This window comes from Leopardus geoffroyi, chromosome B3 (assembly GCF_018350155.1).
Source record: "Leopardus geoffroyi isolate Oge1 chromosome B3, O.geoffroyi_Oge1_pat1.0, whole genome shotgun sequence".
In the NCBI taxonomy this organism is placed as follows: domain Eukaryota; kingdom Metazoa; phylum Chordata; class Mammalia; order Carnivora; family Felidae; genus Leopardus; species Leopardus geoffroyi.
The window spans coordinates 132,281,564-132,526,047 of NC_059337.1; the positions used below are offsets into that span (position 1 = coordinate 132,281,564).

A 244,484-nucleotide genomic window follows, 5' to 3' on the forward strand; every position below is an offset into this window, starting at 1 on the left:
GACAAAACAAAAAAGCTCACTAAGAACTCAAGGAAAAGAAGAGGAAAGCATTCCAAGCTGAAAGAAACCATCCCCGACCCCCCACCCCCTCCGTGCTCTCCCCACATACACTTGCAAAGGATGTGCCCGTGCAACATCCAGGTTGAATGCTATCCTGAGAGGAGGCTGGGGATGCTACAAAGCCAGTGTCAGAGGACTCCGGATCCATGGATTTGGGCTTAGTGCTCAGGGCCCTCTGATTTCAAAGCCAATGCATTTTTTAGTCATCTTTCTTTGAAAGACAGCCCAGAACCTTCTTAGGCTGCATTGCGGTTTGTTGAAATCTAGTCCTCATTCTATCCCCTAGAGCAAAATATGTCATTCCTCCTAAAATGGAGAGCTCTTGCATGCCAGAAAGAATTTTCTTGGTCCAGCTTAGTCTTTTTCAAGTGAAATAAATACGCTTTGTAAATTTCATGGTTTCTTTCTGACCATCATCATGATCATCTTCCTCTGGATGTCATGTGGTTTATGAAGCTGCATCTCAGAGGGAAGCACCTCGAACAGTGATGGACCACTGAATACCACTGGTTTAGTGGGTTTGTTCCCTGTGATCCAGACACTGTAACTCCTGAGGTCTAAATGTGTGAATTTTTTTTTTCTTTTTTTAAGTAAGCTCTAGGTCCAACCTTGGGCTTGAATTCATGATCCTGAGATCAAGAGTCACACACTCCACTGACTAAGCCAGCCAGACACCCTCTACCCTTTTTTTAAGTAAAAGCATTTCTTTTCATCTTCTTTGTTATTATAAATGTGTGAATTCTTAAGCTGCTGGCAAATCTCTTTCTCCATGGTTTTAAATAGATTGTCCTGAAAGTTAACCCATTCTGGAATTTTATTTTATTTTACTTTATTTTATTTTATTTAAATGTTTATTTATTTTGAGAGAGAGAGAACGAGCAGGGGAGGGGCAGAGAGAGAAATGGAGAAAGAGAATCCCAAGTAGGCTCCTCCACACCATCAGTGCTGAGCCCGACTTGGGGCTCTAACTCATGACTGAGATCATGATCTGAACTGAAATCAAGAGTCGGACACTTAACCAACTGAGTCACCCAGGCGCCTCTTGAATACATTTTAATAAAAATTTCCCTATTCTAAATACATTTTAATGAAAACATTCTCTGTTCTTTCTAAAATGTTCTTTCAGTATTATCTAAGTATTGACTATGGATTTTGTAATCAGTAATGGATACAAAATCCTGTGTTTTCATTCTTAGTTCTGAAATGATGGGTAAAGAAATAGAAATAATGTACTATCCTTTGGATTGAGAGTGCCATGAAAGCAGGGACTCAGTTTTTGTTTTTTTGCCAATGTTTATTTTTGAGAGACAGAGCATGCCAGCAAGCATGATTGGGGGAGGGGCAGAGAAAGAGGGAGACACAGAATCCAAAGCAGGCTCCAGGCTCTGAGCTGTCAGCCCAGAGCCCAACAGGGGGCTTGAACCCACGAACCGTGAGATCATGACCTGAGCTGAAGTCGGACACTTAACTGACTGAGCCACCCAGGCACCCCAGGGACTCAGTTTTGATCATGTCTGTGCTCTGGCTTCCAGCACAGTGTCTGGTTCTGGGAAGGCATTTAATTTTTAATCAACACAGTGCTGCTGTAAGCCAAGCATGGTTCAAAATGCTTCCCAAAATATTAACTTATTTCACCCTCATGACCCTATGAAGGAGAAACTGCTATCATACTTATGTCACAGATGAGGAAACTGAGTCACTGAGAGGACAAACAACTTGCCTAAGGTCTTGGAGGGAGTAGCAGAGCTAGGATTCAAACCCAGACAGTCTGGCTCTGGTGTCCCTGTTCTCAGTCACTCTGTTCCGCTGCTTCTCATCAATGTTGGATGAGTGCATGATCATTGGATTAATCCATGAGGAATGCTTTTGTTAATTTAGGTAGTTAATTTATTTTATCATACAAATATTTGATAGCCTACAAAATATCCTACAAATATCCTATAAATATTTGCTTCCTATGTGTCTAGTATCCTGAAAGAAATTTTGGAGAAATGCAGAACTAAAAGAGTTTGTAAGTTTGCTAGAGAGGACACACACAATTAATATTACAGAAAGCATATTAAGTGTCATACCAGTAGCTTCCACATAGATGCTATAGGAATTCAGAAGAAAAAAATATATATCAGATAAAGGGCCGTGTGGCAGACAGATCCTAGATGGCCCCATGATTCCTGCCCCTGCTGTTTACACCCTGTATAATTTCCTCCCCTTGAATGTGGGTAGCACCTATGACTTGCTTTTAGTTCATGAATATGGAAAAAAATAATAAAATAAAATAAATTAAGGATTTTTCAGATGTAATTAGGCCCTAAATCACTTGATTTTGGGGTCAGGACTTGGGTGGCCCTAAGTCACTAAATTAAATGAAAGCCCTTAGAAGAGGAGCTGGGCCCTCCTCCCTGAGCTGAGAGACTGTCTTGGAGGGCTTAAGTAAGTAGCCAGAGTGAAGAAACACATGACAAGGAACTGTGGGCAACCTCTAAGGCCCGAGTGTGGCCTCAAGACAACAGCTAGGAAAAAGCTGGGGCCCTCACTCATAAAGTTGCAAGAGAATTAATTCTACTAACAACACCAATGAGCTCAAAAGTGGAGTTTTCCTCTGGGGCACCTGGGTGGCTCAGTTGGTTAAGTGTCCCACTCTTGGTTTCAGCTCAGGTTGTGATTTCATGGTTTTGTGGGTTTGAGCCCCACATCGGGCTCTGGGCTGGCAGCACAGAGCTTGCTTGGGATTCTCTCTCTCTCTCCCTCTCTCTCTGTCCCTCCCCTACCGGTGCTGCCTCTGTCTCTCTCAGATACATAAAAAAAAAAAACTTAGAGAAGTCAAGCCTCCAGATGAGAACACAGCATGACTGACATCTCACCTCCAGCCCTGTGAGAGTCTAACCAGAGGACTCAAGTTAAGCTGTGATCAGATTCCTGAATCATGAAAACCATGAGATGATAAATGCATGTATTTTAAGCTGCTCAGTGTGGTCATTTGTTACCCAGCAATGGGTAACTAATAGGGACCACTTCCAGATTTAGTGGATATGGGGGAGAAAGGGGACATCGCTTTGTGCTTACTCTAATTCCAAGATTTTGTGATTACGGACAGGGAGAATGAAGCCGCTATTCATAGAAACCGGGCTGTCAGGAGTAGAAACCAGTCTGAGTGGGGATCAGGAAAAGATAAAGAAGACTTCAGTTTTGATGTTCATTTTAGGGGAAATACAAATGCCTAAAGCCATCTGGAATTTGGGAGTGGGGTTTAGGGGAGAACTCAGGGCTGACAGAAAAAACTCTAAGGGGAGGGACTTCAGAAAGGAGCAGAAGAGTGAGGATAGGTCTTGGGGAAGAGCCACTGATGGGCCTGGGAGAAGGAAAGCAGAACCAGACCCGAGAGCCAGTTGTGGTCATTAGAAAGAACTGTGATTGATTGGTTCTGTTGCGGAGGATATTCCTTTGCCTCCAAGTGTAATTATAATGCAACGGCTAGGAGACAGTCTATTTTACAGGTAGGAAAACGAAGGACCTGAAGGTTTAAATTATCTAGACCAATATCACACTAAAAGCAAGTGAAGTCTGGATTCTAACTCAGCTATCACTCCAAAACCAGGCATCTTTCTGCTGCGCATTTAATTCATCCTTATTTTCCAAAAGAGGGTAAAGTGAGCAAATAGGGGCAAGGAAAAGGAAGAGTTCTCCAGGTGCGGAGAGGGGCGGAGAGAAGCCTAGGGCATCTTCACGCCGCTGCTCAACTTGTCGCCAGCAGAGGTCGCTCGAACACAGACTCCCGGGGCCCACGTGCGCGCAGGCGCAAGCGCAGGCGCGCTCGACTCCGCTCACCCCGGCGCGCCGGGCCGGTGGGGGCGGGTCACGCAGAGCGCGCGGCCGGGAGCGACGCTGGCGGCTGCGGCGGCGGAGCTGCGGGCCGGGAGCCGGCGCGGGTCTCTTGGGTAAGCGAAGAGCCGCGCAGTACTGAGCCTGCCGCCCGCCGTGGAGCCATGGAGATCGGCACCGAGATTAGCCGCAAGATCCGGGTGAGGCCCGCGTCGAGCGTGGACGGGAACCCGGGCCTCAGCGGGCAGGCGAGCGCGCGGTTGTCAGGAGTAACGGGGACTGTGGGCCCGGCCTGGACGCCGCGGCCTAGTCGCCGCCGGTGGCTCTGGTCGGGCCGTAGGGTCGGCGAACGGCTTCACCTCGGCCTGGGCCGCCTTGGGCCTGGGCGCAGAGGCGGCCCCGGAGAGAGCGGCGGGCGAGAGGGGCCGCGGCAGGAGAAAGCCGCCCGGAGCGGAAGGAGGCGTGTAGGGCCGGGCGGGAGGCCCGGGGACGGGGGAGGGGGAGGGGGAGGGGAGGAGTCGCAGGGACGGGGGAGGGGGCCCGGGCGCCTCCCCACCCCCACCTGGGCGCGGAGGGGCGGGAGGTGCACGCAGCAGCTGAGTTGCCTCTGCGTTAAGGAGCCCGGTGATTTTCCTCCTTTCTCACACGCACGCTTGTTTTTTTCCCCCTCCCTCAGAGTGCCATTAAGGGGAAATTGCAAGAATTAGGAGCTTATGTTGGTAAGTTTTTTGTTGCTAGCCTAGTAGAATTTAGAGTTTGCTGCTAATTGAATTTTAGTGAATGCATTTTTTTTCCCCCCACCGTACTTTTGACTTTGGAGAGATCCCGTTTTACTTCCAAATCCGGTACTCCCTGGTTACTTATTTTACTGTCTTTTCTTGAAGGCTCTATATGCAACCTTGGTTTTTGTTTTTGTCCCCCCCCCCCCAAAAAAAGTCCCATGGTGTTTTTAAAATTGTTAGCTTCCTCTCCCTTGAGGCCCTGTCGTATTCTCCATAATGTTTTTCTGATTCTTACTTTGTTTTTCCTATTTCCCTTACTTTCTTTTTGACCTTCTGGTTTCAGAACCATTATTTTGCATATGAATGTTTTCTCACCTTTGCCTCTGTCATGGTTCAGTGAGTTTTATTTTCAGATGTTTCTTTTTTCCTGTCTCGTTTTGTCTTACCGCATACAGTAATGCGTTCTCTTTATTCGTTTATGATTTATAATTTGAGTGTTTACTTTGGGTCAGGCAGTGTGTTTAACCGTTGTCTATGCATTAGGTCACGGTAATACCCAGGAGAACACTGAGAGGTAAGTGGTAATGACCCTCCCTGTACAAGCAAGGAAACTGAGGTTTTGAGTGCTTACTTGAGCAGTGCTTTATGGATTGAGACCTAGATCTCTTTGGCTCTAACGCTGGTGCCTCCTGTAAAAGTAATAGCTACCATTTACAACAGTGGTTCTTACGGTGTGAGAGATGGCAAGGGTTTTTGTGAAGTCAAAACTGTTTTCATAGTAATACTGATAGGGTACTCGCTCTTTTCACTGTGCTGACATTTGGATTGGGCAAATGCAGTGGTCAGTTAAAGTGCTGGTACCTTACCCTAAATTGAGATCTCATACCAAACTCTTATGACCAATCATATTCACACCCTTCCGCTTGGAATTTTTTTTTTTTTAAAGCCAGTTTCATTTAAGGATATAATTAAGGAGGGGGGGGGGTGCCCGGATTGCTCAGTCGTTTTAAGTGTGGTACTCTTGATCTCGGCTCAGAGTCGTGAGTTTGAGTCCCGCATTGGGCTCTGTGCTGGGTGTGAAGCCTGCTTAAAATATGTATGTATACATATGTAATTAGTGAAGCAGTGAAAATCATTTATAAACCCTGGCCCTTGACTACATCTTTTTAATGTGTGGTCTGAGAAAGTAGGAATTACTCATAAAATACTTGCGCTGTATATTAAAGCAGGATGGATTGTCTAAATGGAAAGGATTTGTGTGATTGAGTTGAGAACTAAACCCAGCCACCTTTTTTATGGAACATCTTTTTTTTTTTTTTTTTTTAAATGTTTGTTTATTTTTGAGAGAGTGCATTGCATACATGAGTCGGGGAAAAGCAGAGAGGGAGAGAGAATCCTAATAAGCAGGGGCTCTGAATGGTGAGATGATGATCTGAGCCAAAATGGAATCAGACACTTAACCTAGCCACCCAGGCACCCCATGGGAACATCATTTTTATATTCTGACAAGCTAGATATATACACTTGGGTATTTGGCAGACATTTTCTTGAAAGTGAGCAAAGGAAAAAACTGATACACTTTGTTGCCAGTGACAAAAGTTGAGCTTTCAAATGAAAATTAGAATTCTGAAAAAATTTGTGTTTGCCTTCATGAACTTGAAAGCTTCCCATTACGTAAAAGAATTTCTGGAGCACCTGGGTGGCTCTCTTCCTGCTTGGGATTCTCTCTCTCTTCCTGCCTCCCTGCGTCTTCCCCGCTCGTCTGTGCACTCACTTTCTCTCAAACATTTAAGACAAAAGATTTTTAATGATATTAACAAATGATTCTTTTCTGTCTCATAATGAAATGTATCAGCATGTCAAGTGATTTGTATAGCTCAGTGAGCCAGTATTTTTTTTCTTTCTTTTTTTAATGTGTAATTTTTTAAAATGTGTATTTACTTTTGAGAGAGAGAGAGAGAGAGCAGGGTAGGGTAGGGTCAGAGAAAAGGAGACACAGATTCCCAAGCAGCCTCCAGGCTCTGAGCTGTCAGCACAGATCCCCATGAAGGGCTTGAACTCGCAGACTGGTAGATCAAGACCTGAGCGAAATCAAACGTTTAACCAACTGAGCCATCCAGGCGCCCTTAGCCACTATTCTTTCACATGACCAATGCGTGATGATACAGAATTACACAGGGGAAAAAAGATGCATTAAATATGGAGGATGGGGGCACCTGGGTGGCTCAGTCAGTGGGCATCTGACTTTAACTCAGGTCATGATCTCACAGTTAATGAGTTTGAACCCTGTGTTGGGGGCTCTGTACTGACAGCTGGCAGCTTGCTTCAGATTCTCTGTCTCTGCCCCTTCCCCACTGTCTCTCAAAAATAAACATTAAAAAAAAAAATAAAAGTGGAAGATGGATCAAGGGATTTTCATGTAATAAGTGTAAAAAGGTCGTTGATAGAGTTTTAGTTTCCATATTGCTGCTAACCTTTAAGAAAGTACCACTTGTTGAGTTTTGGTATAGTATCACAAAAGAATATCCACGTTATCTGAAAAGGCTGTTAAAATACAGTTGAGCCTTGAACAGTTGGGGGGTTAGTGTTGCTGGATACTCCCTCTCCCCCTCCCTACACACAGTCGAAAATACAACTTTTGACTCTCCACAGATATAACTACTAGCCTACTGTTGATCAGAAGCCTTACTGGTAACATAAACAGTCCATTAACACATATTTTGTATGTTATATATATTGCTGTATTTTACAATAAACTATAGGAAAAAAACATTACGAAAGTCATAAAGAGGAGAAAATACATTTTTGATGACTGTAGCGGAAACAATCCAGGTATAATTGGACCCAGGCAGTTCAAACTCATGTTGTTCAAGGGTCATTTATGCTTTATTTTCTCACTATGTATTTGTGAGGCCAGATTTTCTTCATGTTTTTCAATTAGAACAGCATAACATTTAAATACAGAAGGAGAAACTAGGATCCAGCTGTCTTCTTAAAATCCATGTATTAAGGAGATTTATAAAAATACAACTTTTTGCATTTTTGTTTTGGAAAATGTAGGTTTTTAATAAAAATGTTATTTACGTCATATAAGTGGGTTTATTGACACGTGGTATGTTATTTTAAATGAATTAATACTTTTTTAAATTCTTAGTTTTTCTAGTCTGGTAATTACCAATAGATAACTCACATAAATAAAAGTTCTTTGGGGTCATCAATAATTTTAGGGGGCTTCTGTGTGGCTCAGTCGGTTGAGCATCCAACTTCGGCTCAGGTCACGATTTCACAGTTCATGAGTTCGAGCCCTGTGTCAGGCTCTGTGCTGACAGCCTGGAGCCTGCTTCATATTCTCTGTCTCTTTCTTGGTCTTTCCCCCTCCCCCACTTGTGCCCGTGCTCGCTCACTCTCTCTCTCTCTCTCTCTCAAAAATAAATAAACATTAAATTTTAAGGGGCACCTGGGTGGCTCAATTGGTTAAGCGTCTGACTTCAGCTCAGGTCAAGATCTCCCAGTCTCTGAGTTCGAGCCCCACATCAGGTTCTGTGCTGACAGCTCAGAGCCTGGATTCTCCTTTGGATTCTGTGTCTCCCTCTCTCTCTGTGCCTTCCCTGCTTGCTCTCTCTCTCTCAAAAATAGAGATTAAAAAAAAAATTTTTTTTAAGAACGTAAAAGGGACCTGAGATCCAACAGTTTGAGAATTGCTAATTTAACACATGCTGCACACATTTTGTAAATTGTTGTCAAGGTCGTTAGAAGTCATTAACAGATAAGAGGAATTGAGGCTCAGAAGTGAAGATAAAGCTGAACCAGGATTCATTTTTTCTTTTATTTGCTCAGCACTTAATGGATACACCAGCTATGTGTCAGGAACTTGTTTTGGTTCAAAAAGAAATCTACAGAAAACCTATGATGTGAACTTTATTAATTCTAGCACACGAAAGCACAAACGTGTTCATTGAGTCTGAATTCAATCTTATTGATGATTCCTATCACTTAGCAAAAATCTCAAACCAAGGATTTTGAGCCTATTAAAACCTGGTTTATAAGCCTAATGTTGTCCAATATAAAATGTAATTGTAGTTAAAGTATATATTTTATGATTTTCAGAATATTTTCATATAGTTCCATTTGTTCCTGAAAATAGCGGGAATGGCAGGTAGTATTACTCCTTTTACAAATCAAGAAATGGAATCTTGGGCTAAATAGAGCTAGCTGGTCAGTATCAGATTTAAGACCAAAGAACTCAGGTCTTCTGTGTCCTTAATGCTAAAAATAGGAGTCAGTCACTCCTGTGTGGTCCTCTGGAACTCCACTGAAATTGCGGGGGGAGCTGGGGGGGGGCGGGGCTGGGTGGCTCAGTTGGTTAAGCGTAGGACTCAGCTCAGGTCATGATCTCATGGTCCATGAGTTTGAGCCCTGTGTGGGGCTCCGAGCTGACAGTTCAGAGCCTGGAGCCTGCCATTATTAATTTAGATTTACAGTTAACTACGTAATTGTATGTTTATGTGTCGTCCTTCTGGAAAGGGTGACTTTCTAATCTCTTTTTTTGGTATTAGAAAGAGTCCTGGAAACTTCTAAGGTTATAGAAACAGTCCTTTAATAAATATTGAGTATCCTTTTTTGACGTATTGGGTGGGATACAAAGGAGAACAAGTCTTTGTTAAGAATGATAACTGTTCATTTGTGTTTGTTTAAAATGGAGCATGTTAGTGGGATGGCAACTACAATTTGTAAGTCATTCACGTGTTATTTTCTTTATTTTTTACTTAAAAAAATTTAAGTATAGTTGACGATTTTACTCACATTGTAGAAGCCTGAGCTTAAACCTTCAAAACTCACTTTTCCCCCTATTGTATAGACTTCAAATAAATTTGAGAAATCAGAATTCTGTAAAAATATATCATGAACACATTAATTTTTCATTAGATTCTTCCTGTTTTGTAAACTGAGAAAACAGTGTATGAATTCTAGTGACTCTGTTGACATGTAATTGGTGTACATTAAACTGTGCATAGTTTAAGTGTACAACTTGGTATGTTTTGACAAATATACACGATAATCAGACTAATGAACATATTCATCACTCCCAAAAGTTGCCTTGGGCTTCTTTGTATCTCTCCTTCCCACCTTTCTCTGCTTGGACCTGTACTGAAGCAACAACTGATCTCACATAGAATTTTATTTTATTTTATTTTATTTTATTTTATTTTATTTTATTTTATTTTAATTTTTTTTTTTTAAGTTTATTTTTGAGACAGAGCATGAGTGGGGGAGGGGCAGAAAGAGAGGGAGACACAGAATCCAAGGCAGGCTCCAGGCTCTGAGCTGTCAGCATAGAGCCTGACATGGGGCTCTAACCCATGAACCATGAGATCATGACCTCAGCTGGACACTCAACCAACTGATCCACACAGGTGGATGGCTGGGTTAGAAGATGCAAACTGGGGGCGCCTGGGTGGCGCAGTCGGTTAAGCGTCCGACTTCAGCCAGGTCACGATCTCGCGGTCCGTGAGTTTGAGCCCCGCGTCGGGCTCTGGGCTGATGGCTCAGAGCCTGGAGCCTGTTTCCGATTCTGTGTCTCCCTCTCTCTCTGCCCCTCCCCCGTTCATACTCTGTCTCTCTCTGTCCCAAAAATAAATAAACGTTGAAAAAAAAAAAAAAAAAAAAAAAAAAAAGAAGATGCAAACTGATAGTGACAGGAAAGCACATCTTCACCATTGACATTATGATGGAGAAGATCTGTGAAGGCTGACAAAGCATTCTAACTTCTTTGTTAACCTTACACTTCACATAAATAAGCTACCAGGCTTATTTACTGCAATTTCCAGAAAACAGTGGGAACTTTTTGATACTCTGCAAAGAAAATAAATGACTGGTTTTTTGTTCTCTCTTGTATCTCCTCACATCATATTGCATAATTTCATTAAATACTCAGATTTCTCCAACAAAACAAAAAGGCAGCCTGCTGAATGGAAGAGGGTATCTGCAAATGATACATCTGACAAGGGATTCACATGCAAAATATGTAAAAAACTTACAATTCAACACCAAAAAAAAAATCCCTCAAAAACCAAATCCATTTTAAAAATGGACAGAGGGAGGCGCCTGGGTGGCTTAGTTGGTTGAGCATCTGACTCTTGGTTTTGGCTCAGGTCATGATCTCTACGGCTTGTGAGTTCAAGCCTGGCTTCAGGCTCTACCAACAGCGCGGAGCCTGCTTGGGATTCTCACTCTCTTCCTTTCTGCTCCTTCCCTGTTTGCTCTCTCTCTGTCAGAAGAAATACACTTGGAAAAATAAAAATAGACATTTTTCCAAAGAAGACCTGTAGATGGCCAGCAGATACATGAGAAGATAGTCAACATTACTAATCAGGGAAATGCGAATCAAAACCATAGCTATCACCTTATACCTGTCAAAATGGCTAGAATCAAAGAGACGAGCTTGGCAAGGATATAGAGAAAAAGGAACCCTTGTGTACTGTTGGTGGAAATACAATTTGGTGCAGCTACTGTGGAAAACAGTGTGGCAGTTCCTCAAAAAATTAAAAATAGAAATACCACATCCAGTAATTCTATTGGGTATTTACCCAAAGAATGGTATGAAAAGATACATGCACCTATATGTTATATTGCAGCATTATTTACAATAGCCAAGGTATGGAAGCCGCCTAAGTGCCCATTGATAGATGATGGGTAAAGAAGATGTAATATGTATAAACATATACACGTGTATATATGTTTATAATGGAACATTACTCAGCCATAAAAAAGAATGAGGCCTTGCCATTTACAATGTGGATGAACCCAGAAGGTATTATGCTAAGTGAAATGAAATCACACAGAGAAAGACAGATACTATATGATTTAGCTTACATGCAGAATCTAAAAAATAAAGCAGGGCGCCTGGCTGGCTCAGTTGGTAGAGCATGCAATTCTTGATCTCAGGGTTGTGAATATGAGCCCCATGTTGAGTGTGGAGATTACTTGAAATAAAATCTAAAAAACAAACTAAAAACAGACAATCCAGACTCTTAAATACGGAGAACAAATTGGTGGTTGCCGGAGGGGAGGTAGGTGAGGAATGGGTGAACTAGATTAAGGGGATTAACAGGGACAAATTTCTAGCTCTAAAATAAGTCACATAAACAAAAGGTACAGCATAGGGAGCATAGTATTGTAATAACATTGTATGGTGACGGATGGCGACTACACTTACCGTGGTGAGCATGGAGTAATGTATAGAATTGTCAAATTAGTATGTTGTGCACCTGAAACTGATATAACGTATATTAATTATACTTAAATAAAATAAAACGCTGATGTTTTGATCCTCCTGTCCAATATTGTAATTGAATTGAGAGGGAGCTTGGACATAAGCAGATTTTTTTAAAGCTTCCCAGCAGATTCTAACGTGAAATTAAATTTGAGAATCTCTCCTCTGTAGCAGCTGCTTAGCTAGTGTTATCTGCACGTTATTATACTGGAAATTAGGAACAGTTTTCATTCTGTTCAGATTTGATTTTTCATAGCACTTGAGGTAACTGGTAAGGCAGAAGTGGCTAGTTTACTTTGACTATGAATAACTTTTTACCCCAGTGCACCTTATAAATACTACTTCTTCTAGGTCTGTCATAATGTGAAACAGAATAGCTTGCATAGCACATAGCCTCTGGATTTTCAGTTAACTCTCCCAATAATCGTAATGTTCAGGCAGGGTTGCCACCTAGTTTCCTAAAATTTCTTGGCAACGTTTTTTTGTTGTTAGTGTAAAATTTCAAGAGATTTAAATGTCCATTAATATAAAGTGAATAAATCAATTGTGTCTTCATACTACTAGAGCAGTAAAAAAATATATAATAATTAGATTTCTCTGTTTCCGTTTGTAGATTGGGCTTTCTGAGTATGTTTGTGCTTTTCTTGAACTGGATTTTTGGTATTTCTCCTTGAAACAAATGAAAGGTTTTTTTTTTTGTTTTGGCCTAAGCGTATTTCTGAAATGAGCCTTTCTACCTACTTAAAAATAGGAATATTTTAGGTATTAAATCTGAAGGATTTTTTTTTTTTGGTGGGGATTAGAGTTCTTGATAAATGGCTTTTGCTTCCTTATCTTCTTACTGTGGTGGTTTTGTTTTTCTTTTTGGTCCTAGACCTCACCTTCATAATCATTATGTAGGAGAGTATGAGGATAAAACAGTGAAATTAAAATTATTTAAATTTAAGATTAAATTTTTTAAACCATGTAGAGTTTTTGGGTGGTTTTAGTTCATTTGATGTTGAAGTTTATTACCCTGAGATAATAGAAATCTGCCTTTACTGAGGATAAAGATGTTCTCTTGAGAAAGGAGTATAATTTTGAAGCTTAAATAAAACACAAAACATACAAAACTCTATTATTCTTGAGGAATATCCATTTGCTTTTTGGAAGCTTTGCTGAAATTGATGAGCATTAATTAAAAAGATAAAAAGGAAATGAATACACTCAAGTTTGATACTGTAATTCAGAATACCTAGTTTTATAAGGGTTTGTTAGTTATTTCTAATTTCCATCCTTACCAATAATTGAAATACCTATGTAATGAAGGGGAAAAAAAAGCTATACTTTCTTGTCCAACATAATTCTAGTAGAGCTGAGATGTTAATTCTTAGAGCTATATTTATATTTTCAAGTACGTTAACTTTTTAGAAGTCAATATTGAGGAAAACGTAAAAAAGTTTTTATATACTTTTCCTTTTAACTAGATGAAGAACTTCCTGATTACATTATGGTGATGGTGGCCAACAAGAAAAGTCAGGACCAAATGACAGAGGACCTGTCCCTGTTTCTAGGGAACAACACAATTCGATTCACCGTATGGTATGTTTCTGAATTTTTACCCCTTAGACCAAAGTTTTGCACAAATCAGAGTAGGTATTCTGTCTGAAAAGAGGTTCTTGACAGGAGAGGCAGATTCACTGTGGAGAGGCAGGTAGTGAGCCATGCATGAGAGCACAGCCTCTGGAGCCAGATTGCTGAGGTTGAATCCTGGATCTGCTTCTTACTTTGGTTTTTCCATTTGTAAAATGGGATTAATAAATTCCCTTTATAGGACATTGTAAGGATTAAATGAAATAATACATGTAAGGTACTTATATCTGTGCCTGGCCCATAGCAAGTCCTTAGTCTGTGTTAACTGTAGGTTATTGTGTTTCTTTGTAAACCTTTGGATCTCTTATTCCTTTCCCTGAACCCAAACCAGTTACATACGTTTTGGGGGCCGGGTTGACTTCCTAAATTGCTTTCTCTAGTGACTTAACCTTTAGGGTGCAAAGGTTTTGGACAAAATTTCAAATGAGTTTTAAAAGTTTGGAACCTTCTGAAGTTTGGGATTGTAAAAAGAAAATTTTATGTTTAAATATAAATTCATGTTATTATTTTCAGTGTCCTTTTTCAAACCAACAGAGGCCTTTCAGTTGAGAATATGGAGAAAAAGCATAAGATTCATTTAAGAAGGCAGGCCAGGCTCTGGTACCATGTTTGAGGTAGAGTGAGGGTAGGGGGAGGTAATGATGTGGCTGAGAATAGATCAGGAAGTACTCTGAAAAGGCCCTCACTCTGGGAACCACCAATTACAGAACAAGTTGATAATGGAGCAAAAGTTGAGCTAGTAGAGTGGCCTGCTTACTTTTTATGGCAGGAGACTGGGAAAGGTTAATAGGCGCTAAAGAGGGATATGAAACTGGTTAACTTCTACTTCTTGCTTTTAAACCAGAGTTTATCTTGAAGGTATTTTTGCCCCAGTGGGCTACTATATGCTTTATCAGTCTTGTGAAGTTTTCTTGAAATTGCAAATAGAATTCTCTGATTATATTACATAGTTTTGAAGAACATTCAGTACACTGGTTGATCCTCAGATGTTTTGGAACATCCACTACCGTAACGTGGGTGATCTAACCCACTTGTTACACTTAGTCCCTAGAATTTAAAAAAAAAAAAAAAAGACCGTGGAACTTTTGACTGGGGAAACTATGATTTTTTTTTTTTTTTTAAATCTACAGTCCAGGTATTTGTTTTCTTTCATATACATGTTTTATGACTTGATTTTTTGGTTCATCCTTGGTATCACTTTGGGTTGGATTCCCACTAGTATAATATGGGAGATTGACTCAGTAGATCCTTCTTAATTAACTTGATGGAATGCTTGAGACAAATTTCTTACATAAAGGACTACATGAATTTGAATTTAAAATCATATTAATTCACCTTTCTCATCTTGCCATAAATTTAGTTCCTTAACACATACTGATACAAGTTACGATGTCACTGTCTTGGCAGTTAATGTTAAATGTTAAGTTAAATGTTCATTCACCAGCTTGAAACGGACTATTCTGCAATAATTGTGTCCAAGGGGACAGCGGCATGTGACTGGGTTCTGGTTGAAACATTATTAATGAGATATTTCTGGTGTTTTCATGAAGCCTCCTGAAAGGATTGTAAGGCACATTTGCCTTGTACATAACTACTAAAACAGGTTATATTATAAGCAAGGTTGTAGTCTATTCTTGTTTATGTGACTAGTTTTGTAAGTAATAGTTACAATGAAGTGATATATCTTAAGATTATTTTGAAGTTTTTTCAACTCTTGGAATTAAGTTGTCCCAAAAACCATATTAATAGATAAAACAAACTGCTTAAATGATTGTAATAATAAGCTGTATTACATACTTGTGTGTTTTATCTTCTTTTACCCTAAGGTACATTGAGTCTTTAATTTTAGTACTGTTTATCTATTAAATACCATTTAGTACCATTATATCTGAAGGTAAATTCTATAATGTCATCAAATTTCAAGTGACAATTGAGAAAATCTTTCTTGATTAAAGGAAGCTTTAAAATATATTTTTTTTCTTTCAGGCTTCACGGTGTATTAGATAAACTTCGCTCTGTTACAACTGGTAAGATTCGTTAAAATTCAGGGTTTTTGGAGTTTACTATAGCATTTTCTTTCTAAAGCCATGTATATTGCTTTGGGAAAAATTCCATAAATTTGAAAACAGTGGTTCACTTGAACTTTCTTAGGAAGCCTATGAATTATGAATTCAAGAGCAATAAATTTAACGTAATTTAAAGATAATTTAAACGATGGAAGAGAGGGGCGCCTGGATGGCTTAGTTGGTTAAATTCCCCACTCTTGATTTTGGCTTGGGTCATGATCTCATGGGTTCATGATCTCATGGTTCATGATCTCATGGTCTCTTGGGTCATCTCATGGTTCATGGCTTGGGTCATGATCTCAGGGTTCAGAGTTTGAGCCCTGTGTCAGGCTCTGTGCTGCCAGCACAGAGCCTATTTGGGAGTTTCTGTCTGTCTCTCAAAAATAAATAAGTAAACTTAAATAAAGGAAGGGAAACTATGCAATTTATGTTAAGGAAGTAATTGTACATGTGTGCAGTGATTTAGCTTCAAGGATAGTTTAGTATTTTATAATGGAAAATTCCTTAAAAGTTTAGTAATAGCAAATCGAAATAATTATATTACTATGTATGGAATAACATTCAGCCATTAAAAATGTTGTGGAAGAACACGTATTACTTTTTTTTTTTTTTTTTTTTAAATTTTTTTTTTTCAACGTTTATTTATTTTTGGGACAGAGAGAGACAGAGCATGAACGGGGGAGGGGCAGAGAGAGAGGGAGACACAGAATCGGAAACAGGCTCCAGGCTCTGAGCCATCCGCCCAGAGCCCGATGCGGGGCTCGAACTCACGGACCGCGAGATCGTGACCTGGCTGAAGTCGGACGCTTAACCCACTGCGCCACCCAGGCGCCCCGAACACGTATTGCTTTTAAATTGGTGACGAAGATGGGGAAGGTTCAAAGTAATAAATAACAGCTTAAAAGGACCATGTGATTTTCTTTTCAGATCCCTCCAGTCTCAAGTCTTCTGATACCAACATCTTTGATAATAACGTGTCTTCAAACAAGAGCAGTTTCGGTCGGGGAGACGAGAGAAGGCATGAAGCTGCAGTGCCACCCCTCGCAGTTGCTAGCACAAGACCCGAGAAAAGAGATTCCAGGGTTTCTACTAGTTCACAGGAGCAGAAAACCACTAATGTTAGGTGAGAATCCTCTGTAAACCTTCTGTGGGTAGGTAGGTGTGTGTATGTGACATTTACATTGGTTTTTATATCTTTAAATTTCTGTTTTCAGAAAGTTTTGGAAATACGGAGGTGGTCATGAGCAATTTTTTTGAATAAAATAATAAAATCCAAAGTATGATTATCTTTTACCTCAAATGTAATAAATCAAAGTTTTAAAATAGAATGCAATTTTAGAGTAGTTTTTAATGGAAGTTGTAAAGTGAGCGTCTACCTAGTTTCATTAAAATTTAAATATTCTTTGGGGCGCCTGGGTGGCTCAGTTGGTTAAGCGTCCGACTTCGGCTCAGGTCATGATCTCACGGTCCGTGGGTTCGAGCCCCGCGTCGGGCTCTGTGCTGACAGCTCAGAGCCCGGAGCCTGTTTCAGATTCTGTGTCTCCCTCTCTCTGTGACCCTCCCCCGTTCATGCTCTGTCTCTCTCTGTCTCAAAAATAATAAACGTTAAAAAAAAAAATTAAAAAAAAAAAATTTAAATATTCTTTGAAGATTTAAAGATACTGCTCTAAATTGGATATAATTCTTTGTGTGTTTCTTAAAAAAATAGACAGACTTATGATGATGGAGCTGCAACCCGATTAATGTCAACTGTGAAGCCTCTGAGGGAGCCAGCACCCTCTGAAGATGTGATTGATATTAAGCCAGAACCAGATGATCTCATTGATGAAGACCTCAATTTTGTGCAGGAGAATCCCTTATCTCAGAAAAAACCGACAGTGACACTTACGTATGGTTCTTCTCGCCCTTCTATTGAAATTTATCGACCACCTGCAAGTCGAAATGCAGATAGTGGTGCTCATTTAAACAGGTTGCAATTTCAGCAGCAACAAAACAATATTCATGCTGCCAAGCAACCTGATTTACAGAACAGCCGGGTATATGAAACAGGACGTTTGTGTGAACAGGAAGTGCTTAACAGCTTAGAAGAGACTTATAGTCCCTTCTTCAGAAACAACTCAGAAAAAATGAGTATTGAGGTTTGTATATATTTTATTTTATTTTATTTTATTTTATTATTATTATTATTTTTTTAGTAGGCCACACACCTAACATGGGGCTTGAACTCAGTGACCCTGAGATCGAATCACATGTTCTACCAACTGAGTCAGCCAGGCATCCCTGTATATACTTCTAAATTCTGGCTTGTTAGGCTGAAAATTAGGAGTTCTTAATACTAAATATGTGTGGAATAGCTACACACATATTGCAAGTTTACTTTAAACTGATATATCTGCTACTGAACATACTACATCAGATTTTCCTCTTCACAACTGGCTTCTACAGATATTTTACATCTTATTTATTTTTCTGGGATGCTAGCATTTGAGATAACCTTTTTTTCCCCCCATTTGAGATACCTTTAACCTTACCTTATAGTTTTGGTAGAATTTTAGGTCAATTTTATTAGATTTTCCACAGCAATTACTAGTAAACAAGTAATTTCATTTTATTAGTTTCTTCAACAGTGTTACATGCTGCTGTTTATAAGTGATTGTAAAGCACTAGTTTTTGTTTTAGTTGAAGATTGGCTACTAGGGATATTTATATTTTTATAAGAAACCAGGAAATAGCCTGTGAATTCTAAATATGATTGGCTTTTTCTTGAAAAGGAAGAAATACTGTGGTAGATCTTTGTTATTTTCTGAGACTAGGTAAGCGTAAATTTATCTGATTGCAGGAAGAAAACTTTCGGAAGAGAAAGTTGCCTGTGGTAAGTTCAGTTGTTAAAGTAAAAAAATTCAATCATGATGGAGAAGAGGAGGAGGAAGATGATGATTGTGGGTCTCGTACAGGAAGCATCTCCAGCAGTGTGTCAGTGCCAGCAAAGCCTGAAAGGAGGTACCCTGAACATTGTCTGTAAATCTTTAGTTGGCTGATGGAGCTCCTGGGTTTGTTAGAGATCATGAAAATAAAAATTTAATGACGTAAGATTTTTCCATTGGTTTTTGAGAAACATTAATCAAAGAGAAATTGCTTAAAATTGGAGAAGATTGCAGAGAATACTAAAAACTGTAATATAGTGGGGAGGAGGGGTGATCCAGATTCATTATTTAAAAAGTTAAAACTTTCCCATCTAGTTGGCATTTCCTAAGAACTATTGCTAGTCTGTTTCAAACCTAAGAAAAGGCTATAGTAAAGGCCTAATGGATGGCTAGCATGCGAAGAGCTGAAATCTAAAAATTAATATACCTTTAACTTTTTTAGACCTTCACTTCCACCTTCTAAACAAGCTAACAAGAATCTAATTTTGAAGGCTATATCTGAAGCTCAAGAATCTGTAACAAAAACAACTAACTATTCTACAGGTAATTTAAGTGTATTACATTTACATTAAGTTAGTTTTCTGTACCTCTTGAGGAAGCTAGAATTGATTGCTCCCCAAGTTGTGGTATAATAAAGACACTTGCCACATGCCACCCCCATGTTTATAGCAGCATTATCAACAACAGCCAAAGTATGGAAAGAGCCCAAATGCCCATTGATGGATGAATGGTTAAAGAAGATGTGGTGTGTGTGTGTGTGTATGTGTATGTATGTATGTATGTATGTATGTATGTGGCAATCAAAAAGAATGAAATCTTGCCATCTGCAGCTATGTGGATGGAATCGGAGGGTATTATGCTAAGTGAAGTTAGAGAAAGACCAATATATGACTTCACTCATATGAGGACTTTAAGAGACAAAACAGATGAACATAAGGGAAGGGAAACAAAAATAATATCAAAACAGGGAGGGGGACAAAACATAAGAGACTTCTAAATATGGAGAACAGGCTGAGGGTTACTGGAAGGGTTGTGGGAGGGGGATGGGCTAAATGCGTAAGCGGTACTAAGGAATCTACTGAAATCATTGTTGCACTATATGCTAACTAATTTGGATGTAAATTAAAAAAAAAAAGATACTTGCCAGATGTCAAGACCAAGAGGAGGTTCAGGGAATAATGGTTGTAAAAAGAGATTTGACCAGTCTGAGGAACTTGCAGCTATTGGTGGAATTTAGTTCTTAGAGCCATGTATAATGCCTTTTCCTTCCTCTTTCTAGTGTGTATGAAATACAGAATTTTTAAAGGGAGTTTTGGTAAAGATGGGACTTCAATATTCTTGGCATTGGAGTCAGCATTTGATAGGAATTTATGATGTATAAAAGGGAGCACAATTGGGTAGTAAGAGGCCAGAGTTAGAAAGACATGGTTGGTGTATGAGCATATTGGTCTCTTTCCTTTCAGTAGAACCCATTAATGGAATATAAAGCAGAGAATTGATTCATTTGTGATGTTCCTGCCTCAGTCCTAGTAGAAATTCTCAATTATTTTATGAGAGGAGGTAAAGGTTTTGCAGGCTTTTAAAATGAGATGAGTCAGTTCTGTAATCTGACCTTATAGAAAGCTTATTCTGAAATGCAAACCAAGTGATAGGTGCCATATTGCCATTAAATTCTGTACTTTGTCCCATGTGCTATAGCCATTGTGTAAAGTGTTTTCTTTTTTTAATGTTTATTTTTGAGAGAGAGTTGGGAAAGGACAAGGAGAGGGAGAGAGAATCCCAAGCAGGCTCTGCATTGTCTGTGATTACCCACTCTAAAAAAATTTTTTTTAAGATTATTTCTTGAGTGAACGAACACACACAGAGTGAGGTGGGGAGGGAGAGAGAGGGAGAGAATCTCAAGCAAGCTCTGCACTGAAGGCACAGAGCCCCTGACAAAGGACCCCAACTCATGAGCTGTGAGATCATGACCTGAGCTGAAATCAAGAGTCAGATGCTTAACCAACTGAGTCACTCAGGTGCCTGTAAAAAATTTTTACTTTTGCTATGGATTTGGTGACTATTCTTTTAGCATTTTTCATTCTCCTTTGCATCTCTTTGTGACCTCTTCCTAAAGTGAAGTAAATTGTAAGTTAGCAACTTTTAAACCTCATAGGCATCTGTCCTCTTATTTTCTTTTTAAAATTTTTTAAATGTTTATTTATTTTAGAGAGAGGGGGAGACAGAATCTGAAGCAGGCTCCAGACTCTGAGCTGTCAGCACAGAGCCCAGCACAGGGCTTGAACCCATGAACCAAGAGATCATGATCTGAGCTGAAGTCGGACGCTTAACTGACTGAGCTACCCAGGCGCCCCTGCTTCTCATCTTCTACTTTAACCTTGAACATAAAATGGGTTTTGCCATATCAGATCTGGGTTATTGCACAAAGGCCAACACTAGACCTAATCTGTTTACATTCCCTCTTTTTGCCTGTGCACACTATTGAGTGTTGAGAATTGTACAGAATTTTACTCTTTGTGACTTTGAAATTTCCTGTTTTTATTTTTTATTTATTTATTTATTTTTACATTAAGGTTTTTTTTTAACTTGTGGCAATTTTTTTCTTTTTTTCTTTTATTTATTTATTTTTTCAGTATATGAAATTTATTGTCAAATTCGTTTCCATAGAACACCCAGTGCTCATCCCAAAAGGTGCCTTCCTCAATACCTATCACCCACCCTCCCCTCCCTCCCACCCCCCATCAACCCTCAGTTCTCAGTTTTTAAGAGTCTCTTATGCTTTGTCTCTCTCCCACTCTAACCTCTTTTTTTTTTTTTTTTCCCCTTCCCCTCCCCCATGGGTTTCTGTTAAGTTTCTCAGGATCCACATAAGAGTGAAACCATATGGTATCTGTCTTTCTCTGTATGGCTTATTTGACTTAGCATCACACTCCAGTTCCATCCACGTTGCTACAAAGGGCCATATTTCATTCATTCTCGTTGCCACTTAGTACTCCATTGTGAAATTTCCTGTTTTTATAATGATGAGAGATTTCCCTAGTTTTTTGAGAAATAGCATTGGAGTTTGTTCTTGGCCTCTGTTATGTAGGTTACAATTTGAAATTGTTATGTGATCATGAAGCAGAATCTAAACTGCTTGGTTAGGGGGTGCCTGGGTGGCTCAGTCGGTTAAACGTCCACAACTTTGGCTCAGGTCATGATCTCACAGTTCGTGAGTTTGAGTCCTGCTTCGGGCTCTGTGCTGATAGCTGAGAGCCTGGAGCCTGCTTTGAATTGCGTCTCCCTCTCTGCCCCTCGCCTGCTCACACTCTATTTCTCTCTCTCTCTCTCTCTCTCTCTCTCTCTCTCTCTCTCTCTCAAAAATAAATAAATATTAAAAAAATTATAAACTACTTTTGGTTAAAGATGAATACGTTTGAGTGGCAGTGTATTTATGGCACATGGTTTAAAATGTAGAGATGAGATCCGTTATTGGTCTCTCTGGAATATTGTAAGAAAAAAGCTGGTATCTGTGAACAGTTTCAAACTTTTCATATGTCCTAAACCCGAGGAAGCATTTATATTTAATAGGACATGTTCACTGTTCAGTTTTGATGTATCACTGCATCTGCATTTCTCATCTTTTTTCCTTTTTGTATAAAAGTCTCACAGAAACAGACACTTCCAGTTGCTCCCAGAACTCGAACTTCTCAAGAAGAATTGCTGGCAGAAATGGTCCAGGGGCAAAGCAGGGCTCCCAGGATAAGTCCTCCCATTAAAGAAGAGGAAACAAAAGGAGATAACATAGAAAAAAGCCAAGGTAATAATTTAAATGATACGTCATCCTTTATTATACTTTTTTCATGAGACGTTAAATATTTGCCACTCAATATTTATGAAATGTTCTATGACAAAAGTGCTCTTTAGGCCCAAAAATAGAATGAGAAGGGACCATGAGAAAAGTCTGTACCTATATTTTTCAGAATTTTAAGTCTTTTTATTATGAAATTTTTAATGTTATTAAAAGTGGAAAGAATAGTGCAGTGAATTCCCATGAATCCAGTTACCTCACCTTAATAATTACCAGTGTTTTGCTGGTTTTAAGAAAACTTGTATTTAGAGATACATAGATGCCTACATTTTCTCTTTTTTTCTTTTTGTTAATCCTACCCCTGTTCTCTTAAACTTGAAATCCTATCTTTAAATTTCCTCTTTCTTAGCATTCTCTTAACTGCCAGATCTGCCCTATTGTCCCAGTGGCCCTACTTTATTATCCTCTTGTGCCTGGCATACTGTGGTTAGCCTTGAGCTGACCTTTCTGCTTCCTTTTTCTCAATCCCACCACCCCAATCTCAAGTACAAACACTTTCCTGTTTAAAGGGTGCCTCTGGGGGTGCCTGCATGGCTCAGTCATTTGGGGGTCCAGCTGTTGATTTTCGCTCAGGTCATGATCTCAGGGTTGTGAGCTAGAGTCCCACATCAAGCTCTGTGCTGAATGTGGAGCCTGCTTGGGATATTCATTCTCTCCATCTCTTTCTCTGTCCCTCCCCTACTTGTATGTGCGCACATCGTGCGCTTTCTCTTTCTCTCAAAATAAATAAAAATAAATTAAAAAAATAAAACTCTATTATAAAAATATACAATATGACATCATGTGACTCCTTTCTGAGAGTATTCTAATGTTTCCATCTCCTGCATTGTCCAGGATTGACACCATCAACTTGGCGTTTACACAGCTTCAATATCTGGCCTCTAGGCCTATCCAGTCATTCTCCACTGCTTTCCAACCTTTTTTCCTTCTGTTCCTATCAGGAAAGGTTCTAGTTTCCTTTTCCTCTTCTACTGAGATCTGAATTTAACAACCCACCCAAACTGAATGCTCATCACATTATTTCTGACTTACACCTTTCTAATGTTGGCATATGTTTTTTTCATTTTTCCTTAACTGTGTTCTTGAAATTGTTCTAGGTTCAAACATTTCATGAAGCTTTAGTGATTTCATCCTATGTTTGTTTCTTCATTCTCTCTTAAAAAAAAAAAAAAAAAAAAAACTCTTGTGGGGCACCTGGGTGGCTCAGTCGGTTGAGCATCCAACTTCGGCTCAGGTCATGATCTCACGGTTCATGAGTTCGAGCGCTGCGTCGGGCTCTGCTGACAGCTCAGAGCCTGGAGCCTGCTTTGAATTCTGTGTGTCTCTCTCTGCCTCTCTCCTCCTGCTCTGTCTCTCTCTTTCAAAAATAAACATTAAAAAAAATCTTTGGATTGTGCAGTTTGCCATGTCGGCATTATTTGCAGTTCCAGTAAACGATGGACCTGAGAACAGAAAAATTCCAAAACAGCCAGTAGGTACTAACTGGAAAGTGTAAGTGGGCCAATTTGTGAAGAGCAACTGAAACTGACACTTGATCTTCAGTAAGGGTAAGCATTGCAGTTATCAAAGCACATCAAACAGTTTTAAATCCATGATTTCATATGTTTTGAAGTAAATCCTTAATTACCTTCTGGAGGATAATAGATGCTAATCCACTGTCTTGAAAACTGGATACATAATTGAGCATTTATGTTGTCTTTAAAGAGTGGTAGCCCTGGGTAACTGAATAGTGTAGGAGTTAGCATCTGTTTTTGTATGTAAAGTTTTATTGGAACCAAGCCATGCCTATTCATGTACGTATTGGCTGCTTTTGTACTACATCCACAGAGTTGAATAGTTGCAGGAGACCATAAAGCTCCCCAACCTAAAATAGAAAATGTTTGCAATTCTTTACATAGTAGATGGGAAGAGCATTTTTTTTAATAGTAAACTCTGTGCTCAATGTGGAGCTTGAACTCATGACCCTGAGATCAAGAGTCACATGTTCTATTGACTGAACCAACCACACACTTCTAGGAAAGCATTTTTAAAAATTACTTTAGCTAGTAAGTAAAAACAGAATGATAGAATTATAGTTTGTGGGTTTTTTTCCCCCAACTCAGTAGATTAATGAATGTAGGCACTGGTGATTAATGTCTACGAAAAAAGCGAAAGCCATTTCATGCCTCCAGATGAAAGAATAAAACTACCTTAGTCTTGCCAGAGGATTTGATCCAGCAGTCAACTTGCAGAGGTACAGAGGCCAGAGGAATATGTTGGTTGTTACATCATGAGTGTGCAACAGGCAAAGAGCAGCCTCTGGGACACCATATAGGTCAAACAGCCTGAGAATTCTAAATTAAAAGACCTAAAAGACAAAATAACGAGGGGCAAGGTTAAGCTGTAGCATCTAGAGATGCACACTTGTGTGATAAAGCCACAAAGAAAATTTAGGTATTAGTATAAATGGCATAAATGGTTACTTTTGGAGAGGGCTGATTGGGATGGAGCACATGGAAAGGTTTCTGGGGTAGCTGGCATAGTTCTATTTTCTTGACCGGATGGTGGTTGTAAGGGTGTTTTGCCTTCTAAAATTCCTTAAACTACTGTTTGTGTTGTGTTGTTTTCTGTATCATTGTTTTGTTTTAAAGTAAAAGGTTAAAAATTTTAAAAGGTATCAAACACATTTTAAGATTACCGTTGCTCTTACTGAATTGATTTATTCACAATCACAAAAGTGACATTCTGCAAACAGCCATTAATTACTGTGCTTACTGTTTTACAGCTTTCTGACATGTTTTTTTTAAATCTAAATATGCACACATGTATTGGCGTGAGTTGTTGATAGTGTTCTTTCATCTCTCTGGCCTCTATTTTTACTAGCCTACCACCTCACAATATTTGTGCTATTTCTCTTTTTGTCTTGGATTAGTCTGTCACCAGAAGTTTATTTTGTTAATTTGTTCAAAGACTTAAAAACAATAATTCTGGCTTTATTGATTCTCCTTTGATGACTTGATTTTCTATTTCATTGGTTTCTACTCTTTTAATATATATCCATCTATATTTTTAATTATTCTAGCTTGTCTTTCAGATGTAAACATTTAGGGTGTAAATTTCTCGAGTGTCACTTTTGTTGCATATTCACAAATTTATAATGTTTTCATTATCCATCTTAGTATTATGATCTTCATCTTTGACCTATGAGTTATATGGAAATGTTTTTGATTTATAGTATATGGAGGATTTGTTTTTGTCTTTTATTTTTTTATATGTACCGTTGACTTAATTGCATTGTGTCACTATGATCTGTGTCATATATATTTTTTGAAAATTGTTAAGACTGAAGGCATCAATTTTACACGTCTTCCATGTGCACTTTGGAAGAGAGTGGACTATAATTGTTGGATTGAGAATTTTGCATTTAGTAGATAAAGCTCTATGGTTACATTGTTCAAATCTTGATCTTACTGAGTTTTTGGTTTGCTTGATTTATCAGTCATTGATAGAAAGTCTTGAGATTGCCCACTAGGATTGATATATTTATCTTAATTTCCCTGTACTTCTATCAGCATTTGTTTTCCCTGATTTTGTTTTCAGTCTTCTCTTTTAAAGTTTTAGGCAAATACATATCTTAAATATTATAAAGCTAGATTGTTTTTTAACCCAGTCTGAGTTTGCCTGTTACTGGAAAGTTTAAACCATTCACATTTCTTAGATTTCTAATATGTAGTTGGACTGGTTTCTGTCATCTTTTTTGATTCATAATGGCCTTTCATTTTTTTCTCTTTTGCCTTAAAGATTCATTAGTTACTATTGTTGATTGCCCCAGCTCTGCTTTTTTTTTTTTTTTTTTTTTTTAACTAGCTTAAATGAGAACACTCCATTTCTGTTCATTTAGTGGTTTGCACTGGAATTTTACCATGCAAATTTAATCGCATATTTCAAAAGTTAATGTTCTGACCCCATTTCCAAAGTAAATGGACTTTAGAATACTTATGCTTCAGTCTTTACTTACATAATGTTTCCATTGTTTTGTTTTGGTCTTTTTTAAAATGTGTAAGTTGGGCACCATTATCATTATTTTACCCAGGCATTGTTTGTTCAGATTTGACCTACATGTTTATCATTTTTTGTTCTGAAATCTTGAATGTTATTTGGGGGTCATCCTCTTCTAATATGTTCCAAGTATTTTTGAAGTGTATTCTTTGGAAGTTTCTTTAAGAATTGGTCTGTTTGTCTAAATTTGCCAAGAATGTTTATCTGTTTTTTTTTCCCCCCTTGTTGTGCAGTAATTTTGCTGGATACCCAAATCTAGGGTAACAACAGTTATTTGTTCTCAACATCTTGTATATATTATTCCATTGTTTTCTGGCTTCCATTATTGTTGAGTGGACCTGTGTCATTCTAATTGTCTGTCGTTCCTTTGTAGGTGATCTGTCCTTTCTCTGGCTGCTTTCAAGATCTTCTTTGTCTTTGATGTTCTGCAGTTTCACTACGATGTGTCTAGGCATGGATTTCCTTTATTTCCCTATTTTGTATGTGTTGTATAAAAAACATTTAAATAAAAGATTTTACGCTATGAAATATACATTCACCATAGAAAATTTGGAAAAACAAATCTTTGTAATGCTTGCTGATAGATTAGAAATTAATCAACTAGCATTGAAAAATTTAACATAAAAAGCACCATTCTTTGCTTCTTTCTTCTCCACACTGGTTCTTCCCAGAGGGCTACCACTTTTTTTTTTTAAGTTTATTTATTTTTGGGAGAGAAAGAGTGTGTGCGTGAGTGGGGGAGGGGCAAAGAGTGAGGAAGAGAGAGGGTCCCAAGCAGGCTCCACACTGTCAGTGCACAGCCTGATGCAGCACTCAAATCCATGAACTGTGACATCATGACCTGAATGGAAATCAGGAGTCACATGCCTAACCGACTGAGCCACCCAGGCACCCCAGAGGGCTACCGCTTTTAAAAGCTTATGTTTATGTCTTTAATTTTTTTCATGTCTATAATATGTTTTATAACCACTGTTTCTTAATTCACTAACTTGTAGGTGGTATCTTTTAGTTCTTTGCTACGGTATATCAGGATCTAACACTTTTCCCTGCTTTTTAGGCCCATACAGTAAAATCACTGTCTTTTGGTTCATTTATTGGCTACTTTTATTATTTTAAGTAATACATCTAAATATTTATTTTTTGTGAGATTACTATATTTCAGTATATTTTGACTCCCAAAAGATAAGGATATTTATGTGCCTTTTTAAACTATATCTTTTTTAAGCTACATCTTTTCTCACCACACCTTCTAAGCTCTGCCATCTGTACTTTTATATTGCTAAAGATGATCAGATACACATTTTGTTGTATTTTCCTAGTTAAGACGACTACTCTTTGTAAATTGACTAAAAGTGGAGAACCAATAAGCAGCATATTTACATTATTTAGACTATATGAATATTACTTCATAGAGGACCAGATTTACTTTTTGTCTGCAGCTCTTTGCTAGGGGTTCCCTAGAGTCTTTTTTTTTCCACTCTTGGACAATTTTTTGTTTTTTAGGTTCTTCCCCCCCTTCCCCCTTTATTATATTGCCTACCTTTATTATGGCCAAAAAATCTGTCATTTTATGCTGTTAAGTCTTTGGGTTCCCCTTTTCTTAGGGACCTTCATCTTAGAGCTTCTGTCCTTTTTTGCTTATTTGACTGGTTGCTTACTAGGTTTGCTTCAAGGCTGTCATTCCAGGACTTAACTCCTCCCCTGAGTTTTCCCTGCATTTTCTGGATCTCATTGTCTTCTCTGTATATTCTTCCATTTTGTCACCACATCATGAAGAAACTTAAAAAGAATGAGAGGTAAATTTTTCTGAGTACTTAGAACTCTTAAAGATATCCTTGTACTTAACTGATACTTTGGATAGGTACAGAATTCCAAATTGAATTTTCCTCACAACTTTGAAGGCATGGCTTCATTATCTTGAGGCTTCTCATGTTTATGCTGAGGAGTTGGTTGCTCATGTGATTCTTACTCCATTATAGAATACCTGGGATTCATTTCTCTGGGAAGTTTTAGGATTTTCTTTGTGTTCTTGAGGTCTGAAATTTGCTGTGATAAACATAGGTGCTAGTCAGTCACTTTTGGATTGGGTACCTTTTGTACCTTTTTAATTTGAAAATCCATGCTTTTAGTCTGGGGAATTCTCTTTATAAATTATTTCTTTAAAACCATGTTCTTTTTTCATTGTTCTCTTTTGGGAATTCTGTTACTAGTTGGATGATAAACTTCCTGCTTTGATTTTTCTCTTTTCTCTCCTCATTTTTTACTTGATCTTATGCTACTTTGGGATGTTTTATTGACTTTATTACCTTCCTCCGTTTTTGTTTTTTTTTAAGGCAAACATATTTTAAAATTTCTATAAGCTCTTTGTTCCGTTTATGTATCTTGTTTTGTGGATTCAGTATTACTTCAAATTTATCTGAACATAATTAGAGGGTTTTTTTTTTAAATTATATTTTGTGCCCTAATTGATGGTTTCCTTCAGAGTCCATTTTTGTTTTGTTTTTTTCTCTTTTATATGTAGGCTCTTTTTAAAAATGTCTGCAGACACACAGTTCCTAGTTTAAGAAAAGGCAGTAAAGAGGCTTACCTAGAATTCTGTGGGCTAAAGCTTTGCTGTGGGTTTTGTTTAAATAAAGCAAACAGTGGGGTGTCTAGGTGTCTCGGTCTGTTGAGTGTCTGACTTTTGATTTCAGCTCAGGTCATGATCCTGACCCAAGATCATGGGATCAAGCCCTGCATCGGGCTCCATGCTGAGTGGAACCTGCTTGAGATTCATTCTCTCTCTCTCCACCCCCTGCTTCTTGCCCCTCGGCACACGTGTTCCCTCTATCTCTCTCCCCCCCCCCCCCCCCAAAAAAAGAAAGAAAAGTGTTTTACAAGGAGCTGCAATTGGCCTTGAAATTGTAGAGGCGTTTCCTTGGAAGTGCTTACACTCCTGCTAGCTGTCTAGATTCTCCCCAGATAATTTGTTGAATTCCTTTTTAAACCATTTAATTTTTTTTTTTTTTTTTTTTTTTTTTTTTTTTTTTAATAAGTAGACTCCATGCCCAACTTGAGGCTTGGACTCCTGACCTTAAGATCAAGAGTCTCATATTCTCCTCAGCCAGCTAAGCACCCAAAACATTTAATTTTTTAAAAAAATGTCTGAGGCTGTATCATTCGTAAACCTTGTTTTCTGTTTCACGTCCTTTGTAGTCTTCTTTGTTCCTCACTTCTCACAGTTGGATGCTCTTTTGTTACATGTCATCCAAGTTAAATATCTCAACGTTCGTTATCAACTCCCAAATTTATATCTCCAGCTAAGACTTTGCATCTGAATTCCTAATTCCCGTGCAACTGCTTATTCTACATTTCTTCTTGGATATACTGTAAATTATTTTAAGCTTATCTGAAACCTAATTACTATTTCCTGCAGTCTTCTTCATTCTAGTTAATGGCAGCACCACTCTTCTGGTTGCTCAAGCCAGAAACCTAATGCTGTTCTTTCTTTCAAGCTTAGAACCATTCCTTTCCTCTCTCTCTCTCTTCTTTTCCTCTTCCCTTTTATGTTCCTTCTTCCTTCCACCTTTACCAAATCCTGTCCACGTCTACCTTCAGAGTATATTTAAATTTACCTATTCCTTATCAGTTCTGCCTCTACCATCCTAGGTTAAGCCATCATCCGTGACTTGCCTTAGAATAGTGTCCTTACTGGTCTGTCTGCTTTCAAACTTGGCCTCCTACAGTCTATTGCACACAGTAGCAAGTGTTTCTTTTAAACTGTCAGTGAGATCATGCTTCTCCCCTTCTCAGAACCTTCTGGTGGCTCCCCATTACACACCCACGTATAAAAGTAAGATTCCTTCCTGATGTTGTCACCTACCACCTTCTCCCTCCGGCTGCTTTTCTTTGCTATCCACCAGATATACTTGGTGTGTTCCTCTTCCAGAGCACTCAAAGAACAGCATGTCTGAGATGCTTTCACCTTTTACCCTGGCATATTTTTTTCCTTATGTCCATATAACTCAGAAGTCATCCCTTTGAAGTGCTCTCTAGCCCCCCACTCCGTAACCCACTTTGTCTAAAGCTTTATTTTTCACCATAGTACTTCTTATCTAAAAGGCATTTCATGCTTTCATAGTTCAGATATTTTTTATCCAGGCTCAGGTTATCAACATAAAACATGTTATACTTTAACATACATTTTGGGTTTTTTGAGGTTCATCATCTTCCCCTCGCCACCAGAATGTAAGTTCTCTGACCAGGGATTTGTGTGTGTGTGTGTGTGTGTGTGTGTGTGTGTGTGTGTTGTTCATTGCTGTGATTGAGTGCCCAGAATGGTACCAGACAGTAGGAGCTCAGTAAATCCTTGTGTCTTAATGAACGTGTTATCTCACAGCTTTCCCAGGGTTTCTGGCTTTTCTGCTCTGCCTCACAGACGGTATTTGTCCATATATATTGTTTTCCAGAGGTTGTTGAAATTTCATCTGCTGTGATCCCCTTCCTAACCCATGTCTTTAAATGTGTGATATAATTTGTGATTATATAAATTTTTTATGTACTGAAATCATTTTTTACTGTGTACATTCTGTAAGTATTTGATTTACATCTATCCCCACTGTTATTGATTGGTAAGTATGTTAGAACATGTTAAAATAGGACCCTAAGGAGGATAGGGATATAAGTATTTCTAATGCAGTAAAATTTCTGGTTATTTCTCCCTCTACCTCAGTGGGTAATCTTAGAAACTCAGTTTGGAGGCCACTGTTGTATGTTGTTAGGATTTTGTCCTTCTTAAGTTCTTTACTTCATTTTTATGGACTCTCCAGAAGGAGAGGCTATGAATGCATATGCCCAGTGTATCATGTTGGACTAAAAGCATTTTGAAGGAGTCTTAGCAAAGAGAGGAGTGTTTATATTCAGACAAAAAGAAAATCTCCCCTTAGTTCTGCCGTTGCCTTCCTCAGAGGTAAGCACTGCACGTAAAACAGTTTGTAGTCGTCTTGGCATTTTTTTCATATGTATGTACACGTATGTCTTTTCTGTGAAAATAGAATTACATGTATATTTATATGCACACCATATATGTACATATAAAATACATCACATGAGTTTCTCAGTGACATGTTTTGTTCTACTTCGTATGCCTGGAGAAAAGTATAATGACATGGTGATTAGGAGTATGGACTGAGGGAGTCAGACTGCTTAGGTGTTAATCCAGATACTGCTGCTTACTCCGTGACCTTAACCTTTCTGTACTCCACTTTCCTTAGAATATGTAAATGCCCTCTGCTGGTAGATATTTACATTGGAATCTGTGGAAGGATCTTTTCTTACTTTGCATTCTAAAGTTGGGCCGGGAACAATAGTTGATAATAGGAAGCCTCAAATGAGCTCTTTTTAGACATTTTGTTACTCCTCTGTTAGAGCCCTTTCCTGCTTCTCTCTTTGAAGTGAAATTTGCTGCCCTCTAGTGAGCCAACTGGTTTTCTTAGCGTTTGGCTAAGGATGTGCTGTTCTTCCTAATGTTTATACTACAGAGACCTGTCAGCTAGGGCTCTTAATTCTGTTATGAGTCCAAAGCATTGTAAATTGTGAAAATTACTTTCTACCTAAAGATTTTAAGGAATTAGATTAAATTTACAGATACAGGTGATTAATGAATAAAGATTCTTTTATAAATTTCAGTACTTTTTCTTTTTTCAGTTATTGTGAGCACCATCTCTTTAACTGGGAAACCAAAGGTTACAACTCATCATAAGAATTCTTATGTAGAGGCTATGGGGAGCCATGTCCACCATCTTGCATCTTTGTGCAACTTACTTGTTGCTTGGCTAGTAACCAGACGTTTCATGTTCTTGAATTAGAAGATTTTAATATCGTTAAGATGGTGATCCTCCCCCAAATTGATATATGAATTCAACTCCATTTATGTTAAAATTCCTGCTGGCTTTTTTGAAGAAATTGGCAACTGGTCCTAAAATTCATATGGAAACCAAAAGGACCTAGAATAGCCAAAACTACTAAAAAATAAGAAAGTTGGAGGACTTACATTTTCCATTTGGAGAACCTATGACAGAGCAATTGACTAGCACTAGCCTAAGGGTATACATACAAATTAGTAGAATCAAATTGAGAGTCTGGAAATAAACTGGTACATTTCTGGTAAGTTGATTTTCAACAAGAATGCCAAGAGAGTTCAGTGGGGAATAAATACACTCATTTCAACAAATGGTGCTGGACAACTGGATATCCACAGGCAAAGAATGAAGTTGGACCCTTACCTTATGTAAATTAACTAAAAAATGGATCCAAGACCTACATGTAAGAGCTAGAATCATAAAACTCTTAGGAAAAAAGTACATGTAAACCTAAATGAGCTTGGATTAGGCAGTCGTTTCTCAGATGTGACACTCAAAAGCACAAGCAACCAAAGAAAAAAATTGATAAATTGGACTTAATCTAAATTAAAAACTTTGGTGTTTCAAAGGATGCTATCAAAATGAAAAGATAACCCACACAGTGGGAGAAGAATCACTCATCTAATAATAGTCTATCATCAAACCAAGGCCAAGTCTTCATTTCTCTTATCTATAAATTCCTACCATACCATATTCATGCAGCTGAATTGCAGTATTACCATATATATTTTAAGAGGTCTGTGATTGTGGGTCTAACACCCTACCAACCCTCTCCCTATAAAGGATATGCTAAAAACTGTGCTGTACTATTTCAAGGGTAAATGAAACTCAAGATACTAAATAAAACAACTTAAAAATAATTTCAATCCTGAAAATTATAGTTTAATAAAGGGACAGAAATATGTTAAATTCACATCATATCCAGGTATAAAGTACTTAATATTATAATTTTGACTTCAGATCTTCAGTGCTCCTTGTCAGATGAGGTAAATAATAGAAAATTCTTTGTGTGTCACATGTCTGCTTTCAGCCAATCAGAAGCCAGAATTATTTTGTAGGCAATAATAGGGTTTATTGTTTGGAGAGGAGCTTTAAATAGGGCTTACAAGATATACGTGGCTTCATATTAATTAAGGCTTCTTAGTTGTAGCAAAGAGAACATTGGTCTGGTTTGTTTAGCATTTTCAAGTTTACTTTTGAGTTCTGACTCCAGAAATGTACAATCCTATCTTTTTAGTTGTAGGTTTTAAGATGTTATTCACTCTTAATACTTTTTAATAACAGCCTTAATCACTTAATTAATGAAACAATATAATGGGCTGTGAAGGAAAAATTGCCAAATATTAAGAGGGAGAGAGAATTTTATGAAAATGTCTTCAAGGTTTCCATCACCATCTTTACCGATTTTCTTCTCACCTGGGCCAATTGACTTAGGTTCTGTAACAAGTTCCTCTTGTTCACTGAATGAGCTAGACAATATTTCCCATCTTTTAAGGAAAATATCAACTGATATCAGTGAAATTAAAGGAATGAAAGCAGCAGTTTTGACAGTGGAAGCAAATCTTTCTGATTTAAATGTTAGAGTGTCACAGAATGAAGCAAAAATCTCATCTTTGGAGGTTAAAATGAATGAATGCTCAACATCAACATCTGAATGCAATAAACAGTTTGAAGATCTTCAAGAGGAAGTAGATTTTGAATCACAGTCAAGGACTACTGATGTAAAAATAATTGGTTTCCTTAGAAACATTGAAAAAGGTAAATTTTTAGTATATGATATCTTAAAGATAACCTTTGAGACAACTCACTAGTTGTCTATATATAGAGGCAGCAAGTCACAAAACTTGAACTTCATGGACCTTTAAACAGCAGAGTTGGAGTCTGTATGATTAATTTAGAAGCCTGGAAGTTACCAGTATTCTCTTTAGTGGATCTCTGTAAAATGTTTTGAAGAGAGATGAACATAGAGAAACAAAACTTGAAATGTGAGAGAATAGTCCTCTTTCATGTATCTGTCTTGTGAAATCTCTTAAAACGTGTAATTCTTTCATTGTTCATTGTGTTAAAGGGACCTGTAGTAATACTACAATTGGAAGAGCTTCCTATAACCCTAATATTTATCAGTTTCCCAAGCTGTCCTACAGAGTACAACTTGACCAAATGACATCTGTATTTGAGGTCAACTTACCAGGATTTGCTGTGTTTTTGCTATGATAATTTTGGAAGGAATCCGTTTTGGCATACCACTGAAGAGTATTATGTTAACTTCTATTTTAAAAGAAAATAGCTGATAGAATTTTGAATGGAGTATAGTTTTGAAAATGAAAAACCCCTTTTAGCGAAACATGGTAGTTGGCAGGCAGTTGCCAACTTATGTACATGTACTGAGTGAGCAAAGTTTGTCCTTATGAAACTACTAGTAATACATACACTAAAAAGTAGTAACAGTCATCTTACTATATTTTAGTATTTGCAACTCTGTCAGTCACATCCCTTTCTACACTGTACTGTACCACTTTTGTTTTACTTTTTTGATTTTTAAGTTTAAGTGAAGTGTAGTTGACAGTGCAGTATTAGTTTCAGGTGTGCATAGTGATTTGACATTTACATACATTATGAAATTGTCACCATGATTTGTAGTACCATCTCTGACTATAAGTGGAAGTTTGAACCTCTTAATCCTCTTTACCTGTTTGTTCTTCCCCTACTGCAACCACTAGTTCTCTGTATCTGTGAGTGTTTCTGTCTTGTGTTCATTAATACTGTTTTTTAGATTCTACGTATAAGTGGAAATCATATGGTACTTGTTTTTCTCTTACTTTACTTAGTACCGTCCATCTGTTGCAAATGGCAAGATACCATTCTTTTTTATGGCGGAGTAATGTTCCTGAGTGTGTGTGTGTGTATCACATCATTATCCATTCATCTGTCTGTGGACACTGAGATTGCTTGCATATTTTGGTTCTTGTAAGTAATGCAGTAAACATAAGGGTGCATATATTTTTGCAAATTAGTGTTTTCATTTTCTTGGGGCAGATACCCAGAAGTGGAATTAACTGGATCCTATGGTATCTAGTGTACCATATGTATTTCTATATTTAAGAAAATTTTTTTTTTTAACTTTATGGATTTATTTTGAGAGAGAGCATTTGTGTGCAGGGGAGGGGCAGAGAGAGGGAGACTGAGAATCCCAAGCAGACTCCCTGCTGTCAGTGTAGAGCCCTATGTGGGGCTCAGTCTCATGAACTGTGAGATCATGACCTGAGCTGAGATCAAGAGTTGGATGTTTAACCAACTGAGCCACCTGGGTACCATTGGTATTTGTAGTTTTAATCTTAATTTTTAATTACTGTTTTTCACAGTCCATTCCCACCAGCAGTATGTGAACATTCCCTTTTCTCTACATCCTTGCCAAGACTTGTTATTTCTTGCCTTGTGGATACTAGTCATTCTGACAGGTGTGAGGTGGTATCTCATTTTGGTTTAGATGTTGGAACATCTTCCATTTGTTGGCTATCTCTATGTCTTTAAAAAATATCTGATTCAGCTCCTGTGCTCACTTTTTTTTCTTAAAGATTTGGGTGTGCTTTTTTTTTTTTAATGTTCGTGTATTTATTTTGAGAGAGTGCAAGGCATGCACGAGAGTGGAAGAGAGAGAATCCCAAGCAGGCTGCACGCTTATAGCATGGAGCCATACCATGCTCGGTCTCATGAACCATGAGATGACGACCTGAGCTGAGATCAAGAGTTGGACACTTAACTGACTGAGCCACCCAGGCAACCCCTCCTCTGCCCTTGTTTTAAAAAATCAGATCGGGTTTTTTTGGTGTTTTATGAATTCTTTATATATTTTGGATATTAATTCCTTAATAGGTCATTTGCAAATATCTCCATTCAGTAAGAAGCATTGTTTTATTTATTTTTTTTAAGTTTATTTTGAGAGCAAGTGAGAATGCACTCAAGCAAACAGGGGAAGGGCAAAGAAAGAGAATCCCAAGCAGCCTCCACGCTGATGTGGAGTCCAGTGCAGGGCTTGAACCCACGAACCATGAGATCATGACCTGAGTTGAAGTCAAGAGTTGGGACCCTTAATGGACTGAGCCACCGAGGTGCCCTGCCTTTTTGTTACTATGCAGAAACTTTTTAGTTTGATGAAGTCCCAGTTGTTTTCCTTTTGTTGCCCTTGCCTAAGGAGACAGATCCAAAGAAATACTGCTGAGAGTGATACCCAAGATTTTACTGCCCCACCCCCCTTTTTTTTTTAATGATTTCAGGTCTTTTTTTTTATTTATTTATTTATTTTTTTTAATTTTTTTTTTTTTCAACGTTTATTTATTTTTGGGACAGAGAGAGACAGAGCATGAACGGGGGAGGGGCAGAGAGAGGGGGAGACACAGAATCGGAAACAGGCTCCAGGCTCTGAGCCATCAGCCCAGAGCCCGACGCGGGGCTCGAACTCACGGACTGCGAGATCGTGACCTGGCTGAAGTCGGACGCTTAACCGACTGCGCCACCCAGGCGCCCCATAATGATTTCAGGTCTTATATTTAGATGTTTATTTCAAATTTATTTTTGCATTACTGGAAGAAAGTGGTCCAGTTCCTTTTATTCTCATGTAGTTGCCCATTTTCTAAATACCATTTATTGAAGAGACTCTTTTTCCTGCTGTAGATTCTTGCCTTTTTTTTATCATAGATTAATGGGGTACTTTGCACATTTTAGCACTGTTATTTCTTCCAATCCATGAGCATGTTGTATCTTTCCATTTATTTGTATCATCTTCATTTTCTTTTCATCCGACAGTTTTCTGAATATAGGTTTTTTACCTCCTTGGTTAAATTTATTCCTCAATATTTTATTCTTTTTAGTGCAGTTGTAAGTGGGATTGTTTTCTCAATTTCTCATTCTGCTACTTTGTTACTAGTGAATAGAAACAGATTTCTGTATATTTTATATCTTGCAACTTTACAGAATTCATTTATTCTAATAGTTTTTTGGTTGAGTCTTTAGTGTTTTGTATATTAATCACCTGTTCCTTCCCAGTGTGGGTGCCTTTTTTTCCTTTTTTTTTTTTTTTTTTTGTCTCGTGGCTATGGCTAGGACTTCCTGTACTATGTTAAATAGAGGTGGCAAGAGTGAACATCCTTGCTTATTCCTCATCTCAGAGGAAAAGCTTTTAGCTTTTCACTTTAGGATATTAGCTGTGAGTTTGTCCTTTATTATGTTGAGGAACCCTCTATATCCGTTTGGCTGAGAAGGTTTGTTTATTTTATTTTTTTATTGTAGAGCGCACACAAGCCAGGGAGAGGGGCAGAGGGGAGAGAGAGAGAATTTTAAACAGGCTTCATGCTCAGTGTGGAGTACAACGTGGGGCTAGATCCCACAACCCAAAATCAAGAGTCAGACGCTCAACAGACTGAGCCAGCCACGTGCCCCTGGTTGAGTTTTTATCATAAATGGATGTCAGATTTTGTCAGATGCTGTTTCTGCACCTCTTGAGATAATCATAAGATTCTTAATCTTTGTATTGTTACTGTGGTGTGGCATGTTGATTGATTGTGGACATTGAACCATCGTTGCATTCCTGGAATAAATGCCACTTGCTCATGGTGAATAATTATGTTAATGCGTTATCGATACACTTTGGTTTTAGATCAGGTGTGCGCCTGATAACCTCCTAAGCACTATGGTGGCGGGGGGTGGTTTGGAGAAGTGTGACTTCTTTCCATCCTATCTTTGAAGTGTGACTGTGAGGAGATTATGAACCCATTTACGAAATAATACTCCAGCTAAGTATGTTTTCTCACAGGAGATTCATGCTGCTGTAGGATCTGGGCTCCAGACCTGTGAACGTCATACTTGCTCATTGTTCTCTTCGTCTCAGTCCATGCTTATAGTTTGTCTTTTGGAAACGATCAGATAACTGTGCTGTGTTTTGGTTTGCAGTTCCAGGGGTGGGGGAGTGGGTTGTAATGGTGAGAGCCCAGGTGATGGAGGGAGATGTTTCTTATTTTGATCTTGCAGTTGGCTGTCGCCTGTCAACTATGGCTCAAGCTGTGGGTCTACACAGTACCACCTCCTGGCTTTTCCAGCCTTTTACCTTTATTCTGAGGCTTTACCTCCGGTCCAAGAAAACTGGCTTCCAAACAAAAGAACAACAAGGAATTTGGTCTATAAATATTATTAAATTGCAATGTTGAAGCTATAAGTTTGTTGTTGTTGTTTTTTTTAAAGACTTTAAGAACCTAGTAAGATTATTTTAGGCTTCATTTCTGGAAATATACATGTATTGTTTGTTTTTAAAACTTAGTAAAGTTTGAAAATTTGTATCCTAGGAGCTCCACAGAGGCAGTTGTTATCCCGACTACAAATCGACCCAGTAATGGCAGAAACTCTGCAGATCAGTCAAGGTTGGTAATCATCTTAAATTTTCATCGTAATCTAGCATTTTTCAGTTGCTATTTCCATTTCTTACACCTCATTTAATGTATTCTGTATATCTTAGATCCTGCCCTAAGATGCTATATTTAGATCTGTGAAAATATTTTAGGGCCAGGAGACAAGATCTGCATTTTCTTCATGTTATATGGTGTTCGTATGTTTCGTCTCATTCAGAATCTTTCTTGCTTTGATGTCGTTTCACCTGAGTCCCTGGAATCTGCTGGCAGTCACTTCCTGCTCCAGGGACAGTTTGAATCCCTAACCTTCTTTCCTTTCTGCCCTGCTTTGCCATTGTCTTGAGCTGCTTTTATGTTCCTTAGCCTGTTCTGTCTTATCCTCACTTCCACTTCACTTTAGAATTGCCTCACCAGGGCCACACTTGGAATTTGTTGTTCTTAGAGCCACTGTAACTTCATTGTTTGCCTGTCTCCTCCACCCCCCACAGACACACATGCCACGGTCTGCTTTAGGACAGGGACTAGTGCCTTACTTATCTATGTTCTCAGTGCCCGCCCCGCCAGATGCATGTGCAGACCCTAGTAAATGTCCACTGAGTAACAGAGGGCCCATTGGTCACCTGCAGCCTTAAATTCAGAAACCTTCTTTTCTCCTGCTTCCTTTTATTTCCCCCAAACCTGCCCGTTGTTGGAAGCTCTGGTGGTGCCTTGACCCCTCCCTGTGGCTCTTGCTTCTTCCCCCTTGCTCAGGCTTCCACAGTCAGTAGGTATATTTCCTTACCCCACCTACCTCTGTCTCAGCAAGAAGAACTTGTCTTCTTTCAGGGTTCCCTTCCACCCAGATGCTAGATCCTACCCAGTCGATGAACACTAGTGTCCCCATACTCCTATAATCTTAATCCTGCCCCTCTCCTGGCTTCTCCTTTTTGCCTGTGAAAGTGTTTAAATACTCCCCATCCTTGATGTTGCTGTCATCTCTCAGCATTCCATCCTGTTTTCCACGTAAGGGTATTTTCTTTCAAAATATTTGGCAGCTAAGCTCTGTGTGTGTTGTATCCACTTCACTGACATTTCCGCATTCTTTTTGTTTTCTTTAATTTTTCCTTTTCTCCATGGTGCACATACAGTTTGAAGCATCTAGTCCTACCAGGACTATAGCCTTTGCTTATCTCCTGTCGTGGTTTTTATTTCTGGGAGCCCTCTTGTTTCTGCATATTCCTCTTATTTATTTTTCATATACTGACTTTGTTTCATGTATGCAACAGTTTCTTTTATTTCTCTGAGGATATTAAAGATAATTTTGGGTATTTTCTCCCCTCCCTTCTTGGTCTTATTTTCTCCAGGTTGTTTGTTTTGACTGCTGTCTTTCATGACAGGTTTTCCACAGATGTCTGGGGATCCTTGGTTGTCTTATATTTATGAGTGGGACACTCAAAAAGCTGATAGGCATTCTGGGTTCATTAGTTAGGGTGGAGAGCTTGTGACTTCACATTTGAATATAGATCCTGCAGTGGATCATTTGTTTTGTCTCTTTAGTTTGGGATGCCCTGATGTCGCTGTTTTTAGGCCTTTCCTCTTAGACTGGTGAGCTTCTCCACAGAAAGATCTCTCAGAATAGTGGATTGGGTGCCAGTGTTCTGGAAGCGAAGTGAGGAAAAGAGGCTAGGGGAGGTACCTCAACGTTAATTACTATGTAATGTTTGCTCACACCTCCTCCCTGTTTTCAGAATGGTGTTTCTTTCAACATGCCGGCATCTCTTGGTCTAGAGACCCTCTGGTTTGGCCTTTCCAAGAGTCTTAAGTTCTGCCTGTCGCCAAGGGAGAAAATAGTCAAAGGTTATCAAGAAATCTAACTGCTTTTTAAAATTTCAGTACTATACATTTAGTTGTTGTTGTAGCACCATTCTGTCAAAGACCATGATGCTGCATTTATAGGCCTCTCCGATACTGGCCAGTGAGAAAGCACGTCTCCAGTGAGTCCAGAAAACTTCCGTTTAGGGCAACAGGTGTGGTAAGGGTCAGAAATGACAGAACAGATTTATAGTTTAGGAAGAAATAACTGCTTCTGAAATAGACACTTAAACATACCTGTATTTGCCTTGTCTTTCTCCCCACCCCTTCCCAGAGTCCCTGTGCTACCGGCTTCTCAGCCTTTGGAGAATCTTGGGATCCACATTGGAATGTTTCATTACTGGCTTAAGACTCAGCTTTTGCAGGTCTTAGCTTTTGACTTGCAAAATGTGGTTGTCTCTCCTTTTATAGTTATTTTCTTTGTGACTTTATGTTTTAATAATCTAACCCTTTATTGACATTTCATTGGGATTTTAGGAGGAAACAAAATGCATGGGTTCAGCCTGTGGTCTTCACAGAAGATGTCCCTAACTCGTGTCTGTCTGCTTGACCCAGGTGGTAATGTTAACCTTGCAGAGGAGGTTGGTGACGCTTGTAGGACGGAAAGCTTTTCAGTGCCCACTTTTCTAAACGCTGTCATATGTGACATGTCATCTCCAGTGTTTCCTTTGGTCTTTGATCATTTGGCTTCCAGGACTTCACCATCTCTGTTCTTCTACTGATTCCATTTCATTCTCCGTTCTCATCTCCTCTCCTCCTGTCCCGCCCCTTAAAATGTTAACTTTTTCCTGTGTCCTGCCCTGAGCATTATCTTCATCTCTTCTCTCTTCTTCCAAGATGCAAACTGTTAGAGCTACTTTGCCAAGTGCAGGGTGGTGAGAAGCAGGCGGCAGCCTCGGAGTGAGTTCTGTACTCTGCCTTTGCCAGCTGGGCGCCTCTCGTGCCATTGAAGAGCAGCAGAGGGCATGCTGGTCTCTGTGACATGGGAGGGAGGGAAATCCGCTCCTTCCACTCCCTGTGAGGGTGCAGTGGGGATGGCGGCACTGACTGTGACACTTTGTTAATGAAACGCTTAGTTCACCTTTAGTTTGGATGCTGTTTCTCTTCTCTCTCCTCTTATTTCAACTTCGAAACTGAGAGCCCCACAAAGACTTCAAATCTGAAATTGACATTTATCTTCGCTCCCCTTTCAGTATGCTCTTTGTCCCGTCCTTGTTCTCTTGGGTCCGGTTTCTCCTTCACTCACCTCCAATCTGCATCTCTCTCCACCCTCCACCACCCTTGCAGGGAGGACGGCTCTGCTTGGTTCCCAGCATGGGAGTTGCAGGTGCAGCTTCTGTGAAGGGCCGGTGCTGATGGTGTGGAAAGGGTCTCCTCTCCCTCTTTTATGGGTTCAAATGGGACAAAGGGTGAGAATCTTTTCATTCATTCAGAGCCTCACCATCTCTTCTGGGCACAACAACCTGGTAGCTGAGATCTAGGACTCCAGTCCATTCTTAGTACTACCTGTTTTTCTGAAAACTAGTTTGATCATGTCACTTCTCTACCTAGAAACCTCTCGTGATTCTTCATGACTTCTAGATCAGAATCCAAACTCATTGACACATACAAGATCCTTCAGGCCTCTGCCTTCCCTGCCGCTCAGCCCGGCACACACACCCCTTCCAGCCACACCACATTTCTCAGCGGGTCTTAGATTCCTTGTGTCTTATGAAAGCCTCTGCCTTTTTTCATGTGGTTTCCTCTGCCGGACATGTTCTGTTTATTGTCCAAGTCTCTCCCCCCGGGTTATTCCCGCTTGTTCCTTTATTATCTGCTTCAAATGTCCGTCATCTGTAGGTTTTGTCTTGATTCCCCAGCTGGAATAGGTTGGTTGTATTCTCCCAACGCTTTATTCCCACTCCTTTTGGATCAGCTTTTAGGATATGCTATTCTGAAATTTTATGTACATCTGTTTTTCTATCTTCTTTGTGTACTTAGCACAGTGTTTGGCTGAATGGTGTGGATTTTGTTCTCTGTTATTTGCCTGTTAACCTTAAGTGCAGCTCATTAACTTTCGTCACTTGATGGCATATTGATAGATCAACCATCTCTGTGCTTGTAGCGTATTTTATAAAGTAGTCAGGCTTAATAAGCATATTGTAGATGATGTGAACTCTGGTTATTAGCGTTGACGGTCAGTGTTCTCTGTGCTGTATTTTTTTTTAAGTGCCCCTTCATCTTAAAATTCCTTTTCAATATAGTCTTCTCTGTACAACCAGGCAGAAATTATGCCAGGTGAATTCTTTTCATCAGGATGTGTTCTCTGTAAGTGGTACTATGCAAAATGAACAAAACAGATTCTAGACTTTTAAGTAGTCTTTGTGTCATAATCTAGGGAACGTGAGGATTCTTCTATGTATTTTTAGAAAATACTGTGCTTAGAGTAAGTTTATATTCATATCCCATTAGATGCCTCGTATAAGAACCTTTCTGTCCTGTAGGCAGGATGTATTCATTCAAAGTCCCAGGTAATGTGTTGTTATGAGGAGAGGAATACTTCCTTAAAAAAATGTTTGGCACAGAATTGCAGCACTATTCTGGGGTAGAACCGTTGTGATTTTCCTTTGAAAATAATTACAAATATATAAAAGATTGACATTCTTCTCACTTGTGTGATGTTGGGAATGCAAGGTATATTCAAAAGTAAACATTTATGGCCAATTTTTTTGGCTCAGATTACTATGACATGGAATCCATGGTCCATGCAGACACAAGATCATTTATTCTGAAGAAGCCAAAGCTGTCTGAGGAAATAGTAGTGGCACCAAACCAGGAGTCGGGGATGAAGACTGCAGATACCCTTCGGGTACTTTCAGGACACCTTATGCAGACACGGTAGATGGTTTCTTTTTCTTGTGTAGCTTTTTTGTGTTGATTAGATAGTGCAGGTTGACCATTAGTTTCCAGCTCCCTTCTCCCCATCCTAGCCCCCAGTGTAGAGTGCTTTCATTGAGTCAGAAGTTAGGCCGGGCATGGTAACCCAAATTCAGTTTTCAGGGATTCTGGTTCATCTTTCTTGTTCAGAAGCCCATTAACTTGCAGATAAGTCAGTCGACGATTTAGCCCCGTAAATAAGATTCTTTTCTTTATGCACATCCAGGAAATGAAATTTAAAAGCCAGGTGATCAAAACCAGGAAATCTTTGCACAGAAAGTTAGCAGATCGGGTTGGGATGATTCTTCCCTTAGAAAATGGACTGTTCGATAAAGGAACAAACCTACAGATAGTAAAATTAGCGTAAATACAGAACTGCTGGCCATTGTGTTCTGAACACAGATGCTGATTTTTCAGTTTATTTCCATGAGACCTTGTGAAGATCAAAAGGACGATGTTTAGGGCGGAGGGGAGATTGTCCTTAGTGCAGCCTGGATGATGCCGCCGCGATTGGCCGTAGCCATTGTGTGTTAGCGGAATTCATCAGGGCTGTACCTGGAAGTCCTACCAAGTCGTTTTTGTTTTTTGTTTGTTTTTGTTTTTGTTTCGTTTTTAACTGAAGAAACCAACAAGTAAGGGAGCGATAGTTCTGCTGAAGAGCACTGTAGGAGGCTCAGCGTTTTGTGTTTGTTTCCCTAATTCTCTGGTATTTTCTATCTGTCTGGCAGAGATCTTGTACAACCAGATAAACCTGCAAGTCCCAAGTTTATAGTGACGCTGGATGGTGTCCCCAGCCCCCCAGGATACATGTCAGATCAAGAGGAGGACATGTGCTTTGAAGGAATGAAACCTGTAAACCAAACTGCAGCCGCGAGCAAGGGACTCAGAGGTCTCCTCCACCCACAGCAGTTGCAGTTGATGAGCAGGCAGCTTGATGACCCAAATGGTAGCTTTGCAAATGGTGTGTTGAGAGCTCAGATTTTCCCTTTCCAGGGTGCTGGCATTGTGAAGGAAATCTGGGGCTTATCTCTCTACCTTGAATGCATATTGGTTGGAGGCCTTGCTTTTATTTGTAATCCAGTAGTGGCCTAGTCTCTTCTCTCAGACAAAATACTAGTTCAATTTGAGACTGTCCTGTGTGTGTGTCTGGTAGTGGGCTATTACACCAGGGCCACAGTGGAGCTCGGCCGTGAGAGGCAAAGTCTCTCTCAGCTGTGCTCGCGAAAGGGTGAACCATCCCTCTTTCTACCCGGTGCGCTTTTTTTTTCCCTGTAGAAACTGTACCTGTTACTTTCCCTTTGTAACAGCAGTAGTCTCTCCTGTAGTTAACTTGACAGAAAAATGAATTAGGATGTTGATGCTATTTTTTACCTCAATGAAATTCCCTTGAAAGGAGTTTCTCACCTACTCTGTCAAGATACTTCCTGGAGGTTTAGCAAAAACCTTGTGTTTAAGTTAATATCAAAGCATAGTATTTAGAAGTGAAATGAACAGTGCTGGTAATAGTACGCTTTCAGGCAGATGAACGTCTATCACTCACTGTTCTTCTCTCGCTGGATCCAGTGGCGAGTATGCACTGCCAAACGCTGTCACTGGTGACAGAGAATGGTAGTCGTGTTCCTCCTGTCTTCTGAAATTTGTAGAAACACCTTCATTGGTAGGGGAGACAGTTACTGAAACGTAAAATGAATAGCATCAAAGTAAAAACAGTAATGGGTTTTGATATTCTTCCAAGTTAATCCTTTTCTTGGCAGAGACATGAAGATGTATTAAATCTCTTTTTCAGTTGATAAAAATATAATAGCCTTTAGGGGGAGATGATGAGTGAGGGAGGACGTAACTACTGTTGAAGAGAATGCTTTTTCTGCCGAGTCAATAATGTAATGTCATGGCTTTGATTAGTGCAGGGAGTTGAAAGTCTGACCCTATCAAAAGAAAGAAAAAAATTTTAATGGTACCAAGGTGGTTAAGAACTACCGTAGTCCCGCAGTACAGATTTCTTGACCTTGTGTATTTTGTCTAAAAATGAGAGAAAAATTGGTAGCTTATGTACGTTAGGGTCTAATTTTGTTTAAATGTAGATGTCCACATGAGGCTTTACTGATGTATATGTCATAGCAGTGACGCTCTAAATAACATGTTAGTCAAACTTCTTGCCTAGGTTTCACAAGTGCCATGGCCATTATGGAGACAGCTGTGATGAGCGGTGAGCCTCCTTTACCGCTGCTTTGATCTGGGACTCAAGTGTTTCACTGCTGCTCAAGGATGAATTTTTGTAGTCGTTAGAACTGAAGTGAGGCCTTGCAGAGAGGCGCTCTGGTCTTTCTTGCTCTCCCCACTCTAAGCAGGGAGTTTGAAACTTTTGTGATTTCTTTTGCTGGCTTTTGTCCAGTGTTTCAAGGATTCTGTCAACCGCAGTCCCCCTCTGCCCCTAGCCATTAAATGGCAGCACAGATTTTATGGCTTGCAATAAAAAGTGAATTTGCCTAATCTTAAACAGGAAAAGTTTTAACGGATCATGAAGTAAGTGTTGGGGAAAACCAGAGTCGTGACCTCTGTATATGTGACTTAACGTTTCCATTAGATCACGTTTCCTTGTAAAGTATTTAACTTCTTTAATACAGCCCATGAGTATCTACTGCATTTTCCAGCCACTCTGCTCTTGGGTATTCTTCAATTGACCTGGGCCAAATTGACTTCATTTGGCCTGTATATACCATAGTGTAAAGTATGTTTTTTCAGGAGGAGGGTAAGACGCATTCTCTGCAGACAGGAGGCTAGAAACACTCGAAATTGGAGAAAACTGCTCTTTCCAGCCATACGAGATTTTATTTGAGACTAAGGATACCTTTCTTGTTTTTAATGTTTTCTTTATTTTTGAGAGTATGAACGGGGAGGGACAGAGAGAAGGGGGAACTGAAGATCTGAAGCAGGCTCTGCGCTGACGACAGCAAACCCGTTGTGGGCCTCGAACTCACAAACCGTGAGATCATGACCTGAGCCCATGTCCGACACTCAGCCAACTGAGCCACCCAGGTGCCCCCAGACTAAGGATACCTTTATATACTGGTGGCTTTTACCACTTCTAAAGTAGCATGGGAAACTATATATTAGGCATAGTTTTACAGTAGCTCTTTGACGGTCCTTCTCTGGGCTCCAGGACTGGTTTTGTGTGCCTTGTTCTCCTGTAATGAAGACTGAGATTGGGTCATTGGGTCATTAAATTCTAGTATCATAGGATACTAGCTGCTGCGCTGTTCGGGTTTCACTGGTTGCCTCTTTGGCATTTTAGTTTCATTCAATCTAAAACTCTAAGGATGACATTATATTCTTTTTGCATAAATGAGGGAACTGAAGTTGTACTAGGTAAGACTTGCCGCAAGTGTCTGACTCAGCTGAGTTACAGAGCCACATTTGACCTGCCTGACCTCGGGCAAGAGGACTAGAGCAATGTGGTTGAAGTGGTATTTGCTTTCATAAATGAGAATGTGAACCACAACATGTAACATCCATCCATGAGGCTTTGAGGCTTTTTTTTTTTTTTTTTTTTTTTTTTTTTTTAAAGCTAGGGTGTGTTGGGCTGGGAGTTGGCAGGTTATTACGGCCTTTAGGCATAATTTTATTTGGCTATTCTGTGTTTTAAATGTGCGTTAGTTGCCAGCGTTTAAAATTTATGTCACATAAAAAGGTTTTTGGTTTTCTGAATCAGGAGATAATCTGGCAACACGGGGCTCACTTTCCCACACCCTAGTGATTGACATGGTCATTGGACATGACCTCGCAAGGGATGGCAGGGAGCCCCGTGGATGGCACAAGCACTTGCTCTCCAGGCTGCTCTTCCCCACCTTTGTTTCCTTCACACCAAGGCTTTCTGCCACCGTACATCTCACACCCAGCCAGGCTCACTGTCAGTGGTCTGCGAGGCCCCCGTGGGTAATGGCATTTGTGACCCATTTTAGGCCAAAAACTTTTCCTCACGTTGATGTGAGTTTCCTATTAACTGGACTTAGAACTAACTGCGTATATACCTCGGTGAGTGGGAAGATTTCCGTGTTTGAACTACACCTGGTCTTGTCTGAATGTGAGAATTTGTTCACATTCTCTATCACTTTGTGTTTCCAGTTTTCCTTTCATTTGATTGGCTCCCTACTTGACGTTCTTCCCTCTCTTTCCCATTTAATTTGGCTCTGAAATAATACTGGGAATTGGGGTTTGGGGGTACTTAGCACCCTGAGTACTTTGCTCTTCGTGGTGAGAACTTCAGCCTACTTCCCGGTGACCTTATAGAGCAGGCTGTCATCTGTGTTAACCAGATTATCGGACTCACTTCTTTTCTGACTCTGCATCTAGAGGAATGTAAGAGTTTGAGCCTGGGTTTTGAGGGAAATGTACTAAAGGTGCTGTCTACTGAATTGATCATAACTAATGAGATACTTTTAATTCTTTTCCCGGTTCTAGCTGAGATGAGTGAACTGAGTGTGGCCCAGAAACCAGAAAAACTTCTGGAGCGTTGCAAGTACTGGCCTGCCTGTAAAAATGGGGATGAGTGTGCTTACCATCATCCTGTTTCACCTTGCAAGTGAGTAGCAGCAAGCTGATGGCTGATTTTCAGGGTTAATTCTAGATCTTAGAGCTTATTCTGGTTTTTTTCTTTCCTATGGGCAAGTTTGACCTTTGTAACTAACTGCAGTAACACTTAACCATTGCCCTCCCAGAATAGCATACGTGTGTGTGTGTTTGGCAGAGTAGAGAGATGGGGGAGAAGTCTTCTGCACGTTAAAGAGATAGGTATGTAAGTGCCCTGGTTTGTACGCATTGTGTACATACACCGCTATTAAGACATTGGAGAAAAAAATAGTCACAGGCAATGATAAAACATTTTGGACTTGGGTATAATTTTTCCTTAGAAGTTGGCTGATTCAGTGTCATGAGCTTTGAGAGGTGGCTTTTAGATTAAAACAAAACATTTTTTTTTTGGTCCTAGAGGTGGAATCTCTCCATGTAATTTTTTTTTTAACTTTAATTTTAATTTATTTTAGAGAGACACTGCAAGTGGGGGAGAGGGGCAGAGGAAGAGAGAGAATCCTAAGCAGGCTCCACATTTATCACCGAGCCCAACACAGGGCTCAATCCCACAACCCTGGGATCATGACCTGCACCGAAATCAAGCACTGGATGCTCAACTGACTGAGCCACCCAGACGCTCCTCCGTGTTTTAACTTCTTTAAGGAAATTTTGATGTGAGAATGATACGGATGTCCATAGAGGGAGACCAGAGAAGGAGTCTGTTTTGTGTAGCAATGCCTTGCACATATATTGTGCCCAGTATATTGAGTTTATTCATAAAAGATTTTAGACATGGATCTGACAGAGTACGTGGTGTGAATTCTTACCATAAGAAACTGTTTTGTCTTTCATGGTGGTGGCTTGCTTGAGTCGAAAATCTGTTATTACCCTCGGTTTTCGGATAAACTTCTATGGTCTGTTTTGAAATCTGCACTCACTTAAAAGTTGAGTTTCCCAGGGAGCCTGGCAGGCTCAGTTGGAAGAGCAGTGTGACTGTTGATCTCGGGGTTGTGAGTTCAAGCCACATGTTGGGTGTAGAGTTTACTTCAAAAAATTGAGTTTCCCTTCTTTTCTATTCTGTGTTTCTCAAAACAAGTAGTGATGGGGTATAAGGAGCCTCTCTACAAAAAAACTGATCATGCGTTGAGAAAAGTAAATGTGACTGTTTTTGTTTTATAGAGCCTTCCCCAATTGTAAATTTGCTGAGAAGTGTTTGTTTGTTCATCCAAATTGTAAATATGATGCAAAATGTACTAAACCAGATTGTCCCTTCACTCATATGAATAGAAGAATTCCAGTGCTGCCTCTAAAACCAGGTATGTGACCCTGTGCGCTACTACATTTAGGTGGAAGATGACATTTGTGATTTTATATGAGTTTATTTTTAGGAATTATCGTGCCAGAATCACTTAACCAGTCTTTAAAGAGCAAGTGTGTCTGTCCAGTAGCATTCTGAAGTATTTTCTCTATGAATATATAAATCACTTTTGAGAAAGAGGGAGAGAGAGAATCCCAAGCAGGCTCTGCTGTCGGTGTAGATCCTGCCAGGGGGCTCGATCCCATGAACCATGAGATCATGATCTGAGCTCAAGTCAAGAGTTGGATGATGCTAAACCATCTGAGCCCCACCTCAATTTTTTTTTTTTTTTACATTTATTTTTGAGAGACAGAGCGTAAGTGGGGGAGGGGCAGAGAGAGAATGAGACACAGAATCCGAAGCAGGCTCCAGGCTCTGAGCTGTCAGCCCAGAGCCCGACACAGGGCTCAAACTCAGGAACGGTGAGGTCATGATCCGAGCCGAAGTCGGACACTTAACCCACTGAGCCACCCAGGCGCCCCAGGCCCACCTCATTTTAATTTTATAACGGTTGCCATAAAAACATCAGTAGACTGCATGACAGATTATTTTGCCAAATTTGATCAATCTTTGTTCTTATCTTTGTCAGCAGTTACAACACCAGCACCACCTTCTAGTAGTCAGCTGTGCCGTTATTTCCCTGCTTGTAAGAAAATGGAATGTCCCTTCTATCATCCAAAAGTAAGAATTTTCATTTCCCAAAAATGATTCAGTGATAACTCTTAATTCTGAGACCTGCAAGATCACTAGCAAATTGAATGTCTTGGGTATCCATGGTCCCCCCACCCACACTCCCTGGTTCCTCATTTTTGTTAAGGTCATGATTTAAATTCTTTCTTGGCTGTCAGGTGAGCCACTGTTTGGCTCCTTAGGACAAGTGGTCTGAAACTAATGTCAGTATTGTGAGCTCTCAGAGTGAAGCTCCCCTTTGCTTAGTTTCCATTCTTCTCTGCCCCGAAGCCTATGGGTAGGTTTTTCTCCCACCTTGTGTCAGAAACTGCAATGATGAAATTGGTGGTGCCACTTAATACCATCCAAACTTGTTCTGATGGTTTTCACTCTGTGTGCTAAAGATCAATGTATCTCCACCTGTTTAGTTGCTCAGGGCGAAATGATCTCTCTGAAATTGAACCCTGAAGGCCATTATGAAAGACTTTCACTTCCCCCAACTGCATTTGGGCCATAAATGAGGGTGTCCAGTGAAGGATGGATACTGTAAGGGATGTTGGGTCAGATGTGCAGGGTGATTAGAAGTTTTTATCATATGCCGAATAGGTTACTGTTACTCTTTGACTAGGATTTTGTGTCTTGGGGGAGGGAGGTTCGTTTTTCAAGGTTTCCGTATTAAAATATTAGACTATATGTCTCTCTCAAATTGCCTTTTTTAAAAAATGTTGAAACTCTGTTGTCTGTATTTAGCACTGCAGATTTAACACTCAGTGTACCAGACCTGACTGCACATTTTATCATCCCACCATCACTGTACCGCCACGACATGCCTTGAAATGGATTCGACCTCAAACCAGGTAAAGATTAGAAATCTACAGATTTGGGAGAAATGATCACTTTGATTTTTTTCTCTGCTGTTTCATTACACGGGGTCTTTTGGAAATTGTTTTACCAGTGGTTGCTTATTCACTTAGGTAATCTCCAGCTGAGATTTGCCTTCTGAATATATACTGCTTACAAATCTAACATCTGTTTTGTTAGCATTATTTCACAAAGTTTTAGTGTGGCCTGTGAAATTAAATACGTCATTACCTTATACAGTTGAATTTTTTGTAAAAAAAATCTGGTACTTATATTGTAAATCTGTTGAACAGATGTTCATTGTGTGAAAATCATCTTAATAACTAGGTGTGTGTGTATATGGATGTAAGGCATTAATTAAAAATTTTTTGTTTATTCAGTGAATGACAGTGCTACTTGGGAGAAGATTGAAAGTTTCCATCTACTGATGAAAGATACTCTGCAGAACTTGTCAAACCTTTGAAACTTGGAATATATATTGCTTTCATAATATGAAGTTTATTGCCTATCTGAAGTGTCTAATTTTTCTAGTTTGTAAGTTTATTAAGTGGTTTTAACATTGGGTGTTGTTTGTTTTGACTGTGAAAAGACAGTTTAAAGGAAAAGCTAAATTCCATTAAAACATTCGAGGCTTGTTTGTACACTGCAATTTCAGTCTCAGCATTTACAGTGTGGTGATATTGTCAGTGCTGATAATCCACTCCGGGGCTATGATGTTGATACATGTTTAGTAAGAGGAGCATTCTAACTCTAAAGTTGGATTGCACTCACTTTTCCCAAGGGTTATCCACTGTGAAAACAGGAGTGGCCAGAAGTGTGGAGGCAGCTGAAAAAAGTCGTTCAATCCTTTTTAATTTCAAGCGAATTTAATTTGAAAAGCATGACTTTTGGGCTTGAGTGATGCTTTGGTGAATGGTTCCCACATAGCTGGTCCCTTACCAGTGTCTGGGAAAGCCAGCTGCGATGGCAAGTGCAAAACAACAGGAACAGTTCCTTCAAATGCTTTACTGTTAACATACACTTTTTAAATAAATATTTTGGGAATGCATTTTATCACAAAATTATACAAATTTTTTTTTTTTACAGTTCTATATACAGAAGGTATCAGAAAACAGACTTTAAACTCACAAGATTATACATGTATTTTCACATTCTGAAAAATAACATTTTCAGAAATCCACAGAAAAAATTTTTAATGTAAAAATTAGATTTAAATAGTATATTTTCAATGACTAATTACAGAAATCAGATGGGTAAACTGCAAAGTAGGACTAAGCTTGTGGACTATTGAATCAACACCCAGTTTTCTGTGTGTGGTTTTTAAAATAGTTAAGGCAAGAAGTGTCAGATGCTTTAGAATTAAATAACGGATCACTGATTTTAAAGACTTGATGTACAGCAGTCTTTTAAAAAAAAAATAAAGCTAAAAGTTGGTTGGAACAGAGTGAACTAATGCAAAAGAGATAAAGACCCAAACATTCTCAGGACCAAATTAAACTAACTTAAAAGTTCATTAGTTATGTACCCAAGGGATAATAAAACAGCATGTGTAAAAAGTCCATATTTAAGAGCATGAAACCAGCAGTCTGTTTTGAGGCCATTGCTTTTCCATGGGTAGAAGAAAGAACCAATTATTAAACCATTTGTAAGTTGCACTTCGCTGTGCTGATTGGTAGGGAAAGACAGAGCCCTCACGTAGTCAGGCTGGGGTGAAATGACCATTCTGCTTCAGTCTAAAAAGTTGACTCCTCTGAATTTAAGGCATTTGTTCATTCCAGTGCTACTTAAGATTGAGCTTTATGTCTTTGCAGAAGAAATTTAAGTTGTATTTCTAGAAATTTTAAGACTTTTAGTAACATCATTTATAAATGGCATATAGTTGCATTTTCCTAATTTCACTACAAAGAACATAAACGGGAAACGGCCTAAGTGATTTGGTTCAACCATTTCACAAGTCAGTGACGTGCTAAAAGCAGGTGTGTTTTTTTTTTTTTTTGCCATTTAATAAACACTGCCTGGGAACACATTTAAGAGTTTGTTACCTTCAGCTGCTCTGGTTTACGGGCAAGCTGAGGTTGACTCTACATCTGTTGGATAACTTGGTCTAATGTGAACCACCATGAAAAAGAATCACCAGAAGGAAAGGAACACCTGTGGCCGGTGGTGTGCAGCGAGTGGCACAAGCGTGCACGGTGTGCTTTGGCGTGCGTTTATACACAGAAACAGGACCAAACGTGCCAGGACTCTCAGGTTACAAATTCAGGAGCTTAGTCAAATACTGCACATAAAAGTAAATCTCTGGGTTAAAAAAATAACACAGGGCAGAATCTTCATAACCTACCACGGTTACTCACCTTCCCTTAGCTGATGGCTGGTACAAACAAGGTGGTTGTGGGGTAACTACTTAAAATCCACAGTTTGAGTCCTGAAGCTGATAGCAGGGATTAAGGCTGGCCGCTGGAACAAAAACGCAGTGGAAGCATTTTTGTGCTCTATGCTTTATACTTTGTTACGGTTATTACTAGAGTTTCTACCTGTACCGTGAAATGGGATTTCTCTTTAGCCAAAAGCTAGCAAACCTGGCTTAGAAGGAAAGTTTGAAAGTGCAACAGGTTCAAAAACGGGAAGGGAGAGGGTGGTTCAGGGAAATTTCTTTAATTTATTGAATGCCCCTTTATAATATACATGGATAGAAATTTAATATTAGCATATTCTAAAATTTGGCTCAATTTAGGAGAATCCATTGATGTGACTATGAGCTTATGTTTCGAGCTTAATCATGCCTTAATCAGTCCTTCAGACACCAGCTACAATTCAGAGCTTTAAAACTGACCGTGTTCAATCACCGGTTAGGCTTTCTGTGATATGATTCAGCTATTTCTGTTTTTAGTATTTCCAAGGTGTTGGGCATACAAAATCGAGCTCAGGCCAAACTGAGATTTCCAGAACCTGAAGGGGTCTATTACACTACAAAGGTAAGTAACACATTAAAATAAAAATTCATAGGACCAGTAGAGCATTTTAAACTTTTTCACACTTAGAAAAATATATTTTTAAATAGCAATCTACATAATCTCCAATCTTCAGGAAACTACAGACAGGCTAAACAGCAAATTCCTGAACGGCAAGTACTGATCTTTGGCAGCATTGAAGTGAATAGGGATAAAGATCTAACAGTTCAGCCCTAATCCACCAAAAAGGAATTTTAATAGACAAGTGTTACAAGTGGACCTGTATTCATTCCTTCTGGAAGTCAGCCTATGGGGTGGCGTACAGCTAATTAGTAAATTTTTTAAATAGAAACAAAAGCTATAAAAACTTTCAAGAGCTACTAAATTGTTTAACTTTGTAAATGTGACCTTGAACATTTCAGTGTACATGTTAAACAGGTGTTTCTACTAGACTACATCTTTAAATATTCAGTATGCTCTCCTGGTTAACTACTACTGCTCTCTAAACCTTTAACCCGTACACCACTGGAAAGGACTGTTCAGCATACTACTTTCTCATTGATGAAGCTATAATCATGTTCTAGTTTTTCAGCTAGAGAGAGGACTTGTGAACATTAAAGGATCGACAGCTCAACCATGAAAATGTAGTGCTCATATACTACTAACTTTGGATTTGTTCCTGAATTTAAAACTGTCAGGAGAAAAGTGTCCTTTATAAAAAGAGGTTTATTGATGCTTAAGTAGCATTATCTTCTCCGGTAAAGCTTGTGTGTGTTTCCTTAGGGAAAATAATTGTTCACCTTTTAAAAGCTGTGATCCTTTAGGGTGATGGTGTGTTTTCTTTCCTTATGTAAACACGAGGAAAAAAATAAGTCATTAAATAATGAACCTTAAAAATAAACTAGAAATTCTAAAGAAGAAAAACTGTTTGCTTAAAAAGATGAAAACTATGCAAGTTGGGTTTTTAAGGTCTTGCTTTGTTGTTGTTGTTTTTTGAGAAGCGCGGTCCTGTCAACCTCCCCAGCAGGTCTGCCAAGTCTGCACCCTCCCCCCAAATGGGGCTGGCTTTCACCAAGTGTTTTTTCCATCCTTCCTTGAAATGTAACCGTCTGGCAGTGTGTGGATTATGGACAGTTCTCCCAGTGCATACAGCAAGTATCTTGAACTTATCTGTCTTCTACTTTGATGACTCTGGGCATTTATCCCTGTTACAATCCTAAGTTAGCACCACTTGCCCATGCAGGGTTTGGTTCTGTTTGCCTTTTTTTTTTTTTTCCTCGTCTGTAATTCTGGTCTCTCAAGGCTGTTAGTTTATACAGTCTTCTCAGCATCCGTATCTTTTAGTGAGGCATATGTACACATTTCCAGACAAATAAACTGCAATAAAAAAAATGCAGTGAGTTCATTATATTTCTAGATTTTCAGTTTTTTAATGAGCTTTCAAATCATGACAGGTATAAAAATTCTCATTAATTCATTTTATTTTGTATTTTCCTAGTACGTGACTCCACAGAACCAGCTACCCAGTTATATAGTGATATTAGATCTCTTCATAAAACTAGTTTGTTCTTCTCTGGCTAGGAAAGTTACCAACCTGCAGTCATCACCTCCTGCACTAACGACATGCCGATCACCACTGGTAAATCGAATATTGGTCACGTGAGGTGAATGACCCAAGAACCTTTTGTGCTTTGCCTGGAAAAACAACGAAAAAGAAAGCTTAGGATGTGTGAGGCACGTGAAAATCAAAGGTTCCTGTCCGGAACCCCGTCTCCATCACAGGGGCTGCGGAGAGAGTAGGCTCTTCAGACCACATGCAGTGTTATTAGATGCTTTTTTACAAGCACTTGGGTGGCTCAGTCAGTTAAGCGTCCAGCTCGTGATTACGACTCAGGTCATGATCTCACAGTTCATGAGACTGAGCACCCTATTGGGCTCTGTCCTAACAGTGTGGAGCCTGCTTGGGGTTCTTAATCTCTCCCTCTCTCTCTCTCTGCCCCTCCCCTGCTTGAGTCTTTCTCAAGATAAACAAACATTGCTTTTTCAGAGTTAGTAATGGATCTGCACCTTAACAGACCAGGCGTTTTGAGCAGTCAGATGTCTCCAGGCACTCTGAAAATTTTCCTTTGAGGAAGAGAATTTGAAACTTGGAAATAGATTAAAGGTTTAATAAAAGTCTAATAATCACAGCTCTATTAGGATAGTTTGCAAAGATGGTGTTACTTGGGCACGGGGAGATAATTTCTAAAAGATTTTATTTTTCGTTTTGAAAAAACCTTAGGAACGAAAATTGTGTTTCTAAACCAGGAGACTAACATGTTTAGCTATTAAATTATGGAAGAAGTACTAATGATCAGATGTCTCAACTAGAAAACTACATCAAAAACAAAACCAAACACAAACTTACAAATTTTTCAGGACATGGGAAGTCAAATAACTTAACCATCCCAAAGTCATCTCCTGTTACAAGGCTGATTCCTGAATGAGATACGCAGGCACAGTTGACATTGGCTTTCTCAGCATGTCTGGACCAGATTCCCAGAACTTCATCTCCTAGAATACTAGAGGGAAGGAATAAAGAAAATGTACGATAGCAAACACAGATGTACTACACTGAAAAAGGTTTTTGGTAATTTCTACTTAATTATGTTCTTTAAAATTAACAAAGATGCTTATGCTACAGGAATTTGATGGATTAAAAAGATGGATACTCATGGTTATCTGTTACACAGCAAATTTGTACAGCTGCAAGATTGCATTCCTTTAGGTAGAGAAATGATAGGATTGCTTAACAGTACCCGGTATGTGTTTTTATTGCTGGTTACTAAACCTAATATGTTAAGGAAAATATCAGGGTATCTTCAAAGGCTTTTAACCTTGATAAAGCATGAGAATATGTCCAGTCACAAGGAGTCCCAGCATGAGCATATCATTCTTCTCTTAGGAAGAACTCAGGAAACAGTCACAAACTTAGAACTTGACCACTGTTTCCTAGTGGAATGGCTCTAACTGTTCAGAAGCAGGATTTTCCAGTTTACCTAGTCCATGTGGCCCAAGTAATTCTGTCCATGGTGGCCTGATCCAGAACAGGTTTTCCTGAAGGCACTTCATAGACATGTCGTTTATAGCAACCAGTGGAGACCTTTCAGCATATTAAAATGGGACAAGAATTCCATTAATGCGAGAGACACATCAGAAGGCTAGAGTATACTAGCAAAGCGTGCTATTTCATTTACATTTCTAACATTAAGAACATTAACGATGACTACAAAAATCTGTCAGAAGAAGACGGAGAAAAGATCTGAGAAGAACAGGATATTAAAGAATGCAGAAACAGTGAAGAGTAAACAAAGGCAAGAGTTCAGAAGCTCTGGAACTCGGGAGTTTTTTCAGGAAGCTCTCGCCCAACGTGGGGCTCGAATTCACGGCCCTGAGATCAAGAATCTCATGCTCTGCTGACTGAGCCAGCCAGGTGCCCCTCTGAAACTCAGGAGTTTTAAATGCATCCACTTAACAGTGTAAAAACAGCTACTGTGAACTGGATGTAGGACACAGGTACTGTACCTGGAGATATCTGCTATCTGCAGAGAAGTCCATTTGAATGACAAAGCTGGGGATGTCTCTGCAGTAACTGATTCTGTTAAGGGTGGGGCCCAATGTTAGGTCATAAAAATCCACCGAGTTCTCACTAGAACCCACTGCCAGAAAGCGGGAATCCGGACTAAATCTGGAGAGGTAATAAAATGTGTGAAAGATACATCAGCACACATGAAATCATAAATATTTAAGACCAGAAACTTCCATTCTACCTCAAAAACAAGTATGTGTGTGATCTGGCCTCAAGCAGATTTACCTGGTGGACACAACTGATTGTGTGTATGGAGATTCTATTTGTCTGTGTTACGTGGAACAAAATTTACATGTTATTTCAAGTGCCAATTCCCTTAAAAGTGTAGGTTTTGAAAAAGCCACTAACAATTACATAATTCCTAAGTTACATAGTTTGCCAAATTCACCAAGATAGGTTTCTTTCATCTGGAATCATGGTATCTTAACAGCAAAGGACACAGACCTGCTTAAGTCCCCTCAGGTTATCTGGTGAAGGGACACTATTTGAAGCTTGGAAGAAGCTACTTGAAGACACAAGTATATGCCTAGTGATCATGGGAAATGATCTGGGACAACGCAGGTTCTCGAGGGGAATGGGGGACCTATGAGAAGTTTATATAGTGAAGTCCTGAGGACGGTTTCATTTGTAAAAGGGTTTTACGGTGAAGGGTGCAAGCAGATTCAGTAATCCATCTTGATCACACAGAGGTACTTGGTAAATGGTAGCCACTGTCCAGATAAGCTTAAGCACTGGAATATAAAGGTTCAAGAAAAGTTTAAAGTTTAATTCAGATTCTGGGGCATAGATGTTTGATAGGTGTTAATTAAACGAGTGACTATATATGCAGTTGAGAGTTGGGGTTGCAGCTTTAGTTTCCAGGCTGACGTCTACAGGACAGATGGCTCTCTTCGGTACAGCAGAAGATCATTCTTGGCAGGATGAACTTGCTGGACCTGTCCAGTGTGACGCTTCATCGTCAAGCATTCCCTGAGTACGTGCTCTTATAAGGCACTGTGGTTGATGCCACTAGATTAATAATTCGGCAAGAAGTACACAAACAGCCATATTTCAGCATACAAGTGATGATGTGATAAAATGCTATAGGCACTAATGAGGACCTGTTTTCAAATGCAACCCGGGTCATTTAAGAATACATATACTAGAAATTCTATTCCATTTGTTGACTAACCTGATATCATGGATTGAACATCGTCTATCTCTCTTCTTTCCCCATATTTTTAGGGAGCTCACCAGTAAAATAATAAATTCTCCATTTTTCATTCCGATAGCCACCATATCCCCTTCAGGGCTATAACACACGGTCCGAGCAGCATGTCCCAAGTTCACTTTGTTTAACATCTTCTGCGTAAGAACCAAAAGAGCCAGAGAAAACTACATTAAGTACTTACAAAGTAAACCAGTTCCTTTTCAACATAATTCTCAAATAGTTCTTCTCAAATAGTGCTAGCAATTTGGGACTTACACTCTCCTTAGAAATTGTAACTTAAGGGGCGCCTGGGTGGCGCAGTCGGTTAAGCGTCCGACTTCAGCCAGGTCACGATCTCGCAGTCCGTGAGTTCGAGCCCCGCGTCAGGCTCTGGGCTGATGGCTCAGAGCAATTTGGGACTTACACTCTCCTTAGAAATTGTAACTTAAAAGAAAAAAAAGCCAAAAACTGTTTGTACCTACTTTATCAGCAATATCCCAGAGTCTCACTGTCCCATCTTCTGCGGCAGAAAGGAAAAAATCCCTGGAGGGATGTGTCACTAGTCCCCATATGGGCCCATCCACATGACCATTAACTAAAATATTGCAGGCTGCATTTTTCTCTCCAACTTCGATGATCTCCGCACTCCTTGTCCCAACTAGGATCTTGCCCTGAAACACAAGGGGATTGATATATTTATCGTAATTACAGCAATGTCTTTTAATAACTTAAGGACCCTACTGACCTTTCAGAGAACTTTTTGCTTTTTTTTTTTTTTTAATTTTTTTTTTTCAACGTTTTTATTTATTTTTGGGACAGAGAGAGACAGAGCATGAACGGGGGAGGGGCAGAGAGAGAGGGAGACACAGAATCGGAAACAGGCTCCAGGCTCTGAGCCATCAGCCCAGAGCCTGACGCGGGGCTCGAACTCCCGGACCGCGAGATCGTGACCTGGCTGAAGTCGGACGCTTAACCGACTGCGCCACCCAGGCGCCCCGAGAACTTTTTGCTTTGAACTAACATAGTAGCAAGTCCATCATTAGCTCATGAGGTTTTTCTTTGCCTAGAGGCGCATCTGCAAGAGCCCCAAGTCTGCCAAAAAACTATTCTCTAAGACAGAGCCCTGACTTTGACTATATTTTAATCTGACGATCTCCAAAGAGGTGCAAGTGCGCTGGGATACAGGAAGAAAGTATTACATTTTAGTTAAAAAGTATAAATAGCAGTGTCTGGGTGGCTCGGTCAATTGAGCGTCTGACTTCGACTCAGGTCATGATCTCCTTGCTCAGGTCACGATCTCTTTGCTCGTGAGTCTGAGACCCGTGTCGGGCTCTCTGCTGACAGCTGGAGCCTGCTTCGATTCTGTGTCTCCCTCTCTCTCTGCCCCTCCCCTGTTCATGTCTCGCTTGCTCTCCAAACTAAACTTCAAAAAACAAAAAAGAAGTATAAATAAAAGCTTAATTAATACATGGACTGAAGATAATACATGCATATAATTTATAAATACACTTATTGCCAGTGCATGCATGGTCCAAATTTTTTATAGGAATGAATGTTTTTAAAAAAAAAAAGGGTGGCTGGGTAGAGCATACGACTCTTGATGTTGGGGGTTTTGAGTTTGAGCCCCATGCTTGGCGGGGGGTTGAGTACTTATAAAATTAAGGTGCCTGGGGGGCTCAGTCAGTTGAGTGTCTGCCTTTGGCTCAGGTCATGATATATTTCATGAGTTCAAGCTTCACCTCGGACTCTGTGCTGTCAGTGTGGAGCCCACTTTGGATCCTCTGTCTCCCTCTCTCTCTGCCCTCCCTATGCTTGCGCTCTCTCTCTCTCTCAAAAATAATGAGCATTGGGGCACCGAGGTGGCTCAGTCGGTTAAGTATCAGACTTCGGCTCGGGTCATGATCTCACAGTTCGTGGGTTCGGGCCCCACGTTGGGCTCTGTGCTGACAGCTCAAGGCCTGGAGCCTGCTTGGGATTCTGTCTCCCTCTCTGCCCCTCCCATGCTCGTGCTCTGTCTCTCTCCCACTCAAAAATAAACATGAAAAAAATGTTTTAATTAAAAAAAAGAAATGTACATTTAAAAATAAAATTTAACAAAATTTTGCTCTAATCAAAATTGATTCAACTGGCAAGAAATTTCACTTCTGCCCACCACAGTTGAATTAGTAGATTCAAGAAAACATGGAGGCTTAAATACTGTGTTGAGACCGGGGAGTAGCTGCTCATCTTAAGCGTGGCCCGGAGGCAGAAGGCACACAGGCGCTGCCCGCGGGGCCGCGGGGGCGGCCGGGAAAAGGCAGAGCGTAGCCAGCAAGCAGACTCCTCTGCAAGTGTCACTCGTCAAGTTGCAGAGGGCGAGGGAACTGCAAGAATAACCGTTCCCTACTTTTGGCTGCACCGGAACGGCTCTCGGAACATCTTACTTTGCCCCTGCACACGGAGCGGACACAGTCCGTGGCTTGTCCCGTGTCCAGCCGGAAGGCTCGGCACCGCCTCAGTTCCTGATCCCACAGCTTGACCGCTCCTCCTTCTCTTGACCTAAGAGCAACCCAAGCCAAATAAGCATTTTTATGAGCTATTACAAATCACTTTTATTACAAACAAATACTAAATTATACAAGAACAGTAAAAAAAAAAAAAAGGGGGGGGGAGCCCGATATTCACTTTTTGTAGTCTCTAAACTTTCTGTGGCAACTTTAAGATACACTGTATTTCAGCCATTCAGTTGAAGCAAATTTTACCTGATGAAAATTCATTTTTCTGACATGAGTGTAATCTTCCTTAGTTCTCCACATCCCCCCGTCCCCATATAATGTATCCTCTTGATTAAGGAAATGTGCAGAATGATGTTTAATGTTAAAATGACAATGGAAACGTAAGGCTAGATAACAGGATTACAGGTGCTATGCTATAGAAGAGATCTTTAATGGCCAAAAGGGGTGCGCTTTCCTTCGTATCATTGTTAAAATACCCACTGAAACCATCCAGCAGGCTACTAATGGGCAGAGGTGTGCTGAACAGAAGACGTGTGGGAAACACCAGCGTCAGGGTAAGACAGAAAAGAGAAAACATAGCCCATTTATGGTTTTTCTCTTGGGAGAATTGGAAAATGTATTCCTTTATTTTCTGTTAGATGAATTGCTTGTCTTAGGAGAAAAGCACGCCCAGGACCACAATACAGGGTTCGTTTTTGTGAAACACAAAAGCCGCTGCACTGGTGTTTGATTAGGTGGGTTCCCTCATCCTGGATGGACATGTGCGTGCTTCCTGGCCCCGCAAACACTACATTTTAACAAGCATAGGAGTATGTTGGCAGAAAATCCATTAGTATCTGGCTTCTTCTGGGAGGTTTTCAAATCACTCAGAAAAACGTCTTTCTTTAGACTTAAATTTTGAAGGCTGTTTTACACAATTTTATGTAACAAGTATTTTATGTAACGAGATTGCCTCAAGCAAAAGCAAACATGGCAGTTTGTTTCTAGTGTCCTCACACCTTTCTGAGGCCGCCAGCTGTATGCACCTTACTCCTCAGTGTCTGTTTGGGCCAAAAAGGAGAGAGCAGGCAGTCAAGATACATCCTGGGTTTGAGGGCAAAGATTCTCCCATGGGTCACTTCTTCCCCAGCAAATACTTATCCAGGCATACAGACATGAGGGAAATCAGTTCTCTGCCTACACGATAACCACCTAAACCATACCTCAGAGAAATAAGCTATCGCCCCAACTGTTGGGGTTAAGGTGTCTTTACACTGTGAAATAAATCAGAAGTGACTTAAGACAAGAAATTAAGAGTCAACAGGAAGGCACATAAAAGGCAATAAAGGCGAAGCACATGAGGAAGAAGGTCAGAGAGGATGATCCGTGTAGTCTAGAAATAACTAGAATAATTCACTGCAAACTGCAGGCAGCCCCCAGTGCATGAACGTGTGGTTAGGCTGTGGGAACAGGACTCACGGCCTTTCCTTGCCTCCGGTCACAATAAGCCCGTCTCGCAGTGTGGTGAACATGGCAAACACAGGCCCGTTGTGAGCTCTGGCCACGGTCCTACACAATATGTGATCTTTCCACACACAGACATCTCCACTGATGGTACCTGTAAACGTCAAGTTATTCTGAAAAGGAGCGGGGAAGGGGGAGACAAACTCATCAAAAGTTCAAATAGAGTTGAAACAGACGCAATTCTCTACCATAAGTGTGGCCTACCTCACATTCTCAGATACAAAGAACATGATACAGTGGGAGAAACCATGGACCCGGCAGCCGGGTTCATGTCTGAACTTGAGGTTTAGTTTTGTCAGGGCCTTTTAGTCTATTCTGTTGCTTATTTGCTGGAATAACCTTCGGTGAGGTTTTTTAATCTCTAGGATTATCAGCTTTTTCATGTGTAAAACGAGGGAGTTCAGGCACCAAGTTTCCCTCCAATGCAAAATTTTAGAATTCTGGTTTACATCGTCCCTTTAGGCTGCTTCCCTCCAGCTGCCTGAGAAATAACTTGAGGTCATCAGTAACTGAGAGTGAAAAAAAAGAGTAGGAACAGGAAGTGAAAATAACATTTCACTAGTTTTGATAAAGTATTTTGCCACAGAAAGTAAAACTACGTACACAACTTATAGCAATGTTGTATGAGTTTTTTAAATTTCACTAATTCATGAGGTTATATATGAAATTAACATTTGCCATGATTTCTCAAAATCAAAACGGCAAAAATCAGTGCATTTCTGCAATACGACATAAGATAAATTTGATAAGGTGCCCAAAGTAATAGTGCTTTAGATCACTTTGAGAATGCAATCCTGACAGTTCATTTATGCGGAAACTGGAGAAATTAAATTCTGCATCATGTGCTATTTTCATCCATTTTAGTTTCACTTTCAGAGCAACTGGTCCAAGATCTTTCAACAAAAACGATATGGAAAGAACTAATAGGAAAGTAAGATTTTGAATTACAACAAAACATTTTCTTTAATCTTTCTGACAACAACATAGTTTCTATGTTTAATTTCCCTACAATTTTTTTAAAGTAATCTCACAACCTAGAGATCGAGAGTCGCATGCTCTAGGCGCCCCTGCCTACAACAATTTAATGTTACTTTGAATATGCAGTCATGCATATTCTCTGTACCTATTTGGATAACAATAATTATACTTGTCATCTAGGAGCATCATTAATTCATGCCTTATCTTCAATCAGAATGTAAATGCTCTAGGCGTAGAAACCAAGATTTTACTTCCCTTGCTTTTTTTTTTTTTTTGTAACCCTAGGCATGGAGGGTGTTCAAACAGGCCTAAACTGAACATCAGTCCATCTTGCTATGTAACAAAACATTCTGATTTCACTGCTGCTTTAACCGGAAGTCAATCAGGACTAATATTTTAGTCTTCAAGTTTATTTTCTATTGGGAATAGGCAACTGGGTACATAAGGAATTTTATACATGAAACAAGTTAAGTCAACACAGGCAAATTAAATGCCAGAAGCATTTGAATGTGTGGGTTTTTCTTCTGGAAAGGAACTACCCTACCCATCTTATATTATGAATCCCCAAAATGTTTAACGGAAGTTTGACATGGTATGACCAACATTTTCAATGATCTTTTTGTTAAAATCATGTGCTTGAAGGTTCTAAAAGTATAATTTTCTTCGTGCGTTACATTCCCAGCCCCATAAACACTTTAGTACAGAAATCCACCAAGGTTTTTGATGTACCAAAGGATTTAAAAAGTGTGGCCAGGGCTCAGGGTATTAGAGATGTGGATTGTAAACCACAAGCCCAATGGGATGTGGGGGCGGGGACGGCTCTGGAACACTCTCTGCGAAGACTGGGAATCTTGCTCTCCTTCCTACTCTGAAAGAGCTGCACTGGCCCAGAGCACTTCCAACTATGTGATAAGCAGTGAGTTAAGTTGGTAGAGAGCAAAAGAAATCCTCAACTCAGGTACCACCTTAAACACTAGAAAAATTACATTTCTTGATTCATCTCTCTTCATTCTGACAAATTTTTAGGATTATGAGGAACTACTAGAAGGATACAAATTTTAGGGGACTTAGGGTGACAATTACAAAATTAACGAAGGCTTTTGAGAATGGCTGGCAGTGTCCCAAGGACTGAAATGTTTCATTATAATACTTCTCCCTCATTAGTTTTCTTTCCTACTCCCTGATTTCTGAAAGTACCAGATTTTGAAAGGTGGAATATATGCAGGACTGGGACATATGGAATGGTTAGTGGGTCACGGTGCCATATGACAACACGAATGTGGCTTATCTATCTGAAGCAAGAAAACTCAAAGCAGTCCAACTGCCGTGTTTGAGTTCCACAAGCACACACGGTTTAAGAGACATACTGCACCAAACGCCACAGCAAGCATGGTCTGCATCCGGGCATCCTCCAGGGTGCTCACGAGCCCTTTTTTGCTAAGAAGAGCCCTTCCTGCCAGTGTCCAGAACTTCACATGTTTGACTCCCACAGAGACAAACTGGGAATCTGAATCTGGTCGGAATTCTGCCACAAAAATGCGTCGGTTGTGACCGGCTCTGCTGGCAATTTTGGCACCTGATAAAAAGAGACAACAAATTACCTAAGTTAGCAGAGGAACTAAGATAGCTTTTGCCAGATCGAACAGCTACTCAAAATATATCGTTCAAAAAACAAATACTTGCGCGTGTCCTCTGCATCGCTACCTAGCTGCCAGATGACAGACGATTACTGGCGGAGAAGGTCCTTTTTACATACTTTCTCAAGTGACGTGTGTATTAATGGGAGCTTTATTACCATTGAAGGGCCACTCTAGATTTTAGAAATCACATCTTACTTTCTCCTATGTAGCTCTGTGAACTTTACCTTTTGTAGCAGCCATGTAACTGGAAAGTTTTATCTAAAGTATGGTAAGCAATATTATCCTGTTCATCTTTCATTATCACTTGGTATTTCATTTCCGTTCTTAACACCCTCCATGACCAAGCAAATGGGAGTTAACAAGGAGACTTACATATGGTTTCTTACTGAAAGAGCAGTGAATTATGTATAGTATTAGTAACTTGCATATGTTTCTATTTCGTGAGCTTCTTTCACTGAGTTTTTAAAGTGCAACATACAGTGAGTGATACCAGCTGTGTACTGTGTGTGTTGCAGGGCTGAAATGAAGAACGATTTCAATCACTAAGTTAAAGCAAATATGAAACAGAGTTCATATCACCCTGGTATTCTTAGTTTTAAAAATCACCAAGAAAAAAGAACCCTACCTTCCTGCCATCTCCAAATGGTAATCGTATGTTCTGGGTCCAGCCCCACAGACAGCAAGAGTTTGCCGGTAGCACTGAAGCTGACTGAACACACTCCCTTCGAATGGTAGCATCTCAGGATAGATAAAGTCTGCTTGTTCATTGCATCCCAGATGTGGATAGAAGGAGCCGTAGCTAAATAATGATAAAATCCACAAGTTGTAATATACCTGTTACAGATGTTTCCATTTCTACAGCTGACGCATACTTTCTGAAACATGGAAAAGTATGTACCAAAGAATGACTGTGTACTTAATAAAAAATAGCTCAAAACCAAGACTAAATGAAAAAAGAAACAGATTCACAAATACAGAGAACTGATGGTTGCCAGAGGGGAGGGCGGAGGGGGATGGACAAAATGGGTGAAAGGGAGCGGGAGATACAGATTTCCAGTTATGAATAAGTCATGGGATAAAAGGCACAGCATAGGGAATACAGTCAACAGGACTGGAATAACATCGCATGGGGATGATTGGTAGCGACACCCACGGTCAGCACAGCAGAACATGTAAACTTGTCCAATCACGATGTTGTACACCTGGAACTCATGTAATATCGTGTGTCAACTGTGCCTCGATTTAAAAAAATAATAATAAAGAAAGAAAAGGAAAGAGGAAGGAAAGGCAAAAATACAGAATACTTCTTCAGGCTACAGTTCACACTGCATTTTTGAGAAAATAACATTTATACAAGAAAATTAGGCAATCACAAACTTTAAATTATTCAGAAATACGCGTTTTAGATACATGTTAAATCTTTATATAATTATGTGGAGAAATGTACAAATATTACACAATAATTAAATATCAGAGCATATTCAGTTATCTGCTATCTGAACATTAGTTCTGAACATTAGTTACTGTTACTCAGTATCTCATCTGAATGGGAGATGAAAAGCAAACACAAACTGAGAAAGGCAACAGGTAGGAAGGACACCATGTGAATAGATCTCAAAAGAAATCTTCAACCATATAGACAGATATCTGGTAAAAAGCCAAGTTCACATCACTTCATAAAACAGTGTTTTTTTATTTTTTAATTTTTTAAATTTATTTTTGAGAGACAGAAAGAGAGCACAAGTGGAGGAGGGGCAGAGAGAGAGAGGTAGAGAGGACCCAAAGCAGGCTCCAGGCTCTGCCCTGACAGCACAGAGCCCAACCCGGGGCTCGGACTCACAAACTGTGAAATCATGACCTGAGCTAAAGTTGGACGCGTAACCGACTGAGCCACCCAGGTGCCAATTTTTGTTTTTTAAACAAGATTTCAGGGAAGAAATAAAACTGTTTTTTTTTTTTTTAAAGGTTTATTTATTTTTGAGAGAGAGAGTGCACACATGGAGGAGGGGCACAGAGAGAGGGAGACGGGGGATCTAAAGCAGGCTCGGCACTGACAGCAGAGAGCCCAATGTGGGGCTTGAACCCAAGAACTGTAAGATCATGATCCAATTGAAGCTAGATGCTTGTTTACAAAACTGAGCCACCAGGTGCCCCCAAACTGCTAATCTGTTTTATTTATTTAGATTTTTTTTTAAAAGTAAAAAAAAAATTTAGTAGGGTCTACACCCAACGTGGGGCTTAAACTCATGACTCTAAGATCAAGAGTCGCATACTCTTCTGAGCCAACTAGGTGTCCCCAAATTGCTCATCTTTATAAAAAAATTGTATTTGTTGTTATTCATCTTGGGTAGCCCATTTCTGCTGCTTAAAAAATTTTCCCAGTTCTCTGTATTTTCTAACTTAAAAATCAGGGATTTGTATTGTCCTTTCTTCATGAACTGCAGCCCATAAAAATGTATTCATTTTCAGCAGCTAATTCAGTCTTAGAACATAAGTACTTTTAGTAAAATAATTGAAATACGAGAGTGGGTTTGTTTCAAACTATAAATCCGCTACAAATAATGCAAAAATAGGGACATTTTTATTTATTTATTTTTGAGAAAGAGAGAGCACACAGCGGAGGGACAGAAAGGGGGGAAGAAGAGAATCTCAAGCAGGCTCCACACTCGGCAAGAGCCTGGCGCAGGGCTCAATCTCATAACCATGAGATCATGACCTGAGCCAAAATCAAGAGTCAGACCCTTAACTGACTGAGCCACCAAGGTGCCCAGAGACAGTTTAATAAGATAAGCTGTCTTGGTATCTTGTGATGAAGAAAGACATTTTGGTCTCTAAAGAAAACATTCTGATAAATTTAAACTTTGTTGTATACAATCTACAATTTATAGCATACAATGATTAATCTGTCAGTCCTTCAAAGTAATTACAATATAGTAAACCAGGGACTGGAGGTCATTAAGTAAAACCTGTTCAAAGATGTAACTGTAAAAAATAAAAACTGTATGGGAACAGTTTACCATGTATTAACATATGGGATTTATGTGTGAAAAACTGAGCACAATAATTGAAGTACTGGACCAAAAGTTAGTATGTTCTTTATTCAATAAAAGTCAAAGGATATGAGGGACTGGTAAACTTAATGTCAACGAATAACGTTAGGTGGCTTAGATTTAAAGTGTAAATATATACACTGGATCAGTCTATAATTTTTTGCCAGTAATAAATATTATATAGGTCATCTATAATATAGAAACATTTATTTAAGTGTATTTACTTTTGAAGGAGGGAGGGTGAGAGAGAGAGCACAAGTGTGGGGGAAGGGAAGAGACAGGGGGAGAGAAAGGATCCCAAACAGGCTCCATGCTGTCAGCGTGGAGCCCGATGCGGGGCTCGAACCCAGGGACCATGAGACCATGACCTGAGTCAAAACCAAGAATTGGATGCTTAACTGACTGAGCTACACAGGTGCCCTCAAACATTTGTATATGTTTACAAAAAGCACCTGGGGGCAATCCACAGACTTTATTTGCCTAAATGTGATGAGGCAGATAATGGATTTTTAAGAAACATCATTCAGTTTTGCCTCCAAATTTAATATGTCTAAACTACAAATACTTTTATTTATCTAAAAATTAAATAGCAAGTAATCTTAAGAAAGTTGAATTACTGAGCTTTTCAGGCTTTCATAAAAAGTTAAATGAGATGGTAAGGACAGTATACCTGAAATTTATGTTTTACAACATTCAGGTATGACCATGACATGGGACTGCTACATATTTAGACTGTTCTAAACTTCCTTCAGTGACAGTATTTAAGATTTAAATCACTGCAAAATTTTTTTAAAGTTTATTTTGAGGGGCGCCTAGGTGGCTCAGTCGGTTGAGCGGCCGACTTCAGCTCAGGTCATGATCTCGCGGTCCGTGAGTTCGAGCCCTGCGTCGGGCTCTGTGCTGACAGCTCAGAGCCTGGAGCCTGTTTCCGATTCTGTGTCTCCCTCTCTCTGGCCCTCCCCCGTTCATGCTCTGTCTCTCTCTGTCTCAAAAATAAATAAACGTTAAAAAAAAATTAAAAAAAAAATAAAGTTTATTTTGAGAGAGAGAGAGCAGAGAGAGAGAGAGAGGGAGAGAGAAGCCCCAAGCAGGCTCCACACTGTCAGCAGAGAGGCCGATGTTGGGCTCGAACTCATGAAACGTGAGATCATGACCTGAGCCAAAATCAGGAGTCAGATGCTTAACTGACAGCTACCCAGGCGCCCCAATCACTACAAATTTTCAAGGCTTTTCTAACTTACTAAAGAAAGATTAAATTATGTTCATTACATTTTATTTTCTATGATTCAAAAAGGGTCATTCACAATGCTGGAGTAACACAGACACTCTACTCACTCTTTCCCTTCCTACATGCCACCAGCTAACGGGTGCCTGTCACAGGCTAGGTCTGTAACAGGAGACACATCAAAGCTCCACTACTAGGCAGGTGTGTTTTCCTATGAAGTCAGCCAGGCCCTAAGTCACACGCACTTCAGTGTGCTGTCCTCGGAATTCAGGTTCTGTGCGTGCTCCTTCCATCATATCAAGCTATCTCTGGAAAATCAATCCCACTGACTTTATTGTTTTTTAATGTTCATTCATTTTTAAGAGAGAAAGAGCGAGAGAGAGGGCACAAGCTGGGAAAAGGCAGAGGGGGATAGAGGATCTGAAGTGGGCTCCATGTTGACAGTAGACAGCCTAATGTGGGGCTCAAACTTGTGAACCACAAGATCATGACCTGAGCCGAAGTCAGACACTCAACCGACTGAGCCGCCCAGGCGCCCCAATCCCACTGACTTTATAAGCATTCCTCACTCTTACTCTCCAGTATAGAGATGCCACAAGGGTCTCTTTCAATTACTAGTTGGATCTTATAAGAACCAAAGTTTTAAAGGATATTCTTTCTCCATCCTCTACTTGGCCTTTGGTGTAGTATTATAAAAACTGTATTTTTAACAAAATTTTAATATGGGCCATTAAGTGTAACAACTGTATCTCACTCTTTAATTTCCGCAGGGGACAACTCCTTGCAGCATACCCACTATCCATTACCTCCTTCCTTCTTAATAAAGTTATGCTTTTATTCAGGAATCCCCTCCTCCCCCTTACGTAGAGCAAGTGATTCAGGGAGAGACCCTGCTTGCTCAGTTCATCAGTCTAAGCCTGCTGTGATGACTTCCCCGAGCCCCCAGCCACCCACACTCACACTCCCCACTCTCTGCCTCCAGCAGCAGCGATTTAGGTCAGTAACCCAGATTTGAGCCAATCAGCACATGGTACTTCCCAGGTCTTCTTAGTCTGGGGTTTGGTTTGTGTCTTAAAATGACTCAATCAGGCTAAACGGAAGGACTTTTAAGCTCACGGTTCTGAAAAAGGGTTTTTATCTGCTTCCCAACTAGATGAAAGCAAAGAAGCATGTAGTTCTAACTGGTACTGGCAGCCCTTTTGTGACCATGAATGCAACCAACCGTAGGATGAATATATTTCCTGATTTTCTGTCATACAGGACGACATGGAAGAGCCTTAAAGTCACTTAATGGACAAATGGGGGGTTTGGGGGTACAGAGAATTCTCCCTTTGAATTGCCTTAAGGATCAAAAATGTCAAATTCTTACCACTGTCTTAGGCAGGCTTTGTCAGACAGAGAAGACGTCCCCTTAGTGTCCACTCACAAAATGTCTAATGGATTCAAAGGGTAATTATGTATTTTCTGTTATGTATTCACTCTCCCACATCCCAAACTGACCATTTCAAAACTTTATCCTCCACCTTCTTTGCCACCTCCTCACCCTCAGCTGACGAAATGAACATAGAAGCTACCAGACACAAGCTTATTTTCTCACCCCCAAACCTACCAGTTTTCTTGCATTCCCTTTAATCCTCAGGTCTCTGAATTTCTTCCTGCTCAACTGTCTCTCTGGAAGTATTCTCCCGTCTCAGTGAGCCAGCCGCTCCAGCAAAAAATTAACAGCCTTGATTCCTCACTTTCTGTCATGCCCTCACATCCAATTCATCAGAATGGACCACTGGCTTTCCCTCCAAAATACATCCTGTATTTGTCTAGCGTTCTCTCCATTTTCATTCCTGCCACCTCAGTTAAAAATGTCTTTTGTATGGACTATTATAACAGCCTCCCAACTTTCTGATTACTTCTCTTTCTCTTCTGCATACTTAATAATGCAGAGTGATTTTCTCAAAGCATAAATGAGATCAACTCACTCCCTTAACACTCTCCATGATGGATTCTGCACTTAGCGCGAATCCAAACTCCTCTCCATGATCTGCAAAGCCCCATGCACAAAGCCCCATGCACCTGATTCCTAACCCCCTTCTCCTTCTCCAAGTTCATCTTAGAGGCCTTACTCCTCCACACTCACCTTCCTGTTTCTTGATTTAAGGTTTGCACAGTAAAGAGTTAACATAAACAAGCCTGAAGTTGCTATCATTAGAAGGGCCTGCTTGCAAGTGTGTGAGAACTTGACTTCTGAAATGGTCCCTATGTTAATAAGGCTGTTTTGTCTACCTGGGGTACTGAACACCTGCTTTCTTCTGGTATTTCAGTAGTTGTGGCTGATCTGTGCCTATGCGACCAGCCCTTCCTCCCCAAAAGGCCTGGACTCTAAGGCTTAAGTGGGTGTCCCTGGGCAAAACACTGCACCTATGATCCTGTAGCGTCTAAACTTCACCCAGTGTGTCTTTTTCCCTTGCAGATTACTCTAAGAAACTATAGCCCTAACAATCTCTGGGCCCCGGGATGCCTACTAGTGAATCACTGAATGTATGGGTGGGTCTTGGGACTCCCCAAAACAGCCTGAGCCTGGAGTCCCCCAGTTCATCCCTCAGCTGTCATTTTTTTTGTTCTCATTCTTGGCCCAGCTGAATGTTACCACCTGAAGAAAACAAACATCTAGTTTTATTGACATCATCCTATTGTTTTTATCATCTCACCATCTCAGGTCATGTTAGTTTCAGAAGTTTACTTATTGGAGTGCCTGACTGGCTGAGTCAGAGGCATGTACACTCTTGACCTTGGGGTCGTGAGTTTGAGAACCACAGTGGGTATAAAGATTAAATATAAATAAATAAAAATGTTTTAAATTTTTTTTGAAAAATTAAAAAAGTTTTTAAAAAGTTTACTTATTTATTGCCTCTCTGCCTCTAGAGCTGGAGGCTGCAAACTTTTCTGTAAAGGGTCAGATAAGCCACAAAATTGAAGATATTATGCAGGTACTTATCTAATGAGAGAAAAATTTCCATTACATTTTTATTGATGAAAATCATGGAGTGATTTTTTTTTTTAATTTTAGAGAGAGAGCATGAGCAGGGGAGAGGGAGGGAGGGAGAGAATGAATGAATGAATGAATGAATGAATGAATGAATGAATGAACGAATCCCAAGCAGGTTCTAAGCTCAGCACAAAGCCCGACACGGGGCTCCATCCCATGGCCCTGGGATCATGACCTGAGCCGAAATCAAGAGTCAGACATTGAACTGACTGAGCCACCCAGGCGCCTGGAGAGTGAACTTTTTATAATAAAGATCCACTATGAGAAGAGAAAAATTCTTTGGAGATAACAAGGTAAGCTTCCAATTGAGAGTTCTTTCTCATCAAGATCAATTGCAAATGTTTGCCTGTAAAAATTTTACATATTTCAACTTTGAAAATGTCTCATGTAGATAGTTACTGACAAATTCAAATATTGATCCAAAAGTACAAGATCTTAACTGAGCATATTAATCATGTGGAAGGCATTCAGAGGATTCAGTTAGAGTGTTGTCTTTATATCTGCCTTTTTTAGCATGTTTTCCATTGCAGAGTAATCACCATGAACTGAACCCTACATGGAGTTCTTCAACTTCAGTTCAAATGAGTTTTGAAATGTGGAAATTTCCTTCTCACTTGCATCAAGATCTGAAAAGTGCTACTGGAACTGCAGTCTGAGACCAGAAAATACATTTGTGGCAAGTGGGATTCTCACTTGGTTTAATGTTTGGCACCATGAGAAGTGTATCATGCAGTCTGATGTTACTTGTGATTCAACATTAGTCGCCATCAATGACCTGACTGTAGAATTTCACCTTAACGGTAATTTTAGGCTGTTACTGTAACTGTAGTTTCCTTGTAATTTCAGGTGGAATTCATTAAGAAACATGATCAAGTCTGCAGCAAAAACTAATTTCCAAGGCCATTAAGTTTTCCATAATAGAGATTGACAGCAGTACTTTTCTCATTCAGAGAAATTTCAGCCTTGGCTCTGAGCTCCAAAAACTGCAATAAAGCTACTACTGCTAAACCACTGGGTGAGTTAGGACACTCAGCTTCTATTTCTAACATGAATTCACGGAACTGATGATGGCTAATTCCATGAGAACAAATGAAGTTAACTGTTGACTCTCAAAGACAAAGTGAGGTTGTCAATAACACATGATACACTGCTATGTTTTCCACAAACTACCTGATGACGAACAGGCACAATGAATCATAGGCTTTAAACACCTTAAATTTTCACCAGTTTTGTAAACTTATTAACCCATTAACCCTTTTTCTGCTCCAGCTCCACATATATTTTTACCACCATCAGTTGGCACATATCTTAGCAGATTCCACTTCAGACTGTACTGAATTAATGTTTTCTTAACTTCTCTGAAAACACTATCTTTTGTAGTTGTTCCATGAAGACTAGTCCTAGAGGCCAACTCTTCAGTGACTTCAAAGTTGGCAGTGATTGCCTCAAATAAGCAACTGGCAACAACTGTCAATCCATGAAGAGCCAAGGGAAACCATTCAGAATTATTTGGTTTTTTTAGGGTCTTGTTAATTGACTACTGATGCTGTTCCCAACATCCTTAACTCTTTTAGCAATAGGTTTTGCCAAAAAGCTAATGGGTTTAAACAAGTTTATTTTCTCTGGACACATGTTTGCTGCAATCAAACATGATTTAATTAACTCACAGTAAATTCTTCTTGATTAACTAATGAAACATTCAGAAAACTTGGTTGCAGCCTCATTTTATTTTTTATTTCTGTGAAGAAATTCTGTTGTGATGAGATACGCACACAAATATTCTTTTACATTTTCTAATTTTTCTGACTCTTGGGTTTCCCATGAACTGGGAATACTTTTGTCAAGTTTAGTGTGAAAATGTAATATATTGTATTATTTTAGCACAGCTATAGTGTCGAATTTACCATATAATTTGATAACAATATAATTCACATTTCACTGTGCCTTAGAAGTGTGACAAAGTCCACTTTCCTTTTTTTTTGCCTTGCTTCGACATGATGGATATACATTGCTTAAATAACAAAATTAATTGTGGGTTAGCTCAAAACCTGTCAAGTTATGACAGCATCACTGCATCTCCAGTATGCCAAACAGCTGTGCAAAGCAACAAGAGGGTCACATGAGGTCTCTGTTGCACTACTCAAGGCTGCTGTAGCACAAAATCTGCCACAAACACTATGTAACCGAATGAGCCTGGCTGTGTCCAACACTCTATCTCTGGATACTGAAATCTGAACTTCATATAATATTCATATGCTGTGAAATTTTCTTTTGATTTTTTTCTAATTATTTAACTTAGTAAAAACTATATTTAGCTCATGGGTTATATAAAAACAGGTAGGTTTGGCCCAAGGGCTCTGGTTTGCCAACTCCTGCTCTTGAATGTAACCAAGAGAGCAAAAATATTGCCTGTTGTGTTGGATACATTTGTAGTTTAACAGTCAAATCACAGAATCCTGCTTTACCCTGGAGAAGAGGGAAACAGACACATCATGACATATTTTCCTATCAAACTGCTATTTTTCCTATGTAAACTGAAAAGGAAATTTTAAAAGCCTAGTAAATATGTAAAAACAATGGACACACATTATCCAGTAGCTTTTTAGATTCACAAAGCTATGGTCAAGATCAGTAATATAGAAAGCTATTTCTAAATCTTTAAGTGATCTGTTGATACAATATGTGCAATTATTGGGCATATAAAAATAGCAATTAAAAAATTTCACTTTTAGGCAACACAACCTACTGATTCACATTTAAGATTACTTTCACCCCCAGCTGCACTTTAAGAAAAAAAAAAATTTTTTTTTAATTTTTATTTTTGAGAGAGAGACAGAGTGCAAGCAGGGAAGGGGCAGAGAGAGAGGGAGACGCAGAATCCAAAGCAGGCTCCAGGCTCTGAGCTGATAGCTCAGATGCGGGGCTTGAACTCACAAACCAGGAGATCATGACCTGAGCCAAAGTCGGAAGCTTAACTGACTGAGCTGCCCAGGCGCCCTTCCCCCAGCTGCACGCTCAGCAGCTACATGATGTTGGCAAGTTAATAGCTACCGTGGAGGATCCTTGCAGTGATTACACAATACACAGAAAGTGCTTACAATTGTGCTGGACACTAAAAAGGTCAAAATATATTAGTTTTAAAAATAATTATCATTGTTACTGCCGAATGAGCTCAGTATCATGACATTAGAAGAATAGATTTTTCATTAAAAAATTTCAAAATATGTTCAAGTATCTTATTACTCAATAAAAATTTGGACTACCAATACTAAGCAATATAACTAAAACAGAAAATGCCGAATTTTCCTTACCTGACATGTCTGCTAAATCACCTACAATGGAAAAACAGCAGAAAAACAACTGTCCATAAATAACATAAATACTTAAAAATATTTTTATTGAGTACATTCTTAAGTATACTTATTAAAATACTTTAAAAATTAATTATAAAATAATTTTTATATAAATCACAAATGGTCATATACAAAATTAGTTTTATGATGTTAAATTGAGTAGACTGTAAGTGAAGCCATTCATTTCAATCATACACATATATTAACATTTCACGTGTATGACCTTCCGATTACTGGATAAAAACTTTTTTTTCTATTTAATGAGTCACATGAAATTTTAACAATTTAAATATAATGACATGTTTTAAATAATACAACTCTTATTTTGGTTTACAAAATGCCCTGTAACAGACTGGAGTTTTAATGCACCTCTGCTTGGCCCTGAGAGTCCAAGATTCTAGCCAAGGGACAAAGGGAAAGAAAAAAAAAAAAGTTTGAATTAACCGGCTAAAATACCACAAAAGCAAATATTTCCCCTCTGACCTAAACAATTTTTAACAAAGAGAGCCATAAACATTTTAGACTGTTTGTGCCTTGCAGGTATGATACAAGCTTGGCAGTCAAAGTTACTACTGATTCAACTCTGGGGGTTCAGAAAAGAAAAAGTCCCTCACTCTTTGGTGGTCTCTCAAGTCTATCCTACGTGCCATTAGTCATCAATAAAAAAATTTCTGTATCCATTCTGTGCAAGGGTACAGCGGGGCAAGGCACAGGACTGCATATATGATCTAAAATTCACCTCTGTAGTGCCCGGACTTTGACTTGGAAGATAATTAGCCATTTTACATTTCCCTACAGTGTCACTTTTCGAAATAAAAGGAACAGACACATATACTGAATTATTAAGTTGTACGCCTATATGATGTTCTCTGTCAATTATAACTCAATAAAAAAAGGAAAAGGAGAAGAGGGTCAAATTTAATGAAAGATTATATTTGTGACTACAACATTTCTTAATCAAAAGACAAAACTGTGGCACTAATATGTTAAAAGCAAAGTTGCTTAACAAAGAGAGAGACGGGGAAAGAAAAAAAAAGCAAAGTTGGGAAATGGAAGAACCGTATCTTCTATAATTCTATTCACCGTATATAAATTCCATTAACATAGGGATATTATCTTTTTTTGGTAGGCTTATATCCCTAGCACCTAGAATAATACTTTGTGCATGGCATGTGCTCAATAAGTTTGTTGAATAAATGAATCTACTCGAAAAAATTAACTGAACAATAACTATATGTCAAGAGGCACTGAACTAGGCCCTTTTATAACCAAAATGGTAACATGATCTCATTTTTTTTCAGAGTAAAAATAAGACTCATTTTTAAAAAAGGACCTAGACCTATTTATACTCAAATATTAGAATCTTTGTGTGTAATGCATGAAGATCAGTCTACTTCTTGTTAAAAATAGAAAAATTTACAGAAAGGAAGATCACAAGCACCTTTGTGGTACAACTGTAGAACTCTGTAACCCAGAGATCGAGTTTCTGACTGATCAATTTAGTACTTGTATGAAAAATGAAGATATTAAAAGCATAAATTATTCTATCCAAGGAGAAAAAGACACCTGGAGAGTTGGCTTAGCAACGGAGGCCCACCAAGATCCAACAAGCCCCATGACATGGATCATTTTTACAAAGTACACCAAGCTTATGACGCTTCAACTGACCAAATCTATGATGTGGTGTTCACAGTGATCACTGGTTGGTAGATGTATTTGTTCTAATTAGACCTGCTATCCTCTCATCCTTTAAGTTTTCTAAAGGGTTAAAAGAAGACAGCAAGACAAGTGGTTTTTAAAACAGCTGGCAACTTAAATAATGCCAAAGAAAAGAAAAAGGCAGAAGGATTTAGCAGCATGGAACAGACAACAGACAGAGCTTTTCTCTCCTTCCTAGCTCAGTCCTAGTTGCCACAGACATTCTGCCCGTCAGTCTGGTTACCTTTTGGCTCCCCCTTTATTTACAATTTCCTCTCCAAATTCTTTTTGCTTTATATGCTAAATTAAACCTTTCTGCCAATTAGGAATATCTGCTAAAGGACTAAATCCAACTACTGCAATCACCATAAAATAGTTTACTCTTAATTCTCAACTGTCTGAACCAATAAGATACCCAAAGCAAGAGAAAGATACCTGGAAGCAAATCATATGGTAAAACTGGGTGTGTGTTTTTTTGTTTTTAAACATTTATTTACATTTGAGACACAGAGAGAGACAAGAGCACAAGCGAGGGAGGGGCAGAGAGAGAAGGAGACACAGAATCTGAAGCAGGCTCCTGGCTCTGAGCTGTCGCGGGGCTCGAACCCACAAACCATGAGATCATGACCTGAGCCAAAGTCAGATGCTCAAACGACTGAGCCACCCAGGCGCCCCTAGGTATGTGTTTTATGTAAAAACACATTTTCAACAATACCCAAATATATATTTTTTTTCCCTAGGATACTGAATTAATTTGAACAATACAATTACTTAAACTGTTTCTTTTTAAAATACAGAAACATACCTACTTGGCCCGTTGCCACTACGTTGATAAATTTGGGATGCTGATTTACAGTGAGGCACAGTATATCATCATTATGTTCCTGATAAAAACTCTGAGTCCCTATAAAAAAAATTGAGAAAACCTTAAGACATAACAGCCAAAAGCACTTATCTAGAACAATAAAAAATTGCTCTGTTTAACTTAATACATATTTTTTGAGAACTGAATGTGCACATGTTATCATGAGGATGGAAAAAAAAAACCCCAAATCTTTAAAGGGATAGAGTCCTGAAAGTTAACATGAGGTTAAAGACATCAAGCACCACAAGAGAGTGAAGGGGCCTGCTCTGGGAATTCATAGCAGAAAAGATTCTTCTTATCATGGGCATATGGCACTCTTGGACTGACACAACAGATTTTGTTAAAGTGAAGGTGGGTGGGGAAGGGCAATCTAGGTAGAGAAATACTTTAAGCAAAGGTACAAAGACAGGAAAGTACTAAGTATGCATATATATGGTTCATTTGGCTGAAATGTAGGGTCCAGGATAAATGTGAGAGATATGGTTGGAAAGGCAAATTGGAACTAGAATGATAGAGGATTTTGAATGCCAACCTATTAAATTTCATATTTATTATGTAGTCAGTGGGGAGGTACTGAAGAATTCTGATCAGAGAAGGTATGTGATTTACCTAATAGGACTTACAGCGAAGAGACCTTAGACCTGTGATCATGCAAGACGTACTAAAGGTGGGTTTGCCTAAGCACAGTGGTGAGGTGGGAAATGAGGTCAGGAGGATAGGGCGTAGGTTGGGTCCAGATTACAGAGGACCCAGGGTGAATACAGGGTGATCTAGTCCACCCACACTACATCATCCAAAAGTGAAGCAACACAAAACAATTTAACAATGACATTTACCAGATCTAATACTTTAAAACTTCTCTTCGAAGTGAAATGTGCTTCATACTTCCCAGGGCTGACGGTTTAGTGAGAACAACAAGCAAGCAAGTATATGTGCTATTGGCTAAGTTCGAAGATCAGCTAATAGGGCAAAACTTCCTAGACTGTGAACACAGCAATGTATCCCAAACTAGAGAGGACAAATAATGAGAAGTGGAGAGGGACCCAGTCTCCCTTCTGCCCTCTCTCTCTATACCCCATCAGTAGAAAAATGATTAAGGACAAATCATAAAATTAAAGAAAATTACAAGGATAAACATGAAAGTGTATTTACACATTCCTTTCTAGATCATCTTTTCTTACTCTTCTCTATTTTCTTTGGTGAAGCCTCAATTAAAGAGGATTATCTAAGTATTTTTTAAATGGCCAAAATTATTAAATTGAAAATCACCACTAATTTCTGTGTGATCTTGGTGAATCCTTTTCTTTGGGAAACCAAAACAGGACAATCATATTAATGATTAATACTGAGGAGACACGGGGGATTAGGACTCACATAAGCCATTCTTTGCCTGTTCGGAATGAACCATCAGAGGAAAAAGCCAGAAATGTTTGGGCCAAAAAGTCTCTAATTTTACTTCCAACTTTCAGACTTTATGAGGTTTATAATTACACATAAGAAAATTCAAAATTAGATAATGAATGTCACTAGGAGGATTATGATGTCATTCATCATCAGATGATGCTATGAGAATTTATTTGCTTTTCAGCAATCCAATCAGTTAAATTAACATCAAGAAGTATTTTCTCACCTTGAATCAAACAAAAGTATCAGCACAGCAGAGACAGAGGGAAGCAGCCTTCTCACTATCTTCCTTGGCTTTCTGAGGCCTCGGTAAGAACACTGCCCACTTCACCCTACTCTCCAGCAACCACTCACCCAACATGCTACTTTTAATCACTACCTATCAGAGACAACCACCAACCCATCGATTTCATGTTAAGGTTATGGGGAAATAAAGTTAGAAATGGTTTCATTATAAAACATGATTTCAACATACAGTAAGCCTTCACTTCTAATAGAGACCTAGGAGCACTTTGCATTATGAAATCTTTTTCTGCTATATCATTCTCTCTTAAGACTGTAAATTTGGTTACTTGAAATATTACTAGAAAACTCAATACTACGAAGAACATTCTGGACTTGTAATTTATTTGTAGTTTTAACAAAAATTTTAAGATTATAAGTAACAAAATTCTAAACAAAAAGTGGGAGATGGAGAATTGGGGTCTCCTACCGGTAGCAACGTTGTGCAGAATTCCAATGGATGCAGTGTGATAAATTATATCATCACCATCATTTAAATAATGAACGTTATTCCTACAGTCTCTTCCTCGATAGCCAAAAACAAGCTCCAACACAAGGTCCTATAACAATAAAACCATTATATAATTCCTTATATCTAAATGTTCACCATTATTTTTGTATACAGCACTGGTATCTTCAGTCAAAATGGAGGATGCATTTTGATGCTTTACAATTTTTGAATACAAAATTTAGACCTGCTTTGGGCAGCTGAAACACTCCATACTTTTCTACATATATAAAAAGGAAAAGGGAATCACAAGGTCATCTGATTTGAAAAATTTTAGTTGTTAGGAGTTCATGTGTTAAACACTGAGATACTTATGTGCAAAAGAATATTTCGATTTGTGTTGTTAGTAAAAATATGTAATCTGCGCATATAACTCAGGATACATTATGTCCAAGTGACATACTTTTGAGGAGCCAAATAGTACATCAGACACTGGTACAGAAAACTAAGTACATCATCTATGATAACTCATGCTAGAGTTCTAGCACATAATTCTGCCACTGAAAATGCCCGTTTTTTTGACTTTGTGAGGCTTCCCAGAGGGGAGGAGTACGACAATCATTGTCCTGCAGATTTACGCCTCATTTTTGACCTGGTTCAGCACAGTTTGCTTGTGGCTACTGATATTGGAATTAATTAAATGTCTGGGAGAGCTTTCCTTCTTGCTCAATTATTGTGGAAAGTTTCTTTGTTTGAAAGTAGAGCCTTCAAAGAACCCTTCAATGAACCCAGTGAATGTATCACATGAAGGACAAACTTTGACTTCTAAATTCAAAACACTAAGCTTAAGACACTGCTAAGGCATCTGTGATTCTATAAGCCATAGGTCATTCACATATATTTACATTTAGAAGTTTTTTGAGAGACAGTTCAATTCAGAATATTATTCACGGAAGACTAAAAAAAAAGACAAATAAAAAATAAAAAGAAATGAAGGATATCAATCCAAAACTCAGACTTGACAGTTAACAATTAGTTTTTACAACCAAACAAAAAAGATTACTCAGAGGCACCTGGCTGGCTTGGTCAGTAGAACATGCGACTCAATCTGAGGGACTGAACCCCACGTTGGGTGTAGAGATTACTTAAAAATGAAATCTTAAAAAAAGTTATTCAATATATTTATTTTCTTACAAACTAATGACAACACTTGGCTGTCTTACAAGAAGGAAATAGAATAAATTCTGAATACATTTTAAAGCACAAGGTAACACAGGGGAGTGGGTTCTCCTTACCTCTATGGGTCTCTTTTTCTTGCCAACATTGTTTGTCTGGAGTTTTTCTGGCCTTGGTGGGGCTCTGCTCACGGGGGGCCTGAAATAGGAAAGTGGGAATGAGGAAAGGCATCCATCACTGTGCACCTTCACTGAGCCTCCCTCACCCGCCCTCCAAAGAGAGATATCTGACATGCCTTCACAAAAACGAACCCCATCTGTGTTCCTCACTATACTGTGGCCTCTTTACATTTTTTAAGGCAGGAAGGTGCAAAGAAGATATGAGAGCTTTTATTCATTTTAACTTCTTTGATGTATGTTTCATAATGTAAATAATACATTAACACAAGAACAGACTATTTATAAGTATACAAATATTAGTTTAATGGCTCAAAAACTTTTTGTTGGAATGCATTATAACAAAGTCTGAGTCACTGCTCTAAAGTTTCTATCACAGTACTGTGCACATGGCAAGTATCTGATACATCCTTCTTGAATTTTGAAAACATTTCTGTGAACTTTCTATACTGTTGGCAACATAAATCATGTCCGAATTCAAATTTGTACTCGTTACCTACTCTCCTCCAGGCCCTTTACCTTTCCTTCCTCCTCAAGTCTACAGTAAGGTTAATGGCATCACCATCAGTTAGTCAAGCAAACATTTTATAGTTACATAGCACTACAAACTATACAACACTCTGTAAAAGATAATTACTATTACTATGGCCTTCAACTCTTTCTCTTCTCCATTCTATTTACTAAACATCAACTTCACTTTTGGAGGAGCTCTCATATCTAGCCCCTTCCTCTCTGTTTCTACTACTAGTTTAGGATCTTTTTATAATATCCCATTAGGTGTACAGAGTTCCCATTGTGAATTTAAATGTGGAGGCTCTTAAAATGCCTAGGTATAAACTTAACCCAACAGGTAAAGTACTTGCACTGTGAAAACCCATAAAACACTGATGAAAGAAACTGAAGATGACACAAACAAATGGAAAGATATTCCATACTCATGGATTAAAAGCATTAATATTGTTTAAGTGTCCATGCTACCCAAAGCAATCTACAGATTCAATGCAATTCCTATCAAAATACCAACAGCATTTTTCACAAAACTGGAACCAATAATACTAAAATTTGTATGGAACCACAAAAGACTGCAAATAGCCAAAGCAATCTTGAGAAAGAAAAAAAAAAATCCAGAGGTATCACAATTCCAGATTTCAAGCTATGTTACAAAGCTATAGTAATCAAAACAGTATGGTACTGGCACAAAAACAGACACACAGATCAATGGAACAGGACAAAGAACCCAGAAAGAAACCAATGGTTATATGGTTAATTAATCTATGACAAAGGATGCAAAAATATACAATGGGGAAAAGACAGTTTTTCAGTAAATGGTCCTGGGAAAACCAGACAGTTAGATGTAAAAGAACTGGATCAATTTTTAACTAATTTCCCTGACATCAGCTATAACAACATTTTTCTAGATGGTCTCCTAAGGCATGGGAAACAAAAGCAAAAATAAACTGGGGACTACACCAAAATAAAAAGCTTTTGCACAGCAAAAGGAACCATCAACAAAACAAAAAGGCAACTTACTGAATGGGAGAAGACATCTGCAAATGATATATCCGATAAAGGGTTAATATCTAAAATATATAAAGAGCTTCTATAACTCAATACAAAAAAAAAAAACAAAAAAAAAACCTGATTAAAAAATGGGCAGAGGCCCTGAGTAGATATTTCTCCAAAGAAGACAGATGACTGACAGATACATAAAAAGATGTTCAACATCACTAATCACCAGGGAAATGCAAATGAAAACCCCAATATCACGTTACACTTGTTAGAACAGCTAAAGCAAAAAAGACAAGAAATAACAAGCGTTGGCAAGGATATGTAGAAAAAAGAACCTTCGTGCATTGTTGGTGGGAAATGTAAATTGATACAGCCACTGTGGAAAACAGTATGGAGGTTCCTCAAAAAATTAAAAATAGAAATACCATACGATCCAACAGTTCCACTCTTGGATATTTATCCCCCCTCCAAAATGAATACATTAATTCAAAAAATATATGCACTCCTATGTTTACTGCAGCATTATTTATAATGGCCAAGATACGGAAGCGACCTAAATGTCCATTGGTAGACAAATGGATAAGACAGGTGTGCACGCATGTGCACACGCACACGCGCACACACACACCATGGACTATTACACAGCCATTAAAAAGGATGAGATATTGTTTGTGACAATGTGGATGGACAGAGGGTATTATGCTAAGTGAAATAAATCAGACAAAGACAAATACCATATGATTTCCCTCATATGTGGAATATTAAAAAAATAAACCCAAACGAATCAGCAAACAAAAGGCATAATGAGACTTATAAATACAGATAACACTGACGGTTTCCAGAGGGGAGATATGGGGATGGGCAAAATGGGTGAAGGGTAGGGGGAGATACAGCCTTCCCATTATGGAATGAATAAGTCACAAGAATAAAAGGCGCAACATAAGGAATGCAGTGAATGATATTGTAATAACAATGTATGGGGACAGATGGTAGCTGTACTTGTAGTGAGCAGAGCATAATGTATAAACTTGCCAAATCACTATGTTGCACACCTGAAACTAAAGTAACACTGTGTGCCAACTATACCCAAATAAAAAAACAAAAACAAAACTGGGGAGGCTCTTTTCCTAAATTTGTGTGTTTAATTTAAAAAACCCACCTCATTTGGTTTATTTTTATCCCAGATAACCATTAGTTAAATATTTAATAATCTGAACACTGGATACAAATCAATCATGCTATCAACTCCCCTTTCCAAATTTTAAGTTAGTATTCAATTTGTAACAACTAAATCAGATAATGATACAAACTGACTTTCCCGTAGGAAAAAAATCCAACATGTGTGATAAAGAGTATAAATTTAAAGGCTAACAACATATTTATATTTTCACAATTTCCAGGTTACACATCTATAAAAGTAAATGAAATGTTCTGTCGTGAACACGCAATACAAAAGAAGTACATATGTTCATATGTAATGTAAAGTAGAATGCAGAAGTACAGAAACTGTGGCTGGTGACATAAAAATTACATGCACAAAGAACTTTTCAAATTACCACAAAAATTTTGGTTTTGAACCTTTTTCGTATACTTTTTTGGATGTCCATAAGTAATAAATAGAGTTCAACTTGAAGTATTTAACATTTGAAAAGCTTCTCTTAGGGACCATTTTATTTGTTTTTAATTTTTAAAAATTTTATTTATTTACTTTTTCTTAGGACCATTTTAAAGAATAATAGCAGGCTTGGCTTTTCTTCCAAGTCAGTTTTGTTGGTGAACTTCATTTGGTGTTACCACCTGACAGCTTTAATTGTAATCCAAACAACAAACAGGTAATTTTGATCTATATAAGCCTCTGTAACAATTAAGCATATCTTAATTTTTTCAAGTAATTTATATAATTACTGTTTAAATAAAGCTATACAACTTATGAAATTATACAAGTTGAACAAATAAAGTTTTGGTAAAGCAGTTATTTATGTAGCAGAAATCCGGTAATTAAGATGCTGCTCATTTCAGTGATACTTATTTCAAAGGGGAAAAGCGTGGAAAACTGTTAACACCAAGCAACACAGCTCATTAATGGTAAATATGAAAGATGATAAAAATACATAATTAGGTCTGGTATAATATAGCAAAGAGAGGGGATTACCTGGAACCTCTTTTCAGCAGCAGATGAAAAAGGGAAAAGATTACAACACAAATTTGAATTTAAAACACTAGTAAAAATACTTCTGTACTAAATATTTTTACAAGTTTAATGCAGACCATACTGCATGTATTAAAGGCCTATTGTTATTTATTACTGCATATTAGAAAAGCTCCAGTTACTCCATGAATGGCAGGAAAATCAGAAGGAAGTAAAAACAGAAAAATGGGCATTGAACATGTTCTGTGTTGTAAATATTAAAGCTTACCATTCATATTTTTCTACAGTGTACTCTGAATTTCAAACAAAACACTGATGCTTATTTTTATTCTTAAGAATGGGCACTAAAATGTTAACCAACTTAAAAGGCTGGTAGCACTGGGGATGCTATTAAGGAAATTGTCTAAGGAGGTGAAGTAGGTCCTCCTGACCCAAGGGGGTGTCCCAGTCAGCCAGTCCAAACCAGCGGGCAATGTGAGTTACTCAAGATCATGCTAGATTTAGGATTTTTCTAGTAAAGGAGATAACTTTTAAAAAATCCCTTTAATAATATGATCACCAAAACAGAACTGAAAGAGATCACAAAAGTCATCTCATCCATCCTCCTACTGAAACAAGGGAGTCTTCACATGTCTAGAACATCTCTTTGTAGCACCGATGACAAACGGTCATCTAAAGTCTGCATGGAGGGGCGCCTGGGTGGCGCAGTCGGTTAAGCGTCCGACTTCAGCCAGGTCACGATCTCGCCGTCCGTGAGTTCGAGCCCTGCATCGGGCTCTGGGCTGATGGCTCGGAGCCTGGAGCCTGTTTCCGATTCTGTGTCTCCCTCTCTCTCTGCCCCTCCCCCGTTCATGCTCTGTCTCTCTCTGTTCCAAAAATAAATAAACGTTGAAAAAAAAAATTAAAAAAAAAAAAAAAAAGTCTGCATGGAAACTGCTCATGAAAAGAAGGTCACTTCTCCCTTCCATTAACACCCAAGACAACAACTGTATCTCCACTTAGCTTTGTTTTGAAACAAGTAACTTCCACTGTAAACTGTCAGCGTCCCTTTAAAATGCAGAGATCAGTCCTGAATAAGTTACTTCAGATCTGAGGCTAGATCTGAATGTTTTATTTCTGCTAAGATAGTGTGGGGCTTTGTAGAAGTTACATCACACTCTAGACTTCTATCTTTGCCCTCACTTTTTTTTTTTAATTAGAGCATGAGCAGGGGAGAGAGAGCCTGAGTTGGGGAGAAGGGCAGAGGAGGGGGGAGAGAGGGGGGGAGAGAAGGGGGGAGGGAGGAGAGAGAGGGAAGGAGGGAGAGAGAGGGAAGGAGAGAGAGAGAGGGAAGGAGGGGGGAAGGATGGAGGGCGGAGGGAGAGGGAGGGAGGCTGACTCTTAAGTAGGCTCCATGGTTAGTGTGGAGCCTGATGCAGGGCTCTATCTTATGACCCTAGGACTGTGACCTGAGCCAAAATCAAGAGTCAGACATTCAATGGACTGAGCCACACAGGTGCCCCCCACACATCACTCATTTAAAACAAATAATGAGGGACGCCTGGGTGGCGCAGTCGGTTAAGCATCCGACTTCAGCCAGGTCACGATCTCGCGGTCCGTGAGTTCGAGCCCCACGTCAGGCTCTGGGCTGATGGCTCAGAGCCTGGAGCCTGTTTCCGATTCTGTGTCTCCCTCTCTCTCTGCCCCTCCCCCGTTCATGTTCTGTCTCTCTCTGTCCCAAAAATAAATAAACGTTGAAAAAAAATTTTTTTTAATAAAAAAAATAAAAATAAAACAAATAATGAATTTTTGCTGTCTACCAAATAAGTTAAGGAGTGCCTAATACCTGAGTTTCTGTACAATCTGGTCTCAAATCTATTTTTTTCATCCTTATCTCCCAGCATTTTCCTAATGGTACCTTTTTTTCTAAAATAGACTGGCTTTTTCCACACGGTCCTGTTTCAGAAACTGCCTGAAGACATTTTCATCTCACTAAAAGGGAGTTGTAAAAGTGTTCCAGAGAGTCCTTTTGTGCACATACCATTTTATTAAACATACAAATATCATCACCGCCCTATGTTAACATTTTTAAATGAATGTATAAATACACATTAAACAAAACTAACAGGTCTATAAATTGAATAGTTTGTCATTGATAAATATGTGTGGTTAACTATTTTTATGAGCCTCCGACACTTACAGAGAAACAAACTATCTGCACTTTGTGAATAGTCATGTGTAAAACCAAATGACCATCAAGAAGAACCTCAGCAACATCCACATACTACACATACAAATGCAATTTTTCTGTAGGATTTATTTCACTTTATAATTTTCTTGACAAATGTAGTTCAATGTTTTATAGGGAAAAAAAATCAATACCTGAAAATACTATAGAGATCAAAACAGAACAAAGAATAAATAATGGAATATAATATTTTATTTAATAAAACACTTACCTTACTACCCCCTGCCTTTGAAAGGAGCAAGAGGAAAAAAAGAAACACTGATGATGAATAATTGATGGAAACTGATGATTAAAAGGTAGCAGTTAAGTAAACAGAAGAAAGGAAACATCAATACAATTCTAAAGAAACACAAAAATGCCTAAATTTTATGCTACACTGTTCGGAACATTTTTATTAAAAAATATTGAAAATCTGACTGATGACTACTTTAAATATACAAGATTTGCTACAAAAAGAAAAACATAAAATTATTAAAGTCATTTAGGAAAAAAGGCCCTGTAAAAGTATGGACCAAGTAGAGTAGTTATCAATTGTCATCAGAAACATTTTCTTAAGTGGATATTTGACAAGTATTTGTTTTAACTGTTTATAGTTAAATGTTTTGTTTCTTATTTGATAACAATAATATATTTTATTTAAAATACAAAAACAATTATATAGACATTATCTCACAAATATATACAAAATTGGCAAAAGAAATGTCTTCCTTTTTTCTCCTTTGATTCTCTCATTTTATGAAAACGAAGGCTAACTAGGAGTCATTTCTGTCTTTGGCCTTAGCATTTTCAAAAGAATTCAGCAGAGTTGAAATTATAAAACAAACTGAGAACAAATGCAAAACAATTCAAAAATAATTTTGAAAGATTTAGCTGTAAAAAAAAAATAAGCTAACAGCAAAGATTATGAAGTGTCAAATATTTTTTTTCATTTTTTAAAAAGTATATTTATTTTGAGAGACAGCGTGAACAGGGGAGGGACAGAGAGAGAGAGAGGACAGGGAGAGAAAGAATCCCAAGCAGGTTCCTCACTGTCAACGCAGAGCCTGATGCGGGGCTCGATCTAATTGTGAGATCATGACAGTCAAAATCAAGAGTCTGATGCTTGACCCACTGAGCCACCAGGCGCCCATCAAGCATTTTTCATGAGCAGTAAAATCCTTACATCTGTCAGAACTTGGGTCACTTTATTAATAAAGGAGGAGTTTTAAGTGTTTTACCCTGAACGATGGGCTACATCATTAAAACTAGGTCACATTTTCTAATATACCTAATTTATCTGATAAATGATAGTATTTTTATTAAAAATCAATATAATAAATAAAAAAGATTTATGGGAAGGTCTAGAGTTCCTTCTTCCTTATAGTACACTCTTTACTTTTCATTACCTGTAAAATATAATTTCAGAAATATTAAACACTGTACTGCACAAATCCTCACTAGGAACATCTACATTTGCACAATTCTATGTATTTCTCTAATTAATGGATTATATAGGTATTGTTCATTCCTTTGTGGATATTTAGTTTCAGGGAGTGTTTTAGTACTAACCAGGTATCTTCCTCAGGTGATTCTATATTTCATTCCCAGGGAGGGGTGGTGAAGACTTACTACCTAAATTCTTTATATATATCATTTTTCATTTTATAAAATACTCTAGGGGTGCCTGGGTGGCTCAGTCGGTTAAGGGAGGGAGACACAGAATATGAAGCAGGTTCCAGGTTCCAGGCTCCCAGCTGTCAGCACAGAGCTCCATCAGGGGCTCGAACACATCAACCATGAGATCATGACCTGAGCCGAAGTCGAACGCTCAACCAACTCAGTCACCCAGAAGCCCCAAACCTATCTCTAATTTAATACTGTGCCTCTTTATATGTGATGACAAAATGGATACTCACCATGTTGTCCCCCTATCCATAAGGGACGCCAATGCAATTATCTGAGAATTCATCAGCAAAAGGGCACCTGGAAAAGCTGCTGTGGAGGCATGACTGAACACCTCCCAAGAACTTCCGCGGGAACTTTGCGGCTCGTCAGTTCAGAGATCTCTAGCTCCCCCCCTCCATCATTAACATGGCCCTCATCCTCCCATCCTTCTCCCTGAACATCAGCTGCAGCGCAAACTCAAACCCTTCTGCCAATGCTTTCTGGTCATTTCTATCCAGCTGAGCCCCAGGGGCCTTCAGCACTACCCTCACTGACTAGACATTTACTCGAATTTTCTACAAATTCTGTCCAATGTGAGTGAACTCCCTTGTCATTTTAACTTCTCCCTCAAATATTCGTACCAACTTCTCATAACAGTTTTCCTCAACACAGTTTTCGACAGAAGACGTCACTGCTGTTCCCACCTCCTACTCCTCCTTGGTTCCTCACTGCAGTTTCTGGATAATTTTTCCTTTATCATTTCTTAAAAACTTCACTTTTGAAATCCATGTCATTCGTTGATCCATATACCTCTTCACAGTTCTCCATATTCCCTAATGATTATTATGTTCACAATCCCTCTCTTGACCTGTCCTCTAACTCAGAGACTTTATTAAAAAATTCTCTCCTCATAAAATTGCTGTGTGCACAGCCTTTATTTTTGGTTTGCTGCTTCCAGACAAAGACCAGTAATTCCCATTCTCTAATGGGACGCTACTTCCACTTGCCTTCTGGAAATTTTTTAATTTTTTTTTTTAACACTAAAAATTTTTTTTAATGTTTACTTTTGAGACAGAGACAGACAGAGAACAAGCCGGGGAGGGGCAGAGAGAGAGGGAGACACAGAATCTGAAGCAGGCTCCAGGCCCTGAGCTGTCAGCACAAACCGCGAGATCATGACTTGAGCTGAAGTCGGATGCTTATGCTTAATTGACTGAGCCACCCAGATGCCCCAGAAAAAAAATTTTTAAATAATGATTTTCTATCCTTGATTAAAGGTGCATGGATAAAAACGCCTTTTCAAAGTTTAATCCTACCTCTGCTCATGTGCTTCCTAAAACATACTTGGTATTGGATTCAATTTTTATTATCTCCTACAATCCCCTCACATATATTAATAGAAGTTAGCAAATAATATTCTTTTAATCATATAGACTTTATATATTCCCTACACTATTGGCAAGAGACAGTGACATCACTAAAACGTATTTAAGAACAAATATATTTTCTAAGAGGTGCTGGGAGCTGTAAAATGCAAGAGTACCACTGTTACTTAGTTTTTGCAAAAATTCAAACAGTAAATTCAATTTTTTACAAAATTTTTTAATGTTTATTTATTTTTGAGAGACAGAGAGAGACAGAGCGTGAGCAGAGGAGGGGCAGAGAGAGAGAGAGGGAGACCCAGAATCCGAAGCAGGCTCCAGGCTCTGAGCTGTCAGCAGAGCCTGACGCGGGACTTGAGCTCATGAGCCATGAGATCATGACCTGAGCCAAAGTCGGAAGTTGAACTGTTTGAGCCACCCAGGTGCCCCTAAATTCAATTTTCAAAACCAATATATTTTTCTTCATCTAGTTTTAAATTTGACTGTTACCTCTCATCAACTGAGGGTTCCTTCTGTTGCAAATGAGGCTTGACTCCAAACATTGGGCGAATATTTGTTGATAAGGCTCTAATGGTGTAACTGATTTCATTCTCTCTTGTAACATCACTGTCATAACCTGCCATCAAAACATAAGAATTATTCTCTAAGTTACAACTGAGGAGCTCTATTATGATCTTATAAATTGGATTCAAGGATGTTCAACAGTATAAAATAAGTTAAATAAACTGTGTTATAGTCAAATTATGAAATAATATACAGCCAATAAAAAAATGATGTAGAATTTTTAATGATACGTAACAAATGTTTTTGAAATATTACTAAGAGAGAATATTAGCCTACAAAACATAAATTCAATATAATATCATTTTTGTTAAAAACCAGAATGCCTCAACATGTTAACAAAAGTTACCTCTGAGTGGTCAAATTATGGATACTGTGTTTATTTTTTTTTTTGCAAAATGTATTTTCTAACTTTTCTATAATGAGCTGGTCTCATTTGTGTATCAGGAAAAGATGAAAATCATTTGAAAATACTAAGTTCAATACTACAAAATTTACTTTAGTACTTACTTGAAGTAGCATTATCATACATTTGTAGATAAAGAATATATTTAAGCCATCAATACATGCCAGCATGTTATTTTTGAGTCATAAAATCAATTTTGGTGTTAAACAGATGACAAAGACTAAAACCACAATTATTCTAACATTATTATTACTTGTTTAACCGCTGTAGTTTAAATCCGTGGTGCTAAATTGTTTCTATGCTTTTGTTAAAATATTTAAAAATGACATACCCCCATCTTCTTCAGAATCTGTATCAGATTCTTCACTATCACAAGGTCTTTTTTCTCGATAGCCCTCCATTTCATTTGTCCAAACCATTAAAGACATATCTGCACCTCCTAAGGTAACCAACATGCTGTCATCGTAGGTCCAGCGAACATTTGTGACATGTGTACTATGGGCCACATACCTCTTAAACTTTCCAAATTTTCCCTAAAGATGAAAACAAAAATGTTATTACTTGAAAATGGTCAGTTATAATTTTGAATTTATTTCTTAATATACGATTGGAAATTAATCATCACAAAGTCATCTTGTAAAAAAAACCAGAAAATACTGAAATTCACTAGAATAAAAAATGACAATTTCCAAACCTGTTGACAACAGGATAAAACTAGTAGTCCCACACATTGTTAGTACTACGGGCACAACCGTTTTGAAAATCAACTTGGTATTGTGCATTAAAAGCATAAGAATGCCCTGACCTTTGACTCACCAATCCCCCCACTTCTAGGGGTCTATGCTAAGAAAATTCTACGTGTGCAAAAAATTTTCACCAAAGTACCCACAGCAGTGAAAAAATTTAAATACCTTAAATGTTCAATAAAGTAATAGCTAACTACAGTAGATGTCTATGGAAAAGTACATATCTGTTCAAAAAAATGGCTCTGCAGACATATTATTGCTGGAAATAGACACAATAACTGAAAAGGATATAAATGCTTATGTACAGCATGGCCATATTAACAAAAAGTAATTATCAACCCTTTTGGAATATACTCATGTAAATATCTTTCATCTCAATTCATTAGTGTTTTTGTTTATAAGCAGTACCCACAAAAATATATTTTTTATTTTAAAAATCAAGAAAAACACAAGTAATAGACACTGACAACTTTTAAATCTAGAACACTAGCATAACACTAACAAATTAAGTAAGTAAATTTCAGATCAATGTATTATAAGCAAGTTTTAGATGGACATCTTTTCAAAGGTATTAAAATAATAAATGTCTTAAAATACAGTGATAGCTAAAACAGTGAATTCTTTGCAAAAGACTCCTAATAAATGCTACCTCAAATAGAAGGGGGGATCTGTCACCGAAACACTGCAAGAAGATACTTTCTCTAAGATTTTGTGGTTCTTGTTATACAGAAGTGAAGCAGGAATCCATAGATGATTATCCTAGAACCTATTCTTAAGGCATCTATACCATCTAGAATGCTAGAAGTGAAGTTTCTGACCCATCAATGCCTTATTATATTAACATGAGCAGTTACTTAAGACCACCAATATCATAAGATTTCAGTGCCCTATTTCAAATTTATGTTTATGTTTAGGTTATACTATATAAGTGATCCTTGAACAACATGGGTTTGAAGTGCATAGAGCCACTTATATGCAAATACTTTTCAATAAACACAGTACAGTCCTATAAATGTTCTCTTCCTTATTATTTTTGTAATAACATTTTCTTTTCTCTAGCTTACTTTATTGTAAGAATATAGTATATAATACACATAACATACAAAATATGTGTTAATTGACCTTATGCTATCAGTAAGGCCTCAAGTCAACAGTAGGCGATTAGTAAAGTTTTGGGGGAGTCAAAGGTTGTATGTGGATTTTTGACTGTATGGGGGTTGGCAACCCAACCCCCACGTTGTTCAAGGGCCAAATGTGCATCTGAATTAGTAACAATTAAGAATTAATGCATCTGGACTTGATATATGAATTTTATTTTTATGCCAAGTGAAAGCCTAATGTTTTCCAGTAGTTTGAAAAGAGGAGAAAGCAATAAGAGAATTCAATCTTCACACAGCACTGGCATATAGCACTCCAAAGGTTCTGTACAATCTAGTTTAAGCAATATAACATCATTCATTACATTGAATCAGGTCTATTTTAATTTTATAGGTATTTTATAGTATCTTGTATCTAATAGTTAAAACATTTTGAACTTTAAAGCTATAAATATAGTTTGTATTTACTGTTAATGGTATATATTTAACCAAAAGAATACTAAAATTATTTAATATTAGGGATAAAAGAAATGTTTCTTCTAAAAGGGATATTTTTATTACTTGATATTGAGAAACACCGTACAATATAACTTAAGGCATGAAATCATAAATTATAATACTAATTCTAAGTAAAAGCTATATAGGTGCCTGGGTGGACTCAGTAGGTTAAGCATCCAACTCTTGATTTTGGCTCAGGTCATGATCCCAGGGTTTATGGGATCGAGCCCCAGGTCAGGCTCTGCACTGACAGCATAGAGCCTGCTTGGGATTCTTTCTCTCAGCCCTTCCCCAACTCAAATGTGTGTGCACTCTCTTTCCCAAAATAAGTAAACATTTTTTTAAATAATTTTTTTAATGTTTATATTTATTTTTGAGACAGTGAGAGACAGAGCATGAGCGGGGAGGGGCAGAGAGAGACGGAGACACAGAACCTGAAGCAGACTCCAGGCTCTGAGCTGTCAGCATAGAACCCGACGTGGGGCTCGAACTCGTCAGCCATGGGATCATGACCTGAGCCGAAGTCTGATGCTCAACCGACTGAGCCACCCAGGCACCTCATAAGTAAACATTTTTTTAAAAGTTATAAATATGATGTCAAAAATAGGATTCTAAACTTTTCATATTACATATGTAATACTCATTACAACAATGAAATACTATGAAAGCATACGACCTTAACCATTTTTATAATTAAGATCATTATGGGAGTTAAAGAAAAACACATACTTTAGCAGGATATCTAAATAACTTCACAAATCCCAAATCATCCCCAGTAGCTAGGACCATTTTGTCACTGGTGAGGCAAGAGGCAGTTATATCTGTGACTTCTCCAATTACTGGCCAAATTCCCTCACAGCATAAACCAAGCACACTTGTCCATGATGCCCAACAAATTTTTTCTACCTAAAAAGGAAAAAAAGGCTGTAACTTTGTAATATCTAAACCTTAAAAATTAACAACAAAAATCTGAATGTTTCTTTATAATTATATATGTCACAAGTAAAATTAAAATTTTAATAAAAATAGTTAAATTATTAGTTTTCTTGTTTTTTGTAGCTTCCCAAGGCCACTAATCCCTGTAGAAAAATTTTAACATAACATTATTCAACATGTACTTATTATACACCTGTATGTTTTACATGCTGAGAATTCAGTGATAATAAGACAGTTTCTGCTCTTAGAATAATCAAGTAGTTTATACCTCATGTCTAAATTTCTAATACTTTAGAGGCATGTTTTCCAATTAATCATTACTGGAAATAAAGAACTTTACTGACAGACCTTCTCTTTATTAAGCCACTTTAATATTAAATGTGTTTAGCCTCTCTTCTTCAGCCCTGTCAAAAAATTATGCTAATACCATCAGTCACAAAACCAAACACAGGGTGCCTGGGAGGCTCAGTTGGTTAAGCATCTGGTCTTCGTGTCAGCTCAGGTCATGATATCACCATTCGTGGGATCAAGACTAGTTCCATGCTGATGGCACAAAGCCTGCTTGGAGTTCTCTCTCTCTCTCTCTCTCTCTCTCTCTCTCTCTCTCTCTCTCTCTCTCTTCCCTCCACTACTCTCGCTGTCTCTCAAAATAAATAAATAAACTTAAAAAAAAAAAAAGATCATTGAAGAAAAAAAGCCAAACACCTTCTTTTCCTTTTTTCTTTTTCTTTAAATTTGCCAACAAACATCTTAGGCATGTGGGTTCCAAAAGATTTGATAGACATGCAATACTCCCACCTAAGATAGAGTGTCTATGTTTGCTTCTCTTTGAGAAAAGCAACTGAAGCACAGCTAGACATAAAAGTATTTATTCCTTTTCTTAATACAGCACCTCTTCTTCTACTCATCTAATAGTCTAGGCCAGTAAAATAAACTCACGGAAAGAACATCCGTGATTTAAATAATTTGAGAACAGGCTTCATATGTAAACAATAAAAGTCAGGCATCAGTTTTCTAACCACCTAGTCATATTCACAACATTGCAAACACTATTATTTTCCTACCTCCACACTGGGAATGGTTTGTTTTTTCCCTCTGGGAGCTTCAAAGAATAATTGTTCTTTAGCACCAGTGTTGACCTGTAAAAGCTTTCCTTAAAAATAAATAAATAAATAAATAAATATACATACATAAAATATAAATATATATATGTAGTCAGGATGTTTAACTTTTTAAAATATTTTTTCATGGTTTATTATGACATTTAAATTGTTTTATAATCATATACGTGAAACTGCATAGAATTAATCCTATTTAAAAGCATTCGGTGAACATTACCACCTTTCTCTCATTAAGTTCCTTTTTTAAAAAAAATTCCAGTGTAATTAACATACCCTGTTACAGCAGTTTCAGGTGTACAATACGGGGACTCAATAGTTCCATATATTACTCATTGCTCATCATGAGAAGTATACTGTTAATCCCCTTCACCTATTTTACCCATTCCCCCACCCACCTCCCCCCTCAGTTTGTTCTCCATAGTTAAGAGTCTGTTTTTTGGTCTCTTTTTTTCCCCTTCGTTCATTTGTTTTGTTGTTTAAATTCCACATATAAGTGAAATCGTAGGATATTTATCTTTCTCTGACGATACCACTTAGCATTACACACTCTACATCCATTCATGTTGTGGCAAATGGCAAGCTTTCACTCTGTTTTATGGCTAATATTCCATTGTATATATACCACATCTTCTTTATCAATTCATCTATTGACGGACACTTGGGCTGCTCCCATAATTTGGGTATTAAAAATAATGCTGCAATAACCACAGGAGTACACATATATTTTTGAATTATTGTTTTCATATTCTTTGGGTAAATACCCAGTAGTGGAATTACTGGATCATATGGTAATTCTGTTTTTAATTTCTTGAGGAACTTCCATAGTGTTTTCCACAGTGGCTGCACCAGTTTGCATTCCCACCAACAGTGCATGAGGGTTACTTTTTCTCCACATCCTCGCCAACACTTGTTTCTTGTGTTTTTGATTTTAGTCATTCTGACAGGTGTGACATGATATCTCATTGTGGTTTTGATTTGCAGTTCCCTATGATGAGTGATACTGAGCATCTTTTCATGTTTCTGTTGACCCCTTGTATTTCTTCTTTGGAGAAATGTCTGTTCATGTCTTCTGCGCATTTTTAAAAAGTCTTGTTAATGTTATTTATTTTTGAGAGAGAGCATGTGAAAGTGGGGGAGGTGCAGAGAGAGAGGGAGACAGAGGATCCAAAGCAGACCCTGCACTGAAAAAAGCCTGATGTGGGGCTTGAACTTACAAACTATGAAATCATGACCTGAGCCAAAGTCAGATGCTTAACTGACTGAGCCACCCAGGCGCCCCTGTCTTTTGACCATTTTTAATAGATTATTTTTTTGGTGTTGAGATGTATATTCTTTTTTTTTTATTCTTTTTTTTAACATTTATTATTGAGAGACAGAGACAGAGCGTGAGCAGGGAGGGGCAGACAGAGAGGGAGACACAGAATCTGAAGCAGGCTCCAGGCTCCGAGCTGTCAGCACAGAGCACGATGCGGGGCTCGAACTCACAAACTGCAAGATCACGACCTCAGCCAAAGTCGGACACTTAACCAACTGAGCCACCCAAGCACCTTGAGATGTGTATTCTTTGTATTTTTTTAATACTAGCCCTTTATCAGATACATCATTTGCAAATATCTTCTACTATTCAATAGGGGGTCTTTTAGTTTTGTTGGTTGTTTCCTTTGCTGCACAGAACCTTTTTATTTTGAAGCTGTCCCAATAGTTTACTTTTGATTTTGTTTCCCTTGCCTCAGGAGGCCTATCTAGAAAAATGTTGCTATGGCCAATGTCAGAGAAATTACTGCCTGTGCTCTCTTCTAGGATTTTTAGTTTCAGGTTTCACATTTAGATCCTTAATCCACTTTGACTTTATTTTTGTGTATGGTTATAAGAAAATGGTCCAGTTTCATTCTTCTGCATGTAGCTGTCCAGTTTTCCCAACACCATTTATTGAAGAGACTGTCTTTTTCCCATTGCATATTCTTGCCTCTTTTGTTGAAGATTAATTGGCCATATAATCACGGGTTTATTCTGAGCTCTTTATCCTATTCCACTGATCCATGTGTCTGTTTTTGTTCTAGAACCATACTGGTTTGATTACTACAGCTTTGTAGTACATCTTGAAATCTGGGATTGTGATACCTCCAGCTTTGTTCTTTTTCAAGACTGCTTTGGCTACTTGGGGTCCTTTGTGGTTCCATACAAATTTTACTATTATTTGGTTCTAGGTTAGCGAAAATGCTGTTGCTATTGCGATAGGAATTGTGTTGAATCTGTAGACTACTTAGGGTAGTACGGACATTTTAACAGTATGTGTTCTTCCAATCTGTGAGTATGGAATATCTTTCCATGTGTTTGTGTCATCCTAAATTTTTTTAATACTTATTTATATTGAGAGAGAGAGAGAGAGAGCGTGAGCATGGGGGAGGGACAGAGAGAGAGAAAGAGAATCCCAAGCAGGCTCCATGCTATCAGCACAGAGCCCGACGCAGGGCTTGATTCCATGAACCATGGAGACCATGATCTGAGCCAAAGTCAAGAGTCAGATGTTTAACTGACTGAGCTACCCAGATGCCCCCTTAATTTCTTTCATCATTATAGTTTTCAGAGTACAGGTCTTTCACCTGCTTGGTTAAATTTATATCTAGGTTTTTTTTTTAAGATTTTAAGTAATTTCTACACCCAACATTGGGCTCAAACTTACAACCCTGACATCAAGAGTCACATGCTCTAACGACTGAGTCACCCAGGCACCCTGGTATTTTATTATTTTGGGGTGCAGTTGTAAATGGGATTATTTTCTTAATTTCTCCTTCTGCTCCTTCATTATTAGTGTATAGAAGTGCAACAGATTTCTGTATATTGATTTTGTATCCTATGACCTTACTGAATTAATTTATCAGTTCTAGCAGTTTTTTGGTGGAGTTTTAGGGTTTTCCATGTATAGTATCATGTCATCTGCAAAGAGTGAAAGTTTTACTTTTTCCTTACCAGTTTGGGTGTCTTTTATTTCTTTTTCTTGTCTCACTGCTGTGGCTAGCACTTACAAGTCCTATGTCGAATAAAAGTGGTAAGAATGGACACCCTGGTCTTGTTCCTGACCTTATGGGGAAAACTCTCAATTTTTCACCATTAATTATGATGTTAGCTGTGGGGTTTTCATATATAGCCTTTATTATGTTGAAGTATATCCCCTCCAAACCTTTGTTGAAAGTTTTTATTATGAACGGATGTTGGGGGCACAGAACCTGCTTGGGATTCTCTCTCTCCCTCTCTCTCTGCCCCTCCCCCATGCTCATGCTCTCTCTCTCAAATAAACTTAAAAAAATATATTGTTGGATTTGGTTTGCTAATATTTTGTTGAGTATTATCGCATCTATATTCATCAGAGATATTGGCCTGCAGTTCTCTTTTTTTGTGGTATCTTTATCTGGTTTTGGTATCAAGGTAATGCTGGCCTCATAAAACAAATTTGGAAGCTTCCTTTCCTCTTCTATTTTTTAGAAAAGTTTGAGAAAAATAGATATTAACCTTCTTTAAGTGTTTGGTAGATTTTGCCTGTGAAGCCATCTGATCCTAAACTGTGTTTGTTGAGAATTTTTGGATAAGTGGTTCAATTTCATTGCTGGTAATCAGTCTGTTCAAATATTTTTTTTCAATATCTGAAGTTTATTGTCAAATTGGTTTCCATACAACACCCAGTGCTCATCCCAAAACGTGCCCTCCTCAATACCCATCACCCACCCTCCCCTCCCTCCCACCCCCCATCAACCTTCAGTTTGTTCTCAGTTTTTAAGAGTCTCTTATGCTTTGGCTCTCTTCCACTCTAACCTCTTTTTTTTTCCCTTCCCCTCCCCCATGGGTTTCTGTTAAGTTTCTCAGGATCCACATAAGAGTGAAACCATATGGTATCTGTCTTTCTCTGTATGGCTTATTTCACTTAGCATCACACTCTCCAGTTCCATCCATGTTGCTAGAAAGGGCCATATTTCATGCTTTCTCATTGCCACGTACTACTCCATTGTGTATATACACCACAATTTCTTTATCCATTCATCGGTTGATGGACATTTAGGCTCTTTCCATAATTTGGCTATTGTTGAGAGTGCTGCTATAAACATTGGGGTACAAGTGCTCCTATGCATCAGTACTCCTGTATCCCTTGGGTAAATTCCTAGCAGTGCTATTGCTGGGTCATAGGATAGGTCTATTTTTAATTTTTTGAGGAACCTCCACACTGTTTTCCAGAGTGGCTGCACCAATTTGCATTCCCACCAACAGTGCAAGAGGGTTCCCGTTTCTCCACATCCTCGCCAGCACCTATAGTCTCCTGATTTGTTCATTTTGGCCACTCTGACTGGCGTGAGGTGATACCTGAGTGTGGTTTTGATTTGTATTTCCCTGATGAGGAGCGACGTTGAGCCTCTTTTCATGTGCCTGTTGGCCATCCGGATGTCTTCTTTAGAGAAGTGTCTATTCATGTTTTCTGCCCATTTCTTCACTGGGTTATTTGTTTTTCGGGTGTGGAGTTTGGTGAGCTCTTTATAGATTTTGGATACTAGCCCTTTGTCCGATATGTCATTTGCAAATATCTTTTCCCATTCCGTTGGATGCCTTTTAGTTTTGTTAGTTGTTTCCTTTGCTGTGCAGAAGCTTTTTATCTTCATGAGGTCCCAGTAGTTCATTTTTGCTTTTAATTCCCTTGCCTCTGAAGATGTGTCAAGTAAGAAATTGCTACGGCTGAGGTCAGAGAGGTCTTTTCCTGCTTTCTCCTCTAGGGTTTTGATGGTTTCCTGTCTCACATTCAGGTCCTTTATCCATTTTGAGTTTATTTTTGTGAATGGTGTGAGAAAGTGGTCTAGTTTCAATCTTCTGCATGTTGCTGTCCAGTTCTCCCAGCACCATTTGTTAAAGAGACTGTCTTTTTTCCATTGGATGTTCTTTCCTGCTTTGTCAAAGATTAGTTGGCCATATGTTTGTGGGTCTAGTTCTGGGGTTTCTATTCTATTCCATTGGTCTATGTGTCTGTTTTTGTGCCAATACCATGCTGCCTTGATGATTACAGCTTTGTAGTAGAGGCTAAAGTCTGGGATTGTGATGCCTCCTGCTTTGGTCTTCTTCAAAATTACTTTGGCTATTCGGGGCCTTTTGTGGTTCCATATGAATTTTAGGATTGCTTGTTCTAGTTTCGAGAAGAATGCTGCTGCAATTTTGATTGGGATTGCATTGAATGTGTAGATAGCTTTGGGTAGTATTGACATTTTGACAATATTTATTCTTCCAACCTATGAGCATGGAATGTTTTTTCCATTTCTTTGTATCTTCTTCAATTTCCTTCATAAGCTTTCTATAGTTTTCAGCATACAGATCTTGTACATCTTTGGTTAGATTTATTCCTAGGTATTTTATGCTTCTTGGTGCAATTGTGAATGGGATCAGTTTCTTTATTTGTCTTTCTGTTGCTTCATTGTTAGTGTACAAGAATGCAACTGATTTCTGTACATTGATTTTGTACCTTGCAACTTTGCTAAATTCACGTATCAGTTCTAGCAGACTTCTGGTGGGGTCTATCGGATTTTCCATGTATAATATCATGTCATCTGCAAAAAGTGAAAGCTTGACTTCATCTTTGCCAATTTTGATGCTTTTGATTTCCTTTTGTTGTCTGATTGCGGATGCTAGAACTTCCAACACTATGTTAAACAACAGCGGTGAGAGTGGACATCCCTGTCGTGTTCCTGATCTCAGGGAAAAAGCTCTCAGTTTTTCCCCATTGAGGATGATGTTAGCTGTGGGCTTTTCATAAATGGCTTTTATTATGGTTAAGTATGTTCCCTCTATCCTGACTTTCTCGAGGGTTTTTATTGAAACGTTGCTGAATTTTATCAAAGGCCTTTTCTGCATCGATTGACAGGATCATATGGTTCTTCTCTTTTATTAATGTGATGTATCACACTGATTGATTTGCGAATGTTGAACCAGCCCTGCATCCGAGGAATGAATCCCACTTGATCATGGTGAATATTTCTTCTTATATGCTGTTGAATTCGGTTTGCTAGTATCTTATTGAGAATTTTTGCATCCATATTCATCAGGGATATTGGCCTGTAGTTCTCTTTTTTTGCTGGGTCTCTGTCTGGCTTAGGAATCAAAGTAATACTGGCTTCATAGAATGAGTCTGGAAGTTTTCCTTCCCTTTCTATTTTTTGGAATAGCTTGAGAAGGATAGGTATTATCTCTGCTTTAAACGTCTGGTAGAACTCACCGGGGAAGCCATCTGGTCCTGGACTCTTATTTGTTGGGAGATTTTTGATGACTGATTCAATTTCTTTACTGGTTATGGGTCTGTTCAAGCTTTCTATTTCCTCCTGATTGAGTTTTGGAAGAGTGTGGGTGTTTAGGAATTTGTCCATTTCTTCCAGGTTGTCCAGTTTGTTGGCATATAATTTTTCATAGTATTCCCTGATAATTGCTTGTATCTCTGAGGGATTGGTTGTAATAATTCCATTTTCATTCATTTTATCTAGTTGGGTCATCTCCCTTTTTTTTTTGAGAAGCGTGGCTAGAGGTTTATCAATTTTGTTTATTTTTTCAAAAAACCAACTCTTGGTTTTGTTGATCTGCTCTACAGTTTTTTTAGATTCTATATTGTTTATTTCTGCTCGATCTTTACTATTTCTCTTCTTCTGCTGGATTTAGGCTGTCTTTGCTGTTCTGCTTCTATTTCCTTTAGGTGTGCTGTTAGATTTTGTATTTGGGATTTTTCTTGTTTCTTGAGATAGGCCTGGATTGCAATGTATTTTCCTCTCAGGACTGCCTTCGCTGCGTCCCAAAGCGTTTGGATTGTTGTATTTTCATTTTCGTTTGTTTCCATATATTTTTTAATTTCTTCTCTAATTGTCTGGTTGACCCATTCATTTTTTAGTAGGGTGTTCTTTAACCTCCATGCTTTTGGAGGTTTTCCAGACTTTTTCCTGTGGTTGATTTCAAGCTTCATCGTGTTGTGGTCTGAAAGTATGCATGGTATGATTTTAATTCTTGTATACTTATGAAGGGCTGTTTTGTGACCCAGTATGTGATCTATCTTGGAGAATGTTCCATGTGCACTCGAGAAGAAAGTATCCTCTGTTGCTTTGGGATGCAGAGTTCTAACTATATCTGTCAAGTCCATCTGATCCAATGTATCATTCAGGGCCCTTGTTTCTTTACTGACCGTGTGTCTAGATGATCTATCCATTTCTGTAAGTGGAGTGTTAAAGTCCCCTGCAATTACCACATTCTTATCAATAAGGTTGCTTATGTTTGTAATTGTTTTAAATATTTGGGGGCTCCTGTATTCGGTGCATAGACATTTATAATTGTTAGCTCTTCCTGATGGATAGACCCTGTGATTATTATATAATGCCCTTCTTCATCTCTCGTTACAGCCTTTGATTTAAAGTCTAGTTTGTCTGATATAAGTATGGCTACTCCAGCTTTCTTTTGACTTCCAGTGGCATGATAAATAGTTCTCCATCCCCTCACTCTCAATCTGAAGGTGTCCTCAGGTCTAAAATGCGTCTCTTGTAGACAGCAAATAGATGGGTCTTGTTTTTTTTATCCATTCTGATACCCTATGTCTTTTGGTTGGCTCATTTAGTCCATTTACATTCAGTGTTATTACAGAAAGATATGGGTTTAGAGTCATTGTGATGTCCGTAGGTTTCATGCTTGTAGCTATGACTCTGGTACTTTGTCTCACAGGATCCCCCTTAGGATCTCTTGTAGGGCTGGTTAAGTGGTGACGAATTCCTTCAGTTTTTGTTTGTTTGGGAAGAACTTTATCTCTCCTTCTATTCTAAATGACAGACTTGCTGGATAAAGGATTCTCGGCTGCATATTTTTTCTGTTCATCACATTGAAGATCTCCTGCCATTCCTTTCTGGCCTGCCAAGTTTCAGTAGAGAGATCAGTCACGAGTCTTATAGGTCTCCCTTTATATGTTAGAGCACGTTTAGCTGCTTTCAGAATTTTCTCTTTATCCTTGTATTTTGCCAGTTTCACTATGATATGTCGTGCAGAAGATTGATTCAAGTTACGTCTGAAGGGAGTTCTCTGTGCCTCTTGGATTTCAATGCCTTTTTCCTTCCCCAGATCTGGGAAGTTCTCAGCTATTATTTCTTCAAGTACACCTTCAGCACCTTTCCCTCTCTCTTCCTCCTCTGGAATACCAATTATGCATAGATTATTTCTCTTTAGTGCATCACTTAGTTCTCTAATTTTCCCCTCATACTCCTGGATTTTTTAATCTTTTTCTCAGCTTCTTCTTTGTCCATAATTTTATCTTCTAGTTCACCTATTCTCTCCTCTGCCTCTTCAATCCGAGCCGTCGTTGTCTCCATTTTATTTTGCAGTTCATTGATCGCATTTTTTAGCTCCTCCTGGCTGCTCCTTAGTCCCTTGATCTCTGTAGCAAGAGATTCTCTGCTGTCCTTTATACTGTTTTCAAGCCCAGCGATTAATTTTATGACTATTATTCTAAATTCACTTTCTGTTATATTGTTTAAATCCTTTTTGATCAGTTCGTTAGCTGTCCTTATTTCCTGGAGATTCTTTTGAGGGTAATTCTTTGGAGATTCTTTTGAGGGTAATTGTTCCCTTTTGTCATTCTGGATAGTCCCTGGAGTGGTGCGGGACTGCAGGGCACTTCCCCTGTGCTGTCTTGAATAACTTGCGTTGGTGGGCGGGGCCGCAGTCAGACCTGATGTCTGCCCCCAGCCCACCGCTGGGGCCACAGTCAGATTGGTGTGTGCCTTCTCTTTCCCTCTCTTAGGGGCAGGATTCACTGTGGGGTGGCGTGGCCCGTCTGGGCTACTTGCACACTGCCAGGCTTGTGGTGCTGGGGATCTGGCGTATTAGCTGGGGTGGATTGGCAAGGTGCACAGGGGCAGGAGGGGAAGGCTCAGCTCACTTTTCCTTTGGAGATCCGCTTCGGGAGGGGCCCTGTGGCACCAGGAGGGAGTCAGACCTGCCGGAGGGATGGATCTGCAGAAGCACAGCGTTGGGTGTTTGCGTGGTGCAAGCAAGTTCCGTGATGGGAACTGGTTCCCTTTGGGATTTTGGCTGGGGGATGGGCGAGGGAGATGGCGCTGGCGAGCGCCTTTGTTCCCCGCCAAGCTGAGCTCTGTCGTCTGAGGCTCACTGCTCTGCAGTGCATTGCTCTGCTCTGCAGTGCAATGTCCCATTTACTTCGGGAGCATCTCCTGTGTGTGTTGCCTATGCCCTGCTATGGTAGCTGAGCAGCTTTTGCCCTCAATCCAGTCATCTGCAATGGCTCTCTTTGCTGACTATGGGCAGGGTTTATTCCTGTGTTCTTAGTGGATCAGTCTAGGGCCACCTTGGGCTTGAGTCAGACCAGGTATTTGCCAGAGATGTAGTGGCACCAAACTACAGGGAACTTTCCCTGTGTTGTCCCCTGAGAAGCTTTCATTGGTGGACAGGGCTTGCAGTCAGATGAGATGCCTGTCCCCATCCCACTGGTGTGTGTTGTTATCTTCTCTCCCCAAGAACTGAGAGATCATGACCTGAGCCAAAGTTGGATGCTTAATCTACTGAGCCACACAGGTGCCCCTGCCCCTCCAGGGCTGATTTTTAAAGTTCCAGGTGTCAAACCCTGCTGACTAAGAATGTGCGGAATTCAACCCCTCTTGCTTTCAAAGCCAAATGTTTTGTCTTTCCCCTGTGGACTCCCCAGTGTGAGAGTCTGTTTCTCTCCCCTCTTCATGTTCACAGTGTCCCTCCCTCCTGCAGACAGTCCTGTGGGTCCCTTTAGCTCCCAACGGCATCTCCACCCTTCCTACCCTCTTCACATGAACTCTTCTCGACATTCAGCTTTGGAGAATCTGGTCTGCCAGTCTTTGGGTCATCTTCTGGGTTATTTACACTGATGTGGGTGTTACCTAGTTGTATCTGAGACAAGGTGAGTCTAGCATTCTCCTCCTCTGCCATCTTCCTTGGAATGAGGATGTTTAACTTTCATGGGAAAAATTAAGCTTAAACATGAAAAACATTTTCCTCCACAACCACATAATGAATTCATAAATTATTTAATTTTTGTGTATGTATATACATAAAAACTATTTCTGTTATCATGCATATAAAAAAACCCCTAGATAGAAATTTGAGGACTTTTTTTTTAAAAAGCATTTTGTTTAATTATACTTGGAAAAACTTTAATACTAGATTTATATAAATAAAGACATGAAACAAAAATCCTTAAAAACAGAGCATTTAAAACACTTAGCATTTATCCAAATTATTTAACACTGCCATATGCAATGCGTTCTGCTGAAAAAACAAAGACACTCATTAAATTATGTATGTTATACAACCGTGACTGATTTTAAGAAATGTGTTTGATCGAATGATGGGGAAATGACATTAATATCCTCACTAACATATCTATTTTCCAAATTTTCAGTTATTATTTACACTAAGCTTATCTGACAAAAACCAGGAGAAACAGGGGTGCCTGGGTGGCTCAGTCAGTTGGGCCTCCAAATCTTGGTTTCACTCAGGTCATGCTCTCATGGTGAGTTTTAGCCCTGCATTGTGGGCTCAGCACTGACAGCACAGAGCCTCCTTGGGATTCATTCTCCCTCTCCCTCTCTCTCTGCTCTTCCCCCACTCTCTCTCTCAAAACAGATGGATAAACTTTAAAAAACTATATTAAAAAATAGGACAAATAACTGAAAAACTTTTTATATAATATTGAAGTTACTTTACAAATTAAAGAATTTATCACTTACCATTCTATCATGTGAATTATGATACTGGAAGTATTGAAAAGTTTTAACTCACAGCATTCACCTTCAGATGTGAAATAAAGTAGTGGAAAATAATTTTGAGAACAATGTGTCTCACAATGATTTTGAACTCATCTGTTGAATCACTTTTTTAAAGTTTCTTTAAAGGAGCTATACTAAATCAAATGAAACTTTTACCAAATAGTAAGTTATTTAAATTCTTACCTCTAATATCCCAGTCAACATGGGTTATGTAACTGGTAGCGCCTTTGCATATTCCTACTCTTTTACTACTCATCACATTGTATATATCTATAAAACTGTCATGGGATGCTACCGCAAGATATTTCCCAGAACCTAGAATAGAAACATATTTGCTTGAGATTGTCTCTCTTTAGAAATGTTTTTTTACACTCTACAACTAGACTTAATTTTCTTAACATTTTTTGGGAAGAACACTTAGGTGTTTTGTAAATTATAACAAAATGTGTATAAAATGACAAACAGTAACTATATTTTTCAAGTACATTATGGTTAACAAAAGAAAATGTCCTCTTTAGCATAGTGAGATAGTTCAGTGGATAGAAAAGGCCAAAAATTATATACAATGTAATCCAATACACTGTATTTAACTAAAAACAAAACAAAAAAATAACCCTTTATATGTAGAAAAAATAAAAGTAAAATAATGAGTAAATTTTGCCCTAACATTAGCAATTCCTAGAGTATAGTGGGTTTTGTCAGAGATCATGAATACACAGAAACTGATGAAGCAAAATTAATGCAAAATTTCAAAAGTATTAAGAATATAATGAAGATTGTCATCCAATCCCTTTTATGTTAGAAATGAGGAAACTCAAACTCAGAGAAAAATCACATAGAAAATTTAGTGACAGAATTGGCACTAAGCCAGATATTTTGCCACTTATCTAATACAGGAATTTTACTTCTTACCATACTGTCTTTTCTAGTCAAAAAATTAAAATTCCAAGATAAAATAATGGTTAATAAAAATTACATATGGATATATTTACTCATTGTCTGACTCAAGTTAATAATCAAATATGATTTCAATGATATCTTACCTGGTGAAAATCGGATGTCTGAAATAATATCTTTCCTGTGATGAAAAGACACAAGATCTTCTAGAGTATCTGCATTTGCCATTAAGAAACTTCCATCATTCAGACCTACAGCTAAAGCTTTACCATCAGGAGAAAAACAGCAACATCTCCCACCTAAAAGAGAGCATATATTGGGCGATTTTCTTCTATTTAAAAAAATCATGTTAAGGAACTTTTATTGTCAAAGAGAATTCCTGTATTCATTATGATCTCAAATCAATATTCAAAAGGAGTCACAGGATGCAGACAACAAAGTTTTCTACTGAAATCAGTGGTAATTAGGCAATAATTAATACAAACCATCTTCTCTTCTGGACATAACTAAAGTAAGGACTAATACTTATCTTAAAAAACTAAGTTGATGAGAAAGAACGAGAGATTTTAGCTAACATAAAAAGCCAATGACATATGTGGAAATATTTTTTTGTAAGTGGTTGCTACCTCTGTAGTTTCTATTCTACAATCAGAAATTTAAGAAAAAAGGCCATCTTTATAAATATGCTTTCAAATTTGAAAAAAAATATGACAATAAACAATTATTAGGCAAAACTAGGAAGATCTATTAATGCATGGAAGATCTAACCATGCATGAAGAAATAATAATGCTAATATTAATTTTTAAAAATCAGGGTTAATATGTACTGGGAAATAAACAATAATGGGGTTACCCTGACAGCAAAGGATACAGCAGACATATTCAAAAGCCCTAAGGCTTTTAGTGTTTGCATAAAATTTAGAGAGGGAGGGATGAGGTACAGCTCTTACAAAATGAAAAGTTACAGAATAAATTGAGAATAAGTCATGTATTATCATTTAATTATCAAGAATACATTGGTAATGAATAAATCTAGGATGATTTCTGAGATTTAGGAGTAAGAGATGATGGTGGTCTGGAGCAGGGTAGCTGGAGTAGAGGTATACTTTGAAGATACAGCTGGCAGGACTTTGACTAACTGGGAGCAGAATAGGAGAAAAAGATAAAAGTCAAGGCTATTTTTTTTTTTTTTTAATTTTTTTTTCAATGTTCATTTATTTTTGGGACAGAGAGAGACAGAGCATGAACGGGGGAGGGGCAGAGAGAGAGGGAGACACAGAATCGGAAGCAGGCTCCAGGCTCTGAGCCATCAGCCCAGAGCCTGACGCGGGGCTCGAACTCCCGGACTGCGAGATCGTGACCTGGCTGAAGTCGGACGCTTAACCGACTGCGCCACCCAGGCGCCCCAAGGCTATTTTTTTTTTAATGATGATGTCATTTACCAAGATGGAAAAAACTAGCAGAGGTACATGTGTTTGATTTCGTACCCATGAAGCTAAGGATACCTATGACAAATTCAAGTGAAGATATCAATAAGCCAGTTTGATATAATTATACTTCTCTGGAGTTCAAGGGAGAGGCTAAACTGGAGATATAAGTATGGAAGACGTAGCATGGTAGATAGTAGTCACAGTCATGAAACTGGATAAGAGCTTGTTATTAATTTATTGACTCTCAGCTCCAAATCCAACCTTTCTTTCCTGCTATACAATACAGCTGAGCCCTGGTGACATTTTTTCCTTTTCCTAAACTTGATTTTAGCCAATGGAGGGTACGGTACTGGAGGGCCCCTATAAGGCCAAAGAAGAAGGAAGGGATTTTTCCTTCTCTGGTGTGCTAGAACCAGTGGATTAGATTAATGAAGGGGTAGGGGTAGATGTTGGGACGCAGTTGGGAATGGGAGATTTTCTCTGCCCCCCATAGCAAAAGATTTCCTAGATCAGCCCTTTGGCAAGCTTCTTTTTCACTTGCACCCACATCCTTTCTAAAGAGATCTGAATCTCAGCTTGGGAAAAGAGGGGAAGGGTTCATTCCTTAATCACCATCCACTAGCCCTACAGCTGGTAGCTGCTTTTTGCAGTTGCTACATCTATACCCCTTAGAATACCACCTTTCATTAGTTAACACTTATTCATATTAAATTTTCCCTATTCCAATTCCTGGGGTGGTTTCTGTCTCTTGATTGATACAGAATTGATACTGAAGTAGTCACAGGAGACAGATCACTAAAGATGGGATTTTTGGAATTGGCTTAGTCATGCCTTTGGACTTAAGCACAGTGCTGGGCCCTTGCCAATGGGAAATGGGATGTTAGTAATCAAGGTATGCATTGCCATAACAATCAAGTTGTCTCCTACATCCTGCAGTTAACTGTCACTTCTACTGAAGTAAAATGCCCTGGGAGTCCAAGAGGCTGCTGCCTTTGACCATCACAAAAATAATGATGACCACGAGGACTGTGCTGTGCAAAAGATTCCGAGTGCATGGAACATTTAACAGAAAGATGTAACGTGCTCTGGTCCTTAACCCTTCAGCATCTGTCATGGTCTGAATAGAGAGAGCTTACAATGCAGACCTAGAAGAATCTCTGACAGGGCTGATGTGGCTGAAAATTAAATACAAAACTTAATTGTGCAGGTTGCAAATTTACAATGTGAGTTGAATTCCCAGACTCAACAAATTTCTTCTGATTGGTAAAGGGAGCATCTGACTGGATTCAGACAAAACTGAAAATCTTTAATTTCTGTATTATTCAAGTCTCACAGCCAGTGCAAATAGTTTGCCCTCCTGTGTCTGGGAAGACTGGCCTTCTGGTGCATATGCCTTGAAGGGATATTTAACCTTAAGAAGAACCATTACAACCACTTCTCTGCTGTCACTAGATCCTCAGCTTGGATCAAATCTCCGTGTGCTCTAACGCAGAGGTTAGCAAACATTTTCTTAAAGGACCAGAAAGTAAATATTTTCAGCACTGCAGGCCATATGATCTCTGTCACAACTACTCAACTCTGTTATAGTGCAAAAACAGATCTTAGACAATACATAAATGAATGGACATGGTTGTGTTCCAATGACATGTACACAATCAGGAGGTGGGCTGGATTTGCAGACCTCTGATATAGAGGGAGGAATCAAAAAGTTTAGGGAGGTAAGAACATTGAAGTAGATTTTTCATAGGCAACGTGTACACTCACCCACCAACTACATCCCCCCAAAAAGTCTAAAAACTAGTTCCTTCACAAGAGCATTTAGAAATACATTAACTAAGGGCAGCATCTACATCCTTGAAGAGTTCTTTGATGTCCTCCTATGTAGATCAGGAATGAGAGCTGTCCCCAATAATATGGGCTCCCTGATTCAACAGGGATAACCCAGGAAATGCAGAAGCCAAGTAGCAGCACTTAAAAGACAGGGCAGATTCTTTACCGAAAATGGCAGCAGGAATACACTAATAATCAGAATGTTTTGGCCTGTGGAGGTTTCTTTTGGTGACTAATCAATCATGGTGTCTGCAGGAATTCAATAGATGAGTAGGCTACTAAATTAGTCTTTGATCTATATGACAGAAAAAACCCCAGACCTGGTGGCTAAAAAAACCAGACTTAAATTCTCATCCTATTTTCAGTCAATTCATATACTCAGAGCCCCTTGGTTAAAAAGCGAAGGCTAAGTCCCACTGAGGAGGAACCTATAGCAATGTCATCGTATAAAATATATCCTCTAACAATCAGTGGCCAAGAATGATTATTTCCATGAAAGGAATACCCATACTATCAGGAGTTAGTAAACAGGGGCTCTGAACTGACGCTAATTCTGTGGATTCCATCCAGTTCGTGAATTGTAACAGATATACCTGGCAACTTGTAGAATCCACTAGGCTGGCTCTGTGATCCATGGGTAAGAGTCACTATAACAGGAAGAAATAAGTGAAAACCCCTGGAAATTCCTCTATCAAGACAATAAATCAGAAGCAAAACTGCAAGCCTCAGAATTACAAAATTACAAATATCAGTGATACCACCAAAGACTTGAAATATGCAGTGGTAAGAATACCTATCACATTTAAACTTGCCTGTTTGGTCTGTGTGAAATAAGATGGGTTTCAGATACTACCTACGGATAATAAATTTAATCAGGTAGCAATGCTAACTGAAGCTACTCTTCCAGAACTTTACCAGAAAAAACAAACACAATCCCTGGCATTTTGCATGCAGCTATTGCCCTGGTTAATGCTTTTTTTTTTTTTTTTTTCCTCCCGATTTGTAAGGACCACCAGAGCAGTCTGCTTTTACCTGGCTTGTATCTGTGTATACCTTCAAAGCCTTGCCTCAGGGCTATTCAACTCTCCTGTTTTTTGCCATAATATAGTCCACAGAGATCCTGATCGTCTGGACATTCCACAAAAAATCTCAATGGTCCACTACATTGATGACATTATGCAGAATGGATCTGGGGAACAGGAAGCAACAACTTTAGATGCCTTAGTAAGACCTAAGTGAACTGAGACAGTAGAAGATAATTCCTACAAAAATTAAGGAACCTGCCATCTCAGTGAAGCTTCTGGGGATCCAATGATCAGGAGCATATTAAGATATTTCCTCCAAGGTGAAAGACAAATTGCTATATTTTCCATTACCCACTGTAAACAAAAGGAGCAAAATGCCTGGTATACCTTTTTGGAAGCCTACACCACATTTGAGTGAGCTGTTTCTACCCAACTATCAAGTCACTATAAGGCTTCCCTGGGGCCAGAACAAGAGAAGGCAAGCTGATCTTCCACTGGGCCCTTATCATCTAGCAAATCTAATGATACTCAAACTGTCTGTGGTAAACAGAAATGCTGTTTCCAGAAGAATGCCTCTGGAAAGCTACCAAAGGAGAATCATACTGCAGATCTCTTAGATTTGGGAGAAAATCCATACTCTCCTTTGCAAATAACTAATTTTCTTTTCAGAAGGAGTTTCAGCCTTGCTACTAGGCCTTGGTAGACAGTAAATGCCTAACTATGGGATATCAAGTGACTGTGTATCTTAAGCTTCCGGAACATCATGAACCGAAAGTTACATGACCAACCTAGTCACAGATTGGGTATGCACAACAGCAATCTATCGTCAAGTGGAAAAGGGATATAAAAGATGAGCCTTGGATAGATTTGGAAGTCAGAAGTAATGAACAGGTGGCTCAGGATCCATCAATAATTCCTGCTGCAATACCTCGTCTCTCTCTATACCTATGGCCTCAAGGGTATTCATTGATTATCAGCTGAATGAGGAAGAAAAACAATGAGCCATATTTACAGATGCTTCTATGCAGTATATGTCAACACCCACCTGAAAGCACTAGAGCCCTACTCGGCGGTGGCCCTGAGGGACAGCTTTGAAGTAACATTTCACAACAGGCAGCACCTGGAGCAGGTACATTTAGTTTTCCACATTTGTAGTGACAGACGACAGGATAGACAGATTTACATGGACTCATTAGCAACTGTGAACTATCTGAATAATCAGTTAGGGACTGAATTCTTTCAGGATTAGAAGATTAGAAATGAGGAAATCTGGAAAATCGAACTTTCAGAAAGGGCACAGGTGTGAAGATTTCTGCATCTCAGGGAATGCCCAACAAAAAGCATCCACTACAGAGGAGACTCTCAGTAATCAGATAGACAAAATAAATGCTCTAGGGACCTCAGAGCAGCCTCTTTTCCTAGGCAGCTAGCACTTACTCTGTGGGCTTGTGGTAAGTAGCATGGATGGAGTTTATGCTTGAGTTAGAAAACATGAACTCTCTTTTCCAAGGTTATCTTGCTACCACTACCATTACTACTGTCTACTCCGCTAACAGTAGAGAGCAACCGAACTTCTGATATGGCACCATTCCCCAGGGAGATTGGCCAGCCAGCTGGTAGCATGTTGACTATACTGGACCTCTTCTACTTTGGAGAAGGCAAAGATTCATCTTCACGAGAATAGATGTGAATCCTGGATTTGCCTTACCTGACTGACCTTTATGCTTCTGCTAGCACCATCATCCATGGACACATGGGATGGATGCCCTATCCACTAACATAGAATTCCATGCTTCTGATCAAGGAACTTCAGGCAAAAAATGTGCATTAGGCTCATACCCATGGAATTAAATGATTTTATCACAACTCCCACTACTCCAAGAAAGCTAGTATGGCTTACTGAAAACTAATTGATGTCACCATCTGGGAAACAACACCCTGAAAGACTGGGCTTTTGTCTTACAGAATGCAATATATACCCTGAATCACAGTTCATTACATGGTGCTGTCTACCTCATGGCCAGTTACATGGGTCTGGAAAATCAAGAAGTGGGAGTGATTCTTCTCACTACTAAATCTAATAACCAACTTGCACTATTTTGTTTTGCATCCTGGAAAATCTGAGCTCTGCTTATTTAGTCTTGACTCCTAAGAGCAGGGACAATTCTTTTACCAGGGAACATACTGATTCCTCTGAATGGGAATGTAGACTGCCACCTGGTCATGGTGGGCTCCTTATGACAGTGAAACAACAGGCAAAGAAAGGGGCTGTTACTCTTCTTGCTGGAGTGGCTGATCGCAATTATAGAGGGGAAACTGAGTTACTGCTACACACTGAGGGCAAAGGAGACTATATCTGGGACCTGGAGGGTTCATTAGGATGCCCCTTAGTCTTCTATCACCAATAGTGAAACTTAATAGAAAACCAGGAAAAAAACAGGTAGAAATATTGAAATTTCACCTAATTTAGCAATGAAGGTTTGGGTTACTCATGAGCTAAGTAACTCCAACCACCTGAGGTTTCTGGCTCAGGACAAAGAAAATATGAAATGGGTAGAAGAAGAAGGAAGTCAGAGATGACAACCACAGGCGCCTGACTGGTTCAGTCGCTTAGGTGTCCGACTTCAGCTCAGGTCATGATCTCATGGTTCATGAATTCAAGCTCCACATCGGGCTCTCTGCTGTCAGCACTGAGCCCACTTCGGATCCTCTGTCCCCCCCCCCCCCGCCCCTTCCCTGCTTGTTCTCTCTTTCTCTCAAAAATAAACATTAGGAAAAAAAGGGGGTTAGGGCACCAAGAATAATTTAAAAAACAAACAAAAAGAGCTATCAATCACAGCCCATAGCCAGTTACAGAAATAAGGACTAGACATAAATGCTTGTGTATATATAAGCTATTTACTTTTTTTTTGTTTTTTAAATAAGTACATCCAAGTTAATTAACATACAGTGTAATGATTTCAAGAACAGAATTTAGTGATTCATCACTTACATATAACACCGAGTGCTTATCCCAAGTGTCTTCCTTAATGCCCCTTGCCCATTTAGCCCATCCCCCACCCAACACCCCTTCAGCAACCCTCAGTTTGTTGTCTGTATTTAAGAGTCTCTTATGGTTTGTTCCCCTCCGTGTTTTTATATTATTTTTGCTTCCTTCTCTCTTCTTTTTAATACTTTACATAAGTTTGTTGATGGTTAACTTTACAATTTAGTCTGAAGTAAAAGAATATTCAGTAAGACTATGAATTTGAGAGTCATGAGTAGAATCATGTTGGAATGAATACAATAACTGTGGGGACTGTATGTCTTCAAATCTGGGGGAGAGGGTGAGAATTTCTTCACTTGTACCAGGAATAGTTGCATCTCTTTGGTTAGAAACTTTTTGGGTAGAACATAAACATAAGGTTAGTTCTGTGGTTATACTGAAGTTCAAGGGTTTGTAAAAGATGTACAGGGACGCTAATTAGACAAAGGGATAGTCTGTGCCAGTTATTATTTATTGCCTCTTAGTTCCAAATCTACCATTCTTTGGGCCTTGTAGACTTCTCTCTTTTGCCCGCTGATACAAAGCTTTGCCAATAGAGGGTGCTGGAAAGACACTACAAGTCCAAAGCAGGAGAAAGGGGCTCTCCTTTAGGCCTCCAGTGTTGGATTTTACCTACAGAGCCAGAGCACTGGTGTGCAGGGAGCCTGAAGCACCTCATGGCGGCAGCAACCCCCACTGTGGCAGCACCCCCCCTCCCCTCTGTCCCCACTGCGGCAGCAAATTTCAGCAAATTTCCCCGCTGTCGCAGTAATGGGCCTAACGATTCAGCTGTGGTTTGCAGTCTCTAGCAAGATGCTCTGCTAAGACAGCAGCGGCCCTCACCAGTCAACAGTCAACTTTGCCCTGGGTTAAGTTCTTCTCCAAAAAGCCCACTTGGCATTCAGTTCTGGTCTGTACCCTCTGGCAAGCTTTTCCTTTAGCCAGTGACCACTGTCTCTCTGTTCCACTGAGGGAGGCCTGCACTCTCTGGCAAGCTTCTTCACCACTGACAGACTGTTATGATGGCAGTTACACCCTTTCCAAACACCTCTGCATCTCCTTTAACTTCTTTCTTTGTTCATTATCCCTCAGCCAACTAGGCCTAGTAGTTGCTTTCTATAGCCTTCAGTAGGTAAACACCTTCTACTAGTTAATAATTCTTACTATTAAAATTTCCATGTTAAAATAACTAGTATAGTGTCTGTCTTCCAACCGGACAATGACTGATACAGTCACACAAAGTGCAAGTGTACAAATGAAATAAAAACAGCCAGGGAGAACCCAGGAGCATTTCTATATGTAGAGAGTAGGAAGAAGAGGCAGAGCCAGTTAAGGGAAGAAGAAAAAAAGAAGTCAATAAGATAGAGAGGGAGAAAGACATGCATGGGTTCCAAAGCCAAGTGAAAAATGTATTTCAGAAAAGAAGGGATGATCAGTTATGTCAAAAACTACTGTGAGGTAGAGTGAGGACCCAGAGGTGACCAAGAGATTGGCAGCAGATTCAATGGACAAATAGAAACAAAGCCTAACTGGGGTAAGGTTTGTGAAGCAAATGTTATGTGAAAATAGAGAAGCCAGTATCGCCTTTTGAGTATCACCCATTTCGAGGAGTTCTGCCACAAAGGAGAGCAGAGAAACAAAATGGTAGTCAGACTAGTCATCACAACTGCACACTGTATTCAACCCTATTCAGCTGGCTGAACGGAGGCTTAGAGCAGGGGGAAAGTTGAGTTTAAGCAAACATTAACCTAATAAGCATCCTTTTAAATGCATAGCTGAGCTCCTTAAAAACTAAAAACAAACCAACAAACAAACAAAAAAACCCTCCCAGGGATGAAAACTAAATAAACGGCAAAAAAACGAGAGTAGTAAAATAAAGTCACAGCTGCTCTGAGGGTACAGGAGAGGTCTTGCTCCTGGGCTTCCTGGATAAAACTGCAATCTTTGAAGGGTTATATAGTCGATGTAGGCATCCAGTACTGGTTTTCAAGTTCTAGGTTACTTTTAAGTTCCAAAATACCAATACTGAAGGTGTAATACATTATTTCCAAATTTAAAAATAATCCGGTATCTGGATCATTCGCACCTTAAGGCATCCAGAATATTTTCCTACTTCTCTCAAGTTTTATGGAGATGACAATCAACTAAGCAAAGCTTTGACTGCGTGAATAATTCTTCCTCTAGTTCAAAGACTTTTTCTACAAGTCGAATGTGAACACTGTATTAGTGTCCTAGAGTTGCTATTACAATTACCACAAACTGAGTCGCTTAAAACAACAAATCTATTCTTTCACACTTCTGGAATTTAGGGTCTGAAATCAAGGTGTAGGCAGGACTATGCTCCTCTGAAAGCTCTAGGAAGGATCCTTCCTGTCTTCTCCCTGGCTTCTGGAGTTTGCCACTAATCTTTGATGTTCCTTGGCTTGTAGACTCATCACCTCAATTTCTGCCTCCTGTTATTACCTCACACTCTCCCTTTGTGTCTGTGTCTCCACACAGCCTTCTTATAAGAACACATACTAGTCATTCAGTGTAGAGTCCATCCTGATTCAGTATGACCTCATCTTGACTACATTTGCAAAGACCCTATTTCCAAATAAGGTCACATTCAAATGTAAGTGGGTTAGGACTTACACATATCATTTTGGAGGACACAATTCAATCCACATTAGACATGACAGTAGTAAATTAGAATTTCCTTCTATAAATCTCAAATCTAAGGACAAAGAAAACTGGAAACGCTTCCTTTTAAGCAAACATTATAGCTTGTTATCAATAAAAGGGCTATAGTCCCTACTAAAAAAAATTAAAAGTTATTAAAAAAGATGTCCTCACATAAGAGAGAGCAGTATATGAAGAGTCAGAGGAAATTTGGAACTGGATTTTATTTATATATTTTCACCTTACTCAGATTAGTATGAAGTATAATATAGGGCCTTTTGAACATCTGGGAAAATTTGCACAAAACTAATTACTTTTGCAACTCAATAACAATACCATTAATGGGCTTTCTTGTTAAGACTGCTTTAAAAAGAAAGATTATTGCATTTCCAAGTTTCCATGCTGAAAGTTTCTCCATTTTATGAAGTATTTATTTTTAAACAAATTATTAATTAAAATAAGGTAATACAGATATATTTTTATAATTGTGTCTTTTCACTTGATTTATATTTACAAATTTTGTACTTAATTATACTATTAGTTTCAATGATTTTTATTTTAACATTTCTTTTATAAATATATGAAGAAAGAAAATACAGATTTAACTACATACAGTTTCTTCCCCTTCCACCTCCCAAAACCTCCAAATACCTGTACTGTCCTTTAACTGAGTACTACAATCATATCTCAAGGGAAGAGCAAGTTTTAAAAATATGCCTGGCAGTAGAGAAAGACATCAGGAAATAGACTTCTATATCCTGACTTGGGTTCTAGACAGAGGGGAAAAATTGTACTGAAGATTCACAAATGCAGCATAGCTTATGCAGATTTTAGATTTGAAGTTATACTAACTATATGATCTATGCAATCCTAGTGAAAAAAAAAATCCTTAGTAGTTCTGGATAGTAGCAACCCAGGCACCTGGGAGAAGGAAACACAAAATCACTCTGGAAATATACCTTTGATCCAGACTTCAGAGAAACCCCACAAGTAAAGAAAGCCCAATTAAACCTAAATTTATAATCCAAATATTCAAGCACAAGAGAAAATGGAACACCAGGAAGGAGTCAGCAGAAAAATACCACCAAAACAGCAGGAAAAAAACACAGCATAGTCAGATCCCAAAGGATGTCAGGTAACTAGATTTCATAATCTTTATCTGATAAGTAAAGATTAAAGACATAAAAAAGAAAGCTAAAACACAAAGAATTAATATGTTATAAAAAATCTAAGGAATTTGAAAGAAAATAAAATTCCTAAAAATGAGAATTATCACACCTAACAGGTAGGTTAAACAGCAGACGTGAAAGAGAAAGAGCTGCTAATAATTCAGCCATAAAAAAAAAAACAAACAAACAAAATCTTGCCATTTTCAATGGCATGGATAGAGCTAGAGAGTATAATGCTAAGTAAAATAAGTTAGTCAGAGAAAGACAAATACCATCTGATTTCACTCATGTGTGGAATTTAAGAAACAGAACAAATGAGAGAAGGGAAATAAAAAGAGAGGCAGGGGCACCTGGGTGGCTCAGTCGGTTAAGCGTCCGACTTCAGTTCAGGTCATGATCTCACAGTTTGTGGGTTCGAGCTCCGCATTGGGCTCTGGGCTGACAGCTCAGAGCCTGGAGCCTGCTTAAGATTCTGTGTCTCCCTCTCTCTCTCTGCCCCTCCCCTACTCATGCTCTGTCTCTCTCTCAAAAATAAATAAAACTGTTAAAAAAAAATGATTGTTTCACTATATGCTAATTTGGATGTAAATTTAAAAAAAAAGTTAAATTAAAAAAAAAAAAACAGAGAGGCAAATGAAGAAACAGACTCTTAACTACAGAGAACAAACAGATGGTTCCCAGAATGGAGATGGGTGGAAGATGAGTGACACAGGTGATGGGTATTAAGAGTGCACTTGTTGTGATGTGCACTGGGTGGACACTGTATGTAGGCCCCGAATCACTAAATTGTACACCTGAAACTGATATTACACTGTATGTTAACTGGAGTTTAAATAAAAAACTTTTAAAAAGAAAATTAAGAACTAGAATAAGATCTTAAAATTTCCAGAATACTGCAGAGAGAGACAGAAAATATGAAGTGAGCCAAGACATGGAATAATACTACATAATTAAAACATAAAAATCCTCTTAAAAACTCAGGTTTGCACCAATGCTAATATCATCCTCAATGGAGAAAAACAGAGCTTTCCCTGTAAGGTCAGGAACAAGGCAGGGATGTCCACTCTCACCACTGTTATTCAACATAGCATTGGAAGTCTTAGCCTCAGCAATCAGACCACACAAATAAATAAAAGGCATCCAAATCAGCCAGGAGGAGGTCAAACTTTCACTCTTCGCAGATGACATGATACTCTATATGGAAAACCCGAAAGATGCCACCAAAAAACGGCTAGAACTGATCCGTGAATTCAGCAAAGTGGCAGGATATAAAATCAATGCACAGAAATCAGTTGCATTCCTATACACCAATAATGAAGCAACAGAAACAGAAATAAAGGAATCGATCCCATTTACCATTGCACCAAAAACCATAAAATACCTAGGAATAAATCTTACCAAAGAGGTGAAAGATCTATACACTGAAAACGATAGAAAGCTTATGAAAGAAATTGAAGAAGACACACAAAAAAATGGAAAAATATTCCATGCTCTTGGATAGGAAGAACAAATACTGTTAAAATGTCAATAGTACCCAAAGCAATCTACATATTCAGTGCAATCCCTATCAAAATAACACCAGCATTCTTCACAGAGCTAGAACAAACAATCCTAAAATTTGTATGGAACCAGAAAAGACTCCGAATAGCCAAAGCAATCTTGAAAAAGAAAACCAAAGCTGGAGGCATCACAATCCCGGACTTCGAGCTGTATTACAAAGCTGTCATCATCAAGACAGTATGGTACTGGCATAAAAACAGATACTCAGATCAATGGAACAGAATAGAGAACCCAGAAATGGACCCACAAACGTATGGCCAACTAATCTTTGACAAAGCAGAAAAGAATATCCAATGGAATAAAGACAGTTTCTTCAGCAAGTGGTGCTGGGAAAACTGGACAGCGACATGCAGAAGAATGAACCTGGACCACTTTCTTACACCATACACAAAAATAAACTCAAAATGGATGAAAGACCTAAGTGTAAGACAGGAAGCCATCAAAATCCTCGAGGAGAGAGCAGGCAAAAACCTCTTTGACCTCGGCCTGCTGCAGCTTCTTACTCAACACATCTCCAGAGGCAAGGGAAACCATAGCAAAAATGAACTGTTGGGACCAAATCAAAATGAAAAGCTTCTGCACAGCGAAAGAAACAATCAGCAAAACTAAAAGGCAACCGACAGAATGGGAGACGGTATTTGCAAACGACATATCAGATAAAGGGTTAGTATCCAAAATCTATGAAGAACTTATGAAACTCAACACCCAAAAAACAAATAATCCAATGAAGAAATGGGCAAAAGACATGAACAGACACTTCTCCAAAGAAGACATCCAGATGGCCAACCGACACATGAGAAAATGCTCAACATCACTCATCATCAGGGAAATACAAATCAAAACCACAATGAGATACCACCTCACACCTGTCAGAATGGCTAACATTAACAACTGAGGCAACAATAGATGTTGGCAAGGATGTAGAGAAAGATGGATCTCTTTTGCACTGCTGGTGGGAATGCAAACTGGTACATCCACTCTGGAAAACAGTATGGTGTTCCTCAAAAAATTAAAAATAGAACTACCCTACAACCTAGCAATTGTACTACTAGGTATTTATCCAAGGGATACAGATATGCTGTTTCGAAGGGGCACATGCACCCCAATGTTTATAGCAGTACTATTGACAATAGCCAAAGTATGGAAAGAGCCCAAATGTCCATTGATGGATGAATGGATAAAGAAGATATGTATACACACACACATACACACACATGCACGCACGCAATGGAGTATCACTCGGCAATCAAAAAGAATGAAATCTTGCCATTTGCAACTACGTGAATGGAACTAGAGGGTATTATGCTAAGTGAAATTAGTCAGTTGGAGAAAGACAAATATCATATGACTTCATTCATATGAGGACTTTAAGATACAATACAGATGAACATAAGGGAAGGGAGGCAAAAATAATATAAAAACAGGGAGGGGGACAAAACATAAGACTCTTAAATAGAGAGAACAAACAGAGGGTTACCAGAAAGATTGTGGGAGAGGGGATGGGCTAAATGGGTAAGGGGCATTAAGGAATCTACTCCTGAAATCACTATTGCACCATATGCTAACTTGGATGTAAATTAAAAAATAAATTATTAATAAAAAATAAAATAAAGTAAAAACATTTCTTCCTCAAAAAAAAAAAAATTCAGGTTTGCAAAAAACAGCTAGCAAACAACAAAATGGCAACGAACACATGCCTATCAATAATTATTTTAAATGAAAGTGTATTAAATGCTTCAATCAAAAGACAGAGTAGCTGAAAGAATAAAAATATAAGACCCATCTATCTATTGCCTACAAGAGACACACTGCAGAAGTAAGGTCACACACAAAAGTGCAGGAATGAAAAAAGATATTCTATGTAAATGGAAACCAAAAGAAGCTGGGCAGCTACACTTTTGTCAGACAAAATTGACTTTAACACAAAGACTATAATAAGAGACAAAGAAAAGAAGGTCAATACATAAGGATAAAGGAGTCAATGCAGGAGGATGTAACGTTTGTTAATATTTATGCACTCAACAGAAGAGCACCTAAATACATAAAGCACATGTTAGCAGGCCTAAAGGAAGAAGTAGACAGCAATACAATAATAGGGGACTTTAATACCTTACTCACATCAATGGATAGATCATCTAGACAGAAAATTATTAAGGAAACATTGCCTTTAAATGGCATGTCACACCAGACAGACTTAACAGATATTTACAGAATATTCCATCCAAAAGCAAGAGAATACACATTCTTCTTGACGGCACGTGGAACATTTTCCAAGACAGATCATATGTTAGGCCACAAAACAAGTATTAATAAATCTAGACTAAAATCATATCAAGCATCTATTCCAACTACAACAGTATGGAACTAGAAACTAATTACATGAAAAAAATGGAAAATTCACAAATACACGGAGATTAAACAGCATGCTACTGAACAACCAATGGGTCAAAGAACTCAAAAGAGAAATCAAATAATACCTCGAGACAAACAAAAATGGAAATGTAACATCCCAAAATTTATGAGATACAAGAAAAACAGTTCTAAGAGGGAAGTTCACAGTGATAAACGCTTACCTGAAGAAATAAAGTCTCAAATAAACAACCTAACTTTACACCTCAAGGAACTAGAGGAAAAAAAGAACAACTGAAGACCAAAGTTAATAGAAGAAAGCAAATAACAAAGATTAGAACAGAAATAAATCAAACAGAGACTAAAGTAATAAAAGGAAAAATTAATGAAACTAAGAACTGGTTCTTTGAAAAGACAAATAAAATTGACAAACCTTTAGCTACACTAAGAAACAAGAGAGGATACAAATAAGTAAAATCAGAAATGAAAGAGATGTTACAAATGATACCACAGAAACACAAAAGATCATAAGAGACTACTATGAACAATTATATGCCAACAAATTGGACAACCTAGAAGAAATGGATAAATTCCTAAAAACGTAAAACCTACCAAGACTGAATTATGATGAAACAGAAAATGTAACTAACATCAACTATATGTCAATTAAAAAAATCAGTTTGCTTTTTAAGAACTGCAATGTCAGTGATAAAATACTTTTGCTACTGGAACAGACCACTCCCACCATCTTATACTTGGAATTCCATTGGTTCAGACAAAGCAAACTGAAGGAATTGCCAACAAGTCTTTATTAAAGAAACTCTAAGACTACATTTTAGAAGAAAATGATAGAAGAAAAAATGTCTGAGATACAAGAAGAAAATGTGAAGAAGTGAATAAGCATAGATAAGCCAAAGTAAACACTGACTGCATTAAACAATAATAATGTCCAATTGAAGAGGGATTAAAAAAACCAAATTCTCAAAAATTAAAAATAGAACTACCACATGATGCAGCAAGTCCACCCAGCAAGTCCTGGGTACTTATCTGAAGAAAATGAAAACACTAACTCAAAAAGACATATGCACCCCCATGTTCACTGCAGCATTATTTACAATAATCAAGATACAGAAACAACCTAAGTGCCTGACAGATAAATGGGTAAAGAAAATGGTGTGTAAATACACATACACAATGGAATACTATTCAGCCATAAAAATGAATGACATCTTGCCAAACACTATACCATCTCATTGATATGTGGAATCTAAAAAAACAAAAACAGGGGCGCCTGAGTGGCTCAGTCGGTTAAGCATCTGACTTCACCTCAGGTCATGATCTCACGTTTCTTGAGCTTGAGCCCTGTGTCAGGCTCTGTGCTGACAGCTCAGAGACTGGAGCCTGCTTCGGGTTCTGTATCTTCCTCGCTCTCTGCCCCTCCCCTGCTCACACTCTGTATCTGTATCTCTCTCTCTCTCTGTCTCTCTCTCTCAAAAATAAATTTAGGGGCGCCTGGGTGGCTCAGTCGGTTGGGTGACCGACTTCGGCTCAGGTCATGATCTCACGTTCCGTGAGTTCGAGCCCCGCGTCGGGCTCTGGGCTGACGGCTCAGAGCCTGGAGCCTGCTTCTGGTTCTGTGTCTTCCTCTCTCTCTGCCCCTCCCCCATTCATGCTCTGTCTCTCTCTGTCTCAAAATAAATAAACGTTAAAAAAAATAAATAAATTTAAAAACATTAAACAAAACAACAAACTCGTAGATACAAAAAACATTGGTGGTTGCCAGTGGCAGGTGGGCAAAGTAGGTGACAGGGTTAAAAGGTACAAACTTCCAGTTATAAAATCAGTAAGTCATGGGCATACATGGTGACTATGATTAATAATCACTATATTAATAATAATCATAATTAATACTATATTGCATATTTGAAAGTTGTTAAAAGAGTAGATCTTTTTTTTTTTTTTTAATTTTTTTTTTTTAACGTTTATTTATTTTTGGGACAGAGAGAGACAGAGCATGAACGGGGGAGGGGCAGAGAGAGAGGGAGACACAGAATCGGAAACAGGCTCCAGGCTCTGAGCCGTCAGCCCAGAGCCTGACGCGGGGCTCGAACTCACGGACCGCAAGATCGTGACCTGGCTGAAGTCGGACGCTTAACTGACTGCGCCACCCAGGCGCCCCTAAAAGAGTAGATCTTAAAAGTTTTCATCATAAAAAGAAAACATTTTGTAACTATGTATGGTGATGGATGTTAACTAGATTTATCGTAGTGGTTATTTCACGATATACACAAATATTGGATCATTATGTTGTACACCTGAAACTAATATGCTATGTGTCAATTATACCTCGATAAAAAAAAAAGAAAGAAAATCTGAGGTCTATTAAAGGTATGTTCCAAATTTGATCGGCTTCCTATGGCCTTGTGAAGAAGAGTACTTGATACTGTGATTTCCTGTGTACACAGAGGTGTGACTATGGTTTTGTGATCTTACTGTAACCCTTCATGTAGAAAGTTCAGTATAGAAATGCTGATATAACATTTGGTAATCTCTAGATCTCTGGGGGAAAAAACAACTAAAGAATGAAAATGCTGGCCATCAATAACTCAAAAAAAAAAAAAAAAGAAGAAGAGACAGTGACAGGAGTTCAATTATTCTAGAGACAGTGATTAGTTTCACATTTTTAGTTAAGTACAAATGTTGAATACAGTAACCCTAGAAGAACAGACTCTTTTAATAGAAGAAAAAAATAAATTAACTGACTGAATTACAAATTCATGTTACCTAACTTTAACTTGGCCCTTATTATGGCCTGACAATCCTTTCATCTGCTGTTTCTATCACATTTCTTACATTCCCAATTCCCAACCTTTTCAACCAGAGTTCCTCCTTCAATACCTCCATATTCTAAAATAACATTCCCTACCACCTCACTAAGAAATGTGAAGCTATCTGTACATCCTCATTTGCCCTAGGTTAATAATATCAGTCTTAATGCAATAACTGAGCCCCTTATCTCTCTATACTGACAGGCTAGCTTCATTTGCCTCCTACAAAAAGGGCTTAGTTTTGTTTCACCCTAAAATATTCTCCCCTCAATTCTGCTACTCCTTTATAAATTAAGGCCTTCTTTCTTCGTTTTTGATTCTGAATTACATATATTCTATAGTCATAAAGGGTAGATAACTTGTTTTCTTCCTGTATTTTTAATTCCAACATGACACTGCAAACAGGTTCAGGATAGGTATGCTCACAGGAGGTCTCACAAAGCAAAGACTGGGTATAATTAATTTTCTTTATATAGCATCATGAGCAAGTGCACACAGAATAAATATGTAAAGCCTTTTTTATACACCTACTGTAGCTTTCTTAGATTTGTGAAGAGTTAGAAAACTGTGACTAAATGTGACTAACATGTTAATCTGTGCTCAGGTCTGAGAGCCTCTTACCCTTTTTCAGTTTCCGGACAGCCAACATACAATGACTAGGAGACAGATCCCATATTCTTAAGGTTTTATCATCACTGACAGTAGCACAGATGGGCAGATAGGGATGTGTAGCCAAACCCCACACCTCTCCTTCCATGTGTCCCTACAAAGAGAACATAGTTAAGATAAATTTAACCTAAATATATGTGTTTTTAAAAGAAAACTAAAGACAACACCTGATAATATACGATAGGATAATGAATAATGGATTAATCTAAAACTTTCTCTTTGGAATATACCTTAAAATACCTCAAGTAACAACTTTATCTTCACAATTACACTACAATCAGTTACTATTTAAACTAGTTTAAAATCCTAAAATATTCACTGAGTGAGGAGAATAGGAACTGGCTGCCTTGGAATGTTAATAACTGCCACAGAGGAGGAAGTTCCTGCATGTGAGAACAAGGAGTGCTGCAGACCTGCTCCCCAATGAAACTGGTGAAATTAATAATAATAAAAAATTAAGGTCTCCGGAAATGGTTCCAAGGGAATATGACAAATGAAGAAACATTTACTCAAGAAAGTCTGCTAATATTTGGTAAGAACAATGAGAGTTTTGCAGTATTTGAACCAAGACCCACTCCTTTCCTCCCCATCTCCAACTCACTGACCTGAAAACTCCACACCAGACTGATGTAAACAACACAGGGTATGGGTGCTCTCTCTCCTTTCCCTACTCTAATGGGCTATCTTCCCAGAAGGGGCAGGTGACTGCATTTCTTATCCTGCCCTCAATGCTTGCTAAAAGCTGAAACCTTGATGAGTGCTGGACACAGGTGGGAACTCCCTTCTGCCATCCCTATTCTGAGATGGAGGTTCTACACTGGGGGTCATGCCACTAAGAATACTGGGGCTTCAGTTCAACCCAAGAAGACTTGAGGCTACTGCTCCCTACTACCCCTTCCCCAAAATGGAGCACTCAGTTTCTAAAGCAAGGGACACTCAGAAAAGAGTCATCACTATCCAAACACTCAACTTCAGAGCCTTGGATCAGACAGTGTGCCTGGAAGAAAAAGCAAGCCATAAAATAGCTCCTAATGTCTTCTCAAAGGAAATGACTTCATTTGCTTCACAGTGTAGAAAAGTTCAAGTCTAAAGGTGCTCTGGAAAAAAAGGAAGGTTGTGATGAAAGGCAAATGGGAGCTGACTGGTACTCCTTAAACATACAGGCTACTCTGAAGACTAGTGAGTTTGCTCAACAGAACCAGGGCAATCTCAGAGATTGCTGGGAGGATACTGCTTCAAGTCAAAATCTCAAACATTAACCTACGAAAGGGGTGTCCCCTTTAAGGAGGCTGAGCAATTTGTGCTCTAGGGAAAGTGTTGAAAACAGTAGCAATTTAGTCAGCATCAGTCAGCAATTTAATGGAGTTCAGCGGCTGGGTGTAGTCAGGGAAAAAGACTATCAAAGAGGAGAGAAGACTTCCCAAATCATTTTATGGAGCCAAAATGGCCCTGATACCAAAATCAGACATCACTAGGAAACTATAGACCCATGATCCCTTATATATAGTATGTGGATGCTAAAATCCTCAACTAAGTACTAACAAACTGATTCCAACATATACAAAAAGAATTCTACACCATAACTAAGTGGGGTTTATCTCAGGAATGCAAGGTTGGTTTAAAAGATGAAAACCAATTAATACAATACACCATATCAACAGAATAAAAAACAAAACCACATGATCTCTCAATAGACAAAGAAAAAGCCTTTGACAAATGCTTTTGACAAATGACACAATCTTTCATGATAAAAACTTGCATCAAACTAGGAACAGAAGTGTCATTCGTCAATCTGATAAAGGGCATCTATGAAAAACCCAGTTAATACTAAATGGTACAGATTGAATACTTCCTCTGTCTGTTCTACTTCTAATCTACATTGTACTGAAGATTCCAGCCAGGATATTTAGCCACGAAAAAGAAATAACAGGCATCCCAATTGGAAGGGGAACAGTAAAACTACATTTGCAATTCACATGATCTTATATATAAAAAATCCTAAAAATCCACTAAAAAACTATTAGAATAAATGAGGTCCATTATACTATGAGACTTGTATACTAAAAACTATAAACCTGTTGAAAAAAGTTAAAGATGATCTAACTGAATGGAAAGATCCCATGTTCATGGATACAATTTAATATTGTTAAGAGGTGCTATTCCTCAAACTGACCCATAGAATGCTGCTACAAACACTGCTGTACATGTTTTTTTTTTTTTTTTTCTGTGTTCATCTGAATGCCCGGTTATGTACATATATCTCCACACTTTTTTTTTTTAATTCCACTGTAGATAACATACAATGTTAGTTTCAGGTGTACAATATAGGGGTTCAATAGTTCCATATATTATTCAGTGCTGATCAAGATTAAGTGTACTCTGAATCCCCATCACCTATTTCACCCATCCCTCACCCCCACCTTCTCTCTGGTAACCATCAGTTTGTTCTCTACAGTTAAGAGTCTGGTTTTTTGGTCTCTTTTTTTTCCCTTTGCTCATTTGTTTTGTTTCTTAAATTCCACACAAGTGAAATCAGATGGTATTTGTCTTTCTCTGACTGGTTTATTTTGCTTAGTATCATACTCTGTAGCTTTATCCATGTTGCCATCTTGCAAATGGCAAGATTTCATTCTTTTTATGGCTGAATAATATATTCAAAATAATATTCCATTTTATACACACACACACCCGTCTTTTTTATTCATTCAGCAGTTGATGGGACACTTGAGCTGCTTCCATAGTTTGGCTATTATAAATAATGTTGCAAAAAAGATAGGGTGCATGTATCCTTTCAAATAGTGTTTTTATATTTTTGGGTAAATACCCTGTAGTGTGACTACTGGATCACAGGGTAGTCCTATTTTTCATTTTTTGAGGAAACTCCATGCTATTTTCCAGAGTGGCTGCACCAGTTTGCATTCCCACCAACAGTGCAGGAGTATCCTTTCTCTCCACGACCTTGTCAATACTTGTGATTTCTTGAGTTTTTGATTTTAGCCATTCTGACAAGTATGAGGTGATACCTCACTGTGGTTTTGATTTGCATTTCCCTGTATATCTCCACACTTTTCCCCCCCACACTTTTAATTACTGTAAGTTTTATCTTATTTCCTGCATGGAGTTTCTCAAAAATTTCTGCACTCTTTCTGTGTATTTTTTCTTCTAGATGATTTTTTAAAAATCTTTCCAGAATTTTTGAAAAATATCATTTGGATTTGGTTTATGATCATGCTGAATTCATAAGTTATTTAGATGTTTTATGTCTTTAGTAAAACTTTATGGCTTTCTTAACACTGATCTTCCATAGTTTTAGCTATATTTATTCCTGGCTATTGTATAGTTTTCTTTGTGAGTACTATTTCTATGTCATATTTTTCTAATTGGTTATTGCTGATATATAGAAATACTATTGGCTTTTAGATGTTGATTTTGAATCTCACTTTACCAGACTCCTTAATTCTAGTAATTTTTCAGTTTATTCTCTTGAATATGCAAAGTATAGGGTTAAAATATCTGCAAATACTGACAGTGTTCTCCACTTATTTCCAACACTTAGATCTATATTGCTTTGTTTTTCTAGATTGGCTAAGACCTCACACACAATGCTAGACAATAATGGTGAGACCCGACATCCTTGTTTTGTTTCTAATGTTTAGGAGACAGCAGACATCTGAAATCTTAAGCTCTATAATAAATAGGAAAAATAACAGGATGTCATTTATCACTTCAAAATCTTTTCTTACAATTATAAAATTGTGTTTTTGAAAGTTCTGTCTGTGGATTCACCTGTAAAAGTGTACTTGTGTTAGTATTTTCCAAGAGATCATAAAAATGTTAAATACCATGACTCTACCATCTTTCTACCTCAAAGGAATATTATGTGGGGCACCTGGGTGGCTCAGTCAGTTGAGTGTCCAACTCTTGATTTCGATTTAGGTCATTATCTCAGAGTTTGCGACACTGAGCTCCTTGTTGGGCTCTGTGCTGACAGCGTGGAGCCTGCTTCAGATTCTCTCTATCCTGCCTTGCCCTACCCCCATTCGCTCTCTTTCTCTTAAATAAACTTAAAAATTTTTTTAAAAGGAATATCATGTAACTGAAGTTAAAGAGTAAGACACCAAATTTTGACAGTAAATTTAACATAAAACGTTTTGTTTTATATGTATATTTGTATATATTTGTATACAATATACACAAATATATATATTTGTACATATTTGTATATTTGTAAATATGTATATTTATTTGCTTACAAATTCTCCTTGGTACATCAGGATATTACATTAACATTAAAGCATGTGCAGTGCTCTCCTCTAAGTGTGCTCTTTGATGTTTTAACAAAAGTGAGGTGGGGGGGAGTGGAGTTGGAGAAAAAAATAAGTCTGTAATAAGAAAGAACATAATTCTTCTTCAGAATAAAAGGCAAACTTAAAATTGGTCCTACCATACAGAGCTGGAGGACAATTTTTCATTAGGTAGATCCTACCTCACTTACTGTGTTTTAAAGTATTTATTGCTCTCCATACTTTTCAGAAAGATATAATATATATAGGAAATGTATACCTAAAAAATTAATACAGCATTCTTTTTTTTTTTTTTAAAGGCAAAGCTGGTTTTTTTTTAAGTTTTTTTTTTTATGTTTATTTATTTTTGATAGAACACAAGGGGGGGCGCAGAGGACAGAGAGAAGGAGACACAGAATCTGAAGCAGGCTCCAGGCTCTGAGCAGTCAGCACAGACCTGACACGGTGCTTGAACCCACAGACCATGAGATCATGACCTGAGCTGAAGTCGGTCGCCCAACTGATGAAGCCACCCAGGCGCCCCAATACAGCATTCTTGATGAAAATGTTAAGGATCAGGTGATCCTGCTCTTTTGTTTTATATTTCTACCACACAAATGTTGGTATTGCTATTATTTTTGTATTATTTTATTATTTTAACATTTGTTTTATTAATATTTTCACTGACAAATATTTTCAGCAATAAAATTTTAGTGTACATTTTTAATTTTTTTTAATTAGAAACTTAAGGATGAAAATGAAGAGTTTCACAGAAAAACAACTACCTTAGATTCAACAAATGCACTTCAAAGAAATAAAATTGAACATGAAATAAATTGACTTGGTTAAATTAATTACAACTGTTTTTTCTTTTCATTGGTTTCTTGTTTTGTGATAAGAAATTACTTAAAATATTGGCAATTATTCCACATGATAATGTGCATGTTTATTTACTGATATCTACTCATCTAGCTATAATTAAATAAAAATTTTTTGGTATATATTATGAAATATTTCCCTAATTAATTTAACGTTATTTTCACTATTGTTAACTTTTGGCTCTTACATATTAATCAACTGCATATAAATGGAAAAAAAGTATATTAATTTTTTTCAAATTACCTGGACCAGAAGTGTTATTGGGCCACTTTTATCCACTTCTAGTATTTCACCATTCTTTGTGCCAACTAAAATATGACCGTGTCCTAATGATATGGCACGTATAGATGGGTTATCTTCCAAGAGAAGACCTGAAATGTTAAGTGGAGATATTCTTCTAGGTATAAAGTCACTAGAATACAAGGATGTACATATTACAGATGACGCTACTTTGACAATGAAAATCACGTTACAAGGTTGCCTTTTCCTGTATTTTAAGTATGCTAATAAATGCACTGCATTTTCCCAAACCACTCAATTTACTAATCTCAAAAGTACTACCTAGGAGTGCAGGGGTGGCTCAGTCAGTTAAGCATCTGACTTAATTTCTGCTCACCTCATGGTGTAGTAGTGGTTCATGGGATCAGCCCCCCACGGCGGCTCGGTGCTGAGGGGGTGGAGCCCGTTTGGGATTCTCTCTTGCCCTCTCTCTCTGCCCCTCCCTTGCTACCGCTCTCTCTCTCTCAAAATAAATAAGTAAAAAAGTACCACCTATATACAATTATTATCCCAGCTCTCCTACTACTATTCCAATAACCGTTTCCTCTTATATTTGCCCCTCCTCATTCACATCCTTACTTTCTTAGAGCACCTACAATATTCCAGTCAGTACTTTTAATTCAATTCAAGATTGATGCTTTTCTGTCTACTATGTCCTAGGAAGGCTTCAGAGATATATTTGTAAACATAACAGGGCCAGCTCCTGCCCTCACAGAGCATATAATGCGGAAAACAGGCCCTGTGTGAGGAGCATAGTGAAACAGGAGCATAACATAAGGGAATTTTAGTTTTTTTGAGGGGATGGAAGGGAGATGGGAGTGGAAGCAATCATCCTAGAAGAAATAATGTTTGAGATTTGAAAAATGAGTATATGGTCAGATAATTGGAAGGGGCAAGAGGGAAGAGAAGGGCAAATTCTAGGCAAAAGCTATAGCATATAGAAAGGCCTGGAGGTCACAGAGAATGTGGTGTAATGCCTTAATACACTGAGAGCAAGGGTAAAAGGAAGGGCCTGCAAGGATACACAGGCAAGGTCAACAAAACACGAACATGAAACAAAATGCCAAGCTTGAACACAAATTCCTGACTGATGGTAAATGTGATGCCCATGTGGGCAATTTTCTTTGAAAAATTAAAAATGATAAAATTATCACTAATAATCTTGCATTTGGCTAATACTTTACCATCTGTGTCACAGAAAATAGATTATGAAAGGACAGCAATGATTCTGGCACCCAGTTAAACAGCTTTTCCCATTAAATTCTGATGCCTATCTAGTAAAGATGGAAAAATATATTCCGTGTGCTCCACCTCAGTGGCCATGCATGTTAATGAGCAATTAACCTTTTACTGCTCAAATTAAATTAAATCTCAAATCACCTTTAGATCCTGGTGCCAAAGCGGCTCTTTTTATAGCATAGGTCTTGAGACATCTTTCAAAGGAGTCATCCCAAAGAGCTACTACCCCATCTTTTCCTCCAGTTACAAATCCCTTTGAAAGTAAAAGCTTCAAGTTAATAAAGATCTAAATATTGAAAAAAATAACTTTATGTTGCAAACCTCTAGAGGAAAGAACATTTACAGCTAAAAATTACAGCTTACAAATTAGCATAAGAATCTATTATGTTTTTTATACATCAACATGAAAACTACAAAAATATTTACAGTAACACTAAACATTCTACTTTTAGGACAGGACTTTAAGAGCAAGGTTTGTAATTTGGAACCATAAGGTAACTCTACCACTTTTAGCAAGATACATATATTCTCTTGGATGCTTCATAATCCCATCCTTCAAAAAGAGAGGATAAGAACAGTAGTTACCTCACAGGATATGGTGATAATAAAGCACTTAAGCCATTGTTGACACACAGGAAGAGATTAAGAAGTATTGAGTTAAAACTGTTTTTTAATAGCAGACCTATTTCACTGTGTGTTCAGAAGTTTGAAAGAGGAATAAAAGAAGGTAGAGAGGCTCTAGTTTACAGATTATTACTGGGTGGCTCAGCTCCGCAGAAAGGCAATACTCCTTTACTTGTGAAAATGCTCTACAATCCATGATCAAATTATGTTTAATGTAAAAATATCTTCAGGATACTTACTTTTTCCAATGCATGCATACTAAACACTGGCCCATCATGTGCTTTAACTGTTTTTACAAGAAAGACATCTCTCCAGATACACACGTCTCCTGTGGATGTTCCAGAAAAAGCCATCTCTTCAGTCCATCCATATACTGCACACATCATCGTGTCATTTTTCCCCAGTGTGCCCACGTAGCCTTTTCTTCCAATCAATCCTCCCCCTGGTTCATAAAAAAATATCACAGAAGTACCACTTTTAAAATGTATAAAATGATAAAATTTCTTTCCTACTGTAAATGTTTAGAAACTTAAAAAGAAAAATATAAGTCTCTCAATCAGCAACTTGCCTGGCTGAGACAGCCACACCCACAGTACCTTTTAGGCTATAGCTTTTTGGATAAAAACATATATGCTAAGTTGGCTTTAATCAGTCCTTAGCACTTTTGGTTGGTTTTCAAAATTTTTTATTATGACATATTTAAGAAAACAAGAGAGTACCAAAAAACCTCAATACGATGAATGTATGTATATCCCCTAACAACCTACATAAAATTGTAAAAACAACGAAAACATGATGCCAATCCCATCTCCCTTTTTCACCCCTTAATATTGTGAAAGTGATGTTGACTATTCTCATGCATTCCTTTAAATTGAGTGGTTTGGGAAAATGCACTACATTTATTAGCATACTTAAAATACAGGAAAAAGCAACCTTGTAATGTTTATTTTTACTACTTATTTGTAAATTCTTAGGCAATGTTAGATTATCCATGTTTTAAGATTTTCTATAATACCATCCTGTATGTACAGTGAACAACAGTGGTTTGTCCTGAACAACAGTGGTTTGACCTGCGTACAAGTCTATTTTTACACAATACTTTTCAATACAGTCCAATAAATGGATTTTCTCTTATAATTTTCTTTCTTTACAATGTTTATTAAAAACGTTTTTTTTAATGTTTACTTATTTTTGAGAGAGAGACAGACAGACAGAACATGAGAGGGGGAGGGGCAGAGAGTGGGGGAGACACAGAATCCGAAACGGGCTCTAGGACCTGAGCTGTCAGCACACAGCCCGACACGGGGCTCGAACTCACAAACCACAAGATCATGACCTGAGCCTAAGTTGGATGCTTTAACTGATTCAGTCACCCGGGCACCCCAAAATGTTTACTTTTGAGAGTGAGAGTGTATGTGCACACATGTGGGGTAGGGGCAGAGAGAGAAGGAGAGAGAATCCAAAGCAGGCTCAGCACAGAGCCTGACATGGGGCTCGATGTCATGCACTGTGAGATCATGACCTGAGCCAAAATCAAGAGTCAGATATTTAACCAACTGAGCCACCCAGGGGCATGTGTTATGATTTTCTTAACATTTTCTTTGCTCCAATTCACTTTGTTGTAAAATTATACTACATAATATACTTATAAAATATGTGTTAATTGATGGTTTATGTCACTGGTAAAGCTTTGGGTCAATAGTAGGCTATTAGAAGTATTTGGGGAGTCAAATATTATATGCAGGGTCAGCACCCTAACCTCCCATGCTATTCAAGGGTCAACTATATTCCTTTGCAACTTGCTTTTATCACCAACAATCTGTACTGGAGTTTTATATATGTTGATTTGTACATCTAGAAAATGCACTTTTGTAACCCTGTAAGCATTCCATTATATGAACGTAACCGTCCATCCATTTTCCTATTAATGGACACTTGAGTTGCTTCCAAGACTTTGCTATTGAAAACAACACTGCTTTAAACATTCTTGTAAAGGCCTCTTCTATGCAAGTACAAGAGATTCTCTAGGAATGCCCAGGAATGACCACAGGGTATTCACAAAAGGGAAAGCATATAAATGAGAGGTATCATCTGTTGCCAAACTATTTTACAAAGTTGAGGCACTAATTTACACTCCCATTAATAGTGAAAGGAGTTCTTGTTGCTTCCCACCTTTCAGGAATATTTGGTATTGTTAGACTGGGGGATATGAAATACCAATTGAATTTTACTATGGTTTTAATGTGCATTTCTCTGATTATTTTTTATCATATTTTCCTATTTTTATTGGCCATTCATTACCTATTGATATCTTTTGCCCAATTTTTTTTCCAATTGAACTTATTCATTCATTCAGGAAATATATATGCCAGGCACTATTCAAGGCAATGGGGGTAAAGTTATGAACAAAAGAGACAACAAAACTCCCTGTTCTCATGGAGTTGCCTGGTGAGACAGTCAATAAATATAACAAATAAGCAAAATGTGCAGTATGTTAACAGATGATGATGGGTGCTATGTAGAAAATGTGAGCATAAACGGGAGATAAGAAATGGGAGAGGCCCGTTTTAAGTAGGGTGGTTAATAAGAAAGGCCTCACTGGGAAGGTAGAAGTTAAATGAAGGAGGTAGCAAGAGCAAGCCATGCAAGAAGAGGGTTTAAGGCAGAGGGATCACCAAGGGCCCAATGCAGGAATGTGACAAGAACCTTCAAGGAACAGCTATAGAGGTCAGTATGGTGTCGCAAAGAAAATAAGGGAGGAAGTAATGGGAGATGGGGTCATAGAGGTCAAAGGCAGCATTACAGGCCATTGTAAGGATTTAAATTTTACTCTACATGAGATGGGAAATGGTTAGTGGAATGAAATCTGGCATATCATGTATTAATAGGTTCATTCTGATTTCTGGGTTGAGAGTAAATCAGAGAACAGCAAGGAAGAAAGGAGTTAGATGTCTATTTCAATCATCTGGGCAAATGATAAAGGTGGCATGGACCAGGGTGGTTGGATGGAAGATGATGAAAAGTGGTCATATTCCATATGGGGTGCCTGGGTGGCTCAGTCAGTTAAGTGTCCAACCTCGACTCAGGTCACGATCTCATGATTCAAGAGTTTGAGCCCTTCATCCGGCTCTGTGCTGACAGCTCGGATCCTGGAGCCTGTTTCAGATTCTGTGTCTCCCTCTCTCTCTCTCTGCCCTTCCCCCTGGCCCATGCTCTGTCTCTCTCTCTCTCTCTCTCAAAAATAAACATTAAAAACAATTTTTAAAGATAATAAATAAAAAATAATTTTTTAAAAAGTGGGCATATTCCAAATGTATTCAGAAGACTGACTTTTCTTAACACAGCAGTCAGAGTTGTTAGTGAACTTGTAAGAATAATTAAGTGGACTCATGAGGGGGAAAAATAGGTCAGAATTCCCTCAAGGGAAAGAAGAAGATAAATTGCAAAGTAAACATTTAAACAAAGGTCTAAAGGTGTTAAAGTACATAGATAAGAAGAGAAATTGATTAGCAACTCAAGGGTCGAGTTGAAGGAAGGTTTTTGTTTGGTTTTATTTATTTAAGATAGAAAAATAACCCCACATTTGTATGCCGAAGAGAAAGAGTAAGAGGGAAAAGTGAGGATGCAGGAGAGAAAGGGAAGAAGGGCTGCAGTGATGTCCTTGATTGAGTGGGCGAGAAGAGAAAGGATCTAGTATACAAGGGAAGGGACTGGCTTTCAGGAGAGCACAGACTGTCATCTGGAGCAGGAGAGGCAAACTACAGGCTGTGGGCGAAACCCTGTCACCACCTGTTTTTGTACAGAGCCCACTGGAACAGGTTAGCACTGGGAGCTACACAGGCCATGCTTATTTCCTTCTCTGCTCCCAGAAACTGCCTCCCCAACTTTTGGCTGCCAACTAGTAGTTTCCCAAGGTCTAAGCTTGTTACCATTGACAAGTTGAGGACTTTGCTAATGGCAACTGCTGAGCACCTAGCAGTGGAATTCCATCTAGGAGCTGCCTCAACTCTAGCTAGCTCCTCAAGGTGAGAAGGTAGGGCTCTCCAGAAGGAGAACACACTAGGACCCATGTGTCACTGGGGAGGACTAAGACTGACCATGGTTCCCCCAGCACAAACTGCCAGGCCCTTTCACTACAGCAAGTTGATCTTGGAGAGAATATCTCCAGTTAATGGCAACCGGGTATAAAACAGGGTAGGAGTTTTCACTCTTGTTCTGTAAGTACTTATATAATATTCTTGATTTTGTCCCTGGGCCTAGAAGTCTAAAATATTTACTCTTTCTCCATTAACAGAAATAGTCTGCCACTTCTGGTTTCGATAATAATCAACTGGGTTTTCTGACAGGCACAGCATAACATATTCCTATTGTACCAGGTCATCATTGCACTCAAAAAACTCTTGGTGGCTCCCTGCCCCTACCAACCATGAAACAGAGCTCAAATTCCTTCGAGGACAGATTACTAATTCATAAGTTGAAATTCTCAAAGCCTAGATCTGAGACAGGAGGTCAGAGCTCCCTTTTAGACTCAGGCCTACGCCATGACTACTTAATTTACATAAAGCTATGCATTTAGAGGATTAGCACTTACTCCAATGAATAAAGTGGTTACTTATTTCTCACTTGGCTAGTGAACTCCATGGATCAGAACCCCAAAAGTGAGGAAGGCTGGAAGGCACATCAAAGTTTTAACATTTACCCATATGGTTCAGTTTCAGGTCTACTATATGACTAATGAAACTTAAGGAAAAAGTTATTCAATTGTAAATCTCTTCATTCCAAAACTATTTACTTTAAGTCTCTCTCTTTTTTTTTTTTTTTTTTAATGTTTATTTATTTCTGAGACAGAGAGAGACAGAGCATGAGTGGGGAAGGGGCAGAGGGAGGGGGACACAGAATCTGAAGCAGGCTCCAGGCTCTGAGCTATCAGCACAGAGCCCGATGCGGGGCTTGAACTCACAGACTGCAAGATCATGACCTGAGCCGAAGCCGGATGCTCAACCGACTGAGCCACCCAGGGGCCCCTTTAAGTCTCTTATTTCAAAGAAATTTACAAAGGTTTTTGGTTTTTTCCAAGACAAAAATAATAAGTACTACTTGTTTGGTATTTGCAATTCCAAGTAAATAAGATACTCTAAAATTTTGTTTAAATATATAGGAATGAAAATGTGAAAATACTTCTTTTTACTATGTAAATGTATATACACTATGATCTGATGAGTTTCTGATAAAGTAGAAAATCCAAGTCTGAAAACCAATTCACGTTCTATGTAGTTTACAATTTGAAAGTAACCTGAACTTGGGAAATGTCTTCACTAAGACTGTTCTTTTCTTAGATAGGTTTTATTTCTATTATTTGCGTATTTTATCTGTAAGGTTTAAGTGGGCTGAGACTTAGATATCAAACTGGTGGAATTTATAAGTATACTACTTATACTACTAGTTTATTTAGAAAGGAGACATTTTTTATTTTAAAATGCAAACTTATTTCACAGCTGCTAATCTACAGTTACAAATGACTCAAGCAATACGATTTTCCGCTTCTGTATCATTTTATAGCATATAAAGAATTTTTACAAAATTTTTCATTTTCAGTTTATACTAAAAAAATATGTGTTTAGCAGAAGAAAGGAGTTTGGACATCACTTGATTCATCTCATAAGTTAAACCCTTTTGAAAATATGAATACTACATCAATGTAGTCAATAAATACAATAAAAACAATCTTCTATTTGTTTATAATATATCAAGGCAATTGTGAATCACTTAAAAAAACATTTTGGATAATTTTAGATTTTCATAAAAGATTCAAGGGTAACAGAATTCTTGAGTTTAACATCTTACATACTATAGACTATTTGTCAAAACTAAGAAACCAACATGTTTAATGCATTTCTATTAACTGAACTCCAGACCTCATTCAGATTTCACCTGTTTATCCACTAATATCTCCTTTCTGTTCCAGGGTCCAATCTCAGATACTGCATTGTACTTAGCTAAATCACTTTTAAAAGTAATAATTTCTTGTTTCAAAGGAGTAAAAAGAAGAACTTCCTTACCTGCTCTACGCCAAAACTTCACGTGTTTAATTCCAGCTGTAATTAACTTATCAGGCACGTAGGGGTTCATCTTTACAACAAAAATCTTATCTTTACTTCCTCTGAAAAAAAAAAAAAAAACAACGTTTTAACTCTGAAGATAAATCTTTCCTATAATAATCTTTTGCCTAATCCATACCCTACCTTGATTACTCCATTACTGAACCTTTGACCCACTTATCTCTCAGGCTTGGGCTATATAATCATGAATTTGCACATTTGCTGTTCTGTCATAATTTTAATTTCTTAACTCTTCTCAATGGAATTTTAAGAGATAGGAACAGTGTGAAGAGAACTTTTGAATAGCACTTACTATAGTACTGTGCATAGGGAACTGTGGCATGAATCAGTTAAAGAAAAAACTTTTATAATACTTTGTTATAGTTTAACATAGCCATTCCAAACACAAAGTTCCTCTTAAACTATTTTTTATTTGGCCATTATCTATGTGCTGAAAGAAGCATTTAACTGTATTTTTAAAGTGCTTCAATGTCTCATTTTAAGGAGTAAGACATTAAAAAAATAATCTCTGACACTGTTGATTATTTCCTCCTTTAAAGCAATTGTTAATATTTTTTATTATAAAATACACACTCATAGTAGAAAATTTAGAAAAAGGAAAATGTAACAGAAAATAAAAATAATCTCTAGCTTCTTTATGATATAGATGTGTATGTTTCATCCTTCAAATATATGCTATGAGCATTTCCAATGGCTATATAATAGTTTATCATACAACAGAATTCACTCTACCTATAAATGCAGAGTCTTAGATAATAGCTACTTCCAATGTCTTACTACAGTTACAGTAAAAGTAGGTACACAAGGGATAAACCTACAAATGAATCCTTTTTTTTACCATGATTATACTATTTATTCAATGGTAAGAAAGATGGTAGCAATTAAAAAAAGGTTACATGTTTGATTTCAAAACTGTTTTAATTAAAAAAAATATTAAGTGATTTCAGTATTTTGCCAATGTGATATCAAGTTTTTCCCCCACCTTGCTACTGAAAGTTTCTCTCCTTTCTTCCAGTCCCACAGCACAATAGTGTGGCTATCATCTATTCCAACTGAAGCCAAACGTTTCCCATCCGCTATAAAAATGAATCAGAGAGACACTGGCCATTAACATTCAGAAGATAAAAAACATTCAGTACATGTTCTGAAACCACAGTACTATATTTAAAATTTTATAAAATGATGTTAAATGTTAGGCATGCATATATATAGCTATAAAATAACCAGAATTTGTAAGCAAGGAAAGAGTAATTTCTCAATGCATCTAAACATTGTTATTTTTCTCTGGCCTCATTTCCAGGTTAGGATGGGGAGGAGGTAGATAAGTGGAAAAAAGAGATTTTAAATGAAAAGAAAAAATTAAGAAAGAAGGAAAGATTTACTTCAATTAAATTTACTGTAAGAACTCTATTGTGATATAACAACTCCTAGGGATTACGAAAATTAACTGAATGAAAAAGATGTAGGTTACAACCTCGTACTGTCATTAATATGACCGTTTGTAGTGAAGGTCAATTATATTAGTTGTTACTATTATCAAACAAGTAATGAATGTATTACACAAATGACTGAACTAAGTCAGTCATGCTGACGGGTGTGCACATGTTTATAGGCTGCAAAGGCCCAAACTACAATTAAACATTTACCACCCTGCCACTTTTTGCAAACCTCAATTAGTTCGTTATCACTACCTGTGAAATTTCTCTTGTTGAGTCCCTTGTTTGCCATTAATCTTCTTGTTTCTTGACATTCAGCATGTCCCTAAAGGCATATTTACACTTCCCCCCAATAATTCACTCTCATTTCAGTTGGAGCAGCAGAAGGCACAAATTTGCCGTTTCTTGAAATAAAATCCTCTATTAATGGTATTTCTCCCCTCTCCCCAATCCACATCCTAGCTTTCATTATAGATCTACATGCGTTGTTAAAGTGTAAAATATAAAGCAAAGAGCTAAAATGGTCTCAAATTATTCTTTTTTTTTTTTTAATTTTTTTAACGTTTATTTATTTTTGAGACAGAGAGAGACAGAGCATGAACAGGGGAGGGTCAGAGAAAGAGGGAGACACAGAATCTGAAACAGGCTCCAGGCTCTGAGCTGTCAGCACAGAGCCCGACGCAGGGCTCGAACTCATGGACCGCAAGATCATGACCTGAGCGAAAGTCGGCCGCTTAACCGACTGAGCCACCCAGGTGCCCCTCAAATTATTCTTATAAGATAGCCTGGAATTATCACTTTGTAGAAATGCTAGAAAACAAGTATCTCAGTATTCACCTCTTTCTTTCTTAGCTTTCACCCTAAACATTTTCAGTTTACTCTGTGGCTAAAAAATATTCAGTGAGACTGGGGTTTTCCCAAAGCAAGAGGTACATAGAGTGAGCAGTAATTCAGATGGTTTTAGATGTTATACAAACATTTTCTGTTTTAACAGAAACACATTTATATTAATGGGTATTAAAAATAACACTCGTTAAATTATAAGCTAGCCCACAAACCCACACTCTCTGCCCTGACTGGTTAAGACAATAGTATGTACATTTGAAAACAACTGTGTAGGGGCGCCTGGGTGGCTCAGTCGGTTAAGCGTCCGACTTTGGCTCAGGTCATGATCTCGCGGTTCATGGGTTCAAGCCCTGCTGACAGCTCGGATCCTGGAGCCTGCTTCGGATTCTGTCTCTCCCTCTCTCTTTCTGCCCATCCCTGCTTGTGCTGTCTCTCAAAAATAAATAAATGTTAAAACAACTGTGTAGGTCATAGCTACATGACAAGTTTAAGCAACACTGATTTCAACTATAATGCTATATATCACCTCTGCATTTTAACCATTCTTACTGAGACAGAAAACAGCCTTACCTGAGAAATCAACAGCACAGACACCATATTGGTGGCAGCCCTTTAATACTGACAATGGTTTAATGGTCTCTGTATCCCATATGTGAATTGAGGGATCCCTACCTACCTACAATAGAAAGAATTATAAAAGTCATACAATTAAATTTTTTATTTTCATATGTATTAAAAGGAAATAAAATGGGATTTTACAGTCTTATTTGTTATGGGCATTTATCAAATAAAAAATATAAAGCAGATTGTATATGTGACTGACATTTCTTTCTTACATTTGGTAAAATGCTAATGAGGCTAAGCTCAGTGTTTCTAGGACTGTTCTGTGTGACTCACAAATCTTATCCTATACTTCATCAATAAAGATAATTCTCACTGAGCACCTATAGTTAGCTGTATTGCCATGCTAGAACAACGAGCACTAAGACATTCAGGTAAATTTTGCAAACTCAATAGGAAAAGAAGACATTTTCAGTTAAGTCAGAATATCTGGTAACAGATGCTTAATGAAGAGGAAAGGCTGTAAAGAAATGGAAGAGAGGATACGTGACCTGGCCTTCAGAAAGTGCACTCTCAGATAAAAAGAGAAGAAAGCAAGTACATTCTAGGCTGGGATAATGCTATAAACAAAGATACAGAGGTACTTAAACAAGTACTTAAAACAAAGTACTTAAACAAAGTACTAAGCAGTTAAGACTCTGAATAGATGCTATCACTTAGGTTTTTACTTGGTTTAGATGTTCACTGATGCACAGGTAAACTATCAATTTGTAATCATTCTCTTAGACTCAAGTGATCACTTTTAACTACAGGGATAAAGAGCTAGAATAGCTTTGCCTGTAAAGGCAACTCCTGAAATAAAGGATATAGCTGCCAATTATTATTAATTTTGAGACTGATTTTCTATAAAGACATAACAAATAACAAGACTGCCATCAGCCAATATTTCACTGAAGTTTTTCAGCCAAACGTTTCCACGGACCATTAAGTCTTCTGTTTAACTTCCGTAGAGTTTGACACTTTTGATAATTTCACAGTAGCACTGTCTCCTGGTTCTTTGATCTCCTGGACTCTTAATAATGAGTTTCCTTCACAATTTCATTACCTGTCCCCTAAATATAAACTCCCCCAAAATTCTGTCTTTAATATTCCAGTCTTTTCATTCTACATTTTTGCCTTGGGGTATCTCACTTTCAGTTTCAATGGTTACATCAACAAATGACTCCCAAATTCTACTTTCTAATATTAAACTCTTCTTCTGAATTTAAGACTTACATTTCTAATTGCCTATTGGACATCTCACATGGAAATGATGATGATGATGATGGCAAAGGCTAACTAACATTTACTGAGAACTGACTTATGTCCTAGAAACTGTTCTAAACGCTTTACAAGGATGGACTCATGTAACAATCAGCAATTCTAAGAGATAGGCAATGACAATATCCTTATTTTAAAACATATAGAGACTAAGGCATAGAGAGGCTAGGTTATTTTCCCACAGCTAATAGGTGGAGAAGCTTGAATAACACCATGTTCAGTGCTGGTGAAGATAAAAGAGTGGGTACTATTAGGGCACATGTGGGGCATGGCAGTCAGGGATGAGGGGAGAGGTTAGGCAAGTTTTCAGATGTTACCTAAGTTTTCAAAGGAATAGGAATTAGATGAAGTTGGAGGACTGAACAGAAATGGAGGGTAAGAATTTTCCAGAGGAGGCAACTAAGTAAAAGATGTGAAGCAGTATTATACACAGACAAATTCTAAATAGCTCAAAAGACAGGAGCATAGTTTACCAGGAAATAATTGGTAAGAGATAAAAAGAGGAGTCTGGGGGGCGCCTGGGTGGCTCAGTTGGTTAAGCATCTGACTTCAGCTCAGGTCATGATTTCATGGTTCATGAGTTGGAGCCCTACATCTGGCTCTGTACTGACAGCGCAGAGCCTGGATCCTGCTTCGGATTCTGTGACTCCCCCTCTGTCTGCACCGCCTCCCCCTGCCTCTCTCTCATTCTCTCTCTCTCTCTCAAAAATAAACATTAAAGAAAATAAATTAAAAAAAAGAGGAGTCTGGAGTTGGCCTAGGTTAAATATCTTGAGCTACATGCTCATGAACTTACACATTAGCTTAAAAGCTACTGATAAACACAGAAGAAAAGAAAGATTATTAGTGGATTGAGAAAATGGTTAGGGGGAAAAATCTGAAGATGTAAAACTAGTTGGTTGGTTATAACAACAGATTAGAAATTATGAAGCAAAGAACGGCCAGCAGAGATAAGGTAAAATACAAAAACAAAACAACAAGGCACAGATGTAGTCATGGTAGAGAACTAAGCTATATTCAGGGCAAATCTTGGATGCAGCTCTGGGACTGACTGGCTCTATTGGGTGAAGAGAACAAGTCAGATTCTCGGGCTTAGGCAACCAGGCTAATTTAACGTCATGTTCTAAGTAGGAAATACCAGGATAAGCAGGTTTGAAAGGAAAGCTGAATCTCATTTATCTCCATTTTGGACACGCTGAATCTGAGCTACCCACAAGATATCTAAATGAGTGTGTTTTAGGTAAATTTTTAGTGAATTGTATATTCATCCAACTCGTATTAGATTGTGAGCTCTTGATAGTGGCAGCCGCTGAATTATCTTCGTGTTTCCCTAAGACATTTAATGCTTTCAAATAAGAAGCACTCAACAGATTTGAATTAAAATTTTCAAATTAGGGTATAGTCAACATATTCAAGTTGTCAGGTAATATTCTTTCAGTTTCTTTCACCTCCAATTACAATCACAGTTCATGACAAAGGAGCATTATTTGTACTCTACTCCAACAAAACACCATTTAGATTTGTCATCTAAATTTCAAAGCCCTCAGATAAAACACTTCAGAAATACTTTTACTTTTGATATATTTTTTTTCATTTTTAACAATTTTAAGAAACATTTATTTTAAAAGTCTGTAATTATAGAAATGAGACTGATTGGTTGAAATGTAATACAGGAAAGAAGCGGAAAGCACTGGGAGAAATAGGGAAGGCAGTGTAAGCCTGTGCCTTGGGAGAAAGGATTGGACTCTGCAATGCCTAAAGCAGAGTACTGCTGTTCAAGTGAAGCCAGAGGCAAAAGACCTATGGCTTGATGGTGAAGGAAACCAGAATATATCACCCCAAAATATGCCTCTTTGACACAGAGGCTGTGTCATTTTCAGCTGAGGGCAATAAAGAAACAGCCCCCCCCCCCAACTCCACCTCCTTTTCTGCATAAATGCGATATATATATATAGATATACACATATTTGTATACATATAATAATTATACATATATGTGTGTATATATATGTGTGTGTGTGTGTGTATATACATATATACACACACACACACATATATATATATATATATATACACACACACACACACACAATTTTTTCAACTATATTGAGATACATTTGACATTATACAACCGGTTGATTATGTAAGTTCTCCCTTTACTGGAGACAGACTCAGCCCAGAGACAGCACAAGAGGAATCCAAAGAAACCTTACTCCAGGAGTTTCATCCTATATATACCTTCCCACAGCCTGTGGCCCTTACAAGCCTAAAACTGCTTTCCTTTGTCCTGTCATTTCTTTAAGAATCTGCTGTTTTCGGGGCGCCGGGGTGGCGCAGTCGGTTAGGCGTCCGACTTCACCCAGGTCACGATCTCGCGGTCCCTGAGTTCGAGCCCCGCGTCGGGCTCTGGGCTGATGGCTCAGAGCCTGGAGCCTGTTTCCGATTCTGTGTCTCCCTCTCTCTCTGCCCCTCCCCCGTTCATGCTCTGTCTCTCTCTGTCCCAAAAAAATAAATAAACGTTGAAAAAAAAAAAAAAAAAAAAGAATCTGCTGTTTTCTATACAAGGTGGAAATACAAGCCATCATTCTGAGTTACTTTGGTTTAGATTTCTCCAACGTGATATGCACTACACCTGTTAATAAACTTTTTGTTGTTCTTTTTTACATTGATTTTTTTGTTAAAGAGCCCCAGCTGAAAATCTAGGACGTCTAGACTTAAAATTGTGCCTCCCCTACAGTAGGTATCCAGGGATGTCCTGTGGGCATAATGACTTTTAATTTAATCTAACTTGAATTCTCTCCAATCCCAGAATCATGGTAGCAAATGACAAGTTTTTATGCAGCTTTCATTAGAGTACTGCCAGAACAACTTAACACTGAAACTCCTTGCCAAATGCAATGGGTAAATAATTGTGCTTTAAGAGGAATCTTTTACATAAACTAAAGGTAAAGATAAACAGTGCCCCCGAGGACCTCACCAATCCTTTTAATTAGTTCTTCATCATGCCCCTAAGATTGGAATACTTCAGGCTACTCACAGTTTTTTAAATAAGCTGTGTTTTGTGGGATTTTTGCCCCACTTTTCCAAATAACATACTTGGAATACTTTCTCCAACCTCCCCTGTCAGGTAAACTGCTCAGTGCAAATGTCACCATCTCCATGAAGGTTTCCCTGATCTAGTAGGCACAATTAATCAGTCCTTTGATACACTGCAAAAGGAATTTATGCATATCTCATTAGTGGTTCTCAGCAGGGGTCCATCTTTGCCTCCCAGGAAACATCTGACATTGTGGAGACATTTTTGGTTACCACAATTGGGTGGGTGGTGTTAATAGACATCTAGTGAGTAGAGGCCAGGGATGCTGCTAAACATCCTGCAATACATAGGATTACACTGTACGCGACAATGCAACTATTCTCACAACAAAGAATTAGCTGGCCCAAAATGTCAATAGTGTCAAGGTTAAGAAACCCTGCTTTATTTACACTTATAACCTTGTATCATGACTTTTCTTGCATGTATGCCTTCCCCCTCAGAATATGAATGTTTACCATGGCAAGACCATGCCTTATTTATCCATATATTCCCAGCACAGCACATTTCCTGGTACACAGCATGTGCTCTATGAATGTTTTTGAAGAAATGGAAGAAAGGAGGGAGGAAAAAGGAAGGAAAGACTGAGCAAGAGGGAGGCACAAACGAAGGGAAGGAAGACGGGGGAAAGAAGAAAGGAAGAGTGTTCTCTGCTTTCAGGAAAGCTCTACAGAGTGATGCAAGTTGCTGACCCCCACACCTCAATGTATCCTAGAAGGTATATTTACACACAGTTTAAAAAGCCAGACAGACTAAGGGACCTTTAAGCTTTACCATTTATTAGCTCTAAGATCTTTCAGAAAATTATTTAATTTCTTCAAACCTAAACTTCCTCATTTGTAAATGGAAATGGTTTCTCTGTAAAAGAGATGATAAGAGTGAAATAGGGTTGATCTCTGAACAACGTGGGGGTTCAGGTGTCAATCCCTGCACAGTCCAAAATCCACGTATAACTTTTGACTCTCAAAAAACTTAACTGTTGACCAGAAAGAAGCCTTATTGACAACATAGTTAACAGGTAGTTTTATAAGTTACATGTGTTACGTACTATATTCTTAGGACAAAGCAAGCTGGAGAAAAAATGTTAAGAAAATAATAAGGAAAACACATTTACAGTACTGTGAAAAATCTACACGTAAGTGGAGCCATGCAGTTCAACTTGTGTTGTTCAAGGGTCAACCGTATATACTAAGAACCTAGTAAGGTGCTTACATATAGAAAGAATGTATAAACATCACCCTTTTCCTCCTTCTCTAAGAATACCCACATAGAGAAATATCAGTCAAAACTTTTCTCAGTCTTCTATTTCAACATTTCTGCTTTGTACTTTGGTAAACCTGAATGGTTGTAAAACAAAAATGTACTCATCCTGTTTGTCACAGAACATTTGTTAATTTCATTATTTTAGATAACTCAACTTAAAGAAACCAGATTTCTAGTCTTTATGTTGCTATGTTTACTCTACTAATTAAAAAATATATATCCGGACAGGAGGATGACAAGCCAAAACTTTTAGTTCCAAATAAAAAAAGAAAAAATCAAAACAATAAAACTCTAAGGAAAACAGTAGGAAAAAATTGGGGGTAAATTTTATTTGTAAAGAATTCTTTATTCTTCATTTCCTAGAATACAAGAGAGATTTTTTTTTAAAAAGTGGACTAACCTAACTGTAAACCCAAACAAAGGTCTAACGTATCTGGCCTATTGCCATATAGTCTTTCAAAGGCCTTACCTGGCCTGTTGCCACATAGTCTTTCAAAGGATGAAGAGCCAGGCAAAGAATATCATCATCATGACCCAGGTAAAAGCGCTGTGTGTTCTGTTGCCGATTATAAATGACACCCACTGCTGCGACATGGTACACAATCTCACCAATTTGAGTATAAAAAAGGTTACTTCGACAGTCATAACCTCTGTAACTGAATATAGAAAACATATCACATAAAATTAACATTAGACTTATATCTGGTCAATATGGACTATAAAGAGGAGAAATAGGTACCTTTTAGGTCAATTTCCAGTTTTACAAGATACTACACAACTAAAACAAAATACAAGCATCTCAAATTCCATAAACGTTTATGAACTGTTCTGATTACAAATAGCTAAATCCAAGATATAATACTGAATGAAAAAGGTGCAGAAAAGTATATATAGTATACTACTATTTGCATGATACTAAATTTGTGTACCATTAAACAAAAGTTGTTACTTTTTTACGAGTGAAAGGGAAGGAAATGCCCTTGGAAGGTGAAAAATGATGGCTGGAAGGGCAGAGCTGGGAAGATTTTCTTTTTTGTTTTTGTTTTTTTGAATATCTAATTGGTTTTATTAAAAGATTCATGACTCAGTATCCCACCTAGCAAGTAGAGGGGAGCTCCCTGGGAAAAGGATTTTCAAAATGTACCCTTCTGTACACATTGTTGAATCATGAGTATACCCCAAAAATGTTCAAACAATTCTAAAATATTATACACATCCAGAAAAAATAGCTGAATCTTTTTTAAATAGTCAATACAATTCCATTTATAGCAACCCTTCTTTTGTGCTTCAAAGAAACTCAATATATAATATATAACTACAAAGAAATACTGCCTATTTTAACACCAGAGATACAATATTCTTACTAAATGAATCCTTTTTCAAATTCCTGAAAGCATTATCAGTCAGGTAAGAAAATGATTACTGGGTAGCAGAGAAGGGAAGGACTGAATGGAGAGTCTGTTGTTTCAGGATGAAATATGACACTTGTATTGCCAGATGTTCTAAGAAAATTCAGAAACTGTATCTTATTGAAATTAAAACACTAGGGCCAAATGCAGGCCAAAAAAAAAGGGGGGCACAATATAATTCCAAATCAGAAATATTTAGGGGAAATGATAATCTCTTACATTTTACTTATTTTCATTTGTTTAAAGAACTCCATTTCTATAAATGTAATACTAAACTTTAATAAGACAAATTTATTTTCAACACTTAAGCACTTATATAGTGCTCATCATGCACCAGACAATATTCTAAGTCATCAAAAACACTGGCTTATTTACTCCTCATCAGAATCCTATGAAGTAGGTACTGTTACCTTCACTTTACAGATGGGAAAGGCACAGAAAGGTTGAGTGACTTGCTCAAAGTCACAAAGCTACTAAATGTGAACCAATATGTAAACACACAAATGAATAATAGTTGTTTCATACCCATGAACAAAGTGCAGTCGGAGGCTATTTCCTGGAGCCCGCTCTCTTCTTTTAGAAGTACTGCCTTTTTGTCTCTCCTTGTACTGTTCTTTAAGCTGAGGTAGATCTTCTTTGTAAACCTTTAAATAACGTACAGAAGTAAAAATAATCTTAGAATACAAATTAATAAAGGTGTTCACAGGTTCCTAATGTAACTTTCAGACATTGTTGTTACTAACGCTTAGTAAAGTTTTAACACTTAAATAAGAAGGCATTTTATGAAATTTTCTTCCTTGGAAACAACAAATTTACATTTTCTGTGTATCGCACTGACAAATACATATTTAGTGTTCCATGAAATTATTATTATTATTTTTATCCTCAAGTTAGTTAACATACAGTGTCGTCTTGGCTTCAGGAGCAGAACTCATTGTTTCATCTCTTACATATGACACCCAGTGCTCATCCTGAAAAGCCCCTTCCTTAATGCCCGTCACTCATTTAACCCAACCCCTTACTAACCCCCCTATCAATCCTCAGTTTGTTCTCTGTATTTAAGAATCTCTTATGGTTTGTCTCCCTCTGTTTTTATCTTATTTTTCCTTCCCTTCCCCAACGTGCATCTGTTAAGTTTCTCAAATTCCACATGAGTGAAATCATATATCTTTCTCTGACTTGTTTCGCTTAGCATAATATCCTCCAGTTCCATCCACGTTGTTGCAAATGGCAAGATTTCATCCTTTTTCTTTGCTGAGTAGTATTCCATTGCATGTATGTATGTATGTGTGTGTGTGTGTATATATATATACATATATATGCATATAATTCTTGAATTCTTAATTCATTCATTAGTTGACAGACATTTGGGCTCTTTCCACAATTTGGCTATTGTTGATAGTGCTGCTATAAACATTGGAGTGCATGTGCTCCTTTGAATCAGCATTTTTGTATCCTTTAGATAAATTCCTAGTAGTGTAATTGCTGGGTCGTAGGGTAGTTCTATTTTTAATTATTTGAGGAACCTCCCACTGTTTTCCAGAGTGGCTGCACCAGTTTACATTCCCGCCAACAATGCAATAGGGTTCCCCTTTCTCCACATCCTTGCCAACATCTGTTTCCTGAGTTGTTAATTTTAGCTATTCTGACTGGTGTGAGGTGGTATCTCCTTGTGGTTTTGATTTGTATTTCAACATGATGAGCAATGTTGAGCATTTTTTCATGTGTCTGTTTGCCATCTGGATGTGTTCTTTGGAAAAGTGTCTGTTCATGTCTTTTGCCTGTTTCTTCACCGGATTATTTGTTTTTTTTTGGTGTTGAGTTTAGTAAGTACTTGGATACTAACCCTTTATCCAACATGTCATTTACAAATATCTTTCCCCATTCCACTGGTTGTCTTTCAGCTTTTTTTTTTTTTAATGTTTATTCTTTGAAAGAGAGAGAGTGAGAGAGAGCGTGAGCCAAGGAGAGGCAGAAAGAGAGGGAGACACAGAATCTGAAGCAGGCTCAGTCTCCAAGCTGTCAGTACAGAGCCCGACATGGGGCTCAAACCCACCAACCATGAGATCATGACCTGAGCCAAAGTTAGATGCTTACCTGACTGAGCCATCCAGGTGCCCCTGCCTTTCAGCTTTGTTGACTGTTTCCTTCACTGTGTAGAAGCTTTCTTATCTTGATGAGGTCCCAAAGTTCATTTTTGCTTTCATTTCTCTTGCCTCCAGAGATATGTCAAGTAAGAAGTTACTGTGGCTGAGGTCAAAGAGGTTGCTGCCTTTTTTCTCCTCTAGGATTTTGATGTCTTTCCTGTCTACATTTAGGTCTTTCAACCATTTTCAATTTATTTTTATGTATGATGCAAGAAAGAGGTCCAGGTTCATTCTTCTGCATGTTGTTGTCCAGTTCTCCCAGCACCATTTGTTAAAGAGACTATCTTTTTTCCACTGGATATTCTTTCCCACTTTGTCAAAGATTATTTGGCCATATATTTGTGGGTCCATTTCTGGGTTCTCTATTCTATTCCATTTATCTATTTGTCTCTTTTTGTGATAATACCATACTGTCTTGATGATTACAGCTCTGAAATATAGGTTAAAGTCCAGGATTGTGATAGCTCCAGCTTTGGTTTTCTTTTTCAAGATTGCTTTGGCTATTTGGGGTTTTCTGTGGTTCCATACAAATTTTAGGATTGTTTGTCCTAGCTCTGTAAAGAATGCTGGTGCTATTTTGATAGGGACTGCATTGAATATGTAGATTGGTTTAGGTAGTATTGACATTTTAACAACATTTGTTCTTCCAATCCATAAGCATAGAATGTTTTCCATTTCTTTGTGTCTTCTTCAATTTCTGCCATAAGCTTTCTATAGATTTCAGTGTGTACAGATTTTTTACCTCTTTGGTTACGTTTATTCCTAGGTATTTTATGGGTTTTGGTGCAATTGTAAATGGTATCTTTTCCTTGATATCTGTATTGCCTCATTATTGGTATATAGAAACGCAACCAACTTCTATACACTATTTTTTGGTGGAGTCTTTTGGGCTTTCTATGTAGTGTATATTGTCAGCTGCAAAAAGTGAAACTTGGACTTCTTTGCCAATTTGGATGCCTTTTATTTCGTTTTGTCGTCTGATTGCTGAGGCTACGACTTCCAATACTATACTGAACAACAGTGGTGAGAGTGAACATCTCTGTCATGTTCCTGATCTCAGGGGGAAAGCTCTCAGTTCTTCCCCATTGAGGATGATACTAGCTGGGATGAAATTATTTTTATAACAATGTCTTATTTTTCTTAATGTTTACTTATTTTGAGAGAATGTGTGTGCACACATGTGCATGAGCACACAGGTCGGGGAGGAGCAGAAAGAGAGGGAGACAGAGAATCCCAAGCAGGCTCTGTGCTGCCAGCACAGAGTCCAATGAGGAGCTCGATCCCACAAACAGTGAGATCATGAAATGAGTCGAAATCAAGAGTCGGACATTTAACAGACTGAGCCACCCAGGCACCCCAAAATTCTAATGCTTCATGAGAAAATATTTTAAAGAAGATAGGGGCGCCTGGGTGGCGCAGTCGGTTAGGCGTCCGACTTCAGCCAGGTCACGATCTCGCGGTCCGTGAGTTCGAGCCCCGCATCGGGCTCTGGGCTGATGGCTCAGAGCCTGGAGCCTGTTTCCGATTCTGTGTCTCCCTCTCTCTCTGCCCCTCCCCCGTTCATGCTCTGTCTCTCTCTGTCCCAAAAATAAATAAACGTTGAAAAAAAAAATTTTTTTTAGAAAATATTTTAAAGAAGATAAATGTAACTTTACTGCGACAAAAAGCTATAGGCAAACAGAATTACAGGCACACTTAATATATCAAGCACTTATTATAAAAGAACATTTTACACAAGTGTACTTTAACTCTTTAACATTTATTTATTTTTGAGACAGAGAGAGACAGAGCATGAACGGGGGAGGATCAGAGAGAGGGAGACACAGAATCCGAAACAGGCTCCAGGCTCTGAGCTGTCAGCACAGAGCCCGACTCGGGGCTCGAACTCACAGACCGTGAGATCATGACCCGAGCCGAAGTCGGCCGCTTAACCGACTGAGCCACCCAGGTGCCCCAAGTGTACTTTAACTCTTAAAGGAGAAAAACTGCAATAGAGAAACATTTCTTGGAAAATTAAAAACCACAAAAGATAAAAATAAATCAATAAACAACAGGGAGCAAGATAAAAAAGAAACTAAAGTTTTTCAGAAAAAAATCACATGATAATAAAAATTACCTGCCGACGGTAGGTGAGCTGTGTCTCTTGTTCAATTTCAGAATCCAGTTCTGGAACATCAGACAGATCTGAATCTGATTCATCACTATTAGAGTCAGCCAGACTTTCTGTAATTTTTAAAAATGAAACACTACTTGTTTAAAGAACATTCATTTTCAAAACAGCACTGTAAAATTAATGATTAGAACTGCCTGTGCCAACTGACATGGTGACAAGCCATAAAACAATCACATGACATGATCTATTCAAGAAACACAGATGTCAGTAAATGGTATCACAGATCACCTTCCCCTCCACCTCACCATAAACTCAACAGCTACTTTAAATGCCTTTACTGGTGCCACAACAACTGCTGCATCGAACTTGAATGTTGGGCAATGTAAGTGAATATGACCTATAATTAACACGAAAAATATCTAGAAAATACTATATGCAACAAATGAATTAACACTAGATAATCATGTTCATATATAACTATATATGAAACCTAGATATCTATCTCCCCAAGAATGCACTGAATGTTTGTTTCGATAATGTAACTTATTTCACTCATCCGTCCATGGATTAAAACACACTCAAAAGTACTTTGTATTCCATGCTGATATCTGACTCGAAACACATACAGCTAGGATTTTAACATTTCCACTAACAAAAAACTATACTGTTAACTTACTAAGACTAATGACATTTCAACAGTAAAATCACTACTTTAGGATTACTGTTCAGGCAGTGTATACTACTCACCTTGGGGTGCTATGTGAAGAGCATCTTTTAGTTTTCTTTCAGGAATAAATTTCCACTGGAAGACAGAGTGATCTGCTCCACCAATAGAAATAACCCACTGATAGTCATGTGACCACCTGATATTAGTTACGTGAGCCGAATGGCCAATATATTTTTTAAACTTGGCTCCTAAAACAAAAAAATATGCCTTTAAATTGATAAACAAACGCCAACACACACACAAAAATACCACTTCAAACCACAATTTCTATACCTGAACCAATACATCCTCCTTCCAATATCTTAACTAGGATCAAAGAGTAAAAATATTAATTCAAAAGTTTATTGAATTAAATCAATGAGTCTACATGAAGGGATGTAAGTCTTTGCTCTACTGATTCACAATGGAATTTGGTAGGAACCCCAAGGGTTGTGAGGCATTTTCTTACTGCTCAAAGAAAATCCTGCAGCCACAAAGGCATCAACTGATTCCAAAATTTGAATGTTATGACCTGAACCCTTTGTTTTGTTTTGTTTTGTTTTTAACCCTTCGGTTTTTAAGTGAAATTCAACTAGCCTACTCCACCCCCATCCCTCCTAGCCCTAGCAATCAGAGGATCCTTCTAAAACTTAAGCCATCAACAAAATACAACAACATACAGAAAGGAATATACAGCATGACCAAATGGGATGTATGCCAGGAATGCAATGTTGGTTCAACATTCAAAAATCAATACAATACCCCATATTAATAAAAATAAAATATGCCCAGTTGTCCCAAAAACTATCCTTTATAGTAATTCCTTAAACCTATATGTTTTCTATAATGTTCTTCAACCTAAGCTTGTCTAATGTTTCTTCATGATTAGATTCAGATGATGTGTTTTTTTTGGCATAAGTAATGTATCCTTTTGGATACATCATTTCAAGGGGCAAAGTTCTATCATTAGGGATAGGCTGTATCATTTGGTTAAGGTATTATACACCAGATTTCTCTAACTGTAAAGAAACTGTCTAACTTTGTGGTTAATTTTCATTTTTATTATTTTTAAGTTTATTTATTTTGAGAGAGCACATGCATGAGTAGTGGAAGGGGAGAGAGAAGGAGAGGCAGAATCCCAACCAGGTTCCATCCTGCCAGCGCAGAGCCTGACACAGGTCTCGAACTCATGAACTGAGAGATCATGACCTGAGCCAAGATCGCCAGACAGACACTTACTAAGCTGTGCAGAAGCCCTCGTAGGCGATTTTTTAAAAATAACGTGTGTGATTATAAGAACCACTTTTGTGTTTCTAAGTTCAAAAAACATTCTCTACATCCTGCTTAAACCTAATATTTGGCAAAATATACACATCCCTATTAGAGTACATTGGATACAATAATGTTTGGCTTCATTTTGACAATATTAAAAAAAATTTTTTTTTGAGAGAGTATGCACAAGTGTGCGTGTGTGAGACAGAGAGAGAGAGAGAGAGAGAGAGAGAGAGAGAGAGAGAGAGAGAATATCCCAACCAGGCTCCAAGCTCAGTGGAAAGCTTGATGCAGGGCTAGATCCCACAACCATGAGTTCATGACCTGACCCAAAATCAAGAGTCAGAAGCTTAACCAACTGAGCTACCAGGTGCCCCAATGTTTTAAAATTTTTAAATTAAGTTATAGAAGGCCTGTATGTCAGGATGGCAAAGCTCCATCAATTAAAATCTGGAGATGAACTTTTACCTTGGCTACGAATTTAGGGATAGCATCTTAATGAAAGCATAAAAGATTTGACCAAGACTCATCTAAAATTACAATTTACTGCTGCTTAATAGCAATGCTGTTAAATTTTAGGACCCAATTTTTTTTATGTAGCTAAATACAAGTCAGTAACTTTCTAGATAGGTAACCTGCCACAGTTCACCCAGGAAAGTCCAATACGGTAAGATTTAGTCCCATCTCTCTCATATGAGAGCGCATAATTTAATCATCGAGAGGACTTTGGCTATTACTTTCTTTGATGGGGTCCTTTAAGTACTCTTAGCCACCAGAGTCTTAAAAAAGTAAAGCCAGAAGGGTGTCTGGGTGGCTCAGTCATTAAGTGTTTGACTCTTGATCTCAGTTCACGTCATGATCTCATGGTTCATGAGATCAAGCCCTGTGTCAGGCTCTGTATTGACAGCATGGAGCCTGCTTGGGATTCTATCTTTCTTTCTCCCCCTCTCTCTTTGCCTCTTCTCTGCTCACTCTCTCTCAAAAAGAAAAAATATATATATTAAGAGAGAAAGTAAGGCCAGAGATTCCAGCAAACAAAATTCTGAGCTTTTTTTTTATTAAATTTTTTTTTAAACGTTTATTTATTTTTGAGACAGAGAGAGACAAAGCATGAACGGGGGAGGGTCAGAGAGAGGGAGACACAGAATCTGAAACAGGCTCCAGGCTCTGAGCTGTCAGCACAGAGCCCGACGCGGGGCTCGAACTCACGGACCGCGAGATCATGACCTGAGCCAAAGTCAGCCACTTAACCGGCTGAGCCACCCAGGCGCCCCCAAAATTCCGAGTTTTTAAGATGTACTAATATTGTCATATTTAGGCATATGAGGAAGTTATATGAGCATGTATTCTAATTAACTGCAATGGGCAATAGCCCCAAGAGAGTTGTAAATAACTAAGTCATAGATAACCCTCTGAGTCCCTTCCAAATTGTATTCTACAACTACTCAAAGATCAATCTCTCTGGAAGAAAGAACCATGGCAGCTTAACAAACAAGTTATAGAATAAGTCTAAGGGAAGCTAGTTATTTATAATTAAATGGACAATATTAATAATTATTTAATAATCAGCACTGCTTATTTAACTATGAGAAACAGGTATCTTAAAAGTGAACCTCAATGTCCCACCTTTCACAAAGTGACTCTGACTCACTAAAACCAACAGTATCATCCTACATGTTTCCAGAATTCCCTGTCATTACCCTGTGTAATTATACTTACAACACTGAAATGTAATAATCTATTTACTTGCTAATTACTCTAATAAACTATAAGCTCTCTGAGGACAGGGATAGCATCTTGTTTACTCTATATCCCCCTAGTGCCTGGAACACAAGAAATATTCATTAACTATTTGAAGAAAAAGAAAGAAAAACAAAGATCACATTTCCCTTTACTATGTACACTTGAGTTAGAATACTAGGTTATAGAAGAGGGAAGAATATTGAAGGAAATCAGAGGGCATGAACATGACTCCAACCCTTACAAAAGGGGACAAAACGTGATGTAAAGAATATTAGACATTGAAATAAAAAGACTACAGCTTGCTAAAGAGTCTGCTTGACTACTTAGTAGCACAGGAGCTTGAGCACATCATGTAACCTCTCTTGGACTCCATTTCCATTCTAATAGAAGTTAGATTATAAGCTCTCAAAGTTCCTTCACTATGAAAACCCTGGCCTAAGACAGGAAATCACAGAAGAATAGGTAAGGCCTAAATAGTATGTCATCAATTAGAATGTTTCAGAGAAAAGATTTATGGGAACAAGATAGAATGGTCATAGGAACTTCCTGATTTAAAGGAGAAGGGGAAGACAATTCTTGATGAGGCTAAAGCAATATACTGAAAAATTTTTTTGGTGATCCCATTTCTTTTCTAATTGTTTTAAAGTATATTTTAGTATAAAATCAATATGAGCTAATCCCTTCAATAAATTGTAGCAATATGACAAAAGATATTTTCCTATTTAACTATGTTTTAATGACCTTAACACTTTTTTTAATAAAATATGACACTATCTATCTGATCCTAGTATAATATTATTTTAATACACAAAACAGAACTATTCATCAAAAAAAAGAGACAGAGTTGACTACGTTGCAATTAAGAACTGGTCAACAAAAGGCACAACAATAGTAATTATTGTAATTGTTATAAAAGTAAGTAAAAAACTGGAAAAACACATTTGCAACCCATAAAAATTACAAATCATTTGTATTTAGAGTATAAAATAACTTAATAAAAAAAACAACTCCATAGAAAAATAGGCAAAAGATATTAAGCCCATGTTTGACAGAAAAGGAAATGCAGAAAACCAAAAACAATGGGGAAATGATCCATCTCACTAGATAAATGAAAATTAAGACCACAATGAGACACCATTTAAACTAATTAGACTTACACAAATTAAAAAGTGTAGCAATGCCAAGTGTTGAAAAGGATGTGGATCAACAGGGTTTTAAAAATGGTATAACCACTTTGGAAAACAATTTGGCATTTTCTTATAAATTCTCTATGACCCAGCAATTTCACTCCTAAGTATACATCTTTGAGAAACTTGCATATAATAGCAAAAACTGGAAATTACTCAAATGTCCACCACAGAAGAATAAACGCATAAAATGTATCTTTTTTTTAATATATGAAATTTATTGTCAAATTGGTTTCCATACAACACCCAGTGCTCATCCCAAAAGATGCCCTCTTCAATGCCCATCACCTACCCTCCCCCCCTTCTTTTTTTTGAGAGAGAACAAACACAAGCAGGGAAGAGGGGGAGGGAGAGAGAATCTTAAGCAGGCTCTATGCTCAGTGTGGAGCCCAACACGGGGCTTGATTCCACAACCCTTGATCCCACAACAATCATGACCTGAGCCAAAATCAAGGGTCAGATGTTCTGTCCCCTCTCTCTGCCCCACCCCTACCTGCGCTCTCTCAAAAATAAACATTAAAAAAAAAAGAATGTAAAACTTCATAACTAATCTAAGAGAGAATTTTTCTAGTAATACTAACTTTATGTAAGTATATAAATTCAATAAACGCAGAATCTTAAAATATTTCTACTAATTCATTAAAGATGCAGTAGTTATGTGGCACCTGGGTGGCTCAGTCAGTTGAGCATCAGATTCTTGATTTCAGCTCAAGTCATGATCCCAGAGTCATGGGATCCAGCCCCAAGTTGGGCTCAGCACTGAGCATGGAGCCTGTTTGGGATTCTCTCTCTCTCCCTCTGCCCCTCTCCCCAAATCACGCTCTTCGTCTTCCTCTAAAAATAATATATATATTTTTAAAAAGATGCAGCAGTTATATCCTATCTTCTGTTCCCCCAATTACTTACCCAGTCTCAAGCTAACTCACAAGTACCTAGAAATAAAAACCTTTACCATAAAATAAATTTCTAATAAAAATATCACAAAAAGAAAAATAAGGAAAACAATTTATATTCTTGAAGCAGTGACTGAATAAGACTAATTTTTCTAAGACTTCAGTAAAATATTCCCAAAATTCAGAATACTATACATTTTAAAAATGAAATAACTGTGCAATAGAAATATCCTTCCCTGTTACAAAAGATAAAAACTGTCAATAAATCCAATTCACTTGACTAAGAAAGCTCAGAAAATTATTTTTGTTTTTGCATAGGGTCAGTATATGAAACAGTGTGCAGAATCAATGTCTAAGATTAAGACCATCATGATTAATCTTACGGATTCCACACACCTTCTAACTAAGCAAGTTTCATCTTGAGTCATAATAAAACCTTTTTTTAAAAAAATTTTTTTAACGTTTATTTTTGAGACAGAGAGAGACAGAGCATGAATGGGGGAGGGTCAGAGAGAGAGGGAGACACAGAATCTGAAACAGGTTCCAGGTTCTGAGCGGTCAGCAGAGTCCGACGCGGGGCTCAAACTCACAGACCACGAGATCATGACCTGAGCCGAAGTCGGACACCTAACCAACTGAGCCACCCAGGCGCCCCCATAATAAAATCTTTTGCGCCACTGACTCTCATGTCCTGGCTACGTGGTGGGATCCAGAAACAGGATACTTTAATTACTAGAGATTTAGCTAGGCTTTATTAACACACTTAGCGTATGGATGATGCAGTTTCAGCTAGGAAGTTGAAATCCTGCAAGTAGGAATCGACAACACCCCAGAGGTGGCAAGATCTGGAATTTACCATTTTAGTGTAAAGGCACAACAGAAACGCTAGCATAGAATTCTAGGAAAATTGGGCCCTTAAGTTCAACATAAACTACCTATTTTTTTCAAGTTTTTAATCGAATTCTAGTTAATTAACATATATGGTAAAATTGGTTTCAGGTGTAGAATTTAGTGATTCATCACTTACATATAACACCTGTGCTCATCACAAGTGCCCTCCTTTATAGCCATCACTCATTTGGCCCACCCCCCATTCCTACCTCCCTTCATCAAACCTGTTTCTTCTCCATAATTAAGAGTCTCTTATGGGTTCCTTCTCTATATTTTTTATCCTTCCCATATATTCATCTGTTTTATTTCTTAAATTCCACATACAAGTGAAATCATATAGTATTTGTCTTTATCTGACTGACTTATGTAACTTAGCTTAATAAACTCTAGTTCCATCTACGTCATTGTAAATGGCAAGATTTCATTCTTTTTGATGGCTGAGTAATATTCCACTGTCTATATATATTCCCACATTTTCTGTATCCATTCAACCGTCAATGGACTTTTGGGCTCTTTCCATAGTTTGGCTATTGTTGATAATGCTATTATAAACATTGGGGTGCATATGCCCCTTTGAATCTGTATTTTTGATTCCTTTGGATAAATACCTAGTAGTGCAATTGCTAGGACATAGGGTAGTTCTGTTTTAACCTTTGAAGAACCTCCATATAGTTTTCCAGAGTGGCTACACCAGTTTGCATTCCCACATTTCTCACCAACCTCTGTTATTGCCTGAGTTGTTAATTTTAGCCATTCTGACAGGTGTGAGGTAGTAGCTCATTGTGCTTTGATTTGTATTTCCTTGATGATGACTGATGTTGACCATCTTTTCATGTGTCTGTTAGCCATCTGGATGTCTTCTTTGGAAAAATGTTCATGTCTTCTGCTTACTTCTTAACAGGATTATTTATTTTGGGGGTGTAGAGTTTCATAAGTTCTTCATAGATTTTGGATAGTAACACTTTATCCGATATGTTATCTGCAAATATCTTCTCCCATTCCTTTGCAAATGACATATCTGAACTACCTACTTAAACACAACTATTCAGCTGTTCACTTTTTTTTTTTTAAATTTTTTTTTTCAACGTTTATTTATTTTTGGGACAGAGAGAGACAGAGCATGAACGGGGGAGGGGCAGAGAGAGAGGGAGACACAGAATCGGAAACAGGCTCCAGGCTCTGAGCCATCAGCCCAGAGCCTGACGCGGGGCTCGAACTCACGGACCGCGAGATCGTGACCTGGCTGAAGTCGAACGCTTAACCGACTGCGCCACCCAGGCGCCCCACAGCTGTTCACTTTTTACTGAACTGCATTTTACCATCTATCTAAAAGCTTTTACCAATGACCAGGTAAAAATAATTACTACATTTGCTACAGATATTAATGCCCTAGGAATATACTCACTGCAGCTAATCTAAATTTTTTTTTTTCAACGTTTATTTTTGGGACAGAGAGAGACAGAGCATGAACGGGAGAGGGGCAGAGAGAGAGGGAGACACAGAATCAGAAACAGGCTCCAGGCTCTGAGCCATCAGCCCAGAGCCCGATGCGGGGCTCGAACTCACGGACCGTGAGATCGTGACCTGGCTGAAGTCGGACGCTTAACCGACTGCGCCACCCAGGCGCCCCACAGCTGTTCACTTTTTACTGAACTGCATTTTAACATGTATCTAAAAGCTTTTACCAATGACCAGGTAAAAATAATTACTACATTTGCTACAGATATTAATGCCCTAGGAATATACTCACTGCAGCTAATCTAAAATTTTTTTTTTCAACGTTTATTTTTGGGACAGAGAGAGACAGAGCATGAACGGGAGAGGGCCAGAGAGAGAGGGAGACACAGAATCGGAAACAGGCTCCAGGCTCTGAGCCATCAGCCCAGAGCCCGACGCGGGGCTCGAACTCACGGACCACGAGATCGTGACCTGGCTGAAGTCGGACGCTTAACCGACTGCGCCACCCAGGCGCCCCAACACTGCACCTAATCTAAAGCTCCATACTATATGAGAGAATTCTTTGAAAATTAAATCTCAGAAAAAAAACTCTGCTTTCCCTGAATAGTGAAAAACACTTTTTAAAAAAACATCTGGCTCAGTTGATAGATCACACGATTCTAGATCCTGGGGTCATGAATCTGAGCCCCACGATGAGACAAGTTCACTTAAAAAAACAAAACATGTATATCAACTACACTCAAATTAAAAGGGTTAAAAAAAAAGGCTTAAAATACTTATGATGAAAATTATTTTGTGTCCTATTTTATTTTTGGTTTCCAGGAAACTAATTTCCTGATACTAATTGTCTATTCATATAATTATTTTAGTACTTATGGACTTGTTATAAGCTAACTCAAATATTTATTTGTCCCATGCTTTGTTCCACACAGTAATACACAGTATTTCACTTAATTATCCCCAAGTCTATGAACAGAATGTTTAATACCATCATTTAAGTAGAGATCCAAGAAAAAAAGGTGATACATAAAATGTGTAGAAAATAAACAATGATAAGACCTCTAATTTATCTTACCCTGACTGTTTACACAAAGTATATAAATGCCAAAACAATATATGTTAAGGATTTAAACAAAAACACACCTGTGCATGAAAACCAACCAAGAAACCAACAGGTTCCAAATTATGACCTGAGAGATTCTTGAGAAAAAGCCATGAGAAAAAATGTCTTCTAAAAGATACATGTTTAACAAGTTAAATGATTAAAGATAATTAGAAATAAGAAAAGTGTGTCTATCATTGTATAGTCTGACTCTATCAAATAATTCTGGGAGTGGAGAGAAAATGATTCTTTAAAAAGAGGTAAAGTATTAGTAAATTCTTAATGTGAGTTCAAAAATAATCTTCTAATAAAAATTTCACGTCCAAAATAACAGTAACAAACAATTTTTAAATTAGCAAAATAAATGTAGCTAATTCTGTTCATTTTCATGCAACCCTTCACCAATTAGTATACATATTTAAAAAAATATAAACCCTTTTATCTCGACTAATTTTCTACAAGAACTTAAAAGTCTTTTACTTAAAACAATTTTTCTAATTAATTTATTTGTTTTGAGAGAGACAGACAGACAGTGTGAGTGAGGGAGAGAGAATCCCAAGCAGCTTCCTCACTGTCAGCGCAGAGCCTGACACAAAGCTCGAACTCACAGGACCATGAATCATGACCTGAGACGAACTGAGAGTCATATGCTTAACTGACTAAGCCACCCAGGTGCTCCTAAAAGTCTTTTATAACAGACGAGCTACTTAATAGTATTTTGAAAGAAAAAATACCTTTTCTTAAACAAGGATATCGGAATAATTTTATAATTCCATAGTCATCAGCTGTAACTAAAACTTGGCCAATATAATTTCCATCTACTGAATTTATATCATTGATATCTGAATACTTGGGCCAAATTCCATTTACTTCAAGGCCTGAAACACATGTCCATGAAGCCCAATGAACACCTTTTATTTCTTCTTTGTTTGTCACTTCTTTTCCTCCTAAAAATAAATAATAGTCTTAATTTAAGAAGTTATTTCATTTTATTTTTTCTCAAGCATAAATTATACTGATAACATGGTAAACTCCAAAATTTCTTCGCATACAGTTAAAGGAGAGTAGCATGAATAGGTAGGTGAATACGGTAAGGAGAGAAGAAAACTAAACGAAAGGAAATTATTTAAAAAGCCACTACCCAAATTAGAGACACACAGATTTGATTCTGATGTAGCTTAGCAGGTTCACTCAAGTGGAGAATAAACATTAATCCTACTAAAATCATGCCAGATTAGTCACAACACTGTAAGTCAGAAGAACAAGTAAAAGCTGTAAGAAAGTGGCAAATCAGCTTTTAAATGAGAAACCTAAGAATATACATGGTTGAGAGAAAAAAAGAAAACTGAAGGACCATGAAGGAAGGATGGCCAGGGAGTAATACATTTATATTAGGGATCAGGGCGTTAGGATTTGGTCCTAATTACACACACATTGGTAATAAAAAAACTTTTAGGGAGAGGCATTAATTATGCAGCTAGTTTTATTAAATAAGTTGTTGGAAAATAGTGACTAATTCATTAAGCATCCAACTAACTGAGGTACTGAGAGATAACATTTTGATGGTTGCTCTAATTCTTTTACAAATCTTTGGTGGAAACTCTCTCAAATTTAGGGTTTTAGCTATAGAATGGATATTTACAAAATTTATTTGAGGTAACCACAAAAACAACCCAAACAATTTATGGTCAGGCATTGTTAGCAATTATATTTAATTACTTCCACCCATAAAAATGGCACTTTGACTTTCTAACACAGAGTAGGACTTTACCAAATACTCCTCACATAGCACAGAATTCAACATCAAGTAGGTTTTAGATCCTCCAAGCAAAGAAGTTTTAATGAAGAACCAAAAAGATTTCAATAGGGCAGCCTGATGGAAAAGATCATAATGCCTGAAACATGAGCTCAGATCTTCTTTAATTTCCTGTAATCAAATGTATTTTATACTCTATTTCTCGTCAAATTCTAAAATATTTTACAGGTACTAAAAATCCATAAATAATAATATTAATTTATTAGAAACTTAGAAACTTTTACCTGGCATCCTATAAAAAAGTCTTTTACCATTTCCATCATTTGTCTGTAAATATCTACTATCTGAGGACCAGTCAAGATGAGTGATGAAACTAAGCGACCCAACACATTCCCCAAACTTTTTATAACGTTGCGCAACGCCATAGATATCAACTGAACTGTCATTGCATCCAACAGCAAGGTAAGTTCCATCTGGGGAATATTTTAACTCATGAATTGCCTCCTTCCTGTCTTTAATATGTACAACTTCGGTCATATCTCTGTAAAGAAAAAATGAGACCACATGAAAACAAGTCATTTGAGAATCAGTTCAGTTTTCAAATGTGTCTAAAATGACTATGAGGCTATATCAAGTATTTATAAATTATAAAACAAACATAAATGATACAAATATTAATTCAGGAACAATTACTTTGTTGAACAGAAATATAAGAGGACCAAATATGCTGGAAGTAGAAGAAAATGCTGAATTTTAGTTTTTTAATTACTTTAAGGTAGTTTAAAGATTCATACTAAATTTTCATACAATAAAGGAAATAAAATCACAGATTTTTATGATGAAGTTCCTTGGAAATACTGAGTTTATGAAAAATGCTTAATTACAAACACTGATTTTCAAATAAATTTTTATAATCAGACAAATGTGCAAAATTACATTCAAGAAATAAGGAAAAGAGGAATTGATTTGTATTCAGTAAGACACTTGAATGTATATCTTTATAAAGGCACCACTAATTATTTTTATTTTAACCTCTTCGAGCTTTTTTAATACAGTACAAATTCTTCCCAATTAACGACCATTTCAACCAGTAAAGTTAAACAATTTTTTCAATGATGCCTTATAACTGAGTTTTAGTTTGGGACACGCTGTATTGCAGATGCCTCTGAGACATCCAAGTGATGTTAAATAAACAACTGGAAATACACAGCTGGAGTTCAGAGGAGAGATGAGAGTGAGAACTTGGAACATATTTGGAACCATCAGGCTACGGCTGGAAACTGAAACTGGGGCAGGATAAGACTATCTAAGGGAGAAAACACAGTAAGAAGAACAACAAGCCTAGGCATGAACTTTGATGTCCTCCAATACCTACTGGTAGGCAGAAGATAATGAGCCTATAAAGAAAATGGAAGCAGGAGAAGTAGGCTGAAAAGAGAAAGAGAATTAACATTCAAAGTCTGGGAAGAGGATGTTTTGAAAAGGAGGGGGTGGTTAAGGGGGCCAAATACTGCTGAGTATCAACCTAGATGAAGACTGATGTTTCCTGGCCTTAGAGACAGGGTAATGTTAGCAAAAGCTTTTTTCTTTTTTTTCTTTTTTAAAGTTTATTTTATTTATTTTGTGAGAAAGAGAAAAGAGAGTGTGTCAGCATGAGCAGGGGAGAGACAGAAAGAGAGAAAGAGAGAAAGAAAGAGAGAGAGAAAGAGAGAGAGACAGAGAGAGAGAGAGAGAGAGAGAGAGAGAGAGAGAATCCCAAGCAGGCTCTGTGCTGTCAGTGCAGAGCCAGACTGGGGACTCGATCCCACAAACCATGAGATGGTGACCTGAGCCAAAATCAAGAGTTGTACACTTAACCGACTGAACTACCCAGGCAACCCCTATCCTAATCCTTTTAAAGTTGACTTAATGTGGTAGTGACATGGTCAGAAAGAGACAAATGGCTAGCCACTGGTAGAATCTAAAATGACAATGTTTTTACAACCAAAGCCTACTCCATACCCTGCAAGAAACTTTATTCTATCTCCCAGGAAATTTGTTAACTGTGCTTATCAAGCTCTTCCTCTAAAGTCTTCCTAACTATTCATGAGAATGAATGAGTGCCTCTGAGGAGTCTGCTGTGCATCACACCATGCAGCCCACCATAAGTCAAAGTTTTACATGTATATATCTTCTAATTTTAAAAATATTTGCACTTTTTTCATTTAATTCCACGATATTAATGTTTATTTTAATATAAAATTGGTAACAGTTTTTATCACAAGGAAGAGATGGTCTAGAAGTTATGTAACTTTGTGCTGGCACATCACCTTGTACCTCAATTTAAGAATCAGTGTGGGGGTGCCTGCACGGCTCAGTTGGTTGAGCATTCGACTCTTGATTTCAGCTCAGGTCATGATCCCAGGGTCATGGGATCAAACCTTGCATGGGGCTCCATGCTGGGCATAGAGCCTGCTTAAGATTCTCTCTCTTCCCCTCTGCCCCTCTCCCCTATTCGCCCACGCACTCTTGTGCACATGCTCTCATGCAGCTGTTCGTTCTCTAATAAAAAATTTTTTTTAAATAAAAAAGGATCAGTGTATTAGGGGGAACCTTGGATGGCTCAGTTGGTTAAACGCATCCAACTCTCGATCTCAGCTCAGGTTTTGATCTCAGGGTCGTGAGTTCAAGCCCCACACTGGGCTCCATGCTGGGCCTGGAGCCTACTGAAAAAAAAAATAGTAATAATAACCAGTGCGTTAGATTCAAATCTATTCAATATTCCTCCAGTCATAATATGAGGGTACGTTAGTACAGCTACACTTATGAATTTTGCTTTATGGTATAGAGAATATATACCACAAACCAAGAAGAAACAGTGACCAGGTGAATTTAGGATTAAGAATATTGAGTTACAACAATAGCCAAAGTATGGAAAGAGCTCAAATGTCCATCAATGGATGAATGGATAAAGATGATGTGGTATATATATACAATGGAGTATTACTCAGCAATCAAAAAGAATGAAATCTTGCCATTTGCAACTACGTGGATGGGACTAGAAGGTATTATGCTAAGCGAAATTAGAAAAAGACATATGACTTCACTCATACAAAGACTTTTAAGATACAAAACAGATGAACATAAGGGAAGGGAAGCAAAATAGTAAAAAACAAAAATAATATAAAAACAGGGACGGGGACAAAACATAAGAGACTCTTAGAGAACAAAATGAGAGTTGCTGGAGGGGTTGTGGGGGGGAATGGGCTAAATGGGTAAGGGGCTTAAGGAATCTACTTCTGAAATCACTGTTGCACCATGTACTAACTAACTTGGATGTAAATTATAAAAATAAATAAATTATAGAAAGTAAAAAAAAAAAAAAAGAATATTGAGTTAAAGTTTTGTGGTTAAACTACAAAGGCATGCAGCAGTCATAATCACCACTCCAGTGATCCTGTCAGCAATGTTGGACTCAGTTGCTTAAACACTGACTTATTAGAAATAAGAATTTATTCACCCAGTTACTTGCAAATAATTGAAAGGTGAAATAAATGTAAAATTAACAAAAATAATCACTATTTTTTTTTCAACGTTTATTTATTTTTGGGACAGAGAGAGACAGAGCATGAACAGGGGAGGGGCAGAGAGAGAGGGAGACACAGAATCGGAAACAGGCTCCAGGCTCTGAGCCATCAGCCCAGAGCCTGACGCGGGGCTCGAACTCACGGACCGTGAGATCGTGACCTGGCTGAAGTCGGACGCTTAACCGACTGCGCCACCCAGGCGCCCCAAATAATCACTATTTTTAATGCATACAAGCTAAACAAGAGGAACTCTTAGACATTTTCCAAGCATCTCAAATTCTTGGTTGCAAAACAATGTAAATGTACTTAATGCCATTGAATTTTGAAATATGGTTAAGATGGTAAATTTTATATTACACATATTTTATCACAATTTAAAAAGTAGTACAAGAGAAAAATCTTACCATATCTCATTGTAAAAATCTGTCCCAGAAAAGAGTCAGTGTCTAGAGAAACGGAGAAGTACAAAAAAAAAAAAAAAAAAGAAAGAAAGAAAAAGAAAAAAGAAACAGAAGTACAAGAGAACACGAGGTACCTGAAGAAGCAAAAGATGTTTTATACAGTTGAAAGAAAGAGACTGAGGTAGAAAGAAACAGGCTGGAGATGGGCACTACTGGTTATGTTAAGGATTATGAACTTCCACTTAAGGACAGTGCTAAGCTTTTATCGTATTTTAGGAAGAGGAGGACTGCAAACAAATGTGTTTCAAAATAGTGAACTGAAGAGTGAATAAGAAAAAGTCTTGAAAGAAGCAAAACAGGAGGTAAGGAGACCTGCTGAGACACTATCGCACCAATCCAGTTAGGAGATTGCGGAAGCCCATACAAGAGTACAATGGTGAGAATGGGAGGAAGCAGATTAATTTGAAGACTACTCAGGAAGTAGATTCTCCAGAACTCTGTGATTAACTACACAAGGGAGGCAAAAGAGAGAAATGAATTAATGATTTCTGGACTGGGCAACTAAAAAGGTGGTCCTACCACTCACTAGGCTAAGGAGAAGGATTCTGTAAGTATATATGCTTATGAACACACATGGATCTACAGCAAAGTTTTTAATAGCTATATAGAATTCAGTTGAATGCACCATAACTACAATTCAACACAGGATGTTAACTGCTTTAACAAATTCTTTCAACTTTTCTAATGATGCAAACAAAAAAAAAGTAGGCATTTTTTTTCAAAGAATAAAGCTACAAATAACAAAAAACATTTCACCCATTTTTAACTGCCCCAAGGCTACCCCCCACCCACCAGTAATGGCAGAGGATCATTACTGAAAATCAATACTACCAAGGAATGGAAGTCAAAACCCAAATTTGTAGCTCAAAATTTTAGCCATTAATTCACTAAACATTCTTAACCCCTAAAACCAAGGTTTTTGAGTTAACCACTTTCTGACAAAGCCATTTTTATTAATATACTTAATATTCAATAAAAGTAATATCTGATATATATGTGTGTATGTGTATATATATTAATAAGAAGGGAGGGAGGAAAGGAAATGGGTAAAAACAATGAGTATTATATAGTCTCACTTAAAAAAATTTACTGTTTTTATTTCTACTCCAATATCATACCTTACTCTAAGTACAGTGAATGAGCCATCCTTCATTCCAAGGGCAAGATGGATTCCATCTACATTTACAGCTGCACAACGAATTGGTTCTTCCATATTACACCTTGCTATTAGTGCATGATCTATTAGACTCCATATCCTGTAACATTTAATTAAAAGAGTAATTAACCACTGTGTGCTTAAAAAAACTCTATGAAAAGATTTTGATTAAAATAATCATCTCATTTTAAGAAAGTAATATGAATCTAGAATTTTAACACTTTGCTTTGTCAGAAGGAGATCTTATTTATGAAAATAGGAATACTGTTCATATTTTAAAAGATAAGAATTCCAATTGTAATGACATCAAGTTTTTCCAATCATTCATTTTAGGTAGATGATTTCTACTCTGATCAAAGGGGATACACACACCCACACATGTATATATACATATACACATACATACATATGGTATATATAAGGGGTGCGTGCATGCGTGTGGTATAGCAGTATATGGTATATACTATATATATAGTCTTAAAATTTTTTTTAAACATTTATTTTTGAGAGACAGAGAGAAATAGAGCATGAGCAGGGGAGCAGCAGAGAGAGAGGGAGACACACAATCCGAAGCAGGCTCCAGGCTCCGAACTGTCTGCACAGAGCCCGACACAGGGCTCGAACTCACAAACTGCGAGATCATGATCCAGCCGAAGTCAGCCACTTAACCGACTGAGCCACCCAGGCGTCCCTATAGTCTTTAAACTTAAGAGTAACATTTAAGACTATGCAAATTCAGAGTCTGTTCCAGATGCTAATGTTAGAAATCTATAATGGGTAAGTAGAAAATGCCACTGTTTGAAAAATTAAGAATTATACTTCTAAATAACCTAAAGGACAAAGAAAAAATACAAATGAAAATTAGTTAATATTTTCAAGTTATAATAAAATGTTTCATATAAATACTTGTGGGATTCAGCTGAAATAGTACTTAGGAGGAACTGTAAATACAGATATTGTAAAAACAAATGCTACAATTTAATGAACAGAAATCTACCCCAAGAGGTTAGGAAAAGATCAGCAAAACTAGATTTTTAAAGTGTTTTTAGAGCAGTGGTTTTTTTTTTTTTTCAATATATGAAGTTTATTGTCAAATTGGTTTCCATACAACACCCAGTGCTCATCCCAAAACGTGCCCTCCTCAATACCCATCACCCACCCTCCCCTTCCTCCCACCCCCCATCAACCTTCAGTTTGTTCTCAGTTTTTAAGAGTCTCTTATGCTTTGGCTCTCTTCCACTCTAACCTTTTTTTTTTTTTCCTTCCCCTCCCCCATGGGTTTCTGTTAAGTTTCTCAGGATCCACATAAGAGTGAAACCATATGGTATCTGTCTTTCTCTGTATGGCTTATTTCACTTAGCATAACACTCTCCAGTTCCATCCATGTTGCTAGAAAGGGCCATATTTCATGCTTTCTCATTGCCACGTACTACTCCATTGTGTATATACACCACAATTTCTTTATCCATTCATCGGTTGATGGACATTTAGGCTCTTTCCATAATTTGGCTATTGTTGAGAGTGCTGCTATAAACATTGGGGTACAAGTGCTCCTATGCATCAGTACTCCTGTATCCCTTGGGTAAATTCCTAGCAGTTGTATTGCTGGGTCATAGGGTAGGTCTATTTTTAATTTTTTGAGGAACCTCCACACTGTTTTCCAGAGTGGCTGCACCAATTTGCATTCCCACCAACAGTGCAAGAGGGTTCCCGTTTCTCCACATCCTCGCCAGCACCTATAGTCTCCTGATTTGTTCATTTTGGCCACTCTGACTGGCGTGAGGTGATACCTGAGTGTGGTTTTTGATTTGTATTTCCCTGATGAGGAGCGACGTTGAGCCTCTTTTCATGTGCCTGTTGGCCATCCGGATGTCTTCTTTAGAGAAGTGTCTATTCATGTTTTCTGCCCATTTCTTCACTGGGTTATTTGTTTTTCGGGTGTGGAGTTTGGTGAGCTCTTTATAGATTTTGAATACTAGCCCTTTGTCCTATATGTCATTTGCAAATATCTTTTCCCATTCCGTTGGTTGCCTTTCAGTTTTGTTGGTTGTTTCCTTTGCTGTGCAGAAGCTTTTTATCTTCATGAAGTCCCAGTAGTTCATTTTTGCTTTTAATTCCCTTGCCTTTGGGGATGTGTCAAGTAAGAAATTGCTACGGCTGAGGTCAGAGAGGTCTTTTCCTGCTTTCTCCTCTAGGGTTTTGATGGTTTCCTGTCTCACATTCAGGTCCTTTATCCATTTTGAGCTTATTTTTGTGAATGGTGTAAGAAAGTGGTCTAGTTTCATTCTTCTGCATGTTGCTGTCCACTTCTCCCAGCACCATTTGTTAAAGAGACTGTCTTTTTTCCATTGGATGTTCTTTCCTGCTTTGTCAAAGATTAGTTGGCCATATGTTTGTGGGTCTAGTTCTGGGGTTTCTATTCTATTCCATTGTTCTAAGTGTCTGTTTTTGTGCCAGTACCATGCTGTCTTGATGATGACAGCTTTGTAGTAGAGGCTAAAGTCTGGGATTGTGATGCCTCCTGCTTTAGTCTTCTTCTTCAAAATTACTTTGGCTATTCGGGGCCTTTTGTGGTTCCATATGAATTTTAGGATTGCTTGTTCTAGTTTCGAGAAGAATGCTGCTGCAATTTTGATTGGGATTGCATTGAATGTGTAGATAGCTTTGGGTAGTATTGACATTTTGACAATATTTATTCTTCCAAACCATGAGCATGGAATGTTTTTCCATTTCTTTATATCTTCTTCAATTTCCTTCATAAGCTTTCTATAGTTTTCAGCATACAGATCTTGTACATCTTTGGTTAGATTTATTCCTAGGTATTTTATGCTTCTTGGTGCAATTGTGAATGGGATCAGTTTCTTTGTCTTTCTGTTGCTTCATTATTAGTGTATAAGAATGCAACTGATTTCTGTACATTGATTTTGTATCCTGCAACTTTGCTAAATTCATGTATCAGTTCTAGCAGACTTCTGGTGGGGTCTATCGGATTTTCCACGTATAATATGTCATCTGCAAAAAGGGAAAGCTTGACTTCATCTTTGCCAATTTTGATGCCTTTGATTCCCTTTTGTTGTCTGATTGCGGATGCTAGAACTTCCAACACTATGTTAAACAACAGCGGTGACAGTGGACATCCCTGTCGTGTTCCTGATCTCAGGGAAAAAGCTCTCAGTTTTTCCCCATTGAGGATGATGTTAGCTGTGGGATTTTCATAAATGGCTTTTATGATCTTTAGGTATGTTCCTTCTATCCCGACTTTCTCGAGGGTTTTTATTAAGAAACGTTGCCGAATTTTATCAAAGGCCTTTTCTGCATCGATTGACAGGATCATATGGTTCTCATCTTTTCTTTTATTAACGTGATGTATCACATTGAATGATTTGCAAATGTTGAACCAGCCCTGCATCCGAGGAATGAATCCCACTTGATCATGGTGAATATTTCTTTTTATATGCTGTTGAATTCGGTTTGCTAGTATCTTATTGAGAATTTTTGCATCCATATTCATCAGGGATATTGGCCTGTAGTTCTCTTTTTTTACTGGGTCTCTGTCTGGCTTAGGAATCAAAGTAATACTGGCCTCATAGAATGAGTCTGGGAGTTTTCCTTCCCTTTTTTTTTTTGGAATAGCTTGAGAAGGATAGGTATTATCTCTGCTTTAAACGTCTGGTAGAACTCCCCGGGGAAGCCATCTGGTCCTGGACTCTTATTTGTTGGGAGATTTTTGATGACTGATCCAATTTCTTTCCTGGTTATGGGTCTGTTCAAGCTTTCTATTTCCTCCTGATTGAGTTTTGGAAGCGTGTGGGTGTTTAGGAATTTGTCCATTTCTTCCAGGTTGTCCAGTTTGTTGGCATATAATTTTTCATAGTATTACCTGATAATTGCTTGTATCTCTGAGGGATTGGTTGTAATAATTCCATTTTCATTCATGATTTTATCTAGTTGGGTCATCTCCCTTTTCTTTTTGAGAAGCCTGGCTAGAGATTTATCAATTTTGTTTATTTTTTATTTTTTTTTTCAACATTTATTTTTGGGACAGAGAGAGACAGAGCATGAATGGGGGAGGGGCAGAGAGAGAGGGAGACACAGAATCGGAAACAGGCTCCAGGCTCTGAGCCATCAGCCCAGAGCCCAACGCGGGGCTCGAACTCACGGACCGCGAGATCGTGACCTGGCTGAAGTTGGACGCTTAACCGACTGCGCCACCCAGGCGCCCCTTGTTTATTTTTTTAAAAAACCAACTCTTGGTTTCGTTGATCTGCTCTACAGTTTTTTTAGATTCTATATTGTTTATTTCTGCTCTGATCTTTATTATTTCTCTTCTTCTGCTGGGTTTAGGCTGCCTTTGCTGTTCTGCTTCTATTTCCTTTAGGTGTGCTGTTAGATTTTGTATTTGGGATTTTCTTGCTTCTTGAGATAGGCCTGGATTGCAATGTATTTTCCTCTCAGGACTGCCTTCGCTGCGTCCCAAAGCGTTTGGATTGTTGTATTTTCATTTTCATTTGTTTCCATATATTTTTTAATTTCTTCTCTAATTGCCTGGTTGACCCATTCATTCTTTAGTAGGGTGTTCTTTAACCTCCATGCTTTTGGAGGTTTTCTGTGGTTGATTTCAAGCTTCATAGTGTTGTGGTCTGAAAGTATGCATGGTATGATTTCAATTCTTTTATACTTATGAAGGGCTGTTTTGTGATCCAGTATGTGATCTATCTTGGAGAATGTTCCATGTGCACTCGAGAAGAAAGTATATTCTGTTGCTTTGGGATGCAGAGTTCTAACTATGTCTGTCAAGTCCATCTGATCCAATGTATCATTCAGGGCCCTTGTTTCTTTAGTGACCGTGTGTCTAGATGATCTATCCATTTCTGTAAGTGGAGTGTTAAAGTCCCCTGAAATTACCACATTCTTATCAATAAGGTTGCTTATGTTTGTGAGTAATTGTTTTATATATTTGGGGGCTCCGGTATTCGGCGCATAGACATTTATAATTGTTAGCTCTTCCTGATGCATAGACCCTGTGATTATTATATAATGCCCTTCTTCATCTCTCGTTACAGCCTTTGATTTAAAGTCTAGTTTGTCTGATATAAGTATGGCTACTCCAGCTTTCTTTTGACTTCCAGTGGCATGATAAATAGTTCTCCATCCCCTCACTCTCAATCTGAAGGTGTCCTCAGGTCTAAAATGAGTCTCTAGTAGACAGCAAATAGATGGGTCTTGTTTTTTTATCCATTCTGATACTCTATGTCTTTTGGTTGGCTCATTTAGTCCATTTACATTCAGTGTTATTACAGAAAGATATGGGTTTAGAGTCATTGTGATGTCTGTAGGTTTCATGCTTGTAGCTATGACTCTGGTACTTTGTCTCACAGGATTGCCCCTTAGGATCTCTTGTAGGGCTGGTTTAGTGGTGACGAATTCCTTCAGTTTTTGTTTGGGAAGAACTTTATCTCTCCTTCTATTCTAAATGACAGACTTGCTGGATAAAGGATTCTCGGCTGCATATTTTTTCTGTTCATCACATTGAAGATCTCCTGCCATTCCTTTCTGGCTTGCCAAGTTTCAGTAGAGAAATCAGTCACGAGTCTTATAGGTCTCCCTTTATGTTAGAGCACGTTTATCTCTAGCTGCTTTCGGAATTTTGTCTTTATCCTTGTATTTTGCCAGTTTCACTATGATATGTCGTGCAGAAGATCGATTCAAGTTACGTCTGAAGGGAGTTCTCTGTGCCTCTTGGATTTCAATGCCTTTTTCCTTCCCCAGATCCGGGAAGTTCTCAGCTATTATTTCTTCAAGTACACCTTCAGCACCTTTCCCTCTCTCTTCCTCCTCTGGAATACCAATTATGCATAGATTATTTCTCTTTAGTGCATCACTTAGTTCTCTAATTTTCCCCTCATACTCCTGGATTTTTTAATCTTTTTCTCAGCTTCTTCTTTGTCCATAATTTTATCTTCTAGTTCACCTATTCTCTCCTCTGCCTCTTCAATCAGAGCCATAGTTGTCTCCATTTTATTTTGCAGTTCATTGATCGCATTTTTTAGCTCCTCTTGGCTGCTCCTTAGTCCCTTGATCTCTGTAGCAAGAGATTCTCTGCTGTCCTTATACTGTTTTCAAGCCCAGCGATTAATTTTATGACTATTATTCTAAATTCACTTTCTGTTATATTGTTTAAATCATTTTTGATCAGTTCGTTAGCTGTTGTTATTTCCTGGACGTTTTTCTGAGGGGAATTCTTCCGTTTCGTCATTTTGGATAGTCCCTGGAGTGGTGCGGGACTGCGGGGCACTTCCCCTGTGCTGTCTTGAATAACTTGCGTTGGTGGGCAGGGCCGCAGTCAGACCTGATGTCTGCCCCCAGCCCACTGCTGGGGCCACAGCCAGACTGGTGTGTGCCTTCTCTTCCCCTGAGCAGTTTTTTTTTTTTTTTAAACATTCTATTTGTTGATGTTTTATAGGAAAAATGATATTGTATATTGCTTTTATAGCTAGGAAATTTGTTAAACTATCTTTTTAATTCCAATAATTTCTCTGCATTTTCTTCTTGATTTTATACATATATAATCATAACATCAGCAAATGACAGTTGTTTCCTCCATTCCAAACCAAATATCTTTATATAAATATATTACACAGATATAGCCTTACTGTGCTGACTAGATTTCTAGTCTACAGCTGAATATGATGGTGACAAATATAATGGTGAAAGTCGACATCACTGTCTTCTTCCTGATTCCAAAGGAAAACTTTCAGTATTTCAATAACAATTATATTTACCAAAGACTTTATGCTTTACCACAAGGGTCAGCAAACCACAGCCTGTGGGCCAAACCGGGACCACTGTCTGTTTTTGTACAGTCTGGAAAGGTAAGAATGGTTTTTACATTTTTAAATGGTTGGGACAAAAATTTTAAATGACAACGTTTTGAGATGTGAGAGAATTCTAGGAAATTCAAATTTCAGTGTCTGTAAATCCAGTTTCATGGAAACACAGCCACACTTTTTGTTTACATGGTTGCTTTCATACTGTAGAGGCAGAGTGGAGTTGTTGCCAAAGGAACGGCAGATGGTATGTGACGTTCATATCACTTTGTACTGCCCCTTCCATGCACTACAAATTGCAGTGACAGAGTTACAAGCTGACAGAATTTCAGTGCTAGGTGTATTAATCACATATCCCATTGTGTCAAAACAAGAAAAAAAAGAGAAAAGTGAACTTCACAGGTTGCATTTTTAAGGCACAGTGGAGCATGAATTATATCGTTACTGATTTAGATGGTACAGCACTGTATTATGCAATAACACTATAGCTGCTCTAAAAAAACACAAATACAGATTAACATTACTGGACTAAGTACTCATCACGATATCTTTGACTCACAGGAAAGCAATGATTAGAAAAATTCAAATTTAAAAATTAAAATGTGATGTCAACAAAAGTTAAGTTTCTAAGTGGCTTGTTAGCCAAACAAGGAAAGCTGTTTCTTGGTAATGGATTAATTATATTATTTTAAATTGCAGTGGCTAAAGAAATGTGTCCAGAGAAAATAAATTTAAGGTTATTAGCTTTTAGGTCAGAAGAGTTTCTCAAAGAGTTGAAGGTGTTGGAAAAACAACCAACAGTTAACTAAAAAACAAGACAAACAATGTTCAGTGGTTTCCCTGAATTCTGGTGAGTCAACAGATGTTAACAATACTACTCAGTTATTTATTTGAAGAGTCAATGCCAAGTTTGAAGCAATGAAAAATTAGTTTCTGTCGCAAGTCGGTGTGGAACAACTACACGCTAGAATGTTTTCAAAGACGTAAGTGAAAAAGAACTAAACCAATACAATGTAAAGTGGCATTAGATGGGGCTGAAAAACACGGATAGAAAAAAATAGCCGTGGCAAACTTACAAAGCCTATAAAAATGTAAGGTTTTGTTCAAAAAGCCTACAATTATTCACTGTTTTTTTTTTTTAAGCTTATTTATTTTGAGAGAGAGAGAGAGAGAGAATATCCCAAGCTGGCTCTGTGCTTTGAGTGCGGAGCTGGAGGCATGGCTTGATCCCATGTCGTGAGAATCACCAAACCAAAAGTCAGATGCTCAACTGAGCAACCTGGGCCACCCAGGCACCCCTCACTATATTATTCTTTAGCAAGTATTTTGCAAACAAAACAACAACAAAAAAAACTGAATCATGTTTTGAACCAATAGTTCTGAAGTTTGTCAGGAACAGAAGCTCAAAATCCTGACTTGCTGTACCACACAGCAGTTAAGGGCTTAATTAACAGTGGTAAAGTATTATTATGCTATTTTGATCTCAGAGTCTAGAATGAAATTTTTCAGAACCAGAAATGCCCTCAATTACTATTATAAAAACTTAACAGCTTTGGAAATTAGCTTTCACTGAAGATTTGATGCTGTTTCTTAATGAATTCAATCTAAAGTTACAATGTAAAAGCAGCAATTATATGTAAAACTTATACCATGGTAAAGTTATTTTGACAATAACTAATGTTGTTTGAATAACATCATCAAGCAGCTTTATACTACTCTTCCTGTGCTATCAAAACTTGAAACAAGATCTCTATTCCCACACAAATTACAGGGGATATTTTTTCAGAGGTGTTTTAGCAGAGTATGCTGGCCTACACTCCATGGGTGTGCCTTGAGGTTTTTTTTCTTTTTCTTTTTTTAAATGTATTTATTTAAACTCAAGTTAGTTAACATACAGTGTAGTATTGGTTTCAGGAGTAGAACCTAGTGATTCATCCCTTATATATAACACCCAGTGTTCATGCCAACAAGTGTCCTCCTTAATGCCCATCACCCATTTAGCCCATCCCCCTACCCACCACCTCTCCAGCAACCCTCAGTTTATTCTCTGTATTTACGAACCTCTTATGGTTTGCCTCCTGTTTTTATCTTATTTTTCCTTCCCTTCCCCTATGTTCATATGTTTTGTTTCTTAAATTCCGTATATGAGTGAAATCATACGGGATCTGTCTTTCTCTAACTTATTTCACTTAGCATAAAACATTCTAGCTCCATCCACGTCATTGCAAATGGCAAGATTTCATTCTTTATGAAGGGGCCCTGGGTCTTGACATCTGCCCCCATGCCCTAGGAGAAAGCTACAAAGGTCAAGTTCAGTCAAAGGAAGACAAATGCCCTCAAGGCAAAGTGGCATTGGCCTGCTTGTGCTCCTAAATTCCCATTTTCTTTCACAATTTGGATAATAGTTCTTTAATATCTTGACTATTCCTTGAAGATTTTACATTTTAACCAACATTTTTAGTTGTTTTCCATGCAAGAGATCCTTCCCAATAACTTCCCCAACAAAACAGAAACCGAAGACTGAGCCATTACTTCTAAAGGACAAGCTGCCTTTTTTCCAACAGCTATGCAACTGGTAATAGCAGTTCTCCTAAAATGAATTATAAGATAGTTCCTAACAAAGCACATGGGTAAGTGTAATCCCACACTAAATTTCCAGGTGGACACAGAGCTATGGCATTTCCCATCCACAGAGAACTGAGTAGCGCAATGACAGTAAAAAACAGGATGGATTAACACTGTTATCTAGAAAGATTAGGTTGCATATTCCACTTTATTTCTTATACTGAAGTAAATTTTACACAGGTTAGCAGTTAAACATACAAAATAAAGCCATTAAAACACAGAAGCATATACTGAAAACTTTTTTAACTTTGCAGATTTCTCGATGGTAGAAAACTCAGAAATCATAAAAGAAAATATTGTTCAGTTCATAAAATAACAAAAAAAAAAAAAAAACATTTGTGTGGCAAAAAACCTAAGCAAAGTAAACAGCAAGTAACAAATTGGTGAAAATTATTTTCAACTTACATCAGAAACAGTTAATATCTATAACATAAAAAACTGCTAACTATAAAGGAGGAAATAATCTACAATCCTACAAAAAATGATAAGAAATGTGAATAGATTACACAAAGGATTCCAGGGAACCAACAATGTTTTAAACTAGTAAATGAGGGGCGCCTGGGTGGCGCAGTCGGTTAAGCGTCCGACTTCACCCAGGTCATGATCTCGCGGTCCGTGAGTTCGAGCCCCGCGTCGGGCTCTGGGCTGATGGCTCAGAGCCTGGAGCCTGTTTCCGATTCTGTGTCTCCCTCTCTCTCTGCCCCTCCCCCGTTCATGCTCTGTCTCTCTCTGTCCCAAAGATGAATAAACGTTGAAAAAAAAAAAAATTAAAAAAAAAAAAAAAATAAACTAGTAAATGAGAAAGAATTAAGCACTTTCCTGTTTTCTTGTACAAATTATACCCAAGCACTGGCATCCTCTGCCCATCCTCTGCCCACCTCCCCTCCAGCAACCCTCAGTTTGTTCTCTATAGTTAAGAGTCTCTTATGGTTTGCCTCCCTCTCTTTTTTCCCTTTTTTCCTCCTTCCTCTATGTTCATCTGTTTTTTTTCTTAAATTCCACATGAGTGAAATCATATGGTATTTGTCTTTCTCTGACTTGTTTTGCTTCACATAATGCATTCTAGCTCCACCCACATCATTGCAAATGGCAAGATTTCATTCCTTTTGATAGCTGAATAACATTGGTGTGCGCACACGCACGTTTGCGTATATACCATATCTTCTCTATCCATTTATCAGATGAACATTTTGGCTCTTTCCATAATTTGCCTATTGTTGATAGTGCTGCTACAGACATTGGAGTGCATGTGTCCCCTCAAATCAGTATTTTTGTATCCTTTGGATAAATACCTAGTAGTACAATTGCTGGGTCATAGGGTAGTTCTATTTTTAACTTTTTGAGGAAATGCCATACTGTTTTCTACAGTGGCTGCACCAGTTTGCATTCCCACCAAGAGTGTAAGAAGGTTCCCAAGGGGGCTAAAAATTAGTCCTTAGGAATGAAAATTTTAAATAGTATAATGGTTTGTGGCTCTCTAATGGGCCAAAATACAAAAACAGAGATGTACTTTTTTGTGGTGTTAAAATTTCACATGAAGGGGGTATAATCTGGGGAAAAAATATCTAAAAATTCTCATTAGGAAAACAATTCAAAAAAGGTTGAGAAACAGTGAAGTAGATAATAACCATCAATGGCTGCTAAAATGATTTAAAAAAGAGAATACACATTAGATACCACCAAACAGGGATACATGTTACCATCTAGGAAATATTCTTGGTTAAAATTTGTAACTGCATCTCATCAAATCTCTAGACCTACTTATCAGTTTATACAATAAAGGGAAGAGAGAATGTATTAAAATATAGTGAGTGTGCAAGTTGGCCAAATCCAGAATGTGGGGAGCTCTGGAAGGTGAATACTTAGTTTCTTCAACAAATAACTTAAGAATAAAAAGGGGGAGGGAGGAAGGAAGCTACAGAAAAAGATTTAAAGGACATATCGACAACCAGGCACCCCAAGTTAAACCACAAATTTCTGATATCAGGTCCTGGTTAAGACATGAGAATTTGCATTTCTTATAAGGAATATTGATGCTGCTAGTCCAAGAACCACACTTTGAGAACCACTATCATTAGACCACCTGCTAATTTCTTTAAAATATAGACAGATGTGAGATATTTTAAAGTAATTGGAGAAAAACCAATGAGCTAATAGAAAATAGGCAACGAACTTGAACAGACAGGTCAGAGAAAAGGAAATACAAATGTCCTCTAAACATAAGTAAACATACTCAACACCTCTCAAAATGAGAGAAATGAGTGTTTTCACAACATAACAAAAGATCATTTCATACCTTTTGGGATAATTAGTGCTGCCATGGGTATGGGAAAACAGGCACTGCCATACGTTATATGGCATATATACGGTTATATACATACGTTTTCACACAGCATTCCTTTGGGTCCTTAGAGTTAGGCTCCAAGGAAGGTCCATATACTACAGTTGTTGATATGTCCTTTAAGTCTTTTTCTGTAGCTTCCTTCCTCCCTCCTCCTTTTTTATTCTTAAGTTATTGAAGAAACTAAGTATTTGCCTTCCAGAGCTCCCCACATTCTGGATTTGGCTAACTTGCACACTCACTGTATTTTAATACATTCTCTCTTCTGTTTATTGTATACACAGGTATATAAATGGTTATTGCCTCTATATAAGACATTATCTATCAAAATTTAAAATGCATACATCATTTGAACACTAAGAAGTTCCACAGAGATATGCATGTTTACACATGTACAAAATAGCATACGTAAAAGGACATTCATTGCAAGCACTGTATTTAATAGCACAAAACTGGAAGAACCTAAATTCTCATCAGTCATGGACTAGGAAGATGGTAGAATAGAAGGGTCCTAAGCTTACCTCCTCACATGTATACATGGAGGCAACAGCTACATGGAATACAATTCACTCTGAAGATAACCTGAAGATTAACAGGACAGATTAACTATAGCTAAAGACATAAAGTAGCAGTCAAAACGGGAATGGTAGGGGTAGCAGAGACATAGTCGGGTACCACACCCCCAGCACAACAAACTACAAGCAGGAGGGATATTCCAGGTACAGAGATCCACCCTGAGGACCAAGGGGACCAAGCCCCACATCAAGTACCCCAGGCCCTTGGTATGTGTGGTAGAAAGATGAGTTCCTATAACATCTGGCTTTGAAAGTAAGTGGGGCTTAATTCCAGCAGCTTTGAAAATCAGCAAGACTTTACTCCAGGACAGTCAGATGGCTACAGGGAATTAAGACTTTGCTCTGCAAGGGACCAGCACACTTCATCACTTGGTCAGAGACCCAGCACAGAAGTAGCAGTTTGAAAAGCACCGGGGTTTATTTATATCTGAAAGAGATTTACTGACTAATTTTAGGGTGCGTGCTGGAGGGGCAGGAATCTGTAGAAGCTTTCTCTGGGAATAGAAGCGCTAGCGAGTACCATCTTCTTGCTCTCCTTCAGTCTGATACTCTGTATCTATCTTGCTAGCACCCCTCGCCCTGCAGCAGGGTTCCCCTGTGGACTCACCTCACCCAACTTACCTGCTCCTGTAGGTGCCCCGATGAAGTGACTCCTACTCCACCATTCCTGGTGAGCAGCCTCAGCCAGGGCTGATGTCTCCCCAAAGTGACAACCACCCTGCCACGCCTGGTGGGGAGCCTAGGCCAGACAAGCACCCCTCCAAAATGACTCTTGCATCAGAGAAGGGGAGACAGCCCCACCCAAACAGCATTCCCAGATCAACTGTGGCCCAATCACAATAACAGGGTGCACACAGGGGACACTTCTGGGTCTGGGTCTGGTGACTGGGAGGGACTGCACTACTGGGCCCCAAAGGACACCTTCTACATAAGGTCACTATGTAGATCAGGAAAAATCAGGAAACGTAGCTCAACTACCTAATACACACAAATAAACTCAGGTCAGACAAAATGAGGAGACAAAGGATGAATATGTCCCAAAATGAAAGAGTTAAGACAAAACCTCAGAAAAAGAACTAAACAAAATGGAAGAAAGCAATCTACCTGATAAAGAGTTCAAACTAATGCTCATAAGGATGCTCACCAGACTTGAGCGAAGACTGGATGAACTTACTGAGAACTGGACCACTTTTTCTACCGTATACAAAAACTAGCTAAAAATGTATTAAAGGCCAAATATAAAACCTGAAACCATAAAACTCTGAAAAGAAAACACAGGAAGTAAATTTGGCCTTGGACATCAGCCTTAGCAATATTTTTCTGGATCTGTCTCCTCAGGCAAGGGAAGCAAAAATAAAAACAAAAAATAAACAATTGGAACTACATCAAAAAAGCTTTTGCACAGTGAAGCCATCAACAAAACAAAAAGGCAACCTACTGAATGGGAGGAAATATTTATAAAAGATATATCCAATAAGGGGTTAATATTTTAAAAATATAAAGAATTCATATAACTCAACACCAAAAGAAATCCAATTTAAAGCTGGACAGAAGACCTAAATAGACATTTTCCCAGAGAAGACTTGCCGATGGCCAACAGACACATGGAAAGATGGTCAGCATCACTCATCATCAGGGAAATGCAAATCAAAACCACAACAACATAATCACCTCACCCTTGTCAGAATGGCTAGTGTCTAACGACAAGAAATAACAAGTCTTAGTGAGGATGTGGACAAAAGGAACTCTTGTGTCTTACTGGTGGGAGGGTAAATTGGTACAGCCAATAAGGAAGCAATATGGATAGTTCCCCCCAAAATTAACATTAATACCATATAAGCCAGTAACTGCACTTCTGGGTACTGACTCAAAAAACCAAAACCAATAATTCAAAAATATACATATATTCCCATGTTCATTGCCGCATTATTTATAACAGCCAAGATATGGAAACAATCTTAAGTACTCATCAACATACTAATGTATAAAATTGGCAAAGAAAAAGTCAAACTTCTACTCTTCACAGATGCCATGATACTCTACATGGAAAATGCAAAAGACCCCATCAAAAAACTGCTAGAACTGGCACATGAATTCAGCAGAGTCGCAGGATATAAAATCAACGTATAGAAACTGCTGCATTTCTATACACCAGTAACGAAGCAGCAGAAACAGAAATCAAGGAATTGATCCTATTCACTTTTTTAAAGATTAGTTATTTGAAAAAAGGGCATGCGAGTGGGGAAAGGACAGAGAATGGGAGAGAGAATCCCATGCAGACTCCACACCATCAACGTGGAGTCCAATGTGGGGCTTGAACTCACAAACTGTAAGACCAGACCCGAGATGAAGTCAGACACTTAACCAACTGAGCCACTGAGGCATCCCTCTATCCCATTTACAACTGTACCAAAAACTATAAGATACCTAAGAATATTCCTAAGCAAACAGGTAGATCTTTAGTCTGAAAACTACACTTATGAAACACTTATGAAAGAAATTGAAGACACAAAGAAAAGGAAAAACATTCCATGCTATGGATTGGAAGAACAAATATTGTTAAAATGTCTATACTACCCAAAGCAATCTATGCATTCAATGCAATCCCTATCAACATAACACCAGCGTTCTTCACAAAGCTAGAACAAATAATTCTAAAATTTGTACGGAACCAGAAACCTTGAATAGCTACATCAATACTGAAAAAGAAAAGTGGGAGGCATCACTATTCCAGACTTCAAGCTGTATTACAAAGCTGTAATCATAAAGACAGTATGGTACTGGCACAAAAATAGACACATAGATCAAGGGAACAGAATAGAGAACACAGAAATAGACCCATGAGTATATGGTCAACAAATCTTTGATGAGGCAATAAAGAATATCCAATGGAAAAAAGTCAGTCTTTTTCCAAATGGTATTGGGAAAACTAGACAGCAACATGCATAAGAATGAAACAGAACCCCTTTTTTATACCATTCACAAAACAAACTCAAGATGGTGAAAGACCTAAATGTGTGAAAGGAAACCATCAAAATCCTAGAGGAGAACACAGGCACCAACTTCTTTGACTTTGGCCATAGCTACTTCTTATTAGACACATCTTCATAGGCAAGGGAAACAAAAGCAAAAATGAACTGTTGGGACTTCTTCAAGATAAGAAGTTTCTGAAAAGCAAAGGAAACAATCAGTAAAAGTAAAAGGCAACCTACAACAGGGAAAAAGATATTTCCAAATGACATATTGGATAAAGGGCTAGTATCCCAGATCTATAAAGAACTTACCAAACTCAACACTCAAAAAAAAAAAAAAAATCCAGTGAAGAAATGGGCAAAAGACATGAAGAGACAGTTCTCCAAAGAAGGCATTCAAATGACTAACAGACACATGAAAAAATGTTCAACATCACTCATCATCAGGGAAATACAAATCAAACCACAAATCAATACTACCTCACACCAGTCAGAATGGCTAAAATTAACAACTCAGAAAACAACAGATGTTGGCAAGGATGCAGAGAAAGGGGAACCTTACACTGTGGGAATGCAAACTGGTGCAGACACTGTGGACAACAGTGCTCTGGAGGTTCCTCAGAAAGTTAAAGATAGAACTACCCTACAATCCAGCAACTGAACTACTAGGAATTTACCCAAGGGATACAAACATACTGATTCAAAGAGGTACATGCACCCCAATGTTTATAGCAGCACTATCAACAATGGCCAAATTATAGAAAGAGCCCAAATGTCCACTGATGAATGGCTAAAGAAGAGGAGATGTATACACACGCGTGTGTGTGCGTACACACACACACACACACACAAACACACACACACTCTCTGGAATATTATTCAGCCCATCAAAAAGAATAAAATCTTGCCATTTGCAATGATATGGATAGAACTAAAGTATATTATGCTAAGTGAAATAAGTTAGTTAGAGAAAGACAAATACAATATGATTTCACTCATATGTGGAATTTAAGAAGCAAGACAGATGAACATAGGGGAGGTGGAAGGGGGGAAGAGAGGGAGACAAACCCTAAGAGACTCTTAACTATAGAGTACAAACTGAGGGTTGGCTGGTTGGGGGTAGGTGGTCCGTAGCGCAATGGGCTAAATGGTTGATGGATAAAGGAGGACAATTGTTGTGATGAGCAGTGGGTGTTATATGTAAGTGATGAATCACTAAATTCTACTCCTGAAACCAGTACTACACGTTAACTAACTGGAATTTAAATAAAATCTTGGAAAGAAAAAAAATAGATTAATGGATAAACAAGGTATGGTATATATACAAAATGGAATTGGCCATAAAAAAAGAATGAAATCTTGCCATTTCCAACAACATGAATGGACCTAGAAGATATTAAGCTAAGTCAAATTAAGTCAGGAAAAGCAAATACCATATGATTTCTCTTATATATGTAATCTAAAAAACAAACAAAAAAAACCCAGATTCATAAATACAGAGAACAAACGTGGTTGTCAGAGTGGCGGAGGATGGAGAAATGGGAAAAGTAGGGGAAGGAGATTAAGAGGTACAAACTTTCAGTTATAAAATAAGTCACAAGATGAAAAGAACAGCATAAGGAGTATAGCCAATATTGTAATAACTTTGGTGATGACAGATGATAACTATACTCATTGCGGTCAGCATTTTGTAAAGTATATAATTGTTGAATCATTATGTTATACACCTGAAACTAACGTAATACTATATGTCAACTATATTTTAATTAAAAAAAATAGTTTAGTTGAATAAATTACAGTATATCCATGCAGTGGGATATTATATGACTATTAAAAAGACAGAGATATCTGTGAACATGTTGATATGGAACAATCTTCAACTTACGTTATCAAGAGAAAAGAAATCTTGTAAGTTGTTTATTCTATTAAATACCAATTATGTTCAGTTGTATACTGTAAGCTGTTAATATTTAAATCAAAGTATTTTTATGAAGTTTTTATGTTTTTCTAAGGAAAAATTCCAGCCTATGCAATTATGCTATGATCTGCTTACCTGACTGAACGATCATCACTTCCAGTCACAGCCAAAGGTTTTGTAGGATGAACAGCAAGTGCCCAAAGTTCACCTTCACAATGCCCTTGCATAATTAGGAAAGGTTTATTCCTTTCATGCACCACAATTTCGAAAATTTCACTGTCCTGTGTTCCAACTAGAATGTGGTCACCTCGCCAACAAACACTCCTCACAGACAAACCTAGTCAAAAGTAAATTGTATTTAAGATCAGTGCTGTAATAACATAATGCCGATCTGCTAAATCAATTTAATTTTTGTACCTTTTATCCCTTAGATGTAAGACAAAAGAAATCTCCACGTCTTTGATCTACACATTGTCTTCAATTATCCATTTTGTTTGCTATCTGTAATGATAGTTCCCTCTTCCTATATGCCTAATTTCTATCCATTCTTCAAGACATACGTTCTTCTTCCTCATAGACAACTCCATAGTCTGACCACTTCTTCAGCCATCTCAAAATTAATTAAGCAGGAACGACAAAGTAATTGTACTATTTTTCTCAGTATAATAATCTGACTTTTCATGTGTCTATATTTCATTTCTTCCATCTGTTCACCAAAGCATTAAAAGAGACACTTCTACTTTTTCTGTATATTCCACAATCCCTTTTATAACCTTAGGAAAGCTAGTGTTTCTCTACTTTCTCATCTGTATCATGTGGCCAACATAAAGATACTGTGAACTTTACAATGTTCTTGTAAAGGTCAAATAGGACAAAGTGTCAAATTATTTTGCAAACACTAAGGTACAATAATGCTCAACAAAACGAATGAAAATAGTATAACAGTTAACATTTACTAGATGATTATTATGTGCCAGACAGTCTTCTAAACATTTTATATATATATATTAAATTAGCTCATTTAATCCTAGGAGACAGTCTTATTCTCACTTATGGAGGAGATTAAATATGTAGCCCAAGGTTACCCACCTGGTAAGTTGACTGAAATAAGGCTTAACCATAGACTTCTGCAACTTCCAATCCTAAGTACCGCGCTAGTGAATAAAACTTTTATTTTTATTGTGAAAGACTGTTTTAATATATCAATTTTTTAAGTCCCTAAAGAAGAAAAAATCTCCCAATTGAACAAAACTTTCCTCAACCCTCAACACGTTTTATTTTCAACAGTTTGCTAAATAGTTATATTTAGCATTCTAACAGATAAATGTTTTCAAAATCCAAGGTTACCTAAGCAAGCCCTTATCCCATCTCTCTGTAAATCCCATTTTAATAAGCATTAGACATATACAAGAATCCCTGTCATAATAGTAAACCTAGACTGTCTTCAGGCAAACTCTCCTCTTCAATAAAAGGAGATCAATTAAATCTATACAGTAGGAACGGGCAAATTTAAATATCATTTATATTTATAAAACCTACATTTATATTTACTAAAAGAAACAGACAATCCTTGGTACATTTAGAATTTGTCTAGTAGTGACACATTTGTTGTTACCTTTGTATCCCTGGTCTGTTTCCCTGAGATCAATCACAGTAATCGGTTTAAAAGTTAAATCCCAAAGGCGAATACAGCCATCTCTGCCACCAGTAGCAAAGCCTTCTTCACAAGCATTCATACTAAAAATTCCTGCCTAGCGGAGAAAATAAAATAATTTAACAATATGTACTCTTTAAGAAAATCTGTAATGTAGGCAGAAACCCACTTTAAAAGATTTTGGTATGACAGCAATCAACAAATACAACAGAAAACACAAATGAAAATCTAGAAATAAATCTATGTATACATGTATCTATGTACAATATATGACCAATGATATGGACATATAGAGACATATATAAAGTTAAACCTTATACCACGTATAAAAATGAATTGTAGACATTACATTCTAAATGTGAGAAATAAATGTTAGAAAAGAGTCAAAAGAACATTTATATAACTTTGAGCTATGAAAGACCTTTTATGCAAGGCAGTTTACCCATAAGGCATAAAGGAAAACAAATTTTTCATATGACAAAAGATATCATAAGCAAAGGCAAACGGATTGGGGAAATATCTGCAATGTGTATGACCACTGAAAGGTTAATACCCTAACATACAAATGAATAAAGAAAACCCACGGACAAAAATAACAAAAAAGAGCAAAGGGTAAGAAAAACCAATTAATAGAAAAGGAATTTCAAACAGTCAACAAATATATGAAATTACATATACTTAGGAAACAAAATCAAAACAAGAAGTTACTACTTGTCACCCAGAAAACAAGCAAAAATTTACAACAGTGGTTAAATCCTGCACTGAGGAATATGAAGAGCAAACTGGTATTTTTATATACTGATGATGAAAATGTAAGTTGCCACAACCTTTGTGGAAAAGAATCTGATATTTCTGGTCTTTTGCTTAAAGCAAGTCCTGTTCTAAGTAGTTCTTTAATGTATTTAATATGTAACATATTATATATTTATCGTGGTTCATATGAATACATTTAATAACTTTCCTACCTGAGATCTTACTGCTCACCATGGGGCAGCTCTGTGCTCTCTAGGTCCCTTCATTATGTGAGGGACCCAACTGCTAAAAATCCCTAATCCAAAAAACACTAAAAAGTTTTAACAACAGATTTTTTCCCAGTTTGATAACTTTTCTATATGAAAATCTCAGGAATTACAAAAATTAAATTCCGTTGCCACTCACTCACTTAATGAAATAACAATTTTAAAATTAAAAAGGTATATTTTTTCTAGAATATTACCCACAAGAGTTCTAGCTTTATTCTGTTGTAGTTAATCTAGAATACTTTTACTGGTGAATTTAATAAGCTTTTTATCAATAATACTCTCAGAAAGATACAAATACCAGAGCAATGGCTTGAACAAGGTAGTAATTATACTAATTTAATAAATATCTACATGTCTAATTGCATAACACTTCTTCACTGAAATCTTGAAAACAGGCTAATTCAGTTAGAACAACATTTTTCAAGTAACTGAATTGACTAGAAAGTCTGCTACATTACATAATCTTTTGCTCTACGACAAGAAGGTAAGCAGTTATCGAAAAGTGTTTAAAATATTTAAATATACTTACAGTATGGGCTCCTTGTATTGTCTTTATAAGATTGATTCCTTTCCAAACATATATATCCCCATTAAGTGCACCAGAATATGTTAATTCATCCCTTGCACAGGCCAGGCACAAAATTGTCTGAAGGTCACCAGTTTTACCAAAGACCCCTCGTTTTGGGGTCAGAGCATTTCCACATAAACTCCAGAACTAAAAGGTACACAGTATAATCAAATTACCAAAGAATGCTTATAAAATAAAGTAAAATATTTCTAGTACTTTGAAGCTATATTAGATTAGCAGACTAAAAATTACCTAAGAAATTCCCTTATGAAACATTAGCTTTCAAATGTTCACATCCTCATCCTAGTGTTGTCAATAGCTATATTATAGCTGATAAGCCACTGGTTTCAATCCTTACCTGTAAGAATAAGGGGGGTGAACTAGATTATTTTAAAAATAGGCTATGCTTCCCCCCTTCGGTTTCTGAAAAAATTTACATGAAACTCAGACATTGAAAGACTTGGCTATGGGTTAGCAATGAAAATGAAGATAAGACATCAGACACTCTTAGGAAAGAGGACCAACCTAATGTCCAATCTTTGATGAAGTTAGTAAAGATGGGGGGAAAATGGTGTTCTCACTGATATTTTCAAAGCTGAGCAATTCTTTTACTTGTAAAGCTTAAAAGATACACATTTGGAATAATTAGTTCATTCTTAGGAGAAAATGGGAAGGCAAACATAAATCTTCATGACCAAGGTTTTTATTCTTTTATGTGAATTCAGGTAAATTTTAATAGTGTGTAGAAAGAAATAAACAAAAATGGATTAGGGCATTGATCTACAGAATAGTTTTGCATAAAGAAATTTGGCCCAGGGGCGCCTGGGTGGCTCAGTCAGTTAAGCGTCCGACTTCGGCTCAGGTCACGATCTCGTGGTCCGCGAGTTCGAGCCCCGCGTCGGGCTCTGGGCTGATGGCTCAGAGCCTGGAGCCTGCTTCGGATTCTGTGTTTCCCTCTCTCTCTGCCCCTCCCCCGTTCATGCTGTGTCTCTCTCTGTCTCAAAAATAAATAAACGTTAAAAAAAAAAAATTAAAAAAAAAAAAAATTTGGCCCAGAGAATAAATTCAACTTTATAGTAAGTAAATTACCACTTAAAATAACATTGATTGTTACATACTTAAACATCTCCCCTCATCTGTTGAGATCTTATTTTAAGACCTAAAGATCTTAGTTTAAAACCTGAAGCCTCGGTGCGCCTGGGTGGCTCAGTAGGTTGAGCGGCCGACTTCGGCTCAGGTTATGATCTCGCGGTCCGTGGGTTCGAGCCCCGCGTCAGGCTCTGTGCTGACAGCTGTGCTGACAGCTCAGAGCCTGGAGCCTGTTTCGGATTCTGTGTCTCCCTCTCTCTGACCCTCCCCCCGTTCATGCTCTCTCTCTGTCTCAAAAATAAATGAACGTTAAAAAAAAAACAAAAAAAAACACTGAAGCCTCAAAAAATTATGATGCTTATCCATTCAATAAGGAATGCTTGAATGAATGAATTTTTATGATTTTTCATTCTAAAAGCCCCATGATCCCTTTGCACAAGGATAGCTGGTTATCTTCCTATCACCAAATCCCTATTTCAACCTACTATTTATTTTCATCTAGGAGTGATTCTCAAATTTGGCTGCACATTAGACCTCACCTGAGAGAAATGATAAAACATAGTATGCTGGGCCATCACAGAGATAAACTGAGACAGAATCTCCAGAGAGTCAAACCCAGGTATCCAAAATTTTTGATGCTCAGAGTAAAGCACTTATGTTCTATAATCCAGATCAATGCTAGCTAATAGAACTTTCTGCGATGATGAAAATATTCTCTTTCTCTATACATATATATATATATATATATATATACACACACATATATATATACATATATATATATATATATATACACATACACACACACACTGTCCAATAGAGTAACCACTGGATACATGTGGGTGTTAAGCATTTGAAATGTGATCACTGGGGTGACAGAAGAAGTGATTAAACTTTATTTAACTTTAATTAACTTAAATAGCTACATGTAGCTAGTTGCTACTGTACTGGCCAGTGAAGTTCTAGATCATCTTTGGGACTTTGTTTCCTCACGTGTACTGCCTGTAAAGACATCTACCATACTTTCCATTGACTCAACTACAAGAAAAGAAATGTCACTCAGTAAAAATATAGTTTAATTCAGAAGAATCATGTGTTTAATACCTGAAAATGGAACTTTCAGTTTTATTTATAATACAAAACAGTAATATGTTTATTAATTTGCCAATAATTTATTAAGCATTTTATATCAAGAATAACAAACACCATCTTGTTCATCACAGATGAAAAAGACAAAAATTTCTACCTTTGCAGTATTTGTACTACCCTTGCAGTAAGGTACAAATCTATGCTAGATTTCTACCTTAAATCTAGCATAAAGACTTTTGCTGAGTATCTGTTAAAGAAATAAAGATTTAATACTACTCATTATCAAATCAGTACCAGAATATCAAAACCAGAATTGCAGTGGCAGCTAAAGATGCTTTGGAGAAAATGCAGACGGAGTAAGCATACCAAAAGAAAGGATGTAAACACAGAACCTTACTTACTAGGAATTAACTATTGTAAGGAACTGTTATATCAGAGAGGGGAAGAAGCAAGTATTTCCAATGTGCACCAGGGATTTAAAAGTAATTGTAAACATAAGAATGAATATCACCACTGACTATATGGGCTTCAAAACCTGAACTATAATTATAAAACAAAATTCAGAGCTTTCGTAAGCATAATAAACAGTGGCTACCAAAGGGTGAGGTCAAATCAAAGAGTAAATATAGAGAGAGGAAAAGATAATACTGTCAGAAAGATGACCAGGTGCTATGTGCTAGGAACTGACAAGCACTTGAATAAACACTGCCTTACTTAATCCAATCTACAAGGATTATATAGATTGTATAGATTATATAACATAACAGAAGCCATATTTTTAAGATGTGAAAAAAGCTCAGTGAGGCTACATGACTCATCCCGGGTCAAACAGCTAAGCTGGTAAGTGGCAAAGCCAACTCTGTCCATGCTGCTTCCGTCACACCAACTTATCTCTGTGCAGGAAATCTCTTCCTTTGCTTAGTTTCCTATGCTCACATTTTACTCTGTAGGTGAAACATGAGAAAACAAGATGGATGTAGTAAAACCTACTTCACTAGACTATAAATTTCTTTATGGAAAGTGGTTTATTCATTCCCTACTCATACCTATACTCCTTACAGTGCCTCACACACAGTAATGACACAGTAAATGCCTGTTAGGTTGAACGTTAAAAATGCTGACATTTTAAAAATAAGTACTGTCAAAATCCTAAGACTCCCCTAAATTGTAAATAGTGTGGTGAGTACTTAGTGGCAGAGAGTAAGTATACATGACAATTATAAAACAAGACCTTTCTAGTACCTTGATATGTTTTACACCACAGCTGACAAGTTTATTTGGCTGGTACAAGTCCCAAGAGATATCAAATATCTGTAAACAAATCAGATTCATGGTTAAAATACTTATTTTCAGAATCACTTAAGAATCCATCCAAAAGACCAAATGCCCCAACACCCTACCTATCATAAAACAATATTCCTCCATGAATAATAATCAGAATCCCACACTTCACAATCTCATGAGAAATAAATATGTAAATGATATGAACAAAAATTATTTCTTAGATAAAGACATGCCATATGGTTTCACTCATATGTGGAATTTAAGAAACAAAACATGAACATAGGGGAAAGGGGGAAAAAAAAGAGAGGGAAGCAAATCATAGAAGACTCTTTACTATGTAGAACAAACTTAGGGTTGCTAGAGGGGAAATGGGTGAGGGATGGGCCAAAAGGGTAATGGGTGCTGTGAGGAGCACTGGATGTTATACGTAAGTGATGAATTGCTAAATTCTACTCCTGAAACCAATTTTACCATATATATTAAGTGGAATTTAAAAATTTGAAATAAAAATAAAATATTAATAAAAAATTATTTCTTAGCTTCTATGAACTTTATGAAACAACTAGTGAAGTGAAAATTAATGCCTCTTTTTAATTTTTTAAAAAATCTGGTCCAGGGGCATGTGAGTGGCTCAGTCGGTTAGGTTTCTGACTCTAGATTTCAGCTATGCTCATGGTCTCACGGTTTCTGAGATGGAGCCCTGTGTCAGGCTCTGGGCTGACAGCAAAGAACCTACTTGGGATTCTCCCTCTCTCTCCACCTCTCTCTCTCTCTCACTTTCTCTAAAAAAATAAGTAAACATTAAAAAAAAATAAAAAATTCCGTCTGTAAGTCACAAGAATGTTCAACAGAACTAGGGCATAAGGCAAGTACCTACATAATTTCTGCACAGAAAACATAATGAATGGAATGTACACTTAACACAGCTAGAAACAGAGAACTTTTTTTAATGTTTATTTATTTTGAGAGAAAGAGAGAGAGAGGGCAGGGCAGAGAGAAAGGAGAGAGAATCTCAAGCAGGCTCCACACTGTCAGTGCAAAGCCCAATGCAGGGCTCAATCTCACTGACTGTGAGATCACGACCTGAGCTGAAATCAAGAACCAGATGCTTAACCAACTCAGCCACCCAGGTGCCCCGAGAACTTTTTTAAGCAATTGAAATAGGGAATGTTTTTATAGTTTTCTACCATACAAAAGTACTTACATAAAGAATCCAAATATTTATTTCACAGTGAAAATTGTTTTTATTTTTTAGCTTTCTTTATTGTTTATGGGTCAAACAAAATTACCTTATACTTAAAATTTGGAGATCTCAGGCTTTGTTCTTGTCTAAGATTGCCAAAATTCTAAATTCTAACCAATCATTTTTGTTATAATAGCAAACGACAAAAAACCCAGCTGAAAATATGCAACAGAAACATGTACTTTAATAACAAAAGAAAAGCTCTTGAAAAATAATTTCATAGCAGGAAAAAACAATTCTGTTACTCTTCACCATGTTTCTTTTAACACCTGCCTGCATAATCACCTAAGATGCTTATTACCTTTAAAAATGTATAAAATTATATTCTTCAGTAATAATAAGGATTACATCTTATAAATTAATGTTTAACAAGTCACCATACACAGATTATATGAAAACCATATTGATGCAACTTTAAATACTAACTACAAAAATACTTTAAAAATTCCAACAGTACCATTCTTCATAATAATCTATTTACTAAATCCAAAGTGTGTAATGCTTTAAGTCAGAATATGCAATTACCTAATTAAAATATACAAATCTGATCTGTTACACTTTAATAATTATCTAAATTGTGTTTGTGAGTGTGTAACAGGCCCTTTTGAGAATCTGCTAAAAGACAAGTTTATTTTCCAAAATGCAAATACACACAAAATTTTCTATGCACTTTTATAGATTCATTCATAGATTCCACCCCCGCCCCGCCCCCCCCAATAGAATCAAACACTATATCTCCTGTGCTGCTTCAAGTCATAATTTTACTACACACACACACACACACACACACGAGACATTTTACAAGGCTTATAACAACGTTTTTGATGTATGTTTATAAAAGTAAATTTAATTAAAAAGTTGACTACAAAGTATTTTTTATGATTAACTTTATATAGCTTAGAACAAGGAATGTATTTTTAACAAGTTTCCAAAGTAAAAAATGTTAGGTCTCTAAAATTTTTAATATGAATACATAATTTCAAATTCACACATACATATCATTTTTCTGTGATATATACATAACAAATTAGTGATAAACCATACTAAATAGACCATAGGCATGAACCATTCATCATTTATCCTGAAGCAAACAATGGTTAAAAGTTTAGCGCTAACACTACGTATACTGAGTCATATTTTTGAGTACTACAATACATATACGTTCTAAAATTTTCTGAGTATTTACAGTTGTACTTTAAATTATTAGTTACATATGAACTATCTGGCAATAACAAAGTACAGAAACACAAAATCCTCTGGCTCTCCTCTGGCTTTTCCCCCATCCAGTACCCAGTAGAAACCCCAAAAGAGAATACTTACTCTGTCTGTGTGGCCAGGGGCCATAGATAACATTTTTCCCCTTTTCCAATCCCAAACACAAACTGCATTCTTTGAATCAAGTCCAACTGAAACCAAGCGCTGAATTATATCCAAGAAGTCCATGAGGGAATAAAAAGCAAACAAATCAAAAAGGAAGCAAATTATAAACAAATTCTACTCGTGGGCATCAAAACATCAAAACTTACACATTTATGTTTTATAGACCTAATAGAGAAGGGTTGGATGTATTTCATCTTGTTAATATTCACATATGCGTAGTTCTTCACATTAAGAAACAGAAGAGAGACTTCCATTCTAACAGTAGCACTGACAAAATACCCTAAAACATCTCTCCTGCCAAAAACTAAAAATGCTAGATAAAATGCAAAAACATCTTTTTAAATGTACTGCTGAGCTGTCAAGGAATTAAGAAATCTGGAACAAAAACAAAGTGATTTCACATAGGAATCCTGGAAGGTAAGAAAGCTCCCACATCCACTTTACTCTAAAGGCACCAGCTAACTCTTAGTAAGCCTGATGTTTGTTCTGTAGACTGAACAAGAATGGGAGGGAGATAAGGTTTAGGGCCAGCCCAAGGTATAGATTTGAATTTCAGATATCTAAAGCAGTAAACTGCTCAGAGAAAGGGAAAACAAGAAAGTATCCCTCCCCTGTTTTTAAAGTTTGTTTGTTTGTTTGTTTATTTACTTATTTATTTATTTTGAGAGAGAATGAATGAATGAATGAATGAATGAATGAATGAACGAATGACTATCCCAAGCAGGCTCCATGCCTCCTGACACAGGCTCCAGTCCTCCTGACACAGGACTCAAATTCAGGAACTGTGAGATCATGACCTGAGACAAAATCAAGAGATGGGCGCTTAGCCAACTGAGCTACCCAGGCACCCCAGCCCTTTTTAAAAAAGAGGTGGCATGCATGAAGGGGAAGAAAAACCTCCCGGCAAATGGATAGATATAAGCAGCTTTCATCTGGTTGTAGGGCCTAACTCCACATTAATCATAAACCCCTCAAGCGGAAAATTTTATTCAGAGTGGCCCTAAGGGTTGCAGTCTTCAGGCATCTTCAACAATGTAGCAAACACAGGTGAATATAAATCCTATCTGGAGAACTGACACCTCAATCCATCTCTCAAAGAATTCCTACAAGTAGCAATTCAATAAACACCTCTAACCCCCATAACCATGGGAAATAAGAAACAACAAGTAAGAATCAGCAAATCAAGACAAATAGCAAAATCAGTCCTATAAAACATCAGACATTGGAATTATCAGGTGAACAGAGATATAAAATTAAGGCTTCAAAATATCTTCATATGAAGAAGGAATAGGAGACTATAAAAAGTATCCAAGCATATCTGAAGAAGCGAATGGAATTTCTAGAAATGAAAAATAAAATAAATAAAATTTAAAACTCAGTGGAACAGTTACATAGGCAAGTAGAGGGAGATGAAGATACAGAGTTAAAAAGAGGAGCTAGCAAGATGGAAAGTGTGAGAGAGGTTAAGAAACGTGAGAGATGGAATTCCAGCCATGGAGAAGTATCAGGGTCTGAATCTGCCCCCCTGCCATAAACAACCAGAAACTACACAAGTGTGCAAAAACAAACATTTTCAGACATTCAAAACAGGAAGTGAAGCACTGTGAACTCTCAAAGGGGGAGAAACAAACAAGGTGAGACCTGTACTTGCCCTAGCCTTCATCTAGGAGGCAATTTCCATATTATAGCACAGAAAGTAGAATCCAAACAGGGCCCAGCAGACTTGCTGATTTGAGAAGACAGAGCGAGCCTAGAGTTCAGACGTCATGGCTAGGATTTGCAGAGCAGAGAAAGAGCTCCAGAAAATTTGTTTATGGGTCCCCTTGAGAACACCAATCTTTTCATGCCCAGGGTGAAATCCATGAGGCCATGCAAAGAACAAATTGTGGACAAAAAGCAATTACTGGGGAGCTACAGCCAAAAAATTCCCAGAGATCATAAAGGGTCAGGATCACTCAAGTTCCCAATAGCCAGAATGGAGATAACTCTTTGAATTCACTAGGTATTCAGTAGGGATCCCAGAAGAGTTGCACCTTAGTGGCAAAGTTAAACCAGTAGTCCTAGAGGAAAAGCTACTCTAGCCTTGCCCCCCAAAAAGCTTGAAAGCAAGCTTTCACAAGGATTACACTTATTCACAAGGAATTGCACTACCTGCCAGAACAATGTACAAAATACTTTATTTTTTTTTAATGTGCAAAATACTTTAAAGGAATACAACAAAATCCAGAATTCAGAATGTAACACATACAGTGTCCAGCATCCAATAAAAAAATTATTGGACATGTGAACAAAGAAGAAAATGTGATGAATAACCAGGACAAAAATCAGTTAATAGAAGCAGACCCAAGAATCACAGAAATGATTAAAATTAGGAGACATTCGTTATTAAAATGAAAATGTTCAGGATGCTTAAGAATTATTTTTATTATTTTTAAAAATTTTGTAATGTTTATTTACTTTTGAGAGAGAGAGACACACACACACGCATACACACAGAATGCAAGTGGGGGAGGGGCAGAGAGAGAGGGAGACACAGAATCCAAAGCAAGCTCCAGGCTCCAAGCTGTCAGCACAGAGCCCGATGTGGAGCTTGAACTCACAAACTGTGAGCCGAAGTCTGATGCTTAATCGACGGAGCCACCCAGGTGCCCCAAGAATTATTTTAAAACATACAAAGAATAAAAAGAGAAATGGAAGATTTGAAAGAACATACATAACTTGTAAAAATAAATGTTGAATTATGTGAAATAAAAATTCACACCATAGGATTAACAGCAATTTAGAGAATTAAGAAAAGATAGATGAACTTACAGATACAGCAAGAGAAATGATTCAAAATAAAGCACAGAAAAAAAAAAAAAAAGGAAAAAATTGATGGTGCCTCAGCTAACTTTAGAAAAACATCAAGTGTGCATAGGGGCACTTGTACCCCAATGTTTATAGCAGCACTCTCAACAATAGCCAAATTATGGAAAGAGCCTAAATGTCCATCAACTGATGAATGGATAAAGAAATTGTGGTTTATATACACAATGGAACACTACGTGGCAATGAGAAAGAATGAAATATGGCCTTTTGTAGCAACGTGGATGGAACTGGAGAGTGTGATGCTAAGTGAAATAAGCCATACAGAGAAAGACAGATACCATATGGTTTCACTCTTATGTGGATCTTGAGAAACTTAACAGAATCCCATGGGGGAGGGGAAGAAAAAAAAAAAAAAGAGGTTAGAGTGGGAGAGAGCCAAAGCATAAGAGACTGTTAAAAACTGAGAACTGAGGGTTGATGGGGGGTGGGAGGGAGGGGAGGGTGGGTGATGGGTATTGAGGAGGGCACCTTTTGGGATGAGCACTGGGTGTTGTATGGAAACTAATTTGACAATAAATTTCATATATTAAAAAAAATAAATAAATAAAAGAAAAGAAAAGAAAAGAAAAGAAAAGAAAAGAAAAGAAAAACATCAAGTGGTCTAGTATACAGGTAACTGTAGTTCCAAAGGAGAAGATGGAGGCAAAGAAAATATAAAATCAGAGAAATGATGGCTAAAATTTTCTAAATGTGATGAAACTCATAAACCCAGCAAATCTAAGAAGTTCAATAAACTCCCAGCAGAATAATCACACACACAGAGAAAACATACATCAACACAAATGGTAATCAAATTGCTAAAACCAGTGCTAAAGAGAAAAATCTTAAAAGCAGTCAGAAAAAAAGACAATTTTAGTATGGAGGAACAAAGATTAAAAAGTTATTCTAGATTTCTCATCTAAAGCTATACAAGTCAGATGACAATGAATAACCTCTTCAAAAATTCTAAGGAGGAAAAAGGCAACATAGAACAGTATACCTAGCAAAATTACCTTTGGAAAATTGGGTCAAAATAGGCTTTTTCAAGTAAACAGGAGGTGAGACCTGCACTAGGAGATATGATAATGGAAATTACTTCAGCCAGACGGAAATGATACACCTGTGAATTAAGCGTCCAAATGGTAAATATGTAAATAAGACTTTTATTTTTAATTTTCGATTTAAACTGTTTAAGGCAAAAATAACAATAGTTATTATGGGATTTGCAAAATACATGTAAGTAAAATGAATGACAACAGCACAGTAAACAGAAGGAGAGAAAGGAAACAGCAGAATATATTTTTTTCACATCCTTTCCAAGTGCACATGAAACTTCATGAAGATCACAAAATTCTGAATCACAAGATAAGCCTAACCAAATAAAAAAACCCTAAAATACAGAGTATGTTCTCTGACAAAAACAGAAATTAGAGTAACAGAAAGTTGTGCAGAAAATCCTCCAAATGTGTGGAAATTAACAATACACTTGTAAGTAACTGCAAGGGATAAAGAAGAAATCACAAGGATCAGCCCACGACACAGATTTTTTGCTCTGGGTTAGAAGCAGGGGTCAGCAAACTACAACCCTCAGGCCAAATCCTGCCTGAATCCTGTTTTTGTAAATAAAATTTTACCGGAGTGCAGCCATACAGATTCTTTTACAAGCTGCCCATGACTGCTTTCCTACCACAACGCAGGGCTAAGGAGTGGCAACAGAGACCGTATGTATGGTCTACAAGGCTTAAATATTTACTGAGTTGTTACAGAAAGTGCACCAGTTTACTAACCTCTGATTTAAAGCATAGATTCTGGTATCAGACTACCTAGGTTTGAACATCAGCTCCATCTCTCATTAATTAATTAATTACTTTCAGCAGTTATGTAGCCTCTCTGAACCGCAGTTTCCTCACCTATTAAGTGGGAATAATAAAAGTGTTTCATAGGGTTACTATGAGAATTAACATATATACATACACAAAAAAGTTAATATGTGGTTAATGTTACATAAATGTTTGTTATCATCATTGTTAATTTACCACAACCATAACTAGCTTTAAGAACCTATGCCCTCTACCTGTCTGAATGAGAAATGCCACCTAATACTCAGAAACAAATTCTGCAAAGTAGAATTACTATTTAAACCCTCAAATGGGCAGAATGAATGGCTCCCATGAAAAGATACAGTATATAGTTTGTTGTGGCTCTCCATCAAATCACCCTGGCAGAAAGACCAAGGGAACAAGAGGAGAGGACTTACTTTTCCTGAGAGTCTTGGGAATTACAGGGTATCAGTAAATATCTAGCTAAAAGAAATCTACCTACTGTGTAGAGATTAAAATTTCACAAAACAAATATAAAGTGAGGAATAGCCAGAGGGGGACTGCCCATTCTATTGATGCTTCTTCTGACTTGGCTCATCCTACACACACAGCAAACCACAATGGGCCAAAAACTTTAAAACTCCATGTATCTCCATAGAGCCTCGAAGCATCCAGCTCTGTACAGACAGTGGAAAAAAAAGGAGATCTGGGAGCACTTCCTCTGTAGCCCTGATGAACTTAACATGGCCAAAATCAACCTCCCTCAGCACAGGTTAAGCAACAGCAGAGAGGATAAGAGAGAAATAACCAAGCCAATACTGCTTCCTCTCCTAGCTTTCTATCATTTTTTACTGTATCATGTTTTCTCACATTTACCCAGCCTGGGTAGGTGAGGAAGAAGATAAAGTTTTCTAGTAAAAGTAACGCTTTAACCATGTAAGAGTTGGGTAGAAAAGTAAGAGAAAGTGCCTTTCAGACCAAAGGACAGCAAGATTAGAGAGATCATGGCGCCTTCAGGAAAAAGCCTAATTCAGGGTAGCTGAGGGGAGGAGTGCCAACTGGAAAGTGGCCAGAGACAAGGCTGGAGAAGCAGGCCAAAGCCAGAGAAAGGGTCAACTTTGTCTTTTAAGAGAGTTGGAATAGAGAGAGATTCAGTTTTAAAGGTATCACACATAGTATATTTGTATGACATTTGGCAGGGATGGGGGGCGGTATCTGGAGTTGAGGAGAGAAGCTGGGGCCTCACTGTTAACTGACATGGACATTAAAATCATGGCTGTAGATGATCACCTAGAGGGAATAAGTAAAAAGAAAAGAAGGCCACAGATTCCTAAAGAATACTGACATTTAAGAAGCAGACAGAAGGAAAGGCACCTTTAATTAAGAAGTAAAAGTCAGAAAGGGAAAAAGAAAACCAGCTTCTCGAATTTCTCCTTGATCCCAACAAAATCTTAGTTGTGTCCCTTAACTGAACTGGATTTATTAAAAGATTCTAGTGCACTCAATGCTCAAATAAGAAAACTATCCTAATAGACACAGCTAGACACATCCCATGAGTTCCTGCAACCGTAAACCATATTCAAATAACAAACAATTATACTTAAAAGATGTTAGTATGTGGGTCCTTGTGGTCTCAATGTTCATTACACAAGAACTAATGATCATAATGTCACAAAGTAAAATCACAAATTTTGCAAGAGAGGCAGGACTTGATGGAATAAATACTGGTAAAATCCTACATAAAATCATTAGAAATTAGGATCTGGCAGAGAAATAGAAAAAAACTCAAGAATAATACAATAGGCACTTGAGATATGTCAAATTAGCAAGAGACTGCTAAAAGGCACTTGGAAAAACCAGTGAACTCCCCTAATATTTTTGCAAAAATTACTCTCTTGATAATCATGTGCCAAAAGGCTAAGGTACACTAAAGCCTTTTATTTTGTACCATCATATAATTGACAAAATTAAGTTAAAAACTAATGCTTTATTCTTAGTTCATTCTGTAAATCACCAGAGCTGTAGCTACAGCTTAGATTTTGTTCAACATGAGAAATGTTTTTGCAGTGTACTGTTGTATTTGCAAGATAAAGTATAAATTTCCCTTCCTCCCACTTAGAAATTTTAGTCCCTGTTTGATGTGCGTTATAGGAACAGACTTTTCAGGCTCTAATTATTCTCAGTAAGGCAGACTTCTGGTGTCAAAGTGGATATTCAGTCCATTTAGAAGAAAGCCTCTGGGAAAATAATATTCAGCATTACTGTTAACAGGGAAATTCATTGGATAAATCTTAATAGAGCACTATTATAAAATGCAAAAATCACAATTATTTCCTAGTTGATAGCTCATAAACAGTTCAGATATTAGTGAATATATTCTCAAATATATTTTCTAACTAAGGCATTTTCTCAATAGAATTTCAGAGATACTCTTCTTAACTTAATCTTCAGTCGGCAGCAGTTCCTTATAAGCTTTAATTGTATTTAAGATGGCTGAATTTCTTCTGAAATATAAATAACTACTTCCTAAGTTCCATGTTTGGGAGGCAGGAGAGCATTGTGATTAAAAACATGAGCTTTGGAGTGTGACTGACCTGGGTTTCCGCTCTGGCTCCATTTACTAGCTGTGTAACCTGGGGCAAGTTATTTAACCTCTCTAAGTCTCAGTTTCTTTATCTGTAAAATAGAGATAATAATAGTATCTATTTCATAGGGTTGCTGTGAGGATTAAATAAGATAATGCAGGCTCAGCACAATGCCTGGTACTTAGTATGTGCTCAGTAACTTTTAGCTATTATTATGTTTTTTATAAGCTTAAACTTTTAAGTAACACATTCTCATGAAGATTTGTGATAATAAAATACATGTACCAAAGGCTTTTCTTATAAGTTCTACAAAATAAGCAAAATTAAAGGCTTTCAACTAGGAAGAGCTATGGGCATGACTTCTCCTTATATATACAAAAGAAATTCCTCAGCAATGCAACACATAACATTTAAAAGAGCAATTTCAAAATTAGGAAGAAAACATCTATGTTGAAAGAATACAGATACTTATAGTTAATACATCGTGGACTTCATAACACCTTTAGTAAATGACTAAAAAAAAAATCCATGTACGTTTGTTTCATAAAATTTAATCTCCCAAGAGATAGGTTAAGAGTAATTCTCTTCCTTTTAAAAAAGAAAATAAAATTGATATGAGGACAGTAAGGGACTTGAAAAATAGCAAAATAGGACATGAATTAAGGTTCTGTAATTGCCAATCACTGCTACAATACTAATATTAAACCTAGAAGCACATTTTTCCCCAAATGAAAGGTTCCAATTAAGTCTTAAAGATCTCTTAACAGACTCTTAACAGAAAGGCATATTAATCTATGCTACTCAAAGCAGCTATTCCTTAGTTATAAATAAAATATCTGTCATTTTCAAGAGAACAAAACACGATGTGATCTGTTTTTATAAAATCTCAACCTATAAAATTAATTTTATGAACTGAAAAGCAGGCAACTAAAATCTTTCTAAAAGTTAAAATGACTGTTAAAGTCTAATTTTAACATAAAACTTTAAAGACTACAAATTAACCATACCTGCAAAATTCAACTTCTTACCACTTCTTAAATATTTTTTAGGTATAACAAGTTCCATGAAAACACCATAAAAAAGTTCTTGGCCTGTTTAATTTTTTAAAATAATCGTTCACTAGAAGTAGATGATAATTTGGGAACTGATAATTATATCCTTTGTTTTAAACTTTGATTTTGTATAAAAATAGCTCTTATAGGAACCACCTCCTTATCTTCAATAAAAAATGTAACTTCAACAGAAACCTTTAAAATAACTGAAAATTAAAATGTATACAGCTCTACTTAGAGAAACTTAGTTTTCCCAAGATGTCTTCCTAAGACATCTTTCATCTGTCTTATCAACATACACTACCTAGAAAAGTTATATGTAAAATTTCTAGGACAATTAGGTAATATTCTACTGAGTCAGAATCTCTTTGGCTTTTATAATAGTATTAATTCAATTAAAAAGTTTGTGATATGTGAAATAAAGACCACTTATTGTTCTTATTTTTCTTATATTCATCAACTATCCACCCAATGTACCTCCACCCTTGAACAAACAGGTGCTTTTCATCAATTGCTTTCCAATTTAATATTTATAGATTTGTAATCATTTCTTATAGTACACGTTTATAAGATGTAGTTTAGAAAAAGAGAAAAAAAATCACATACCTGCCCGTCTAAGTCGAATGCTAAACAAGCTATACCATGTGTATGAGCATCCTTTAGAATTGATATAGTCTGCACAGTGTATGAATCCCAAACACAGATATAAGGCTCTTTCCCAACTTGTCCCGTTGCTACCAATACTCGTTCAGGATGCAATGCAAGGCTGCAAAATAAATAAATAAACTGACTTAAAACTGTTTACAGAGCTTTTATACTTGATATACATAAACTTTATATATGCAAATGCAAAATTTAGACTTTATCCATTTAATATAATTTGGATTTAAAATAACTTCTAGTGGGGGTGCCTGGGTGGCTCAGTCAGTTAAGTGTCCGACTTCAGCTCCGGTCATGATCTCACGGTTTGTGAGGTCGAGCCCCCCGCGTCAGGCTCTGTGCTGAATGCCTGCTCGGAGCCTGGAGCCTGCTTGGGATTCTGTGTCTCCTTCTCTCTCTACCCCTCCCTCGCTCATGCTCTGTCTCACTCTGTCTCTCAAAAACAAATAAACGCTAAAAAAAAAAAAAAAAATTAAAGTAACTTCTAGGGGCGCCTGGGTGGCTCAGTTGGTCAAGTGTCAAACCTCAGCTCGGGTCAAGATCTCACAGTTTGTTGAGTTCGAGCCCCGCTTCAGAACTCTGTGCTGACAGCTCAGAGCCTGGAGCCTGCCTCTGATTCTGTATCTCTCTCTGCCCCTCCCCTGCTCATGTTCCTTCTCTTTCAAAAATAAATATTAAAAAATTTTTTAAATAAAATAAAATAACTTCTACAAAAATCCATACTGAGTTATTACTTGACTAGTATATGTATGTTATGACCAGATGATGATAGGCTTCAAAATCTCTGTAATATGATAAAATGTGTGTAAACTTTGCAAGAAAAGAATTCTCACAATGGATCAATTGCACCACAGCAACAAATTAATAGCAGCCTTACCACATGCCACTTTCTCTTTTGGTATTCATCTGTTTTTAAGCCCTCTCTCCTTTTTTACTCTTTTATTACATGATATTACACAAAATCTTAGCATCCAAAAATAGCACTTAGTAACACTCCTATGGTAATAAATTATAAACCCCATTTTTAATTGAAGTAAAATTGGTATATAAGTTTTAATTATATAACATTTTAATTAAATATCTGTGTTCATCTCAAAGCAATCACCTCCAAAAGTCTAGTTATCATCTATTACCATACATTTGACTCCCTTCACCCACTTCACCCACCCCTCAACCGCCTACCCTTGTAGTAACCACCAATCTGTTTGTGTCTATGAGTTTGTTTTTATTCGTTATATTTTATTTTTTTAGATTCCACATATGAGTGAAGTAATACTATTTTTTACTTTCTCCTTCTGACTTAGTTCACTTAATACCCTCATGGTCCATCCATGTTGCCAACATCTGATTTCATTCTTTTTTATGGCTGAATAGTATTCCATAATGTCTATATACCACACCTTCTTTATCCATTCATCCACTGATGCATATTTAGGTTGTTTCCATATCTTGACTATTGTAAATAATGTTGTAATGAACATCAGGCTGCATGTATCTTCTTGTATTAATGTTCAGATAAATGTCCAGTAGTGGGACTGTTGGATAGTATGGCAGCTCTATTCTCAACTTTTTGAGGAATAACCATAGTGTTTTACACAGCAGCTGCACTAATTTATATTCCCAGGGTTTTATTTACATATGAGGGCTCCTGTTTCTCCACACCCTCTCCAACACTTGTTATTCCTTGTCATTTTGATGACAGCCAATCTAACCCATATGAGGTGATATCTTATTATGGTTTTGGTTTGCATTTCCCTAATAATTAGTGATGCTGAACATGTTTTCATGTGTCTGTTAGCCATTTATAGGTCTCCTTTAGAAAAATGTCTATGCAGATCCTCTGGTCATTTTTTTATTTGAACTGTTTTTTGTTAAGTTGTAGGAATTTTTTAATATATTTTGGATATTAACCCCTTGGCAAATATGTAATTTGCAAATATCTTCTCCCATTTAGTAGGTTGCCTTTTCCTTTTGATGATGGTTTCTTTCACTATGCAGAGGCTTTTTAGTTTGATGTATTTCAATATGTTTATTTTTTTAAGGTTTATTTATTTTTGAGACAGAGAGAGAGCGAGCGCACTAGCAGGGAAGGGGCAGAGAGAGAGGAGACACAGAATCCTAAGCAGGCTCCAGGCTCCAAGCTGTCAGCACAGAGCCCGATGCAGGCTGGAAGTCACAAACCACAAGATCATGACCTGAGCCAAAGTCAGACACTTAACCAACTGAGCCACCCAGGTGTCCCTTAATTTAATTTTGCCTTTGATTCCTTTGTCTTTGGAGTTAGATCCACAAATACATTGCTAAGACTGATGTCAAGGAGCTTGCCACCTGTTTTCTTCTAGAAGCTTTATGGTTTCAGGTCTTACGTTCAAGTTTTAAATCCATTTTGAGTTAATTTTGGGGTACACTATAAGATAGTGGTCTAGTTTCATTCTTTGGCATGTGGCTGTCCAGTTTTCCCAACACCATCTTTTGAAGAGACTGTCCTTTCTCCATTTTATGCTCTTGGCTCCACTGCCATAAACTAAATGTCCATACACGTGTGGGTTTATTCCTGGGCTCTCAATTTTGCGTCACTGATCTATGTGTCTGTTTTTATACCAATACCATAGTTTTGGTTACTATAGCACAAATATCATTTCAAAAAACAGAAAAGTCACCTATGGTTCACAGAAAGTAGTCTGAGTCTTTAAAAACAAGACAAAGACCAAACAGTTGGTAATGGTTTATGTACATTAGCAGGAGGCACGAAGTAAATACAAATTTCTCCTTCATAAATTTTTCTACAAATAGATTTAGGTTATGAGATTCATCTTTAGGAGAAAAAAAAATCACTCCTGGCCTCAGAGTCAAGGATGAGTTGAAAGTGGGAAAAGTTAGGAGGGTATTAGGACAGAATCAACTGATTGGATGTAGTGAGTGGGGGGAAAGAAAGGTCTAAGATGACTCTTGGGCTTCTGGCTTGAGCATCTGGATGGCTTAGATGGTATTCATCAAGTCAGGGAATACTAAGTGAGTAACCAGAGGGAGGGAAGATAAGTAGGAATGGAAGGTTGGCTCAACATATAAAAGTCAACCAGTATATCATAGTAATAGAATAAAAATCAATCCTAAAAAAAATAGAAAAGTAAAACAAATACAAACCCATATACATTAATCTCAATAGACACAGAAGACGCATATGACAAAAACCCAACCCCTTTTGTGATAAAAATACACAACAAACTATGAATTAAAGAGAACTTACTCAACTTGATAAAGGGGAATCTATGAAAACCCACAGCTATTATCACATTTAATGGTGAAAGCCTGAAAGTTTCCCCTCTAAGTACAGGAAGGAGACAAGGATGTCACCTCTTGTCACTTCCATTCAACATGATACTGGATATTCTGAACAGGACAATTAGGCAAGAACAAGAAACAAAAGGAAGAAGTAAAACTATCTCTACTTATAGATGATATTATCTCGTATAAAGAAAATCCTAAGGAATCCACAAACAACAACAAAATAAATCCCAAGTAGAGTTAATAAGCAATGTGGTAGATATAAGGTCAATATAAAATATCAATTATATTTCTATACACTAGCAAAGAACAATCTGAAAATTAAGTTAAGAAAACAATTTCACTTATGATAGCATCAAAAACAACAAAACATTTAGGAATAAATTTAGCAAAAAAGTACAAGACTTGTACACTGAAAAGTACAAAACATCGTTCATTTTAAAATTTTTTTTTTTTCAACGTTTATTTATTTTTTTTGGGACAGAGAGAGACAGAGCATGAACGGGGGAGGGGCAGAGAGAGAGGGAGACACAGAATCGGAAACAGGCTCCAGGCTCTGAGCCATCAGCCCAGAGCCCGACGCGGGGCTCGAACTCACGGACCGGGAGATCGTGACCTGGCTGAAGTTGGACGCTTAACCGACTGCGCCACCCAGGCGCCCCCATTTTTAAAAGATCTAAATAAGTGGAAAGATACACTGTAATATAATTACAACATGTTATATATAATATTGTAATACTGCAATTTTGTTAAAATGACATTACTTCCTAAATTGATCAGTAGCTCCCAGCTACCCAAAAACAGGAAATGACAAAAAACAAGTAAGTCTCCAACAGTTTACCAGAAAAAGGCAATCCCATCAATGTCCTAAAGTCCAGGAACTCCCTACTATCTTAATGTTAATGCTTTGCTAGAGGGAAAACAACCTCAGTTTGACAATAGCTAGGCCTCTAGTAAGTCTTTAGCACGTGAAAGTCTCTTTGGAAACTCCCTCTTGACTTTATCTCCTACCTCCCCCACATAAAACGGTCACCTCCCACACTTGCAGTGCGTACTTCCTGCCCAGAGTCCTGTCCCCGTGCTTTAATAAAATCACCTTTTTGCACCAAAGAAGTCTCAAGAATTCTTTCTTGGTCATTGGCTCCAGACCCCCACCACCCCAAAACTTCACCAAAAATATTCCATTTTTCTACAGCTTCTATCTCCTTGCTGAGAACTTAAAACATTTCATTTGTTTCAAGAACATTCCCGTTTACTTCACGGCATATAGTTATAACAACTGCTCTAAATTCTTTGATAATTCCAACACTTACTTCATTGTGGGGCTGATAACTACTGTCTTTTATAAGTTCTTAAGAATTTCCTAATTTTTTGTGTGATCATTTTGGATTATATCCTGGACATTTGGAATACTGTGCTATAAACCCTGGGCCCTGTTAAAATCCTCTAGAGAATGCTGTGTTTCAGCAGGCAAGCACTCTGGTTAGGTTCAGGGCACATGTCCCAGTTCTCCTTCTATGGTCCCAATGTTAGTTTAATTTTTAAAGCCTTTGTAGTATTACCACATGTACACACCACAGGGGCCAATTTGGAAGCTGGATGATTATAGTTCAGTTTTCAAAGCCTTTGATACGCTGTTTCTAATTAGTTCCAACCATGTGCAGTGTAAGAGTCTAGGACATCAAATGTAACTTTATGAGATCTCCCTGCTCTCCATAAACTCCCCCAACTCTCAATCGCCCAGGGGCTCTACTTCATCGTACTATGACTAGAAAGTCCAGAGTATGAGCTTCTGGACACTGTCGTGCTCTTCCTACAATTGGGTCGGACTCTGGGCAAAAAGCATTTGGCCTATTTTTTAATTGGTCTGTTGTCCTATTACTGCATTGTAAGAGTTCTTGATATATTCTGGATACAATTCTTTTCTCAAACATATGTTTTGGAACTGTGTTTCCCAGTTTGGGGACTGTCTTCATTTTCTTAATGGTATCTTTTAAACAGCAAAAGATTTTAATTTTTAAAAATTTTTTGTTAATGTTTATTTATTTTTGAGAGACAGAGCGAGAGCATGAGTGGGGTAGGAGCAGAGAGAAAGGGAGACACAGAACCCAAGGCAGGCTCCAGGCTCCTAGCTGTCTGCACAGAGCCCCACACAGTGCTTGAACCCACAAACCGCGAGATCATGACTTGAGCTGAAGTCGGATGTCTAACCGACTGAGCCACCCAGGTGCCCCAAAAGACTTAAAAATTGTTGAGACTTTTTATCTTAGACTAACTAGATTCATCAAAAAGTTGCAAAAATAGTATAAACAGTTCTCTTAAATCCCTCACCCCACTGCTCTAGTATAATCTTGGTACAATAAGAAAGAGGAAATTAACATTAGTACCCCCTCTAAACTACTTACTCAAAATTCACCAGTTTTTTCACTGAAGTTTTTCTGTTTCAAGATCCTATCCAGGGTAGGATAGTTGCATTTAATTCTCATTAGCAACTTCAATCTCTGTAACAGTTTCTTTGATTGTCTTTCATGATGGTATACTTTTGAAAGTCTTTTTTTTTTTTTTTAATGTTTATTTATTTTGAGAGACAGAGAACGCACACACGTGAGTGCAAGCCAGTAGGGGAGGGGAAGAGAGAGGGAGAGAGTGAGTCCCAAGCAGGTTCTGTGCTATCAGCGCAGAGCTCAATCTGAAGCTCCATCCCATGAACAGTGAGACCATGACCCGAGCAGAAACCAAGAGTTGGATGCTCAACTGAATGAGCTACCCAGGCGCCCCTTTTTTTAAAGTCTTTAAAAAAAATTTTTTTTAATGTTTGTTTATTTCTGAGACAGAGAGAGACAGAGCATGAGCAGGGGAGGGGCAGAGAGAGAGGGAGACACAGAATCCGAAGCAGGCTCCAGGCTCTGAGCTGTCAGCACAGAGCCCAACGTGGGGCTCGAACTCACGGACCGTGAGATCATGACCTGAGCCGAAGTCAGACGCCTAACTGACCGAGCCACCCAGGTGCTCCTAAAGTCTTTTTAAAAAAATGTTTATTTATTTTGAGAGAGGGAGAGAGTGAGAGAGAATATATGATGCTATACTTTTGAAGAGTACTAATCACTTATTTTGTAAAATGTCCCTCAGTTTGGATTTGTAACACATTTTTCCATAATTGGAGTGAGATCATGCATTTTTGGCAAGTATACCACAAAAATTGTATTTGTTCTTCTTAGTTCATCATATCAAGGACGTCAATATGCATTATTACTGATGATGTTTACCTCAATTCCTTAGATAAGCTGGTGCTTGCCACGTTTTTCCACTGTAAGGTTACTACAAAGCTTCTCTTTGTTGTCAATATGTATTTTAGGGGAGATGCTTTGACTCCATGCAGATCCTGTTTCTCCTCAAACGTTCATTCACTAATTTTAGCATCCACTGCTAGGCCTTGCCTGAAACAGTTGCTACTGTACTATTTGCCTTATGTGATCCTCCTATTTCCTCTTTTCTTCTACATTTATTGATTGGAATTCTACCGTAAGGAAAATTTTTTAATTTTAATTTTTTGAGTATAGTTGACATACAATGTTACATAAGTTTCAAGTGTACAACATAGTGTTTCAACTTCTCTGTATGTTATGCTATGCTCACCACAAGTGTAGCTACCATCTGTCACCATACAACACTATTATAGTATCATTGGCTATATTCCCTATACTGTGTCTTTTATTCCCATGACTTATCCATAACTGGAAGCCTGTATCCCTCATTCCCTCTCACCTAGTATGCCTACCCCCCTACCTTTTTTTCCTTTGGCAACCATCAGTTTATTCTCTGTATTTTTAGGTCCGGTTCTGCTTTTTGTTCATTTGCTTTGTTTTTTATGTTTCACATGAGTGAAATCATATGGTATTTGTCTTTCTCAGTCTGATTTATTTCACTTAGCATAACACCTGGGTGGCTCAGTCAGTTAAGCATCCAACTCTTGGATTCAGCTCAGGTCATGATCTCAAGGTTGGTGAGTTCAAGCCCCACGTTGGGCCCTGTGCTGACAGCTCAGAGCCTGGAGCCTGCTTCAGATTCTGTGTCTCCCTCTCTCTCTGCCCCTCCCCTGTTCATGTTCTGACTCTCTCTCTGGCAAAAATAAGCAAACATTAAAAAAAAAAAAAAAAAAGCCTAATACCCTCTAGGTCCATCCATGTTTCTGCAAGTAGCAAGATCTCATCCTTTTTTATAGCTGTATAGTATAGTCTGTGTGTGTGTGTAAATATACTACATCTTCCTTATCCATTCATCTATCAATGGACACTTAGGTTACTTCCATACTGGCTACTGTAAATAATGCTGTAATAAACATAGGGTTTTGTATATCTCTTAGAATTTTTGTTTTCTTTGGGTAAATACCTACTACTGGAATTACTGGATCATATGGTATTTCTATTTTTAATTTTTTGAGGAATCTTCCATACTGTTTTCACAGTGGCTATACTAATTTATGCTCCCACCAATAGTGCACAAAGGTTCTTTTTTCTTCACATCCTCACAAACACTTAATTCTTGTCTTTATTTTGGCCATAGGAAGAACTATATTTTCTCTCTTATTTAAAGTTTATTTATTTATTTTGAGAGAGAGAGTGCATGTGAAAGCAGGGTAGAGGCAGAGAGAGAAAGAAAGAATCCCAAGCAGGCTCCACTGTGCTATCAGCCTAGAGCCCAACTCAGGGCTCCACCCCACGAACCGCAAGATCATGACCTGAGTGGAAATCAAAGGTCAGATGCTCAACCAACTAAACCACCCAGGCACCCCTCTCTTTTATTTAATCCATTGTTCATACAGTTGAATTCATGGGAATTTTAAGATTTTTAAAAAATGTTTATTCATTTTTGAGAGACAGAGAAATAGAGAGTAAACAGGGGAAGGGCAGAGAAAGACGGAGACAGAGAACCCCAACCAGGTTCTGTGCTGTCGGCATAGAGCCCAATGTGGGGCTCGAACCCACAAACTGTGAGATCATGGGCTGAGCCCAAATCAAGAGCCAGATGCTTAACCAACTGAACCACCCAGATGCCCCCATGGGTATTTTAATAACAGTTTTTTTTTCTGTAAAGTGACAGACAGTAAATACTTTAAGCTTTGCCTGCCATACAACCTCTGTTACAGCTACTCAACTTTATGGTTATAATTCCAAATCAGCCATTGATGATATGTAAACCATGCATTCTCATTGGGAGCAACATCACTTCCATGGGGTTAAGAACTGGTTCTTGTGGGTGTGAAGGTCTTACTCTTTTTATGAAGAAAGTATAGATACATATATGGTACATAAATTGATATATAGTATATCTGTGGTAATAAAATTTTGTGGTGGGTTGGGGCAATTAAGAAAAAAATACCTAAAAGGGTTCCTTAGAGGGACTATTTAAAAAAAAAAAAGGCTGCAAAAACAAATAGTCATGTCTGTTTTCCAATAAAACTTTATTTACAAAAATAGATGGCAGGCCATATTTAGCCCAGGGTCTGCTGTTTGATAGTCCTGTTTTATTCGATGGGTTAAAATTCAATACTATCATTATTTATCTTGTAGCTCAAATTGTTGCATCTTTGACCTTCAGGAGATCCTTCAGGTTGGCTCCCTTATTTTTTCAACAAGCCAACATCTGTTTTGCATTGACCTACTTTGAGGAACCACAATATATTCCAGGCTCATCTAGCATTTTTCCTGCTCCAGCCCTATAATTAACTGCTTCTCTAGGAAGACTTTTTTGGCAAATGGTATTTAGAGAACAAGATCTGGGCAGCAGAGGTGGCCATTGTTATTGGAGTGTTATTCCTTCTAGGCTGCAGACAGAGCTGAGAAATATATGTAGTGTACTAACCCATGTATATACACATGGCTATATTATGTATCTTTGGGTGTATATATCTAAAAACCATGAGTTCATATTGATACATCTGATTCTAATCCAAAACCACAGGGTTCATTGAAGACTTCTTCCTTTATGTATAACTTCTTCCAAGAGTGAGAAATTAGTCTTTCATAACCTCAAGTCTATTTAAGTATGATATACACAAAGTTGTTTCAGAATTGCTAGCCCTGTAGGAAACAATTTTACTAACTAGGTTATAGCATTATCTATAGTTCTTTTTGTTTTTATTCTTACAGTATTCAATCAAGATACTGCTTTCATAGGTTTTTGTTGTTTTTTGTTTGTTTTTGGTTAAGGTGCTCCCTGCTCAGTGCTCAGTGATAAGGAGGAAAGAGCTTATAAAACTGTAGGTAGAATTTGTTTTTCTCTTTTTACTTACAGTTATTTTACAGTTTTGTTATTCTCTGCTTAAGTAATGGCAAGGCTAGGGCTTTGCATAGAAACTGCATACTTGTGAAGTGATTTTGAATAATTTGGGGATGACACTCTGGAAGGTTACTTACTACATACCCACCACTGTCTTCAGTTACCTGGAAGTCTAAAGTTTTAATTCTATATTATTTATTTACATTAATTTTATTACAATTTTATATTATTTATTTATAATTTTCCTTACGTTATCCTTTTTATGCCCTATTTCCTATACTTTTTTAATAGAAATTTTATAGTGTTACCTCTGGTGTTTAAGGTATATAACATAATTTGACTTACATTTTGTATATGGTGAGGTTCATTTTTTTTCCCCATGTGGATATTCGTTTTTAATATTGTTTCTTGAAAAGACTATCTTTTAAGCATATTTTATGTGCTAACAGGAATCAACTTAGAAGAATCATCAACAATACTGATAGAGGTGACCAGGGAGAAACTCTGGAGCAGGCAATGAGATCTGGAGCAGGATCTCATTCACACATGGAAAGATTACTATGAGATAGGAGCGGGATGTACTGCTGATGGGTAGGTAAAATCTGACAGTTCTGATGATTCCAAATTTTTTTTGAAGTGACAATGTAGATTTATTCTGGAATATCTACCATAATCACAACTCCTATTTGTACCAACTAACACCCCCATAAGTAATTAACCTTAGACTACTTTTAACAATCTCACATCCTTAATTCACTGTTCAGATACTAATTTCCAAGCAATCAAATTCATCAGCATTACTAAACAGCTAAGGAACTTTCCCTCCTCACAAAGATTTGTTGCCTGGAGTGTAGCATTAAAAAATAAAGAATCTGTAAATGACAAAATACTAAAAATGGATTTCTACTCATGGCTGCAGGTACTTTCATCTCAGACCACATAATATAAGGAACAGACAGAAATCTGAACCACCTTTATTGTTACTAGAAGCCTATCTATATTGAGATAAAGCCGCCCCAATGAGTGGGTCTGTTTGCCAGCTTAGAGCTGGGCTTAGAGCTGAGCTGGGCAGACCAGGTAAGCAGATGAAAATACATGACTCCACTGTGCTAATGTTCTTTGACCCAGGCTGTGCAGCTGCCTACCAAAAATGTGAACTCCACAGCAAGTTCTCCAGCTTCAATATCTTCTGGTTAATGTTTCCGTACTAGTTAATGATAGTCAGGACTAGAACCCAGGTTGTCTCCCAACGCAGTGTTCTTTCTCTGCTAGAATAACCTTGTCATGGATCTGAAAAAGGATGTTGGAAATTTGCAACTGCACAGGTGGAAACATCTGAATGAAAGAGCTGTAGGCCTTGGAACTTATTTTGCTGCTACATTATACCCTGGGCATCTGGATTCTCAGTCCAGACCAGCTCCAATTTTTTTTCTCTTTCTTTTAAAAAAAAATTTTTTTTAAGTTTATTTATTTTGAGAGAGAGACAGAGAGACAGAGAGGGTGAGCAGGGGAGGGGCAGAGAGAGAGGAAGTAACAGAATCCCAGCTGGCTTCACACTGTTAGCACAGAGCCCAGCATGGGGCTCGAACTCACAAACCATGAGCTGAAAGACCTTTAACCAACTGAGCCACCCAGGTGCCCCTCCAATTTTCTTAATGAGAAAGAAAGCATGAGTATTTTCCTAGTATTCTTGGAGTCAATATTACAGTTAAGTTGTATTCCACATATTGCCTAGTATATTGCTGAACATACAGTGGAACTCAAAAACACTTATAGATGAGACAGCTCAGAAACAGACCCTCATAAATATAATCAACTGGTATTTGACAAAGGAGCAAAAGCAAAACAATGGAAAAAGAAAGTCTGTTCAACAAATAATGCTAGAACAAATGGACAACTACATGCAAAAAGTGAATCTAAACAAAGACCTTACATCCTTCACAAAAATTAACTTAAAATGGATAATAGATCTAAATACAAAACATAAAACTATAAAATTACTAGAAAAAAACACGGGAAAATACCTAGATGACCTCAGTTATGGTGATGCCTTTTTAGATACAACACCATATATGTGATAGATGAAGTAATAATTGATAAACTGGACTTACTTAAAATAAAAAACTTCTGCTCTGTGAAAGACAATGTCAAAAATATGTGAAGACAAGCCACAGATGGGGAGAAAACATTTGCAAAAGACACATCTGATAAGAACTGTTATCTAAAACAAAGACCTCTTAAAATTCAACAATAAGAAAATAAAGAACTCAATTACTAATTAGGCCAAAGACCTTTTTTTTCCCCTTAAGTTTATTCATTTATTTTGAGAGAGAAAGAGCACGTGAGCAGGGGAGAGGTTCAGAAAGAGAGGGAAGGAGAGAATCCAAAGCAGACTCGGTGCTGTCAGAGAAGGTAGGCCATAGACCTTAACATACCCATCATCAACGAAGATATACAGATGGCAAATAAGCATATGAAAAGATGCTTCACATCATGTCATCAGGGAAATGCAAATCACAAGACACCACTACATGTCTATTAGAATGGCCAAAATCCAGAACGCTGACAATACCAAATGCTGAGGAGGATGAGCAACAGAGACTTTTATACATTGCTGGTGGGAATGCAAAAATTGTACAACTTTGGAAGACAGTTTGATGGTTTCTTACAAAACTAAACATACTGTTGACATATAATCCAGCAATTGTGTTCCTTAGTGTTTACCCAAAATAGTTAAAAACTTTTGTCTACCCAAACACCTACACATAAATGTTTGCAGGAGCTTTATTCACTGTTGCCAAAACTTGGAAGATGTCCTTCAGTAGGTGGATGGATAAATGGTACGTCCAGACAATGGAATATTTAGCACTAAAAAGAAATGAGCTATCAAGCCATGAAAACACATGAAGGAGACTTAAATGCATATTACTAAATGACAGAAGTCCATCTGAAAAGGTTACGTACTGTATGATTCCAACTACATGACATTCTGGAAAAGGCAAAACGTTACCTGTTGTGCGTGGCAGAGCTAGGGAGTGAACAGGCAGAGCACAGAGGATTTTTACGGCAGTGAAAATATGTTATTATAATGACGGATGTCACTGTACATTTTTGTCCAGACCCATAGAATATATAACACCAAGAGTGAACCCTAAGGTAAACTATGGATTTGGGGTGATTATGATGTGTCAATGTATATTCATCCTTGGTAAAAAGTGTACCATTCTGGTGAGTGATGTGGATATTGGGGAGGCTATGCATGTGTGGGGCAGGGAATATATGAGAAATTCGTACCTTCCTTTCAATTTTGATGCAAACCTAAAACTGCTCTAAAAACACAAAGACTTTTTAAAAAGGAATATATGTATCTAAAAGGCTTAAAAGAAGGGGCACCTGGCTGGCTCAGTCAGTACAACATGTGACTCTTGATCTCAGGGTCATGAGTTTAAGCTCCACATTGAGCATAGAGCTTACAAAAAAAAAAAAAAAAAAAAAGGCTTATAACACCACAAAATTCTTAATTTATTTTTCTTCTGGGATGGACAGCTCATAATGTTGGATTGGCAAACAGGAAGTTCTGATTGTAGGAGTTGTTAACTCAGATTTCACTCTAAAAGTTACCTTGTTATTCACAACTGGGGGGAGAATATCTGGTTTTACTTTAATCCAGAGGCTGGGGAAAATAGGGATAAAGCAGAGAGACAGATGGGACATGAAGTGAGAATTCTGGATTATATCATTGCTATGGATGGATGGTGTCAACATCTTGACGGACCCCAAAAAAGGGAGAGATCATTGTCATGGATGCTTAAAAGCATGGAATATGAGGCATAACAGAGAGTACCTGATTGAAATTAAAGAACCAGAAATAAATTGGGGTGCCAATTTAAAACACATATTAGGGGCGCCTGGGTGGCTCAGTCAGTTGAGCATCTGACTCTTGATTTTGGCTCAGGTCACGATCTCACAGTTCCTGGGATCAAGCCGTACATTGGGCTCTGCACTGACAACATGGAGCCTGCTTGGGATTCTCTCTCTCTCCCTTTGCCTCTCGTCGGCTCGCTCTCTCCCTCTGTCAAAATAAACTTAAAAAAAAATAATAAAACACAGTAGTATTATCTCCAGATTACAAGATGTGGGTAAATATTTTTCTACACCTTTCAATTTCTTATAATCGTATTCTATAGTGTATATCACTAATTTTAAAAACATAACAACAACTCGTTGAGGGGGGTGCCTACCAAGCCTCTCATACTCTGATTTTTTAAGTTTATTATTTTGAGAGTGACAGAAAGTGTGTGTGAGCAGGGGAGGGGCAGAAGGAGAGAGAAGAAAGGAGAAAGGAGAGAGGAGAGGGAGGGAGGGAGGGAGGGAGGGAGGGAGGCAGAGGGAGAGAATCCCAAGCAGGCTCCACACTAAGTATAGAGCCCAACACAGGGCTTGCTCTCACAACCTGTGAGATCCTGACCTGAGCCGACATCAAGAGTTGGATGTTTAACCAACTAAGCCACCCAGGTGCCCCTCTCATACTCCTTATCAAGTCACCCTCACTCTCTTACACAGTCTCTTCGGGGTTACAAATATTACCCTTTCCAAGTGCATGCCATCTGAATCTAACATCCATGTTACTGGTAATATTTCTTACCATGCTAGTAGTGCCACCTTTGCTAAATAACATTGTCCACAAATTAACTAATAATTAGAAAAGTCACATTGCAACCAAGTAATGATGACTAATCTATAGAGTCTGTAGTTAGTCATCACCTATGTTATAAGACTTAGAATGGCCTTTCACTTTCCACTCCTGGTTGGGTATTATGCCTTGCACCCTGATCAACCACCTGTAAAAATATGGACACTGAGGTGGTTAGACTTGGTTACATCATCATCTTGTGGCTAATTTAAATAATATCACGAGCAACATCATTCCAAGCAAAAACTGCAAAATTCTTAAGAGAAACTGCCTGTGGCAATTTTAATTATGCTCCACAGACTGAAATAAATATGTAATGAGAGCTTCCCCACCGGAGGCAGTGGTGTCTAGTGCTGTATATCCTAAGAAAGTCAGTCTCCCACAGAATTGAAAAGAGATTCCAATGGATTTGAAGCAGAAAACGGTTGTCCTCTTTGTTGGAGGTGAACTAGGTACATGATTCACAGGAAGAGCAGGAGCATTTCCTTGACAAGGAACCTGCGCAGCTCAGTTCTTCTGATTTGGGGAATGGGCTATGTACACTTCTCTTGCCAACAATTTATTTCTGGTTCTTTAATTTCAATCAGGTACTCTCTGTTATGCCTCATATTCCATGCTTTTAAGCATCCATGACAATGATCTCTCCCTTTTTTGGGGTCCGTCAAGATGTTGACACCATCCATCCATAGCAATGATATAATCCAGAATTCTCACTTCATGTCCCATCTGTCTCTCTGCTTTATCCCTATTTTCCCCAGCCTCTGGATTAAAGTAAAACCAGATATTCTTCCCCCAGTTGTGAATAACAAGGTAACTTTTAGAGTGAAATCTGAGTTAACAACTCCTACAATCAGAACTTCCTGTTTGCCAATCCAACATTATGAGCTGTCCATCCCAGAAGAAAAATAAATTAAGAATTTTGTGGTGTTATAATGAATTGAGCCTGCGTATGGACTCCAATCTTTTGTCCCATGCCTATCCCCTCATTCTAGTACTCAACCAACACCAAGAAGTTAGTGTTTTTCCCCTATGCTTACTACATCAGATGGATATGCATGCCAGTGTCTTAAGACAGGCACCATATTTCACTTGACGTTTTAACAATCCAATTCACCTTTAAATTACACTGGCCAACAGATGGTAATACTTTAGATAGGAACTCCAGGAGCTATGAAGGCCTTTGTATCCATTCTTGCAGTCTTTGGCCAATATGGTGATGCCATGATCTACCTGTAATTAGAACAGATACCACAGTAACCAAGGCAGCTTGTTTATGCTGGTTAAGTGTAACCCCTTGCCAGTGTGCTATGCTGTCTCAGAATACTGATCCATACTGAGACACAATGCAGAACTTGCTGGCCTTACAGACTGAAGCCAGTCTGACTGCTCTTTAGTGGCTGCTTTATGCTTGGTTAACAGCAACATGTGGTCTCAAGCCCTTCAAAACACAGCATTCCACTACTTTTCTGACTGGACATGTACCTATTGTGCTATCTGAACTGTCTATGCAAATACATCCACTTTAGAATTTCACAGGGTAGGGATGATCTGTCCTTCTGATGTATTTATATGTCCTATCAAATATTAACATATTTGGTTTATTTCTGAGTGCAGATTCTGACTCCAAAATGGAATTTATTAATGGACAATCTTGGTCTTTCCATGGCCCAAATTACTTAGGCAGACCCACTGCAACTGTTCCTGGAGTCTGTTGAAATCACCATCTGATACATCATCTTGATACATCCAGGATGCACATAACTTTGCCCATTAAGTGAAGCTTTCAGGTCCCCAGTGAGTATTTTTCTGGACTGATGATGTATGATATCTTCCTTTTAATGTTTTAAGTCCCTGATGATACTGACCAGATCCATCAATAAACAGAAAACCATACTGAGGATTTTTTTTTTTTTTTTTTTTTTTTTTGGTAATCTCCAAACATAGAGATTTATGCTGTCCAGCATGGGAGGTCCTTAGGCAACAAGTCAGGAGGTTTTTTGTTTTGTTTTTTAATTTAAATTTTGGTTAACATACAGTGCAATATTGGTTTCAGGAGAATTCAGTGGATTCATCACTTACGTACAACACCCAGTGCTCATCACAAGTGTCCTCCTTAATAACCATCACCATCTAGTCCATCTCCCACCCAATTTTCTCCATCAACCGTCAGTTTGTTCTCTACTGTAGTCCTCTAAGGGTCTCTTGTGGTTTGTTTTCCTCTCTCCTCTTCCCCGCCTTCCCATTTGTTCATCTGTTTTTTTTTTTTTTTAATGTTATTTATTTTTGAGAGACAGAGCATGAACAGGGGAGGGGGAGAGGGAGATACAGAAATCTGAAGCAGGCTCCAGGCTCTGAGCTGTCAGCACAGAGCCTGATGCGGGACTCAGACCCATGAGCCGTGAGATCATGACCTCAGTCGAAGTTGGACGCTTAACCGACTGAGCCACCCAGGCACCCCTCATCTATTTTGTTTCTTAAATTACACATGTCTTAAGTCGTACGTTATTTCTCTTCCTCTGACTGACTTATTTCACTTAGCATAATGCATTCTAGCTCCATATCATCGCAAATGGCAAGATTTCATTCTTTCAATGGCTGAGTAATATTCCATTTTATATATATGCCACATCTTCTTTATCCATCAGTCAGTGGACTCTTGGGCTCTCTCCATAGTTTGGCTATTGTTGATCATGCTGCTATAAACAATCGGGTGCAAATGCCCCTTCAAATATGTATTTTTGTATCCTTTGTATAAATACTTAATAGTGCAATTGCTGGATCATAGGGTAGTTCTATCTTTAACTTTGAGGAAACTCCACACTGTTCTCCAGAGGGTCTGCACCAGTTTGGATTTCTACCAACAGTGTAAGAGAGTTCCCCTTTCTCTTCATCCTCACCAACACCTGCTGTTTCTTGAGTTACTTTCAGCCACTCTTACAGGTATGAGGTGTATCTCCTTGTGGTTTTGATTTGTATTTCCCTGATGATGAGTGGTGTCGAGCATCTTTTCATGTGTCTGTTGGCCATCTGGATGTCTTCTTTGGAAAATTGTCTATTGATGTCTTCTGCCCATTTCTTAACTGGGTTATTTGTTTTCTGGGTGTTGAATTTGATAAGTTCTTTATAGGTCTTGGATGCTAAACCTTTATCCAATATGTCATTTACAAAGATCTTCTATTCCATAGGCTGCCTTTTGGTTTTGTTGACTGTTTCCTTTGCTGTGCAGAGGCTTTTTATCTTGAGGAAGTCCCAATGCTTCATGTTTGCTTTTGTTTCCCTTGACTTCAGTGACATGTCTAGTAAGAAGTTGTTCCAGACGAGGTTAAAGAGGTTGTTGCCTGTGTTCTCCTCTAGGGTTTTGGTAGTTTCTTTTCTCATACATAGGTCTTTCATCCATTTTCAATTTATTTTTGTATATGGTGTAAGACAGCGATCCATTTTCATTCCTCTGCACATTTCCATCCAGTTTTCCCCGACACCATTTGCTAAAGAGACTGCCTTTTTCCATTGGATAGTCCTTCCTGCTTTGTCAAAGATTAGTTGGCCATACATTTGTGGGTCCATTTCTGGGTTCTCTATTTTGTTCCATTGATCTATGTGTCTGTTTTTCTGCCAGTACCATACTGTGTTGATGATTACAGTTTTGTAATACAGCTTTAAGTCCAGAATTGAGATGCCTCCAGCTTTGGTTTTCTTTTAACATAATTTTGGCTATTCCGAGTCTTTTCTGGTTCCATACAAATTTAAAAAATTTTTGTTCTAGCTCTGTGAAGAATTCTGCTGAATTCTAGTGAAGAATGCTGGAGTTATTTTAATAGGAATTGCATTGGGTAGTATTGGCATATTAACAATATTTATTCTTCCAACCCATGAGCCTGGAATGTTTTTCCATTCCTTTGTGTCTTCTATTCTTTCATAAGCTTTCTTTATTTTTCAGCGTACAGATCTTTTATCTCTCTGGTTAAGTTTATTCCTAGGTATTTTATGGGTTTTGGTGCAACTGTAAATGGGATAAATTCCTTGATTTCTCTTCCTGCTGCTTCAGTATTGATGTATAGAAATGCCACAGATTTCTGTACATTGAGTTTATATCCTGTGACTTTGCTGAATTCGGAGTACAGATCTTTTACCTCTTTAGTTAGGTTTATTCCTAGGTATTACTGTTTTTGGTGCAACTGCAAATGGGATCAATTCCTTGATTTCTTTTTCTGCTACTTTGTTATTGATTTATTGAAATGTAACAGATTTCTGCAAACTGATTTTATATCCTGCAACTTTGCTGAATTCAACTATTAGTTTTAGCAATTTTTTGATGGAGTCTTTTGGGTTTTCTATATAGAGTATCACGTTGTCTCCAAATAGTCAAAGTTTGACTGCTTCCCTGCCCAACTGGATGCTTTCTGTTTCTTTCTGTTGTCTGATTGCTGTGGCTAAGACTTCCAGCACTATGTTAAATAGTAATGGTAAGAGTGAAGAGGTCTGAAGTTTTTAAAGGGATTTCAATATCTAGCAAATTATCCACATCGTTATATGACACATAACAGTAAGTGAGTAAATCTGACCAGACCTTAAGTTTTTTTCAGGTTGACTTCCTAGCCCACCAGCTAAACATGGATTACTACTATATTTAGAACAGTGGTTTTCAACTCTGGTTGCATTAGAATCATCTGGGAAGCTTAAAATTTTTAAACAGAAGCAAACAACAACAAAGAAACTATACTTCGGAGCTATCCTAAACAAATTAATCAGAATTTGCAGGGATGAGACTCAGTCATTGGTGGTTTTATTATGTTTGCTTTGTTTTTTGACTGTCCAAGTGATTCTAATATGCAGCCAGAGCTGAGAATCAGGAATCTAGAGCAGTGTTTTCAAACTTAAACTACATCAGTATCATCTGGACATGACTCAAATGGACTGCTGAGTCTTACCTAAAGTTCCTGATTAGGTAAGAATGAAGCCTGAGAATCTGTAGTTCTAACAAGTTCTCAGGTGAGGCTAATGTTGCTCGTTAAAGGAACACACTTTGAAAACCAATGATCTAGAGCATGTTTTTCAAATTTTAATATGTTCACATACTACCTGAGAATGTTAAAATACAGAGCCTAGGGGCACCTGGGTGGCTCAGTCGGTTAAATGTTTGACTTCTGCTCAGGTCATGATCTCATGGTTCCTGGGTTCAAGCCCCATGTTGGGCTCTTTGCTGACAGCTCAGAGCCTAGAGCCTGCTTCAGATTGTGCGTGTGTGTGTGCGCGCGCGCGTGTGTGCGCGCGCGCGCACGCCCCTCCCCTGCTCGTGCTCTCTCTCTCAAAAATAATAAACATTTAAAAAAAATAATAGTCCCTGGCAAATAACAGGTACTCAATAAATATTTGCTGAAAGAATAAGTAAACCAAGAAATACCTATGTCTACACTAAGATGTGTCCCAAACGCCACTGAAGAAAGTGTCTTAAGAGGTGAGAGTGACCAACTGTGGCAAATGATGATGATAAATCAAAAGATGAGAACAGAGAACCAGCCACTGAATGTGGCAATGTGGACATCATTGGTGACCCTGACAAGAGCTGCTACGGTGAAACAGAGAAGAGCCAGGACTCAATGGCAGAAAAAGAACTGAAGATAGCGAGTACAAATACTCTTTCAAATATTCTCTCTTAACACGAGACCACTGCATATGATATTACCTATTTCCATAATGCTACACCTTCACTCATTTCTTCTGATGACATGTCCTCCTGTTTTCCTTAAAGACCCAGTTTAGGTAATATATTCACTAGGAAACATCACTGTGAACTGTTATGTCCCCATGTGCATACCAGATTACAGGTACACCAATGCTACCCCTAGTACACATAGTATTTTAAGTAATTCTTTAATTGACTGTGTCTTTAAACTCTATCTTAAGACAGGACCTTTACACAAAACTAATGCTCAATAAATACAGGTACTTCCGCTTTTTGAAAGTTCATATTCCACCACCTCTCTCTCACAAAAGACCTACACTAGTACCTGTTTCCGCTAACTGAAGAAATCCGAAAAGGAGTTCAGCTTTTACAAAAAAGGCAAGAAGCAAAACAGCATTCAGTGTTTGTTTTACTGCAAGCTGTTACAGAGCATGTACCCCAACCAGGGAGAGTGGCTCCACCAAGCTCCTTGCTTGGAACTACATTCAGCATCCTAGCATCAAGCTGTCATAGTTCTGAACTGTGACTGGGAGCATTTGTGCTTTATATCTCAATTTATCTTGTGCATCCATTAGCAAGATGTGTCCCAAGCACAGAAAAGCAAAGAGAAGTTATTCTCTTTGCTTCAGAAAAGCAAAGAGAAGTTATTTTTGGGATCTAGGAATGCACAAAAATTTTTCCATATAAATGAATGGTGACTGCTTCTTCACTTTATGTCATTCTGGCTTATAAAAGGTTTCTTTTTTTTTTTTTTAATTTTTTTTTTTTCAACGTTTATTTATTTTCGGGACAGAGAGAGACAGAGCATGAACGGGGGAGGGGCAGAGAGAGAGGGAAACACAGAATCGGAAACAGGCTCCAGGCTCTGAGCCATCAGCCCAGAGCCCGACGCGGGGCTCGAACTCACGGACCGTGAGATCGTGACCTGGCTGAAGTCGGACGCTTAACCGACTGCGCCACCCAGGCGCCCCATATAAAAGGTTTCATAGGAACATGCTACTTTCAGATAGCAGAGGAAACCTGTATTTCTTTGAGGTGTGAAAAGGCCTTGAACAGTAAGTTCTTAATAGTTCTAAGAATTTGTTATTCCATGTTTTCCTTAATTTACATCCAAAATATATTTTGTTAGTTCCCTGCATATTCAATGAGGCATTATAAAACAATAGTTATTATAATGCAAACCTAAAAATCTGACTTTTCCCTTAAGTAAACAATAAAGATACATTTAATTTACATTTATGATATCTTGAACTGTTATTCCAGATAATTCTTTTTAATTTTTTTTCATGTTTTTTTTTAATTTTTGAGAGAGAGAGAGCGTGAGCAGGGGAGGGGCACAGAGACAGAGGGAGACACAGAACTCAAAAGCAAGCTCCAGTCTCCGTGCTGTCAGCACAGAGCCCAATGCAGGGCTTGAACTCACGAACTGTGGGATCATGCCCTGAGCCAAAGTCAGACACTCAACTGACTGAGCCACCCAGGTGCCCCCAGATAATTTCACCTTTCTCTGAAAACATCTCTTAATGTCATCCCTTAAACTATGCACTATTTGTAAAACAACCATAAATACTTTTATATTCAGAGACATAACATGAAATCTTACAGAATAGAATCATCATACTGTCTGTGAAAGTTAAACTCACCAAATTCTAGTAACTTAAACACAGGGATATTTTATGTCCTGTATATATTCTAGTGTATATTCTGTATACATTCTAATATTTTTGGAATTACTGCTTCTAAATATTACACAGTGCTTAAGAAAATTATGGTACCAGCTTTGAAGGGAGGGTTTATACTCATTTTTCAAATTGCTTATTTGTTGAGAATTCTAGTCATGCATGTTTTAGGATACAGACTGGCAGTTTGCTTCCCAAACAGGATTATCTGGGGCACTTTAAAAAGATTTCCGGAGGGGCGCCTGGGTGGCGCAGTCGGTTAAGCGCCCGACTTCAGCCAGGTCACGATCTCGCCGTCTGTGAGTTCGAGCCCCGCGTCAGGCTCTGGGCTGATGGCTCAGAGCCTGGAGCCTGTTTCCGATTCTGTGTCTCCCTCTCTCTCTGCCCCTCCCCCGTTCATGCTCTGTCTCTCTCTGTCCCAAAAATAAATAAACGTTGAAAAAAAAATTAAAAAAAAAAAAAAAAAAAAAGATTTCCGGGCTCCAACTATATATAGAGGATTCTGACTTAGTGCACCTAAGGAAAAGTCTAGAAAATTGGCAAAAAGCTCTTTAAAGGATTCTGATAATCAGCCTGGTTTGAGAAATATTGACCGTATATCTGAAAACACATAAGCAGACAACAGGTAGATTTGTAGTAATTCCTTCCTGACCTTAAAAAGTTGTATCTTAAACCCATGTAAAGGTACAAAAAAAACCCTGATCCACCATAAAATGATCAGACATTCTGAACTGCTTTTCCAACAAGAATTTGACTTGTATTATTTTATTTCTTTTTTTTAATGTTTATTTATTTTGAGACAGAGAGAGAGAGGAGAGAGAGAATCCCAAGCAGGCTCTGCACTGTCAGCATTCAGCTCCATGTGGGGATCAATTTCACAAACCCTGAGATCATGACCTGAGCTTAAGTCAAGAATCGAAAGCTTAACCAATTTAGCCATCCAGGCACCCTGAATAAATTCAATTTCTATACCATAAATACAGAGCTGTTAAAAACCACTTTTACTAGATTACAGTGAGGCTTGATCAGTTTTTCCTTTCCTTTTCTCTCCCCTCCCCACCCCTCCCCCCTCCCCAATCCATCAGAATCCACTGCTCAGCCACCATTTGGGAGGGAAAGCTTTAAGGCCAGGTTTCTCCTCACTCACCAGGTTCTTATTGGTCACAGTTGGTCAGTTTCCTTTCTTAAGGACACCACCTACCACAATTGAAGGAAAGAGCTACTACACCTTTCATTTTGTCTAAAGAAAAAAAAAGTCATACCTAGAAGCAATGAATAATTATCATTCTAACCTGCAACCATATAATATGGTACTCCCTTCAAAGTATTTCAGATGCATTATGTAATTTGGTCTCATCATCACCTTGTGAGACACTTTCACCATGTTTAGGAAAAAAAAAAAACTTCAATTCTGTACCTAGAAAATATACAAACAATGGGCATAGGCTGTTCAATGTGGAGGTTCATGTGCACAAGAAAACCAGAATCAAGTAACGAAATGCACCAAGCTAACTATAGTCCATCAGTGAGTGGTCTTCACTGGTGATAAGTGATTTGAAAACTGTCAATAATATTCATTTCAAGAACAAACGTGACAAAAAGTGTTGGGAAGTAACTAGCAAAATAAAATTTTAAAGTCATTTCATCCTTTGGGAAGACAACTGGGAAAAGTTTCAAAATATAGACCAAGCTATAGATGTGCTTCTTGTGCTAAAACTGGCAGTAGTCTAGAATATTTTATAATTTTATATTTTATTTTATAATTTAAACCTGTAATAAACAGTTAACAGCTGGAGAATTTTATCATTATCATTTTAACTTGAGACACAGTAGGGAGGGAAAAAAAAAAAAGGAAAAGTGACCTTAAAATTCCTGTATTATTATTTTTTAAGATTTTATTTTTAGGTAATCTCTACACCAGCGTGGGGCTCAAGCTTACAACCCTGAGATCAAAAGTCGCATGTTCTTCTGCCTGAGCCAGTCAGGTGCCCCTCCTATATGATTTCTGACAGTGAAATGAATTTCTACAAAATCTGTAGTACTAAAATAAATATAACTAAAGAATAAATTACCAGAGAAGTATATATAGAGATATGGCAAAAAGAAGACGACTACAAGCAACACATAAAATAAGACAAGTCACATGGCACCACCACTGGCCATACTAGATGTAGTAAAATGGTAAGAGAACTGGTTAGCACATGACAGACTGGTCATGAATCAGTCTTTACAATTACTATAGCACCTACGTTTTCAAAATCTAAGAAGAACAATCTGCTCATTCTGGAATAATCTTAGACCCAGACTAAGTCCTAGTTGACCAATAAATTCTACACAAGTTTCAACCAAATATGGAAACAAAACATGGTAAAAACAGTATTGGCTTTTTTATTACTAAACCTAACTTTGCAGGAACATTGTTTTCCACCATGTATCACATTTATGAGTATTACATTTTCTGCTATGACATAATTGAAAAGTTACTGGAGTAGTTTCTATACTTCTACTTCAAACATTGAATTGAAAACAAATTGAAAGGTTTGAAAATCTGTTGGATCTATTTCACAAGAATGATTTGTGTCATTATTGGCTGAAATAAAATTTCCAGAGCCCTTTCATTCACTGATGTTTACGTTATAATCTTGATACTGTATTAAATATATGCCACCAATTTCAAGATACTACATGATTCAGATTTTAGTACCCCACTGCAATTTTTGGGGAAACCTTCTTGTTAGAAATTATTTTAAGGATGAATCATTTGCATAAAATCATAAGCATGCATCCATTTATGGCAAAAATTAGTCATATATATATATATGTTTACTGAAACACAATTATAAAAACTCAAGCAGTGTGACATATAATATAGCTTTAATTGCTGCAGGATAAACACAACATCATTTATCCCCGTCAAATAAACCATATGTAGTTTCAGAAGGCCTTAGTACCATCCTGCTCTCAACTACCAAGAAGTAAAAACAATAGAAGTGCACCATGAGAAGACCTCAAAATCCTTCACACCCATCACACCTACTGAATTCACCCCAACAAACATACTATCTGGAAGAGGGCTTCAGCTAAGGCTGCTTCAGCTAACTAAAGCTACCCTCCCCTGTATTGTGAGAGACCTAACACAAGAAAAAAGAGAGAAAGCGGAAACTATTAGGGAAAACGACAAAGAACTGGGGCAAATTCTACTCTTGGGGTGAATCACAACCAACTAACAAAAATACCACCTCATTCCCTATTCCGGAATGTCAATTTCTGCTCTCCTTATCTTCACTCCATCTTGCTCTACCTTTAGGCCCCCCTTTCCCGTTTACAAACCACACAGGCACAGACACGCAAACTAGCAGTACAACTCTGTTATTTACAGAATTCAAGTGCCAGAGCATCTTGCCTACAAAACACCAAACCAAGCTACTGGATTTCAAATGCCCGATTTAAATCCTTTGGAACATAAAGAAGGGAGTATAACTTAGTAACTAAGTCAAATCACAGAATCTCTTGTTAAAAAAAAACAAAAACAAAAACAAAAACAAAACCCAAGCAGCAGCCCACAAACACATTCCCAGAATGTTTTAAAAGGTATTCTCCTGTCAAGGACAAAAATGCTGTGCTTGAAGCATAACCGATGGCCTAGGAGAATTTCTGCAGCTTTTAACTTTGTCGGAAAAGTCCTGCGGAGACACTGATTGGAAATTACATTTCAAATATACCGGCTCACTAAAATGTAAACAAGCATTGAAAACAGAATTACAATGCAAAAAAAAAAAAAAAGTGATTTAAATAAAAAACACTAAATCTATTTAGGAGTCCTTGAGAGGAAATGAGAATTGGAAATCAGTAGACTCACTTTCAGCTGCTTGTTCAGCTGAACCCCTACCAAAGTGCCCTTAGGTGTGCAGATTTTTAATTTCCAATGAATCACCTGAAGGCTGCCGGGGTTTCTCTTCTATCTGATAACAGGAGGCAGTGAAACCCGAACTAATCATTATGGCCAGGAGGTGAGTGCCCTCCAGGATGCTACTGGGGGCGCTTCCCAGGACCAGTATTTTAGAGCCCACAGCTTGCGGTGCCTTTATCAGTTTCCCATTAGGTAAAGGATTTCTCCCGGGCCCTTTCGGAATTCGTTTAATAAGAAATCTCTGACGGGATTTAAAGGAGTAAACCGCTACCAAAATAACCTTTTTGCAGTTTTCATAAATTCGAAGGAGGGAGAAGGGCACAAAGCCATAAAACCGAACGCCCGGTGTCTCCGCACCGACGCAAGGGAGAGACTCTAGAACACCGAGACGGAAAGGGGTTCGCCGGGTGTCACCAGGGTGGATCCGGGACAAGACACTGGTGGGTTTCCGTCCGGGGTGATGCTCCCTGCAGCAGCGGGTCACCGCACCCGGAATGACGCGCAAGTGCCAACTCCGCGAGCGGTTCGCACGGGCGACGGCCGCCCCCCTCCCCCGTACCTGATGATGTCGTCGCTGTGGCCCCGGTAGAACTTCTGCCGGTGCTCCCGCGGGCTGTACACCACGCCGACGCCGGCCACGAAGTACACGATCTCCTTGGCCGCCGTGTAGTAGAGGTTGTTGCGGCACTGGTGGCCCCGGTAGCCGTACACCCACTCGAGTCGCAGGTGGCAGTTCGGGGCGCTCCGGGCCGCCATGTCGGGGCGCCCACCCCGCCGCTCCGGCTTGGGCCCGCGGCAGCGGCAGGCGGCCGCGGCCCGGCCAAGAAAGCCCTCCCGCTGGCGGCCGGGACTTCCCGCCTGCCGCGACCTCTAAGCCGCGCCGGACAGGTGCATGTCGCTCCTTCTGCCTCTGCCGCCGCCGCCTCAGCCCACGGGAGGGAGGAGAACCCTCGCCTCGCGGAACATTCTGAGGGCCGCGGGCGCCGCCGGCCGTCAAGTGGGGTGTCTCGCGCCCTTCTCCCGCCTCAGCTCGGCTCGTCTCCGCAGCCCGCAGCGCCCAGGCTGTGAGCGGAGCCGAGCGAGGTTCCGCCCCCCGCCTTCACTCCTCAGCAGCCGCCCGCGCACCCTGCTCCCCGCCCGGGTCACCTGCGGCGTTCGCGCCCGGCCGCGGCCTCTTTCCCCAGCCCGGCGGGCCCGCGCCGCGCGACCCCGAGCTGAAAAAAGCGGCGGCGCGGCCTCGCGCGGCCCCGCCCCCCGCCGCCGCCGCCGCCGTCGCCGCCCGCGCCCGTTTCGCTCCGCCCTTCTCAACTGGGGACCGTAAGGGCACCGCTAGCTCCGGGGGACCTCAGCCGGGTCGCTCTTCCCCAGCGACTAGCACCCGAGCTTCCCCAGCCTCCTTCACGCGCTGAGCCCTTGCGAAGCTGCCCAGACCCCGCGCGGACGGTCGGCGACCCTCCGCCTCCTACTACTGGGAGTAGGGGAAGCGCCTGTCTCGAAAGGCCCTGTCTGGGCTATGTCTTTGCCTGGGAGAATCAACCCCAGGGTGCTAATCTCATTTTTTCCCTGGTACTTAGCGCGTGTACGCGCGCGCGCGTGTTGTTTGTTTCTTATTGCTTCGTGCTGCTCACTGTACCAGACATTGGAGATAAAACCTGGCTTTCTAAGTGTACATTTTCTTATTTGTGCAGGTGACCTTAAAACTGATGTAGATCATAAAATGACACACTAGGTCCGATTTCTTAATAAATAGCTATGGTACCTGAATTTATTTTTTTAGTTCCTATTTTGCATACCAATAAACTGTTGATATTTCTTGCATTGTAGCAATAGTGAAGTAAGATGGCTTGAGTATTGTGATAATGGAGAATGTGACTGAAACAAAAATACTGGAAGCAATGAATTCCTCACTATGTCAGTTCCTCTCCTACTCAGTTTTCTAAGTGCCCCCCCCCCCTTCTCACAGGATTACAATACTTGTAAAAATAATTTGAAATCCATACTTTTAAAGGTTTTTTTTTTAATTTTTTTTTCAACGTTTATTTATTTTTGGGACAGAGAGAGACAGAGCATGAACGGGGGAGGGACAGAGAGGGAGACACAGAATCGGAAACAGGCTCCAGGCTCTGAGCCATCAGCCCAGAGCCTGACGCGGGGCTCGAACTCCCGGACCGCGAGATCGTGACCTGGCTGAAGTCGGACGCTTAACCGACTGCGCCACCCAGGCGCCCCGTTAAAGGTTTTAAGTGCAGGATGATAGCCACAAGGTTTATAACAAAAAATGCTCATACTAATATGAGTCCTCTATGTCTAAAAAATCAGTTTCGGTTTCCCTGGGAAATACCAAAACTTGAAAATCTGACAAGAACTATAATAAAACTAGTATCCTTTCAAGAAATGTGTCTACACAAAGGTGTTTCCTATAGGGTACCTGTACCTTGGAATGGATGTTACCTGCTTCCTCCACTTCTTCAAAGATGGAAATTACCAACTTGAGACAAGAGATACCTTTCCACCTTTTGGTTGTGACTTCTAGTATACAGGCAGGGAAACACCATCTCAGAGCAAGGAATTTACATAAAGTTCATGAAAAGTAAATTCTGAAGGTTGAGCAGATTTGTGAACTCCCCCAGAAAGGTTGGAAGTAAAAATCAAATCCCCTGTATTTCACGGTATGTATAGGGTAGTGAGGGAGTGTGATGCAGGAAAGAAACACTGTAAGGACTTCATAAAGTTTCTGAGCTTTCAGAAGTCCTCAAGCTTGTTATTTTTGTTATTCTCAGAGTGATTAGCTATAAAACTTTTGTAATGAAATGGGCCCTTGTCCTAATTTCCAGGAGCAGCCAAAAATTAAAAGGGGGTGGTGAGCAAGCTTGGGGGGAAATGGGCCTCACTTCACAGCTTGTTTTTTGAGACAGAGACAGACAGAGCATGAACAGGGGAGGGTCAGAGAGAGAAGGAGGCACAGAATCTGAAACAGGCTCCAGGCTCTGAGCTGTCAGCACAGAGCCCGATGCGGGGCTCAAACTCACGGAGTGTGTGAGATCGTGACCTGAGCCGAAGTCGGCCGCTCAACCGACTGAGCCACCCAGGTGCCCCTTCACAGCTTGTTTTTGACTCAGATAACAACAATCTCAGCAGAAAGAGAAGAGGAATTCAGATTGAGCACCTGCTGGAAAGAAAAGAGAACTCAGGCCTGAGAAGCGGCTCTGAAGCCATAAAAAGTCCTCTATGAGGTTCTCTGGACAAAGGCACATACAATTTCTCTTTATCACCTGTATTTGTTTTTTGTTTTTTGTCTTTTTCTTAGGAATATGTTTGCTAACTCACTAGTGAGTTCCCTGAAAACCCCTGTTGAGAAAAAGAAAAACTTGCTGATTATCTAAATTTAAGCAGTGAACTTAGACAAGACGAAATATTTTCTCGCTCTATATTTGTGGTACATCAATTGCTAGTTCTATGTAATTTTTATGAGATGCAGCATGGTGAAGAATAAGAAGTACTTTGTTCTGATTCAGATTTTTCAGTACAATGTCTTATGGATCCCGTGTTACATATTTAAATACTCATATTAATAACAGATTTAAATAATTTATTTTTCCATTATCATATTTTCCATAACAATTTTTAATGGCCCAAGGGTGGAGTGTGAAGCAAAAACATTCTTAATTAAAGCATCCTCAACTGACAACTGAAGACCAAAAGAGACAGTTGAGGCACAAAGATGGCTAAAAAAAAAAAAAAGAAACCTTCATGGATATTACAGGAAAAAACCCAAACCTGATTAGTTCTTACTCCTACAACTTTATATAATCTGTTTTCACTAATATCACATCATAAAGCTTAATCAAGCTTGTATTATTAGATAAGATGCCACACCATCAGTAACTTTTGAAGGCACTACAAATAAGGATGCAAGAGAAAGACCCCCAAAACTCTATACATCAACAAGTGGACATTTATTAAACATTTTAAATAAAAGCTCCAATGCCCTTTGGTAATCTATGTCACGAAACTTGAGTTCTTAGTATGGAGCTTTATATTCCAAATATTTGAAATATTTCTAAAATTAAAGTAAACAACAAATTACTTGCTGGCTAATGATTTGAACTGCCCTCGGGTTTACAAAAGAAATATAAGGCAAGATATACAAAATACAGAAGTCAAAATTTATGTTAATCGTAGCTAGCTAATTCAGCCCATTTATGAATTATTTTCATATTTTAATAAGCTGTACATAAATATATTTCTGTAACTATACCTTTAATTAACCTGTATAATTAACCTTTAATTAACCCATAATTAACCTGTATGTATAGAGCCTAACACAGTGCCTGGCACTACAGTAGACATTCCATACATACTTTTCAGCCACTATATATAAAAGAGAACACTTGTGTAGTCACAATAGGATTCTTCTTAGTTTTATCTTGAATTGTTGAAACTTTTGAAAACTTGAACCTTCTTCTGATCCCCTATACCATATTTGTCAGCACTTCTGTGGCTGTATATGACAGAAACCCACTCAAAATGGCTTAAGAAAAGGAATTTTAATGCCACATAGGACTGAAACTGTAACTGGCATCAATGCATTTGGATCTTAGGGCTCAAGGGACGTGTTTGGAGCCAGGTCACCCGTTCTGTTTTCCTTTGGGTTGACTCCATTACCAGACAAGCAAAATAGCTGCCAACAGCTCCAATTCTACAACATATTCCCTTAGCAGTCCCTATGGAAAGAGCTTTTTTTTTTTCAGTTCCCCTGGAAACTCCTAGACTTCAGCCCCATTGGCTCCGATTGGCTGAGTTTAGATACGTGCCCAACGCCTGGATCCATAGAGTAGTGCCAAGTGTGCTAAAACCATAGGAGGGGAGAATGGGAGAGAGTTAATGCTCCCAAGGAAAATTGAAGTCATTATTACCAGAATAAGAAGGAATGGAAGCCAGCAGTGGCTACCCAGGGTTGACTTGTTGCTTTAGTATTACCCAACATCCACTTACGTAACTAAATACACATGCAATCTAAATTTTTGAAAAATAACAGGTGTCTGGTAAATAAATGCATCTTTGAGACAAAACTTTTTCTAACAGATTGTCACCCAAATACCCTCCTCTAAAACAATTCTACAGATAGGCCCAGATGCCAAAGCAACAGATTTTGTCCATCAGCAACCATATTTCAAATACTTGACTAGATTTCACCTAAAGCCTCTAAAAACTGGTATATAATTCAAGTAAAAGAAGTCTCCAACCAAGAAGTCTTCTACACTTGTACGCACTTGCCATCTTCTTTTTTTTTAATGTTTATTTTTTCCTGAGAGAGAGAGAGAGAAGGCAGGGCATGGGCAGAGAGAGAGAGGGACAGAGAGAGAATCCCAAGCAGGTTCTGTGCTGTCAGCGCAGAGCCCGATGCAAAGCTTGATCTCACAAACTGTGAGATCATGACCTAAGCAGAAAACAAGAGTCAGATGCTCAATTAATTGAGCCACCCAGCCCCCATCTCTCTCTGCCATTCTTTTTCTGTTTTAACAACATTGGTATTCCTCCAGTTAGGTGAGCTGGAAAGCTAGGCATTTGTCTTTAGTTCCTTGCTGTTTCTCATCTTCCATACCCAGTTACCAACTCCTTTCTACTCTATTTTTTTTTTTTAATTTTTTTTCAACGTTTATTTATTTTTGGGACAGAGAGAGACAGAGCATGAACGGGGGAGGGGCAGAGAGAGAGGGAGACACAGAATCAGAAACAGGCTCCAGGCTCTGAGCCATCAGCCCAGAGCCTGACGCGGGGCTCGAACTCACGGACCGCGAGATCGTGACCTGGCTGAAGTCGGACACTTAACCGACTGCGCCACCCAGGCGCCCTCTACTCTATTTTAGAAATATTTCTAAACTCCATTCCCATCTCTATATCCACACCCTCTCAATATCTGTTGCCATAGTTCAGTTCAAATTCTAATTATCCATTCCCTAGATTCTGCAACCTGAGTTATCTGTAAAAATCATGGATCTGATCAGGCCACTCCCATGTCAAGAAATTTTTCTAGAAGCAACTTAGACATCTTAAGACTTGAAATGTCCTTATCCTTTGACTCACTAATTTCTCACCTAGCTAACGGTCATAGCATAATAATAATAATAATAATAATAATGCAGATCAAGATTTGTGCACCAAAATATTTACTATGGCATAATTTAGAACAATAAAATTAAATAAACCTAACTGTCCAACCATAGGGAAAACTTTAAGTAAAAAGATTCAGCCCATATGAAAAATATTATAAACCATTGAAAATTAGGTTTTCAAATAAATTTTGGTAACATTGGAAATTTCCTGTAATAGAATATTGAAAAAGATTTTTTAAATCAGGATTTAGAAAATGGAGAGAAAAGAAGAAAGAGGAAAGAGGGGTCATTTATTTGTCCAGCCTCCTCCTCTCCCACTGGTTGAGGCTTACCTCAAGGTGGGTATGCCCACACTTCCATGTTGCATCACCCAGCTTCTTCTGTGATCTCTGGGCCATGGGCTCAGAGAGCCCCAATTCCCACAGAGTATCACAAAGAGGGCCCAATAGTAATTGCACACACAATGAGTTGCATTAAGGAGAGGAATTTCAACCAAGGTCAGAGATCCTAAGTCTATTATAATGGGCAATAAGCCTCTTTAACCCTTGTCCACAAGGGAGATGTGATCTTTACTATACTGGACAATAAATAAGCCTGCCCTTTGCTCCAGAGACAGAGATGCTGTCTTTATCTTCCAAGGTTGTTTACCACACAGACATCCTTGAGAAGCTAGTCTGGGACAAAGGCAGTCAGTGCCTCTGCAAACAAGATGTGCAAAAGCACAGGAGAACCATGGAACATTGTCTCCTAACATAGATCCACCTGGCAGCAGCCAAGTGCTTACTTCTTGAGTGCAAATGCTACCAAACCATGATCAACACATAAAATATATTTCTGCAGCAATTGCGAACATTGACTTAAGCAGGTTATGCAATACATTATTGTCAAAGACAAACTGGACACTAGTTAAAGCAGTGAGGACAGATTTTATTCAATAATATTATTGCAGTAGGGAAGAGGGTTCAGTGTATACTGAACTCAATTTCCCTGAAATAAAAGGATAGAGATTTTTTTTAATGTTTATTTATTTGAGAGAGAGCGAGAGAGAGAGAGAGAGAGAATGAGTGGGGAGGGGCACAAAGAGAGTGACAGAAGATCCAAAATGGGCCCTGTGATGACAGCAGAGAGCCAGACGTGGGGCTTGAACTCATGAGATCATGACCTGAGACGCAGCGGGACGCTTAACCGACTGAGCCACCCAGGTGCCCCAGGATAGCGAGTTTTTAAAAGTCTGCATGTGCTAAGGAAAAGGAATGGCAGGGTGTTAAGAGGCATTAGTCCATATGACTAGGACACCTGGCTTTGTCAATTGGAGCTTATTTGGAGGAGAAATAAACTTCTATCTTTAAAAAAAATTTTTTTTAACCTTTACTTATATGAGAGAGAGAGAGAGAGAGAGAGAGGCACAGCATGAGCAGGAGAGGGTCAGAGAAAAAGGGAGACACAGAATCCAAAGGAGGCACCAGGCTCTGAGCTGTCAGCACAGAGCCTGATGCAGGGCTCAAACTCATAGACTATGAGATCACGACCTGAGCCAAAGTCTGACGCTTAACCGACTGAGCCACCCAGGTGCCCCATTAAACTTCTATCTTTATGACAGGAGGTATCGGTACAAGTTGAAGCAAGGCAGGCACCAAAGTTAGTCCCTTATCCTCCATTTAATATTCATCATATTGAATTTTAGGAAATTGTTTATTTATGCAGATGCAGGGACTGAGGGTGAGAGTTGTCTCCCAGAATGCTTGCATTTCAAAGAGACAACTCTCCAGTCCTTGAGGAAATAATTTGGGGTGGTAGATTTACATCTCAAAGGGCAGAGAATGCACATATAATTGCAAGCTTTCTAAAGTAACTGCTCTAAGAGGGAGTACATGACCCTATTACCAGGTGTTGGCTGGAACAAACAGTAAAAACTGCTGGCAGCATTGAGTTTTCTCGGGCAGGCGTTTTAAGGGGGATGAGTAATTCTACAATCATGGTCTTAAGCTGTTAAAGCCATGCTAGAGTTTGTCAAGTCTCTTAGTGCAAAGATTTGGACGGCATAGTTACATGCCAAGTGTCCTGTGGTCCTCAGCACAGCAGTTGTATAACTAGCTATGATTAGGAAGTAAGATGCACATCTTAACATCAATCTGATAAAGAAAACGTGAGACCATTTTGCTCAATGAACTTAATAGAACACCTTCAAGGCCATAGATGCTTGCACAAATACTGAAAGATATTATTATATACAGTAGTACTGATTACTCTCATTATTGTTGACTTGTTTCAAGGCACTTCATGTTTGTAATGCCTTCAAATAGATTACCAAAACTTCCATTGTTCAAAAGCATGCCACAGGAAGAAAAAGGTTAAGAACCACTGCCATAATCATGCCAAAACATAAATGGAGCACCCATGTGTGAATCACTATGGTACTATGGAGGAGCAATCAAGGAAAATGAACCCACAGTCTGTGCTTTGAAAAATTTATGTTCCAAAGAAGAAAACAAGATAAAGACATAAGTACCTTTAAAAACAAGTGAAAATGTATGCAAATAAGTAAATTATATATAAATATATATATACATTTTTTAATGTTTTATTTTTGAGAGAGAGAGAGAGAGAGACAACGTGAGCAGGAGAGGGATAGTGAGAGAGGGAGACACAGAATCTGAAGCAGGCTCCAGGCTCTGAGCTGTCAGCACAAAGCCCGATGCAGGGCTCAAACCCACAAACCATGAGACCATGACCTGAGCCGAAGTCAGATGCTTAACTGACTGAGCCACCCAGGTGCCCCTATATACATTTTAATAGATCAAATACCGTACCTAAAATTACAAAATAATCATAGAGTAATCACGCTCTTATCAAGAGACTTTATTGAATTCTACTGATCATTAACACCTACTCTATTTTTTTTTTTTAAATGCTTATTTATTTTTGAGACAGAGAGAGACAGAGCATGAACAGAGGAGGGTCAGAGAGAGGGAGACACAGAATCTGAAGCAGGCTCCAGGTTCCGAGCTGTCAGCACAAAGCTGGATGTGGGGCTTGAACTCATGGACCATGGGATCATGACCTGAGCCAAAGTCCGATGCTCAACTGACTGAGCCACCCAGGCACCCCACCTACTCTATTTTTAAAAAGAGATGTAAGAAAGATAAGAAACAAAAGTAGATTTACTATAGGTTGTGCAAAAAAATAAACTTAGCTGCCAAGTATTTATGAAAAGATTAGCCTGAAGCTGATTTTGATATAGGAGGACATTTCCTGGTGAGGCAGCCACAGTCTGGTTGTAGAAAGTTCCAGAAAGAAGAGATATGATAATTGGAGCTAAAAGGAGATAAAGCCAGGATGTATAAAAGACAGGAGTAAAATACCATATATATTTCAAAGCCACAGAGTTTCCGATAGCAGGAAAGTACTTGAATCAGCAAATAAAACACTATCTCTAAGCAGTATCTTTACATTTTACATTATTTTGTTCTATGCACCCTATGAGATTCAATAAATATTTGATTTACATATTATGTAGCCCTTTAAAACTATACCTTACTTTAAAACTAAACTAAATGTTTTTGAATATAGATTTGCTGGTAATTTATTTCACGATATAAGGCCACGTAATTAAATGTGACTAAATAAGCTAATATAAAATTTCTTTTGAATTACAACTTACCTCCATCTAATACAGTGTAGAGAGGTCACTTTCCAGTGCCCGTTCTATAACCAAACACAAAATACTGGCCTATCACTGACTAGTTCGAATCTTATTTACTCTCTTATTTGTGGTTCCTTCTAGTACATTCTGGTTTATCTTCAAGAACTCAAAGGCTTCAATATGCAGAATACAAACATTGTAGGATCTGAACTATATGTTGCTTAAATATTAGTTTTTGCAAATCTCATTAAAATTACTCCCCCTACCACCACCAACACGAACTTGAAATTCTCCAGAGGCTTCCTACTGTTTTAAAAGACAGACCAGGGGCGCCTGGGTGGCGCAGTCGGTTAAGCGTCCGACTTCAGCCAGGTCACGATCTCGCGGTCCGTGAGTTCGAGCCCCGCGTCGGACTCTGGGCTGATGGCTCAGAGCCTGGAGCCTGTTTCAGATTCTGTGTCTCCCTCTCTCTCTGCCCCTCCCCCATTCGTGCTCTGTCTCTCTCTATCCCAAAAATAAATAAATGTTGAAAAAAAAAATTAAAAAAAAAAATTCTAAAAAAAAAAAAATAAATAAATAAAAGACAGACCAAATCCTTAACTAGGCCAGGAAGCCCAGTAGGGCCTGGTTCCTATTTCTCCACCTTCATTTCACACCCTCTCCCACTCTCTTGGCCCTCCTGCCACCCTAGACTTCTTGTTTTCTTTTGTTTCCTAGAACAAGTCATGTTACCTTGCCACAGGGCTTTTCTATAGGCTGATCTTCCTCTAGGCCCTTCATCTGGTTGACTGGTACTCTGTAGTCATTCCTGAGTCAATTCCTGAATAGCCTGAAGACACCACTCCTCTTCTTATACACTCTTATAACACCAGTTATAATACTTTGATAATACTTATCAAAGTCATGGGCACCTGGGTGGCTCAGTCGGTTAAGCATCTGACTTCAGCTCAGGTCATGATCTCACTGCTCATGAGTTCGAGCCCCGCGTCTGGCTCTGTGCTGACAGCTCAGAGCCTGGAGACTGCTTTGGATTCTGTGTCTCCCTCTCTTTCTGCTCCTCCCGTGTGCCCATTCTGTGTGTATGTCTCTCTCTCAAAAATAAATGTTAAAAAAGTTTTTTAAAGACTTATCAAAATTGTAATTTTATACCTACTTGCACAATTCATTAATGTTGGACTCCCCTAGCAGCTATAAACTCCTTGAGGGCTTTCATGAGGAAGAAATCAGAGCAGGGGGAGAGCACGAAAATGGACAGTGGCCCCCTTTGTGGTACAGGCACACAGGCCTGATAGGTGGTTGGCTGCTGTTAGACAACTCTGCCCACTAACCTGGACCATAGGCCTCAGACAAAGATCCACTGCTGATAGGGGAGGGGTAGTTACAAAATCTATCAGCTCTCAGGGAGGTGCAGGAAATCCACTTTGGTCCAGGAATACTGTATAAATACCAACACAAAGCAGAGGTCTGATACTACTGGGCTGGGAACAGAAAACTCCCCCAAATAAGATCAGAGATACAAGGTAGCATTTGACTGTCCTGGGGAGAGGGCAGGAGGACTAAAAGTCTAACTGCCAGGCCAGACTCACAGGCCTGACGAAGCCCAAGAGGCTGGACAAAAAGGACCAGGAACATCTACCTTATTTCCCACCACAAGTTTATGAGTGACAAGCATCAGTGGTCGGCTGGGGCAAGGGCAAGAACATAGAGAGACCCTGTTCTGTTACAATCCTGCAGAGATTACTAAAAACAGAGGGTGGCGCAGGAGTAAATGAACATTGATACATTACTGTTATTTAATCTATAAACGTTATTTGAATTTTGCCCATTGCCCAATTAATGTCCTTTATAGGAAAAATTTAAAAATTTTTCAATAGGATCCAGGATCCTATTCACATGTTGCATTTTTATTTCCATGTCTCTTTTAATCTGGAAAAGTTTCTGGGTCTTTTTTATCTTCCAACATTTTGACATTTTGAAGAATGCAGATTATTTTGTTGAATGTTCCTCAGTTGGGTTTGTCTGATGTTTCCTCATTACTAGATCACATTATACATTTTTATCAGTAATAAAAGCAGTGTGTGTCCATCTTAGTACACCATATCCAGAGGCAGATGATTTCTATTTGTTCTGTTATTGGTTATATCAGCTTTGGTCACTTGGTTAAGTTGGTGCCTACCAGGTTTCTCCACTATAAAGTTGCAATTAATTACTGTCTTGTGGGGAACTAATCAGAAAATTATAATATAAAGCTTTGATTCAGAAGGGTTGAAAAATAAATTGATAATTAATATTTGCAGTTTGGTTCACATAATTTTTCAAGGCATGCTGTTCGTGAGAGGTGTTTGAGGGGTAATTAAAAGATTATAAACTACTGATTTAGAATATGTTATTTTGATCTCTGACAAAAATGCATATGACAGTATCTTTAGTTTGTTCGCGATGTTCATTAAAGGCTATAGAGAATTTTCCATGCATGCTTATGATAAAAATCTTTCTTTAGAATAATTGGCTTTGTTCAAAGGACAGTCAACTAGTTTATTATATACTGAAATTGCTTTTTTTTTTAAAGTTCACAATGAAGCATTTTGAACATTAGCACATCTTTTTTTTGTAGCAAAATAAGTTTATTAAAATATTTTGTTGTATATAAAACTTAGGAATATATCAAGATTATATACTTTAAATTTTATAATTTCATACTCCTGGTGAGAATTACCAAACAGAAGGAGCATGTATAAGAATCAGTTATTTGTATTCTGGACTATGTTCATGCATACTATATAAAATTTATAAATAGTTTTTGTCTACTAAGAATGGGCAAGTTACAAAATGTTTATGTCAAACCTAAAATGTTCATAGGTATATGCTTCAATTTTTAGTTATAAATGATTCTTAGACATAAATTAGAAGCTTTAATTTAATAAAAATAAAACTATTGGCTTAAAGTTTTGATAGCATGAGAGCAAGAACTCAAAATAATACACGGGTTCTCCCATATGCTGGCTTTTTGGCCTTGGGCAAATTACTTTAGGGTATGTTTCTTTATCTGTAAAAAGTAGAAGTTAATACCTACTTCAGTAAGTGCTTGACCCACAACAGCTAACAAATTTCAGTGCTTACTAATACACGTGCTCAAAAAGTACATGGCATTTTTATGTTGTGACTAAAATTTAATGCAACTTCAGCCTAAAGTTATTATGCTGTGTTTGTTTCAATACCTCAATATGTCTCTCCCCTCCACCTCCATTAATACCCTCCAAATGTTCTTTGCCCACACGACTGTTAATTGTGCTAGATAATTCTGATTCTGATCAT

The 244,484-nt window shown here is 38.1% G+C and overlaps 2 protein-coding genes and 1 long non-coding RNA gene across 18 annotated transcripts; 2 read left to right on the top strand and 1 right to left on the bottom strand.

Annotated features, from left to right (window-relative positions):
• Positions 1-3,831: 3,831 nt before the first annotated feature.
• On the top strand, positions 3,832-52,305 carry ZC3H14 (zinc finger CCCH-type containing 14). Of its 6 annotated transcripts, none has more exons than XM_045451810.1 (17): positions 3,832-4,079; positions 4,556-4,598; positions 13,341-13,455; positions 15,493-15,533; positions 16,500-16,695; positions 17,281-17,710; positions 18,412-18,572; positions 18,939-19,039; positions 22,140-22,295; positions 38,620-38,694; positions 43,251-43,410; positions 44,178-44,410; positions 47,908-48,028; positions 49,195-49,331; positions 49,962-50,053; positions 50,792-50,898; positions 51,283-52,305. In XM_045451810.1, exons 1-17 carry the CDS (start codon positions 4,044-4,046, stop codon positions 51,287-51,289), a joined length of 2,211 nt encoding a protein of 736 aa, XP_045307766.1. In that variant the 5' UTR covers positions 3,832-4,043; the 3' UTR covers positions 51,290-52,305. The 6 variants fall into 6 exon arrangements, with proteins under 6 accessions (XP_045307766.1, XP_045307768.1, XP_045307767.1 ...); XM_045451811.1 differs by having other exon boundaries at positions 3,882-4,079; positions 49,965-50,053; XM_045451815.1 differs by lacking the exon at positions 13,341-13,455 and having other exon boundaries at positions 3,892-4,079.
• Positions 52,306-52,883: 578 nt separating this feature from the next.
• Positions 52,884-232,283, bottom strand: EML5 (EMAP like 5). Of its 11 annotated transcripts, XM_045451794.1 has the most exons (44): positions 231,970-232,280; positions 205,828-205,987; positions 196,858-196,956; positions 194,253-194,321; positions 190,794-190,979; positions 189,204-189,339; positions 187,724-187,925; positions 170,293-170,430; positions 165,432-165,688; positions 164,126-164,338; positions 154,887-155,054; positions 154,143-154,249; positions 150,405-150,523; positions 148,940-149,126; positions 142,803-142,908; positions 140,933-141,026; positions 139,891-139,991; positions 134,071-134,273; positions 133,349-133,460; positions 131,933-132,060; positions 126,480-126,621; positions 108,128-108,280; positions 107,268-107,399; positions 96,223-96,311; positions 94,952-95,128; positions 92,213-92,414; positions 91,404-91,530; positions 88,100-88,114; positions 85,665-85,673; positions 81,947-82,025; positions 80,634-80,763; positions 78,458-78,556; positions 75,913-75,933; positions 65,912-66,085; positions 65,014-65,222; positions 62,624-62,781; positions 61,094-61,208; positions 59,153-59,341; positions 58,653-58,825; positions 57,418-57,580; positions 56,892-56,995; positions 56,261-56,414; positions 55,448-55,548; positions 52,884-55,230 (listed from the first exon to the last, which is right to left on the bottom strand). In XM_045451794.1, the coding sequence occupies exons 1-44, from the start codon at positions 232,164-232,166 to the stop codon at positions 55,194-55,196; spliced, it is 5,934 nt and encodes a 1,977-aa protein (XP_045307750.1). In that variant the 5' UTR covers positions 232,167-232,280; the 3' UTR covers positions 52,884-55,193. The 11 variants fall into 11 exon arrangements, with proteins under 11 accessions (XP_045307750.1, XP_045307754.1, XP_045307751.1 ...); XM_045451798.1 differs by lacking the exon at positions 170,293-170,430; XM_045451795.1 differs by lacking the exon at positions 75,913-75,933.
• LOC123584196 lies at positions 225,430-227,109 on the top strand. Its single transcript, XR_006705242.1, has 2 exons — positions 225,430-226,556; positions 226,802-227,109. It is a non-coding gene; the product is annotated as an uncharacterized LOC123584196 (long non-coding RNA).
• Positions 232,284-244,484: the final 12,201 nt, after the last annotated feature.

What these genes read in the sequence shown, in the direction of transcription:
- ZC3H14 (XM_045451810.1), top strand. Translation starts at nt 4,044, where the DNA reads ATGGAGATCGGCACCGAGATTAGCCGCAAGATCCGG. An exon ending in AACAACTAACTATTCTACAG is followed by an intron (nt 19,040 to 22,139) that starts GTAATTTAAGTG and finishes TTTGTATAAAAG; the next exon opens with TCTCACAGAAACAGACACTT. An exon ending in AAATGGTAGCTTTGCAAATG is followed by an intron (nt 44,411 to 47,907) that starts GTGTGTTGAGAG and finishes TCCCGGTTCTAG; the next exon opens with CTGAGATGAGTGAACTGAGT.
- EML5 (XM_045451794.1), bottom strand. Translation starts at nt 232,166, where the DNA reads ATGGCGGCCCGGAGCGCCCCGAACTGCCACCTGCGACTCGAGTGGGTG. An exon ending in CAATACAAGGAGCCCATACT is followed by an intron (nt 189,340 to 190,793) that starts GTAAGTATATTT and finishes TTTCTCCGCTAG; the next exon opens with GCAGGAATTTTTAGTATGAA. An exon ending in TGTCCGGAAACTGAAAAAGG is followed by an intron (nt 108,281 to 126,479) that starts GTAAGAGGCTCT and finishes GCTCTCTTTTAG; the next exon opens with GTGGGAGATGTTGCTGTTTT.